Here is a 215,099-nt window from a genome sequence, read left to right on the forward strand (position 1 = left end):
TAATTTAAAATCTAATACGTTGAGATTTTCAACTGATCAGTCTCAAACTATGTACAGTAGATTGTAGGAGATGAGGACACTTTTTGTGATGATTTATGGTACACAAAATAAAAGGGAATAAATAATCTGCATGAAATGAGCGTTTCAGAGTGCAAGACAGCCTTTTTTCAACGTCTGCTGTATGTAACTTAACTTCTTCCGACATTACAAACACTCAAGACACAGACTGTGATTGAATAAAGCCCAGGACCGAGAATCATGATTCAGCTGGAATACATAGCATAACACTGCAGGTATTCAGTTCTGACTCTGGGGGACAGGAACCTCTGGCCATATGAATTGGCTGCTTGTTGGACTTAATGAGATGAAACTACGTGGGAGTTATGTAAGTGACCAAATATCCACCCGATTTAAGGAATGCTCTGTGAAGGGCACTGCATCTCTGACCAAATGGCCACCCACCATCCAGCCTTTTGTAAACCACATGAAGACAAGCATATTAAAAAAAGTGAAATTTTCTTAATTTTACAGAAGAGCCAAAACAAGTGTTTATATTACTGACGCTTCTTATACAAACACACACAAAATTGAATGCTTACAGTTCATTCAATTATTTCAGGAAAAATTATATGTTGATGACAGATGTGCTGTTTTTTGTTAAACGCACACAATGCAAGCCCTAGTAAATCTTTACTTTAATCTTAAATTAAATTAAGTGGGAACTGGTAGATTCACTCTTATGTCATGACCCTGCTCTAAGAATACAGACTGCTAACTGATAATATAATATATATGAGATACATGCATTATAGCATGACTTTCCCTAATGTGTTTTTTTTAAGCTGTATTCTTTACATGATTGTCCTGACATTATTTTGGTTTGTAAGACTGTGAGCATGCAAAACCATTTTGCATAACAGCTGTTAAGCTCTGGGTCATGCCGAAACAGCTCTCTCTCATATTCTGGTAAGTTTCTATGTGCTCACTCTAGATTTAGTATGATACATTGCAGGGATGTGAGAACCCACAAAGTAAAACCACTATTCACCTGTAGATATTTCAGTTGGAAATGTGTTGAGATAGCACGCTTTTTTGGGTGAGTACACCGTGTGCTGATACTGAAAGTCATCTAACAGAGAGACACACTGCTGCAGCATAGCAAAAGAGTACAAGGTCTCCTACTGTACTGAAGCTGCAGTGTTGTCCCTCAGTCAAAAGTTGCTTTGGATAAAAGTGTCTGCAAAAAGTGAGTACATGCAGATCTCAATGTACTATGGTCTATTCGGAGTTTTTTTTGAAGAGAGTGGTGACAAAAATAGACGTACTAGAAGAAGCATAAAATGATGCACATCACTCCACACAAAGGAAACCACTAAAGGAAAAGAGCAAAAGCTCAAACTAAATTAAAAACTAAAAACTGAGACTCAAATTAAATCAACTTAAATTCAATGAACACACACTACGAGAAACATGGATTCAAATACAAACACCAGCACCACTGCCTGTTTTGTGTGCAAATACAATATATGATGCATTTCTGTGCATGATGAGTACCCTTGTATGTGCATGTGCGTACACACACACACACACACACACACACACACACACACAGACACACACACACCAGTGTGACAAGATAAATTAAGGAAAACATAAATATCACAAAAAATTAGGTTGTATTACATTAGACAATTTGTGTACAATAGGTAATAATGGTTCTGTTTTATTCAAGTGTCCCCATAAAACATGGCCGTATGTCAATGGACTCTGAAACTGATGTTGAAAATTGTAATACAGCCATTATTGATTTTACTACGTAGACCTGTGACATGTTAACATGGTGTGAAAAAACAGATCAACTCACCTGGATGTGAGGGTTAAAAAAACTAAGACTAACTATGGGTGTAAGGTGGACTCCTGCATGGGTGGTCCCACTCCATCAGTGGCTCCATCTGGCAGCGAGGTTCAGGAGCAGCTCCGCCCTGCCTCTACTCCTTTACGCACCGTAGACCACCCTCAAACCGCTGACCCTGTCTTGGCCTTTGGAAAAATGGCCGGAGACACGTACCTTCAGCGGCTAAGGCCACTGCGCACCTGAGAAAATACACCTGGTCATACGAGCATATTTCCCCGGGCCAGTTTCCCGGTTGCTGCTTATGCATCTTTGGTGTGTCGAGTAAGTCAACACATACTCAAGGATGATGTGTTTTTACAATAAAACTCTTGTAACAATTAACAGATCTACCTGGATATAGATCTGTCAGTGTGTCTTTGTGGAGAGAATGGATTTTGTTGTGCAGCACTCGCTCCACAACCAGTGGAGAAAATCTTACGTAACATATTGCTCCTGACAGTCTACCCAGCTTACTCATTACATTACATTGATTACAGTAAAACCATCTATGTTTTTAAAATGTGCTGTTGCTGCTGGCTACTAACGGCACACCAAAGTGATCCTGAGATGAAAATGTGTGATGCTGACATCTGCATATTTATTTACCCCTTATTGATTCAAATTTAATGAAATGTCTGATGGCGAAGGCTGAAACAGTGCAGCCATTGATCAGGCTGTGATTGAAGTGATGGTCAGTACTCCCGTGTTGCTTACATTGGACCCGGCCTCAGAGATTAGAATAATATAAGCACATAAGCCCTTGCTTGTTCCTCACCTCTCCACCCAAACCTCCCTCCTTTTCCTTCTGCATAGCTCCCTCCCAACGCCCCCCCCCCATCTGCTTTCTCCCATCACCTCTCTCTCTGCAGTAACTTGACAAGTTTCTAAAGTCATAATTGCAGAGAGATTCTTTTTCAGCTTGTTTCTAACCACATTTGAGAGGCTACATTTCTACTTTCTCTAATACAGAGCTTTTATCCTCATGAGGTTGATCCAAATCCTGTCACAGTAAAACTCCTCTGGGAGCAAGTGAGCCGATCTAATGAGCCCAAAACCACTCCTCCCCTCCCTCCCAGATGTTAAAGAGAGGGGGGGTGTAACTTTCAGGGGGGCTGCAATGAAGACAGAGACCCCTCTCAGATCCTCTACTGCCAGTATAAGAAAAAAAAAATTCAAGAAAAAATTGATAAATATATTCAGCAGGAAAGCTAAAACAAACCTGTACACCAAACTGAAAGACATGAAAGAGCAAATGTACATATGTTGATACCCTCTGCTTTTTCTGTGGCAGGGATAAGTCAGATCTGAATTCCTACAAACAACTAAAAATATACACATACAAAATGCACGTACTAGACAAGACAGATTTGTTATTTTATTCGTAACTGTTTTACACATGAAGTTTGATTAATAGTTACACAGTAAATTCTCAAATGACACTGCTGGAGACTGAATGAGTCATCCACCTACTGTTTGATTTAGCAATAATGTGTCAGTACTTGTCGATGCTTTTATACTCTGCTTCCATGACTCCTCATGACTTCATTTATAAGCACTGTAGAGGTAAAATATCACAAACCGTAAGAAAAAGGCTCTCAGGTTTGTTATGCCGTGTGTCTCACTGTTTGCAGCCATCCAGCTTGTACTCATTTATGAATGCAGAAAACCCTCGGCAGGCGGCTTGGTGGGCAGATTTTTTACACTCTTCCTCCGAAGGCTTTTGTTCAACCCAGGTGTTTGATTCCAGCAGATATTGCATCCTGCAAGAAGAAGGAGAGAGTGAACAATGGAGGATCAATCAGTGTAAAAGTTTTCTTCCATTTTATTGTTGACTATACTTACACTCCATTTGAGTCGGTTGTGGAGCCATCTTTGCCCATGATGAGATACGGCTTTCCCAAATGTAACTCCCCTTTGCACTGACGCCTCTTGGCAAACACTCGGGCAGAATTTTCGTTCACAAGCATATCTCCATCTGGCATACAGATGACAGTTATTATATTTATGAAAAGTCTCCCTGGTATTAACAATAAAAACCATAACATTTTAGGTTCAGTGTCACGAAATCTGTTAAGAGTTGGGGTAACTTTACTCACGTGATCTAAGCACCTCGGTTACTGTGGTGTTGTATATCTCAAAGTTGCTCCTCGTAGAAACACTGAGAACTTCAACAATGTACGCTGAAATACAATATATATACAAAACAATAATCAACCAATTATTGAAAACAATTAATCTGATGCAAATGTTGGTGTAGTGTGAGTATACAGTATGAATAAACAGCATCCAAATGATCTTCTGTGCAGTACTGACCGTAATCTACCGTAGGGAAGAAGCAAGCATGTTGTACCCGGTCATTCTTCGTCACTCTTCCACTTCTTTCTGATTTGAACGTCATTTTTAGTTTATGACATGGTCCTAGAGAAAAGATGATTTTAATCATTTACACAAACCTGAAGAGTAAAGTACATTTATGGGCGTTTGTCACTATGTGTCTTTGAGTGACGGCTCACTTTCTGCACACTGGCACACATCCTCCGAACACAGTGTGGAGACCACCTTGCTTCTTTGGGGAGCAGAGTAGAACACAGTACACTTTCGCTCTGCGAGGAAAACACAAATAGGCCATGATTATATTATGAATAAACAAAGCTGTCCCGCCTTTCCTGATGGAAAAAAGAGGCTGAAAATAGAAAACAAAATGCTTACGTGGTTCATAATAGTCATAGAACACAGCTGGAGCAGGCTGCAGAAGGCCAATAGGCACTCTCTGTATAGCATCAAAACTAATGCATTCCTCTGGTTCATAGAGCTAGGAAGAGAAGAATTATTTCAGTATTGGACGTGTAAAATTTTGTGAATGTAAACAGATTTCAGCCTCACCTCATTAAAGTAGATCAGTACCCTTCCATAGGAGACTTCATAGTGGGAGATGTATTGCTCAGGTAGCCTTTTTAGCTGGGAGGAGAAAGGAATTGAATTTAGCAGAGGAAAAGACAATTAGAGTAACAGTGTGGGACGGTTCTTTGCTCCTGTAAATTATTTTCTTCATTCTCTATTTGTATTCTTTTTGACAATGTCCTCAATGTTACTTAACATGTGAATCTCCCAGATGATCCTATAGGTTTATGCCATAGCCTCCAGGTATAGTTATTTAAACTTCATTGTAACTTTTTTTGTTATTCCCCCCCCCACCCCTGAATGTTGGGCAAGGTCGTACTATAATACGCCACAAGGTCCAGCTGCAATTGCTATAGATAAGAAGTGACTCAAATGCACAAATCAAATATGAATGTCTTTGTTGTTGCAAGTGCACATAAGATATGGTGCCAAAGTGTAAAAACAACAGAACACTTTTTTAACAGTGGCTTATATGAAAGACTATGTCTTGGTCAGGACCGGTAACTTCCTTGAGTCTCTGACTGATGGGTAATATTTGACTATTTACCTAATGTTTTTATGCATGTAATTTATTTTTCATGTCCATCCGAACTTGCTCCAACTGTCAAACATGAGTTCTAAGCGTCTGAATCATCAAATACCACTTTGGATTGAGGACGACACTAATGGCGCAGAGGCAGATAGCTACTAACCCTGTCCAGGTCCTCAATTACAGCTTCAAATCCACTCAGAAGTGTGATGTCAGCAATGGCCATTCCCGTGAGATTGTTGTTCAGGCTATGACTAAACAAACACATAGACAAAAAAAAGCAAACAAACAATGAAGTTCATAGGCTGAGAGAAACACTGATCGGAATTTGTGACCTCTACCTGTTAAACTCATTGTCTTATGAACGCTTATAACAAGCAAATGTGTTGTGAATCTCATGAACCAACCTGACGCAGACCATGTAGGTGACAGTCTCGTCTGAATTCACAGCGTTATCGACATCTCTCCTGCTTCGGGTGGGAGTATTGATCCCCTCAACCGCTGATTGTGGCACTTGCGACTCTTTTTCCTCATTGTTATCATAGTCGTCATAGTATTCATATGTTTCTATGACCTTAGCTAAGGAGACAGATGGTATTGTAACTATGTAGCTTTTAGCAGCAACACAGTGGGTTGTGATTTTATATCAGCGACAAAAATTCACCCGTGTACTCTACTTTCCCTTCCAATGAGACACTGATCGACAGTTTGTCACAGTCGTCCTTGGGATCCAGGAGATGGAAAGCCTTTACGATCTGCCAAGGAGATTGGTGATTTTCTGTAAATTATGGATCTTGTCCAGCCCATACATAGCAATTAATGAAACTTACTTTTAGTTTGATGTCTCCTGTTCCTGACAACTGCATAACAATGTTGTTCCCTGCAAGTTTCTGTCACAACAGAGACAAGATGAGGCAAGTCATTTCAGATTGAGGTAAAATATATACGTTCGTCAAAGTGTATGCTGAAATGATCTATGATACCTTCAGGTCTGCTTCCACCTTCTCCTTATTTCCCACTGTAAGCTTAACAATGTCTCTCTTGGTTGGAACTGTGAACTCCGCTATTAAATTTGTTTGGGGACTGACTGACCTCTTCAGCTCATACTCAGCAAGGGCTTCAAGTGCCATGATGGTATCCTGGACATGGTGATAAGACATTAATAGTACGTCAAAATCTCAACGCCGATGTGCAACCCGGACAACAGCATACTCCATGGGATTAGGCAATTCTTATGTACGCTGAAGGTGTCAAATTCACCTGTGATGATCTGTAACCTCCAAAATAGTTTTCCTGGGTGACCAACCAGCAGGCCGCTTTGTCTGCCCACTGGCTATGCTGAAGTGCCACTGCAGTTAGGAGGGCGTACGCAGAAGTCTCTACTGTGATGCCATCAGCCGTCTCTTGATTCTTTGGGCTAGTGTCTGTCGTCCACAGATAACAGCCATTCCTCCCTGGTAAGTAGACAATAAGTAAATGTGATATAATGGTTGCTTTTAGGATTGGGTGACATTATAATACAGACAGTGAGATGATAGATAGTCTTCAGTGGGCATAATAATACAACATGATTTTTACAAAATGATAGCCATCCCTCAAGCATCTAAGGTGGTGTTTTAAATCAATGACAGGACTGATTTATGTTTTTCCAGAATGTAACAACACATTTTGTGAGATATTTAATGATCTGGATTTGCTTAAACAGACATTTCTGTCAGGTGATATGAGATATATATATTTTTTTTTTTCAATTGATGATATAGTGTAAAATGAAAAGCAGCTATCTGCTTTGATTATACATGCCTTCGGTAGCCATTGTGTGAAGTTTTGTCCAGACAGGTGAAAGATCTGTTCCCTCTGGCAGGCAAACTGAGAGGCAGTAGGCCGTGATGGCAACAGCATATGGATGTTGAAGCTCCTCTATGTTTGACATGAGATACGTTGTTGATTTTGAAATGCTTGCTTCCTGGTAGAGATTAAAAATAAAGGTTAATTTCACTCCTGTAACCTTCATGCAAATGATGAACTGACAACAGCTGTTTCTAACATGCTCAAAACGCTAAAACACAGATGTCTAGTGGACACAATGTTTACCATTCATCTTCTTCCTAATTTAGCATGTTAACATGCTGACGTCTGCTAAGTAGCCCAAAGCACAAAGTACAGCTGAGGCTGATGGGAATGACATTCGTTATTCAAGTATTCAGTGGTATTCAGTGGTATTCGAAGCTTTTTCGAAGAAAAAAACAAAACCTGTCAATCAACTATTCACTTTCACATTCACACCTCGGAAGAAACCCACACATACAAGGGGGGAACATTCAAACTCCACACAGAAAGGCCCTGGTTGGTTCAAACTAGAACCTTCTTGCTGTGAGGCGACAGCAGTAACCACTACACCGCCTTGCAGCCAAATTGCAACGCAGTCCATGAAATAGTTGAGACTTAATGAGTAGATAGTTACATGTAGAACAATAAGCTTTTGCATTATCTCACCACATCATTTCGTGCTTCGCTTCGCAGGAATTGAAGGGACAGGCGCAGTGAGAGAACTATGAAAGCCGTCATGGAAGCTTCTTGGTCTTTGCCTTTCTACGTTAAACACAGGGACAATACAGCATTTAAATCACTGTTGCTTGTGGTTGGTGCCACGTCTAATACTGTACTCGTATACAAACACACGCACACACACACACACACGCACACAAACACACACACACACACACACACACACACACACACACACACACATATGCTCTGACAAGTGTACTATACACTGTACTTACCAGGACTTGTCTGTGTAACACAGGATGTGGGTCAGTGAAAGACCCATCTGTGTTCTGCACTGAGGTCAGGTAACTGACTGAGTGCATGATCTCTTCTGCTGGTACAACACTAGTTATCTGGCCCTGCTGTCCTAAAGCCCCTGTCTGACGCTGTGCCACCAAAGACAGAACTTTTACTACAAGCGCAGTCACCCTGCGGACAAGAGAAAGAAAAATAAGCAACTGGAGTGGAAAGAACATTTGAATCATCGTAACAGCGTTGGCTGAATTAAGCTGAATACGTACATGTAGAACCAAAGAGGGTCTTGTCTAAATGCGTTTATCTTAAGTGCATCAATGTAACAGCTGCACCCCTCTGCACTATGATTTGTTTTTCTCATGTGAAGCGTTCCTTGTTTCAGGAATTATTTAGGTGTCCATAAAACCTTGAAAAATTGGTTGCAACACAATCCCAAGTAACAATTTCACATCAAGAATCAGTAAGTTGACATGAAACAGACTCACCAATTACTAGATGGCACTGAATACCATGCTCCATAAGATCCATCACCTTTCTTGTAGCTTAAAATCCTTGTATATCCTAATGGAGAAAAAAGTTTGTCTACCATAAAATTGTCTATAGCCTTGTTAGTGACCAGTGGAGGGTGCAATGCTTATAGCATCCCACAATACTAATGTGAAACAAGAAGATGAAACTGAAGCCTTGGGGGCACTTTTGATTCCTGATTGAACTTTCCCCTGTTTAAACATATTACAGGTTCCCTACGGAGTAGCACCATTGAGCTATTGTTTTTTATGAGTTACCTATAAACTGTGACATCATTATTCTGCCATCGTTGGCTGGTTTTGGTTTTCGGAATAGTAATCACAATAAATCTATAATTTGTTGTCCATACTGTTTTGCATCTGCTTTCAGTAAAAACACCAAATGCAATGAGCTGTCTCTCAGCCTTTGTTGGAAGGTTTGGCCAGATGTCGGTGCTAGTGGAAAGGGGAAAGAGGTCATCCAGAACAACGGAATTCAATTCAATTGGAATTCTTTCTCTAGTTATTCGCAGAACAATTTCACGGCAACCTGGCCAGTAGCTTTCCAGACACCTTGTTGTGAATGTGTGACAGAAACAGACGAGACATTTAGGGTCTGCTAACAGCAGTCAATATTAACTGTTAATGAGGACCTTAGAAATGACATCAGAATTTGAGTTTGTCTCTTCTCCTCTCTAAATTTGTGTGCATAGTAACAGATTCAAAGAAAAGTTTTTGTAGATGTAATTAGCCAATTATTGAGACTTTATTTAATCAAAGTTAGTTCATACCTTGGGTAATCTTGTCAAGAGCTTCATCTCTGGCACCAGCAGGTAAGTTAAACCATTGCTCACTCAGATCAAGGTAGCGGAGGGCTGAAGCTGTAGGGGCAAGTCGTACCATTGTCTGCTCCAAACATCCTGTGGGCAATACGATTAGGCCAGCAACCTTCTTGGGATTAAGAAGGTTTTTTGCTTGCAAATGAAATCCGTTCTCTGTTAGGTGAGAACATTGAAAAGGTCAGACACAAAGTAAGATACGAAGATTTATTAATTGTATGAATGTCTTCCAGTAGATACCTTCTGCCGAAATGAAAATATTGGTGCTGGAGCCTGGGATGACTTCATCTGGTAAAGTTCCATCAATATTGAAGGTCTTTGTGCTCTTCCCTGTCATGACAGAGAGGTGTAAATTGATTAAAGCACATGTGATATATCGGGAAGCAAAAAAAAAAGACAAGTTTCAAAGTATCACTGATTGATCCGGAAACAACTTACCATCTAATTGTATCACTCGGGTTTCCTCTACTCTCTTTTGAAATCCTTCTTCCTACAACAAGACAAAATTAGCTAAATTACTGTGCTTCCCTCACCTCATCATAAAACAATGAATTGATTTAAAGATAACATGTTTGTCACTCACCCACACATTCAAAGTCTTTTCTACTGCATCTATTCCAATCTCATTAACCATGTCATAGAGACGTATTTTGATGGGTATGGAGCCAGTTACCATGGGAACAGCAGAGAAAGAGACAAACTGGGAAGACTCTGGCTCCACAGTAATGTTGACATAGGCTGTAGTGGTAGCTGAGCCAGGGGAGCAAAGTCCTTCAGTTTGTTCCATATGAACTGCCACCTATGATAAAAAATACAGGTTTCCACAGAGTAAATTAGCATTACCATTTGAATTTCAGTGTTTTGCGCAGTAGTTGGTTACTGGTTTAAGGGCTATTAAGGTTATAGCTACCTCCAGTCTGTCAAAGCCATAGTTGTAGATAACAGGTGAAATGGATATTTGCTCATATTTTCTCACTGAGTAAGGCAGTCTCAGGGACACAAACGTCCTCTTAACTGCTTTGACGTCAGACGGTTCAACTACACAGAAACCTGAATGAAACACAGATTGAGCTGCGGTTATTAGAAAGAAATGCTCTGATCAAACATCCAAAGATTTGTTTTTGAACTTGGAAGCAGTTATTACCACTGGCTGCTGACAATGTGATGACCTGAATTTCCCATGTGGTGATGGAATCAGGAAGAGTCAAAGTATACCTAAAAGATTTTTCATAGTCACAAACGCAAAGGATATAAACAAAACTACGGGTTAGCAAATGTTTTAATATCTGTTGCCATGGCATTTCTCTGCAAAAGAATATACTACATTAAAACTTTCTTTCCACCTTTTTACCTGTGTTTGCCATTTACTTCAAATTCTGTGAATGCAAAGCTTGGAGGGAAAAATCTTCGAATGTACTGAGAAGCAGTGTCCAAGAAGAATTCTTCAATGTCTATTTCACTTGCAGCTAAACAAAAAAAAGAAAGAGAAAATGAGAGTCCATTTGTTAAATTATGTTATAATCACGCCACAGCAATTACATTGTAGATTGCCCATAAATCAAAATTTCATCTCACTCCGGCCAAATCCTCTCTTGGCATCCTCTCGCATCTTCTTTTGTCTCAGACGCATTCCTTCAAGGCAGCATTTTAAAAAGGCTTCTGCACAAACTAGATTTTTTCGCACCAGAGAGACCCTCTTTGCTCTTTCCTGACATGTCAGTGTCATAGGGATGAGAGCAAACCCGTGACCACAACACTCTTGAAGTTTTTCATCGGAAAAGTTAGATTCTGAAAGTGAAAAAGAAAAGGCAAATATTTTGACGTCTTTTTGTGTCTTGAATTGTCGCAAACCAAAGTTGTAGTGCTAGAACCTTGTCTTACTCAAGGTTATCATTTCCTGTTGAAGGTCCACAGAGCGTCTTTGTCGGGCAGATCGTGAATCACAGCGAAAATCTGGAAAAGTAGTTTGCATAACAGCATAAAAGCTCATGAAATAATTAAGTGGATGGCTACGTTTAAGAGTTTGGATGGTTGTTTGTTTTATTAAAACAAATAATTTGTTAAAAGGTAAGATACTGATGCAGTGGTTGGCAATGAATATTGAATTACACTGTCTAACACAATTTAAACCGAAATTCAGAACTTGCAATCAATAATTACGGTAAATTGGAAAAGCTTCCAAAATGGTATCAAGGTATTTTCAAATCAGTATCAAACTCATTAGTGATACGTCATTCAGTCAAATACAGGGCATGAAATAAATCATTTAAAAGAAAATTTGTTTTTGTCATTACCCCTTCTCCAGTCTGACTCGGACTGAGTCACAAATGAGAGACCAGCATCTGTAAGTACAGATGCTGGGTTAGATCCTCCACCATATGAGCAACCAAGGTCATATGACTGCATAGAGGAAAAGACCTGAAAAGAAGGAACAAGAACTTGTATTTTCCCTATTGTCAAATAAAGATTGAATGGTGAAATCAAATCTGTGTGCTTTAATGAGAGCGAGTGTGTGTGTACAAGGTGTTTGTGAAAGTTCTACCTGTTTGGCTGTGAGTTTATTATCGGTATTGAGAGCGTAGAAAGCCTTATCCACAGCAAGCAAAGCCACTTTGGCTCTCTGACCATGCAAATCAAAATTCAGCACTGACGGTCTTCCCGGTTCAGAAAGTCCTTTTTGTTCAACCTAAATTGAAGTTGAAATATTTCAGAGATTTTTAAATGCTTCTTGGCAACGTCAAGGCTAATTAAACAGCTACATTAAAACAAAACATTGAAATACACACTTGAAAACACACAGGCTAGGTTAGCGTTAAAGGGTTATATTGGCACCCACCCAAGTCAGTTTACAGTCTTTACATTAATTTGGTGCCACCACCCCTCTGTACCTCATTTATAATAACTTAAAAAATTTACACTCCCACCTCCATCAAATCACTCTCCTCAAACACACAGTTAATAGACAAGGTAAAGTTCTGTTTGTCCACTGTCTCTGTATGCCCAGCCTACACTCGTATCTGTTCTGTTTACTCACCTTGACCTTTATCTCACATTCATCCCTGACATCTACCCACACCGAGTCAGCAATGATGTCACCGTGTTGGTTGTAGAAGTAGCCTATCAGACGGAAGGATGGAACCATATCAGGCGTTATCAGCAGGTTGTTTTTAACTGAACTTCCAATTCGGAGAGATCCATCTTTTATTAGGATGCCGCGGCTTCGGACCTGCAACAGAGGCAAACCAAAATGTTTAATAATGACAAAACTCTGCTCCTGTTTCTTAAAATACACCATGCTGTATTTCATGTGAGGAGGCTCACCATGTAGTATATAAACCCATCGCTTGGGCCGTTCACTGTGTTGTATGTCACAGCAAGTAAATCATTCACAGAGTACATCTTGTTGGTAAAACTCATGTAGAGGTAGGTGTCTCTTGGAGATGAAGCAGGTTTAATTATTTTCCTCTCCTGCAGGCCATCTGCGGTCACCTTTTGGAGCCAAGAGGTGGAAATAGTTAAAACTAAACAAAAACAAATTTGAGAAGGTCTTCAACTGAGTTTGGAGAATACTAACTTCAAGAGTAATTGGAGCTGAAGAGTGAATATTAAAGGAATGAAACACTGCCCCCTCCTGGTCAGTAGTGGCTTCCAGTGATTTCTCTGAAGATCCTGGTATAACAATCCTTACTGGCACACCAATTGCTGGAGAGCCATCTGGGAGACGCATGATCACCTGTAATAACGACATACAAATCCTTCTACATACAAAACCATCACAGTGATGAACTTAGCTGTTTACCCATTGGTTAGTTTCATGCATACCACCACATCCAGTGGGTATCCGGGAATGAAGTGTGAGCGAGTTCGAGAGAGATCCATTGTGTATTTGTGGGAGAGGACAGGAAGATAAACTTGGGCCTCTTGCATTTCACCACCTGGGCAGACAATATCAGCCAAAATGAAAAATCACGATAATAGTCCCAAAATGCTACTGTACTATATTTCAGTAAGAGTAATATTATGAATATATAATATATAATATGATGATGATATCACATAGGTATTTCTAAAATTATAATTCCATAAAATATATGCATTTTTGACTACTTTAACACTCTATAGTGTAAGAATCTTTGAAGTTTACGAGAAGTTGTGCACAACCTGAGTCAAACTCATAGTCTTAAAGCATCTTTCATGAAATAGCATACTACAATATCAAGAGTCATCACTGTGTCCCAGAGGTGCAGAACAAGAAACACAAACTAACTGTAATAAATCTACTTCTACTGGCGCTGTATACAAAACACAAAATGTATTATACATTTTTTAAATAAAAAAAAATTCTCTCTGTACATCATAATAGGTTTATAACAATATTTCTGAAAGAAAAATTTAATATTTTTCTATGTACATTAATTACATATTTTGTGCCTACTGGGAGTTATCTCACTCAAACAATGGTACATTGTGTGTGAGTAGTGGCATGTCCTTTACTTTTTATGTTGGTGACAAATACTCCCAAAAAGACTTTCGCCCCGTGTTGCTGTAAGTCAGAGAGAGTTAGATTCAGCTGGTTTTGCAGTCGATCATTTATCTTTGCCGCAGAGAGAGAAATTAAGGCTGTTCCACTCTGGACCTGCAAGAAATGGCACAAATTGTTGCTTTTTTAAGTCATAAAACACTCAAAAAAGTCCATCATGTTGCCTGATTATCTAATCTGATTTTTTAGATTAATTTTGCATAGAGATGTTTCCTTACCGAACCAGTCAGCTCCAGCCCATCGATAAAGACAGGCTTTATTATTTGTCCACGGGGTCCGACTTTATCAACCACCCCAAATTTGAAGTGGTAAGCTCCTTTAACATTGTCGCCATTGGTGTACCTGCAAACAACAGCTTGAATTAAGACATAAACTGAGTCTGAAAATGTAAAAACTGTGAGTATAACGTCAGTGTACGTTGTCAACAATGTGGACTAAGCCGTGCCCTTCCCTTATTATCAAAACTGCACGAATAAAATTCTTTCATTAAAAGTGAATTAAATCACAAGGTAGGCAATCATTTAAAATAGGTCACTTTTAGGAGCGGCCCATTTTTTTTTGCCCTACAGAGATTTTTTTTGCCACTTTTAAGGTTATCTTATTTGGGGATTTTACAATTAGCCAGTCGTTATGTTTAGAATATAGCGGCTATAAAAGCCAGAATTTTTAAGAGTTGGACCATCCAGAGCTTAAAGGGCAGAAAATAATGGATGTGCCATCATCAAATGGGCAAAAAAAACAACTCAAACGGGATAGAAGTAGTTACCATCAGCTTTATGGCGCCTGTCATGTTGCTTGTCTGGATTTAGTTGCGAACATTAGCTAGAAGTGCTAGCACAGCATGTTAGTTGTGACCTATGGTTTGACCTTGGCGGCAACATTAGCAACTCGTAATGTCACATGAGTTTTTGAGTTCTCCGAGCATAACATTACAGTGGTCTGAACTGATTAATACCGTTTTAACAGAAAAGCTCGACAGTAAGCAGATTTAATGTGGAATTAATAAACACTTACATGGCTGAGATGGTGAGGACAATCTCTTCCTCATTCATCAAAATATAGCTCTGCTTCATGTTGATGTTCACCTCAAAACTCGGTAAAACTGGGGGGAGTAACAATACAATATTTTTAGATTGAAGAGATTGTGGGGGGGGTTGAAAAGAAAAAGGAAAATACATTCATAAAATTTGCTTACCAAATGTTTGGACTTTAAACTCTCGCGAAACAGCATTTGCTTCATCGTCCTCATAGTGAGCTGTAATCTTCCATGTGCCCATTCTTTGTAAACAAAACATACGTGTGTTATCGTTTCAAAGTTGCTTGTGCTGTTGGTTTAAGCTTTATTGCAAATATCTTTTAACGCACTTAGAAACATCAGGTATAGCAAATGTGCCAACGTTAATTCCTCCCTTTGCAGTCTTGAAGGACTTCATTATTCTGTTTCCAGCTGCATTCTGTCATACAACGATAAAAGCAGGAATCATTCATGCAGATCCATCAAAGGTCTCCATAGTCCTAAAGAAAATGTATCTACTCACAAATACTGATATGTGGAACGCTTCCTCGTGAGGCCTGAGCGTGTGGTCAAGAGTGAATATCCTGTAACTCACTAGGAAAATATATAATCAATGACTTTAAATATGATCACTGTAAATCTTCCATAGGATGCATATTTATTTCACATTGTTTTACACTGATTCACATTTGCTTGTTTTTATTTTACCTTTCTGTGTTGGGTTATAGATTGGCTGATTAGTCTGAATGAAGATATAGCCCCTGTGTTTTGATACCAGGACCTTTGTTGACTTCCTGCCAGGGAACGATGGGCTCTCTGCCACCAGCAAAAGGTAGGGAGGTTGATGTTTTGGAGGTTGGAATCTGGACATAATTTCCTTGTTTATCTGTAAAGATGCAATTGGATGTTTGGGTTAATCACCACTCAGTCCTGTCTAAATTGTTTGCTTATTATATGAGTGGGAAAGTTCTCATACCATGAGCTGAGCCGTTTTGATGTCCCGTTCGTCATTGCAAAACACAATTTCTTTTCTGGACACAACAGTCCTGGTACTCTCATGCTCCAAGTGGAGGGTGATCGGACTGTTAAGATGAGGCTCTCCCATCTGGACAAACACTTTCTCATTAACTCCCACATGAAACACATTTGGGGCTGAGATGAAGAATCTGCACAGAAAGGTGAAAAATATCTCTTACTCTATCCTTAATTGTTATATTTTTCATCAGTTGATTTCTATGGTTATAGATTTAGATCTGCAATACATATTTTGTCTTAGCTATTACATTATGACAAAATGAATCATTCAAATGGAAATATACATAAATTATTTACAAAGTCTAGGTCACAGAAAGTATATTTGAACCTTCTTTGCATTTATCACTAAATAGGTTGACGTTACGTTACATTACATTAAATCACATCACATTACATTATATAATCTAGATTGTAGATGCTGTTACCTGTTTTCCGATGAGCACTCTGTTTCCACAGTCAAGATCAGGATCAGCATTGAAACAACAGGGCACTTCATGGTGCCGCTTCTATTTCTTTGCCTGCTCTGACATGGGATTTTGATCAACTGAGGTTTTGTGTATTATTATCCAGCCCTGTATTTCGCAATCATTGGCTCTCTCAGTGTCTTCCCCCTGTTCTTTTTTTCCTCCTGAGCAAACTTAGAGATATGTATGACTCCTCAGTCTCATGTCGCATGTGCAGAATGGCAATACATAAACTGAGGAAACCATCATACTGTCACATATATCATGCATACCAACTATGTGTGACATACTCTGTTGGTTCAGCACTGTGTGAATTTCTGCACAGATGATCCAAATAGATTAGATTTAAAATGTAAGGTTAACAATACAGATCAGATTTTAATGGACAGACAGATGCATTTCAAATTACAACGTGTTTGATTTCATTGCATTGATTGTATTGCAGCAAGTGTTTGTTTTTGTTTCACAAACAGTACCCATCCTCTCATTGGTTGCTGCAAGTCAGCCTGATTTCCCCCAAGTCATGTGATTTACAAGAAATCCAGTTTTGGAACTTTGGGTTGGAATGAAAATAGTTTACTTTAATGCGTCAGGATAGCTCAAGTAAATCTGCAAATTTCCTCACTTCTGTAAATCACATTCAGATTCTTCTCTTGTCAGTAGCTATTGAAGCTTCTTATACAACACATTTTTAAATGTCCTGTGCAGTTTACTTATGAAGTAATCCTTATCAGACACGTTGTCATCAGTGAACTGATGGTATGCTGAAGGGAATTTGAAAAGCTGCCAAACTCTGTCATGATCTGGCAAAATGAAGAAGTGTAATTAATGACAAAGACACACAGAAGATATCAAAAACTTTATTTATTGAGCAAAGGTGAGCAAAGATGCAGCCAAGGAAATGATGAAATCACATCTGTCTTTCAAGTGCAGCAGGATGCATAATGATACTCAACATAAAACACACTGACGGGACAGAAGGTTAACTGCTTTTAAACCTACATTCAAAAATGGCAAATTGATGTATCACATGTTTATAGTTATATACATTTGCCACTCTCATTCGATGTAATTTTTTGTCCATATGCAATCGATTTACAAAAGTAAAATTGTGTAAATTAGATCTCCCAGAATCTTGTGGTTAGAAAAAATTATGTCAGTAACATCAAATAACTCAAATTTGCTTGTAGAAAGTTGTAATCTAGTTTACTTATGAACATAATTAAAATGTCTACATCGTGGTCTTATGATTAAAAGATTTATATGGCACAGCCTCCATTTCACTCCGCCGACCACAAACCATGAGGCCCTGTGCCAAATTATCTCCTCAGCCCTTGATAATCTTATTCTCCCTGCTTTGCGAGACAATTTTTTTCACATGTCCAGCAAATATAGATTAGCAACTGAACGATATGTTAAATTTACTTGTTACATAATGTGATATTCAAACACCTACAACAAATAACACAGCTTCAGATTTTTGGAAAATGTTTGGAGGAGGTAAGAAGCCATCAAGAGATAACTCAGGAAACTAAAATGTCCAAGTCCATGGTCTGGAAATTTTAATTAATCAGATTTGTTGATAATTACAAATTGTCATTCAGAGAGGGCCCTGCAAAGTCTTTTTTTTGCAACAATTAAATTGCAGTCCCCTCTTCGGCATGATATAATATTTATTCAGATGTCGATCTCTGTCTTATAACAGTAAGAAGTCAAATGCAGTAAACAAGAGTCTGGGGCATGATGTCCATCCACAACTCCTAGGTATAGAGAAGTAATACAAGAATTGCGTTTGGACAATCAACACCAGACTCCCTGTCAAAGTTGGGAAGAACATCAGTGGCATCTCTTAGTATTGGGTGTAAAACCTGCAGTGGATGGAAGGTTTGATGAAATATTATAAATGAATTAAAGCAACTGCAAAAATATCATATAATGTATTTAGATTTGTAAACATTTAATTAAAGTAGTTGCTCATTGTTGGGAGCGTGAAGAATTAATTAACCGTCAAACCAAAGTAAAAATCCAAGAGTCATTGTTTCTTAAAAATATCATGTATTTCTAGAAGGAAATGTTTTTATATATATATATATATATATATATATATATATATATATATATATATTTGCATATTCTTCATTTACCAATTTCCTTTTCTTCATATTTATAAAACAGTGTATAGGTCAATTCACTTTGAAAAAATAATTATACTTACATCACGTATCATCAATAATAGAGTGATAATAATCCCACCGAAGCAGCTATTAATCATGTGTCCTTAGGCACATGAAATATTAAACTCTTATTCTTTCATGCGAACGTTTTTCAAATATCGTTAGGTCCACTCTTCCGCTGCATCCGTCCTCAACTGCTGCTCGTTCCGTTTGCCTGTCCATGTCCCCCTCTCTGTCTCTTCCCCTCTATCCATCTCATTTCATGCAGGAGTGGGGTTACCTAAGAGACTCGGCCTCAATGGAGAAAAATCTCCTTTTCTACAATTAACTGTGAAAGTGACAGAAGGAAAAGAAGGGCGGGATCTACGGAGGGGTGAAGGCTCAAAGAAAGGGGAGAGGAGAAAGACAGAAGTGTGCATGGCAGGTAGAGAGATGTAAAGTTAAACACTAATATTTGCACTGGATTTTAAAGTTTCAACTTGGATAAAACTGAATTGTATCGATACCCCAAAAGTGTGTTTTCTGACCATAGTTATAGATACGTTTTAGTTGAATGCTTGTACCCTAAAAATTACCCATCATTTAGTTCCCGCATTCAACCTTTGTTTTTTTTCAAATATCTTAAATAAAAAACCAATATTATCAGTAAGTTGCATGTTTTTTTTTATTCTGTATTCGATGAGAATTGTTCACACACCTTAAATGAATATATAGTTTTCAGTTTTCTAGCACTTCATACTTTAATTGGAATTAGGCCGAATTCGATTGCATTACACTGATCTAAGTGAATTATGTTTATGAATCTCTACAAATGCAGATGGAGTGACCACTGGGTTACCACAGAGAGATGTACACAAAAGGGTGTGGCGTGGGAATGTCTCCAGGGGTCAGGAGTGAGGGTGAAAGGGTCAGAGGTCAGAGCCAGCTGGACAGCACACAAGAGGAGATGAGGGTGAGAAAAGGTGGTGAGGGGGTCGTGCATCCAACTGACTGACTGGACCCAATGGGACATTAACATTGAACTGATGGCAGGCTCACTGACCAATGTCCATTCAGGGAGAAACTTAGCTATGACACACTCATGTGTAATGGTCCGTGATAATTGAGAAGTAACAAGGCCCTCATTGTGAGTGCAAAGGCAGTTATCAGAATTCAGCACCGCATTAAAAGATATACATAACAATATACAGCGGATATATGAGATTATTTAATTCAATGATGCAAACATACTCATGTACTAATAAAACTATCTTTATTAGTATCCTTACGCCTTGATAATATTGAAAGTGTTAGTGTAAGACATTACTATCACTTTGTTCCAAAATGATTTTGGAATGTAGACAAATATACTTATGTTTGTATAGAGAATATGTTTGTCCCTGAGCTTTGGAACTCTTTTAAACAACTCTTTAACAACTTTTCCTCAGTCTGACAAGTCTCCACTCTACAATGGCATCACGTGTACCATGTGCAATATTTATTTAGCATACTTCATGTCACCTTAAAGCACTGTGCAATAACCATCATATTTATCATACCATGTAATTACACTGTACAATATTCATATATTTATATTATTTATCATGCAACTGAATGCTGCTTTGCACCACTGTTACCTTGACTTTTGTTTACTTATATTTCATCGAAGAACGATATTTCGGTCTTATTGAGCTTATTTTTCTTTTTTTATCATATAGTTGCTTACTTTTATATTTTGTATATATGTTGAGGATGACACTTTGTTTTACTATATATCGAATATTGTTGTACTTGCACAATGACAATAAAGTTCTTAAAGTTAAGAGCTCTTGTCAGTATACACCAAATTTCGTCATTTGTTTTCCAATATTTTTAAATGACAGCAGTATAATTTACACTGTTGACTCTGTGTTGACTCACTCTTGACACAGTGCCATTCACGTGAACATATACAAACTGAAAAACATGTATCTGGAGACATTATGTCAAAATGGAAGGACGTTTGTACTGTTTGTAAAATAAAATGAAAGGTTCCAAGGAACAGCCGCTCTAACAAGAGTGAAAACAGTTTATTCACAGTATATTATATTGTTCAGTTTGAGATCGATTGATTACACGTAGTTTCCATTCCTAACAATGCAGCATTGCTTGTTCCCATGGTTATAGATGCTCCATGTGCTTCAAGTGCGGTGAGGAAGGTGAGCGTCTGTGAGCTCTGTCTTCCATGTAGCTGCCAGCGAAGGTCAGGTCAGTGAGGGCAGCAGGCATTCTGAATCGAGGGCGATACTCTGGTGGTCTAAAAAAGACAATCTTGGGGCCCAACCCAGGGGGTCAACATGCAAATACTAACCCCGAGTGAAAGGCATAGAGCAGATCAGTGTTCTCACATTACTCTTGCTGCCCATGACTGTGAATGTGCACGCCCACACACCACATGAGTTTTTCATATTTAATGAAATTCAAGCTCAACAATAGAGAAGGCAGCTGTATTTCAACAAAGGTAGAAGTCTGACATCATAAGTGAGCATTAAGATAACCATGATATCTACGTTGAAGCCCGTCAAAGTCTGCTGGCTTACTGCTGCAATTGTCAAAACATGGGTCTGAATGTCAAATCAACAACTGAAACAATATAGAGATAACCAGCACAACGGGGTTATTCCTGCACACAGAAGGATTAAAACGGCAGCGTCTTTGGCATCTGAAGTATCACTTTCCCTCCACACTCAGCCAACACATGCAGTGCAGATAAAATTCAGTTTCTCTGTATTAGGCATGCCAACCCACTGCTGCCTCCCAGTGGCCTCAATGGCACCTGTCACACCACAGTCATATGTCCTCTCAGATCCTTGTCCGGGAGCCCAGTTCTGGTAACAGCCAGAATTTGACTTGGTCCAGAACCAGAAGTTAAATTTGCAGGTGTAGCGTAGGCCGAGCCACACGTGCGCTGAAGTGGCGTTCTTTGCCCTTTCAGCCACCTGCTCTTGAATGTTGTTTGTGGTAATATGGACAAGGTCATGATGGTGCTCCCTACAGTAACTCATAGCTTCAATCCATGTCCGGTTTTGCTGGATCAGAATCAGATTTCCTTTAGGAAGACAACACAAAGAAAAACAGCACTTAGTTCCATAATTTCCATAAAGTACAATCATACAAAATGAATACATGGCACGTGATAATTCCAACATACCTGGAGGTAAAAACTGACTGTTTTCCGTGGACGTTATTGTTGAAAGCTGTGTTGTGTTCTGGGCTGTTGATGCAGAAACATCATATGTGGTCACTTGCACACCAGTTGTACTGTTGACCTCAGTGCTCAAGGTGCTGTATACAACATCTGTAGTATTTGGTGTTGTCAGTCCAGTGGCAGTTGTTTCTCCTTCGGTGGTAACATTAGTAGTGTTTGGCTGTTTGGTAGAAGTAGTGAAAGTAAATGTTGCTGTGACCCCTTGAGATGAAGTATTTGGAGGAGCCGTCATGTTGGTTGGCAGTTGATTTGTTGTTAAGGTCTCCTTGGTACTTGCCGGCTTGGTGGTTGTCGGAATCAACTTGCTTGCTGTGAAAATCAGCCATGAATGAATAGACAATTAGAAGTGGACATATTAATTTCGGTTAGGTATTGTTTTAAGATAATATTAAAATATATCCTTAAACAAATTCTACAGTTGTTACACTTTTTTGACACAGAGATAAATTTTGCAAGAACACCAACTCACCCCCATGACAAACAAAGTTGCGTCTGGTACTGCATTTCAGGTCATTCCACTGCCCTGCATCTTTAAATATAGCAGCCACACAATCCCTATCGACATTGTAGTCAGGCTGTATAGGTTTCCAGTTACGAAATGATGAGTTGCTCCCATCTGACCACTTCCAGGGATCTTTGAAGAGGCCGATCCACACATTTTGTGACACAGACACATTAAGTACAGCCTCATTCTCTTTCGCTGAGTGTATGCCAACCAGATCAGACGATAAGCTCCTGCAGTGATTCTGAGCGTCCCTCCACGATTGGGTGTTTGCAACAAATACAAGACCCTTAGATTCACCGACACCTGCAAGTCCCAAGGTTTGATATGTTTTATCACATTAAATATATGTGTGAGATGGTGCAATCAGATTTTTGCCATGTCAAATAGCTTTTACGGCAGTGATGTCATCGGACTTACCATGACAAACAAAACTTCTTGTAATTCGACAGTCACTTTCAAACCACTTGCCGTGTTGATCCATTGCTGCACACTGATTTTGAAAATTGTTTTGCGGCTCTCCTGCCTTCCAGTTTAAAAAATCCAGTTCATAATCAGGCAAGGACCAGTGCCACATCCACACATTTCCGTTCTCCAGTCCTATCCAGGCTCTGGCAACGGCATTTGAAACTAAAGTGACCAAATTATTCATATCTGCAAAGTTGTGAACTGTTGCCAAATCAGTGTACATGTCTCTGCAATAGCTCTTTGCTTCTCCATAGGTCTTTGAAAGTTCAATAAGGTGAAAGTCTGGAGTTCCCACTGTGAAGAAGCTGAATCCTGTTGAATTACAAATAGTGTAGTCACAGCAGTTTGAATACCAGCAACAACAATGACAAAAATATTCTTGTATCCATTGGTAATTTCTTTAATCATAAATGCACCAACATTTCATATTCTAAAAAAAGTAATCCTTCCTCTCTTTCCTTGGATTCTACTTGTACCGCTATCCAACTTCATTTATACATTTACTTTTACAATTGTGAAATCAGCAGGGAAAAACGTAATGTACAAACCTGAGATAAAAATCAGACACAGAATTTGACTCCTTTTCATCATGTTGAATCTGTTTCCAGTCATAATCCTACCAAGCAAAAACAGAACAGAAAAAAGAAAAGAAAAGTATAGCTTAATTGAATGCTGTGTTATGACCAGGTGCTGGTCCTAACATACAGTGTTGAGCAGAATGCTGTTCTGTGCCGCTGGTTTGATAGGTAAGAATGCCACTTGACTTGTTAAGAGACACGTCGTCAGGAGCAACTTCAGGCAAAGCAGTTTTTCAAGTTTCTGTCTGTCTCACTCGTACATTTGGTTTGTTCAGATTAAACAATATGATAACACCCTGCCAGGAAATGCAAGGATCTGAAGTGGACTACTTTAATAGTCTACCAACAAATGAATGATGTACAATTTTGACATGTTGCCCACCAGTGACTTGGTCGGTCAAGAATGAAGATAAGCATGTCTTGTTTTGCAAACAGTGAAAAAATGTTAACCATGTTCCCATGTCTCCCCTCCCCTGTCCAATAATGAAGACAAATGCAGAAGAAGGGTAATAGTTAAATCACCAAACAAATATTCCAACATTACAAAAACATCTCAGTAGGTATAAAGCATCAGCCAGTGCCTGCATGGGTCATGATCGTCTATGATCTTGTCGTGTTTATGATCACGACAATGAGGAACCTGCCCTGCCCCAAATATGTGTACAGGAAAAGGAAATGAATAAATTGTTTAAATGATTTCATTCTGAAAATGAAAAAAGCACTGATCTATATGTACAAATGATTGCTTTGTGGCTACATCCGACAGAGATTTGAAAAATAAACAACCCTTTTTAACGTAAAACTAGGGCTGCAACTAATGATTATTTTCATTATCGATTTCTTAAAATGTCATTAAATAGTGAGAAATGTTGATCGTGTTTCCAACACCCTAAGATGATGTTTTGCCTACAAACTAAATATATTCAGTTCATTGAGGACCAAAAAAACAAAACAGAAAAATATTCACATATAATAAGCCTTAAATCAGAGAATTTTGTCTTTTTCTTTTTCATAAAAATGACCTAAACCGATGAATCAAATATCAAAATTGTCAGCCGTTTATTCAGCAGTCGATTATTAATAAATTAATAAATGAATTGCTGCAACTCTACTTCAAACAATTTAACCACGTGGAAAAAGAGAAAGAAACATAATTGTTGCCCAAACGTATTTGGACGTCATTTCAGGGGTTAAAAAGCATTGAAACTACTAATCACAACACTTACACAAGTTCAGCGCAGTCTTCGCCCTGCATAAGCTTTAAACGTGTTACATATATCAGATAGTGGAAAATATTGCCAAACAGATGGAGCACAAATCTTGTCGTGTCATAACGCGTGTGCCCCTCCTGTCATAGGCAGAAGCATCAGAGCTATTTATAGATTTGGCAACTCAAATTAGATCGACGCAAAACAATTATTACAGAGCAGTTCTTTTTTTGAATCAACTCACCGCGTTATGTTCATATATTTTAATTTACCACTACTTCAAAAAAAATAACAATGTGTCAGATGGCTTGTGCCAGTCCTGGTTGGTGTATCTACCCCTGAATGAATGAGTGATAGCCAGTTGTAATAGTGCATTGGGGCATTGGTGATGTGCGTGTGAATGTGCAGAATGTTTAAGGTTAGTTGCTCATCTCAGCACAATATGGAATGCAATTTAAAAGACAAAGAAAAACCAACCAATATCCATTAATAATCTTTTTATTATTATTATTATTATTATTATTATTATTCAAACGTCCTTATTATCTTTGGCAAAACTGTGAGATCCAGAATCGGCCTGATGAAATGAGGCGTCGAGCATCATATGACTGCTGGTCTGGGTGGTCCCACGAGACGCGCTGGCTCGAGGGAGGCTGGCGGCGAGCCACCATGGCCTGTAAACAACAACAGCGTCAAGTTGAAGGGAACTGGACCTGAGTGTCGGCCCTGTCGCCCGCTGCCGCTCCGAACACGACGCACAGAGCCCGGCGGTTCCCCGCCATGCGTCGAAGGTGTGTCTGGTGAGTGATTCCAACCCTCGACCGACGACGAGCACCAGCTACTTTGGCAGCGGCGGCGGCTTCCTGCGGACTTATCACCTTGAGCCTCGCATTGCGCTAATGCTAGCTGCGTTAGCCGCGTTAGCCGTGTTGGCGGCTAGCAGGGCTAACCTCGGCTACCTCGGGGAACATTGCGCCAGTTGTGCCAATTTGCTGAACGCTGGTTCCGCCACGGGCGACGTGTCCAGGTCCGCGCCTCTGAGGACTCGCGGGGTATGTGTTAGTTTAACACCGCGTCGTATAAAACACACCCGCGGACACGGCAGCTACACGTATGGCAACTAATCCTGGCTAACGTTAGCTAGCCAGGGTATGGCGAACGTTTACGCATTTGCAGCTAGCTAAGTGGCTAACGCTAGAAGAAGGAATAGGGCACTGTTAGCTTCCGCTTCTGTATTGTACGCGTGTCGGTTGAGGCGAACACACATTGTCGGTGCCAATGTGGTTCGTGCTCGGCCTTTGTGTAATGCTGTTTTACACGAGAGGCGCGCTGGTGTCAACGTAACTGCGTATCGCTAGCAACGTTTAGCAAGCGTGTAACGTTATTGCTATGCTAACGGGAGCGGCTAACGTGATTAAAAACAGACGAGTGGACCCGAGTGTTGATGCAATGAACGGTGTGTTGAGTTTCAACAAAGAGTCTCGCAGCAGACCCACAACACGTTGTCAACGATCAGTGTTTTTGTTGGTTTTTGTTTTAGACCAATTTGATCAGGGGCGAACATCGTGAAGCACCATTTAGCTCCTACGTGGGCTGGTATCATCACACTCCTCCGTCAAATCGCCGTTAGTGTTCGATGGTTCGTGTGTGTGTCGGGTCTGCTGCGAGCTTGAAGTCTGATAGTCGCCATCACTGTGTCTGCAACTGACGACCAGTGTCTGCGTTGATGGATTTTTGTCCTAAAACGTCTGAAAAGAGAAGAAGAAGAAAAAATGATATATAAGTGCATCAAATGTATATATAATAATATGTGATGTCACCCTCAGATTGATCTCCTTCAGACGGGACATCCTCCTCTCAACTGGGCTGCCCACTAGCCATGTCCTCACAGCAGCACAACAGCTCAGCCTCCAACAGTCCTACCAACATCTTGGGTTCTCCCTTCTCAGTTATTAGTCCCTCGCTTAACTCCCCCGTGGTCTCACCCTCTCTGGGATTCGGACCCATCAGCAACAGTCAGGTAATTGAAAGCCATTAGGAGTCTGAGACCTGATGTCACCGTCCATTTAATTTCTGTTTTTAGCTGTTACAGCTGCAGGGTGCTAGGGTTTGTTTACATGGACACATGCTAGTTAAGGGTACACAACACTACACTACGCTGCTACTATGCTGTGAACCTGTCGCGATTATTACGTTATCGACCCATCATATGATACATGAATATGAACTCAGTCATTTTTTAATAGTCATTGTGTCTTCATTTGCCGTTGTACGAATAATCAATTATTGTTTTGGTCCATAAAATGACAGAAAATATATAGATTTCTTGGTATTTGTCTAAAGGCACCATGTCTTCAAAATGCTTGTTTTGTCTGAGGTCTAAACTTTGATGACATTTCTCTCAGCAGCGACACAAGTCGTGTAGGACTTGCACGCGCAACGACCAAGCTCACGTGGCTCAGTATCAAAAAATTGTCTTAAAATTACGATAATATTTTTCATCGCAATCATTTCTGGGACAATATATCGTGCAACAAAAAGTAGTCATCGTGACAGGCCTAGCTGTGAATAGCACTCTGGATATAAACGCTTGCCAGTAGCTTTTGTATGCACACAGGACACACTGATGTGAAGAATAATCAATTATCTTTTTCGGAAAAAGTGACTAATTATTTAAGCTTTCAAAAGTATTTGCATGACAGTGCTGTTTTATTTATCTGGTTGCACTGTGTGTCCAGATCTCTTCCTCAGCCTCCATATCGGGGATGCACTCGATCAGCAGCTCAGAGGATATCAAGCCTCCATTTGGCTTGAGGCCTATGCCATCTCACAGCCCTGGAATAATGTTGTCTCAGAAACGCTTGTGTGTCATCTGTGGGGACCGCTCTTCTGGTGAGTGAGTGCAATAAGAGCAGGATTAGCAGAAGTGTAACATCGGCTTGAGACTGTTTTTTATTCTGTGGCAATTTTAATGTGGATAATCCCTCATTATCCGATTTATCTGCTTATATCCTCAACACTAATAAAAATAAATCTCAGTAACTTTTCCCAATAGAAATACAGCTAGTGTCAGACTGTTGCCCTTCACTTTGATTGGTTGTTTTTGATCATTGAATTGCCCTTTAAATTCTATCTTTTTCTTAAATCTTTGCAATTAACAGGCAAACACTATGGAGTGTACAGCTGTGAGGGTTGCAAAGGTTTCTTCAAACGCACTGTGCGTAAAGACCTGAGCTACACCTGCAGGGATAACAAAGAGTGCCTGGTCGACAAACGCCAGCGCAATCGCTGCCAGTACTGCCGCTACCAGAAGTGCCTGGCCATGGGCATGAAGAGGGAAGGTATGCAAGAAACAGGTGATGTTAGAGATTTACGTTAATACTGAGAGCCTGTTTGGCTATTGAAGGTTTGGGCACTGGAGGTTGTCATGCAACTGCACGAAAAGGGACATGCATCAGAGATTTGTGCAAGACTTCGATATATATTTGTAGAAAATTGATTAAACATTGGTGAGCGTGGCACCTCTGTGAGGGTGGATGCTTGATTAGATAAGCTTAAGGTTAGAGTAGGGTTATATATCGGGGATGGTTTATATAACTAACCCCTCTCCATCTCTCCCCTTCACTCTCTCCTACTCTTCCCTTTCTCCATCTTTCAATAGTGATCAAACATGTAAAATGGATTAAAGAAGATGGAAAAGATGAGGGATGGATGAGTATGGCACTTAAATGCTAAAGATATTGTATTGTAATGTTACTCAGAGAATTAGCCTCTTGTGTTAGACATGCAAAATTGTGAACTTGGTGGATTTGTGAGTAAAAATGCACCTAGAAATGTGTGCAAGTGTGATAGCTTTGATAAAATAAAAACAGTTAGCCAGCTGTAGTTCTTTGCTGAATGTGTGATGACGCAGTTTGCTGTCATGTGCAACAGAGCCTGAGTAATGGGTACTCAGACTGGCTGCCTGCAGAGAACTGCATGCCCCTCGCGGGAACGTGCACAGCTACAGCTGAAACTATGATGAGGTTGTGCTTGCCTGTGAGGACAGTAAAAACTTTATGGATGTGTTGACGGCCCACCGATGTGGCCAACGGGGAGAGGGAGGGAGAGAGACCGCAATGAATTTGAAACAGGACATTCTCAGTGCAGCAGAGTTTCGTCATTATTTCATTTTACCATCATCTCTTTCCTTTTTTTCCCCCCACCATTACTGTTTTCCTCGTGTTTCGTCTGATGCAGCGGTCCAGGAGGAGCGCCAGAGGAACCGAGAGCGCGAAGGAGAGCTGGAGTTCAGTGTCGGGGTGAACGAGGAGATGCCCGTGGAGAAGATCTTGGAGGCGGAGACTGCAGTGGAGCAGAAGACTGAGCTTCATCACGATGGAGGCTCTGCAGGCAACTCTGTGAGTGGATTGATTCATATAAATAACGGTGTTGGTCATCTGCTTTGCATGGCGGCAAGATTAGTTTGCGCTCAGTTTTCTAATTTTGATAATCAGGTTGTCATTATTGGCAGAATACTATGGATAGATGAGTAATGACATTGTTGTATTGATTGGTTTCAGCCCCACGATGCAGTTACCAACATCTGTCAGACTGCAGACAAACAACTGTTTGCCCTGGTGGAGTGGGCAAAGAGAATCCCTCATTTCTCCGAACTGCCCCTTGATGACCAGGTCATCCTCCTCCGTGCAGGTACGAGCAAACCCCTCTATTAGAAATTAGACTACAAAAAAAAAAGGCTATATTTTCATGGTTAACCTGTATTTATACAATGACACTAACATAATAAGATCATGCTCTCTTTAACTGTTATGATTCATTTTATTTGCACCCTAAATCATAAAATGATCCACACATTTTAGAAAGCGGGAGATGAGAAGGAAATATTTATTTTTTAAAAATTAGCCAGTAGAACCAATAAAGCAAAGGTGAACCATAGAATAACATAAGTGAAAACCCTGAGTTGTGGTCATGGTGCACCTGAATGTTAAGAGTTTTTGCATAGATTAAATAGAAGACAAGAATGTATTAATTTAATGCACAAAATAAAAATATAGTTTAGTTATTGAGGTAGAATTTGTCACATAAAACAAATTATGTTTTATGTGACTCTGTATTTCTGTATTATGAGGAATACAGAGTATGAGCCACGGCTCCGAGATGACGGCAGCCGGTGATGTCTGAAAGTGTCTTTTGTCCGAACGGACAACTCAAGTTCAACTTTAAATATGTTGAAATGTCAAACTGGTTCGGGAATCACTGGAAGTGAGTCTCAAAGGGAACTGGTTGGCAGCCAGGTGTAGCCTGGTTTTAAAGAAACAGCTTTCAACCTGAGTAAAGAATTTTGGACACGACGACTATTCAATGTAGGTGCAATCGTTGTTGAATTTTTTTTTTTCCCGCTGCTATCACGACTTATTTGTGTGTTCACTGCATCACCTTTGTCAGGGTGGAACGAGCTCCTCATCGCCTCGTTCTCCCATCGCTCCATTGCCATGAAGGACGGGGTCCTCCTGGCCTCTGAGCTGCAGCGCGACAGTGCACACAGCGCAGGAGTGGGAGCTATTTTTGACAGGTAGGTACATTGATGGAGATAAAAAGAAATTTCAGCAGTTAAATATCAGCCTATTGTAATGACTCTGTCTAATGTTTTACATTTGTGTAGTATATCTGCATAATAGCTGCTTTTCTCTGATGCAGGGAAAGTGTGCAGAGTGCAGAGGTCGGCGCCATATTTGACAGGTAATTTAATACATTTTTTTGAATTTTAATGACAATATTTTGGACATTGTCATTCTATGATTAATGCTCTTTGTATTTTACATTATTCAGGGTTCTTACTGAGCTCGTCAATAAAATGAGAGATATGCAAATGGACAAAACAGAGCTGGGCTGCCTCCGAGCCATCGTCCTCTTCAACCCAGGTGCTCAACCGTGCAAACACACCGCTGACATCTAAATAAGAGTGAAGTGTCCAGCCCCTAATGAAAATATCTTGTATTTTTCCTGCAGATGCTAAAGGGCTTTCCAACACCAGTGAGGTGGAGCTCCTGAGAGAAAAGGTCTATGCATCATTGGAATCCTACTGCAAACAGAAATACCCAGAGCAGCAGGGAAGGTACGTTTCTTCAGCTGTGACGAATCTGGCTTACTTTTTATTTTATTTTACTCTACTGCATTTGGTTTCCAGTGTATTGTGTCAAAGTTGAACATCCTTGTTTACCTTGTCGAACTAAACGATTCTCATTTTCTTCCCCGCAGGTTTGCCAAGCTCCTTCTTCGACTGCCGGCACTAAGATCCATTGGCTTGAAGTGCTTGGAGCATCTCTTCTTCTTCAAGCTGATCGGTGACACGCCTATTGACACTTTCCTCATGGAAATGCTTGAAGCTCCCCATCAGTTGTCTTAGACAGGAGAAATGTGTTTTTTTTTGGTTAGGTTCAGATAGCTGAATTCTAGGAAGCTGGAGTGGGACTGGAGTGGCACTTTAAGTTCATTGAAGATTTGTCAATTTGTCTCACTTCTCTCTGGGTTACACTTTCTCAGTGCAGCACAGATTCGCTCTTTAGACCAAACCCAAGGCGTGGCATGGTTTACATGCTGGTGCTATATGTTGAAATGACTTCATGAGTAACTATGGTTTAAAAAAAAAACAAAAAACTGAAGTATTTTTAAAAAAATGTAAACATTTACATATTTCCCTCACAGGAATAGCTATAATTTGGGTACACATTTTTATATCAACTTTTTAGACACCTTAAAGAATTAAGCTTCAGTTGTTTCTCAAGCTGAGCTGATACCTGAACCCTGTTTTTTGTTTTTCAAAGGAAGGCCACCTGATTAGTGAGTATGCATTAAGTATGTAGTCTTTCTTTTTTAAATTTCAAACCAGATCTACATCCAGCTCTGAGTTTACTTGTATCCATCACAGAATCTAAAATCCCAACAGTGACACTGGGATAGGCGACGCGTCAGTGATTGAATCTGTCAGGTCGGACTAGTCTGTGTCTCCTGAGGATCAGCTGTGTGTCTGGTAAATATACAGGTAGTGTTGTTTACTTCTTTGCCATTTTATAAATCTAATCACTAAAGTGGTTACCGATTAGACTGCACCGCACACTTGCTATGTACTATTTCTAAAACATACTTTTTAAAATAAACACCCGGCCTCGAAAATGGCCGGCCGTTTGTCTTCTGGTGCTATTTCCGACATAATTTGACGTTGGTGCAGATGCACACCGAACCACAAACCTAAGAAAATATGCAAAACTGAAAAATCCTTTGTGTTAATCTTTGTTGAAAATGTAGCAATATAAAAAATGTAAAAATGCATAAGAGCTTTCTGCCTGTCAGTCATTCAGGGGTTTTACAAAGTAAATCGTGTCTGGTGGAAAGGGAATACTCCATTTTGTAATTTATCTACACAATTCTAAGGTACTGTGCAAAAGTAATTGTTCAGGGAAAATGTATATTGATAAAATTTGAATAATGATCAGGAGATACAAATTATATAATTCTTATTATGTGCCCTTGTTTTTAGTTTTCAGCTAGTATAAAGCAGAACGTGTCTTGGGTTGCACTGGATTTGCTGGGACTGTTTCAGCTTATTCCCCCCTCCCTTTTTTTGGATGCTAAGTTGTCTTTCCTACACCCCCCACCCTTTTTAAAGGTAGCTGTCTTGTTCATTGTAATGTCTCTGCAATTTATTAAAAGCAAACCATAATCACATTTAGATCCAAAACACCTGTGGACATAGGAGTTTTAAAACAAGACCAAATGAGGTCTGTGCGACGGCCACCTGTGAACACCAGACGAACTGCGTTGCTAAGCTTGTCAGAGACCTCTGTACGCTCTTAAGCATAAAGTGACTTGAAGCATGGGTTGTGTGGACTAAAAAATAAAGAGGCTTAAGTTTTTTTTCTTCTTTTTAGTTTGCCTTTTCTTCCCCAAAAGTGTCACGTGTCCTTTGGATGAAAACAACACAATTAAAAGACGACAGAACAGATGTTTTAATGAGCCTGTTTTATTGTAGATGTTACATAGATTTTGCTGTGGGTGCAGAGACGCAGCAGAAGCCGTGTGTGTGTGTGTGTGTGTGTGTGTATGGTGCTCATGTCCACGCGCCACAGTGACGTTATGACAGGCAGCGACACGTGTGGTGCGCTTAGGTTAAATGGAGAGCATAAAAATGATGAGTGCAATGAAATCAAGGGCTTCTTAGGGATTCCACAGGAGTAGCTGGTAAAATTAGATCAGTCCGTGAAGAACAAAGGTTTCATCACAGGCGCGCACAAACCCAAAGTGAACCTCCCCGTGTGTCAAGCAGAAGTGACACCTTCTTTAAACCATGCATGGCTTGGTTTGCTTAAATTATAGTCAGAATAATACTGCTTTTAGTCTATCATACACTATTCTACACACGGAGCAAAATAAAACAAAACAAGGACATAAGAGACATTGTCATGACATGTACATCACTTTACAGCATTCCCCTATATTACTTTACACATCTTATTGTGTCTTGTTCTTTTTGAACAAGTCAGTACAATCTGGGAAACACGTTGAGCTCTTCCCTCGTAACTTCAGTTCTACGTTGCATGCTACACACTGAGTCTAAGGTGCTGAATAGTTTTCAGTAAATTCTAAATGAAACGACAAAAAAACAACATACTGCTGGTGTGGTTTCTACGTAGCTTTTGCATGGTGTCGCACTAGATTCTTCTCTCCATGGCTTCAGTTCCATCACAGTGAAAACTTGCGATTGGCTCGATTTACTTTGCAAACTTACAAGCCGTGATATCAACTTAATGCATGTGGTAGTGTAACCAAGGCCATTTCCAAATGAAAAGCACAGTGAGCTCCTCGCCAGTTCAAACACGTACTCACATAATCAAATGGTTGAACCGCAGACTCCTCCTCTCTCACTAAAGAGAGGAAACTCGCAAAAGTAGATAAATATTAGATTTTTTTGTGCGGACTTATCACTGATTATCATGTTACCCCTGATGTTCACATTCATAGTTAAATAATGAAGGAATTCTCCACGTCCTGTAAATGAAAACTGAGATGTCCAGTGATGCAAACTGAACTACATATTGAATTGGCCTGATCTATTTTTGTATTTTTTGTAATTTAATCTAGGTCTCGAACAGAGAGGAACAACACACGCCTATATTCTACAGTAAGGCCACAGGATACAGCTAATGTGCATAACCGCCCTAATTTGTCATAAATACTTTAAAGCTATCTTCATAACAAACTATTTGATCCAATATATAACGTGAAAAAAAAGGACAAGTTTAAAAACACTGGTTAAAAATAAATCACAGCTCATGGATGATTGCAGATTGATGGTCTCACCCCTCACAGACTGCACATTTGTAGTAACATTTTCTTGATTTTTTTTATATGTCCCTGAAAACATCTTAATAAATAACTGTCTCGGAAAGGCACTCTGAAATGTGCAGTTAATAGTTTGTAGAAAATAAAACTACAGAACTTATGAAGATCGCTCACCTGTGACATTGTACCCAAACTCATCCTGTTGCCAACCGCTAAGTCTGGGTCACGTGATGTGACTCGTCTACATTTGTTTAAGATTAATAAGTAAATGTCGGGGAGCATTAGTCTGAAACGAGTGGGTTCACTAGTCCTTCCCTCCCCTCATGATCTTTCAAAGTATTTGCACCATTGCTCTGATTAATTTCTTCTTGGCCGGTTAACTAATGCACAACCTGCCTTGAATATGTCGACTTTGATTAGACATTTAAAAACTGTGCTACTGTTACAGTTGCTGGTAAAACTGCCGAGTGTATTTTCAGATTCCGACGTCAGAGTGGTTCAGTGTCAAGGATTTCATATTCCATTCATCCGTTCACGTCCAGTGCAATTGTTTTTTAGTTTTTTTTTTAAACTTGAGCACCTTTTCTTGAGCAAAATAGAATAGAAACACAAAACTACCACAGTAGTATAGAACATGATATCTCTGCACAAAGCCATCTATTCAATAGATGAAATGTCTTTTGATTCCACTAGTTACTAAAGCTGCAGCGCAGATAGTGAAGAGTCTGTACCGCACATTAAGCCCTCTTGATTCCCGCCAAGGCCCCAGAGATTGAAGCACACGACCTGCCTACTCTTTTCATGACCTTGGCCTTAAAAAATACACTTTTGCGTGGGTGTTTGTGAGCGACGTCACGTCCGAAGGATGATGGTGATTAAGCCTCGTGAGTGCAGATCATCGATGTTTATCCAGCGTCAGCAAAAGCGCGGTGGTTTGATCTCGGCGCTCCGTCTCTGCTCTCCGCCCCGCCGTTTGTGAATAAACTCTTGTTCAGCATTTTTTTATCCACCCTCTTCAGGAAGCACGTGCATCAAGCCTATGTAAACCAAAACGCATAAAAATGAGATCAACTCATCAAAGCTAAGGGGGGTGAGTGCCAAGTCAGAGTGCAGGGGGTTGCCAGGTTGGTTGTAGGCATTGGAGGGGGCAGTAAAAGGGTTTCCGGGAGCGTCTTAATGCCCAATGGGATCCAGGCCCAGATCTCATACCTGCATCTCCGAACCACTGGACAAGCCCAGAGCGTTGGCCTCCTCCGTCGTCAGACCATTCTTCAATGTCCTCCTCACTGTGCAGTCGGGGAGAAAAACAAAAAAAGATTTTTTTTGTGTTGTTATTGACACAAAAAAAGGACATACAGCGAGAAGGATTCATCTGTGCATGATGATAAATGATAGCACTCGTCACCAGCGGCGGACTCACGTGATTTTCGGTTGACGCGGGATCGTCTCCTCTCTCGAGGTTGCGTCCGCTGGCCGGGCCCCTGAGTGGCCGACCTGACGATCCTCTCCATGATCTCGTCAGCCGTGTCGTCTGTACAGTTCACTGGGTCGTCGCTGGCAGAGCACCACGGGGGAGCACGCCCTGAACAATAGTGGCAGAGGGGATGAGTTACATCCACAAAGGAAGCTAGCGAGTCATTGGATGGCCGATGAAATGTGATGAGGACTGACCTCTGTTGCTGCCAGCTCTGGTGCGCGTACGGAGGCCCGGCACCGTGGACGTCCCGCTCTCACTGTCCTGCAGGCTGCTCGTGAGCACGGCCTTCATGTTCTCGTGCTCGGCTGCGTCTTCTGCATACTGGATACCCTGGGGCGGGCTCTCCTGTGAGTCTGATGGGCCACTGCCAAATTTACCACTCTGCAGCGGGGGTAGGGGGACACAAGAGAGCAATATTTAGGAGACGGCAAAACTCTGCTCCATGCTCTGCAATGGTCAGTATTTTTGGAAGAACTGTGAGTAGAGGATAAAAATCAAAACTTGTTATATGGCCTACAAGTGAAACAACAGCAATGTCCTGCTCAATCCAGAAACGGTTAGTCATTTCAAAGATTTCCAGAGTTGCTTCATGACTGTTTCTTACACAAGTGCAGACATGCCAGGTTCAATAGTTCAGTGTTTAGTGGAACTAAGGTCCATTATTTTCTACCAGGAAGTATCTGTGGCTCCTCCTAATGACATTCACTCAACACAGCAGCTGACATCACACAGCCACCTATTCTCTCCCTGTCATCACCATCGAGCTTCCTCATTCACGTGGGCGCCCACACACACACACACACACACACACACACACACACACACACACACACACACACACACACACACACACACACACACACACACACACACACACACACACACACACACACACACACACACACACACACACACACACACACACACACACACACGTCAGTCAGTCAGTCAGTCAGTCAGTCTTACCTTTGACTCGTCCTTTTGTTAATCTTCACAATTACAATAATTATTGTTCAAAGCTGCGACAACACAGCGTTTGAATGTTAGTCACCACAGAAAGTTAACATGCCCTTGTTTGCACACAAAGTCAACCCCTCCCCTACCTCACTCTCACCGTCATCCTCACTCTACAGAGATAAAGGAAATGGAAACAATATGTAGTGAGACGTGTTGGACTCTTTCAGGAGACAGTTAGCTGATGAACAGACTTACAGATACACCATGTTAAGCGTTTTCTCAAAGCTTGAAGAAGATTTATAGGATTAAAGGAATAGTTCGCCATTTTGGGTTAAATGCCGAAACAAAAGACACTGATTGCAAGTTTATGTTTGGTAAATACAAAGCAGGACCCAGCTGGAAACAGCTAGCCACCTCTAGAGCTCATTTATTAACTATATCTTGTTTGATCCATACAGAAGCATACATAAAATGTTTTTATGTGGCGTTATTGGTGGTTGGATTTGGTACTTTTGGACATAACAAGGCTGCCTGTGATCCCTTGCTTTCAGTTTTCAGTCTCTGAGCTAATCATTTTCATTGAATTCTCAACAAGACAGCGAATAAGGGTACTTCACAAAATGTCAAACTATTCCTTTAAACATCTACAGCTAAGAAACAAAAGAGCACATTTGACTAAACACCTCTGAAAGGGTGCGGTTAAGGTGTGGGTTGTGTTGTTTCTCCTTCAGGGACATTCAAAGGTTTGAATTTTCACACAGTGATTGAATTAGAGTCCTTTTGAAGACTGAGGGGCCCCTGCCAACGCTCGCTGTGGAGTCCGCACTCAGCAGCCGACTCCTCTGGGTTTAAGGGATTTTAATCATGCAGGGAGGTATTTGCTCTGGCCTTTTTAGCCTGCTGCAGCTACAGAATGGGATACACTCAAAACAATCCACCGATTGTTGTTACAGTAACTTATACATGTGCGTGCTGAGGGACTATGCTGATGTCATTAAAAATGCATGCGGCGTCTGTCACAATCGGGCCACGTTTGGTGCTCTAACCAGATTTAGAAGGAAACCAGTGTCAAGGGATTGTTCATATTGTTTCAGAGAATTGAGAAAATACTAACTAAACAAAGACGAGGATCAGGAAATGGAGAGAGTCTACATGTGACGGTTGCTCAAGGTGAAGACCACTTACATCTGTTATCATTTTTCCCCTGGTCTTGTTCCTCTCTCGGTGGTTGGCCCTCTTCTGTTTCTGCTGCAGCACACGTTCTCTTGTTGTGCGATACTCGAGGGCAAACTCACTCAGGATCTTGCTGAAGCGATGAATGCTGACCTCTCGCACCGCGTACACGGGATGGCCCAGGAAGAGTAGAAAGGCATGAAACCTGCAAATGTGTAGAAAAACATTCACGTCACATTCACGTTAAATGTGCTCCAAGAAGTCATGACAGTCACATTTGAAACTAGAATAAATACAAAGGATAATAGATCAACAGTCATTTGCTTTACAGCTGAATATACCTGTTGATGATTCTTCGGTGTACAATCTTGAGAATAATAATTCTCTCTGCGCAGTCTTTGAGGAAGTCTGACATTTTTTGCTTCAACGCCGGTTTCATCTCATGTTTCGCGATGACCTTGAGGTGATCCCACGATGCTTTACACCTTCGTTCCATCTGGGCCAGATTGTCTTGGAGCTGGTCAAAGTCCACCTGATGAAAAAACATCACAGACAGAACCGTTCACAGACCGTCGAGGTGTCCTCGTCTGTGTATGAAAACACAAACTGAATTTGTGAAGGAGCTCCTGAAAAGTAAACAAGGCCGACCTTCGTCAAGCGGGTGATGGCTCCTATCTCAGAGTAGAGGTCGGAGCTGTCTGGAAACTTCTCGACCACGATGGCGCAGGCGTGATGCAGCAGGGACTGCTTGTGAACCGTGTCCTTCACCTCTGGGACTTTCTCCAAGTAGCCCAGCTCAAAGCCTTTTGCCTAAAGATGCATGCATGCATACACACATACGACACACTCAGCACGTGGAACGGAAACAACCGTCTGAAATTAAAAATCAAGGGCCTCTACTCAAGAAACTAAATTGCCGTGAATTTCCTTTTGGGCCCAGTCAGAAAAAAAGAGCTGAACAGAGTTCGCCCAGTAGATACATAGATTCATCAGACTGCGATTATCAGAACCACATCTACTTCAGACCTGACCGATTGCTCAGTTCACAACAGCAGAGCTAAAAATAAAGAAAGCCAGGACGTATCATGAAAGATCATAATCCTAACAGGATCTCCCTTGTTCTCGTGCCAGTTCGAAATGGCTTCCTGCAAAAATATAAATGCAGCCATTATTTGCGGGAACTACTTGTTTTGATGTTGATGACTTATGTTTCCCTTTTGCATGTTTGGCTCTCATATTCCAGATGTTCACTCGCAAAAGGCTGCAGTAAACATAGAAACCTCCATCACAAAGTGAGAAAGAAAAAAAGAGACCCAGATTCAAGTTCACACACGAGCAGCCAGACAAACACATACTTCCAGAAAACACGCAGTCACACAACCTCCCTCCCCACTTTTCCCTCTCAGACAGACGGACGGACGGACGGACGGACGGACGGACGGACGGACGGACGGACGGACGGACAGACAGACAGACAGACAGACAGACAGACAGACAGACAGACGGACAGCGCCAGGTTCAGCCGAATCCTTGACAAGCATTTTTACTGTAGGACAGTGTCTGCTGCAGACAGTCAGGCAGCACATTCTTCTACACACAGAGTCCACTGTTATCCTTGCCAAATAAATATGTTGGTGGGGAAGCTGGGGGAGGAGGAGGAGACGGAGGAGGAGCGTGGGAGGAAATGGTGGAAGTGAGTGAACGACGCACAGGGAGAGTAAAAAGGGGGGAACCTCAAGCCATACAAGTCTTGAAGATAACTCACGCTGGTGCCGTTGAGGAAGTTGCCGATGGCCAGCAGTGTGGTCAAGATGTAACGGAGTGTCCTGTTTTTCTCCAACTGGTCCATCCCTTCCTTCAGGTCCTGGAGAGGTTCTGCCACTTCCTAAAATTGTATGAAAATACAGTCAGGAAGGACACTACATGATAAAGGTGCACAGTATAAAAGAATAGCTGTTCAATACACTTCCTCTTCCTTTTATAGAGGAAAAGGTTAACACCACTGTCGTGTCTGTTTGGGAAATATGAAGCTTCAGCCAGCAGTCTATTAACTAAGCACTTTACAAGGTACAGAAGCAGCTCGGCTTACTGTGTCCACAGTCACAAGAAATAGTCCTGCAAGACGACGGGTGTTCTTCTGCACGGATTAAAACATTTGGAAAATAAATTTGTGAGATTTATGGTGCTGTTTGCACAGAGCCAGGCTAGAGAGTTCCCATGTTTCTAGTAGTTAAGCTTAGCTAAGCTAAAGAGATGCTGGCTGTAGCTTCGTATTTACCTCACCGACTTGACAGTGTTATCGATCTTCTTCTCCAACTCCTGGCAAGACGGCAACTAAGCGTAATTCCCAAAAAATTCCCAAGAGCTTGTGTAATGCAGAGTAAAAACAACACCCTCGTGACTTATAGCCCCCCCCCATCCAAAGTGTGATGTATCTGCATATGATTAGAGTGAACGGGACTGAGTCTGACCTTCTCAATAAGCTCATAATCCATCTTGAATGCCCACAGCTGCAGGCGAGCAGACAGCTCTGTGATGGAGCAGAGGGTGAGGAGGAACTGCTCGGCGCTGCCCAGGGGAATATCGGGGTTGACCAGCTGAGCCTCCTGGATCCTCTGCTTCTCCTCCTCCGTGGGGATCATCGTCAGGATTTTCTAGGCCGAGAGGGAAGACATAAGAGGAGGCGAACAGAAAGGAGCAGGCTTATTATAGGGTGCCTGTTTTTCAGTGTCTGTGTAAAATGTTTTTTCTGTACCTGTGTAAAAGTTTTTACATAATGTCAGGGCACAAATTATCGAGATGGAAACAAACCAATTCGGACATTTTTCTATCTGTGTTCATCTAAGATGATTCCAGCCTCCCCACAAACTGAACTTTCAACCTTTGCGTTTGTTGTCGGGGCTGAATATCCCTCCAGAGGAAAACTCCTCCCTGCTGACAAATGAATTCAAGGCGGAGCTCTGAAAACTGCAGGTTACCTAACACCAAAGGGATGGCAACGTCAAGCACTATCTGCTGATGGCCTTTAAAGGTCGATTGTACGTTTAGAAGGAGTTAATCAAGGGGAGTTAAATCTCTCGTTTGGGGAAATCCACCGTTGTATTTCGGTGAGCTGGGTTAAACATCGCTGACGAAAACCCTGTTGAGCATGAATGAGGTTCATTTGATGTAACAGCATGAGACGGTGCTTATAATATGCAGTGCAAATAAGTTCAATGTATGTGTCCTGAAACAGAATCGCATTCAAAAAATGCTCACCTCAATTCCCTCCTTGTTTAGTGCGTACTCATCAAAGTTGAGGATAGCTGTCTTGATGGTGCGGGGCGGAGGTAAGACGGTCAGGCCGATGTTTATAGCGTTGCTGCGTTTGGAATCGAGGACTATGATTTCCTGCCGTTTGCCATCAACAGCTGCTTTCTGTGAGAGAGACACAATGTCATCAGAATTGAGACATTTTTTGCATATTACATCGTATATCTTGAGTAGTGGAAACAGTTGTTAATGGATTAAATGGTGTAATGCACTACACAAAAACAAATGTGTAAAAACACACCTGACTTTTGAGTCATTTTTCCTAAAATGGAAATAAGTCGCTGGTTTACTTGTTTTACTTGTGAAGCTGTGCCTCTCGTTACAGCAAAAAAAAATGGTTGGATGTATAAGCGGAAAGAAAAAAGTGTAAAGAGTGGCAGGAAAAAAAGGTCTGCAGAAAAAGCAGAGTTACTTTGTTACTTAAATCAAAAGGGTTTATTGTCTCACAGTGAGCATGAGAGAGTTCTAAGACTGAGGCTGGAGCTCGAGGAAAGTTTGGTACAGTCAGTGGGTTTGTGAATATCTTTTTGTGTACAAGTGGAAAATATGCCTGAACATTGGGGCTACAGGCAAGATGGGGGGATGGGATTCGAGGTCTGTGTGTTTGTGTGTGAGCGCATGTGTGGGTCATTAAAATAAAACTGTATCCTCTTAAGCAGCTACTAAAGAGCTTTGTATCCATTATTTTCAGTTCTTTTTCGTCTTACTAAGAGAGAGAGCGGCTCACACATTGTACCATGTGCATCCTCAATCATGTGAGACACACAAGATTATCCTTCCAAATACAGCAGCCAAATCAGCACCGTGAAATAAACCTGGTTTCTTCCAAAGCGTATGTTAATGCTACTGTAACAGCAGGACAGTAGTAAGTTACCTTCGTGACAGGCAGCTCCTTGGATTTGGACTCAAACAGCTGCTCCAGCTTGGACGTGTCCAGTTTAATTGGCTCCAGTTTGGTCCAGAGGGACTCCTTGCAGAATTTATGGCTCTTGCACTGCCAGTCCACAGGACGCACCTCATTCCAGAAGAGACGGATGGTCTTCTTCTTCTTCTGGAAGAGAGGCACCTCACCGCGGCTGAGATGAGGGGAGGGCGGAGGGATAGGGGGCATGAATGGCGGGGGTGGGGGCATCATTTTGCCAAGCATGGGAGGAGGCGGGGGGCACCCAAACAGTGGTGGGGGTGGTGGCAGGGCAGCGTTGAATGGAGGAGGGGGAGGTGGTGGTATCAGGTCACCTGACCCCAACACACTGTCCATATCTAAAATGTCCAAGTCGTCCTCGTCCCTCAGGTCCGTGAAGTCAATCTCTTTGATGCGCAGCTCCCTGGGCGACGCCATTAACTGATCCCAGATATAATCCGACTCTTTTTTGGGAGCTAAAGCTGATGAGGCAGCGGTCGATGATGATTTGTCAGTCTGCTGCTGCTCTTTTAAGGCCTCCACCTCAGGGGGCGATATCAAGCCTTTGACCAAATCTCCAAACTTCTCCGCCACTGCTCGGACACTGCCCTGGTTTTCCAGATGTCCCACCTCCATCTTTTTCACATTTTCTTCCCTGGCCTGTCTGTGAGCCTCCAGTGTGGAGATCCTACTGGCCAAACTGGCCACAGCCGAGTCACCGACCTCCGTGTCCTTCTCGCACTGACATTCTTCTTTCTCCGTCTCTCCTACGTTCCCGTCATCCTCGTTGGTTGTAGTCTGAGCATACAGCATGTCCAGCATGAAGCGCTTGCTGTTGAGAATTTTGTTGCATTGGTCGTTCACATCTGCGTCTTTAATGCACGGGGTCCATTGGCCTGTTGATATTGATATGGAAACAATTTTGGTTTTAAGAGAAATAAACATAGTTGATTGGCAAAATAAGTGAATAAAACTAGCGCCTGTCATACCTGCGTCAATGTCACTGGTGTGCTTCTCCTCCCGCTCCTCCCTCTCCAGCGTGCTACTCGTAGAGGAGATGCTCGATGCAGAGCAGTTGTCTTTTTCATTCACCTCCTCGTTCTGTCTCTCCTTCTCACTCAGCAGAACGCTGTCTTCTACATCCCTCACCGTCGGCTGCTCCTTGTCACACTCCTCCTCTAACTCGACATCCACCTCCACCTCTGTCTCTATCACCTCTGCTACATCAGCTACCTCCGCTTCTTCTACCTGCTCTTCTGTCGCCGCCTCATCCCTGCACTGTTCCTGCTCCTCCAGCTCCTCCAGGTCCTCCTGCTCCTGCCTTCCTTCGTTCTCCATGCCTGAATGTTCATCCGACGCCGGCTCTGCCACTACATTCTGCTGAGACTTAGCAACATCCTCTGTCTCGGCAGGCGACTCTGGCTGCTTTTCTGGCTCGGAGGGAGGTGTGTGGGGAGATTCTGATACTGTTAATTCTGGCACTGGACTTTTGGTTCGGGTCTGTGGGTCAAGGATTGGCTCTGAGATTTGCTCTGTTCCTGGAAGAGAAATCAAAACAACGTGCAAAAAAAAAAATGTTACTTTAAATGTTTCAGTTACGTGCCTTTATGGTATCTGATCGTCTTCAGAAACATTTTTTGTTTATAGTTAAAATAGCATTAAATTGCTTCCTGATATGAGATTGTCTGAACTCAACACGCATTTGCAGACTGTACGAGCAATTCACGGAGCAGTCATAAAATTCTGACCATACAACACAACTTTAACAACTTCTAGGAAAAAAACAACTCCAATTTCAGTCTCCAGGAAGTATGTCTTAGAAAAATAAACTGTCTTAATATTGAAAGACACTTTTTCATGATTCCACCACAGAAACCTACCTTCAAATCATGAAAGCTATTTAATATCATTACAGACATTTCGAAAGTACGATATTTTAATATTGGTCTTTACACAACCCCCCTTATTCTTTCCCTCTTCAGACACTGCAACACAAAATATCTGTTTTCCTACAATATCCTTGTTTCATGTTTACATTTTGATATGCCTGCTAGAGTCAAGTGATTATTCTCAATGATCCATTTCAACAGAGGTGAATCTGATTTGTGTGTGATAATCACCCATCAAGTGTTAATGTCAGGCCCAGTGTGAGTTCAGGCGCACTGACGGCCAGTATAGTCTCTGTCAGCTCTGTAAACTAAAAATTACAGTCCACTCATGCTCATATAACTCAGTTACTAATGTTTAGTGAAAAAAAGGTATAGTAAACATGGCTTACCTGACGTCTGTAGTGCAGTGGTGATGGTGTCTTCCTGTAAGACGATGGGCGAAGGTGTGGCACAGCGGGGCGCTGAGCGGCTGGCAGGGTTGGAACTCAAACACAACGTGATCTCTGTCCTTCCTCTTGTTGGTAACCGAGGTCGCTCCCGCTCAAACTCCTCGGCCGCCAGCCTCTCCACGGCCTTGTACCTGCAGTGACAGAAAGTTTGCTTTCAGATGTCGGCACTCTATGGCTAAGGTGCACGTTGATCTGCCCTAAGTTTCAATGGCTGTTCAACGGCTCTCAGATCAGACATGATAGCTGTGGTATAATGAAGTAGAAACGTACAGGAGTACATGCAAAGGAGTGCAAACTGGAATTGTTCATCTTTAAATTCTCAAAGAAATCAATCAATTCAAAAATATATGATACTGGAAGGATGACACCTTATAGGAGAAATGAGGGGTTCATCCAGGATTTAGAGAAAAACAAACATCATAATGTCACCATTTACGTGGCCAGCATTTTTGACTTGTTTGCCTTATTCTTGTGGGAAGGTTGAGTCCTAATCCCATTACTGAAGTGATGATGATAAATCAAGTCCATCTTTTGATGAAATGATCAAAGTGTTTAACATTTTTTACCAATATTACCTGATCTTAGTTTCACAGGCGTGAAAAAGGTGTGGCCATAAGAATGAGCTATAAATTATACCGCGCAGCGGCTCACACACAGACACGGTCTGAGGGAGACAACCTCACCACGTCCATGGCAAAACACAATTACACACTTGTCCTGTTAACATTTGGATGTCTTAATGGTGAGCAGGCCTAAAGGGGCCCTGACAACTATAATTCAGTCCCATGTTGGGTGCAACTTACTTTACATCTGCTATCGATTTTAGGAAAGGATCTCAAAGCATTTACAAACCTCCTTACGTTTTGATCTACCTTCCCAACTCCTGCACTATTGATGTGAAAACCATGAAATATAATAGACCCACCTTTCCTCTCGAGCTTGTCTTGCCTCTTCCCTCTTGTCCACATAATCTCGACTGAGACAGAAAGACAAAAACAGAGCCAGAAGAGAGTGATAAAGAGGCAATTCTGGACCTGTATTTACAGCAGGTATAAATCAAGATTTTATTTCAAATCTAAAGATTTTCTTGACTGAAAGTGATAGAAGATAAGTGCAAAGAAAGCAAACAGAGCATCATAAAATTCTAAGACAAGACATGGGAGGTCAATATACACTCGTCCTTCTGCCATCCTTTTATAAGACTCATGGGAGATTTGTGTCAAGACTGTAGCTATCAGTTTCTAAAAATTACATCCAACATGTCTCTATTTCCTGTACAACTGCCTGTTGTACAAAGTGAAGAAATGTTATATTCTCCGTGAAATGAAGTCGTGCAGTGTTTTGTCTGACTCGTAAGGTGAGACTCACTTGAAGCGATTCCTCTCTTCTCTTTCAATTCTCTGCAGACGCTCTTCTCTCTCCAGGCGTCTCCGCTCTCTCTCTGAGGCCAGCGATTCCTGATGCTGTCTGTACGACGAAGATAACAAGCCCCCTAAAGCGGTTCTACATGCCAAAGAGAAAGAAAAAGAATACATGTGATTACATTATTGAAAATGTACTGGTTGATCTGTGTTGGGAGTTGGGTATTTGTACAAAAGGAACAACTTTGCATGATGGCAAGAGTTAAAGTTGACATGCCGACCTGTCAGGTTTGGAGTCTGGTGCGGAGGTCGCGGAACTCGAGAAGCGATGAATGGGCGATGTAGGAGCCTGGTGCCTGCCAGGGTATGGACTGCCATTGGCATTGATTCTGTGAAAAGAAAAAAAATAAATAAATGCTTTGTTATCTCCTGATGCATTTTCTGACAGAAGCGACAGCATTCCAAGAATCTGTGATGTGAATTCCAATGTCCTTCTGCTGGACAGTGTCCACTGCGATATGAGTGTGTTGTATGAAAGAACAGTGCTCTAAAGTACTTCTCTCAAGGCATTTGAACAACTTTCCTGGGAAGAAACTCCTGCCATCAAACTCTGAAGGGTAAACGTCGCTCCTCCATATCTGTGCATAATCTTTTTCTTTTTTGATCCAAAAGAAAACTGTAACCATTTTGTCCAAGAATAGTTTCTTCTTCTATGTGTGTAAATTAAAAATAGTTGATGAAGGCAGGAATACAAACTTTTAGATAAACTTTATTATATGCACATATTCCTGAAACTATTGTTGTGAATCACTAAACCCTCACAAAATGTCCCTGCACACACTTGACCTGTTGACCTCTGGCCTTACCTTTCAGCCCAGCAAGGCTTTCTAGCTGTGTAAGATGTAGGAGAGTTGTTTGTGTCTGTCAGACTGAAGACGGAAGTGAGAGGAAACAGAGAGTAACAGTCAGGTCAGACACTCCAAAGATTGAAATAATTAAATGTTAGTCACACAGACAAGATAGTGAGAGAGCAGTTTGAGGTTAGATGGGCTGCAAGACCACACAACAATGAACATACGACAGGACCAGGGCAGGGACTATCTATCTGTCTGTCTGTCTGTCTTACCTATTCAGTAAATAATACAGTTTTAGAAGCTTTCACTCGATCACTGCATTAAAAAAACAGGGAATCATTTCTGCTTTCATCAGAGATGCACGCTGAGGAACTGCTCTGCCAGTCCAGATGTGGTTGCCTATTATTGCAACAGATCTCTGTCGAAAACAAGGAACAACTAAAAGACAGCGACTGTGTCTCGTGTGAAAACTTTCAATTCCTTAATGCTTGGAATTCATTTATCGACTTGTCTTGTTTTAACTGTGGTGAAGGGCCACACAAAAAACAGATGAGTAGTAAATGTCTTTGAAATAATTATTCCAGTAACTGAGAAGGGGAAGCAATTATGACCTTCCTTCTTCTGGTACAGCACGTCTTTGGAGCTGACAGATGAGGCATAAATTACATCTGAATAAAGTTGTTTCTGGTCACTAAGACCAAGAAAACATTTTTTTTAAAGGATGAAGGAGGTAGAGAGGAACAAAGCTTAAACGTGGTGACCAAAAGTAACCCAGTGTGATGCAATTTCGAAGAAGACTTAAAAGAAAAAAAAGACGTAATTTTTAGTATTGCTAAATCTGCTTTTACGCTTATGATGCTTGTATGTGTCCCAACTGAATGCAAGCTACATAGAGACACCAGCGATGAGGAGGACAGTGTGTCTCCACATTGTGAGGTGTAATGGCCACACAAAATAAACTGTACAGTAGCTCCTGCCCCCACTACCTGTAGTACCTTTCTCTGTCCTTGCCTTTCTCACTCTCTCTCTCTCTCTGCAAACCCAATAGACACCTGGCTCTGGTTGAAGTCAGTGGATGGAGGGAGAGGGAAGGGGGAGAGGGAAGTGGAGTGGGTGGTGAGGTCGGTGTAGGCTGACACTGAGGGTGTGCACACTCTGGCATTCTACTCAGAGTAACAGGGAAGACACAGTCTGGTGGTTGGGGAAGGAACACACCAAGGACTAAAGGTCCTCTTTTTAGGTGCGATGGACACAGGAGACGGAGTCCTGGGCTTGACGCTGAGATATTCTCTCTGCCCATCAGGGTCACTGGCTTTAGGGAGGATGTTGGCCATACACTTTAAGTTCAAACACATGTTAGGAGTGTCTGCTACAGCTGGACCCACACTAGGATGACAAAATACAAGAGAGCAGGAGTCCAAAGGGAAAGAATCACACTGCGTCAGAAAAACTATGCAAATGTGAGGGGAATGTGAGATCGGGTCACTCTTTGGGGAAACCGGTTGACCTAAAATACCTGTGAGCGCCCTGTCTAGAGGACTCAGTGACTGGATGACTTTCATCATCTGCCTCTTCCTCGTCCTCCTCATCCTCCTCCTCATCCTCTTCTTCCTCCTCTTCCTCTTCTCTGTGGTGAGAGGAGGGTTGAAAGGAGAGAAGGGAGGATGTAGGCAGGTCGAGAGAGAAGAGAAATCAGACAACATGAAGACAAACAAAAGAGGATGGACCAGGAGAGACAACACACAGAAATGATACTGAAAACATGCTTGTCAGGAAAGAAAGACGTATTAGTGAGAGAAGGTTTTGACAGCACAATTTCTTGAAATGTTAGATATGCACAGGCAGCAACTAACTATACATTCAAGCACAACTTCTACAGTAGCATTTACACAAAGCAACAAAATCTAAAATATCTCCGGGTCATTTTCCTTGAGTAGAAATAAGCATTAATCCAAAAAGCAGCATTAGAGCTGTAGGACATATCCTCTGTGTTTGAACCAATAGTCTGGGATACATGGTCATACATAAGTCTGCGGCCAGTTTGCTGTTTGAATCCCTCCTGGGTGTCTGGATTTCATTAACAACATGGAAAATGGTGAACTTCAAAGGCAGATTGAATTTCCTGTGGTGGACTGGGAGAAGCCAGTGTGGTATCATATGACCTGCTGGATTGAATTTAAGTATACCTGAAAAACCAGAGTGCTACCAGAAACATCAGCAGGTATGCTACTATGAAAGAAGCTTGGTATTAATGAAAGGTGAATAGATTATGTAGCACTGGGAAAGACAGGAACCAGTAGTGAATTTTAAGACAAAAAAAATCAAGGCGGCACCTAATTCCCAGTATAAAATTCATAATTTCCATTAAACAGAACGGTCTTACGAAGACATAGACCAAAACTCTATCTTTAACAAGATGGCTGCTTTCTTCTTGACTGAATCACCAGTTGTGGTTGTCACAAAGTTTTGTTATAGATAAAAAAACGACAATGTGGAGTCAAAGCTCAGTGCAGTCTTACTGAAGGAAGCAGATAGCTCATATCATGTGCCTACAGGAGCCTCCTATTTCCATCAGTGGCATGAGAATATCTTTGACGGAGGGACATTCATTTAAATGTCATGTTGCACGAGCTGTCTCCTCCTCGCCTTTTTTTCTTTTCTTAAATGACTATAATTAAATTCTCTGCATTGGCTCTGGATAGAGTCGACACATTTTTCTTAGACTGAAACATAATACAACATTTCCAGTTAAGCAGTTTCCTATGACTGCCTAATAATCCATAGACCAAGGAATAATTTGTGATTCGTATTTCACTGCAGTTCTTTCTAAGGTTTTCAAATATAAAACAAACGCCCCTGGCTGAACATTTCATATGCAGGATTGGACCAAGTTCAAGATAAAATGGAAGCAAGGATAATTTTTTTTTCTTCTCTTGGACATCTTCCACTTTTCCATGCCTCTCCGTCCTCCTCGCTCCTCACCTTTCGCTGATGTCTTCAACACCACGTCCACCGAAGGGCAGGAAGCTGCTCGAATGTGGGCTGCTTGGTGATGCTGGGGCAGACGCGTGGCCTCTGCTGTTCTGGAGCGAATGTCTCCGGCTGCGTCGTCTCTCCAGGCCCCGCCTTTCATTGGTGCCGCCGACACTGGACCGCCGGCGGCCCTTTCGGCCACTCGGAGGCAGCTGGGTTTCATCGTCACCATCCTCATGGCGCAATGTCGTCTGGGACAGTGAGTCATCAAAGAGAAGATGAGTAACGGAATTCTATGTATGTTGTTCAGTGACAGCATCATTGGTGCACACTTAATTTCTGGCTGTAGTACGAGCCTGTTAGACATCATGTGACCTGTGACCTATGATCGATTATCAGACACACACTCCTATTGACATTTCATCAAGGCTTTGTGTGATGTCAGAAGGGTTGGTGGTGTGGAGTTCCTGACCTCATACATGTTGAACTGTTCTACAAGGTCGAGGTCCGTGCCCTTCCTGCACAGGTGTCTCTGGGCCATGGCTTCGATGCCCTGTTCCTCCAGACAGTCCACCATGTCATAGTAGGAGTCCTGGTCTGGCAGGCCTGCCAGAGTCTGAACCACAAACACATACAAATTGTAACTAAGTTGTAGCCTTTTATTGAGAACTTGTAAGTTTGGCAGCTCAGGAGGAAGAGCATTGACTATACTGAGAGTTGAATGCAGTAATGGTGTGAAAATAGAATTCACTGACCTTATTGATGAGTGTCATCGCATACACCAGCAGCTCTGTATCCACTCCATCCTTCTCATCAAGGATCTCCATCACGTTTGACCACAGCTTTGTCCCTGCAGAAGCACAAACGTGACACTGTCAGACCCTAAATAACAGTCTATAGTAACAAATGTCTGCATCTTATAGCATAAAAAACTGTTGCCCCTTTCCAGCCCCACCACTGTGTAGCAATAAAAATCTAAAATTGTTATGTCATCTCTTGGCTTCCCTTAGGTTCAAAAGCAGTTCGAGCAATTTTCCTCCAGAAAAGTGACAGCAGGAGAAACAGCAGTGAGAAAGAAGCGGCTCTGAGCCTTAGCGACGAGGGTCAAGTCCATCCCCTCCTCATCGGGAGACTGCGGATCAGGTTTAGTCTCCTTATGCAAAAACAGAAGTGGAGGGAGACGACACAGCAGCGACGCAGGGATACCTGACCCCTCCACACTGATGCTCAACCCCCCTTGTTTCATGCCAGAGTGCAATGTGGGACTTTGAGAGCGGCAGGTAACTGAACTCCATAGAGTTTACAGTCTGCCTCAATAAACCCTGTTCCATGTGCGGCCAGGGAGCCGCTCAGGACAACCGATCTGACGCTGTGTAACACGAGACTGATCTGCGATCAGCTGGACGGCACTACGGCCACCGTGGATGGCTTTATTAGTGGAATCGAAGGGAAAAGCTACCCCTACAAATCCACTTCACCCCAGTAATATGTGAATACCCACATGTACATTTGAATTAGTCTGAAGCAGCACTGGACTTTGTGACAACATCTACTGTGATTTAAGAAATAAGAGGGGGATTTCTAATTAGGTGGACTCACATCCAGATAAAACTCCTTTGCATGTCATTTCTCACACAGCGAGTCCACAGTCTGTGGACTGAAAACAAAAATGGCATCCAATGATAATGTCAGGTGCTCTTTGGCAATTGTCTGTAACTGCAGCTTTTGACTTTAACATCCAAAAATGACTAATAGCACTGTGCATATTTTATTCTATTAAAGAGAGGATTAAATGTCCATATTCCATATTTTTATCTAAATGTCTGAGTCCCAAACTTCTGAGTCATGTGTTGTGAGGTGTCTCAGTTTGTTAATCCTATAAACTGTTTGCTGGTTAGCCTGGACTCTTACCCCCTTTGGCATCCACACCGTCCACAGCCTTTATAAGCAGGGCAGCATTGGATTCTGTGTACTCCACAAACACCAGCAGCAGCTTCAGCGCCGTCTTCACCACCAGACGGAACTACACAGAGAAAAGAGGAGTAATAGGTATAATGCATAAGAAAAGTTGAGAGAATATCAAAATAATTAAAGAAGTTATTAATCCATCAGCATTAATTCACACTTGTGAACAGCTGCCACATGAGACTGTGCAAGCAACTTCCAAATGATTGTGGTCAAAATGAGTGTTGCTGTTGGAGCTTTGCCAAACAAAAATATTTTAAAGATTCTGAATTTAAATTTAAAGGCTATTTCAATAATATGCAGAAAATATATTAGTAAGAACAGAAAATATCTCCCTCATATGCTCCACAATGCAGTCTGGCCACTAGAGGGCTGAAGACCACAATGACAGGAGAGTTGTCTGCATGCTTACAAAGCAGTCATGTATGAAATTTCAGAGTAGTGAACTATACGGTTATTTCAACTTTGTCAATGCCCACATGGGGATAATGAGTTGACTTCTACTGTAGAGACGAGGCAGGAAGCTTGGAAAAAAAAAAGAATGTTTATTTTCTTTACCTTGGATCCCACCAGGGTGTAAAGCCACTGGACCGTTTCATTGTGAGATATAAGGCCGTTCATCCCATCCACATAAAGCATTATCTGACCAAGAGCTGGAGGGTGGGAGTGACAGACACACAGAGAGAGAGAGAGAGATAGTTGTTCATTTTCATCTTCTCTTTTAAAACTGTCCATCACATTTGTCCTGCTCAAAACAAAAAGGAACCAGAAAAGTAAATGCTCGATCTGAATGTGTGTGCGCTTTTGAAAACCATGAATCTCAGTGGAACGTAACCATTCTTTGTGTTTAAATGATTGTGAAACAGTTATGACGAACGGTATTGTGAGTATTTAACGTAAGACCAGCTATTAGTCTGCATACACAAAAACACATTTTCACAGTCACACATGCAGCATCGCCACAAATAGGCAAACCCATGTATTGTTAGCAAAAAAGTGTAAATGATATCTGCCCACAATGATTTAATCTACACACAAACTGGAGCTGCTGCAGAGGAAGACTTTGCAAAAATCCCAACAATCAGATGAAGACCTAAACAGAAAAACAGCACTCATCCCCCATCCGTTAAGTCAGGGGACACAACTGGGGGGGTGCCTCACTGGATGCTGACATGACTTCCATCGGTAACAGGATACATAAATAAGAACTTAAGAGCCAAGGGATCTCAGCGGGGGGCGGTCAGAGGGGCAGTTAAAGTGTAGGACTTCTGTTAAAGAAGGTATATGGGGGATGGGAGACAAAAACACTGCAGGACAGGAGTGGGAAAAAAACAAAGGTTCTCTTTTTTTCCCCCTTAAAACAGCATCTCAGTGGACATCCACACATACGGAGTTAATACACTTAACACAGAAAACCACAGCAACGGTGATGAGCTCAGCTTGAACCCACAGCAGCTTCAGGTGATACATTAGCTGACACAGGGGGAAAAAAGGCTGAAATATAAACATGCAAACACATTGAAAGTGAAACAGTTTTGGAAGGCCCGTTTGTTTCTTGGAAGACGGAAATTCATGTTTTTTCGCTAAATGATGGGCGATGAGCCTGTAGCGATCATGTTCAGAGATGTATGAGTGGCTGTGCTGCTGACGCACCGGGAGCTCAGAACTGTAAAAAAGGAAAAATAATAATAAAATAATACACAGAGTTCGACCGCTGACAATTAACCAAATAAAACACTTTAAGAGGCTTTGAATGCTCTTCGAAAAAGTACCATCTAATCTTCTCTTGTTGTGTTTAGACAGTTATGTTTTGATGAATGGCTGCAGCTTCTGACATATTTTTTCCCTCCTCTTCTCTCGAGGGGCATGAAAATCGTGAAAATTTGGAGGCTAAGCCAAAATTCCCAGGTGCAGCTGTTGTGTGTGCATAGTGTGTGGGTGGACGCATAAGTGCACACGCGTGCATGCTTGTGTGCGTGTGCGTGTGTGTGTGTGTGTGTGTGTGTGCATGCGGATGGCCCACTGCTGCTGCAGCGGGAGTTCATCTTTTATCAATCGGGGTTAATTACTCACAACGTGTCAGACCCGGGCATTCCTAACAGTCCTCTCCTGCTGCGTGCTCAGAGCTGTCACACCAGAGTGCGTTTATGAAAACATGATTAACCCCCTCAGTCAGCGAAGGCCAGAGTGTCACCCTGTCCAGTAACTACCCCGCTTTGTATGGGGCGACCGCTGACAGATGAGTGACAGCTGTAGATGATGTAGAGCTGATGAGCACAGACTGGACTCCTGGAGTATATTGTTTACCAAAAAAAAATGCAAACTGGCATATTGAAAGTGTCTGAAATAACGATTTACAGTTGTTCTCCATACAGAGACAAAAACATCTGTGACTTTTGCCGAATGAGTAATGAGCGTAATGGTACTTTTCAAATTGGTAGCCGATGTCTGACCTGCATCATCATCACTGCGCCGTGTTTTATCTCTCGGCTGCACCTGTGTACAGTATCTGCCCCTGGTGCAATGAGGTTGTGAGGAATGTTCATTGAAAACAGGGGTGAGAAAAGATAGGTGGCCTTAATGAGACTTCTAAAAGTGTCATTACACAACATGAATGTTCAGCTGCTGACAGACGTTAGTGATTGTTCCCAAAAGTCAACCACAGAATGAAGCGGAATGACTTCTAGATCATTCTGATGTTATCGTAAGACATTATTTAAAGATTTTAACAGAAGGGAATGGGTGACTTTTCAGCACGTAGCCAAGTAAAATACAATCAGGACGAATGTCTATATCATATTTGAATTTAATTTAGTGAGCAGTTAAGATACAGAAATGATATGATATTGAAACACGTGTGAGCCACGCCAGAAACCACACAATCATTACATTTTCTCTCAGATTCATTAAAACTGCTGCTTTATGGAATTATTCAATGCCAGCTGCCACTCATGTGCAATCCAACTTTAAGGACCAGAAACCACATGGACTGCAGTTACACTGTGAACGCTTGGGTAAAGTGATACCATAACTGTTTAAAAAAAAGAAGAAAAAATTACCTTTCATTATGGGGAGCTGCAATGTTTAGAGACTGGTCAGAAACTATTTGAAGGAAACATCGAATTATTCTGAAAATCACTTGTGAACTGCAACTGGAACCGATTTCCACACACTTGTGATTAAATTAGTCATGAAACTGCTCTGGAAAATGAAAAGTTACCTGTGTGTTGCAGTTCAGGCTTTCAAAGTGTGACCAAACATGGCGTACATCCCAAGCCTTGTGCCTTTGTGGTTAGCTGAGACTGTGGGACCAGAACCTGGTATTTGTTTTTAAACCCCCCAACAGACACCAATAACTTTGGAAGAGGCTTAATAAGAAGAGCATGTGATTGCGGAGTCTGGACAGGACTCCCTCCACTTCAAGCACTGATCTGCGGCCAAAAATGTGGTCCTCCATTCGAGTAATCATGAGCAGCTCTACAATACCTCACACAAAGGACAACAATAACATGCTAAGTCGCTTTGCATGTATGTCACGTAATGAGATGCTGGCAGACAATGAGCGGCCTTCAAAGCACTGTGATTAGAATATAAAAGCGATCCATTATGGGAGAGGATATCTGAGGAAGACAAAAAAAAGCTTAAAAGAAACCTGGAAGTGTTCAATGAGCAGCCTGGTGTCTGTGCAGGACTCTCAGTCCTTCTTTTTTTTTTTACATTTGCCTTATGAGTAAATAGAAGTTTAGAATGGTGTCAGGCAGTAGAGGGGAACCACAGACCCACTGACAGACGGAGACAGACCCTGTTCCGGTATCTGCACCAGGACTCGGAGAGAAGTAAAAATGCAAGCAACTGAGGTCTGGTGGAAGTGTTTCCTCAGGGCCTCTCCCTCTCATAAACCACAGCAATTATCTTCCACAGCTCCAGGAATGTGCAGGAAGGGCTGCTCCCTGACCACTGCCGAGGTGAGAAGCACTCTGACGTCTGGGTGACTGCAACGACACAGGCCAGCTGATTTCACAGGAAGACATAAAAAGGAAAAAGACAACCCCTACCTTATCTTATCTGTGAAGATGCAAGAAATCAACTCAACAGCTTCCACTTCTACAAACCTGTCCCCCCTCCCCTCCCTCTCACCACTCTATTTACATTATGGAATGTATCAAAACTGGGTCATCCAAACTGTCTGTCAGCGTACAACATTTATTTTACCAGGACTATAGGATCGAGGCCAAAGCCCCGTCCCATACAGTGCAGTGTCGGAGCCTTTACCTTGTTATGCTCAGCATTAGCTGGGAGCTGCACTCACAGTTCAGAAGTTTGCCTCCATGTGCCCACGTGAGCTGGATGTGCTTCACTGCACAGTCTGGAAAATACTTTTAATGTAAATTCTTGTTCTACCATGTCAAAGTAATTACAGCAAATTCATTTGAATTTCATGAGTGGAGAGTGCACACTGGATTCTGGGCAGTGACACAGACTTCACTCAACACTGACCTCACCATTTCTCATAAATTCAGGAATATTTTCATCAAACCTTTACTCATGAAAAACACTCGACTCGTCAGGGCCAAGGTCAGATATGCACTTACATTTTCAATGAATCATAATGTTTAATGTAAAGTAAGCTCTACCAACATTCCTCCCACTCACTGAAGTTTGAGTAAATATTCAAAGCGGCCATAACCACTACTTTTATGTAAACAGTGGATCACATGACTACTTATATGTGAAAGTGATCGCACGTAGCGATAAGCCCACTGAGAAATATCGAACGACTCTCAGATTCCCTCCAGTCTGCAGAGCTTCAGAGCGTCTTTTCGTTCTTATTTTGGTTTTACAGTTGGTGACTCTACTGATTTGGTTTAGTCTCACCGCTCTCATCAGCGCAGTTGTTGGCCACAGCCACGTACCTCTCAAAAAACCTCATTCCTCTTGTGGCCAGAAACACAAATTGTACACAAATGCATGTTAATGATGCAAATACAAAAATCTTTTTACAACTTGTTTCTGCTGCCCCCAAGTGGAGAACCAAAAAGATGGAGAAGAAAATTGAGCCCTCACTGGGCCAAATATGTAAGTATAAACACCACATGATGTTTTTATGGTTTCTTTTATCTGTACTTACGTATAGTTTGTATTTGTCTGGACCAAAGGGTTTGGACAGACCCACTGACATTATCATTTCTAGAGCCACGCTGCTGCCATGACTAAATATCTAACTGTGTTTAATGACACTTTGAGTATGTTAAAATCTGGCAGATTGACTCTTTATATATATACACAGTTTATATAATCTTCATTACTGCATCCACGACTCTAGCTATTACCACAAAGACAAGTTTACTACTCGGGCCAATTAAACAGCTCTCAGTGAAAATGCACTGGATAGGACATGTTCATGGGTTCCGTTCCATTTGTTATTCAGCTAATCACCGATACCACTGGAGCCAGACAAACTGGCTCTGCCAGACCGATTCAAGTCACCAAGCCGACTGCCAGACTTACATTGAGCCCCATTCAATGAAACAACAGGGGTATGCATCCACTTTCAGACCTGGATACATGTCTGCCAGCATTTGACATACTTCAGTGTGGGCCTCGGCCCAAACAAATTCCCAAAAGACAAACAAACAGACCTACAGTAATGGAACAATAGCATGAAGTAAGGAAGGGGTGCCTTTTCCAGTATTTGGCGGAGCAAAGCCCACAGGCCCTGCAGACTTGATGGACCATACTGCAGTGCTGAGCAGGGCGAAGTGAGCTGAGTAGACTACGTCACCACAAGGAAGGGACTATCCTCTGTGCTCCTGTATTTCCTCTATGTAAATTTGTACAAATGAGACACAATTGAGGTTCTACTGTAATTCAGAAATTTTAGAAAATCATTTTAGGCCAAACATCCAGGGGAAAGCCCAAAAGATGAGCTTTTCTTTTCCCATTCTTATCGAAGGGGGGAAGACTTTTGAGAAACGCTGCTGCATGACATCCGCCCACTTGGACAGCGAACTGAAAGATGAGCTGTGGTAAATTCTTACTGCTCTTGAGAGAGTAGTGTTGTGATTCGCTCCGGTTCTGGCCAGCCATGTTCTGAATTCAGTCCCACAAAACACTCAGCTCACAGGAATCAGCTGTAAAACCCAACTCAAATGCTGCGGATCTCAGTCTATCTGCCTACATCACTGCAAAAGATTTATTTTGCTTCAAAATTATAGTTTATGTATCTTGCAAGGTGAAAAAAGAGTCTGAGAAATGAACCAAATCAACCATTCTTATAATATAATTGGCTTGTATACAGTGTTCTGTTAGTAAAACCGGCTCCAGGAAGGGGTTGTAATTCCTCTCCCAGTTTGCTCTGCTAAGGCTGAAAACTTCTTCAGATGAAGGGAGGCAGAAAATAGGGCAGACAGGTGTGGTTGAATTGGGTTCAGATGTGAGTTGTCTACTCGTGTCAGGGGGAGCAGAAGGGGTCCACGGGGATCTGAGGGGTCTGAGACGGGGGGAGGACAGGGTGGGACATATCCTGTAGGAACATGGCTCTAAGCTCGGAGAAACAATACGACAGGTAATGTTTTTCTGTTCAGTTAAAGGGTGACCCCTTTAACTTTCACATTTTTGAACTTGCAGGTGAAGGGTGTTAAAATGCCAGGCAGTTTATTTTAAAACATGTGTTTATGAGAGTGAGTGAGTGGTTTTCAGATTGAAAAGTTTTGCACAAAAGGGGCAGCGGGAGCGGTGGCTGGCTCAGAGAGCTGCAGGAGAGGTCGGGTGGAAAACCCATGGGTGTTCCCATGGGATCTCATTACAAACCAGGAGTTTAGGTTTCTGTTGGTTCGACCAGGGCATTCCTGGAGATATCCTCCTCGATACAAACAGGGCTTGTCCATAAACAAAACCGTTGTCAGCAATTCCTGCGTTTTCGCTCTCAAATTTCCTCCATGCTTGAGGATTTAACAGAGCATTCCCTCATCTTTTCGTAAGCAGGATCGTGCAAACAAGGAAATTACTGAGCCTATATATTAACCTGCATATACTGTACACTGATACATTTGCAAGAAACCTCTCAGTCCAGCACAGCCCAGACAGAATGGAAATGTTTATCCAGACGATAGGCCGTAGCGAAGGCCCCCCCCCCTTGTACAGACGACCTATAACACAGCCAGACAACACAATACGCACTGTTTCCAACAAGAGCTTCCAGCGTCGCTGTTAAACCCAACTATGCCTGGGTTTTCACTTAATGCTCGGCAAAATGGTCAAACCAGCACGGGGAGAATTAAGTTACGCTCTGTTCAACATTTTTAAGAACGTGGGTCAGGTTATGACACAAAAACAATGATCCTAATTCTAAATTAGGATAAATAAATGTCACTGTTATATGTAATGATGATGCTGTATATCGGAAGATCTTACTAGAAATATCTGAGAAGGGGGGGCATTAGCTACATGAGATCCCTTCTATCTAAAACACATGCAAAGTCAATCCATGGTCCAAATGCTTTTGTCATTTGACAAATTATCTGTAGTCCATAATCAAATGATGGCCGACACGGTTATAGAATCATAGTTTTGAGAAAAGATATAGATACATTCACACTGTCGAAGTGTTTCTCTGCTCTGTGCAATGGAAGTTTAAAGGTCCACTGCTGGTTTCGCTGATGAAACTCCTTCAACTATACACACACACACACACTAATTTTACTCATATGAAAATGTCTGCACAGATTTGTCTCTGAATGTTCTGCCATGCTGATCTGAAACATATGAAATTGTTTGCCGCTACACAGACAAACAGCAGTTTCAAGAAAAGCTTTCATGTGTTCCAGGTGCACTTGTAGCTCCATGAAAAAGACCGCAGACCACTAAAGTTGCTGCTGTGTGTGACCCTAAAAGCTGCACTGAGCGAGCGTAGTATTGGGAGCAGGGGTCCCGGGTCCCAGACAGTTGAGAGGCAATGAAACACTTGACTAGAGCACATCTCCTTTGCCCTCAGAGGCCCTGCTTTAAACCGGCTGCGCCATTAAAGAAAGGAGCTCTCACAATGCAATGGTGGCAGAGGGAGAGAAATTGAAAGAGAGACATTAAAAAAAATCTATAAATATGTATATATATATGGGAGGGGAGTGGAGTGGGGGGTAAAAGCAGAAAATGAAAAATGGGCATGACTTATTTGATACAGTTATTGTTCTTGACAACACAGCTCCCATTTCTGTAGAAGCTATAAATTCACAAGTACAGGTTAGAGCATGCAAGCCTGTGTATATACAATATGACACAGCATGTGATGAGGTATGGCCTTCTGCGTGTGAAGGTCATTTCTACAAAGTTTCGGAATGTGTAGAGCTGTGGAAGAAAAAAACAGGAACGGCTGTTTCTAAAAGAATTCTATAGATCCCCCCAAAAAATGCGATTCCACCGAAGCTTAGCCATGGCCTGTGTTTTGTACACAGCGGTGTGCAGACAGAAGTGGCGCGGCCTTTCAGAAGTGCAAACACAAAAAGTGTAGCTGAAAACATGGCTTATGGTGAGGCGTGTCAACAGTGAACATTTCAAAGCAAAAAATAATTGCTTCGAGTTGACCGTAATTGGATTGTCTTTAATCTGCCGTCGGTCTGCCACTCCACATTCCATTCCTATTTTGCTCTTCTTTTTTTAATAATCACAATGAAAAAGTACAGAAAAAGATAATCATAAAGAATGGCACAAAAGAATATTTGAGGGTGCACAAAATATCAGAAACACCTAAAGATATTGCAGTGTGTGCACCTGGTGCATGAGCAATTTACAATGCACCTTTAATTTTGTCATGTGGGCTTCACACTCCAAAGACGCTTTCAGACATGAACCCCGGAAAATATCCGGACACAGTTTTTAGGACATTTTCCGGATGCTGGGCTAACTAGTAAATGTTTGTGTTCTAACATACTAAACTAAAGCTGTTTTCAGACATGAACTCTGGAAAATGTCTGGAAATGTGTGTCCAGGCATTTTCCGGAGTTTACAGAATTTCCTACTGTTTTTCTCACATGGGTTCACTCTGACAGTTTCTGGTAACTTTACTAGGGGGCTGGCAGGAAAAGTTATGGAAAATGTCCACATCAACATTTGCGGACATCTGCATTCTAAAATATAGCCCCTCCGTATAAGTTCAGGAAAATGTTCGGACTTGTCTGTCAGTGCATGTCTGAAAGAGGCAGAAAACTTTTGAATACATTATTTATTAATTAGAGTACATTTTATTGTAAATTGATATACTTACTGGATTAACAAACTAATGAACTGTCTCTTCATAAAAACCCAGCACATCAACTCATTCACTATAAGTTTGCTTCTCTTTTGAATTCACACTTTCATGCAATGATATTATGTGCCACTTTGATACACACACACATTATCCAATGTCTGTGTTTATTACTTTTTTTAATATTTTTTTATTTTACGTATTTATTTATTTCGAAGGCAATGGTGATATGCATATAGTTCTGGTTTAACGCTCAATGGATGTACAAGAATCCTATAGATGTTGCATGTCATAAACTGTATGTTCATTTGATTTCTGAAACGAACATTTGCAAATTGACTGAAATGACTCAAGAATGTCATTTCATTACCGTTCACTTCACTTGACTAGGGCTGAGTGTGAGACTTGCAGGAGTACCAGATGGCACAGGCACCTCTGAAACAGTGACCCCGCACCTTTTCCTACTGATGGGGTGATAAAGGCATACAAGCTTTCCCCTGGGCCCAAAGAAAACATAATGTAGGCCTCCAAGGAGCTAAGTCCAGGTCTGGAAGCCCTCCGAGCCAGGTGTGAGGGGCCCGGAGAGGGGCCACAGCCCAGCCAGGCAGACCCAGACAATACCCACATGACCGAGGGAGCACTAACTGGCCACAGACACCTCCAGGGCTTTAAGAAGATGGAATGGAAAAAATGAGGAAAATGTAAAAAAGTGAGATGCTGTAGATTGCTGAGCGAGCTGCAGGAACCACCGTTTACAATTAGGACAATGTTCCAGAGAGCGAAGGCTGGGAACCTGTTCTTGTAAAAACGCATGCAGACTGGTGTGCACGTGTGACTTGTGCCTTTTTCAACTACAAAAGACCCATAAGATTGATTTCTATTCATGAAAGAGCGCAAGATTGTTTTGTCAGGGGGGGTTAATGTACACCAGACAGATGGGTTCAAGGCCACATTCCTTCTTTTCTTTTACTGGCCTGAAATTGAAAGACATTAAAGCAAAAAAAAATATTAGAAATGATCAGTGTTTGATACCAAAGCAATTACTGTTGATGCTTTGCTCTCCTTCACTTTTCCACATGTGCACGTGTGAAAATTTCAGGCAACTACTTTACTCCCCTCCCGGGAATCCTTATGACATAGCTCCTCGTGGAAGTCATCAGGAGTAAAGCAGCCAGATCTATATACATTTCTGACCTGTGCATCTGCGTTCCAGCACATGCTCGACTTGTGTTCTCCAACACATGGCTCACGAGGGAGGGTGATTTACTACTACACCCCACATTTCCTCAGCTGGTCAAGAGAAATTAGGTCAACAGGTTAAAGGTGCTGTTGGGAAAAGGGGCAGTTTGGTTTAGCTTCTAATGATGATACGGAGACGCATGAGGGGAAACTGTGCAGCCAGAGATTAAGTGATAAATTAGCACATGAAAGAATGAAGAGGAAAAAAACTAACAGATTTTTTATCAGAATTCTCTGGGAGGTGAAGGGGAGCGTGTGATAAGGAGGAGGGAAAAGACACGACAAGTGGCTTCATCTTCTCCTCCTCTCCATTGTTTTTGGCCATTTTACCTGTGTGATTTATGTGTCTGAGTCAGCGGCCAGGCCAAGTTCAGATGAAGCTCAAAGATAAAAGTTCAGAGGCCGTCAGAGGCATGGATCATGTTCGTGTTTATAACCTGCCCAGGGGGCAACAACATTACTTTGTCACAGACATCCGTCCTTTCCTCTTTGATGTTTCTCAGTGACAGAAAAGGTCATCAATGGGCAAGTTGAAAAATTAGAGGGCAAGCATTTAGGAACACGCAGCTTCTAATTGAATAAATATGAGTGCGGCTGATTGGAATGTGCACCAAAATGAACAGGGTCAACTACATGCATTTTTGTCAGTGTTTTCCCCCAAACCATATTCTGTACATAAAAAAAAGTACCAAGGATATTCTAGTTCAGTTTAAACAACAGAGGTGCAACACATTCCCATGAAAAGATGAGGGAACACTCAAGGAAAAATAAAAACGAAAGACAGTTACGAAAAAAAGGGTGAGGGTTATGAGGAGGGAAAATTTGTTTCACGATCTACAATATCCTGCCAGAAATGTTATTAGCCACTTAAGCGTGTAACCCGCTCCCTCCCAACAGGCTGGTAGTGACCTTGGATTGCGATTGTCCTCTAGTGTCCCCGCTAGACGTGCTGCCCCTGCGCCTCCCCACCTCAACACGTGGGATCCTTCACCTCACCGGCATTGGGACAGATAAATTAGCTAACCACTAAACTTGGAGTCCATACGTCCATACTACCTGAGGCACACACATTTGAGTTTGTTTATATACCGTAAGTGTGTGAGTGTGAGAAGGTCGTCAAGCAGAGTCATCAATTTACGTGGTGCCTGTAAACACGTGGTGCTGGACAGGTTTATGGAAGGAAAAGTGTTGCAGGATTGATGAATAACATCCTCCGTTAGCCGGCGCGGCGGACTGAGGTGTGAGAAAGTAGAGGAGAAATGAAAGCATGCTGTGTTGTTTATAGGCGCAAAGCAAAGCCGTGCTCTCCTGCAGCTGACATACCCCTGAGGATGTAATTCTGGTAGTTCTGGTCGGCTTCAGCTCCCACTTTTATCAAACATGTCAGTCCTTCTGCCACCACAAACTCGTGCACCAGGTCCTTGTCATCCTGGGAAGAAGTCAAGGAGAAAGAGGAAACATTCAACATCCACCATACATCATAGACACAGCCAGTGACTTAACTGTCTGAAAATATTTATGGATAAAAATAACAAAAACTTACTCCAATTTCATGGATTTGCTTATATCAAATGTTCACAGCTTAGAGTATGTCAATTGGATGTAATCAGACCAATCTTTCTGTTGCTTTAATTGAACACTGTTACACAACAACTGTGGCACATTTTATTGTGTTAATAAGTCCAAATAAATAGTTATAGAGAAAACACTTCTTTATGAGATATGGTTTGCCAGAGGGCAAGAGCAAACTTTTCTCATTTCACCCTCAGAGAATCCTCAGCGGAATAAATCTCATCTATCTTCAATTTTCTCACATTGACTTATAGCCAATACAGGTGCGATGAGCGACACAATCTGCCCGCAGCTTGTTCAAATGGCTTCCTGTTGCTTTGGCTCTCCCACTTCATCCCACATTTTGTCCTCGATGACAAAACCACCTGCATCTCTCACACCTGTCCATGACTTGGTGATTTAAGGTCAAGCGGGAGGCTTTATGCAGGATTCAACATCTTCTGATACACACTGCTATTCAGATGGGATACAGAGGAAGAAGGCAATAAACACCGCCAGGTGGTCAGGGCTCCTTCTTTCCCAGGAGGAAGCGTAAGTGCTTCCAGAACAGCTTTACCATAGATCTGTGATGGAGAATCCAGTCATTTGGCAAACAGTCTAAATATACAGGCGTGCACTTACGAAGCAGAATGAACAGAAGGTCTGAGACTCATACATGTACACTACGCTTCTGCGAATTACATAAGTAATACTGAGATCCAAAAAAGTGAATTTGTCTCTTATTATAAAACAACATTGTGCAATATTCTCTACAACAGAAAACTCTGCAAAGCCCCATGTAAAAAGTGAGCCATTCTGATCTGTTCTGAAACTGCATCAATGTCGGTTTCATCCATCTTTTATCCAACTGTCACTTTAACCCTCCCCCTCAACAGTTAACTGCCCAGCAGCCCAGCCCAAGTGTGAGTCTCTGTGTGTGTGTGTGTGTGTGTGTGTGTGTGTGTGTGTGTGTGTGTGTGTGTGTGTGTGTGTGCCACGAAGGCAGACTCTCAGCAGTACGACTCTGCCGCAGGAAACAATGCTGGGTCCAACTGAGAGTGTGCATGGGCATGTGCTGTTGCATGTGTGCACGCAACATGCAGCTCTTTTACGTTTATGTGTGCACATGCACAAGAACATTCAGTGCAAGGTTTACCTCACGGAGACTGCTGCTTTTCTGAATAAAACAAGGCACATGAGGTTATGACAAACACGAAATGCAGTGGAACTCACTGCATCTTGTGAGCTGCAGTTTTAAGAAAGACACTCATTAGAGGTCAGTGGGAGCTAGAATAGAGAAGTAATTACCTGAAAAATCTGCTTGAGGGAAAAGAGGGCTCTTCGTAGCTCGCGTCCAGTTGAGTTGTAGAGTTTTTCTGTATGGGGAGAGAAAAGGAGAGAATGGAAAAACTGACAATCACACATGTGGTATCCTTCTATGATATTGACATACACAAGGTGAATAAAACTAATGTTGACAAGGAATTTTAGGATGACTTTAACTTCTCTTGAAAAATATGACAATATTATGTTTCCATAAACTTTATATTTCTCTTCCAAAATAACTTGTGTCTGCATCATTCACGTCATTGACAGCAATTACCCCAAGTAGCTAAACATTAAAAAAAATATCCTACAAGGGGAACAGTAAGAGAGCAAAAAGAACAGTAGGAGAAACTGTGAGCACATCTGTAAAGAATTAGTGAACAGGGGATGTTTTCTGCTGACAAAGTCATATCTGCAGCTTACCATAATACAAAGTCATGAAAGAACCTAAGGCCAATTGCCACCACAATGGCTACGATACATAATACACCCATTAGTCAGTTATGGCAACTCCGCAGGGTCCTGAAGGCGGGACAAGACCGACGGCAGATGCTTGTGATAGAGGCCAACATTTCCTGCAACAATTTGACGATCCTCTGCCCTGTGTGCAGGCTGCGGAGTCTGCCAGGGAGTGGCAGCATTGAGCGCAATCTCAGTGGCTCGCTCATCATCACTGCTGTGCAAACTCTCTCTGACTCAGCAAAACCTGCTACCGCCATTTACTGCTGCAGATACAGCAGCATGCAGTCCAACACAGAAGCAGTACGACAGTTCAGTACTGTCACTCTGTTATCTCTTTTATTTACCCATTGCTTTTCTTTTAAGTGCAAAATGTATTTGACAGACAGTTTCTTGCTTGAAGGCCTGCGGATGTGTCTCAGCAAGCGGCCGACAGGAGGCTGGCATATACACAATGGGGCATGAACACAGTGGGACAGTTTGTTTCTCATTATATATCTTTCTCCCTTCACGTTCTACTTACAAGGTTCTCGCTCTCTCTCTCAAAGATAACCATGTATCTTCTATGCTGTTTTTGTATTTTTCAAAAATGTTGCAGGCTCATTTAAAAATAGACTTGAATCGTTACAGAATGATGAAGGATTTTCAGACACCAGTGTGTGGTGTCATAGAGATGTGACTCATCTTTGAGAGCGCACTGAGATGATGCAGTTTCCACATGAATTTTTTACTGATTGACTTGGTTTACCCTGTTTGTTATTGATGTAACACTTAGGATTATTAATAATAATAATAATTAAAAAAAAAGATATCTCCATCTCTCCCTCTCTCCTCCCACTCACTACATAAAGACATGACTCGTTGCGGCGAGTGGCTTCAGCCTAGCAGCTGTTGCAATCTTCTCTAGATGGGCAGGACAATGATTTATTACTGTTGCTCCACGAGTTGCAGTCTTGAGTTACAACTTTTACACCCCAAACATGCAATTGAAAATAACAAATAGGCAGCCAAACACAGAGGTGCATATTGCCTTAAACATAACCTTTGTGCACGAGCGTTCACAGTTGTGCCCATGAGCTCCTTGTCTTTACAAACAGCTGTCCCTAGTGTGAGAAGCACACACTGATGAGTGCTTACGCTCTGGATTCAGAGACACAAGCCTCTATTCACTATTGTTGTTGGCCTCCTCCTCGGCTGTAGAGTAAATCCCCTCAGCTGATGAACTGAGAGACAGACGGAGAGAGGAAGAAATGGAGTGTGCGTTGCCAGTTCTGAGGACAAGCACTGGATACTTCTACAGACACCGGCCCGGAACACCTTTCCGGTGACACGCAACAATTTCACAACACACATTGAACATTGAACAGCTGGTACATGAGGGCCCTTTGAGACCCAACTGTCATCCAAGGTCGTCAAAATACAACCCCTTTTGTAAAAAAGCCTTTTCACAGGGAACAGGCTAGTTATTAAAAAAAAAAAGGACATGTTACAGTATTGCAGGGAAAGTTTCTCCACCGCAGTGTCAGTCTACACATTCGTATTATTGCTGTAATCCACTCTGCTATAGACAGACAAGACACTGGAGATGCATCTGTATCGCACACAGCCTGGGACTGGGCCATGTGTGGTTACATGGCTCCCATTTGATGGTGTTGTATGCTGAAATCAAACACCTCACAATCCGGTCCCAACAGAGTTCCTTATCTATAGAGGAAGTCTAGCTTCTAATTTATGACTCCGATGGTGTTCGGTATGGGCGAAGCAGAGCTTTGTATGTTTTGTGCACTCAGCGCCGTACATGGTTCAGACCATAGACGAGTATTGGTCTTTTATGGAAGAGTCCCGACAAGTCACTGGCAACCACATCCACAAGGAATAAATCTCTACAAGTCCAGAGGTATTAGGAAGGGAAGCCGAGCGATATTGGTGATTTATGCCTTTATAAATAACAGGAAGGAGCTGCGACTGGGACTGTTCGGTTTGGCCCCTCTACTGTGGAACTCCCAGCGTGAGCAAATCAAGGTTGCCAAAGTCGGCCTCTCAAAACAGACACCTTTTTTGGACAAAGTTGTATATTATTTTCTCCTTTTTAAACTTCTTCTATTTCTATCATCAGTATTTTGCAATTTTTCTGCTACTAATACTATGGATAAAAACAATTTATGAATAAAATCCCCAAAAAATGTAATCGTTCCATTCAGTTTTTTGGGCTGTAAAATGTAGAAAACAACAACAACAACAACAACAAAATAACACTTTACATGTTTACAATTTCAGTACTTTGATTGCACTGGATTTTCATTTTAATGTATCTTAAATTAATTACTTGGGCGAAGTAAGGAATCAGTCACCAAGGTTTCACGTTTTTTTAAGTACTGAACCCTCCTTCAGTGACCTCTGGTCACTGAAGCGGACACACAGATGGTGGCTACTCCAAGTTACCCATCACACCTTCACCGAAGAAAGCAAACTTGATTCGTGGTGCTACTTTAACCCAACTTTTGAATCAATGTTCCTCTTTTTCTTCTCTGAGCCCTAACGGCATTTCCTCACGGACACTCAGTCAACAGATAAATTATACACAGTGAGAGTTCTGTCCAGATCAAAGCACCACACTACGACAAAGATGCACCAGGACTGGGTTTGAATAAATCCCAGCAGCGTATTTCGTGTGCGTTTGGACCCATTTGTCTGTCAATCGGCAACTGCATGGCATGGCAGAAAAATGATTCCACGCAAACTCACTTGGACAGGGCTTGTGCTCATCTGCTTAGCCTTATGGTTTGGTCGGCAATAAAACTGTCAGAAAGTTATTCCTGTCAACTCCTAAATGAAGCCTGTCCGCAGGAACAGAGAGTTCCTTTGCCGTCACTCTCCGTGGTCCACACACCGGTGCACCTCGCCGGGGCCCACCTCTAATGAGAAATAGCTCAGAGGAGATTAGTTCCATATCATTTGGTACAGATATGCACCAAAAGAGTATTGGCCCTCTGGATTTCCCTATTTAGGAAAAGAACCCAGGCACTTATTTATTGAGAGGAAATGCTAGTCAACCCCAACTCTCAAAATCATGTTCACCTGAAACCCCGAAAAAAAATCCCTGAAACTTCAAACTTAATAGCTCACTTCATTTGTCATGGGTTTGTTATTGGGCCAAGGCAAACCTCGGACAAGAAGCACAAAGGAAGGTAGGATGGATAACATGTACTATAGTTTAGGTGCTGCAAAACATGATACAGCTAAGTATCAGTTAAGTAACAACACAAACTAAATCGCAGCAGCAGTTGAAGTTAATCCAATATACATTTTTAATGTTGAAGCCATCAAATCATGTTGTCAATTACTTTTCATACCACAATACCAGACAGTCTTAAAATAAAAGAATGTACGAGTGCATCTAAGGACAAGAAGTCCATTTTTTTCCATTTCACATTCACTGTAGGATTTAACTGACAAGTACCTGACAGTGGAATGACTCAACAGAGCGAAAGTGTTCCTTTGATGCCTCATATTGATTTACCACCGAGAGCAGCTGTTTTCGCCTCTTAAAATTGCAATACATAGTCACGTTTTCTCAGCTGGAACAGCTACAGGGATGTAATGCGCTCATAATTATAACAATCATAAAAAGTACCAGTGGAATTTCTATAATCATCAGGAATGTGCTCTAATGCCCGGAGTAAAAGAGAATGAAGGAAAACCTGCTGTGGGGCCCGAAACATTCAGACATGACAGGACTTCACTGATGGTTGTGAGACTGCTAAGAAGACAAATTAAAATTAAAATCTGTCTTGTTCTGCTTCAGAAACCTTCTGAATATTGATGCCCGTGCCAGCACGTTCCACTGATGCTGTCTCGTATGAGTTGGCTTTTTATTCATCTCCACATGCCTATCTCAACCTGAGACCATTCCCTATACCACTCAATGACGGACAGATAACAAATGATCTCTAAAATTTTTTACCAGCATCAACTTTGCTCATTTTCCATGTACAGATGTATCTCAAATGCTCAGTTACACATCTGTTTTGAATGTCATTATTTCCGGAGAGTGCCATAAAATGAAAGGGATGACTACTGCAGCGGGCGAAACACATAAACCACATCCAAAGCACAGCCAGGAAACCCACGAAGACCCCACTCGACAGGACAACCCCGCACACACAGATGTGAATTTAACTGTTCTCAGACAAGCAGCTGAGAAGGAAGATCCCCAGCATCGTATTGAGGATTGTATATAAAACTTCCATACAATTCACAATTGAATCAAATGCCTTCAAGTGGGATGCAGAGGAGCGGAGGTTGAGAAACAAACAGTACAAATGATATTGTGGATCATCTGCTACCAGGCTGAGAAGAAACATAAAAAAAAAAAAAAATCGGAAAAAGCTGATAGGCTTAAATCTGGACCTGCCCGGTCTGTGCTGCATCTTTCCACATCACTATCTGTCACGCCCACAAAAACAGGATACCGATTTTGAACTAAAGTAGGTCAGCGGTATGAAATGTCGTCAGTCTGTCATCACCCACTTTGCCAATCTTGCGTGTGGTGTATTACTGTGGCAACTGGTACACTAACATGGGCAAAAAAATTGAGAATGTCATTCTTAAAAAGTAATAACCCAAATTAAAACGATGAACCTGAATATGAGCACAATATGTCTCCTTTAGTTGGATGGCAGAAGATGGATGGTGCCGGGGCCATATTTGCAAACATTTAACATAAGGTGGCCTAACATTTTCTGTTTTTTTGACTACTTAAAAAAGTCAAATAAAAATATATAACCTTCAAAAGTAAATTCCTCCCCTGCTTAAGAAACTCTTTAGACTCATAAAGTCCCCCTTTCATCTTAGGAAATCTCTTAAGGGCTGAGGTGCTTTGTGAATAACTTTATTTAATTTATTAGGATCTAGTCTTGTCTGTACATTGTTTTTGTCACTTGTTGAGACTCTAGGCGGCTTTAAGAATATGGGCCACTGTAATGGTCAAAGCTGGACCTTGAGAGTGAACTACAGCCCCAGGCCAGTGCCCTGCCCAGGTCTGCATTTAGCCTCGTCCCACAGAGCCTGGAGCCTTCTCCACTGGTCAGTAAAGGCCACAGAGTCTGTGAGAGGTACCGGTGGTCAGACTGAGGTCAGGCAAACTGCAGCCATCTGGGAGAGCACAGTCTCCTGTGTGCCAGCATTGCCACATCACTGCCTGCCATGTTTAAGGATAAAGGGACCCATCTTTTCATTTTCGTCCCCTGGTATTTTCACCCTTGAGTTTACAGTAAGCGTAATGGCCTTCTGCAGTCACGAAAGAGCAGAAAAAAATAACATCAACAGAGCTTCCTTCTCATTTTGTCTCCCCTTTCTCCTTTCGCCCCCTGTTAGGGAAAACTCCTGTTCCAACATTTATAAAGAGAAAAACACAAGTAATTAAGGTGAAAGACCTCCCAACATGTGCATCGGCTTGTTACATGCTACTTTATGGACTGGGCTTTCATTTGCTCTCTGTATCCCCTTCTCCCCCTGAACAAAAAAAACAAGGTGAATGATGGGTCAGTAAAAGCAGATTATAGCACTCAGGTGGAAATCATTAGGCGGGAATGCAGGTAAGAATGAGATCACTTTCAACATGTTTGGGTTTTGAGCGCAACCAAACGGTGGATCAAGACAATTATGTGGAAAATGTGAGTGGGTGTACATGAACATGCACTGACTGAACACCGCTGCACACATGCGAGGATACTCACGCAGGCAGTTTGCAAAGTGCACGGAGGAATACAGACATTAATTAATCTGTTCCTGTTGCCTGGAGTTTATTCAAATGCTTTGGAAGTTGTGATGGAAGACATATGGAGATGATGGTTTGGATTAGAGAAAAGTGAGTCGAGGGCCACACAGACAGAAGAAGCCTCTGTCGTCGGGAGCAGGGCCCACAGGAAGGTCTGCGTGGACCCACAGGGCGTGAAAGTCTTGGAGCAGACACACATCCAAGGCATGGGATGGGAACCAAATCACCAAAACATCTTGTAAATCTGGAATTAATCTAGCAATGAGAAAACAGTTAACCTAGAGTGTCATGTGTGCTGCCTTTGTGTGCGTGTGTGTGCGCGCGTGCGCGTGTGTGTGTGTGTGTGTGTTTTGCTCTCTTTAATGTGAATAACTGCTATATAAAGAGCTTTCACAGAATAATTTTAAAGTGTGCCTGGACTTTGTCCCCTTCATGTAGTATGTTAATGACGGTGTCAGGACCATGCAAATAAACCACACTGATTCATTCTGATTTGATTTCCTTCACGGATGTTGTACCTGGACTTCCTCTACACATCACGTCTCACGGGAGCCGTGTGGAGATCGGGTTTCTGGCCTGTGACGCTCCATCCTGGCAGAGGCATTTGATAACAAGGCATACCAAGTTCCAACAAACACAAGACCCGGCCCACGGAGTTCAACGGCACTCGTTGTCCCTTGACGGAAACAGGGGGAAATTGGATTGTTGTGTTTATTGACGTGTTTACACTTGACATTCAGTGAAGGTTTATGTTTTTGTCAGTCACAATAATTCCCCAGCTTTGGGTAGTTAGGTATTTTGGAGCACGATCCTACTGTTTAGCCTCATACACCCTTTTATTATTCCTGAGAGAGATTGAACACGTTCTGCAGACCACTTAAAGGGCAGGCTAATCATCTCCTGGTAAGTTTCTTCAATAAACTGTACGTTAACCAGCCATCAAGATACTATCTAATGCTGTCAAGGAGAAACAGTGGAGGAAAGTGAAGGTGGAATCTGCAGAATTCGAGACAAGGAGAGAGTCATGACAGCAAGGCCAATGTGAGGACAGACAAATCTTTCATTAGTGCCTGCCTGTCTAATGAGTCATTCCTTAGCTACCAGGTGGGGTGACCCTCACTGCCCCCCCCCCCCCCCCCCTATTATATAGCCTCTTTTTTTTGTAGGCAACTGCCCCTCTCTTTCACCTCCTCAGCAGGGTTTCCCCAGACTCGCCACCACTGACACAGATACGTAGTGGAGCGGAGCGCAGACTTAAGGCGTGTACTCATTCAGCAGACCAGACAAAAAGGCCTGACACAGATATAAACAAGGGGATCAACAACTGAAGTGGGTCGGGTTGGGTGGTGACAAAAGCAGCTATAAAGCAGTAACAGTAAATCACGGTGTACTGTGATAGAGAGGAAAGTTGCTCTCCTTCCTGACAGAGTTGAAACTGTTTATTATTGTTATGTCTGTGATTTTGTAGGTGGATGCTCCTCTACTGGTCTGTATATGAAATTTAGATTCCGAGTTGGACTGAGTTTGGTTCAAGGCCGTTCCCCATTATGCTACTTGGCAGCTGCTGCAGCCAAGTAGCTTTTCTTTCTCTAGTTAAAAAACAGCCATGTGCATATAGATGCAGGACCAGATGCTCAAAGAGTAAGATCTGGAATCCCAGTCCATATATTCCCCTCCAATCACGTGTGCACATATGCTGTAGTTCTATTTTTGCAATTGTTTTTATCCATAAAAGACAGTCCCACAAAGCCGAGAGCTTTTCTCAATTTAGACTTTATGATCATTAAAATAAAAAAAATAAAATATTTCAATTTCAGCAATAAAATATCTTTAAGGTTCTTTTCTTTCTAAAGTAAAGTTGGAAATATTGTCAACAATGACCTCGGTGACTCTCCCCTAACCTACTTCGCTCCCTTATTCCTCTCTCGCTCCTCTTGGCCGTCTCTCCGCCTCCGACTTTCTCTGCTCCCTCCTGTTCTCAACAACCTGACATGTGGGGAAATGCACGAGTACAAACTCTGTCCAATAAACACAGTTGTGCTGAGACCACATCTATTTTAGACTCGGCTCTTGGAATAGGAAGCAGACCGATGTGGACCCACACACAGCTGTGACAGTGCACCGTCTCATTTCCATTCTGGCCACTCTGTGACGGTACTTAATGGAAAAGAGATGAGGAAAAAGCTCTCCCCTATCTCAGTCTTTCCATCAAAACACCTGGCTTATGCACAAATGGGACCCATCTTTCCAATTCCGTATATTTTTCTTTTTGGTTTTATGAGTTCTGCCAAAATGTGTTTCCTCCCGTCGTCTCGGGAGAAGAGGGGGATCTTTGGCACCCGTCTGTCAGTAGCTTTGGTAAGGACACAATCTAGTTAACCTGACATCCAGAGTAATAAGAGCAGCCCCGTCATCAGTGGTGCTCTCGATCCATAATGACCCTGGATAATTACTTTCACCAGTCAGATTGACATATAAAAACACATTTAACAGGAAGAGAGGAGAATCTGAGCTTTAGAATTTACAAAGCATTAAAAATAACGTATCTCCAAATTTGGGGATTTGGGGATTTGTATATGTTGCTGTAGGCACATGAACCAAATCTAACAAAGGAAACAAGCAGCAACATATGAAAACGTATTTGATTTATCTGGCTACTAAGCAAAATAAAGTCTTGGCTGAAACCAAGGGCCTGTAAGGTGCCCTAAGGTTTTCCAGAATTGAAGTATGTATGAGGAAACAAAGGCTCTAAATGAAGCAGCAGATTGTATGGACAATCCTCTTTAAGTTAAATACTGTAGACAGAAACAACACTAACACCAGGCTCTCTTTCACTCACATTCTGTATAATATCAACAAAAACACTATTCATTTCTTGGCTGTGAGAGGTTTTATATCCTTGTGTGTGATCCAGAGCCACAATCAGACGGGCACAGACTACAGTACAATCATCAAACAAGCTAGCGCATGAGTTTGCTTTTACAGTGTGTGTGTGATCTGTCCCGTTTGAATCTGGCCTTCAAAGTTTGCACAGTCAAATGATATCTAAATCGGGGAGGAACAACACAACGAGGAAGGAATTTTATCTGTTCAGCTTTAATAGGTGTTGGTGGACATTAAATGGAGTACAAATGCTACTCTGGAGTGATTCGAGATGGTAAACATCACGATAACATGACTGCCCTGTCATGCAAGATTGTTGTACCTTGGCACTGGCTTTGTTATGCCAAGCTGGGTGTGAAGTGTGATCCGACTGCAGACAGGTGGCAGAGCCTGGGGAAGGGTCAAGTCAGCACTTCTATTGACAACCAAAGATGCAAGATATAATGGAAAGTCCTTGTTATGACGGAAACATTGTAATTAGAGAGGTGCAATATAATGCTTATGGCAGCGACTTAGATTTAACACCGTCACTATTAAAGACAAAATGTAATGATAGTCCAATTAAAATGGTTGAATGCACCAGAACAGAACATTTCTGATGGTTCAAATGAGACAGTTTCATCTGGAATTCTCAATTATGTCTGTTGTCGAGGAGGTGTTTTGTTTGGATAGACACGTCTTTATTCTAAGGGGTCATTGAAATGAATATAATCCATGCTTGGCACAGACAGTCGAAGGACTCAAAGACCCGATTTGTCCTCTGGGGCCAACATGTTTGCCCAACTGGAACAAATTCACAATCAACATGACTGCCTTCTCTTCAAAATCCTATTTAACAATGCCAAATGACTCATGTGTTCACGTTTTTATTCCTCATGAAGTTCAACACCCATGTTTGTGCCAGCAAGATAAGGATTAAATATTTGCTTGGCAAGACAAATGAGTACAGTCAACGAAAGACTATAGGCATTATTAATGTTTTCTTTTATATTTTCTTGTGGGCCTGGATTTAACCTCTCTTTGTTGGCTGTCTAGTACACAGCGGCGTATAGCAGACAGGCACTGTTGCTCAACACAAACTCATAAAGAACGTGAATTGTTCAGCACTGCTGCAGTTACTTGACTCTACACAATAAAGCACTAATGCCACCAGATGCACATTTTACCAAATCCAAAAACATGCTCTCTGGTTTCTCTTGTTGTTTTACAGTGCTGAAGAAAGGCAGAGCGATATCTCAAATATTCAAGACTGCCATCCTCCCCCTGTCACCTTATTGGAGAGGGTCAGCCTATCATTATTCTTCGGTGTCACTGGGCCTCACTGCACCACTGACATATTTTGACTCGTATGAGAATAAATACGGTGATACTGGATCACTGTACCACAGCGGGCCTGTCTCAGAGAGGAAAGGTAACTGCAGCTCAAATCCATCACACACACACACACACTCAAACTCACACACACACACACACACACACACACACACACACACACACACACACACACACACACACACACACACACACACACACACACACACACACACACACACACACACTAATCAATATTATGAAGAAAGGAGATACAGGGAGACTCCAAATTTGAGATAAATTACCCCTAAGAAAGATAAGAGTGCCCTCTCGTTTTACCCAGTGAAAAATTAAGAAGAGGCTGTCCAGTATTTTGCAGCAGGCTCCTTGTCTACATTTTTCAGAAACACACTGGGTCTCTTTGCTCATCAGTCATCTGTCACATGAGAGGGTATCTACTGCATTTTCCAAAAAAGTGCTGGTCAGCTGTGTGGAACAGGAAAAACATCTGCAATGGCAGATTACAGGAACATTTAAAACTAGAGAGAGCTCCCGTGATTTATATTTAATTGTTTCTTTAATTGACGACCTAACCAATGACTTCCGAGAATTACCATTTTGAAAAGAAATATCCATGCTTGGAAAATTAAACAAGGCCCATATCTTACAATACATAACAAAGGGGTAAAGTTACTGCCTCAATGGAAAGTGAGATGGGAGAAGTTCTGCTTTAACAGCAACCGCTGCTCACTTTGAAGAGAGACATACCTGGCTTTCAGCAAAACATGCGCTAGCATTATAAATCACACTAAGAGATTTTTGAAAACCGCCATTAGGAGCCAGTCATGCATCCCTGTAGCATGACAGTGTCAAGGTGGAGAGGGCCTGGCTGGCACACCCAAAGCACCCTCAATTTCTGAGAGGATAAAAAGGCGTTCTGGCTCGCAGCACTACAGAGGATCAGCCGTCTTTTGGCAAGAAAGAATGCAAAGTGTTCCCTTACCTTATTTAGGCCAAAGCCAGCCATCAAATCACACGAGCATGCAGTGGAAAAGAGGGAGAGACACTGCCAAGATTATGATCCAGAGCCATAAAAAACAATGTCAACAAAACATACCTTGAAGTAGTGAGAAGATATTTGTGGTATGAGGATGACAAGAGTTTTGCAGAGCCCAACACACATTATTTAGGGAGGAACCACGTTGGGTGGATGGGTTGGATATAGGGCACCTCTTACTCTAGTAAGTGGGAGAGGTACTTAAAGACTAATTCCAGATTAATTTAATCTGCCGCTAAGAATCTGACTGTCACACATGACGAGACAAAGAATGAATGGTTTAATCTTCCCAGATAACGATGGATTGGATTTCAAAACTAATGGATCAAAGAACCTTACTCATAGTCCTGACACAGTCTGATACACAACTTCACATCAAGTTATTGTTGCGTTTTGTCCAATGGCTTCAAATCTACATTATCGTTTCACACAATTGGACTGCTACTTGTTTAAGTGTGTGTTTTCGTGTGAGGACTGGCTGTTTGTGAGTCTCCCGGTATGACAGAGATAAGAGATTCCTGGCAGAGTTTAAAAGATAAAGTACTTAGATATGGGACTGGGAACTGTTACGGTAAGTAAAATGAAAGAGAACTCGATGAAAACCTCAGCAGGGTTAGTAAAATGTTTGAAACTTACTTCACCTTGGTTATCACTGATCTGTGCAGAGTGGGTGTCATTAACATCCTTACCCCTAGAGGTCTCTGTCTGGTATTTTTTCCCAAGCATTACTCTGCATGAGTTAACAGGTTTAACCATTTCAACACGACGGGGGGCCGGTGTAATAAAGCCAGAGGAGGGGGGGGGGGGAAAGCGAAGGACCTTGCTCTCTGCACAGCAGGGGGTATGCTCAGTGCATGGCTGCATCTACATCTATGACGACACACTTTTAAAATAATAAAGCTCCTGCATGAAACTGCTCGATGAGATCACACTGTGAATGTGGTATTTCAACTTCTTCCCCCACAAAAAGGTGGAGCCCAAAAATACGTTTGCCTTTAATTGGCTTCTGAATCTGCATATGTATGTTGGCAGATATGCAAATAATCTGACAGGTGGCAAAAGCTGCTCAGTTTAGACTCTCTCACACGGTGCATGACCTCAAAATATATATATATATATATATATATATATATATATATATATAGCCCTACTGAGCCTTTTTCACAGAAACTATGGTGGATTTTAAATCTTAGAACTCATCTCGTTTGTCTTTCATTTTGATGGCCCATAAAAATCAGACAGATTTAAGAGCCAATTCTTAAAAAAATAATATTTACGACTTTTCACGACTCACCTCCCTCAATAAGGCAAAATTGCCCATTTATGGGGGTGGGGGTGGGTTGGGGTGCCTTTGTGGGTCTGCGTGAGACAAGGGTTCAACAGGCAGCAGCCCTGCACAATGGCACCATAACAAGTTCAGACACCTTAGCCTAACACTCTTGTGCCAGACTCGGGCCGTTTGAAGTTTTCATCCAAAGCAACTCCGCCCCTCCGGTACGCACCCCCTCCCACCTCCACCCTGTACTGACCCTGTGCCAACTTCACCAAAACCTTTTTCAAGCACACCTGGCAGTGGTTAGGCTCAATCACAGCACAAAGCTTCTGCGAGCCGCTGCAGACGACAAGAAGTCGTCGAGGGAAAAGGTGTTCTCATTAACACATCTACACAGTTCACGGTGGAGTTAGACACACGTAGAAGTGGGTGCAACGCGACAACCCACGCATTCCTTCAAATCTAATCTTGATTCTTGCTTCTTTGTTTATGTGTCGAGCAGCTGGGCCAAAGATGACTATAATAGATTTTTATAAAAGCCTAAAATGATCTATCAATGGAATGCTATCTATCATTTCTCATTTTTTACACAACCTCTGTTTGAAATAATAGTTCTGAAAAAAGGGTCTCAGCCACATCCAGGAAGTAGCGTTTTGTGACAGCGATTAACAGGAGTTCCCCTAAAGTGTAAAAGTTTGTCACACCTGCCCAGGGGTGTTGGACAGTTAAAGCTCATTACCATAGGTGGAGTCAGGACAGGATTGATTCCCTTTGTGTGCGCCGGGTGTGCGGTATTGGGGTTACAGTTTCACATTCAAAAGCGGCTGTATCAAAAGCTTAACGAATTGTGTAATTTAGCTGATTTAGATCAAATGTCAGAGTTGAAGAGATTCAGAATGAGTTGTGTTTGAGATTCCGGAAACGTCCCTCCCCCAGCAGGTACAACAGATACTGGAATGAAAACAACTCTACGATCCCAGTGTTTAATCCATACAAATGTGTTCATGTTCTCTTGAAAAAAATAAATAAAAACATCCTTGCTGTTCTCAAGGCTGCAGTGGGTGTATGACTGGACTCCGCTTGTCTCTGATCTGGTTCAGATAAATGTGGAACTTGCGCAACCTCAAAGCGGCCTTTGCACTCTCTGTGAAAGCCGCAGGATTTAACCAGCAGACAACATAACTTCTATATATTCTAAATATTACATGATTAGAAAGAGGGGAGGTTAGATAAGCAGAGCAGACTATACCACACAATTACAGACTTACAAATACAAGCTGTGTTTGGACTGAGAACAATGGCGGCTTGTGAATGAATGCTATGATTTGCATACTATTGGAGTATGAAGAGGAAGAAAGAACACACTTTGCTCAATGACTAAAACAAACATTGAAAGATTCCTAATGGTATCCAGAGGGGGAAACAGACGCGTCTGTTTACAGTGTCCTGGTAACGGCAGCACTATTTCATTTGGACTCCCTCGAGTGGACTGTTGTTGCTATGATTGTTCACAGGGTGGGAGCATTTGATTTTTTCTTTTCTTTCATTATCTTTCTAAATGTTTCATTATTGGACAGAGGGTGTGTGACAACTAGACAATAATATACCACTACTAATAATATACACTACTAATATATACTACCACTATAAATCAGCTAATTTTAAAATTAAATAGAAAATGAAGATCAGTGCCTGCCTAAAAAAAAGCTGTGATTTATAAGATGTCGCTGTGTTTCATCTGATGACATTGTTAGCAGCCTGCAGCCGTTGCCCAGGTGCTTGTGCTGCAAATCCAAGAAATCATTTTGTGTTTAAAGTGTTGGCATGGAGGTCTGCTGCATCTTTTGAACTTTGACCTCTGCGGTCAGCTCCTGGTCTTTTCTTTTGTCAGTTGTTAACTATTTACTTTTGTCTTCTGTTTGTTCACCACAAAGTGCGTGTTGTAAAAAACTAATAAATTCCTCAGTATCAGAAAATGTAATTGAGTGTATTTTGATATCTATACACTCAATTCTATGCTATACTGCAGCATCTTAATGTCAGCACACTTGATCTCTCATCACGCTACAGGGTATAATGCTTATCGAGTTTACCACTTCAGTGTGTGCTTGTTAAATCCATCCAACACTGTGACACTGTGATTGTGGACAATCCAAGTCCTGTGATTACTTTAGTCAGTGGAATTCGTCCTAAACATGTGAACCAGCATTTTGGTGGCATTAGAAATGTATCATCTAGGAACCATGGCTGTGTACAAAAGTCTGTGGGAATCCTTTTATACATCATTGAGATATTTAAATTTGGACCAAAATGGTAGTCTTGACTGACATTGCACCCCCCCCCCAGAGTCACACTGCACATTGGTTGAACATAAATAGTCTATTCTTTTAATATTCTTTGCAAATATGGGGATTTAAAAGGCTGTCAAATAAAAGAAAATGAGATCAAAATTATCACATTGAACAAAAAGTGTCATCAATTTATCAACAATTAACAACCTATCAGCATGTGGTACCAATTCAAAAGAGCTCAGCATGTAAATAAGAAAAATAAATAAGTCAGTATTGTTTTCCCACCGGAGTAGCAGGTCCATGCCACTGGCTTTTTCCGCTTCAAATAGTGACCTTTGACTCCCTGATATCAACAGCTCCTAGAGGCGGGCTGCCTCATCAAGAGCTAATTGTCTCCCTTAAGAAAATACACTACGTTTGAGGATCCACAGGGGGGAAGCCCCCCCCCCCCTTCTCAGCCCAGTGCAACAGTAAGTCATTTGTTACCAATCATGTCAGCAAGATCTTGCCCCCCCTCGACTTATTCTCAACACTGTAAAGGGTTGATTGATTGGACTCCCCTGGCCAGTCCCCAGGAGAAATCTCACCAAATGTAAAATCCAGACACTGCCAATGTTGTCATTCTACACTTTTACTTTTTGATTTGACGCACACCAGATAGCCAGATAAGCTATGCAGCCAGCCCTAAGTGCAGCATCAGGTCAACCAGCTGCACTCTCAGATTTAGAAACAATTCAGGTGTTAAGAATAGCCATATTTACAAAGGTCGGACTGGCGAAACTGGAGAAGGGTCAGGGGCATTCCTCAGACTGCTGGGTTTGAGTTTAAGAGACTTATTCTGGAAGGCTAGCTTGCATGTGTCTCCTCTCTCTAATCTGAATGTAATCAAAAAGAATCCTGCAGCCCATGTATCTTAAAGGCGCAGTAAGCGATTTTGGAGAAAGCTTATTTCTCTCTATGTTGTTCTTTTTGTGATTTTAACGCACTGGCCGGGCCGCGAACCCGCAGCCTCAAGTACGGTAGTCCGACGCGCTGAGCGCGAAGCTGAAACCCTTGAGACGCGGCGTCACTTGCTGGCACGTCTCTTAAGGTGTCGGGAAATTATGTCTTCAAACTACACACACACTGTTGTGTGGTGTGGCACCATTTCTATTGTTTTCAAACTACAGAGTCCTTGGCTGAGGCGAAAACCCAGAGCAAGACTGTACTTAGCATGTTGTTTTTAGCTGGTCCTAATGTCTTCCATCTCTGGACCCATTTGTCTCTGGGCTGACTGGGCCTCATCAGTGGGTAAAGAGGAGGAGGAAAGTGAAGTCTGCATGTGTGCGATGTATGTGACAGCTGCAGTCCTGGTTCACAGGGCCCCTGTGGCCCACACTGTCACACCAGCCTACAAACCCGCAACTGTAATTAGCAGATTTATGGTGAGATTTTTATTCTAACTGGTCTGTGTTTGCACTTTCATCTTGTCTATGTATTTAGTTGGATGTTCTACGGCAAGAAAATCATTTGACAGTTGTGCATGCAGCTGAATAACATTATTTAGGTGCAACATTTTTAAAAACCTAAAACATAACTTCACTATTTTTGTAAAGGGCAAAAAAGATATAACTGGAAACATGAGAGGTATGGAGATGTGTCTGGTGTGTTGGCGACAGAGAAGGCTGGAAGTGCTCACTGGGGTTTGAGGTGATTCATATCAGTCTGTTTGACAGGAAGGTCAGACCGAGTCCTCCACTGTTTATCCAAACTGCCAAGTAAAGGGGCTGGTACAGGTGAAAATCTGATCCCTGGACCTTAAACTCTTCATTTGCCTGATTGTTTCTCCTCTGTTTACTGACGCTGGGGGGATAAATCTCAAAACCTTTCATTTAAAATATAGTTGTTGGTCTTTTTTGCGATACTTACCAATGTTGTAGATTTATTGTAACTCACACACACTGTTAATCTAAAAACAGAGCCTGTACGTTAAATATGTGTTAAAATTCCATACACTTTGTTCAAAGTTGAAGTGGGCTGGAGCTTAACCCAGAATGCACTAGGTAAGAGGCAGGAAAACTCTGGACAGGATGCTCGTAACACAAGGAGACAAACCCAGCTACAGCCGCATTCACACCTGTGAGTAGTTTAGAGTTTCTCATTCATCCGACCCATATATCTGCTCCCAAATGAGGGAGCACAAACACAAGCAGAACATACAGAACTTGGTTGTTATCAAACACTGAAACACTTTTTTGCTGTAAGTCAACTGGACTGATGCCATGTTCTCAATTTAGAATGCACTATTTTTACATACAATTTAAGTCAACATCCAAGCTGTGATTACAGCTTCTTTATTCTGGAAGCTATGATAAGGTATACGCGGGGTGCGTTCACAAAGTTCAGAGACCGTTGCTGTTGTGCATGAACGGTGATGTGCATGCAGCTTGTGAGTTAGTATTCCACATGAGGAGCAAACATCAAATGCTGTGTCAAACACACGGCTACGACCCAGAGACCAAGTGGCAGCCTCCACAGTGGAAGAGCCCGCAGTCTCAGGGACCGACGAGGGCGACCGTGTGCATTCTCATCGTTTACTGTGGCATTAGTGGGGTTGTGCACCGTTCCGACGGAGGACATTCCCTAACCCACCGACGTTCTTCCTCTCCCCCCAAAATAAAATTCAACCTGAAGGGTCGTGAGACTTCCCGGGAGTCTTCCAAGCTCGGGCACTCCTGCTCACTGGGAAAGGTGTGCGAAAAGGTGACTATTGTTAAGTTGACAGTGGCCATCTTTAAATCTGATAGTTAGTTTTCCTTGTAGTAGCCGCAGTCTCTGAACTTTTTGAATGCACCTCATAGTACTTAATAGTTACAAAATATGATCCTTCACAAACTAAAACCATTGATGCTGTCATTGATGCTAATTTTTTTTTAGCTGCTCCACATGACCAGTTGTTACCATACAACCCTACCCCAGCACTACATACTGCAGCAGTCTGGTAGTGCATTAAATGGATGGAAATCACCATCTTGGGTTGTGTGATTTGGTGAACACTTATCGGGAATATGAATGCCGCCAAACCTCTAAGCCACTGTGCCACCTTCCAAAAAGTCAAAAAGCCCATGTACAGTCAATTGGCTATCCCGACACATTGCTGTGAACGCCCAGGGAGGCAACACAACAGAAAATCAGACATTCCCAATGGCATGGGAAACGTTAAAATAATCATTTAAGAACAAAGCTTCATATTTGTTTGACAAGCTTATTCCAAATATCCAACACATCCAGAGATAATGACAACCTCATGTATTTTTCAGTTCAGGGAAACATACCAAATAATTCCAGCCCGGCAATTTGTGACCACAACAGTTTAACAAACAAACAATAAAATGATTAAAACATCATATTCATTACATCTAACATGACATGTTCAAAACCCCAAATAACTTCAATAAACTCCCACGGAGTTAAGCAAATGGACATGTGAATTCACTTTGTGTGAATAGTTATTCGAGGCTGTGCTACACAGTTCTTTGGGTCAGAGCTAAATGTTTGCCACTCAAAGTGCTTGTTAGCAGTTATTCCATTGTTTTTCAGTTGTTACCTCTCACTGACAGATGATGGGTCACTTACATTGGTCTAATAAAAGACCAGCAAAATTAAATCTGACTTTCAGGAGCAATGCTGGGTGTGGCGTCTGAGTGCGTGTCCCACCATCTCCCCTCTGGACACCACTTCCTGTTCCAAACAGCTGTATTAGTTCATATGACTACAGCGAGATAAAGGTCTCTTTTAAAAACTGTGAGCCATGAGACAAAAATCATCCGAGTCTGCTGACCCATATTTTTGTGTTGTTGCATTGTTTCGTCCCAACAGTGAAAGGCGTCAGCTGCATCTGTTCCTTTGTTCACCTCCCCGTCTCGTCCACTGCAGAGAGAACCTCACACACCGCTGACCAGATTTTGACGGAGGATTTTCTCAGAACTGCAGTGGTATGATTACTGCTCATGTTAAGGTGTCCACTGGGCTGGCCCAGTGGACACTGCGATCGATGTTCCATGGTTCACAACATCTTGACATTTACCTTGTGTGTTTGGTGTTGTCAAGGTGATGATCTGATTATGTGGGTATACGTGACTGTAATCAACAAAAGGATGTTACCTCTGAGGTAACTAAAGCAGTCATAAAAGGTGGTGCAAAAAGTGAAGGGACGTGTTCAATGCTAATTACCCGAGTCAGTCGGAGGTTTGACAATCAGCACTTTCATTTTAGTTTTAAATGCAACTTCACCAAGTAGCAGTGTGTCCAAAATGCAATTTGCATCACTCAACAAACCTCCCAAATTATCTAAAATGGCAATGACACAAACATCATGATTCAAACATGTACAAGTAGCTCCAGGCAGAGATGAACATTTAATAGAGGGGTTTTACTGAAAGTAGTGCCTGAAATTTGCATTTGCAAACAAGAAAATGGGATAAACTACACAAGGAATATATTTACAGCTGTACTGCCATTTGGACTTACTTACTGTCGGCCTATATCCAAGGTTAATACGCACAATGACGTACAACTCTGGCACCCCACAATGCTGGAAAACGTTATATGGTGTGACAAGTCGTTTTCAACCTTTCTCAACATGCAGACCAGCATGGTGGATCTGTAGCCACCTCATGCCTGGCATTAGCTCTGGTGTGAGCTTTTCATACTGTAGTGGGTGTAACCGCCAAGAAATTTGAAGTGATTTTGCAGGACCAGGTGCACTTTTGAGGCATTGTTCCCCCAGAATGTTAAGAGATGGCATACACACAGCTAAACTTCAAAATTCAAGCGTGGTTTCATGAACACCAGGGTGAATTCCAACACCTTCACGGTCAAATCTCCCCGTACACATGGCTCAGTACTTGCGTTGCAGCACTGCATGGAAAATTAATGTTGTTTGAAAGGAGCTCCGGTCCTTCTTGGGTAATCAATATTAGTAGGGTTTTTTTTCTCTCTCTTCCTGTGGTATCAATGTAAAAAAACAATGGAAATGCTCCATTATTGAGAGAAAACACATTTTCCTCCACTTTCTTATTGAATAAGCATACAAAAACCATCTGCACACTAAGTGAGCTGGACAATTAAGCAAAATAAAATCAGCTGTTCTTACAAAAAGTTGGGAAGATTACTTAAATACACCTGCCATATGTAGACATTATGCAAAATTAAAGACAGGTCTCAACCTATTTTCGCTACTCTACTGTTTTTCTGAGCTTTACCGAGCATGACCAAAATTCCTCGGACATCCTGTAAAGCCATCAACCTGATTTCCCCTCATGTCACATTTAATGGGTGGTGGAATACTGTAGCATAACCCATCCAGGCGGAGAGAAAACACAACCTCTCTCAATGGCCTGAATAGCAGCACAAGCAACTTTGCGCTTCACCTTGGCAAAGGTATGAGTGGAGACAGATGCTGTGTTACATAATACTGAAAATGGCAGAAAAGTGAGATTTTCCACTGTAAATGTTTAAAAAAATGTAGAGGTCCAATATTGGGAAAAAAAGCACAGTAACACACAAATAAATTAAGTTGCTTCAACTTCAACTTAAGACAATTGATAACTGTAACAAACTTCCTTTATTTGTGCTTCACCAATTGAAGTAATTTTCTTCAAGTTGGTGAGAAATTTTATTTTTTTAGACTAGAAGAATTAATAAGCATATATTCAAAGACATTACACCTCCTCTATTTGTGTACAGTTTTCATACTTACTAAATTACTGGCTAAACATAGAACATGTTACTAAACTGATCGGCTGAAGAGAGCTGATACAGCTGGAACATGCTGCGTGTATGCAAGAGGAAAAGTGAGACAGCCAGAATATATACGGGTTAGTTCAAAAAATAAATTAGCACCATTGCAAACACTTCTAATGACTCACCAGCTGAGCAGTTAAAACAGATGGGGGGGTTAGTTCACTAAATATAAACACGAGCGCATGTACAACCTGAGATAAAAATACAGTCTTGCATTAACATGTGGCACATGGTGAAATGACAGTATAAGCAACAATTCCTCCTGTTGATACTCAGATTTTAGAAAAATAGAGAGAAAATAGCAAATGCCAAAGCCCTTCAGATAATATTCGGGTCACTCTTTCATTACCAATCTTTATCTAACTCAGATTATCTGTTGAAGAATATCTACTGTGTCATGAGCACAGCTGATGTGATATTTTAGTCACGCAAAGCTGATCAAGTGACAAAGAGTGCTTGGTCTGGTGTTGATAAGAATAACAGTCACATTTAATTTCTTGCGTCTTCAAAAAAAAAAACTCCTCCAGGAGAAAGGGAACCCTGGTGTGTTAAAGGTCAGTCCTTCCAGCAGAATTAGTGGTATTTCTTCTAATTAATAAAATAAACATCAAAATCATGCTACAAGTCAGCTGAAACCAATACTTTTGATGTTTTGTTCAAACTGAGTAATAAGGTCTCACTTCACACTCAGCTAACTCACAATGAGAATTTGTTATAATTTTTTACATGTTACCTACCACATGATTGATCCTAATCTTGATTCTAAAAACACTTTGGACTATGGGGAGAGGAGGAGGCTTATTTGGTAGCCAAGTATGTATGTTTTCATATCCATGTCTCCAAAGGTAGCTGTGCTTCTTCACAGATGTGTGCCTGAGGTCACATTTCACAACATGAAAAGATATTGAATCGCTTACATTTAAGGTAAGACGCTATATAATAGTAGAGAATAAACAATGACATTAATGCAATGCCAAGATGAAATATTCAGGTATGTTAGTGCCTGTGGTAGAAAATTATACTAGTCACTTGGGAGTTAAACACAGTGTACTATTCAGTTTACGTTGGGTTACTTAATTATGCAACATGCTTTGATTTGATTCTAACCAGCATGCAGGGTTATTGAATATTGCATAATAATAATTAAACTTGTGCTTCAAAAGAAAACATGGGGATTCGAAGAGAAACTGTCCCTGCCTGAAAGCCACACGGATGTTCCATTATACCAGAAACTCCTGTTTGCCAAGTCAGGAAATGGCCATGCTGTTTTGATGAGACAAACATCCATAGAAATTCGGCATTTCTGCAGGGTGCTAATTTGTCATGCCCCGCCACAACATGCAGAATGTATAGGAGGCCATCCAATCTCCTGCTGGCTCCTGGGGGTCATTATGAAGGGGGGGAAAAAATCACAGCAATATAGAAAGACAGAATGAGATGGATTCCTGCATTAAGTGGATGAGGCCCTCCTCGCTACAGGACTTGGGTTACACTATAGTCTACTACACATATGGAGCTCTTTGTCCCACATTCCCTCGGCTTTTTCATGACAGAAAAAAAAAAAAAGAACTTCACATTTTTGACCATGTAGCTCTCAATGTCAGTGGGTGCTTATCATGTCCTCCCAGCTTAAACAGGGCTCTTTGTAGTTGTGTCTATCCAAACAACAGTGATCCGTGTTCCTCGAGAACAGTCACATGACCTCACAACAGTATACTTGCCTTTGCTACGTCGCAACAGTCGACCAATTTCCAACTGCTTGCTTCAGGTTGTCGTCATTCTGTTGCAGTACAATGTCTCCATCCTTTCTTAGTAACAGTGAGCATGGGCTGTCTATAGCTGACACTGGACTCCTTGCTCCTGGGTTTCTGTAGACTCGACACTTTCCAAAGATAACATGGGCCAAAGATTTCCACTCACGGGCAGGCTGAGGCCCTGCTGAGGCAGCCCGTCTGATGGGGAACAGACCAAAAAGAGCTGGCTCAAGACATCTCCGCAGATCCATAGCACTGTGATATGCCTTTAAGGTCTACACTTAGTCAATGTAGATGAGAGAAACAGGGAGTAACAGTGGTAGAAGAGCGCATTCCTTAAATGTACCAGAACCAGACATAGGATGTTCAACTGACTTGAAAACATGTTATCAAATGTAAAGAATAATAAAGATGACATCAAATACAAAAAGGAAAAAAAATCAAGTACACTTCCTTGTCTTACTATAACTCTTCTCTAATAGCTCCTGTTCCCCATTAGCTCCCGGTTTCATGTACACATATGAATCTATGATTTATTGTCCCGTTTTCTATTATTCAGAGGTAAATTGAGATTTCCAGGAAACGGTCGTCTCTCAGAGAGGGCCTGGAAAGCCTGGCCTCGCGGTGTGCAAAGTCACACACCACATGACGTCTTAGCAGGGGAACATTCCTCCATGTCTTTTTCTCTCTCTCTAAAACCATCTTTCTCGATTTAGAAACTGGGGGCACGAAAAGTGGTTTAGGGCAAAAAAATATGGGACGTCAGATTAATGCAAAATTAAGCCATAAAAAACCTGACCTATGTGAAATGCCTCAGACTGGGGATGAAAAATCACTTCTCCTATTCAGGAACTTTCCACAGGAAGAAATACATGAGACTGAAGTCCACTTAACCTCTTTTTTCCTGCCTGCCAATGAATAAAAAAGAGAGAAAAAAAAAGGTTGGAAGTTTAACCGGTGCTAAATATTACCATTACCTAACATAATCTCTGAGGGGAGCAGGTACTGTATCTCCAGTATGTCTACAAGGTAGTCTTGGAGGGGAGTCAATACAAGTCATGTCTCTTTAAAATATGTTCCTTAAAACTATGCCCTACTAAATCCCAAAGAGGAAAGGCCTGAGAGGACTGAAATGATGTTATGGCTTTAGCATTCAATGTTGCTTACAGGAGCTCTGATTGTCTCTTCTCCATAAATCATTTCATGGTGACAGGAGGTGGTCCTCTGGGTCCGCCAGCCCACCACCACTGGGTGACCTCAGAGGTGACAGTCTCCCTCGAGCGTGCACCCAAACAAAAAGGGGGGCAGCCAGCTCCCATAGCCGCAGCTATAGAGGTCACACAGGCCTGCGCGAAACCAGCCCTTTCATCCTATAGCATTTACAGGATCAGCATCCTCGAACACAGACATCAAAGACGGAGAGTGTATGTGTGAGAAAGAGAGAGAGAAAAAGAGAGGGAGAGAGAGAGAGAGCAAGGGGGATCGCCATGACCTCTTTGACCCTTAATATGTGTGCAGCTTATGTGTAGGAGGGTGTGGTATAATCCTGGTGAGCTGTGTAGTGGGGGTCTCCAGGTGGCCCATAGGGGTAGACGGGGTTAACCCCAGTTGACCCTGGCTCTCCGCTGTCAGAAGGAGATCTACCCTTAGCTTGTCAAGGAAACTAGAACAATGTGGCATGTCCATCACGTAAGACAGCCGACCTGAACAGAGCCTTTCATGTGTATTTACCCTATGCAAACGTGCAACATCATCGAATTTGTGATAAAACCAAATGGCCATGCGTTGAGAACATGCTTCTGTTTCTTGTTCTTATCGAAAGTGTGTTTCAATTACCCCCAGTTGTGCATTTGTCTTGGTATTAAATGTCATAATCGCAACATGTAATCACGCCTGAAACATAGCACCTATTAAGTCTGTGCCAAGTTTGAAATACCAGTCGTATTTGTGCCAGTTAAGTCAAATGATAGTGTCTCTCTCAGACAAGCCTCAGCAGAAGTACATGGCTGGGTGGCAGGCTGAGTTTAAACATTTCCTCTAAATGCTGAGACACAAAGGTCTCAGATGGCAGCACCTGGAAGGGATGGGGGGGGGGGACCTTTACAGTCATTTTAGGTAGTGTGGGAGTTGCATGCAGTCTGCAACAGCTGACTGTTGGTAAAGGAAGAATCCAACAAACAGGTCTAATTTTACTGATCATTTTGAAGCAGGGAAACATTCTTGAGACTATGGTAAATACAGCGTCGTGTTCAGGCATCCAGGTGACAACTAGAGGTACCTTTTTGACGGTGAATTATGTTAAAAGCAGTCTGGGAAACTTTTACTGAAATAGAAAACTATTACATTTGGTCCAGGGCGGATGACAAAACAGGAGATTGTGTACAAAGACTAGCCGACAGTGTTGGAGCAGCTGTGTACTCTTAGCTCAACAAATACATCAACAGAGCATGAAATCTTGTTCTGACAATTGAGCCACTTATAATGGGTACAACATGTATTTATATGTTAATGTGTGTCTGGTATAGTTTATTTCTGTACTTAGTGTTAGGGCTTCAAATACGGCCACTTGCAGTAAACCTGGGATTGGGAATAAAAAGCTGCCTGGCACCATGAACCCATTAGTCACTATTTGATGAATGTGGCGGATTCATAGCGACAAAGTCTAGCTGACAGAAATTGTCAAAAAGCAGGTGTGTGCACATGTAGAGGCTTGGTGAAGCTGAATTTAAAGGGGCAGTAAGCGATTTTGGAGAGAGCTTGACCCAGCGCACTAACCACTAGGCCAAAACCACGGTGTTGTAGTGCAACCCGCTTAAGGTGTCGAGTGATGTTTAAAAATTGAACTCGCAGTGTTGTTGGTGCAGCCTGCACCATTTGTTTTGTTTTCGATTATTTACAGAACCTGGGCTGAGCCGAAAAAACCCTGACTTTTTTTCGGCGCGCACAGAACCGACAGGTAGCGGACCATTAGAAAATATTCGCTGTTTTTCATGAAACGTGTTTTGCTTTAGAATCGCTTACTGCCCCTTTAAGAAAGCTTTCTGCGTGCTAGTAAATTTTGAGATGGGGCATTTTTCATTGGTCCACATGCCTAATGAAACATCAGTTGTTTGTGTGCTGTCACTAAATATTAAGTAGTAGGAGGGATATGCAGGACTTTTGTGTGGAACTGTGGTAACATTTTGGATATAGCCACATTTTCTGGTGATTGCATTAAATCGAAAAAGCAGGTATACATTAAATAACCGTCACAGTGTCAACAGTCTTGCAGCAGATTCAAAATATGTTCTCATCCACTGCACCTAAACAAAAGAACTGAAATTGCGGGGTCAAAGTTTTGACTATATATAAATGTCAGATTTTTCAAGAGGAGAAAACACTTATGAACAGAAACGCTCAAACTCTTTTACTGTACAACTCTGTCTAACACAGTTGTGCCTGCTGCCTGCCATAATGGGCTGTGCTCAGCTGCAGGAGTGGGAAGTTAGGAAGGAGTCTGGAGCAAAAAAAGTGGTTCACGATGACACAACAGAGAACAAAATGTGCTCTCATTACATTCTTTGGATTAAGGCCCCACATGAAAGTGATTGCATTCATGAAGTGCAGCAAAAAAATATATCCCAATCTTTGCCAAATACTGTCATCAGTGGTCAATAGTAGGAAGTCTGTGCATGTATTCTTCACTCCGTGCCTTTCTTGGACCTTTAGCTTAGTGTATTGCACTGTTTTGAGTAATGATTGTGTTTTAATCAATCAAAAAATTAATATTTCCTATCATTCCATCCTGGCTCTTCAAAAACGGACAATACCCCACTCATCATATAAGATATGATAAGATAAGATATACCTTTATTCCTCCCACAATGGGGAAATTCGGGCATTACAGCAGCAAAGTGGACAGTAGACTATATAAGAAATTTACAAAATTTAGTAGTATGTAGGTTAGTATGTACAAAATTTAACAAAAAAATCACATTAAATAAAAAAAACACCAAAGGTATATAAATGCTATATACAGAGAAGTAGCAATAGTTGCACATGGGCTATTAAAAAATATAAAATATAAATATTGCACAGTTAGTTATTGCACTTGTAAGTGTATCCGTGAATTATTTTATAGTGGTTGAGTCCTGTGTGTGTTTGTGTGTCCTATTTAGAGCAGTGCTGGTTGTACAGCCTCACAGCAACAGGAAGGAAGGACCTGCGGTAGCGCTCCTTCACACACTTAGGGTGAAGGAGCCGGTCGCTGAAGGAGCTGTTCAGTGCAGAGACAGTGTCCTGCATGGGTTGGGAGTCATTGTCCATCACTGATGATAGCTTTGCTACCATCCTCCTCTCTCCCACCCCCTGCACTGTGTCCACGGGGCATCCTAGGACAGAGCTGGCCTTCCTGATCAGTCTGTCTAGTCTCCTCCTGTCAGCTGTTGACATGCTGCTGCTCCAGCGGACCACTCCATAGAAAATGGCTGATGTCACTTTCTATGAATTTCTATGTCCCCTTTTATGTCACCCAGGCTCCGTGTTTTATGATTTACTTTAAATCATTAGGCCTTGTGCTTTCATCTTGTTACTTGCCCATCATTTTTTTCCAATGTGTAAGTGACGAGTGTCAGAGCTCTTTTAAAGTTCACAGACTAGTTGAAATTCAGTTTGACCTCCCCATGTAGTTGCATGAGATGTTTGTGTATTGCGTCCACCCCACTGTGTTGTCGGGCACAGCTAATTCTGAATGAAACCCTACGCGGCCTGCTTTGAAGTTCACTAATACAAAAGGTATTCATCACAGAGCAAGTGGAGAGCGAGCCGGGAGAACAGCCACTGATGTCACTGAATTCTGAGGTCCAGACACTGGGACAGATTCAAGCATTTTTCACATTTCCAAACAAGGAGATTAAAGGCTTATGTACAGGCTTTTATCTTATAAACAAGAGGTCTAAGCAAAACATTTTAGAGCTTTTGTGTGTTCAGTGATCCTTAAGTGACCACCGAGAAAACCACCATACAACGCATATGAATAGATCTGAACGGATCACAACAACGTCTGACATACTCGCTGAAAGATGAGACTTAACTTTACACAGCTCAAACCACAACAATGATGTAAACATGGCTCGCTGTGCTTGCAGCTTCGGGAAACATCACTTATGGTTTATACCAGTGGAGATTTTCACTCCTCTTTATAACCTAGACTAAGAAAAAGCAGACAATGTTTCTTTTACTGTCACCAGGGAGGAAGATTGGATAAGATGTTCGTTTAAATTGAATTAGTACGGAATTTATTTTTTTCTACAAAATTTGGCAATGTATTGATTGATTTGAAAAAACAGTCTAAGTCTCTAAAAAATAAAATAAAAACAACGTTCTCCACTCACAGGTTGCCTCAGTTCCATCAGTGCTCTTAGCTCCTGAAGTGCACAGGTTCAAATGCATGTGTCCGCCTCTTCACTACCACGTTGAACACACATTTCAGGTAGACACTACTCCCGAATTCTCTTGTAACCTGCAGTTCAGATGGAGCCATCCCAATTGCCCAACATGCCTGAACCGATTAAGCAGGCTCTTGGGGCTGAAATGCATACAAGGCATTGGGGCCTCTTCTCTTTTTTCTCTATCTATGGCTCGTTTCTTCTGCTTTAAAGAACACAACAAAGGTTGTCCAACCTTCTCCTGCTAAGGCCACTCGGAGTGGTCCCCTTCAGAGCCATGGGTGGGCTGCAAGAGGAGATTCTCCTGGTGCTTGAGTTCTTTATTTCAACCGGGCTTTCCAGTCGCCCAACAACGCTTGGAATGGAGGTAAGGGGATCAAGTATTTCAGCTTCACTCACTTGTGAGCTTAATCTAAAGCAAAGTGAGAGCACTGCTTGGTTTTTCTGTCATTTCTATTGCATAAAATGTACTTAGCGTTTTATGAAAACGTAGTTTAATCTCCACAATATTGACAGTATCCTCCCCTGTGATTCTTTACAAAAGTCAAATACCTGTTGTTGTTTTTTTTACATTTACAAAACTCCTGAATACCTCACCTCATTATTTAGTCTAAACTGAACAGAAAATGACTTGTTGTGAGGTTAATAGTGAAAAGGATAAAATGTTTCATTAAAGGCCCTACAACATAAATAATAACTAATCCACTTCTGGCCTGTGTTAGAGCTTACATCAGCTCTAAAAATAACATCTGTAGTTGTTTCTTGGCCTTGGACATGTTTGAAGCTGATAAAAAAAAAACAGATACCTGATGGCCTTGCTAATATTTACAATGGATTACAATACGGTCTACTATATCTATAATAATTCCACAGCTGTGTATCACATCTCCCCTATGGGTTGTTACACTGTTGTGAACCAGAACACGAGTGGGCGGCTCTCAGAGCATTAATACATCACCACAAAATGCCACATACTTTCTACCTTTGCCAAATGGCCCCCGATGAATGTGCCTCGAGTTTCCGTTGGTTCGCAGCCAATTACCGCAATGCAATGTGAAACACAGTACGCCACAGGTGTTCCACAGCTACAGCCCCATGCATGATGAGTTATAAAGATTTCTTTTTTTAAAAGATGCTATTAATTTGTCGAACATGGTGAAATGAAAAGGCTCCTGATTACCTTTTACAATAGTAAACATGTAAAATCTGCAGGGCTCTTGTTTGCATCATCATTCTGTATGTGGCTGGGGCATGAACAGCTGACAAGCCAGAGGCAGATGGATGCACAGGCAGCATGAAGTGAAAGGCATGGAAATAACACTGGGAGTCGAAAAACAAAATACGAAAGAGACATAGAAAAGAGAGCATGATCACTACATACTATGGTTAAGGTGTTAGGCTGTGGAAGATGAGTGATTAAGATGAATTGTGCAGAAATACGGAGGACTCAAATAATTCATATAATTCAATAATCATAATTGTAAACAATATGAAATAAAGTCTCACTAGTTCAAACAAGAGACATTTTGAGTTTTAGTTCTCTGACTGAGCAAAGGGGACCATCAGGTCCCTCTAAATTTAAACCTAATTAGGTCATCGATCTTTATTTTTCCAGCTGATGTCAGCTTAAAGACTAAATCAATCACCGCACATGAATGTGACAAAAATCCAATAAATCCTCCTTCAAAGCAAAACAGCAATCGTAAATGATTCAAAGCTAGCCAGCTGTGGCAACAGTGCCTGATCCAAGGTGAGAGAAGGAATAACAACGCCGTTTCATAGAACGTTGGATGAGTGACAGTTACTGTAACGACAAACAGTGAAACTGTGAAGTGATTGGGTTCTCGTGAGAAATTCTCATATTCTCCAGATAGATGCATTGAGGGAAATACACGTTTCCTTACAAAGACATTGACATCAAAGCTGAAGGAAAGAAGAGTCAGCATGACATGCGAGGGAGTTGGAATTCCATGGCACACAAGGATTTGGCTGAACGCCAGTGGGGCACTGAATTAAAGGTCAGGGGTTTTTTCGCCTCAAAATAAAAACTTAAATATGACAAAAATTATGAATTACGCAATTTCTGAAACTGTTACAAGTTCACAGACAGGTGACACATGTAGACTCTATAAAAACACACTAAGAGCACAATAGGTTTAAAAAAAAACAGAAAACATTGACCAGAGTAGCAGATCAACTGCTGCAGTAATCGTCCACTAAACAACATAAATTCAGTCCAAGAGGAAAACAACATTGTCTCAAAAATCAAATCAAATTAAGTCTAGCGATTCAGTTAGAGGTGAAATGATTTTTTTAATTATAATTTTCAAAAAGCTCCAATTTCCAGTGCCAGTTTCTAAAATGTGAGGATTTGCTGATCTTCTTTCTTTTGTGACAGTGACTGAATATATGACGTTTTTTGATCGTCAGTTCTTCACTATTGACAGAAAAAAAATCAATGAAGCAAAAAATTATATATATATATATATATATATATATATATACATACACATATATATATATACATATATATACATATATATATATATATATATATATATATATATATATATATATTTAATTTTATTTAGATCAGTGTTGCGTAAATTCATCCAGACAAATTAAGCAACGCAATGGATCCCCCCATCTGCTCTTCCTCGTCCTCCCTCCATCAAGGATACAGTGAGGGCAAACACCGACTGTGCAGAGGCACCTCAAACCTCAGCTCTAAACCATCACAGCCCCCTGTGTAAATATACAATAAACAATGCACTGCAGACATCAAATAAATGTTGGTTCGAAGAAAAGCAAACACAGATTCCTTCCAAATGTCCTTTCCTGTGAGCAGTCAGCTGTTTAAAGTCTGCGGCTACTTAGGTTACACACCTGTCCACTTCGACAGGAGACTCACAGCAGTGGTAAACCCCAGAGCGGTCTGGTTCACATAGAATCCACATTTAGCAGCCCAACTCATATGTCACCATGTGCCACTTTGAAAGCTGTATTTTCTTATGAGCTGACTATAAAGTGAACGTTATTACATTTTTGAACCAATGATCTAATTTTCTAGGGTTTTTTCTTTTTCTGACACTATAAAAAAGGGACAGAGTAGCATTATTTACAGCCCTGAAACCTAATAAATGAGGAAAAAGGATCCCTAGTTGTCCAGAAGAAAACAGTTCCGTCCCCTGGTCCGGCTGCATGCTCACCCGTCTTATAAACATAAAGAGAGAGAAAAAAAAAATACTCCCCCTTTGGGTGAAAACGTAGACAGCTCTCTTCATTTTGGACGGGTGAGGAGAAACGCTGAGGGGCTCTGCAACTGAAACCAGATGGCTACTTAATACGTGCATGCCTTTGCATGAGTGTGTGCGTGTGAGTGTGCTTATACAAATTAATGTTAGTAGTCTTCAGTCTTGTGCGATGTGTGAAGCAAATCTGCAAAAGTGCAAACAATTAGCCGTAATCCTCCCAAACAACGGGACGTGTTGTGTTCTAGCTGTGAGGATACAGGGACAAAACGAGGGGAAACATTGTCCCATTCTGTTGCCTATAAACAAAGCATTAACCTTGGCTATGCTGAAAGTATCTTGGGGTTGTTGGGCTCATGCCCAAACATTAAGTATATATAAAACACAAAGTGAGCGAAAGAGTGAGGTGAGTGATGCCATCAAACCTTACTCGGATCTACTTTTGCTATCAGCTGTGATTTGGAAAGCAAACAACCGCTCTGCTCTTTTCTTCTTTTCTCTCCTCTAGATGTTTGCTGCCTCACATTTCTCTTCTTTGGCACAGTGTTGTTTAGTTTGGCCTCCTGGGGTGAGTCTAAGTCCATGATCCCATTTTGAGGTGTCTTTGAGGGAAGTCAAGGAGATGAGAGACCGGGCCATTCGATCTTCTCCCCGTGTGTCTCACAGGTGCCATGTGATATGCGTGTTTTAAATTATTATTCCCCACTTGCTTGGCATTCCCTGGTCACAGAAGGATGACAGGATTTGATTGGATTTGATTGCTGTGACCTCAAAGTGGGGTGCAATTCTGCAGACACTCTTACCAGGATTAAGGATTGAGCTCAAATATATTCATTACTACCCTGATATGGATGTTTGAATACGTTTTCAGTATTTTAATTTGAGCTCAAGCAGAGAACTGGACATGGCCTCATCAACCTTCTTGACAGTTGGCAGACATTTCTAGTTAATCTAGTTAGTGGGTAACTAACTACTGGAATTGGTTTTTCTGTGTGCTAACAAAAGAGCAAATGGCTTAGTACGGATTTGGCAGTCGGTGGAAAAGACACTGTGGTGGGGAACACCATCACCCGCAGGTGATGTTATCGTCTTCAGTCAACGTGCTGACATCCCACATCGACACATATACATAATAATACATAGATTAGATACACGAGCACTAAAAAAAGCATACACTTGTGACAGTGTATTTCAATGCAACTATGCTGTTAACTGCCCGGAACTTATCTTCCAACAGGAAGAGGGGATAATCGTGGAGAATTTACTGCTCACCGTCTTCCATTAGAACAACAACAGGGTTTTCAGTTGTCACCCTGAAGATCAAAACTGTAAATTTGACAAAAGAAATATAGCCCAAAAGAGAAACGCAAGTGGTCACAATAATGAATCAAGCCCTGAGCCTGGATTATAAGAGGTTGTAAAAGACCAGGCGGATAATCCACTAAGAATGTATCACCTCTCATTACGGTTGTCACTCATCAACCGGGATCAATGTGTTGACAGATGAACCTGCTCTTAAAGGGGAATACCAACAAATGTCAGCTTTCAAAATGTCTAATGTTAACATTTATGAATAATTTAGACCTACAATAGAACAAAACATAAATAAACTTGTGAACTGGTGAACAGCTGGCTCCACACAATGGTTTGAATGATGTTATCAATGATGTTGATAAGAGTTTGGGATTATTTTAAGAGGTTCAAGGAGAATTTTCAGGATTGCAGTTGATAGATTGACCACATTGGATGTGAGAGTAGCTTTGCATAAATGCCTTTAATTGCCAGAGGAGCAGTGTCTGACTGTACCTCTGTATGAACTCAACAAAAGCGTGCCTGGATGCTTTACTTTGCTGGAGCTGCTGATAATTACATGTGACGTTTGTTAATTCCCAACTTTGTATCCCCATTTAAACATCCTGCAGCCAACACTGTATTCTCTCCCCGTTTCCCTGTCTCCCAAACTCTGCATCCCATCATCACATCACGCAACTCGGGCAACCTCAGAAACTAAACTACATATAAAGAGGACCTACTGTACTTGAAGACAACACTAAAATGAGCACAAAGCTGCTTTAATCAGGCCTCCGCCACCACATCTAGTCCACCGACAACAATAACAGCCCGACAAAATAAACAGGCTGTGGCCGATGCTGACACGCACAGAGGGGACAAGTTTATTTTCTACATCCCAGGCTGATGTGCTGGTCAATCAAATATAAATAAAGACCAAACCGTCACCTCTACTGGTTATCATGACACAAAACCCCATCTATTAAAAAGTCATGTTCTTTTTTCCCCCCTTTGGGATTAACGCACGCATCATGCACTACTGTATAACATGCATATGGACCAATGTCCAAAGGGCTTCATGTTACCCAGTACATCCATCATTTGCAGCACTGCTTTTGCCCTTTGAGCTCCAAGAGGGTTCACACTGGAAGCCACAAAATGAGGTCTTCATTTAGGTTAGAGGTAATAAAACAGGCCATGGATAAACCTTTGTGTAGTACTACCTGACAGACACCACCTCACTGTGTGATTACAACAAATCGCTGTGCCAGGGGTGGTTCGGTAAAACGAAGTTTATTTAAACCATTAAGTCTTGTGGGTGAGCACTTCCCTTCCTCCACTGACTCTGCTGCAAAGATTTCTGCCTGGTCCTCGTTGAGCCATATGTGTGTGTGAGAGCTAATGACTATGATTAAGGAAGCCTGGATTAGGTCTTGCTGTGTTTTGTGACACACGTACACTGGTGCACACGCGCACACACACACACACACACACACACACAGAGACAGACAAACTGATTGCTGTCCCTGTGATGTGTAAATGTGAAGACAACCAAAAAACAAGACAACCTAAACAAAGTTGTGTAATTAAAAGTGGAAAAAAAACACACATACACACAATGGATTTTCCACAAATGAGTGTTAAATGACACAGATTACATACACAAGTGTAACCAACTCATCACTCATAATCATGGGGGTACCCTCTGGGATAAATAAAAACTTAACAACGTGGGTGTGCTTCTTTCAGCTTCCAATCTCAAGTGAGGATACATTTAAAATGGGAGATTTTATTAAACTCTAAAGCACTGGTAATGTTTTATGATGTTTCCATACATACCCCTATTTCAAAAGGATCATTTCTAAAAAGAATTTCACAAAACCACGATGCTACAGCCAATCTGATGCCTCTGCACATTCTGCACGGCTCTTCTCCAAATGCATATTGTGAGAGTGTTCAACTTTTTTTTTTCTCATTGCACAGCATCTGTCATTATAGACAAAAGAGTATGGCAATAAGGCGGCTGCTCTTGGGAATATTTTGGCCTATGTGAACTGACAGCAGGGAAATGCTCAATCCCTTAATACACGGCAAAGTGCAAGCCTAAAGAAACCCATGCCATTTGTCTTTGGAAGACTAAAGAATTATCTCCTGTGTGGAGCAGGAAAATCACCCAGTAATTCTGCACACATGGGGCTACGAGGTAAGCCCTCTAGTCAGATAAAATTAGGCTCAAATGTCTGGAGAAGTTACAGTAACGGTGACCACCTCGCCTTGAGGAAATACACCAGCTATAGCCGCGCGGGCAGCCGATGAGGGAGACTAGAGGAGGGCAACAGGTGGCTGTCAACTTAGAGAGAGAGAGGGTCATCATCCACTTAGAGGAGAACAGCAAGTCTGTCTGCCACTCCCCATGCTGCCCTAAGCCGAGCCAAGCACCAGCAGGAGGAGAGAATAAGGTGAAGCCAGTTCAGAGGAGTGTGTGGACAAGCTTCATCCAAATATTCAGTTACAGGTATGCTCAACATGTGACTGGCAAAAACTGGGAAAGTCTTTTTTGCTGTCTAGAGTTATAAAATCAGGGTGCATCACAATATCATATTATTCATTTAGCAGTGCTACATATATATGGTAGGTTTAATGTATCAGTTACATAATTATAGTGTCAAGAGCATCAAAGAGAAATACTATTTGCTATCAACATGTACAAACTAGACCTCATCAGGTTCAAGCAGAAGCCGTCTTTCAAATGTCTTGTGCATCTCACCAATAGTCTAAGCACCAACAAAGGATTCAGTGGAGTTTTCAAATATTTCCATTACATGTTTTGCTTTAGTAAGTTGAAGAAATAAGCAGGGGTGACAATCAGAGATAGTTAGAAGTTCACAGTGACTTCATTCAAATGAAAAATGTCTGAGCATTCCGTGGACTTCTACTGAAAGAGAGGGGGGAATGGACCAGATTTAAAGTCTGACTATTTACTACCTAATAGCTTTTCCAGGCATTGGGTTATTTTTGTACTTCAAGCCTGTGAGGAGGCACCGTGTGTCTCTGTGTGAGAATGTGCTTCTCTAGGTTCTGTTACTGAAAACCTTCGCTAAAATTCCATTTATATATTTAATTTACAGGGGCTTGTGTTCATTTCTTAGATTGGACATTTGTTTAAACAGTAGCACTGCAATTAACGCCTACTTCTCAGTTGCATTGTAGATGTAGGAAAATGAAGCCTTGTGCCAAGATTTTGACTGCGTACATTGCAGTTACTAAAAGCAGTCAGCATCATCAATTCAATCAAAAGCCCTGATAAGTGTGTATGTTTGCACGCAGGCCACGTGCATGTACGTTTGCATATGTTTTTACTTAGCTTTTTGTGTTAGTTCCCCCGCATTACTCAAAGACACCAGGAGGCCCAATAAAACAAAGTGACAGAACACAGTAACTCATAAAATGTTTTCGGCCTCCGCTACGTGCCAGTGCTGTGTTTTCACAGTGTTGTTGAATTGCTGTTAATTCAAACTCAAATTAGATTCTAGGCTGTTGCCCAAAACTGCCGCTGTGCAAGTTCAACAAGACCCTAATAAAATAATCCACGCAAAATAGAGGTAATTAAATCCCATACCTCACTGGCGATATAGAGTGAGGAAGATAAATTGAGCACAAGTGAGACTTGACAAATGTTCAGTTTAGATTATCGTACAGTTGATTACTCACCGATGCAGGCGTGAACTCTGACTGACAGCTGTGTTCGAAGAATGATGCTGTGTTTCTTGCCACGCCTGTGAAGAACAAAAAGACAAATGAGAGAGGGAGAAATGGTTCTGTTCGTGGACATTTGGACTTCTGTGATTATTTAATTTGTATGCATGTGTGTGCACATACTTCTTCAAGCTAATTCTTTTTCTACAAATTATACCTTTCAGTCTCATCCAAACCCTTCAATATTTGCAGTCTGAGTAAAACAGGGGACCCGTCGTTGAACAGATCAGGGGAAAGGTCTCCAAAGGTGAAAAAGAAGAATGGGAGCAAGTCAGAGGTCAACTCCACCCCCTGTGTTAATGGAGATATGCCAAGACCCTATCACCATCCTGTCAACTGCTTACAATGTCTGAAAGACAATCCCAAACAAAGACAGCAACAATGCATCTCAATGCTATTCAATCGTGTAAGTGAATGTGAGAGCAGTGTAGCTTGTAGTCATCCAGAGCACAATTTTCTTACTCAGAAGACCAGTCTCTAATGTGGGTAAGCCGTAGGGTAAATCGTGTAAACAAATCCCATGAAAAAAACAAAATCATCAATAAGTTAGTGGGTATTTACATAAGCAGGACAGTGTATATGGAGCTGACGCAAAATAAACTACATTGGTTCACTTATGTGTTTAAGAAACATATGTCCTGCCATGTCTATGGCAGGAATCAGCTACTGTAAGGGTTAACAGCCAGTCATTTAAATAAAATGACTGGCCCCCTCCTAATGCAGCTCTCTGACAAATGGGCTTTTATGCTTCCAGCACAAAGGCTGTGTGGTTGTTCAGACTGGCGTAGCGCCAGCAGCAGACTGTCACTGTCAGTCACAATCAGGCAGTAAAGGGTCTGACAGAGAGAGAAAAAATCAGCACGGAAGGCAGATCATACTACTGCTTCACCATGAGCAAGCAGCATTGCTGTGTAACGGCCCAACACATCCAGACAGACAGAAAGACAGACATACATACTGACACCGTCCCTGCCCTGATCAGTCTGTGTGAAACTGCGCTGACAGATTACGAGTCTGCATATGCTCACTCCTTATCAAATATAATATCCAGAAACAAGCAGAGGTGACACGGGAGCAACATCTGTCAACAAGGACGTTCACTGGTGAGATGAGAAGGCAAAGCGGAACTTAATCCCCTGTGATGCTGTTGAGGCAAATAAGTAACCAAAGCCATTTTGTCACGAATGTCTGCTTTCTCTCTGCTTCGCTGTAACAGTATCCCTGCGCTTAGCCAAGACCTGAGGCTACGCAGGCCAACGTGCTCATTATCAAATTAAACAAACATGCATGGAATATAAGTCAGGGTTTCAAACCCCCCTCGACAATTAAACATTAGAATGGGACACTCCCACTGACAGTGGTGCGATTTGTGAGTTAGCCCAAAGTTACAGAAACAATCATAACTGTCAATAATGTCAGGCAAATTACAAATTGGCTACACGTTGGGATGCATGTTTAGGTTTCTTCCAGTGGCGGTACCATATAATTAACTCAAGCGGAGCTCCTATTGAATCTGATTCATCAAGTGAAACATCATGCTTCTGAAATACTCCATTTAAGTAACCATGATTTTTAATCATGAAATTAATAAACTTGATTATTACCTAAAACACATTTCTGCTTACTTACGTCTTACTTCCTGACCATAAGCCAAGGCCACTGGTCAAAATTAAAATGTTTTTTAAAAGATTTAACAAAAACATATGGCCATTTTTATTCGGCCTGTAAATGAAGAGAAGTAGTGGACAATAAACCATTTCTCAAAAGCACAAATCTGATATTCATCACCATCAATTTGCCTTTTGAACATTACACAGAGGAATGCAACAGTGGATACTTAAAAACTGCACATGCCAATTACATACCCCACATTATTTTACTGCACCCTCATAAAGCGCTGTCTATTTCTTAATATCCAGAGCAGCAGCAACTGGACCAGTGGATGCCTGCCAGATTCCACCCTCTCTAACTTTATCTGAGGCAGCATTACTGGCTCTGTTTATAAAACAACACAAAATGTGTACCCACAGAAAGTGAACACACATACTTGGAATACAGTAAAGCCAGTATTTCCTCTTGAAGACCAATTAATGCCAGACAAGAAGGCCCCACTGAGGTCTACTGACTCAGCACTTTCTTGGTGGACCCCCCCTTGCTCAAGGGTTTCCTGCATCGTATGTGAGGAGGGATGTTCAGTGGCCGAGGGAGCCAGGCTGGGTAAGCGGGCGGAAGAATGAAGCTAAGACTATCTACAGGGGCTGCTTCAGTAACCATTGAGACACATACACACACGCTGAACAATCACCAAGCTGTTCCATCCGGTTAATAATACCCTTAAACTGCTCTGCAAACACAGACAGGACAACTGGAGTTGTTTAAGCGGCACTGTGTGACAATTTCTCTGGTTCTTTTCAAACGTGCTCCTTCTCCTCAAATGAAAATCCTGTGTGTGATGTGAGAGCTTATGGTACATTGTCCAAGTGGGTCAAAAACAAGTGAAAATAATGAAAGCGGAGCTGTCCTGCGAGAGATGAAAGGATATGATGAGAGGAACTTGGAAAAGTTGAGGCCTACAGAGCAGGAACAGTTGGATTTGAATATGCTTGACTTTTGACTTGTTGTCGAACACATCAAGACCACAATAAAACCGAGGAAGGCACATTCAGCAGAAAATTGTTGGCTTATGGACGAGTATTGTGTCTAACAGGGGAGTGAAATATTAAAAAGTGTCTTTTTTGTGTCAGCGACACATTTCACATGCCGACCGCAGTCGACAGCTGCACTTCACGTTGTCTTCTAAAGACAAACCATGCCTTGAAGACGTACTGCTAATCATCTGCCAATCAATGTCACATATTAGAGCAGAAACAACATCATGCCCGACCACATAAGTCCACACGAGTTCAATACAACATTTTTTCTACAACTTCAGACCCAAGTTTCCTTGAAATGCTCCAACAGGCTCCTGCTCTTCAATCCATATAATCCACAAAAGTATTCAAGGGTTATAAATGTCTGTAAGCACATGTCGGGCCATTTGATCTCAACTACGTCCTCCCTATACTCCATCTCGGCTCAGGGCTACAAATGCAGGAAATTGTGTGTATGGGGTCAATCAATCTATCACAGCTAGGAACCCGAATGACACACCACTACAACTGTGCAGATATTATGTCTGTGCACATGTTTGAGCTGTGTGGTCAGTTTATGACTAGAAGTGAGAATATATCAGAGATGGGACATGGGATTTATGAGTCACAATCTCCTATAACTGAGCTTCATAACACGGTGTGGAAGTGATTATGGCCCTTAAGCTCCCGTGACATGGATATCTGCAGGCTCTGCAGCGCTCTGTCAGAGGATCATACTTTAATCTGATTGTAAAGACACTAGGTATGACACAGGCGCCTCAGGAATGTAACCTGTCATTAATATCAATTACAGATGGATTCAGTGGCCAATGATCAGGAGAGCTCAGGCAGTATATAAACGTGGTACATTTCTCTAACCAAAGGTAGGCGGCTGGGCTTCAAAACAAAAATAATGAAGGCACCATTTTTAAGCTTGTTAACTGGACTTAGTTGAGTGTTGTTACTTTGAAATCAAGATGTTAAATTCAGAAAAAAAGAAAATACTGGTAAAGACACAAATTTCTTTTCTGCAGGATAAATCTTTTGGATTTGGAGACTGCTGTTGACAGATCTTGTGCAGTAAAAGGAGAGTGCAAGCAAAAATAAAATGGAACAAGTAAAGGTGAAATGTCTCAGCAGAACTTTTATTAGCTCAATAATCATCAAATCAACAACACCAAGCACTGGGGGATGCAATCCTGGGCACATCAGCACAATAAAAATCCAGCGAGCAGAATTACCCTATTTTTAAGAAATAATTGGCTAACCACCTTCACCCCCAGCCTCCTCAGACAACACCGTGTGGGTTTAATGACACACATCCATACCGCCCTGTGCCAGCTGGCATGACACAAGCCCTGGCAGGCTCACTCTTCGATGAGAGAAGAAGTGGACCACTTTAACCTCACAGCTCTCAATAGCCTCCCATAAGCTCCTAACAATTTCAGATGGAACTGGGAAAGGACGGCTCTCCCAACGTCCAATAGAAACACCAATCCGGGGAGCAGCTTATGAATTCCAAGTTAGACAAATAAATCCATACAAGTCTTTGGTGCGGCCAACCAGGGACTCTCATGCCAACCTTTGGTTTGTGATCATCTAAAGTGGGCGGTACATGAATGATATATCAACATCCTCCATAGTACATGAAAAAATATATGGAGCCAATAAAGTCACTGGCCAAAGAAAGGGTATGAAACTAAAATGAAACTAACACAATTATAAACCTTTCTTTTCTCCATCCAGGTCTAGGAGTTATGTCAAGACAAAGCCTTGTATTACCGGGAAACAACAGAGCTAAATTAGAAGCTGAGAGGTGCGTGGTAGATGGTGCACACTTGTAGTTTGGCCACTTCTAATGAGAGCACTGAGGTAACATTCAATAGAGATGAGGGAGATTACTCATGAAACGTGACTACACTTCATAAGTGGTTTAGATGACATAACTGCAGCCACTCAGTCAGGAGGGCCAGGTATTTTAAAGGGCATGAAGGGATGAATGCCATGGAAACAGTGAGACAATTTAGTTTGTTACAAAAACGGAAACAAATGCAACTATAGATAAAAACATATTCAAATTCAGAGTTCATACTATATGACCACATCATTTTGCCGACAGCCTCTACTGACTTTTACACTGACAAAATGATCTCTCCTTGTTCAGTAATTTCATCGGGACATTTGGTGACTGGTTCACAGCGAAATTTCAAGGATTTTAAAATGGAAAGTCAACAGACCCGCCACCTCCTGAGAGAAGCTTTTGGACAGGAGAGCTAAATCATCCTAATTCATCCTGGAACCAAATGGGTATCATTATGATTCAAATTGCTGTAATAGAATCAAATTAGGCAAAGAATATTGCAAGCAGGATATTAATATATATCCCCGTGGCCAAGGATTTAAAGACTATCTTTTCCCTCTTCACTTGCCTGAATTTTTGTGTTTCAGGAAAAACAGCAATCACATGGATCTGATTGTTTCTGACTGTTAAAGCAGAAAAATATTTGGGGGTGTTTTTAAAGCAAGGTTGTTCTCATCAAAGTCACTTACTCTTTGATAACACAACTCCATGTCTGGTCCACAAAACCTAATCTGACCACAACAATGTGAACAATCTATTCCTGGACCATAAGAGTCGAGCAAGTGTCCACCTGCTCGACCGTGCCAGTCCCTCGTGTGTTTTCAATCCGAGCTGCCCTGGCACCAGTCCCAGCGTCACCTTGAAAGGACAATCGCTTATAAAACCATCTAAATTTAGTTGTTTTTATCAGTGCAGTAATGGAATTTTATTTTATTTCCATTTCAGCATGTGTTGCACATGCACAATTGTTTGCCAAGTTTAGTGACAGTGAAGGAAAAAGATAGAGATGGAGACAGAGCTGAGTGTTATCTTACCCCCCTTCCTCCTGAAATCCCTCCAGTTCATCTTTCTGCTCTGCCAGCGTAGACTCCAAGTCCAGGTATCCTCCATTATGGGACAGCTGAAGGGCACAGTCATCAGGCTAAACGGCGAAAGGGATAAAGTAAAACATTGATTGATATTCAGTTCATTAACACTCAACTTATAAAAACAATGCCTGAACAGTGGGTAAGTGGGAGATGTTTCTTTATGGGTCAATGTGTTTTTTTTTTAGGTTTAGTCTGCACAGGGTCATAGACAGTTCTTTTATCAACTCCCTTCAGCACTCAACAATGACAAGCTCTGCAGGGTTGGAGAGAAGTCTCGCTGCATCTCGTCTCGTCTGCTCTCCTGGTCTGATAAACTATCAACCCACATGATGGTTTTTCAGAGGAGGTATGATTTGACTGGTCTGGAATGGTTGTCATTGGCTGACTCTGGCCAAGGAGATGAAAAATGATTCTGTTGGTTCACTTGTCTGGTTGACCTCCAAATTGGAGATATTAGCCTCTTTATATTCACAGTCTGTCAACTCCGCGGGACAGCGGCTCCAACAGTGAAGGAGAGGACAGGAAAACAAATACAGTTGGAGGACAAACACATGACTTAAGTGGAGAGAGCAACACTGCTCTGCTCCATCAACAGTCAGGGTGCGTAAAACAACAACATACTGTAAAGTCCACAAACATTTTCAACCCAATGAATTTGTCTTTCCTTGTCAGCCCACTTTGAGGGCTTTGTAGGGTAGCAAAGATTGTGATATGTCACCATTTACCAATCTTAAATGAGTAGCGTTCAAAACAGACTTTTTTTCCTCTTAAAAGCAGAGAATAGGCAAACATACATGTAGCATGTAAAAAACATGTGTTTTTTGAATTAGACCAGTTTTTGCCAGGTCTGATGTAGTTAAATTCCCTCCCACGTATGACAGTAACTTAATTGAACCTGAAGGAAAAAAGCTGGAAAACACATTATGGGTCTGATGGCTTTGATCTGTTCAGCCACTCTGTTTGTATTACTGCACTACAGCACTCAAGGACTGTGTCATATTTGAGAACTGAAACAAAACATGTGGTTTGTTAGAATAACTCTTACTCTCTCTCTCTCTCTCTCCCCTCTCTCAAACTGTCTCCATGACTCTGAGATGCCTTGTTTGCTTTCCATGCATGGTAAACCAGAAGATTACTGGTAATATAAAAGTTGTTGACATTAAAGGGATGAATTTCTTCATTATGAAGAGGACACCAGAGCTGAGCAAAGCACAAGGCCACATACAGTAAACATATACAGCAAAAACTTTCCCTCAAGTTCTTCCTAATTTCTCAAGAAATCCTGTTGTTTCAGAGATGAGTCCCAATTTAAGGTTGTTGTTTATGCTCTTACAGCGAGGCAGACTGAGAGATAGGAAGAGACAGACACATAGAGAGAAAGAGAGAGAGAGAGAGAGAGAGACAGGTAGACAGAGAAGAAGCTAAACAAACAAAGCTGCACTGTACACAGACAGAGGGGGGGCACGCAAGTGCTTCTCCAGATTACAGGACAGATTTGGGACAGACAGGAAACCCAGGCATAAGAGCCAAAGTTAGGCCCACTATTTTTATGCCTATGGACTGATGTGCATTTGAAAATTGTTGGGTGTGACAATAATATGAAATGTAGCATGATTGAGAAGACACGCTAAATCATATACGTTGACCAGTGGTTTGGCCCTACATAAACTGTGATTCATTAAACCAAAGAAAACGTCTTACATAGAAGGTCTGTTTTGTCCCAGGAGTCCCCCTAATGGCTGAATCAAAGAATCTGCACAGTTTCAATTAAAGTTGAGGTTTTTGTTTTTCTTTTTGTTTGTTTTTCTCTTTAAGATGTTCTTGGTACAGCTTATTCTAACTCTCCACCTCTTCTGTTTATTCCAAATGAAATGCTGTTGCAGCGTCCTTTGAAAATACACCACGTACAATCCCAAAGAAAATATATTTTGCAAGTCTAAAAGCTTTCATGACCCGAGTAAAAATTATAATCTGTTTTATTATTTCAGTTAAATTCATTATTATTCTACTTTGTATTCAATCATTGTACATTTTATAGTTCTTTATATTATAAATACTGTCAGAATTCATGGATTGGATAAAAAGGCAGAAAAAATTGTTAGTTCTTTTGTAGCTTTACAAAACTGAAATAGACAAAACATTGGTCTGAATTTGCAGCTGTAACCAGTAATTAGCTAGCTGCGGAACCAAGAAGTGCATTTCCCCACACAAAGTTTTAACTCACAGACCAAAAGCAAAAAAGGCAGAAAAAAAATCCAAGTGGACTATAAACAAGTCTGTCCATTAGTCAATCCCCATCTGTACATCCATCTACTTTAGCTGTGAATCCATACATCCATCCGCTAACTAGTGTCGGTTTAGGTTGTCATTATATAATCAACCTGGATTACTGATTACAGGTTCCTGCCATGTAAAACCAGGCCAGGTTGATGCACATAAATTGCCCTTAATCCAGGAACAGTGCTACCAGATTACCAATAACAGACGCTTCCTTAGCTGCCCCGCGCCCAGGACTTGAACCCACGGTGGCCCTGTGATGGCCAAGTCCAGAAGTAACCACAAGTGCTCTGCTCACACACTGAGGTCTGGCCTCTCCCTTCAACCACCATACTGTGGTCCACTGACCAGGGAGGCAGTTAAGGCAGAAAGGACTAAAAATAAACACCATGCAATTTCCAATTTAAAACTGTTATCTTGCGAGTGTCTTTGTCTTCCACAAGGGAAAGACAAAGGAAACATTACGGCATATACTGTATGCAACTCATAATACCATCATAATATTCATAATAAAGCCAAACAACAGTGACTTGCTCATAGATTTGTGCAAATGTTAACCCTGAATTAGCCAACACATTATGTCTTTTCTCTAAATTGCACCAGACTCTAAATGAAGGAATTACAATAAACCACTTTAAAAGCCTAAAGTTTGTTTGATAAAGGTGAGGGCAGTATGTGTGGTGTTTCTCTGACAGCAAGTGATTCAAGACACATTAAAACAAACTTGATGCATGAAAGAGAAACCACAACAGTAATTGTTGCTTCCTGTCAAGCACACAGAAGATGAGTCTGTCCACAGATGCTGCATTCTTCTGAAAGGAACCCTCTGTGGAGACAACCCTCCAAAACACAGTGACCGGCGAAACCTCAACTCTGCATAACAATGCGTTAAAAAAATTCAAAGGAATTCTGACAGGCATGAAGGAGGAACCTGTATTTTACAGCATTTAACATAACTTCTCATTATGAGACTGTACTTTCTTCAGAAAAAGAAATGCAGGAAAACAACTGGCCCGAAATTGAAATTGGTAAAGTGAGAGTCCATTCTCCAAGACTTAGCCACATTTCCCCTCCCTTGAATTCTGCTTTGCACACTGATGCAAGACTCCAAGGGCCACCGAGACAAACTACAAAGCACAGACAGAGAAGCATTTGAAGGACGACTGGTCTATGGATTTGTGCGGACACAAACTGTACACTTGGAATAACTCCAACAGATTTTGAACAGCATGCACAGTTCGTCATCTGACAAGGACAATGTATTATTCATGACAAAATCAAGTGGCTGAGTCAGATAGTGAGTGACTATAGTTATACCTTTTATCAGCAGTAACCACAGAAGCTTGTTTGAAGATGAGATGCGACATTTGTACTGCGTGTGGGTGTATACATTCATCACAAATGGTCTTTTACAAAGATGCCTTTGAATTTTCAGAATATTCAACAGTACTCGATACATTACACACTGCATTATGATACATGGTGGCATATCATTTTCAAAAAAAGCCCACAGGGTGAAAAACTGATTACAAAGTGAATCTGCTGCCTTGATAAAGCTGTTGGCCTTGTTGTTATCAAATTCAAATCCTAAATTAAAGCTTTAAATGCTTAAAATTCAGTTGATGTTTGAGTCGGTGCACAGCAGCAAAGCCAAGGTTCCGTGATGATCCAACACACACGTACGGTATAAACAACCACACACACACACACACACACACACACACACACACACAGATCTTCCCTCTTGAGACTGCAGACTGACACTGACAGCACCAGCCCAGAGACAGCATATGCTAGCTGTTTCGACTCCCTCGGCACCATGTGTTAGCAGTGTGCTATTTATACCAGATTGACCTGCACCATAGAGACGGAGCTCCAAGACAACAGGTTTGTTGTCAAAGGTCTTTACAAGGTTGCACGTCTTCAAACTTTTCAGGGTGTGTGAATCAGATTGTTGCTCAAATGTGGTGACACAGTCTCACTATCCACCTGTTGTTTTATTTTTGAAAAGCACAAGGGCTGTGCTCCCTCGAGCTATATCCAACCACTAACGCCCATGAGACCAAAATCTCACAAACCAGGCACTGCAGAGCTACCGCCACTGGTACTCCCTCTCTGTCTAGTTTGCGGCCCAGCTGGCCTAGTGCTAAACTGAGACCAGTCGACTGTACAAAGTACATCAGGTCTTTGTTTGTGTTTTTAATTCTGCTCGCTTCCCTCTCCTCACTCAAACAGGGCAAAGCGTTCCCATCCCATCCCGCTGGTCCGGCTGAGTGGGCTGCAGAACGAGAGCCAGGCTTGTGGTGATCCACAGCATCCTGAGGCTTCCATGACTTATCTTACCAGCTCTACTCAAACAAGATGGAGTGGCCCTGATCTGACAGAATGAAGAAAGACCCAAATTAACTTTCTATTTACTCAACTTCCTGACCAGACTAAGATGAATGCTCAATAAAAGACTCAACCACAGATGCTATGGCCCCTTTGCTTTGTTTAAATTTTACAGAGAGCCGATGAGGCCTTTTGGAAATGTGTTTTGTTGCACATGGTCTAATCAGGAGAGAGAAGAGGGCATTTCTCAAAAACAGCTGCCTTCAGAGGCCTCCAGAAGAAAAAAAAGAAGAGAAAATGAGCTTTTAGTTTACAATATTTGTCACTGGCTTTCTTTTGGGAAGCAATAAACAGGGCAATTACTCCATACCAAAGAGGGACATTCAGTTATTTTGAGTTGCTTAAAACTGGCTGGTTAGTTTCACCCTCTAAATGAGTTCACAATAAATGAATAATGAAATTATAGAGCTGACCAAACACAGCGATGTGGAGGTACCTCAAAACACATTCTGCTTTTTACAATGGAATTAACTGAACATACTTAAAAGGTATGTCAAAATGCCAACGTATGGAAATATATTAAGACACTCAGAAGTTGTGTTGAGATCGATGGGCTCGAATACAGATCCCCATATCGAGGTCAATCAGAGTCAGGAATTATCCTCTTCCATCCCGCGACAACTGACCAACTGGCCATTTGACCCCATGCACTTACTCTAACTGGGGCAGTGTGGTGACAATAGTAGAAGTGGTTTCCTATATAGACTTCAAAGTCCACTACTTTTCCATAAGTTTTTATTTCTTCTTCAGCTCCTTAATAGTCAAGACAAGAGGAATCGAATTTAAGTTTAAAGGAAGGCAAATTTTTCGTTAGTTAAGTCAATCATTCATTAGTATTATTTTCATCGTACCACCTTCACATTCTGTTCCATTGTTTGCTTGTTCCTTTCCCCTCAAACAAAATAACTGGCAAAAAAACGTTCCCAGGTTTTGAAAGGTCCCACATTGTCTCGATAATGAATAGTGAGAAGTTTCGAACCTAAAGGAGATTAGTGTTGTGGTTGAGCTAAACATTAACAGATGCATGCCCCCCCCCCCCCTAGTCAAATAATGGATGGCTATTCCACTCCAATACCACCTAAAGCCACCAAACATTCATATTATTCATATAATGTCATATTATGAGTCCATCCTATCAACATTGTGCATGCAATTACTTTAATGTATATCGATGCAGCATCAGCATCCCATGTCTGCAAACTGCTTCAAAGTCATTCAGTCAATCAATGGCCCAGTCAGTTTGTTTGGTTGTAACCTTAACAACGTGTTCAGGCTAATCACACATTTTGAATTGTTTGTAGCTGTTAACTTTTACATCAGACGCATCTAGACAATCACGAACAAAATCAAGGGAATCAAGTGCATACCTTCTGAGGGGCTTTGAGTAGCCGGTGGACTCCAGCGATCTGATTGATCAGAGGAATATCTTCCCTGAAGGTGAACAGAGGAGGTCTGGTGGGCTCGGGGAAATTAGTGCTGTTAAATGGATCAGTATCATCTAAGAACTGCACCCTGCATATTAACGTGGCCATGGTGTATCCATGCAAGGCGTTCTGAGATGATCAGAATAATGGATGCGACACCGCAGCCGGTGACAGACGAGCAAGACCTGCCCCCCACCCCGCACCCCGGCCCGGCCAGCGAACAACCGGCAGCTCCTCTGCAGTAGCACAGTCCTGCAGCCCGTCTTATCCTTGGACCTTCTCCATTTGCTTCACGCGGCGAAGATGACTCGGGGCAGTGCACGCCACAGTCCCGGAGAGTAGAGATCCAGGGTGCCTCCGTGAGATGTGCGGTTAGTCAGAGCGGCGCGGGGAAGTGCGGGGCGGCGGCGGCGGCGCTATCCAAGGACATTGCGGGGGCTGCTGAGGTGCTGAGGCAGACTGCGGACGGGACTGCAACACTTGGCGCCTGGTCGGTGAGAGCGATGGTGAGCGGCTCCCTCCTCGAGCGCAAACCCTGCCAGAGGGGGGACACAGCAGCCAGACCGCAGCCGGCCGACACGGCTCATGTTACAGGCGCAACGGCGACCCCCGGTGGCGAAGGTGAAACAGCGCAGGGAGCCGCAGACACTGCGCGGAGGCAGACGGCCAACGAGTGGCGCGTGTCCAACTGCGATGCTGAGGGAAGACGCAGATACGGAGCGGGACAAGGACACACAGGGCAGGTTGAGGGTTAAACACTGAACATTTGAACGGTAGCGTTTCAGCAATGGACAATTCACGAATGGTTACTATAACAGTGTGACACACCCCAACTTCTATGAATTGTTTGGTCAAGGTCAGGAGTGAACCTTGAACATGTCTGTTGTTTTTCTTATCAGTATTAAAACCTATCTGTGAATAGATTTTTATATTTGTGAGTGTTGTACGTGAGGTGAATATTTTGTAAAACGCAGGGATTATTTGTGTTGGAAGTATTTGTGTTTTGTCAATTCATAATCAGTTATATTTTTGTTTACTGTGTTTTCAATCTTTCATTAACTCTTACATACACATGTTACAGGTAGTGTATGGTTGAATATGAAATAATAATAATTTATATGAGATGGATAACTGAAGAAAAAAACAGTGCAGATAAAACCAAACTGTGTGCATGACTAGAGTAAGGATGGGTGTATTTTACATGTATTTCAATACTATATTAAATTGAAATATGTAAGAGTTTCTGTCATTATACCAAAAATATACTCTATCTTATCATAAAAGTATATATGAGGTTTGATACCCAATACTGTTTCCACACTGATAACTCCTCTACATTTGCGTATTCTGTGTTTCTGTGTTATGACCTGACTTATTCAGGTGTTGCCATACAATAAATCCTATAAAATATGTTGCTCGTCTCCAATAAATCTCAAAGGAACAGTGAACTCTGTGCAACGACCCATCACTTCTAGATAAGACACAAATTAACTGTCATGTGTCTTCTTGCTACGTCAGTCTTTAAAGGCTGCACACCTCCACACCTCCAGCTGATTCTCTTTGAAAGCACAACCTTGTCAATCTATTACAGAGGTCCAGTACCTCGCACAGTGTGAGCTACACTTTACATTTCAGCACAGGATCACTACAATCCTAGTGTTTCACTGATCATGAAGCTACAGCTCCCCAATCCAAGCCTGGAGGACAGGATATTGTCCCATGAGCAGCTGGACAACCTGGAGGAGGAAGAGGCAGGAGACCAACCAAAATGGGAAAACAAGACCCAGTACATGCTGACCTGTGTGGGACTCGGAAACGTCTGGCGCTTCCCCTACCTGTCAGAGTCATGGAGGAGGCAAGTGATGTTTTCATGGTTTATTACACCTTTTCCATATTTGATTATTCTTTAACAAGCAGAAGTAAAAGAATGAATGAGTCATTATGTCAAATTCAGGACCTAGAAGAAGAGTAGAGTAGCAATTAAGTATTTGTCTGTCTGCTAATGCCACCAAGATTACATTTTTTTTTTTACTTCTTCTAGCATATTTTGAAACTTTACATTGTTAATTTGGGTGTGTTTTTGTTTCATTTATGCGTATCAACTCCAAAAGTTGGCTTGTAACTGATCTGTTCAGATAATGCATTTTAGGCTCTCTGACTGTCAGGTAATCCTTGAAGAAGTGCTGCAAAAGCTTGAATGGGTTGCACACTGCTCCGATAGTGTCCGGGTGACTGCATAAGGAGTATTAGTGTCGTGATTGAGTTCCACCTTTGGAAAAGTGATATGTGAAGTTTTCTCATTAGCTGCCTATCCCAAAAGCTTCACAGCCCAAACTGCACTTCCTTTGGTCTTCAGCAATACACCTGCAAAGTTTGAGGTCAACGCGTTAAGTGGTAGTCAGGAAAATCAAAAGGCAGACATACAGTTTCCTACATTAGTTTAGTTAGTTTTTAGCAATAAGACAGGTTTTCTTGTGGATAACAAATCAGATTGTATAGAAAACAGTTATTCAAATAGCCTATATTTTAATGCTGTTTGGCAATAACAGGGATACAATTTCATACAAACATTTTTTTGCCAAGATCAATTATGGAGATATTTATCTGAATATATCTCATGAGTGGTGGCATATAAATTCATATTTAACGAACAGAGCTGGCATAGCCGTCAACATGGCTTGATGCAGGTCTTCAGGTTTTCTATTCCATCTCTCTGTCTTTTGGTGGACGCATCTCCTCCTCCAGCTACAACTCAGTGCAGTAAGTTTGTCATCTTTTTTTTTGTCCAAATGCATTTTAAAAAAAGAGAAGAATAATAGATGTGACTGATGAATATGATGCCAACGTTATTGCAAAGCTTTTGATGACTACTTCTGATAAGAAATTCCATAATGTTTTTAAATGTAGTGTAAGTGGTGTTTGATTATTATTGTCAACTGAAATAACTCAAACTGTGTGTAAATAGCCATAATGTAAACTGTATCAGACATTAAGTGTACAATCACAGTTTTACACCCTGGGTTCCCTATTTATGTTGCTTTGTGTTACAATCAACTGCCTTCTTTTATCAGCATCATATAATACCACTCTACACAAGGGCTTTTTATTAAACAAACAAGCCACATTGTTCCCAAAGCTTCAAGAGCCAACAAGAAAAATAAGGCTGATAAAGCAAAAGTCCCCCCCCCTTTCCTGAAACAAACAGGTACTGTAACAAGTCACCAGCCTCTCTTTAGAACAAGTAGAGGGAACGGTCAGACAAAGCAGATTTGCGTTTGCCTCACAAAAAATATACCAAAATAACAAGGAACAAACAGGTGATGGATAGAGAAGCTGGAAGTGCTGAGCAGAAAGAGATCACTGAGAGGCCAAAATGGGACAATAAAGCTCAATATTTGCTAAGCTGCATAGGTTTTGCTGTGGGACTTGGTAATGTGTGGAGGTTTCCCTATTTGTGTCAAACCTACGGTGGAGGTAAGAGCATTTGATTTACATTTTACAATGTGCTTTGCAAAGTGAACACAAAAGGTAAAGCTGGACAGTCTGGCAAAAATCTGTCTTTTCACTGGATTTCCTATATTTCAAAATTATCCAAAGGCTGTCTTTACAAAATGAGAAACAGTGGAAAAACTGCTGTTAAATAATATTATTTAAAAACTGCATTTTCTTTAATTATCCTGATTTGCTTAAGTTATTTATACTGTAATGTGGCACAATAACACATTAACTGAACTTTGTTTTAACATTACCGTAAGTAATGTGCCCTTACCCTCCTCTTTAGCCTTTATTCAACCAGCATTGTCTTACCCTAAAAATTACAATAGGTGGCATGACTGAGACAGGTTTCAGACATAATGTAGATATAACTCCCTGATTTTCATGCTGTAACGCTGCATCTTATGTTTCATGTGCAGAATTGATTGTTTCTAACTGTAAATAAATACATTTGACTAATTATACAACTTTAATATAAACTGGCTAATCATCTTTTATGTATTTATTTTCAATGACTTCTCACTGCTCACATCTGCAACTCTCTGTAATTACATTTACATTCAATTAGAAACACTACATCCACATACTGAATACATTCAAAACTTTTATATGACAACATGTCTCAATCAGCGATTACCCTTTTTTTCTTTTTGATATAAAGAATGACTTGAACAATTTGGCTCCTGCATGTTTATTTTTAGAAACATATCTAGGGATTTTGAGATGTTACAAAGATCTCACCAATGACTTAGTGAGAGTGTTTATAGCGTGCGGATTTCTTGTGAAATGCCATTGCCTTCATTTTCTTCATAGTTATGATCGTTATTTCTATTTGGATTGTTCAGTAACACCCCCACCCTTCCCCCACTCCCCCACTCTGTACAGTGCAAATAAAGCTCTGACTGTTGATAAAAAAAATCTCCAGTAATTGTATGACCTTAAAGGCAATGTCAAAGTTATTTTTTTTCGTTGTGGGTGAAGTCAATGTTTATTGATTTTTACATATGGCCTACACTTGCTTTGTTTCAAGGAGCATTTCTGATTCCTTATGCCATTGCCTTGGTGTTTGAGGGACTTCCTCTGTTGCACATGGAGCTGGCCATCGGACAACGACTCCGCATGGGAAGCGTTGGAGTCTGGAACTCAATGTCCCCATTTATGGGAGGTTTAGGTGAGAAAGTTTGGTATCAATGACCTTGCCCCCCCTTCTTTAGATTAATTTAGAAAATCAAGATGCCAAAATGGGGGAATAAACAATAGACGTGAATAGAATGAAAACTGAGATTACTGTCATTCATTTATGATGGATAATATCTATGTGCATACACAGGTGTGGCTTCCTTGGTGGTATCCTTCCTAGTTGGTCTGTTCTACAACATGATCTTGGCCTGGATCCTCTGGTACTTCTTCCACTCATTTCAAAGTCCACTTCCATGGAGTTACTGCCCATTAAACATGAATCATACTGGTAATTTTTTATTAACATCATAATAATACGGATGCTTAACAGCATCTGAGGTAGCAGACAGAAAGTCCAATTGATAAATCAATTAATCATCATTAAATAACATAATCTCTTTGATACAGGGTATGTAGCTGAATGTGAACAGAGCTCACCAGTGAACTACTTTTGGTATCGTGAAACACTGAACATTACACCAGACATCGAGAGCAGTGGCTCTTTACAGTGGTGGCTCGTGTTGTGTCTTGCATCTGCTTGGTGCCTCGTGTACATCTGCTTCATACGTGGAATTGAGACTATTGGAAAGGTAATACATCTGTGTATCTGTCATTGAAATGTATCTGTCCAAAAATATTGTAATATCTAGTCATTATATCTTTCAGCACAGATATTAGTGATCTATGGCAAAATGGTTGGTATCATTAGAGCAACACTGGCTTTCTTCAGACAGATTCACATGATATATTAAAGTCCTATGGATATGAAATGGATCCTAGTTTTGTGTATTATGGGCCCTAGTAGAGGTTGTATTATATTGATGAGGGCAAGGGATAGCAGCACTTTTATTGCCTGCAACAACACAGTTAGAAAGCTGTCAAAAACTTCACAGCACCCTTTCAAAATAGCCTGATCTCAAAATAGTAAATCAAGGTCCAAACCTTTTTCAACAGGCGATTTATGTCACGGTCACTTTTCCATATCTTGTTCTGACCATCTTCTTGGTTAGAGCCTTGACTCTGTCTGGAGCAAGTGATGGCCTAATATATCTCTTCACTCCAAATGTAAGTATGCCATTAGCTTCTTACTGAAATAATTTCATGACATGATTTAACATGTAATATCTGAACTCTAACTAAAGATTTATTAATGGTTTTTTTTCCACAGTGGGAAACCCTTAAGAATCCTCAGGTCTGGTTGGATGCTGCTACTCAGATTTTTTTCTCTTTGTCTTTGGCCTTTGGTGGACTTATTGCGTTTTCCAGCTATAACCCTCAGAAGTAAGAACATTTAAACATATTTTCATTCAGTATGATGTACAGAAAAAGAATAAAAAAACCTGAGATAGTGCTCTGTATTTGCAGGAATAATTGCGAGAGAGATGCCCTAATCGTTGGATGTGTGAACAGTTTTACATCGATATATGCATCAATTCCTATTTTTGCCATTCTTGGATTTAAAGCAAATGAAAACTATAATGACTGCAGAAATTGGTAGGTAGCATTGAGGTAATTATGATGTACAACAGCTCAGTATATCCAGCTTCATAATTATACAGTATTATTATTAAATGTGCAACTGATGATTATTTTATTAGAAGTTGTCAGACCCCAAACCAACCTGCCCATTGTGACTTTATTACATACACCATTATGAGTATCAGTCAAAAATTATGAATCGGTTTATTATATTAAACACATTTTAATAGTAATATTAATGGACTGTTTAAATGTCTTTTTGATTTTAGGAACATACTCAAATTGACAAATGCTTTTAACATTGGGGATGAAAACATAACTCTTGAAAACTACAATCACTGGTTTAACCATCTTAACGCAACTGATCCCTTGGAGGTAGAAAGCCTCAGTCTAAAAACCTGCGATCTGCAGACTTTCCTGGACGAGGTATAGTAAATATGTTTCTATCAAAATAGTTCTGACATCAGTTTTCTAAAAAAAAAAGTTCTGTGAGGTATGAGATTACGTTTCACATCCTACCTGTAGAGCGCCTCTGGAACTGGACTGGCCTTCATTGTGTTCACTGAGGCGGTGATACAGATGCCAGGCTCCCAGGTATGGGCAGTGCTATTCTTTGTAATGCTCTTCAGCCTGGGCCTGTCCTCCATGTTTGGAAATCTAGAGGGGGTCCTTACTCCTCTGCTGGACCTGCACATGATTCCACCCTGGATTCCTAAGGAGATTTTCACAGGTAAATTGAATGATCTAATACAGTACATTCTTATGCCATTTGCAAGAATTGTATTTTGAGGCAATTGAAATCTCTAGTGTGAATTGTGTCATGACATTAGAGTGATTATGACACACCGCACATCAGTTTTCTCCATGTTATTACTTTCAAAATGAAATTAAGTCCATGTGCAATTAAATAGCTAGACAATGTAACAGAAGCAAAGTGTCCAGACTTAAACCCCAGTGGCTAAGGGATGAACTGGACAGAAGGTGAAAGCAAAGCAAACGTGCTATACGAACCAATTATTTCATTCCCACAGGAGTGTTTGGCTGCTAAATGAGTAAAAAATTCCAGATATCATGAATCCTGTTTTAGATATTTATCATTAATTTGTTCTGTGATTTAATTTTAGAAACACTAAGACATTACAGTATGCAATTTTCAGTCTCTGGAGAAAAGGGTGTTCTAAAAACTTTGACCAGTTGTGTAGAAAGGTAGATTGTGTAAAAGGTTTCAATTTTAGTGACTTTGGCATATTAATCATTATAGAATAGACAATAATAAAAGGTTTTTCTTTCTGGCCTAGGGTTAATTTGTCTTACCTCCTTTACTGTGGCTCTCATCTTTACTTTGGGATCTGGAAACTACTGGCTGGAGATTTTCAACAGCTTTGTTGGATCCATGCCTCTGCTCATCATAGCTTTCTTTGAGATCATCAGTGTGGTATACATCTATGGAATAAATAGGTAATATTGTAGTGAATGTCGATCATTGCATTTGTAATATCCCAGCATATTTGAATGATTTGACATAGTGTTTCCGTGCGTGCACAGGTTTAATGACGACATTGAATGGATGACAGGCCGGAGGCCAAACATCTACTGGCAGGCTACGTGGCGCTTTATCAGCCCTTTTATGCTACTGGTGGTTTTCCTCGCGTATGTTGTAATTGAGGCTGAAAAACAACCAACATACAATGCCTGGAACCCAGATTTTGTAAGGCAGATTTTACAGGTCTACAAAATATCTGCGTAAAAAAATGTTTAACCTGGCTCAAAGCGAAAAAAACATTGACTTTCCACTCCATTACCCCCACAGGTAAACTTCCCCCTTGCTGATGTTCTGCACTATCCTGAATGGGTTTCTACTATTTGTGTGCTCTTATCTGTTCTTCCTGTCATATCCATTCCTCTTGTGGCTCTCTACAGATTCCTCAGCTTCTTGAAGAATTACATCATGAACAGGCACAATCAAAACCCATATGAACATTAATTCTGTTGTGGAGAGTTGTAAATCAAAATTTTAAAATGTGGTTGTTCTATTAGACATGTGTTCAGCTCTATCATTAGTACATATGAGGCATTTCATCATTTATTAACCTTTTATTGTTAATACTTCAATATATATATATTTGAAAAGTATCTTTGTATAGTATGATATTGTGAGATTCTAATTTCATTACAGTTTAAATACATTATTAGTACTAAAGTGCATTGCCAGTAGCAGCTATAATTTCAGTTTATTTGCAAAATTTAAAAAATATTTTTTTCATAATTTACGCAAGTGCCTTTATATTGGGGAAGGCAATGCAAACACTGTCAGCCAGATCAAATCAAGGCAGGACAATATCTTTGAGAAAAATATTAGCTTATTACCAAAGGCTGGAGCTGAATATCAGATTTGTGCTTATATTTGATTAAAGGAAGACAACAGTTAATTTCCTGTGTTGATGTTGTGAATTGGAACAAACAGAGAGATGGACTACTTTTCTAAATGGGCTGTGATAAGCACATTATTAATTTTTGAAGAAGAGAAAAAAAGATTGCAGTGATTTTCAGTAAAAATGTGTACTAGCTGATAATTTATAGCCATAATTTGTTTTTATGATCAGACGACGTCATTGTCTGTCTATTACTTATATTATGCATGATCTGCAAGTCACATCCCCAACTGCCAAGGGAACATATTTTGTTTCATGATATAATATAGTTAGTTGCATGTATCCTTTATGTAACTTTTTTTGCGCGTCATCATTCAATTCGGGTGCGTGAGAGTAGTACGACTGTTCTTGTGTGTGTGTGTGTGAGAGATGGTGTATGCATGTGCTCACTGGCCAAGCTTGTGTGTGTGTGTGTGTGTGTGTGTGTGTGTGTGTGTGTGTGTGTGTGTGTGTGTGTGTGTGTGTGTGTGTGTGTGTGTGTGTGTGTGTGTATTTTGAGTCATACGGGTTACACAGTTGTCCTTTTTTTGTGGTGTGGGTGGACAGTGATATTGTCCCCCCCAGTGTCACGTGCTTTGGAATATGCTGGCTGCCTTTGTTGTCCCTCTGCCTGTTCTGCTTTTCTGGCACTTTCATACAATGGTGCACTTGAACACTGTGATGTTATTAAGCCTTTCAAACTACTACAGCTTGAATTCCAGCTCTCAGGAAAGACTACCATCCCAATATAGGATACATGGCACAAGATACATCGTCGAGGAACAACAGCGTGGATTGAGTGTAACATCAGAACAAAGGTGACGACTGACCCTGCATTGACCTTTGAGTACTATGATTCACGTTTGTTTAAGCCTGCATTTATATAGCTCTGCACGGTGTCATGCTAATGCTACTTTCACTCGTGATATCTGAATACCTAAAACTTTTGTTGTTGGCAGGGTTTTTGTTTTGTTTTAATTCTTAACATTATAGATCACTTGTATGTTTAAAAACAAAAATATAATGTGACGAATCATTTTAATGATGTTCGACTTAATAATATGATGGTGTTGCCATCCTGCTGAGGAAGTATAAGCGGTTTGTTGCGTTAAAAAGAAAGATGCTGTTTCAACATTTGTTGCACAACATTGCTGGGTTAAAAAAACCGAATGGTGTATTTAATGTTTTAGTTACTACAGTGCTGTCATATGTTGATTTTGTTCTAGAATTGTTACCTTGTACGTTGCTAGGTAAATAACCACTTATCCTGTAAATGGTCTTGATATCTTTTAAGACGTCAATAAAAAGGGAACCTTAATAGGACGACCTGAACTAAACAGATTTTCCAGATATTCAAGTGAGTGAGTGCTGTGACCTGCAATGATTACACTGTCCTATCAACAGTGGAACAAAAGTGCGACAAGTTTTTTGGACGTATGATCCTCTAGGCAATGTCCAAGCGAGCAGATGCCTCCCAGTGTGGCGGGGTTGTGGTTGAGTTTGAGTCTGACGACATCAGGGATGCAAGAGCAAAAAAAGCAAGGAGTATACCAGGTAAGCTCAACTTTGAATCAAACAACAATTTGTGGTATATGTTTGTAGCATATATGTTTGCTTATTCCATTTTCATGCATTTCCTCATTAGGTTCAGCTCTTATCTACCTCAAAGGTCCCAAGTTTCTCATCTATGTCAGTGGAGCATTGTCAATGTGGGTAAGAATCATTTCCTGAAGAAACACATTGCTGGAGCAATAGATAAGAAATTGAAACTTTAATAACTGCAAGGTGGTTTACTGTAATCTGTGTGACAACATGCAGACCGTCTCTTCCAAAGCAACACATGATGATGACCTTTTATGTTGTGTAAAACAGGGTGACCGCATGTGGCACTTTGCTATCTCTGTGTTCCTGATTGAGCTGTATGGCCGAAACCTGCTGTTGACAGCGGTGTTTGGATTGGTAGTGGCTGGGTCAGTGCTCCTGCTTGGGGCTTTGATTGGAGACTGGGTTGATCGCAATCCCAGGAATAAAGGTATGCATGGCAATTTAGCATTATTTAACATCTTAGCACACAGTAAATCACAGAACAGTGGTATAGATCGGTGGTTTTCAATCTTGGGTCCAGAAGTGTGTGGGTTTCCTATCCAACCAGGTAGTAAATTGTTATCACCTGAGGTTTCAGGAGGTGTAAATAATTTCCTGGTTTGATAGATGGAATCAAGCTACGACTCAAGGTTCACAGCCACCGACTCATATCTGCCAAGGCTACCGTTCATTTATTAAAATAAATAGTTTGTTCTGGGAGTCTAAAAGTGTTTTTGTTTTGTCCCCTATTTTAGTTGCACATGCGTCTCTTTTCATTCAGAACATCTCAGTGACAGTATGTAGCATTGTGCTCATGTTGGTGTTCTCGTATAAGCAAAGGATTGAACAGATCTGGGATGGATGGCTTACTGTGAGTAGACACTACACATCTGCCTCATAATTACATTTCATACCTTAACACCTGTTGAAATGCAAATGGGATACTCACCATGATTGTCACAGAGTTATGGCTGCTGTTGTTTCCTCTGTCCCGTGTCCCTGTTGTCTCTGCTTCTGAGCTTGTGGCTACTCTGTGCTGTCATAGTAACATGTTGCATCGCAAAACTTACACAAGGTGGTTTGTTATACGGTGGTGATCGTCCTGGCAGATGTGGCCAACCTTGCAAGCACAGCGCTGACCATTGCCATTCAGAGGGACTGGATTGTGGTTATCACAGGCTACAACCGAGGTCACCTAGCTGGTGAGGGGATTTGATCTCTGTTTATGCACGAGTTGGTTTGTCATGGGCTTGTGTTACTGATAATTCAAGATAAATACTTGCAGAATGGCATTACATATTGGGCACTGGTCCATTTCTGCTCTGAAAGCCCACTAGTGGAAGCTCATTACCTCTGTGTCTTTGATCTTAACAAAAGGAATGAATGCAACCATGAGGCGGATAGATCAGGTGACTAACATCCTGGCCCCACTAGCAGTGGGACAGGTCATGACCCTGGCCTCCAATGTAGTAGGCTGTGGCTTCATCCTGGGCTGGAACCTTGTCTCTCTCATTGTGGAGTTCTTCTTCTTGTCACGGGTGTACCGCATCGTCCCCGCTCTCTCGGTCAAACCACCAGTGCTTGAGGAGGATCAGGTGTTTCTGCAACAGATGGAGATGACACAAGGTATGAACCATGCTTTTTCTGTGTTCCAAAACTTTAACATTAGAATGCGATCACATTTACGGTAAATGAACCTGTGGAAATACAAAATAAAAATTCGAAAATGGCAAGACTATGTTAACAACGCCTACTTTGTCGGCAACATCGAGGTGACATACAGCCTGGTACTATCTATTACAATAAACTTAATGGGTGCTTTCCTCTATTTGATTCTCTAAAATCACATTAAAGGGACGGAAAATAAAAATAATTCAGCTCTAAATCTTGATTGGAGCATTTATTATTTGGCAGCAAAATACCACAGTTCACATTAGAGTAGATTGGCGTTATTTGATAGATGATGATTGTAATATGACATGAATGAGACAGCAGGGTGCAGCACATCAACTGAGATTTGTGAATTTATCAGTAGATCACAGGAGTGATGGATGAAACTCCTCTCTCTCATCAGGGGAAAGTAGTGTTGCACAACCTCAAGCTCTGACGGAAGGCAACTGCAACACAAGCCTGCACCTAAAAGAAATCACAGACCTGCCGCTGTGTTTCCGGAGGTTTCGCTGGTTGGTGAGCACCTGTAAGGACGGTTGGAGGGCCTACTATCGCCAGCCTGTATTCCTGGCAGGAATGGGTCTGGCTTTCCTCTACACAACCGTGCTGGGCTTTGACTGCATCACCACTGGGTATGCCTATACTCAGGGTATAAGCGGCTCACTCCTTAGTCTACTGATGGGTGTATCAGCTCTCACAGGGCTGTTGGGCACTGTGATGTTCACCAGACTCAGGAAGACATATGGCCTGGTTAACACAGGCATCATCTCGAGCTGCCTTCACCTGGGCTGCTTGCTGCTGTGTGTGTGCTCCGTGTTTGCCCCTGGCAGCCCTATGGATCTCAGCTTGCTGATGCCCTACATTAGCACCAACTCCTCGACTGAGCTTGGACGGATGGCGAGCCAAAGGCAAAAACACACATTTCCGCTGAGGGGAGGAAGCAATCAACCGCTGCTTCCCGACCGCTCTTCCATTCATTGGACCAACAACACTGTGCTTTTTGACAACGTGCCCTCTGGCACAGCACCAGAATCCTACATCTCCATTATCCTGTTGTTCTTGGGCGTCATCACAGCACGTATCGGTGAGTAGATAGACATCTCAAGCAGACTGGATTCGACAGATACCAAAACTTAATTGACTACATACGCTACATTAATGTACAGTGCATGGAAATACTGTCTCTAAACCTCGGCCCATAAATGACAGATACTATAAAACAAAATAAGCGTATGATGTATATGTTGCTATTTATGTTGCACAATACATATGAAATTGCAGTACAAAAAGTGTCAAAGATATGATTAAGGTTTAGAAAGTGTCACTGTTACATAGGCTATTAATTAGAGAGCACTCAGTAGATATATTGGTCAAAAGTACAATATTTATTTTAAAAAATTGCAGTTCAACCATATAGTGATAGTCAACATTACGTTTGCAACAGCATTTGATAATAGAGATCCTTATGAAAATATCAATATCAGTATCAGCCTTAAAATGTATAACATTTTTGTGTGAAGGGCTGAATAAATTCCAAGCTGTTCCGACTGTAGGCTACTCTAATGACCAGGTCAAATTTTGAACCCCAGTGACATCTGTGTTTCAGGTCTCTGGTCTTTTGATCTGACGGTGACCCAGCTGCTGCAGGAGAACATCTGCGAGTCAGAGAGGGGCGTGGTAAACGGGGTTCAGAGCTCTATGAATTACCTGATGGACTTGCTTCACTTCATCATGGTCATCTCTGCTCCACAGCCACAGCACTTTGGCATCCTAGTTATCATCTCCGTGTTGTTTATCACCACTGGACACACCATGTACTTCGTGTATGCACACCAAGCCAAGAGAAAGCCCCGCCTCGACACATAAGGAGCAGACGTGGCCCACACACATCCACGCATGAGATGCAGAATCCACTCTGCACCTGTGAAATGAATGTCTCCCTCCTGTTCCTTCAGCAATCTTATTGCAACACTCCACTCCCGTCGTAGCCATTCATTTCAACACAACACAGCAAGTGCCTGTCCCACCTCGGTTGCTTTCTCCCTGCAGAGCCATGTGCCACAGCAGCAAACAAGAACTCAGGTGAAGTAGAGTGGGAGACGCGCGCTCCTCTTTCGTGTACATACGTTGAGGTGGCTACAATAAATGCAGCAATGGTACCTCCAGGTGAAATGTCCTTATCCAGCGTACAACAGGACACAAAGGTAATTGGTCAGGCTCTGACACATGCCTTTGCAAACCCTGTAGGATCACTGCAAGAAGTTCATCAAACAAGTCTGTTATATTACATAGCTTTTTGGATGGGAGGGTGGATAGACGGATGGATGGATGGATGGAGAGATTTTTCTCACCTTCACTCAGTTAATAAACTGGTGTTGTGAGGAAAACTTGGCGGTGATACATGAAAATATAAACAAGACGAGACAGTACTTTTACAAGTGGCATCGATGTTACTGATCCGTCCACTTGGAAATATTCCAGGATGTCCAAAAAGGAAGATAAAGGGAACTTTGTGTGAAATTGTTTGAAATAAAAAAATAAAAAAAATCAGAAAGGCAGCCCCCTTTTAATGGACAGAAGTGGAAGGACAAAGTATTTCCTTCCCCTGGTTTGTTTCTCTGTGGATGAATCAAGCAAACATTTGCCTTTCTTTTATGCATGTTATGGACTAAAAGAACAGAAGATCACATCACACCATGTACTTTAGTCAAACTTCAATAAAACTATCTTATTCTAATTGCTTGTGTACTTAGATAAATAAAAAACAGTTTCCAAACTTTCTTTCCTTCCCATATAAAGAGTGATATTCATAGTTTTATAGAAAGCTAAGAGGAAAGCAATCTTCCTTTTGTGACATGTTTGAAATCAGTGATAGCTATTTGTTGATAGCAAATGTCGATCCCTGCTATTGGCAGTATTGTATTACATTTTGCTTCATTCTTTTGTAGTTCTGATGAACTAAACTTTACCTTACCTCAACTAAGAACAAGAACACTGTTGGGAATATGACTTGGGAATTACTCTCAGCTAATCTGTGTTTTCATATCTCCTTCATGTACAGTGGAAACCACATCAAAGTTTGTCATACAACCAGCAACACATCTCAATATATTTGTATAATTTTCCTGTGAAATCTCTGTACTGTATGTTGTCCTTATTTTTCAGACTGACTATTATGATAATAAAGACGACTGAAGATGAATTAGTCCTCTGACCTCAGTAATGGATTACTTTGTAAAAGTTAGTCGCAAAAAAAATCCATACGTCTAACTTCCAGGTGTTTAATTGAGATTTTGCTGATGACTTCATTAGCTGCAGTCAAACTGCTATGATTGTCCGTTAGAATGCTATCGTGCTTGATGGCAAAAAAAGCCTCTAGTGAAAAGGCGAGTCTGCAAAAAGATGACCATTGCAAGGAGAAGATGAACAGTTTCATAAACACTGAGTGAGGATATAAACATATCACTGCCAGAGAAGATGCAGTGGGCATCTGCAAATGTAATGGCTTTTTGTGTCCAGTAGAGGTCAATGTCCCATTGAATGGTCATCACTATGCCAGCTTCAGGCCTTGGTCGATACTACCACACACAGTATCTTCACACTGTATCTTAATCCTGAGATTATGTTCAAATAGCCAGCACAGTTCAGGATTAATTTTAATAATGGAGGACAAACAAGGACAGACGAGAGTGGACAGGAGTCTGAAGTTCTGAGTTTTCACGAGGGAAACCATTTAAAATTGAAGGACATGGAAATCCAGTCTGCAGTACAGATATTCTCATCTGCAGTGCCCCAGTATCACTATGGTGTGAGCCCACATTAGTCTGATTTTCAATACACTTGTGCACCAGTGGAGGTGAATATCAATACAGCATGCGAGCTTGAACAGGAAGTTCATTTTTTATCATTAATACAGCCTCCATGCAAATCGGAAGGAGTGACAGTGTTTTACCACTACTAGTACCCAACAGTGTTTGCAAACATTATACAGTAGTAAGTTTATATAGCTATTCGAAGCTTCTCATATTCTAATATGCTGTTTCTATTGACGATAGTGATGATGATTGACGGCCAGCTGCTCCCATCATTGTAAATCTCTCAAGCTTTTAACATTATATTTATAATAGTTACCTTGGCAATATACAGAAGCCATGATTAGGCGGGTAAAGGCAATGTGAACGTTTGATGGAAGTATTTAAAATCACTGCAGACCTTATACATATCAAGCTCGAAAATTAATTTGCGCGGGCCAATCAGTCATTCATTAAGCCCTGAGCTACTTTGCATGGGTCAAGGTTTTGTTAGATGACGCCAATAAGATCCAGTTGAACTGAAAATATATATTTTTTTTTTGAAAAGCCCACTGAACCTTGCACTGGAATCTGTGATGCCTAAACTACAGAGGCCTTGGTGCAGCCCGCAGCAGTTTAAAGCGGCGACGCATCTCACACTGCACAATGAAATGAAACGAAACGCTTCACATTTGGTTCTACTCCAAGCCTTCGTAAGGTTCAATAGTAAATTACCAAATTAATGTAAGATTACCGACAACCTGACAAATAAGCTTTGACCGAGACGCATGTCAGAGTGAATCCCACCTATGTGGAAGGAAGAGGATTAGATTAGTTTGGGATTCTTGAAGCTGGTGTTATCTTTTTTTTTCTTTTTTCTGGTTACGCGGTTAGCTTCGCTCACGTACGACGTTAGCTAGCTCAACATTAGCCATGCTCGCTACTTCCTAGTCACGGCGCTAGCGTCATTCTGTTCTGAACAGCCAAAGGAAACCACACCAAAAAATAAAAAAATAAACTGGGTGACAACACTTACCGAACCACTCACTGACGAGCTCGTGTCCAGGTTCCAGGAACCATCGATGTCAGTGAGGAACGTAATCCACGGGCTTTTTTTTTTTTCTTCTTTTTTTTTCTTTTTTTTGCAAATATGGAAGCCGGAAGTGACCATTTTTATTTGTGCGTCATTGGCAAACAAACTCACACGAGTAAGTATCGACATCACCAATTCACAGTCAATCTGTTGTTTGTTTGGTTTTTGTTGTTTTTTATCTATACTGTCCCAAATCGTTACTTGCCATATTAAGTTGCAATATATATTGCTGCTTTGCAATGATGTGAACAAATAAAGTATAATATAGTACAACTAGAGCCTCCAAAAGCGCAATAAGCACAAGCGCAAAACGAAATTAGAGCTGCAACAAGTTGATTAATTCATTAATCGATTGACAGAAATGAACAAAACGCTACTTCAATTTTCCAAGTGAAAATACAAAATGTTCTCTGTCTCCTGCTTTGCAAGTATGATTTTTCAGTTTTTCTTTATCACATTATGCTTATGAATTGAACTTAAGGTTTTAGACCGTCAGTCAGACAAAACAGGCACATTTAAGATGAATACTATGATGAAATGTAAAATGATGAAAACCATTTTTATTATCTCCCTTTAACCTTTCCTACTCAAAACAAATTTTGTCATCAGTTGCGTTAATAACCCATGTGCAGATTGTATTTACCATCCCTACACTATGTGGTAATATCATTGTTTCTGTTGTTTAGCGTCTTTGTTAATTTTGTATGAGAGTGTGCAGCTTTTGAATTTCTCTACTTGGCTGGTTATTCCTCTTGGGAAGGGGCCAGTGTAACATGCTAAATGGAGTTTCATCACTTTTTCAGTCTTTTGCAGTGCTGCAGGCCTCTGGTAACAGTGGTTGTCATGGTAGTCCCTGGTAAAAGACAGTATTAGTATTAGAGAAAAGCTCACTAACAAGTCTTTAGGCATTCTCACTTTGCAATCCACTTACTTGAGAAACTGGGTCAGTGGTAGCACATTAAAGCTGGAGTTGTCCTCCTGGCTTTTTCTGAAGTTCACCAGGAAGGAGCAGGAAGGAAGACAGGGTTGTTTTTAGATATTCAAGGCCATTGCTTTATTTAGTTTTCTTTCCCACTGTGAGATGGTATAGAATAACATATTAAGTGTAGACAGTAACATTGATGAGGAATGCTTCATCAGCTCATTCAGAAAATAGACACCCCAGCTATACTAAACATGTTCCAGTAAAAATTGAGGTGTATTATCTAATCAATTCAATCCAATTTTATATGTATATTGCCAAATCACAAAATATATTGTCTCAAGGAACTTGAGTCCGAGGCCGAGGCTTATCAACATTTTCCACAATGAGCAAGCACTTGGCAACAGTGGAGAGAGAAAAAAACAAGCCCCTTTTTTTACAGGAAGAAATCTCTGGCAGAAGCCGACTCTGGGTGGGCGGACATCTGCCTCACTCGGTTGAGTTGAAAAGAGAGAAATGGGGGGAGAGAGAAGAAAGAGGGGGAGAAAGTGAGTGAAGAAAAGTTATGCATTGTTAGTCTTATATTCACATTTTAAAGACATATATTGAAAATGAGGGCAACAGGCATCTTCCCAATCAGTCACTTTGAAAGAACACAAGAGCATAGTGGACATATGAACAGACTCACCTCACATGAAAGACAAACAGCACCTAGAGATGGGGACCTTTTCTCATTCAGCAGTTTGCTGTGTCAGCAGTTTGGGACGGCAGCACAATCGAACGGCTTTGCCAGGACCCAGTCAAGCGTCACACTGCTGACAGAGGAGGAAAAAGATATGATGATAATAGAGAAAGTGTTCATATGAAGAATGAACGTCCTTGCTGTACCTTGATCAATACATGCAGGATCACGCCGGTCCCTCTGTAAGCACGCCGAGCAACTGGCAAGCTTCATTTAATTAGGAAGTGTCTGACAACTCAGTGATCCTTAATGAAAACAGAGTCTTTGTGCTCGTAGACTCTAGCTTAATAAAACATTGCTCTGCAGCACCATCGGTTCTAGCCAACGTGGCAGCCAGTTATTGTCATTATTTATTATTCTATCATTGGGCCATTTTGACATGTCACAGTAGGTAAAGCCAAAAGTGTAAATAATGAATTGAAGATCTTTTTTCAGTTTTTTTACGAACAACTTTGACTTTTGACTTGGACAGAGCCATCCTTGATGTTATGAGGAGGACCTGCAAAGTGTCTGCTCTGAAAAAGGCCAATTCAATTTGATTAGTCTAGAGCTAAAACAACTTGATAAATCAATTAGTTAAATTAACCAAAAATTAATCAGCAATTGTTTTTCATATTTTTGTGTTATGTTATATACCTTTTTTGAATTGGAGGTGATGGCCTGGGGGGGAAAAGCCATTTGATATCGTGGACTTGACTTGACTTGGGAAAACTGGGATGGACAAATTAATCAGGGACCCTAAATCTAAATATTGGAGTGCCTCTCACAATTCTCCAGCACAGGTAAATGCTCTCAATTGTTGTGTATTGCATAAGACAAAGAAAGAAAAGAAAAACCTCAAACTGGAATGATTAACTAATAATAATTAGATTTTTAAAACATTTGCTAATATTCTTTTATCAGAATATTCTTCTATCATTTACTTAATTTGTGGTTCCTCTGCATCTTATTATTGTGTGATGAATATATGGACAATTTACTCATAAGCGATCGGTTACATTTATACGCTTTTACTCTCTGAGCTGCGTCATTCACTGTATTGTATTCACACTACAGTGTCAGTGAGGTATTGCTTTAGTGCTTGTGCTCAAATGACCTTAAACTGACACACACGTACAGTAATACAGCTCCACCCTAACAAGTGTTTGACCTTCCAGTGTTAGGTGTCCTGCCCAGTCCTGAATCTCGACTCTCTCCTGCTTTCGGGAGATTTTGAAACTTCCTTTTTGGGGCTGTCTGGCTCACCAGATGTTTCCTGAACCCACTGTGTTCATAACTCGCTCCCCTCCCCGTTAGTGAAAGGCAAGAGAAGGATGTGGAGAGTGGGAGAGAGAGAGCAACTCTGTCATTCACTCTCAGTGGAGCCAAACGCACACACAGAAAGATACCTGGAGTCCAAGTCTTTTTCTCTGCGTGAGCCTCTCTGCTACAGAGCTGACCAAGACTTATTTCAGGGACAGGAGACACTTTAACTCACCTAAACATCACATAACGAGAAACACACCATACAAAGGCTGCTCACCTCCTCTTACACTTTGTGAGCTCACAGTCCGCTATCCTGCTGTTTAACCTTGTGGACAGCCAGCCATGTCGTGGGATTGTGGCCTGAGATACATGTTCTCTGTGCCCCCTGCGCTGCAGCCGGGAAGCATGTGCATCCTGCACGACAAGGAGGACCTGTCAAGACTGGAGATGGTCCAGAGACTGGCCAAGGACGGCTGCCGCTTCCTGCAGAACCACAGCAAGGGCCCGGAGAGAACATGCGAGGTGAGATGACACAACTACAACAACAACAACGACACTGATTCAATTCAAGATTCAAGATTCAAGAAAACTTTTTTTATCCCCAGGCACGTAGAGCAGACAAACAATGACAAAAATAAAAAACAAAAATGACTAAGAATAAATAGATACATTTGTATGAACAGGATAAAAACTAATCAGTCAGAAGATAACAGATGCTTTTTAAAAAATGCAAAAAGTACCGATAAAGAACTGCATCATTAGTGTGAAATCCTTCTTTGGAGTATTTCACTGAACAGCCATTCTTGGACTTGTAACAGTGAAAACATCAGTCAAGGTGCTTATCAGATAGTCCTCTTTATGTCATAATGAACCCAACTCGATTAGTATAGTTTCTCCTTGAATATTCACTTAGAGGACATCAGATCTGTCAGTCTGTTTTACCCTGGGCTGCAGTGTGGTGTTTAATGCTGCTGTTTTGTGAGCATCGTGCCTAAGCATCCTCTCTTCACCCCCTGCAGTGTCCCATTAATCAAACTGATGTTAGTTTGTTTTTTGTGTTTAATGGTCTCCACACATTCTATAATGCCTCTGCTGTCATTGGAGGCAACTGTTGTTATTAAAATGAGTCTAGATAACAAAAAACTTTCTTCAGTCAAATATACCAATGTAGTCTCTAGACTGCTGCAAAAGAGCGATAACAATTAGACAACTATATAGAAAACATCAGAGAATTATGTTAAGGGCATTGCATTCAAATGCTTAAAGATTTACATTACAAACTCACCATGCATTCACAGAAACTGAACAAACATACCACTGCCATATCTCATTACTGAAAACATAACTACAAGTACTGTACAACCTGTACACTTGTTTAACACATTACATCACCTGCCAGTTAGCTGCGTAGGAGACGCCTGATTGGCTGACCTCACGGCAGGCGCAACTTCTCCCTTCCTGCCAGCTGTATCTGCGTACTCGTCAGTGCAACAATGGCAGGAAGAGTTGACGCAAGCGGCCAGACCGCCATGCCAAGACATTGTGTGGTTTCAGGGTGGATTTCAGTGCAACAGGTCTCTGACCTTTTCTCCAAAGACAAGGCCGGAGCTCTTTATCTATATTGTCATTCAGTATTATGACCTTTTGTCGGCATGAAGCCACCGCTAATCTGCGTGTGATCAAATGTTAGTGCTGCATGATACAACAATCTGTCTTACTTTTATTGTTGAAGTCACATGCAAGTTTCAGTTATTCTGAAATCGAAAGAAAATTGAATGTACCGGTGACACGTGTATGAGCCATTTGTGTAATCCTAACGGTAATGGCCAGATATGCTGCCCTTGCATTTAATATTTGCCATTACCTCGAAATATTAAGATTACGTGAGATTATCTAGCAGTGTTTCTAGATTATGGGATGGTTTAAAATAATCCAATGATGCTACAATGCACATACTCTTATTACATGTGACTCATGCAAATATCTGAGCCCAGACTTTAAAGAGCTTAGAACTCAGTTAAATCCCAGCTGGTGGAAACAGGGATGCTTAATGTACAGTAGACTGCACATCTGGGAAAATGTGCGAAAGATTCTGGGAGCAGGGAGATCATGAATGTTATGTCATTTCCTTTAATAACAAACTATTGCATTTAAACACTGGAATTTCAAGTCTTTGTACTAAACAACTCTGTTCAAATATTCGGGGGTATGAGGTAGTTGAGACCCTCAGAGTTTTCTTACACTTTACGTAACATTATTTCATCAACTGCCTTTTTACTCTGCTCTGTTCATCCGTGTGGAACATAGAGCTGCGGTCTTCTGTCAGTACGTGAAGTGCAAGAAAGCTTGCGTGCCAATGTTTTACTTAACATTCATCCACTCTTGTTTACAGTATATCAGCAGAGATGAATGCATCAAACAGAAATTCCAGCGAAACACTGCTGCAGATAATTATGATGAAGTGCTTCAACATCAAAGTCTTCTTTGACAATACAAATCCGTGGTCTTGATATTTCTCCCTTTGCGTTCTGTATGAACCACACTATTCCTTGAGAGGAATAAAGACCAAATCTGCATCCTGTCGGGACTGACTGCTTCCAGGTCCCTGCAAGTGTTTCATGCCATGCGTGCCAGATCTGCAGCTGCAGCACAGAGACATACGTGAGGCATGAGGCAGACACTGAATACAGAAAGTGTCCCTAGCCAGCGGAATGCATCTGTAAAGCATTTGATTTTGTGCAGACGCCTTATAAGTAGTGCTTACTCCACTGCTGACGGTGTCCGTGTTGGGAGGACTTTACGTGAGTCCTGTGAGTAGAGGTCACCTCCAGGTTTGGGTAGGAAGTGCTCTTTCTCATTACAAGAATCCAGTCTAAATGCATGATTGTTTTTTCTTTCTCATTTGTATCGGGACACATGTAACCACAAAGCCCAAGGCACACTGACTAGTTGCCTGCAGCAGCCAGGATCAATAATTCACTGTTTGGAAAGTGTTGTTTGCTGTTTGACCTCCTGGTGGTACACTGAGAGACTGTTAATTATCATAAAAAACTAAGAGAATCTAAGAGCACACAATGTACTGTACGTCATGTCTTGATAAAGACAGAACCACCAGTGACTCTTTTTTTTTTACCAACAACTAGGAAGCTAATCAGGGCAGCCTTCCCTTTCTGGGAAATTTCTAGCTGCTTCGTCTTTGTCAAGACTCTTGACCTTACGTCATATTGTCCAGATCATACAGTTATTGGTCATTAAACAGGACAACTTATTTTTGTACGTGCATGCACATTCACAGAAGGAACGAATTTGTGGCATGTCGCTAACGGACATCTCAACTTTGCTTTGAGTTATGAGTCACTGCGCTGAAGGAACCACCAGCAAACATTACCATTGATGGTCCTTTGTGAGGTCTGTGAAAAGCTCTCTCCTGTTTATAGACGCGACTGCTTGTGTAATGTGATTGCTGCAAATGTGGCCCACCCAGAGATGGACACAATTGTGTGTCTTTTGTTGTATTAGATATTGTATGAGTATATGTTAAGGTAATGCATTTATCTGTGTATGTGTAGTACATGTTTGTGTGTCCACAGATCACATATAAGCATGGATGTTGCTGGGGAAGTCGTGCTTAACTGAAGGGCCCTGGATGCTTTCTCTGCAAAAGGCAATTAGGGCAGAAAACTGCAACCACTTCTGCCTGTCTAATTGCATGCACAGAGGCTTGCGTTGCATTGACTGATGGCTGAGGAGAGGGATGGCGAAGGGATGGGGGCTGATGCAGGATGCGTTTTGCGTGCACCACGCAGTGAACTCCTCATTAAAACCAATTTTTCTGATCCAGACCCTCCGTTGTCAAGCAGCCGTCAGCCATCTTTACACAGCCAACAAGCCATTTTGTTTACAATGTAGGGTTTAGAAGGAAAAATTAAGGCTTCGAATGTGTAAAATCCATTCATCTACAATTTTATTTAGGCTAAAAAACTGCATATAGGTATTCCTGATTTACATTTAAGCTTTCCGTGGCAGACAGAGTCGGTGTACATGTACTTCATACTGCTTTTAAAATGACATTGGGAAAACTAACCCTAACCCCGGAACACATAATTTAAAAAAATACTTTTTACTAAAAGATTAAAGCCTTCACAAAGGGATACCTCTCATGCTTTAGTTATATGACTTGTAGATCAGTCAATTAAATTGATTGAAATTATTCAGCAACAATTTTAATCAGTGTGTCATTTAAACTGACTCGTATAAGGAGTCGGATAGAGGAGACTGTCTCCTGCCAAGGTTTTGATTGATTAGAAGGTGATTGGGTAACATTGTGTGACTAAGGGAAAAGACAGTTAGACAGAGGGAGAATGGGAGACAGTGGGATACTATCATGTCAGTCATAAACCAAGGAGCTTCTACTACAAACCGTTGTTGGGCATGCAGAGTTGCACCATAGGACAGTTTGAAAACAGATTGTCTCCAGACACCACCCATATTTTAATAGGCTCTCCATAAGATTCAGTAATTAAAATATGTATGAGTCTTTCATGTTAATCCCTGAATGGGCTCCACCGATAAGGACTGAATAATGATATATGGAAATCCTCTCTCATGTACAGTGCTGGCTTTGACAGAGCATTATAATGGAAATCAGTGAGAGTGGGAGAAAATACAGGGGAATCTCCTTGGTGATAACACTTTCACTCCATCCATCCCTCCATTCCTCCCCCCTCACTCTCTCTCTCTCTCTCTCCAGCCCCAGAGTGACGAGGCAGTCCGTGTGTGTCTGAGGGAGAGGGGCCACGATGTGCTCGTCCTCCAGAGAGTGTCGTCAGAGCGGCCAGCCCTCTCTGCATCGGCGAGGGGAGGAGGGAGGGAGGAGGCGAGGAACAGGAGGTAAGCCTCCCCACTTCTCTCCTTCCTAGATTCCCTCTCTCTCTCTCTTTCACTATCTGTTTCTCTCCCTCAGCACTCTCCCTCTTATCACTCTCCCTCTACTCTCTCCGGATCACACACTCACTCAGGCATGCTTACACCACAACTCTCTACACACAAATGACAACACCACATACATGTTAGTAAGCAGCATGGGGCTGTGAGGCAGAGCCCGGCTGGCTTCCTGCCCATCCATCCCGTTCGGGAGCTTTTCCAGCCGTCAACACACCAGGACATCTCTCCGTGTGCATGAGAGACAGACAGCAGTGGACTCAAGGCTGTATCAGCTGCAGGTGGATGGATGGGTAAAGAGGACATGCAACAGTAACCACGGCAACATTTGCCGGCGCAAGGGCACGGGGACTCTGTGAGGATGGGATCTCGGCCACAGCCCGTGAACCCACGGCAGGAGGAGGGCAGGCTGCTGCACGCTGCCTTGGTGGAGCAGGAGGAGGACGAGGACGACGAGGAGGGCTCCGAGGGGAGCAGCAGCGACAGCACCAGCCGGGCCGAGCCGGTGACGGTGCCCACCTTTGACGTCCCCTACTTTCGCTACATAGACGACGAGGGGACAGAGGGAGAGGAGGAGTGGAGCAGCAGCCGCTCTCTGTCCTCTATCGAGGAGGACTCCTCCACTGACTCTGTTGTGTCTGACAGGTACATGGTGGTGTCAGGGACCCCAGAGAAGATCCTGGAGCACTTGCTGAGTGACCTGACACTGGACAACGACCAGGGGACAACACAGGGCAAAGAGTCAGGTCAGCATACATATACTTTAATGTCCTGGAACTTTATCATCCTTTTTGTTTTCAATGCATTTTTACCGTTTCTGAAAAGTATGATTGGAAAATAACAGTGGGTGGGTAGTCTTAATGAATTCAACTTTATGAATGCATGGGTAAGATGTTGTGCCTATGCAGGTCCCCTGAAAATAGAGAAGGATACCCCCCTTCATTTTCTATTTTACATCCTCCTCTCCCCACTCCTCTCTCTCGCAGAGGAGCCCGATAACATTACTGGAGCGGTCATGTGCCATCAATCCCAGAATGCCACTAAGTTTGAGCCTGTTCAAGTAATCGCCTTTGACAGACATAAACGTTGCTCCCATCATTTGAGTGAGGTCGTAATGGACTACCTGACACAAAGTCCTGCCTCACAGCGACGACAAATCAACACATTTCCTCTTATCCCAGCAGGCACATGGTAATGCGCCACTGTTGCCAAGGCAGAAGAGACTCTCTGTTTCTCTGGAAAATGACTCGATGAGGCGTGACGATAGAGAGCAGCAGCACAGTCAGATGAGGGGAGGAAGAACACAAGAAAGAGAGGAGAAACAATGTAAAAGGGAGGAATGTGGAAGCTAGGATTGGAGAACAGGGAGGGAAATGTTCCGATTTGTCCTCGGAAATGATGGTGGTCACAGATGATTTCTCATTGTGATGGAGGCAGGCTAACCCCATACCAGAGGTCATTACTCATTCTGATGGGGAAGTGAAGGCGATTGATTTAAATACCCTCTCAGGAGATGTGCCTGCAGTTGCAAAATTGAGCATTTTACATGCACAACTGAGTGATGCTTTATGTTGTATTGCATATTTCCTGCGTATTTTACGTCGATGAGCTGAATTAGCCGGCGAATGTCAGCGAGCGTCTTGGTTTAGTGTCTACACACTGAACCTGTCTGTACTTTACCTTTTAGCTAATTTCCTACAGTCTCTGTAGGCCGCTGTTGATGAATCATTCTTCGTTCTGGCAATGTGTGTATTGAAGTTAAGCCTCCATAGGGACCACGATGCTGAGCGATGTCCCAGGGTCAAAGAGCCAGAGACCTGACGAGGAGAATGAACTCGGTGGAGTGCTGACCAACAATTGATCTGCACTCAGGGGTCTTTAATAGTCTGAGTCCAGCCGGTTGTCTCTGTGCAAGCACTGAAGCTCCATGTGCTCTAATGCTCGGCAGAAGCGCGATGGCATGAGATCATTGATGTCTTCAACAAGAGATTGACTTGAACATCCACGAAGTCGACGCGTCTGGTTGGTCTCTCTCGGAAAAGATCAACTTAAAAGATTTCTGCATCAACATGACTGATGATTGCAGCAGATTATCGATCTTGTGTTCATGACTTACATGCAAGTACAGCACATTAGAAAGCCCGTCGTGGTAGCGCTTGCTTCCATCTGCGCCCAGTACACAACATTAAGAATGCAGCGAGTAAAGCTTTTCTGTCTTTCTGCGAGAGACGGCACTTCTCTGAAAGCACCACAGGCACGTTCGAGGGGAAGCAAGTTGGAACCACTGCAACGGTGTGTGTGTGCAGTGAAGATCTCATGATGTACTAGGGCCGTTCTTCTGTGGGCTACCACTGTGGGTAGTGTTCAGTTGCCATCTTCACTGTGCCCAATCTTTTAAGTGCAACTATTGATTCTGACAGATTCACACTGCACACAGCTCTGAAAGACATGCAATGGAACATTTGCGTTCTTAATGAGACGATGTCCCAGGTCTTTTACTGGAACATGTCAGGGGATGTGAAAATGTAAAATCTCTAAAAATCGTATTAATTTAAGGCTTTTACACCCATTGATGGCTTCTGGTGGTTTACCGAGCCAGTAAGTGATACATTAACATGCTCATTCTCAAAGGTTGCATTGATCAATTTAAAAAGTATTCATTGAAATGCTAAAGGGATTGGCAGGTTGATTGATTTCGCAGTGGATTGGGAAGTTGGATCAATGAATCCATTTTGCATTTCCTCTGAAAAGGAGGAACTTGTTTGGGTTTGGGTGGGATTATCATACAGAAGAGCAGAATACACACATTTTTGTACTTCTCTGATGCAACTTCTGATGATATCTGATCCAAATACAGACACACAATTCATGCATAAATAAAAATGTGGATTTGTGAAACGATCAAAATGTTCTGCTATAATGTTTGGATTAAATCTTTGGTGAGCAGCACACCACCTTCTCTTTTGCCTTGTTACCAAGACAGACTTGATAATATGTCTCGGGGTCGTAAAAAATTAAACATTTATGCTGTTTTCCAGCTTCAAAAAACTTACAGCCCGGGAGAGCATAATGTACAGTAAGCTGCTGCTCCTCATGAGAAAGTGGTTCAATTAAGACCGCTTGCAGAAAAAACACAACACAGTGAGCGATCAGTGCATGTTAAATGTACAGTTTACCATGTGAACGGGTGGGTCTTGTGTTTTCTCTGGCTTTGTGTTAAGATTTGATTTTTTATGAGGGCTACATGTGTAATGTGTATGTATGTGTAACCTCTCATAACCAGTGATAAGTGATGCACCCGCAGCTGCTCTGCATGGATTAGCATAATGATGTCAGGGAGTCCCGTGGACCAGAACGCACACAAAGGCCTTGGGAAGCCAGTGTGAAATTAAATGGGAGAATTCATAATACTGGGTGTGAGGCACACTCACTGAGTGGCTGAGGGGAGGTCGGCCTCATAACAGGATTTAAAGATTTTCACTTCTGGCCCTCCATCACGTCTGGGAGTTACTATCCTTTTTACTTTTTCTTTTGTCCCCCACAAATGTGTTGTCAGCGTCTCTAATGCCAGTTTCTGAATCAAACTTTTACAGTTTGATGCAATTCCCTTTGAATAATTACTTCTGGGATAAAGGGACTTTGAATGAGTAAAAAAGAGATGAAGGGAGTTCAGTGTTGTGATGATGTTGACCAGCCTTGAGTTCATCCATTTACAGAAACGCATTGGTGTAACCTTGGGATACAGTGGCAGAAGGTGCTGATTGAAAACACATTGACGTGATGGCTGAGCAATGTGAGATTACTTTCTCTGCGAGCGAGATAATCACAGTGGAAACCTCAGACTTCACGAGAGGTCGGACAGAGTCAGCTGACACATGAACATTGTTAGCTTATCTCCACTGACACAGCCTGCGACGGCAAACGGGTGAGATCGAAGATAAAGCACGGAGAGGCTTGTTTGAACATTGGTGCAAAACAGGAACTGAAGAATCCTCACTGGTCTCAGCACCAGTCGCTATCTCGGACCGACCGTGAAGAGTAACGTGCCATCAAAAGGTCTCTCACATTATGCAGTGCCTCTGAAATGTCTCTGCTCCGTGCTTGTTAACCTATATTTGGCAGCAAAGAACGGGCTCACCTTCTTGTATTATCAAGATGGAATAGGGACGGCTGAATTCATGTCTCAGTTAGAAATCACTGCTCAGAAAAACATTCATATTGTCGGAAGGTTCACAGACGAACTTTCCCCTTCAGCATAACAAGGCAGTGTTTATATATAGGATCAGAGGATTGATTTCAATGGGATATAATGTCTAAATCAATGAAACTAGTGGCTGTTCGAATATTTTGAAGTTAAATGCTATCAATACTTGTTCCCATTGACAACAATGTATCTCTCTTCACAGATACACTCCTGGACGACTTTCTGCTGACCTACCCGGTGTTCATGTCAACCAGTGATTTATGTCAAGCACTGCTGGGACAATATCCTTGAACACAGGATTCACACATGGTGTATTAACCCTCTTGTGTGACTGGTATAGACTGAATAGCTGTTTTCTTCTTTTAACTCAGCGCAAACTGTGTCTTTTCTTTACATCGCTACTTAAATGAACATCATAAACACCGACTCTATTCAGGCTTCACTGTATACTGCCTCTGATAGATCTCGCCGTCCACCTTCCTTAACCGAATCCCACCTATTGCACCAAGCGATGCCGAGGGAAAGAGGACAGGAAGGAGGAACTGGAGCGGAAAAGAAAAGTCCTGCACCTGGTGTCACAGTGGATGTCTCTCTGCAGAGATTTCCTGAGAGAAGACGAGCACGTCAAACTGTTCACGAAGGTAGGAAATGCGACGCACAAGGAAATGGGGTGGGAAACTGGGCGTGAGGTGAGTCTTGACAATAAGAGAAATTTTGTCAATTGACATTTCCTTCCAGACCTTGTATCATTACGTGCTGGATGACCTCTATGAGCACCCAGCCCTGGAGGCAGATGTCAGGGAGCTGCAGAAACTCTATCAGCTGCATCGCAGACAGTAAGCGACCATGTTAAAACTTACATTAGAAGTAGATAGAGAAGATGTAGTGATACATCCACACGATCAGTTTTTCTCTTTATTTGAAAATCTGATCGTGTCTGGGTGGGCACAACAGTCAGTAAGAACGATCTGAAGTCTGAAAAGAAGCAGAGACACAAGCTGGTCTCTGCTGGTCTCAGTACAAAGAAGGAGCCTCTTCTCTGCTCGGTGCCTGTATTTACTGTAGCCCTTATCAATGAATCCATTCAGCGATTTAAGAGTAATTGCTGTGTTCTGTGGAGCTGTGCGCCAAAATATGAAGGTCATTGAGCTCTTCGTCTCCAGTCTTTAAAGTTGAGGAAATACCGGACTTTTGAGTATGTATGAATGACAAGCTGTAAGAGATGTGTCACTCGCCATGAGACAAGGAAACGAGCGCTCCACCACTGGTTTACCAGATGGAAATTCAGGCCTGCTGACTGTTAAAGGTCACAAACACCGCAGATCCATAAACGTAGTGATGCACTGATTATCATGGCTTCTGACTTATACATACAGGAATGCACTGATCTATCGTACTCAGTTGGTATCCGCCCCGTTATTGACCTTTCAACACAGAACGTGTATCAGCCATAATGTGACCAATCCACATCAACGTTAACATCCACATTTCCTCTATTATTCATATTGATTCAGTCACAACTGGCCACCAAATCAGTAATGTTACCATATATGAAAATGATTCCACTGTGTTACACACAATCAGGTTTACAAATATCCAATTTGGGGGGAAAAGAAACTATTGATGCCTGGTAAATACACAGACACACTGAGCAACCCCCAGTCACCAGACACACTGCCACACCCATGTCCGACTCCCCCCTCCCTCAGCTACAGCCTCCAATCAGATCTCCTCCCTGGGGACGCCCCAACCTGCCACCCATTAAAAAAAACAGTGAAGATGATTCAACCTGGCTCGCCTGCTATTGTCTGACTCTGCTTTATTCGTGTTTATGTCCATGGAGGGACCTCGACGACACCCACTCCTCTAAAGTCCTGGACTTTGTGTGGGTGTTACTAACTGACATACTCTACTATTTATGAGCTTTTCACAATCAGGCTGATCCCGCGGGAGGACAAGGTTGACTGCTTTGTGGCAATCTGCTCCCGAGTGAAATTCTAGAAGGTGTCATTTTTCATAGGAGGGAGACGCTTTCAGTCCTTTGCTGCCACTGACTTCCATCTGGCCTCTGTGCCAAAGAAATAACAAGACAACAATGTCCCAAACCACTCTTGCACTTTCGCATCCCGTGGCATTGAATTTCACCAAGATTTCTTTTTTTTTTTGAGGAGAAAGACTGTGAATGTGATCTTGAGCTCTGTTTTGACACGACAGTGGGAGTCAGGTTTTTCATTAGTGCATGTCTGCTGCGGGCCAGCGAGAGGGGATCCCTCAGGGCAGGCTTTGTGCCAACATGCCTGTTGTGATGCAGAGCCCAGTAAAAGCCGAGGGATGATAATGGACACGGAGCTATCCATCATGCTAGCAGGGAATATCTGATGAGAATACAGTGATTAGATGAAGGGATCCCATTGGAGGGTCTAAAATCTAGAATGCACTCTAATCTCTCCTTGGCACTGGGCTTAAAATAATGGACTGAATGCAGCACAGGAGTATACATGTACATCCACTCGACCTTGACTTCATACGAGATATACATGTAGCTGCAGCCCAGATCAAGAAAATCACCAGATCAGGTTCTTGTAGGCAACATTGTTCGTTTTGTGTATGTATGGATAGGAGCGTTTCAAGGGACTTTGGGTTCCCCAGGAAAAAGCTGTGGTGGGCCCTACATCGAAGCAAACCAAACCCCACCCCCACAAAAGAAGCACATGATATCAAACCACATGCTTCCAATCTTCAAACAATTCTTTTAGCACCAAAATGATCAACCATGTGCAAATGGACATACACAAATAATAGTGAAGTAGTAAAGTTCAAGTGCAAGCCCCCCCACCACCATCCCAGGCATCTACCAAACCTCTAAAATTACGAAGCTTTGGGCAGAAAGCAAGTGTCGTGGGGCGTCTTTTAGGGGGGTTGCGACAGTGGTGTCATCGCAGTCTCCTGTACAGAGCCGGTCATAGAATTTAAGGGGGTTCACACAAAATTGTCATTGCTGTGGACCAACGTAGTCAGCCGTTCTCAGGGTCCCCCTCTCAGCCCGGGGGCCCCAGGCAATTGCTCGCTTTGCCCATCCTGTTGCAACACCCCTGTGCATTGACACATGACGGTGCACTTGACTAATGTATTTCTTCTTCCTTTTCCAGTACGGCGGATGAGTACTCACCTCAGAGAAAGGTAAGTTAAAAGATCTCTCCACGACACTAAGACAAGGAAGAATTTTATCGAACAGAGCTGGTCGAATTTGGGTGTTGGGGCCATTGTCCTCACATTTCCTGCTTCGTACATTGTTCTGTAGTTCCATGGCAAAGCTCAATGTTCCCGGGCATTATGAATGTGTGTCCCAAATCCACGCATTTCCCCTTCTGACAGAGCAAAGCACTTTTCCACCAATTGAGCCTGAGAGAGAGCGGAGTCCGGTCCAGAAGCACACGGAGGGAGACCAAGGAAGGTGAGTCGTAAAAACATGGAGTTCTCGGCACATTCCTCCCATCGTACGTTGTTTCCCAACGCTCCTGAAGGGAGACATGTAGTCTGAACGTTAAAACAATGGGAGTATGAATGAGAAGAAGAAAAAAAACTGATTTATGACTTTAGGAATTCCTTAAATCAAACCTTACTGAAACAACAGTTGGTCTCCATTGCAGTGCTGTGTCATGTGTACATCACCATGGACTCGTACCTCAGTATGAAGGCCCATGCTGGCGCAGTGGCCCAGGAGCTGCTGCAGGCAGTGGCAGAAAGGATGGACGTCCCAGAGGGGGAACTAGTGCTCGTAGCCGTGACTTATGTTGGAGGTACATACCGTATACATATCACTGTACCCTCCACACAACTATGACCTAATGCACATTTGATGATGTTGAGCCGTGGACATGAAGTGTGTGTGTGCTTCCTGGTGTTCATAGATCATTTGTAGTAGATTTTCTTCACTATGAACATGAAAAACATATTTAACCTCATTTCAATGCCACAATAGTACAATCGGGGCCATAATAAAAGCGCCGTAAGCGATCCTGTACGAGTCTGCGACGACATGAGTAGAAATTCAAAGTGAATATTTCTCAAGAGAAAGTCATCACATAGCTCAATTTTTCACAATGTTTCATACTTGTTTGTTTGTTTTTCATACTGAGTTGTATATTGATTCCAGACATGAGTACATGAGATTTCAATCAACAGAGTTGACCCAAATATATCCTGAGGGGAAAACAGTTTAAAGGGACCAGAAGTATGAAGTGACTGGCTGCCTCATAGAGAGTCATATCTCTAGCTGCTGATTGCTGCTCACATGCTGCGTGACCCATTTTCAACGGCGTTCTTTTGCCTGTGGTGTTTTCTCCCCTGCAGGGCGACTCCTCCTGCAGCCTCAGGACAGAGTTTTCGCCGATTCCTCGCGGCCTGTGGGGAGGCTGCACATATGCAGGAAGGAACTGGGAGAAGTCCTGGTAAGAATCTCACTGCAATGTGTCACCTGCATTTAACTATCGTGTCAAAGGCCTCTGTTGGCTCATTTCTAATAGATATCCACTCAGAGGCAATGAAAAAGCCAAGCGTGTGTATATTTGCTTATGGAGCACTAGTAGAGATTATGTTGGAAGCTTCGAAACTCCATCGTCAGTGCAGTGTGTCCTAAAATGTGGGAACATGGGCCAACTTTTGCTGATGATGTCAATCTTTCAGGTGATATTTCCTGAGACAAACTAACGGCTCCGCTCATTGTCTGATGTGTTCCAGTACCCGTTCACAGACAACTCAGAGCTGCAGCAGAGGACGGCTCGCATGTTCACTCTGAACACGTGGGACGTGGCCGTTGCCCTCACCAACTTTGACTGGTCCATCTTTGACTCAATTCATGAGGTTTGTCACCTCACTCACAACATAGTATCACCTTTAAAATGTGCCCCTGTTGACCCAAAGGATCAAACTGTTAGAACCACACGCCCTGCTTCTTTTTTTAATCTTGTACACGTTGTTCTGTTTTCCAGCAAGAGCTGGTCTACTTCACCTTCAGTCGCCACGCCAGCAGCAACCACACCGTGGCACTGGAGCTGCTGCTGCAGCGCTGCAACGAGGTCCAACTGTGGGTGATGACCGAGGTGCTGCTGTGCCCGACGCTCTGCAAGAGGGTCCAGCTCATCAAGAAGTTCATCAAGATCGCTGCACAGTCAGTAGCTTTGCTCACATCCCTGTGTACTGGGAACGCGGCCCCCTCCAGTGGCAGATCGATGAACTGGATCTGCTTTTTGTTGCCCTGGAAGTAACGACATTGTTTCTTTTATAGCTGTAAAGCACAGAGGAACCTCAACTGTTTCTTCTCCATCATAATGGGCCTGAACGCTGCAGCAGTGAGCCGCCTCAGTCAGACTTGGGAGGTAAGAATGTCTTTCTTTCTTTTTTTCATCTGTACCACTTTCAATCTGTAGTAAATGGCGTCTGATCCTGTTTTTGTTTTTTTTAACCTCTGCAGAAAATTCCTGGGAAATTCAAAAAGCTGTTCTCAGAGCTGGAGACTGTTACAGTAAGTGGTATTCCACACTACACGAGGTACAATGTACATGTCGCCTTTATACGATGTGAAATAACATTAATCTACACTGCAACAGGGAACACCCCCCGTGTTTCAGTGTATATAAGGTGAAGCAAACATGTTTGTGTTTCTTCCTTTTGGAAACATCAGGCGCAACATGTGGTGTTTTAGATGATCATTAGTCCCTGACGCTGCCATTATTTAGCTCTAACAAAGCATGCACACACACACACACACACACCCCCCCCCCCAGAGGATTTGACTCATTCGTTCTGAAAATTTCTTCACAGGATCCCTCGCTGAACCACAAGGCCTACAGGGACTCCTTCAAGAAGATGAAGGCGCCAAAGATCCCCTTCCTCCCTCTGCTGCTGAAAGGTGCGCTCATTATTCCATCACTGCACTGTCCAACCGCTAGTTAAACTCTGGGAGGAGGAAAGCACTGGGAGATGTTCCTGTCGACGCGTAGAAACAAACGAGCATTTTACGTCAAATACCCCTCGTGAATGCTAATACAAAAATGTTTTCATCCGTTTCAGACATCACATTCATTCACGAAGGCAACAAGACGTTTCACGACAACCTGGTCAATTTTGAAAAGCTGGTGAGTTTGTGAACCTCTTCTTCTCCTCTTCTGAATTTATGAAAAAAAATGTCGTTTGGTGACGACTGCGTCCGTCTTTGTTTCCAGCACATGATTGCAGACACAGTGAGGCTCATCCGGCAATGTCAGAAAGATCACATGGGTCAGTATTCACGTCGATCAGTCCTCATGTCCTGGTGGGAGATATTTTACTTTGTACTTTTGATCTCTCATAATTAATGATGTAAAGGGATTGCAAGGTAAATAACTAAATAAGTTATATTTATCCTTTCCCAAGAAATGTTTATATATATACATATATATATATATATATAGAGAGAGAGAGAGAGAGTAGTTTAAATTAGATAATACCACTTTTTTATTAATTACACAGATTTTCTTTTTCTGTTGTGACAGAATTTTTACAGTTTACACAGATGTGATTTATCACCATGAATAAACCATGATGATTGATGTAACAATCAGCAAAGATCTTTTTTAAATCCATGTTGAAAATTCATTTGAGCACGGAAGTAAAACGTTCTCTTTCTGTTTCCTCCAGGAAATGGCATCACCCAGAAGAGCAGCTCTGAAGTGCGAGCCTACATCGATTACCTGCACATCATCGACAATCAGCAGACTCTGTTTGAGCTGTCGCACCGGCTGGAGCCTCGTCCGTAGAGAGCAGCTCCTACCGTGCTCCGCCCGCCGCCCCCCGCCGCTCTGTCAGACTGAAACATCTCCCCGTTTGTCTCCTCGATCTCTCAGGACTCCGGTCAGAGGAAGACTGCGTGACCCGGCCGACAACAGGAGGGAGCTGTTCGATCAGGAATAAGATAATAATCCATAATGATGGATGGAATCTCCCACCACAGACGGGAATGAGATGACACATCTTAGACATACTATACTTGACGACTTGAGCTGCATGTTGTCGAGAGAAAGAAAAAAAGCATCACCAGCAGAAGGTGGTGTACTAGTGTGTCCAGCTCATAGATTGGTCCAGCTCTGCTGCTGCCGCTGCTATGATTTTCTTTTCCTACAGGTGGCAGAGTTTGGCAGGTCCAAGTGCTGGTCTGAAAACAGCCCAACAGCTCCCCCCTGTGGTCAATCGGCAGCCTGCAACAAAAAAAGAGGGTGTGTTTGCAGGCGAAGTCTCTCATGTCCAATTAAAAAGAGCTACAAACGTGAACGTAGAAAAACAGCGTTGAGTGTGAATGTAAAGACAACGTGCGAGACAGAAAGGTTCATTCACTTGCCTTGTCAGAGCTTTGGACTCCAGATCACAACATGCAGACTGACTCATGTTAGGTCTCCTTTTTGTATTTACAGTGCGAGTGACCTTGGCGACATCACAAAGTCATTAGATTTTAACCAAAGAGAACTTCAGTCCCACACTGTGCACACGCCTCTTGTTTGTTTTCTAGTTTCATACTGTGCAACCCAGATGGTTTCTTTGCCTAAAGTTGGACAAATGCGAAAGAATTCTGAATCAGTACACTCCTCGTACAACAAGCTGGTGACTTGCTTAAGTGAATCAAGACTATAGTGAAAATTACACTAGTAAAAATATAGTTAAATATTCAACTTTACCGTTTTATTATCTTTTTTTTACATTGGAGAATTCTCTTACCATGCGGTTTCCTGTTGTTTAAAGTGTAGTAGATGAGGCTTTACACAAGTCAGATGGTATTAGTGCAGGAAACTAGGAGGACAAACAGTAATCTGTATTCCTCTGGTGTGTGTGTGTGTGTGTGTGTGAAAAGTTGTGTGTCTCTGTGTTCGAATTGTGTACGTCTGTGCCGAAGTCCATAAAAACGCCCATTCAATTTAATGCCAATGGCTCATCTTATGAAAAGCATCGGCATAAGGATCTCCATGTAGCTGAGCTGTGGACAATCAGATGTATTCTGTCACACCTCCATATTGGTCTCTATAGTCCAGGTTCAAACACGATACGATGCATTTTTTTTCTTTGTATCATTGGATCGGACTATCGTCCAGATAGTTTTGATTATTTCAGGTTCGGAGAGAGGCTTTAGCCTTTAATTTGCGGGACCATAAAGTGTCAATTGAAAAACTCAGTGTAACCTGTCTCTCCAAAGACAAGTGATTATTATAGATGTATTTTAGAGGGGGGGGGGAAAGAGTTTTATTGTGTTTTTGGGAGAAACTGTCCCCATTAACGAAGAGCATTACACAGCAGCACCTTCTGGACAAAAATAAGTAGCGAATGAGGAAGAAAAACTGAAGCCAGTTGCAAATGAACAAGGTTTCATAAGTAACACTACTGTACACAACTGTACAGCTTGTAGTGATAGAAAATGGTATTTCTCTAAAATGGTCTGCAGAGAAGGTCCTGAGTTCAGGTCGTTCTGAGAAGGCGATGTGAAGTGTTGCAGATGAAACTTTTCTTCATATTCTTGACATTTCATTTGTATATTCCTGGATTTTAGAGCCCACGTTGAAAACGGTGAAAACATGCTACAGCATTATCTTACATATTTTGAATTCTGCATTTATCATCAATGTACAGTTCATTTTATTTATACTGTATATATTTGTATGTTGAAATTCTAGACATGAATATTTATTTCAGAATTATTTATTTCTTCTATAGATATCACTTATATTGAATTCAGTTTAATTTCAGCTTTTTCTTTTTGTATGCACTGTTTGGGTTGGTCTGTATGACATGGCAAAACATGGATTGACCACCGGTGTCAAGTGTGCATGCAATAAATTGTTTTCCATCGTCATGGGCCAGTTATTGTAAGAGATTTTTATCCCTGTCGATGGTGTTGGTCAGATTAACAATTTAATAACTCCAGCGACGGTAAATGCAGGTTAACCCAGGCTAAGATTAAAGTGACAGTAGTGCAGCTCACTGTACTTTATACAGTACAGTAACAGTACGGAACTTTATCAGACAAAACAAATTCAATTATCAATTGATTAAGAATTATATTAAGAAGATATAATCTAAACATTGTTGTTTGTAATTTCACAGGAACACAATCTGAAGACGTGGTTTCTGTATTTATATCGTCACCAACTTTCTCGTGTGTTGTGGTTTTTAACTTGGTAAAAGTATCAAACACATCAATCATTGTGAGGTGACGATGGAGAGAACATTTGGAAAACAGAAAAAAAGATACGTGAGAGACTGTGATATGATCAAAATATCAATTGGCACCAGGCATAAAAATATTTACTCAACGGCTCCCATTTTATCTTCTTTGGAAAAAGAATAATACTAATTAATTAATTGATTCAACATTAATAGGTTCCACTGCCTTCTAGTTAAATAGTAAACTATCACAGTCACTGATAAAATCTAGTTATGATATTATCTTGTTCTTTTTCTATATATTGTTCTTACATTTAGCTTTTTACTTTTACGACTTTGTGCTTAATCAGGTTACCACATACACATTGCTAATACATAGACTGTGCATTGAGTGGGAAAGATGGGCTGGGTAGTCAAGAGTTTATTGTGTAAGTATGAACACACTATTCAAAAATTGAACACTGATTTTAATTTGTTGTATGTTTTTCAGTAGTTTATAAAATGGCAATATATTCTATTCTTCCAGTATGTTAAAATGTAACAGCTGGCGACCTGTGCTATCATTGCACAGTATATGACTTAAGGAAAACATCTACAAAGCTACAGTCTTTATGAATTTTAAAAAATATATATTTTTAATAATCAAACCATCGGTACACAGTGCGTCTTCCCCGGGGGCTGTGAGGGCGGAGGTGTGACCCAGATGCCCCTGCTGATTTTAACCAGGTGTCCTGCTTGGCCTTTAACATGACTATCTGTGGCACGACCCCCCGCTGCGCCTGGGCGCCCGGGCCCCCGTACCCTGCCATTTCCTCCCAAACACTGTGCCGGCACTGTATCATTTCCCCGTCACCAAATGACTGGCTAGCTGCTGCGGCGCGCTAATGAGGGGAAGAGAGGGGCAGATGAAGAGAAAACACAGGAAGACTGCTTCTTCATTTCCCCTGTGCTACACAATACACAGACTCGATCCCCCCGTCCTCTGCTCGTCTGTCTGTGAGGCACTTTGGCTGCAGGGAGAAATTAAGAGCAGCACAGCCATTATTAGCGCTGGAGAAGAAATCTCATTTGAGAAGATAAGAGTCCTGATTCCTATCCCCCCCCCCAAAAAATGGCTGTGATTCAGTGGCTGTAAATTGTACATCATAATGTCACCTTATCGCAGCAGATAATATTAAACCGGTCCTGTTTCTTCCTGGGTGTAAAGACCACTCTGACACAGTCTGTTTACAAAACTTCAAAAAGGAAAAGAAAGCATAAAATAAGCTGGTTTTGAATAATAAATGCAACTTATTTGTTGCTATTTTTATTTGTTGTTATTATTTCTCTTTTTCACAGCTGCTCCCTCAGTGAAGCTCAGCCTGGCCTCTGGAGCTCCTGCAGGAGGCTTTGAAGCATAAACATCCTTTAGAAAATCTGCATAATACATTTAAAATTTGATCTGAACATCTTAGTTTTGAATTAATCTAATCTTACAAAACAACACGTTTGATAGGAAAACTGTGTCTTTCGGCTTTTTGATGGTTAAAGTCTTTTATTTGGTTCTTATTAAGTTAATCAGATGCCAACAGAGAGTGCAGAGAGATAAAGGATGGGCAATCTAATGTGTTGCTTTCCCATAGCAGGCTATCAGTGTCTTTGAATAGGTTTCTGCAACAGGCCCGGCTGAATGAATTACACTCGTCTGTTAGTATTCTGCCGCCGCCGTACAAAAGGTCAATGTCAAATGCACCTCATTTAAAAGTCAATAGCGACCGTGCACATCATCTCCTGGGAATTCTGTCCGGGGGACCCTCCAGACGGCATTGTGTATCATTCAGTTAGTAGAGGGCAGCCGGGGAGCTTTTTTAATCTTGACCTTCCAATAAAATATGCTCCCGATCCAGAATTACATGGTCTAAAATGGAGACATAAGCTCCCAACAAATCATGCTCCGACTGAACCGTCTCAAGGGAGAGAGGTTCAACAGTGTCAGACACGGACACAACAGGTTCAACACGGGCTCAACATGGACTTGCACCTCTTTATTTACTGTATCTTTAAATCTAAAAACATTCAAAACACACTACAAAAACAGCTTTGTCACATAAAATGTTTGGATGTCCCAACCAAATTTTCCAGACATTGTCCAGAGTTGCGCCTTTCACATATGACGGAATACAGCAGGAGATTGTGCGTGTCAGAGGCACTCACACTAACGGGAACATTTCCGGAAGATTCTTTTTGGCGTCCGGGCAGATCATGCAGGAGGAAGGACGTGGCCATAATTCAGCTGCGGAGATCAGTGTACTTGTTTACAGTCATCAACACGCCCACTCATTCGACCTGATAACATTTCTGGAGATTTTCTTGCTGTATTCTCTCACATGGGCTCATTTGGACATTCAGTGGTAATAACACGAGGGGGGATGACGGGGAAAGTTCAGGAAAATGTCCAGAGCAACATTTGTAGACAATTGTGTCTCACATACAGCCCCTTCAGGAAATATGAAGAAAACATCCAGATTTCCGTGCATGTCTGAAAGCAGCTATATAAACCAATGTGGAAAGTGATGAAAGAATTAAAGTGTATAAACATGATAAAGAAGAAAATGTTTGCAATACTGTCTAAAAATATCTGTTTTTTTAAACACCGTTTTCACAATGCTGTTGGCACATACTGTACAAAACATCGAAAGACTCACTGATATTACTGCAGAGGCTCACACAGACAGCAGCAGCGCCACTCCGGCTACAGTCCACTTGGCGGGAGGCAGTTTGGTTCGGAGGTGGAGGCTCCAGACGTACGTGGACCCGCGCCGCTTGGTGCGGTACACCGGGCACTCGTAAGTACCTTTGAGTTCTTGCTCCTCCGCAGGCACAGCTCTCGCATACAGCGCCGGCATGGCCGGGGTCAGATCCCTCGACACCGCCTCAGTGATGACTCCAGCCTGAGTGTCCCAGCGAGCTCCTAGAGGGACACAGGACAGAGGTTCTCATCTGACCAATGTAGAGCTGCAACAATTAATTGATTAGTAATCGACTGCTAAATTAATCGCAGACTATTTTGATAATTGATTAATCTGTTAAAGTAGTTTCCATGGAGAACAATAGTCAAAATTGTCTGATTTCAGCTTTTTAATGGGAATATTTCTTTTAATGTTTCTTTGCAACCCTATGACAGTAAACTAAATATATTTTGTGTGTACAAAATAAAACGTTGTCTTCATTTTTCACCATTTTATGGACCAAACAACTAATCAATTAATCGAGAAAATAATATAATGAAAATAATCCTGGGTTACAGCCCTCTACCAAAGCATATGTTTCAAACCTCTACCGTAACTTAATTCGTGTTAATGTTGGTTAATTCTAACCTTCCATGAAGAGCCCGTGGATGTAGGCTCCCTCCCGCGGTGGATGTCCAAAGTCGTCTTTAGTCTTTTTTGTCACGTCCACAGTCAGAGTCATTTTATCCAGAGGCCACTGATTCTTGCGTGCAATGCTCTGCAGCACAGCTAGAGATAAAAATAAATAGTCGTGTTAATATTTCTGGCGCACACAACGTCGTCTCTAAATCGCTGCGTCTGGGCCTCACCGGTGAGGAAGGACTGAGGGTTGAAGAGCCCCGAGAGCCAGACGACTGCAGGTAGAACAAAGTCTTGAGTCCAGCTGTCGAGCTCACGGCAGCTACACATTAGATCACCGAACCTATTATTAAAAAGAAAAAACATTCATTGAAACCATTGTGTCTGAAGCCATTAGAATATGTCTGTAGGGGTCATTCTAACATTGGCGTTATGCTTGAAGAGATTTTTTTAAATTTGAAAACTGAAAATTTTGGGGAAGCAGTAAACACTAGTATAAAATACAGTACTCATTGGAAGGAGCAGTTACCATTGTGCCAGTGTTTTAGTCGAGGGATAAGAAAGTCTGGCCCAGGAGTCTGGGACAGAATCGTTGAACAGTGAGCACTGCAGAGTCTCCATACTTGAGGAGATGGTGAGGTCTCCCTGGACACAGAGGAATCATGATTAATGATGCGACCCGTCGCTGTTGATACAACAGAGTTGTGTTATCAGTATGAGTCACGGTAGACTGCACCTTCAGACCAAGATCCAGTTCATCGAGAGACTTCCTTATTTCTGCGAGCAGGCGATTCATTCTTTCACACTCTTGGAGACACACTAACATGTAGGGGCTTCGCTCTGTCGTCTTTGTGAGCATCTCTGCCATGTTATACTCCTCCGGAAGCCTCTCGAGGATGTCTTCGATGACAGACTTGACCTAAAAAGGAAAACAAACATGGTTAGGTTGCTTGTGTGGGGTAGTTCATTGTATTTTTCAGCTGACAGTGACGGTTCTGTCTGCTTTCCCACCTTCTCCTCTGTGCTCTGAGCAGCCCCCTCTCCTCTAGAGGAGTCCTGTGGCTGCAGTTCCAGCAGCTTCCTCAGGAGGTTGTCTGAGGCGACGGTGAGACACTCCAGCTCAGCGTTTGGATGTAGACCATACAGAGTGGGATTCTCAGGTGGGAGATGCTCGTCGATATAGCCGTGGTAACCACTGTAGTCCGTGAAAGGAGGGACCAGGAACCCAGGACACAGGGAGAGCTCCCCTTCAAACTAAGAATTTAAAAATACAACATTTAAAAAGATTGTCTGAATAGTTTTTGGGGGAGAAGAGTGGTGGCGAGGCTTGGTAGTAAAGGTAAACTGACAGAGGGCTGATCAGTCCGCTGTGTGAGGGAAACTGAGGAGCAACACTGCAGTTTAGGTTTACATCCCAAGAGGGCACCCTTCACCTGACAACACCACCAAGAAAAAGTGCACATTTTCTCTACTTTTTCACAAAATTTAAAACAACCGTACATCAAGTCTGTATGAGTTATTAAAATGAAAAAAATATATATTTTTTTTAATTTTGAAAATTACAAAGGGAAAACAGTTAATGTTAATTTTTTGAGAAAGACAGACAGATTCTTCTCAGACTGCAACATCAACACTGACTCACCATTTTTGGATGCATGAATTCTCGCAGATAGGTCTTACACAGTCTTCTATCCCAGTCATCAGTGATGTGTCCTCCGTACATGATTTCTCCGAAAAGAAAACACAAGTCGTCCCAAGGCACCTGCATGGACTACAACAGACTCAGTTTGTGGCCAGTTATAACATTACGTTCATAGTAACAATGTTGTGCGTTTAAATAATTAGGAGCATCTTTAATTGTAAAGACAAAAGTTAGTCAAATTATTTCCAGGATATCAATGATATTCCAGGATCATTTAGCAAACGGCGAGTGTTCCACTCATTTGAGATCTCAGGCAGCAACTATACAATTTCCTACGAAACAAGCTCTTTCAATAACGATAACTGCAGGGAAAAGGAAAAGATTTGATGTTTCTTTACACAAACTGATTTAGGGGATGACAGAGGAGTCGTTTCCTCAGTGGGAGATTATGATCCGTGAGGGTGAAGGAGGAAGAAAAGAACCTGTGATTCATAACAAATTACAAAAGCTGGAGGTTCACAATCATTTGTACCTGTATTGTTTTGCAAATTGCTTCCTTCATCAGCTCTAATTGCAGTGATCACTTATGTAGCGTTGTGAACTGTCACATTGGCTGCATGTAATTACATTTAGGATAACGCTTCATTGCCCCCCTAATGAATTCTCTGTGTACGCACATACAGGTTACTGTTTGGTTAACATAATGAAGGACATTCGTTTTTTTGGAGGGCAGAATACCTCAGAGACATAATTGGTTGTGACCAGAGTAATAGGAGTTGTGAGAGAAATGCATCAGGAGTTGTGAGCGGTGCTGCGCCCTTAGAATGGATTTTTTGTCTTCATGAAATAAAGCTAAATTACAGGCTGCGTTATAAGAGAATACATTTAGAAAAAACCATAGGAATGAACTTTTTTTCCACACAAGATTTCAGTAAGTAATTAGAGACACTGTACTGTAATTCAGCATCCCTGTGTCACTGCCAACACCATTATTATTATAAATTAAAATCTTGTTAAGATCAATACAAAAAGAGGAATAAGATATAAATAAAAATGAAAACAGTGAATTATATATATATATATATTTTAAATACTTTGACATTGGCCTCCAAGTAGTTGTACAAGATATTTGCTGAGATGGTGAGGTCTCCAGTGCTGAAGGGGTAGTTATGGTTCCACCCTTGTGAACAAAATTTGCGGCGCTCCGTAACACAAGCATGGAAGAAGCAGAGGGAGAAGAACATCGAGTTGAACTCTTGTTCTCTGGAACACATATCCAGAGTGTCCTGGAAAGAGAGAGCGAGAGTAGGAAATACACATTACAGTCAATGTAATCAAATATAATTGCTTTTTAAAAAAAAAAAATTAAATTTTCAACACACTTGATTGAAGTTGTTGAGGGCTGCGTGTAGACTGGCATTCATGCCAGTGGGCGGCTCGTTGGTGATTTTGATGGCGTTCTCCAGGATGCCTCTGGGGATCACATGCTTCTCGGGACTTGGTGCAGATTCCCCAGTGATGAAAACTCTGTAGCTGGAGTGACTGTCCACCGCTACTGTCTCTAGAATAGAATCTAGAGAGGGCAGCCAGCAAGCCACAAGGTGTACATTCTGGAAAATAAAAAAAACAGTTGAAACAAAGTTTATAAAATATTTTTTTTGTGTATGTTTGTGATCATATGAGGAAGAATCATTCAAAAAAAACAGCTCCCTGTGTTCTGAATTAGTGAGAAGTGACTTGGCTGCAGCCTTTTATGGAGCTGATGTAGCCAATTATGTTTTTATTGAACCAAATTGAGTTTATTTCACTTGCTAAGGGGGTGAGGTAATATAATTATATGCATTACTGGCTGGCTCGACGAGGCAGCCTCACTACCGTAATCTAGTCACTAAATATTAAAATCTCCTACCTGCAGAATGACCCAGTGTCCCAGTTTGGAAGCGTTCCTCAGAGCACGTTCGGCTACCTCCTCCTGCCCCTGTCCCAAGGACAAATTGTGCAAAGTGCCCTGGTCGATGGAAAATCCCAGCTTCAAACCTGCAAAGACAGAATATTTGGAACACTTGTCCCCGCCAAGTGATCAGGGATGTGTAAACTAACAAGCAGCCCACATAGTACCTAGTTTCTCTACATCTTTGAGAGGGTCTACTCCAGGTGAGAGGATGAAGAACACAGGGGTTGAAGGGCCACTTTCCTCATACAACTTTTCAAATTCCAGCCTGGCAGCGTCCACATATTTTGGACCCATGCTCTCCTCCACAAAGTTCCTGTCAAGAAACAAAAAGCAGTGATGTACAGTTGAATACTTACAAATACAAATGTCAGGATCAAGATCCAGTTAGCTTTGGTTTAATTTTGCAATTTAGGGAGCGCACTAAAGACTCTTGTATGACATACGTATGTCCAATCATCATAACCTGTGTGGGCTGCATTTACAAATACTAGACATTGAACCATGGTTTAATTTGATCCAGACCGAGAACAACTCTTTTGGTCAGACAAAATTTTGGTGGTCCGAGGAACCCTTCACACCTGTTATTTTGGTTCGGATAAACTAAAAAGTCAGCGGGTCCAGACCAAACTAAGTATAGGTGTGAAAGCACCCTTACTCACCTCAGTGTATAGGTCATCCTATCAGGGCGAAGTGCTCTGAGGATGATGAGCTTCTGGAGGGAACTCTTGTTCTTCCAGTCCTGGGGAAGTCTTTCCCTTTCAGGACAACTGGATTCAACGACTTTCCTCCAACGCTTTGGTGAGCTCTCAATGTCTCTGTCCAGTCCAATGAAGTCGTCCATCGTAGAAATTGTCTATACCCAAATAACAAACATTGTAAGGGCTCTCGAAGCAGTGTAAAATGGAACAGAGCGATGACAGGTCAATACTGTACAGTACCTTTATGGCGCCCCAGGTATGTGGAGAGAGAAAGGACACAGGACTCTGTTTGCTAGCTTCCACAGGAAAACGCAGCAGGAAGTCAAGTTCCTCTGCATCAACCAGGCCCTGTTTGAGCAGAATCTGACGGGAAGAACCGAGAGCAGTTAGTTATGATCTACTCTATGTGGCATCTCTTTTCATTCACGTGCACAACAACTGAAGACAGAAAGAAAACTCTGGCAAAAGGATTAGGTGAACTCATACAGGCTGAGAAAAAGTCTGTCTGACTGTGGAAAAAGTACACATGAAGGACAGCCTTCAGAGGTGCAACTTCTAAGACGAAAACAGTTGCCGCAATGACGGATAATTGCATTATGCCATCAGAACCAGCCCACTTGTCAGAGCCAACTGTCTGAACAGCAGCCATGGAGCAAGGTGTGAGAGGTAATCAATGGCAGCGTATGGCCCTGCTGACTGCTTTTAATTGAAGTTAATGTGGGGGCAGAAAAGTACTTTGATTGATGAGGATGATAGGAGGGTCCACCTTTGAGGGCGGCCCTGAGTGCCTCACCTGGAAGGCAGTGTGTGACAAGAAGGTTAACTTGTCTCTCTCAAACAGGCCCTGGCAGGTGTACAGGAATACATAATAGGTGATGGCCTCAGCGAGGGTGTGCACTCTGGTCCTCACATCCTCGTCCCATTCTGCACGCGCCATCGCTTTGTTAAACACAGAGTTAAAGGTCTGAAACACAACCGGAGGGAGGATCAGTGCCATCACAAGGACTATCTTACTTACATTTAGCCATTAGTTCTTCGCTTGACTGAGGAGCAAACATAAAACGAACACAGACTTTTTGGTAGAGAAAAATACATTCAAACTGATTTGTTTTGATTGGTAGAATCAGAAAACACGCACAAGATTTAAAAAATATTGGTCAAAGTGGATTGAGCACTGTTTGCACAAAATGACGTGTGTCCCCCGAGAGGCATTAAGGTTTCACCTTGAGGGAATACTGGTACATGGGATTTATCTTGCTGAGGTCAGTGATGATGAAGAAGAGGAGTGAAGCTCTCTCGGCTGCGGGGCGGTATAGTTCTCGAGCCTCGTTGATCTTTGTCTCGTTCTCTCTGGCCTCCACCACCTGCGTGTGCCAAATGCACAAAATGAGCTATTAGGCTCTCAGTCATGCTCCAAAACCCTCTCATTACACATATTCCTGACTGCACATCATTTGGAGCTAATGCAATAAAATGAGGCGCTTGCTGTTGCGTGACATTTAAAAAACACTTGAGTGACAATAAATAAATAAATACACATGCACTCAACTACAGTACAGTCTGACAACTGAGAGGACCCTGTGTGTGTAATGGCCTCACCTTGTGCTGAATGTGAGCAGCCGTGGTCTTGGTGTTCTCAAGTTGCTCCACGAGAGAAATGTCACCCAGAAAATTACCGCAGGCTGCAGAGAGGCGACTCAACAGGTCGTCCTCCAACCTCTTGAGCTCGATCTTGAAGTGGTTTTGTTGTGTGGTCAGCGTCATCTTAGAAAACATACAAAAATAATTCAGCTTCACAGATTTTTCTATTTCGTAGTTTAGACTGTGAACTTGCATTTAAAATCCCTAAACTCAAAATTGGTCTGCATCTTTCATAAAGAGGCTGTAGGGTTCACCTTTAGCGCCTCCAGGTCAGGCCTTTCCTGGGACACTACCTGTCCCAGCAGCTGTTCTTCCAGGCCCACAGGAGTCACTGCAAAGTTGATGAGGGTTGTCTGGGCCTGGAGCTCAGGAGGGAAATGGGGATTGGCCAACTTGGTGTGCAGTATAAGCTTGAAGTCATTGTTGTACTCACAAAACTTGCCCCCAATTTGAATGTACCTGGAAAACATTGTTTTTTTTAATTAGCTAAAGCCAATATCGACATAACCGCTATGTTTTTATAGTCCTTAAGGAAGGTCACAGAGGATAAATTTAATGAATATAAGTTCACTGCCAGATTTTGCAAAGAGGCAGAAGTACAGACAATGTGCTTTAAAACGCTGCGAATGTATCTCCAGTAAAAACGAAGACCTTTCATGTTGCAAATGAATATTTGCTGTTAACAAAATAATACCTTTTTTTTCATGCCTGACAAGAGCCAAAAATCCAATTGCAAATATGACAGCAGTGTTAAACTTATAATTGCATTAACTTTCAAAGTGAGAAAGTGAGGATACTTAGAAATATAATTTATATTTAAAAGGATGATGATGATGATGATGATGATGATGATGATGATGACGACGACCGTTGGAATTGTGGCCGTGCACCTCTGTATCCTGAAACCTGTCTTTGTGCATCTGAGCTTGTCGACCTCACACTTTCGGGCGTTGCAACTTCCAAACAGATGTAAGAACTTCACTCCGGCTCCAAATGTCACTTACACTGAAGACAAATAATCTTGAATAAATATGACAGATTGCCAGCGCAGCAGCCAATTTTTATCTGTTCCTGCATTTCAATTAAATTAGCACTGGCTTGACGAACCTGGTGGCTTTTCATTTTTCTCTAATTACCCCTTAGGTGTCAGGCAAAGCCCCAATTTTACAGCACAGGTTCCTCATGGCCTGGGTCTGGTTCAACTCTATATCTTCACAAGCAAGAATTAATGTACTATTGATAGAACCATTACTCCACCAAATTAAAGTCCTTGCTGATGGATTGGCTTGTAGTCTTCCGTCAGCCATGAAAGGAATAATTAGTATTCATTACTTCACACTCTACAACATTCCAATTATTAATGAACTTCAGCTGTGGAGCCCTACCAGATCCATCATGGCTGCCCCCGCAGGTTGTATTAATCATCGACAGAAACAAGTGTGTGGGTCATCTACAAGGGATAAACTTATAATCAGATTTACCATGATGAATTGTTACGTCTGGATGGACAGGACTTCAGGAGAAGCTCAGTGGACATGCAACAAGATACTCAATATGAATGGTCAAACAGAGATCAGGGCAAGAAAGCAGAATGTCAATATTGAGTATTTTCTGTAGATTGAAAAAAATATTATTGTATTGAGGGGTAACTGCTAATTGCATAAAGAAAGAAGATTTTAGTGGGCAGCAGACGCCATGTTTAAGAAAATCAGGTTTAAAATCAAATATGATTTCTCACTTTGGATGGCCTGAATGTGTATTTAAATTAAGTGGATTTAGTGGTAAAGGCTGATTTCTAATCAGGTGACACAAAATACCAAAATATGACCTCACGACTTCCCAAATTACATCAAGTTATGATTTAAGATAATTCACAAGCAGTGGGCCATCTTACCATTTATAAAGCTGATTCAGTAATTTCATTATTCCGTTTCCAGATAAATAAATGCAGACAAATGGCAACAAAACACCAATCAGGGTTGTGAGATTATTGAAGCTGAATTGAGTTTGCCATAATGATGGAAGACCCGTGAATTAAGTGCGTTACATGCCAGCTTTCTGTGGCAGGCAGGAGTCCTTATACATAACCATGACTGTCCTCAATTCAGCTTTTTACACTGAGGCCCAGCTGTTCAATATTCATCACACCTAAAGAATATGAACACACAAATATACATCTATCACTCGTCTTGAGGCGCCAATCAATAAGATGGCCACAGGGATTCAGAACACGTGCCGCAAATTCATTTATAATCGAAAGAGTTGGCAATAATAATGCATTCAGTCATGTCTTACTGGTTCTTCAATGCTCACCGAGATTCAACCATCTGGTAAATCTGCTTCAATTGTCTCACACCACAGATACATTGTGACGGGTTGTGGGCATATCGACTTGTGTATCAACAGGGATACAAAGAACATAAATGGATTTAAATAGTTTTTGGTAAGCAAAAAACAAATGATTTACTGTTAGAGCTGGTTTGAAGCTGTAAATGTAACGTTGCAGTTTCACTACGAACCTTCCTCTTTTGATGGTGTTTCTGCCCAGTAGTGGCTCCAGGACAGGGTCAACCTTCTCTGGCAGATTCTCTATCAGAACCGTTTCACCAGAACTTAAAGCTTGTTCAATCACATCTAGATACCTGGAGAATCAAAGGGAACAGAATTAAAAAAAAAAAGTTTGTTGACATGCACATTTCTATGGTATATTAGAAACTCCCTGGCATATTATAACAGCGAGTTATATAACTGCGAGTGCAACTAGATGTTTAAACCCTTCTCACCCCTTCTGTCCCAGCTGCACCACCCTCAGCTTTGACCCCAGCCGGTTTCGGATCCACTTGATGCCCTGCTGCTGTGGGTCAATGATGAGTGGCCAACGCTCACTGGTGGTCAGGATGGCAGCATTCTCAGTGGACATCCGATCATTTGGCAGGCCCTGGTTATGCCAGGCAGCCACAGTGGCATCGTCTGTAAGCATGAGGATGGGATCCAGGCCGTCTGTCAGGGGTGCAGAGACCTGGAACGGAAACCAAGGAATGATGTCACTCTAGTTTGAGCGCCAGTGGCGGCTGAGGCAGATGAGCTTCAGCTCATAGACTCTACAGCGGATGTTTGTAGAGAGAGAGAGAGATTTTTTTTCTCTAGATAGTATTGTTAAAAAAAAAAAATGGTATTACCTTCTGAGACTGAAGGAAGGGGATCCATGCATTGTTAAGGAGCTCAACACGATACTGCCTGGTAAAATACCCCATGTAAGAGACGAATGCTGAAGTGAGGAGGACATCACCACAGAGGGTTTTCTGCTGCTTTTCATACTGAACAATTGCTTGGGACCAGCGCTCCTTCTCTGACTGCAATACACAAAGAACAGAATTTAATATAATTTTTAAAAAATATGCAGGAAACACAAAAACATTTCTCGTGAAAAACACTTTAAACCAAAGGAATAGCGACGAATCTACAATGCACTAAAAGCTCGTCAGTCTGTCACTCCATTTATTTCAACCAAGAAAATGTAAGCAGCAAAGCATACAACTGCAATTCCCTTAGAATAGCTTTGGAAGTTTGATTCACTCAGCATCAATTTAGCATTCATTTAAACCTTCAATACTATGACTGTGACAGCCCTGCAACAATAAATCATGCATGGCATTTTCTTACAAGGGGCTGTGGATCTGGAATATGTCACACAATAAATTCTCAGACAGTTAAAAATCACTATAATTTTACTCTAATGTATTATGGATTGCCTGTAATATCACTCAGTCCGCGGAGAGACACTGTTAATTTCCAACAGCTGTTGAGGCTTTGAGGTAAGTTAATGATTAAATATAGACGGCCTGATTTATTAGTCTGAACACTATTGCTTCCAGGTCAATGCAATAAAGACAAAACATTTATCTTGATATGCTTAAAAGCCAAGCTGTTCCATGTAAACCACATTTATTTTGTGGAATAAGAAAGTCGAACTTACAAAATAGCCACTGAAATGGCCATCTTTTATTTCATATTAGCATCCATAAAGATAATAGATTCTGTGGCCCCCCCACCCAAAAAAAAACTCAGGCGCAGTGCCAGAAAAGTGTTAAATATAATATTCAACATATCATACAAATATGCAACAGTAGACATTTATATATTCCATACATTTATATTCTGTGACAATTGTTAAACGTTTTTGAGAGTGAATTATTATTACACATCACACAAACTAGAGCTTGTGTAAGGACATTAGCACAGAAATGTACACACACACACACACACACACACACACACACACACACACACACACACACACACACACACACACACACACACACACACACACACACACACACACACACACACACACACACACACACACACACACACACACACACACACTCACACTCACACACACACACACGTACTGCACTGACTGAGAGCAGTGTTAGTGTTCTGGCCATCTCTCTTCCTTTCTCAATTTGGAAGCCATTCAGCGAGCCGGTTGCCCAGTTCAGCCATGCGTTTTCTGTGGTCCAGCCCTCTCTACCTGTCTCACAAGTCCCCAGGATGCTGCTGGGCCAGGCTGTAAAAATCTCCCTTTGCCTGATCTACTCATACAACTGTCAGACTCTACTGCCAAGAACCTAACAACTTCTAGTCCAGATTATTGATGCAATTCGATTTACCAGCACCTCACCATGCAGGCCTCTGGCAAAATTAACAGTTTTCTTTATGCCAGGTCAGCCCCAGTGACCACCAAATTCGATCTCTCCTTGTTTACCTCTAAGCCCTTGACTAGTCGATTAGCCAGCTCTATGGTCTGGTTGGTACGCGCCACCTCCTCCTGACAACTGATTTTCTCAGCTGTGGCCCTTTCAAACTGAGCCGTTAAGCTCTGGACGCTGGCATCAAGATCCTGCAAAAAAAAGACGAAGAAATAAATAATGCAGACATTGAAATTAGACGCTATTAAGAAAAGTGACTCAAGTATGATAACAACAATTTTACTCACCGCCAGTTTCTTTTGAACAGACAACAGTTTGGCTGTTGCCGTTTCTAGTTCTGCATTGGCTTGTGACAACGCATGTCTCTTTGGTATGACCTCACAGTAAATCTGCAAGGAGGCAAATTTATGAAAAACAAAACAAGAACAAGAACAAAACTTCTTGCAGGAAAATTGTTGACAATGTTTAAACATTTATTATAACCAAAACTGATCAGAGGGTGTTTCCTGACCTCATAGTATTTGACAATGTTAATAGTCCAGGCACAGAGACCAGCTGCAGCTGTAGATTTGGTACGAACGAGATCAGGGTGAAACTCTGGTTTTCTCAGATACTCTTGTTTCACCACAGTCAAACAGGTAGCGGGAATGTGCTCCTTATCATATGACGCCAAGGCCTGCAGGAAATCATCCACCTGAAAGACACACAGATGAAGAGGATACATTAATAACCACACTGGTTATATTAGACACAACTTCATGCTACGTTTACAAAAGAGACCGCAATGTAGGACTTGGTATGGATCAATACCTTAAGTTTAATACTTGGCAGTTATACTGAAGGATTACACTCACAGACTCTATGAATATAAGGGCTAAAGCATACACGTCTTACACTGACTACATGAATGTATTTGAATATGTATGTGAAATATGTAATTATCTTTCCCCTTTTTTTAACTGTAGCCCACCCACAACAACTGAGAAGGGACACAGTGAAAATAAGCTTTTTACCTTTTAAAAACATGCATTAACCAAATTTAAGCAACTAAGAGTTGACCCCCATTAAGTGGCTTTTAAAAAACCCAAAATAGATAATTTTGTCGTCTTATTTGCCTAAACAGTAACAAGAGGTTGTGAAACGGTTAACACACTTGCTTTCCTAGTGAGTGAGCATATTCATAGAACCATCCAGCTGTAATGTGAGCCCTGCTGAGATGCTGGGCAGGGCCAGGGTCAAGGCCCACGCACAAATTAGTTTGGCATTAATCAGGCAGATGTGATTGACATTATGACAGCTTAACCTTGCCCATGAAGGCCCGCGCCGCCTTCCAGCTCCGATCCTTTGGCACTCGACCGCGGGGGGCTAGCAGAACCATCACAGATGCTGCTACATTGATCACTGCCACTGGAGGGTTTGGAAAGGCCTTCAGCTCAGTGAGATTCATCTAAAAAAAAAAGCAATTATACACATTCCATAATCATAATCATTACATAAATATTAAATTATTATTAAATATGTGGTAGAATTGTGCCTTGTCTGATAAGATGAAAGCACCTTGTTGAGGGTGTCCAGTGCTGCTGTGGCAGCGGCCAGTGATGGCTCAGCTTTGGCCAAGTCGTTTTCACAGTCCTTCTGTTTGACTGATACTTCGGCCTGGATCACAGAAACCTGTACAAAATCAGCCACAATGAGCCACATCACAACATCATAATGTAGTAAATGGTGTGATGTGTGAAAAGAGCAAAAATAAAAGTGTATGACAACCAATATGTGACATCTTACCTTTTGTGCCTCAACATCAGCAGCCTCCCTCTTGTTTCTAACCTTCTCAGTCTGCATTCCAATCTTTGTGATGAGAGCTTCGATATTCTGGTTTTTAAAGGTCAGTTCGGCTTCTTGGGAGGCCAATTTGGATTGTAGGTCCTCAACCTAAAACAGAGAAAAAAAATTCATATAATTCAATGTGTAACGTACTTTATGTCAGGAAAACATCAACATCAACATCAGTTTAAATCAGAGACTAATAATATTTCTAATTTTCCTACTTCAACCTTGTACCTTAAACCCTGATATTAACCCCCAACAGTATATAATAAAGACATTTACCTGAGCAGCGGTGGTTTGCAGTTTTTGAAGGCCGCTGTCAAGCCGGTTCATTTTGTGCTGGAGCTGTGCCCGGCTCTTCTGCAGAAGGTTTCTGTACAGGGTGATTTGCTGGAGAAAACTCTTGGGGGTGGTGTAATTGTACCTCTTCTCATTGCGCTGGTATTTTTCACTTGCCTGGTTGACACTAGTGTGAACGTAGGCCATGAAAAGACTGATGGATTCCTGGACGGCAGGCTGTAAAAATAAGCAGACAAGCGGGGGGAGAGGGGAGAAGAGGGCGAGCTGGATTGAGTAGAGTTTAACATCCCCAACCTGATGGGGACTGAAATATTATCTTCATAAATTTTGAATTCATCTACAAGTTTTGCCATCTCACTTGGCTGGCCCTGACTTACTCAATCTGAAATTTAGGTGCAGCTACCAGGAATGATTAGGCTTTGAAACCTCTATGAAAATAATGTGTTTAGACCACTGACATGCAGCTTGTAAGAAATGCACAATGTTTACATTATCTCTGATGCCCTCCAACTTTCCAGACACGGTCGTCAGTAGCTGTTGTACTACATTCCAACAAGGTATTCATCATATGGTGCTCAATGACACAGCCTCCATTAATCATACAGTTAGCGATCAATTAAAGCAAAAACAAATGAGCAGAGAATACAAGTATCAAGCCCAACCATAATTCACAAAAAAGCCATTGTTAATGATCATGGAGCCAGTAGGAAAAAAATCATTATTAATTAAGATCTGACATAATGCTTTTTGACAAAGCATGCTATGTTCAGTTGAGATGCGAAAAGAAGTTCTCATTGATTGGCCCTGTGTAGCAACTATTAGTGGGCTGTGCATTTCTAACTTTAAATAAATGATCATTTCATGTCTTGTATTCCTGCCTCATCAAGAAGATAAACAATCATTTATGACTTTTAGATAGGTCTAACATATTTATGTGGTTACATTTTCAAAATATTTTGCTAATAATGCACCTTAATTTAAACTTGCACAAAGTCCTTTCTTCTGCCACAAGATTGTATTATTTATTTATTTTATGTATTATTCTATTACTAGAACTTTACTACTATCCCAATGATCGAATACTACTCTACCTCCTAATAATGCCCCAACTTAATACAACAAAAACATTTTTTTCCCTGCACACACACACACACACACAGCCTGGCACATGTTCACATATGTGATGACACTTCCTGGTTGTGACAGCTGTGCCTCCTTAGAGGGTCGTTATGTGCTTAATCACTCTTCTCTCATTAACATAAATGATCCCGGGTTGTGATCGTTCCACCGCTATGATGGAAAACAATGATATGCCTGCACTCACTGTGAGTCTCCAGGCATGTGTTCAGCAATTTGTCAGTACCTCAGCAGAGAACTAATGATGAGGGATCTATGGAAAAGTTAATCCAGCTGCACTGTAGTAATTAAAAGGTGTTCATTAAAGTCTTACCAAGTCTGAAATATGGGGGTACAAGGCAAACCTAGGGAAAGGCTGTATATCACATCCACAGATGCATCTCAAACTGCTCATACACATGTGGTGGGGAAGCAGGGAGCCAGAAAAAATATAATTTCATTCAGAATTTGTCTGTGACGATGAGAGAGATGGTGACATAAAGCACTTGGGTTCAAAGGGCTGACCTCAATGCCTTCAATCTCTTGGATGAACCTGTGGCTGACCGACTGCAGCGCCTCAGTGGTCCAAGGGTGGAACCAGTTGATGGTGGTGCATTGGACGAGGGCCGGAAATCGACGCGCCCTAACACGGAGGACACTGCCCACAGGAGACAAACATAAAACCACCTGCAAATAAGGAAGCAGGGAGACAAAGAGTCATCATCAAGATATACACAAATGTGCAACCCCATACTTGAGCAAGAAAGGAGCACATGGGGAAAAAAACACAGATCCAAGATATCACTAGCAGACAGCAGATTCAAGAGAGGAAACCATAACTGACAGCCTTCTGTGCCCCCACGTTCATCACATTGGCATATGGACAGGCAGCCACCATTCCCAGTTGGCTAGAGCAGGCGGTGACACTACCAGAGGCCCTGGTGCAAAGATTAGCTGGATGGCATGATTAGCTGGATGGCATATGTTGCTTGTCAAACATATGTAATAATATTAAAACAGCAGCTGTGCTTTTAATTTTCTAGCCGAAATATGCTGGAGAGTGTGTTAACCTCTTGTTGTGAATGCCGACTGTCATGGCACATTTAAGTGTTATCAAATATGCCCCGTGTAGCTGTTGTTTTAATATAAATTTTCTCGGCTACTAATTTCTAATCTCTTCTTTTCTAATGTTTGTCTTGGTAGCAAAAAAAAGTCATCATGTAAATATCTCAATTTTCTCAATCTCTCTCTTTCAAAGAAAATAAATTCTAACACCTTTTTCTTTTGAAACCATTTAAAAAACATTTTTCACAGACTCAAGCTGAGACATTGTATAGATACAATGTTTTCTTTTAAAAGTGACAACATATGAAGAGGAAATAAGGATGGAAAGTAGCTCAACTAGACATCATCACAAAATAGTGATATTGTCAAATAATTGAACAACTTATAATGACAAAACTTGGAGCAAAAAGAAAACAGTATATTCAGACTGATAGAGTTAGAAGCACTAGTGGATAATAAAAGGTAGCAGGGGGAATTTGAAAGACGAGACCGTGAGCTGTAGTCGGACTCGGTCAGTAAAAAATCTCCAGCAGTTCTCTCTGTTGTCCAGCAGTCCGAGGGCTCGGACATCTGCTCTCACGCCCGACACGATTCCTTCAATCTCCTCCTCACTGAAGAGCTCAGGAATTTCTCCTGGAAGGCACGGAATAATCACAAACTGACAAGTTGTTGTGATCAGTATTCACTTTCCATACAATGTTATAATTCAGCAAATACTGAATAAGTTTAGCACCAGATAGGAATAGCTAAACCGCTGTCCTCTCAGCCCAGTTGCTTTAAAAAAAGTACAACTGTTATAGAGTTTGGGTCCAACCTGATGCCAGTAAGTCATTAATGATGACCAGGAACCGCTCATCAGGTATTTGTGCGTCAGTCAGAAGCAGAGCCACACGCTGGTTCTTCACTCCAGTCTTCAGGAACAAACCTGCCAGATCCATCTAAATAAAACAACAAATGATACGAATGGACATCTGTGCTGTTCACACTGATGATTAAAAATGATTAAATTGACAAACTTGATTCATCAATAAGATATTAAAATATTACTCTGTGGCTTTTAATAGTATCTGACAAATTTGAGCCGCATCAGTGGAGAAGCTGAACAAAACAGAATTTCATCAATATCCTGCATGGAGCCAAAATTGATCTACATTTTTTTTTTTCAAATTTCATTTGAGTGAATTCTTTTCAATTGCAATTTCATGTATTTTAAGGCCATGTCAAATGATTGGAAATACAAGCAAGTCATTTTCTTAAACACATATCTTATTATAAATACATAAATTACGCACCAATCAATGTTCTGGTTGGCTTTCACGCATTAATTTCACTGTACTTACCTTGAGGTGCTGGATGCTATAACCTTTACTTAGGGTGATTTGGAAGACTTCCACAGAGAACATGTAGGCAGCCAGACGAGTCAGGCTCTGCTTCCCGCTGCCCCCGACCCCAACCAGTAAGCCATGACTCCTCGGAGACTCCAGGATGCGACTGATGCGACATCTGGTAACACACAATCTTTTTGATGCCTCATGTTTCCTTCCAAATATTTATGTCTACAATGAATGTCTTTTAAAATTGTAATGCGGATGTCACTTCCTTTTAACATATTTCTATACCTCACATTATATGACCATCTTTTATTACACGAAAATAAGTTTACTGTGATCATTGTAATTGTTATAATTACCACATGTCAACCAGCTTTACTTACACATGTTGCATGGCATCTTCAAACAGCACCAAATTCATGGCTGCATTAAGCTCATTGTAGCTCTCCAGTGCATCTGTGAGGATGGTCCTGAGCACAGACCAGTCTGTGACAGGAGCATAGGAGGCTGCCTCAGCCATCTGGGAAAAGTGGCAATAGAGGAGGGGCTGCTTTGTCACCTTTTTGTCCTCCAGTCCCTGGACAAGGACGAGCATAACAAATCATTTCAATCTTTCGGTCAGCGTTGTTATCTGAAGGCTAAGGGCAGCGATTTGTGCAGTAAACACTGTTTATTAATCTGTATTGCACCTCAAAGCACTCATGCACAGTCTCCATCTGGAGTTTCCGGAAGAACTGCAAGTCCTTGTCATCGACCAGTCGGTCTGAGTACACTCTGCAGGACTCGTGAAGCCACAGCAGCGCCAGTTCTGTGCGGTCTCTCACACATTCAGGCCCAGCAAGGAGAATTCCCTGAACAACACAGGTAATAAAATGAATATTTCATATTTCATTCAAAAGTCCAATTGTAGAACTTGCCCTTCAACACTACCTGAAAGACGTTGGACAAGTCTCGTAGATTAAATGTGTAGTGAAATTTGATTGCTGTGGGCAGAAAGCTGTGAACCATCCTGTGATGAAGAGTTATGGCAGCTTGGACCACAGTCGCAGCACTTCTCTGAACCAGCGGACTGAATAGCTGCTGCTTCAGGTGGCTGCCGAGGATCTGACTGAAGATCGACATCTGAACCTCAGCTGAAGGGAAGTTCACCGCAAACACAGAGAAATGTCTCTGTCGAGAGCACAGGCACAACAACATTAAAAAATGTGTACAATTTTAAATATCAAAAGACACAACTTTACTGAGGTCTACTTTATCAAGAAATATGTGTGTAAACTACACACTGCAGGCTTGTATTTGTAGTAGCAATTGCTACATCATTAAAGAACATCCTCACCATGCTGGCACTGGAGTATAAAACATTGCATTTAAATCTGTTGCATGATTTATTTATGCTCCAAGCCACACACTGTGATAGCTGAAAATTCCCTCATGCCTTTTCTTTGCAAACAAATGGGAAGACTAGGAAGTTTCTGCTGATGAAGATTTGCTATGAGAACACACTGACTGGAAAATAATTTATATCTATCTTAAGTTAAACTCTACCTCAAACTTTGGAAAGTTGTTGGTGTAAATCTGTCAACATGGGTGATGAGTTTTGCATTGGAAAATAAATTTAGTTTGTATGCTTTCTGTAATCCATCTCCATAAATAAGATTAAATGCGATAATATTGGAAAAACATACCTGCAGTCTTGGGTTGATGTTGAAGCTCCCGGCAGTGGGATTCATGCAGGCAACATACTGGGTGTTGTGTATTTCTTTTAGGGTCAGTTTCTGTCTGTCATACCTACAGAAAGGGTGAAATGGAAGAAGGCTTGGTTTAAGAAACCAAAAACACTGTTGCTTGGTAAAATCTTTTTAATTGTGACATAAGACACAGAAACACAACTGAAAAGGGGTACTTAAAGTGTGTGGTATATTCTCACCAGTGCCCATAATCCAGATGTTGTCGTATAAGTGTGTGAGGCTGCACTGTTCCGTAACTGTCAACAGCTGGCATGTTCATATCATCGATAAAGTAGACCAGATTTCTGTTGCCCACGGGGGAATAGCTTCTACCTGCTCTTTTCTCTAATGGTTGCTCCAAGATCCCTACAAAAGAAAATAAAAAGTGATGAAACAAATCAAAGACAAAAACAAAAATCAACCAAGGTAGTTACCTAACACATAAGAAATAGAAAAATAGAGCTTGTCAAACCCAGTTTGGAAATTGAGGATTGTCATATGACTAAGGTAATTATTGCATTAATACCTGAAGCTTTCTCTCCCTCAACCCTTTTTCAATCTGAAAATTACCAGCAGATGGTGCTGCAGTTTACCTGATGTCCCCCCACAGAGCAATCAAAAAACTCCACTCACCCTGCAGCATGAGGGAGGTAGTGTAGTAGTTGAAGGGCACTTTTGTGGTCATGTAACTCTCTGGCAGACAGTCTAACTTGTTCCTGACAACTGCACTCTTTCCTACTCCCGCGTTCCCCACAAGCATCACTGGCTGTCTCCTCTCCAGCAACAAGTCCATGAAGTACCGAAGACGAACAGTCTCTGCTGTGTGTACCAGAACAGCCTGCAATCATAGAAACAGCAGGAAGACACAGAACAGAAACATACATGGTTATTATGGTTTTCTTTGAGTGTGATTTATTGACAGACATGTGTTCAGTGAATTGCATGTGATTTATAATTTCTTGTATTTCCCCAGTAGACCACAACTATTCTGTCATAATAGCATCATTTGCTCAGAACAAAACCCCACTAATTACGGCTCAGCAAGAGCCTTTGGAGCATTCACAGCTGTACGCAGGAGCATAAAGAAGGACAATAGAGCGTGGGTGATAGCGCGAGCCTTGTTCCTCATGCCGTCACCCCCACACAGTCTGGTATGGGGTGTAGTAGATTGTAATCAGACACAGTGGCAAGCCTATCATCCATTCTAGCACCCCTGCCATAACCTCATGACGTGACTTTACCCTCTCTTATTATGTTCACTGAGGCACAAATACATTTTTAATGTGACTGTATTGTTCATTTTTGCTGATTTTTTTCTTGTGCTTGTGTATGTGATTAATTGTCAAACCGCTTTGAAAAGTTTGTGTTTCAGGAGTTACATGAAGATCATACTAATCTCCCATATTGACACTAGTGTATGTGTTCTTACCTGTACTGGTGTACCAGTTTCCATTTCAAACGGAGGCACAGTATCGCTCCAGGGCAGGAAGCGTCTGGTTTGGGGGTCAAGATAGTAGTCGAACACTGTGCCTTGCGCTGGTAGCTTCACTGTCTTCATTTCTTTGGTCCACCACTGACTGAACTCTAGCCGGTAATCACACAGCTGGACAAATCATCGAAGATATAAAATCATGCAGTAATTCATATCATTTCAATGGCAATGACCAACCCCACCATTAGTCCAAATGACTGACAGTTAAGTGTATATTATTCATGGTCACTTGACATTCTTGACATGGCTCTCAACAAAAGGTACCTTGTCGCACCGCCCGCTATATTTGTACCTTTGGGTAGAAATAAGTGCAAAGACAAAACAAGGAATAAGTGGAGCGATAACTAAGTGCAGCATTGCCCGTTTAAACATTCTTTTGTTTAAAATGCATCATTTATGTTGAGGGACCACTGTCAAAGTTTGAGCACTCAAGATATAAACCTTTCTTTTTGACATTAACTATTCATTGTCATGTCAAAACACATGCACCTTAATTGCCCTTATAGTTGCTATATACGGTAGGAAAATAAAGTTATAATACAAAGTCATAACCAAAATAATACCTGATCTTGATACATGGCACCACCAAAAGCCCAGATGCAGGCGAAGGTGAAGTAGGTCTCATAGAGCTCCCGTGGAGAGTCAGATGGAATATTTCCTGGTGTTAGAAGGCAGTCAAGCAAGGTGCAAAGTGTCTGAACAAGAAGAAAGTAATTATTCAGAGTTATTTTCTGACTACATAGGCATACCATAGAGGAAATAAATAGACGCTGCATGTTTGTGTGTTGTGTACCTGCACCATAGAGTTCTCTGGGATGGGAGTGATGGTCTTGAAGGTGTTTCTCATTTTTTTGAGACAACGAGGAACATATTTTTCAAACAGTATGGTAAGGTGGGCCCTTTCTGTCTGCCGTTCTCTTTGGTCAATCCAGCTGGCAACACACCTGAGCAACAAATCAATGAATCATTTTATACTGCTGGCCTGGTCTGATCACGATCTGAATCCGTTTCTCTTGTCTTTTGAGTAGAATAAATTTACACAAATATATACTATCATTGTGGCCCCTTACAGAGTTTTAGACAACACATGATACAGAAGACAATACAAAAACAGCATTGCAAGGAATCACTGTGCAACTCACGGATTCCAGCCCAGGTCCTGTTGGTTAACATAAAGGATTCCCGCCCTGGACACAGTGGCAGGAGTGGCCGCCCTTAGGTGACTGATTTCAAAGACCAGTCGCATGGAAGACGTAAGTGGCACACGTTCATTACTGGCCAGAGTGAGGACCTGAAAACAATCGTATAAAATGTTATGGTTTCCAAATATCACAACATTTGAATGGTCAATGTGATGGACAAGACTCTACCAAATGATAAGCCAACCCTCGCACCTCATCAGGTTTTACTGACTTGCTTAAGAATATTTGAAAGGCACAATATTACTGTGACATGATTCATTGCTCTTGAAAAATACCTAAGGGTCCTCACACTGCAGGAAATGATCGTTGAAGGAGGGGTAAAGAAACATCTTTTTCTATCTATACCACCTTAGTTGCTATGTGTTGTAGAATAGTGTACGAGTGAACAGGAGGGGAGGTACCTTGTTGTCATCCATCACTGTGTTGAGTGATTCAATCCACATCGGATCAATGTCTCCATCCAACACAATCCACTTAGGTCCTTGGTGGGAGATGTTTGCCTGCTCTCGCATCAGCGATGAGAGCAAACCTTACACGGAGATTGTGGGACGTAAACAACAACTGAGATCGAAATGTATAAACAATTTTTACACCCAGTATGATTGAGAACAGTTTTATGTGTTGTAATCTTTCCTAATTTTTATTATTCTTGTTTCAAACCAGTTCTGCTTACCATCTTTCCACTCTCGAGTCGCACGATGGATGAAGCCGAACAATTCATCTCTGTCTACTGCCTTCGGATTGAGGTCATTCCATAAAGGCTTCCTCTTCAAGTTTACATAGGTTTTATGGAGAACTCTCAATATCTGTTAAAATATATGTATATATATACCTTAACATGTGCCTTACAAAATTTAATTGAGCATTTACTTTCAAAACATCTGGGGTGTAAAAATGTAACCAATCAAACCTGGCTTTTCCCAGTTCCTGCATTTCCAACTACGAAGACAGAATGACGCACGGCCATGAGTTCCTCCAACTGCACCACCTGACAAAACATAGTTTATCATGAAAAGATACTTTCATTGTCTTTTTTTAAGTATTTTGGCAAGCTATACACCGTACAGCTGTCCAACCTTGAGGATGAATGGTTCCTCAGGCTGGAGTCGGAGCTCAAGTGTTGTCTTGCGGACGGCCTTTTCAAATTCATAGCTCCTCTCTCTCTCCACCTCCAGGCCTGGGAACAGGTCACCGAGTAGCCCCAAAAAGATGGTCACATCCTCAGTCACAATTTTAGGCATGTTGAAGTCCCTCAGAGCCCGCATCAGCACCTGTAAAGTGAAGGGAAGCAAAGAGCAGTTAAAGATTACATAAAATAATGCTTCTTCCTATGTCAGCTGTGAGATGACATAGTAAGTCACCTGATCCTCTGGTCTTGTCTTGTCTCTTCTCCTCAGTGTCCCTGCCACAAGCAGAACAGACTTGACAGCACGCAAACCCCAATCATAGTGGTCCTGATAGACAAATGAGGACGGACAGTAAAGACGTGTACTCCTGTGTTTACGCTTACCATCAATCATGTCACACAAAGTACTAAGAGTTATTGAATGGTTTCATGCGTCATTGAGCTCCCGAGGCATAGGTGAAAAAAAGATTTATTATTGATGTTGTGTTCCCAGCCAATATTATGAAATGTAACAAAGTGATTTTCTCCTACCTGCTTGGAGAGCAGTTCCTTGCAGAGAGTGTACAGGGTAATAAACTTCCTGGCTAAAAGCTTAGCAGCACGGAAGCCCTCTGCCACCAACATTATCTCACAAATAAGCTCAGTGTCAGGCACCACCATGGCACAGGGTCTGGGACACAAATAGTACAGACAATGAACTTCATGTTGAAAAAAAGCACCGCTATATATAAGGTAAGTTACTGTATCGTTCCCACCTGAAAAGAGCCTTGAGGTTCTCGGGTAGCTCTGTCCTGCCTGCATAGCCAGGGTTCATAGTGATAAAAATACCCACAGAGGGCTTTAAGGCAATGTCCATATCGAGGAACAGGAACCTGTGAGATTTCAGAAAGTGTTAATACAGTTTTTTTTAACCGTTACAACATTGAAGATTTCAAGTACGGAGCTTCAATTACTCGCCTTTTCTTTTTAGATCGAATGGCGTCTTGTATGGTTTTGACCTGCACTGCTACAACTGACAGAACATCCACGGCGATACGATTGAACTCATCGAAGCAGCCCCATGCTCCGGTCTGGGCCAGACCCTTGTAGATATTTCCGATTGACTGAACATAAACACACAAATTTGCATCTAAACATAGATGTTTACTGAAATATCTAATCAAGACCAGAACTCTGTGAAGAAAATTATCAGGAACCATCATTGGATTTTCATACCTTGTAATCCATCTGTTCAGAACAGTTGAAGATGTATACCATGATGCCCATGGCTCTGCCAAGATCCTTAGTGGTCTCAGTTTTCCCTGTTCCAGCAGGACCTGCTGGGGCTCCACTCATGGTCAGGTGGAGTGACTGAGTCAAGGTAATGTAGCATCTAAACTTAGCAATGCCCACAGAGAAACAGAAATGTGCTGGTTAGCAAAGCAGAATATAACAAATGAAATATTATTTAAATATTACACGTTACCGGTCTGTGAGGGGAGTGATGACTAGACGTGCAGTGTTTCCGAGATACTCATAAGAGTACAGGAACTGAGCATCACAGATGTTGACATAACAGTGGCGCTGCTGCTCATTCCAGCTATGTCGGAGCTGGGAGAGCCAGTGGAAGCCTTGTGAGGTGGTGACCTGTGAACCCAGATCGCTGTTATCAAATCAAGTCAAGAGATGATTCATCACCAGAGATCCAGTACACGTGAGCCGTTAAAGTGATGTTCACAACGCATGACCAATTTCTGGTGTTAGTCTATATAAAGTCTATTTATTTAATTGTGACGTAAGCTGCCTAAGTCATGTACTGTTCATATTCAGTTGCATTATTTCTAAGGAGTTTTAGATAAACTTGTCTCATGTGGCCACATACAAGCCGCATGTGGGAACTGTTACCATGTGGACCATCATTTAGTTAATTGAAATCTAACCTCAGATAAGCAAAATAAAAATACACTGTAATGTCATGATATTTCATGGTATTTATGCTATACACTTATTGAGTAACATATTTTCATAATTCCAAAGTTTGTTCAGTTGCACTAAAATGAAAACACTGATTATGTCGGCCATGTTAACCTTTTGCGCGATGAGGCTGGTGACAACGTCTCTAGCATGGACGTCAATCGTGCAAATGGTCATGATCTTCTGTCTGTCTCCCGAGCTCAGCTCTCCCAGTAGCATGCTGATCTGTGAGCTGAGTTGAGAAACCTGGGGGGAGGGAAGAAAAACAGATTCAGTGCAAGGCTGAGGAACTAGAGAGGGGGGAGTTAGGATAAGGATGCTAATTTAAAATCACAAATAAGAATAAACAGGCAAAAGCCACATTGTTTGGTTCAAATTCTCTGTATATTTAGTTTTGTTAAGCATTCAAGGTCTTTATCGATGTAGAACAACAAACAAAGGCACTATATGAACATGGCGCCTGTGGACGAGGTGACAGACACAGCGGTGGACACTAATCAAGGTCTGGGACTAAAACATCACTGTATGTCTTCTCACTGGTCCTGTATAACAGCCGATCTAATCAGTGCAGTACAGTCAGTTGAAGGGTGAGAGAGATTATTCAAACAGCAGCCAAGGACATGCTCGCCTAAAGAGCGCTGATGAAACTGACAAGAATGATAATACCACTTTGAGGCTCCACAAATCCAGCTCATATATATGTATATGTATATGTGTGTGTGTGTGTGTGTGTGTGTGTGTGTAGGGAGGGGGGCCGGGGGGGGGGGGGGGGGTGTTATAAAATGAAAAATATATACCTGTTTCTTGTTGTAGTCTTTTAGTGCAGAATCAAAACCTTCCTCCAGTCTTTTAAACACAATCTCCATATCATTGCTCCACCAGATCTGAGATCCAGTGAGAGCCACTTGGGCGGGGAAGTCGAGGATCCACTGCTCTCTGGGCTTGTCCTCGTACACAGACACAGCCTCGGACAAGTGACCCCTGACACAGTCCTTCATAGACTCTTCAAGACTAGCGAGCCATGCCTCCACCTAACACAAAGTATTCCAGCCTTTAGTAAAGTTATTTTATCGAGTGGGATAGATCACTTATATCATTTGGATTTTGAATGTATGTAGTGTCTTACTGGCCCGCAGCAGCTACATTCAGTCTTGAACGGGACATATTCCCTCTCTTTGCTGTACATGCCCACCGCAAGTTTAGGATTGTCCAGCTGTTCATTTTGTGCAAACTCAAGATCTGACATGTTGTCAAACAATTTTGAGAGGTGGACAGTTACCTGCAAAAAAACAATCACTCGTAACTTTTTTTTCATTAGAAATATAGTAAGCTGAATGATAGTGACACTAAATAGTAAAGAAAATATAGAATTGTTGATATTCTACATCAGTGTACCTCTTTGGGACGACTCCCTTTAGAGAGAATGTCCAACAAATCTGCAGATGAAATAAAGTAGAATCGTGGAAATGCAAGTCTCTTTGTCTCCAGGTATTCAGCAAGAGCTTTTTCACACAGTGCCAGCCTGTTAGAAAGAAGTTACCAGAAAAGTGATCACAAACCTCAAAACTGAAAACTGCCAAATGAACATTTAGATATCAAACTAAGCATCAACCTTTTTTGTAGATCTTCTAACTTCTCAAATAGTTGAGGCTTGTTGGTGGCCTCAATCGCATTTTTGGTCTTGGCACTGTTCAACATTAGTTCCTGAAATAACCAAAATCCCCATGTTTACAATCACGACAAAAACAGAATTTGCATAACTGCATGACCTAAATGCAGACCTTGAATTCTCCATCTATAGCTTGGAACCGGTGTGCGTCTGCAGGCAGCTGTTGGCAGATGTCATCACAGCCTTTAAAGATGCTTTCCAGGTAGGCCCATGTCTTCTGGACCTCCATCCAGACCATCAGCACCGAGTCAGCCACAGTCAGCTGTTTCTGTAGCTCCAGCACCTGGATCAGGAAGTGATCTACATGCTTGCTTTGAAAGACTCCCTGCAGCTGAACCTTGAGGATGTGAATGTGGAGAACATTAGCATAGCTTATCTACAGGATTTGGTCCAATGTAGAACTCAAATACACCAAACTAACACCCAGTTGGTGGCAGGAGAAAGTCACATCTTGATAATCAGACATCATAACATGTGTCGGAATAATTTCCAAAACATGCAATCGCATAAGCAGGCCATGCAATAAAAGGTGGGGGAAGAACCAGTCTTTTTAAATGAAGATGGAGGCACTAAAGAGGCAAGACTTCTAATTGCTGGCTATAACATCTCCAATACATCTGGTGTACACATACAAAGACTGCCACAGTGCAACAATGCCCTGTGTCCTACAGCAGCTATAAATCTAAGGACTCAATAGGGATGTCTCTACCCACAGCTGTTCTGTTAGACAGTCAGTGGGGCACCTCTTTCAGCCCTCTCATCTCTATTCAGTACGAAACCATCAGTGCTTCTCACAGACAACTGATTTTGAGATCGAGTTCAGTAACTTAGATATTTACCTGATGATCATCCAGAGTTTCAATAAGTTCCTCATCACATTTAAGAAGCGGCAAAGAGGATAGGTAATGATCTTCATATGAAAGCTCCATTGACTCCCAGGTTTCACTAATTTCTGCTACAACCTGTAATGTAAATAATGGACAGCATAATGACAACAGCGTTTAAACTGAAACTGTACTGCATTACTGTATTTGCAACTATGTTTGGTTAAGGAGTAAATCCTAAATTTATTTCCAGTTTATGTGGAAAACTATTCATAATGCGGAGCACTGTCAGGAGTCCTGTTTGTTAATTCAACAGATTATTCTTCAATCCAAACATGCAGCAACATAGAAGGATATTTATCATAACAGACACATGGCTAGTAAGCTTGCTAGGTAGTTGCATTGTCAGAATAACAATGTAACACATGCTAAGTTGTAAATTGCTTACATTTTACCAGAAATGCACACAACATGCTAATATGTAAAATTGGTAATTGTGGCTAAAAGACTCTCGGGTCCCTATCTTACACCCAGCACATATTGGTGGTGGAAAATCTGCCCATGTAATTTTAATAAAAGGAGATGGCTTATTGCATGTAACTCTCATAACACATGAACGATTAATTAACAGACCGAGTACAATCCAGCTACTGTACCTTTTGAATGCGGCTAAACTACCAAAAGAGTGGATACACCCTAAATGCACAAGGGGAAAATGTGCTTAGACCGTTAAAATGGAGCCCCTTCATGTTGATGTGTGTGACCACGATCTATTTATACATAAAGATGAACCTTCTCTATGGCCACTTCTTTTACTGCCTTATCCACTATGTTGCGAACTTCATCTTCGATCAAATGGAGCTGTAGAGCCAAGAGGTCCTCCAAGGTGGTGCTGTCAGTGACAGTGATGTCCATCTATTTAAAAAGAATTGTGGTCAGGATGGAAAGTTCTGACATGTACAAAAAAAAGGAGTTCTATAGCAAGACCTCTATTGTGTGTACTTATGCACCTGTGTTGTTCTAATTAGCTGCACCCAGTGGCGCTCTCTTATTGCCAGGTTCTGTAGATGACTCACGGCCCGCAGTGACGTCAACAGGTTTTTTACATAAAGGTCTAGCCCAGAATACACATCCCACACGCGAGCCTCTTTGTCAAGCTTGCGTATGTCCTACACAAACAGAAGGTAGGTAAACATAATTAGTTATTAGGGGCATCTGTTACAGACAGCAATGGTGCATGACAGCAAGACAGCAGGAGAGATGTGCTGGTGTGATGTAGCACTGTTGGTGACCTCACCTTGGCAAACCTCCCCAATTCTGCATCCATCTGGTCCACGTTTATCTGCCGCCAGTTGGTCACTGTCCAGTTTTTCACACTGCTCTGTAAAGATAAAGTTGCATGCGCAGGGGTCAATGGGCTTAACAGGGCCATTTAGAGTCTACAGGGTATTCAAAGAATCAATGGCAGCCTCCACAATGACACACTGGTCAAGTTATTGAGTTATTGGGGTTGTGTGGTAAAGTGATGAGGCCTTCAGCTGTTTTCACATTTCCCCAAGAATGGCGACATTTAAGTATACGATACACATTAAGCCACTCACCTGCACAAATTCAACCATGTCCCACAGTTCTTTGAGGATGGTGATCTCTCTTCTGCAGAGTTTAATGTCTCTGTAGTCAGGAATAGCAACATCAAATAGATTGGTGGACTCCTGAAGCTCTGCCACTTCTTTCTCCATGTGTCGAATTGCTTTCTCAGACTAGGAAACAACATGTGAAAACTCTTATCCATACTGAAAAAATACAGTGTGATTTAAATGCTACAGTCATGCAATGGCTAAACTCCTACTTTCTCCAAATTGATGTAGGGATGTACTGCATTGTAACTGAAGGGTGCAGTTGCTCTGAACATCTCCCTGAATTTGGTTTGTTTGACCTGAAAAATAAAAAGTTCCACAAGAATGGTCTCCACACTGGGCTGTACAAAAAGCTTCAAAAGGGTGCATATATAATTTCTCCAGAAATAAGAGCTAACTTGACTTGTCACCTCAAATGCCATGCATCGTCTTCGTAAAACCATCACTTCTGCATTCTGCATGGGTGCCACCTCATGCCTCACTTTTAAGGCCAGTTTTTTAGCCCCACACCATTTCTCAGGGAGTTCCTATGGAGAGAATTGGTTTGATTTCTCAAAGGTTGAATGGACACATAATAAATATACAGTATTCTGATTCTTCGTTTCCAAATAAATAAACCATTGTTGTCAATCTGTTTCCGGTCAGGAAATACATTTCTCTCTTTACCTCCATCTGAGAGTAGACCTGGTCTGGTATGGTCACTGCGTATCTTTCCAGGAGGATTATTGTGGCTCTAAGAGGCTCGAACATCTTGTCTGTGGCCATCTGTCTGTCTCTGACAGCCAGCAGATGACTCATAACCTCCACCAAGTTATGCTTGTCGACAGGATGGTTTAGCCCTTCAACAGTGGCTCGGACAAACATTTGCAGATCGTCAAGACTGAATGGGAAAGTGTGTACAGTGAGAACTACAGACGATACCGTTTGATAGCCGCATTTAATAGCCATGCAGAAATGTTACCTGTTTGTGACATATGTCAGGAGGTGCTCTTTGAAAAGCCAGCTCCACTTCATCACAATGTTGAGGAGGCTGACTTTAAAGAACTTGACGTCCACCCGAAACCATCCGTTGAAAACTCGGAAATCTTCGAGCTTGGAAATTTCAGCATAGAGATCCTCAAAATAATCTATCTGTAAAGTTGAGACCACAAAAGAGATTACAATTAGGCAAATGTCATGTATTCAGATTTTTTTCAAAAAAGCATCTCCTTTTTTTTACCTGTTCTTTGAAGTTATCGATTGTAGGCGGGCTCTCGTGCAGAACATCTGCTCTGTGGGCCTCCATCTCATCAGCTGTGAGTGCATGTCCATACAGGAGAAACTGGCTGAGAAACTCAGCCCTGTCATCTTGCCACAGATGAGTGTAGCAGTCAAACTTGCTCTGGTAATTTATTGCTTTCTTAAGGATGTTCTCCACTCGCTCCATTATTTCGCGTCTCAGGTCCAACAAATCTAGCATGTCATCCATTACAACCTGTAAGAGGTATATTACATGACATATGACATCCGGAACGTATACCATTTGTAGAGGAATACACTCTAATTAATTCAGAAACTTAAAATCATCACAGTAGGAGAACACACTTTTTTTGGTAAATAAATTGGTTTTATGACTGGTTTTGAATTAAACTATGTACAAATAAAGATAAACTAAATTTACTTGATACCATCCCTGGAGGCGATGATACATGTGAATTTTTTAAAGTTTTATAAATATATAACACCGGTATCCCATGCCACTCTGCAATGGTAAGGACGTGTCTAAGGTCTATAAACTCTGATCTAGAGTTTGACAGAGAGCCATCCAAATTCTGCAACAAACAAATCTGGTGTGACGTGACTTTTGCAAGAACACCCAAAAACTGATTCAGTTATTTTCCTGCACAGGTGAAAAGGCAACAGATGTTAACAGACAGTAAATTATTGCACTATGTACAAAAAAAACACCTTTACCTGGTAGCTCTCCGTGCTCAGGTGAGCAGCCACTCGGTTGATATTCACCGAAGTCTTGAATATGTCTCCGACCAGTCCCTCCATCAGTTCGTAGAGGCCGTCCCCTGCGTCTCGCTCCAGTGACGGGAGGAAGATCATTGCTGAGCCATTCAGCATCAGCTGAGCCTCAAAGAGAGGAGCCTGGTTAGGCCATGACTGCATGTTGTCCACAAAGAACTGAAGCGAGTGGCTGATGTAGCTGAAGAGCCCCTCCACCACCATCTCATCCACGTACTCCAGGTACGACTGCCACGCTTCTGAGGCAGGGTCAGCATGGAGAAGGACCATGTTGTCCTGAGGAAAGTGTAGTTTTAGAGTTTTGTACTTGTATCACATTTAATTTCAAGCAGAAGCACAGGTTGTTACATTTAATTTGAAGGGTTTTATCAATCAGAATACCTAGAGCATATATTTCTAATCAACTTTAAATTCAACCAAACAGATAAAGGTTCGATTTTGATTTGAACAAATTATTAAGATGACAAAACGTAAATAAACGTTTTTCAGAACTTGCTGTGTGCTCTAATCTGATCTAAACAACATGCTAAAAGGTTTTATTGTCAATACAGCATCGCATTCACCTACCATACAGCAACACATCTATTATATTGAACATGATCTATACCACACAAATGTGAATTTTATCATAAATTTAGCCATAGGCACCTGCACCAGCTCGTGGATAGAATCTCCGTCCTTTTTCGTGCCACTGAACTTCTTGTTGACACGGTCGCCTCTGTCCTCCAGCTGTATGAGCGAGCCTCTCTTGTTGTCCTTTCGGCAAAACATGGCTTGCTTGCTCCACAATTTCATAAGTGACTGAATGGCGTTGCAGTTTTCCTTCGCTCTGCTGACTCGACATACGAGGTCTTGGACCAGGTCTTTGGTGGTGCTGATGAAGCTCCCGCAGTCCAGATCCTGCCAAGTCAGGTCAGTCTCTGCTCTTGTCAACTGCACGTCTATGGATTCCAGCTCAGCTCGGATGAGAGGAAGTTCAACCTCGAGCACCGTCTGCTTGAGCTTGTTGTACCATTGCACCAGCAGCTGCAGACTGCTCACATACTAGACCGACACATTGGTTATTGTTTACCTCAAACATGTATACATGTGAGTAAATGAGCATGAAAAGTAATTTGCTTTGTTTCTTACCTTTGTGAACATGTCGCGCTTGTCAAAAACAGTCATTGCAGCTGCAGGGATGTGGATCTTACTGAGACTCTGAATATATTTCACATCTTTCAAGACTTCAGTCAGCTGGGGAGCGAAAGGAAATTGTGATTAACTCAATGTATAATCACAGTGGGTTGCTGGTAAAATGTTTTGTCTGAGCTAAAAGAAACCTTTGGCGAATACAATGACTCAAATTAAATAACTACAACAAATAACTATTTCCTCAGCCAAGGTGGTTACAAGTCTGTCAGCAGTTAAAAATGCATGAATATATAGTTTGAAAATAAAAAGAGGATTTATCTTGAGCCGAGGACAATTTGACCAACATTGAGCAGTGACTTGCATCTGGGTTTTGCAACATTATAGTGATATTGATAAAGAATAACAAGCTAAAATGAAACAATAATCCCAATTTTCAGGGAGCTTGATGTAAGCAGTGTGAGGGAACCACTTTGACTTTTAAAAGAGAGACATTACTACATCAGTCAAACAGTAAGTTGGATAATTATTTAGCATAGATTTGTAGTTTGCAGGGGACCAGTTACCTTTGGATTGAAGTTGACTGAGACCAGGCCAGATGAGGCATTTCTGGAGATAAGGGGCTGGTTCAGGTTCATCACGCAGGCCTGTTCTAAACCATTACACCAGTCAGAGTAAATGTCCTCCTCATATTGGTCCAGGAGACTCAACATCTCCTTGTACACGCTGTTCTCCTTCACCATCTCCACACCTCCTGCAGGCCTGCACATGTTGTATAACTGTGAGACAACTGTCATTTTGAAGCCTGGAGCAATAGTTATGGCTTTACTGTTGATACTGTTGAACTATATCCATATGTCAATAAATCTTTCTGACTGGCAAGTGTTAGTGGTAAGTAATTCATTAATTCGCGGAAAATAGTCAAATGTTTTACTAACATGTCAAGTAGTAATCTGATTTTTTCCCACGGTGTTTGAATACGTTCTCTGAGCATTTTTGCCCACTTCAAAGCTCCAGATGTGTGAGCCATGTTCTTGGTCAGACCATTCTCCATCTGTAAATCAATAAAAAAAAGAAAGTATTTTTCTGTTCATGTGCCTTGAATCAATATTGCTAATGTCCAAGTTTAACATGGCGTACAGTACCTGCTTGATCTGGGATTTAAACAGGCATTTACATTTCTCCAGCTCCTCCCTGAAATATTGCTGCAGCACAAGGAAGTTGGGGCTGAATATCTGTCTAATCCGTTGTCTCTCCAGGAAGGGTCCAACAATAGTCAGCAGCTAAAGGACAAAAAAACCAAAAAGATCATTGTCATCGGCTAGTCACTTTAATCACTTTAGTAATTATGTAATCAGGATCACACGGTTATCCAGTCTTGCTTACTTTGGAAGCCGATTCCAGTCCTGAACAAGCCTTAAAAGCCAAGGACAGAAGGCTGGCAAGTTGACATTCAAAGTCCACAATCCACTCTTTGAAATCCTTATACTCGTCTTCAAAAACCTTAGGACAAGTATTCAACAGTATTTAATAATGAACAGCAGGTGAAACTTCACTGCATCATTAATCCGAGCTGAATTTGCATGATCTACAGTGTGTGGAAGATGTTTGTGAAATTCATAATTAACATTTAACATTGATTTTTAGACATTTTCACCTGAGAGTTTAAGTCGAGTGGGCTGTTTTCACTGTGCTTCAGCATTTGGCAGTGGTTACTGAAGTCTTTATACATCTGAGCTGCATGCTCGCTGTAGAGCTTCCCTTGTACTCCACCAAATTCTAGCTTCTCCATCCTCTGAAAGTCCAGCATAACTTCAAACATGCCCTGCAAAGATAAGACTGAATTTGAAAAACAACCCACATGCAGCCTCACTGTGACACCTGAATACAAAAACAAAAACCTCATCTCACCTCCAGCTGGAGAATACGATTAAGGAACCGGTTGAAACGTGCAAAAACCATGGCAGATGGGAAATCCCAGGGAGCATGATGTACATGGTTGGCCAACCGCTTCCTCTGGGTCTGGTAACTGCCTCTGAAACATCTGAAGACTTGTATTGCTGTCTTTACCAGCTGTAGACTTTCCAGTGGGTCCTCTCTGGCAAGCAGATCTACAGACAGGTATGTGGTTGCCTACAAGGGGAAAACATTAAGTTTTGTTCACATTTTGTTCACACTCACAACCATTAACTGAAAGCAACATAACAGGACTTTCAAATGAGGATTATTACCTGTTCGATGAGCAGATTGCAAAGCTCCTGCAGCAACACCACCATGCGTGCCGGCCTTTGATAAGACTGGCAGTTGGTCCAGATAAGGAAGAGGGTGTGAAACAGTGCAGGGATGAATGTTTCCAAGTGAGGAAATCCGTCCTTTTCCAGCTGAGTCAGATGTGCATGTAGTGGCTGTAGATGAAGGTTAATGTCCTGGGCTTCTTGCAGTGCTTTAGAGTCAGAAAATATATAAAACATAATCTGAGCGAAACATTTTAGAAATTACAATGTGCTGTGTATCAGACATTTGACAGGGAGCAAGCTACACTTTTGCTTTGAGAAAGGCGGCAGCTTATCTTACCATCGAATACATTTCCAACTAGAATCTTGATTGTTGGATGATAGCTGCTATCCATCATCTCTAACATCTTTGCCATCTTTTTAACAGTGGGACTCTGAAGCTACAAAAATGAAAGGTCCAAACACAATGAGTGGAACATCAGGAGATTTAAAAAAAAGAAACAATAACTTTAGTGATTAGGGGGAAAAGAGAGACTACCTGATGATAGATGCTCCGTACATTGCTCTCCCTGGATTCCCAAAACCTAAGCTCTACATTGGGCCCTGGAGTACAACCTGTCGTGAGTAGATCTGATGAATCCTCCTTCAAGATTTTCTGGATTAGAGCGGTCCAGTTGATGACCTGGGTCTCTATGGCGTGGGCCAGTGCCCTGTCATAGTAATTACACCTGAGAGGGAAAATATATGTGTGTAGTGTTTGTCAACACAACATCTTTGTATAAACAAAAATCACAGCCAATCAAAGGAAAGCAAAACATGTCTGTTTTCCTCACATCTGGAAGGTGCTGTGTGAATTGTCTATCCAGTCTGTTGCGGTCGGGACAGGCAGAACGGTTTCCCCTAAGACCTGTCCTCGCACAACTGATGTCACACTGCGCACGCTCTCCACGTGTCGGACGATATCTTCGGACAACAGGTGGGGCCACATCTGGTGGTTTTTGTTGTTTGACAGCAGTGGGACGCATACCTTACAAAGAGACACAAAATGACCTTAAAAGAACCAGAAGCTAGAAACAAGAATAACTTGGAGCAGATACAGCAAAATGCCTTCTTTGTGGGACAGGTGTGTGATGATGAGAGAGGGGGGGGGGGGTGTATTACAGTCACCTGCTCAACTGTGCTTGCCAGCTGCAGAAGTGGCGACGGGGACAGGAGGCCGAACAGCAGGAGGCCCCTGTAGTTGTCAGAGTCGATGGGATCACACCTCTTCTTCAGAAAGTAGATGATCTTGTTCTGAGCGGTGGGTGGGACCTGCATTTGGAATAGTGCAGCACAGACAGACGTTGCACTGACAAAGCAAATGAACACAACTCCGCCATCAGTACGTCACGATAACTTGCACGAGCTTAGTGGACTCCGTGGGCCTCCGTCCTCCACTGCGTCGCAGGCGCACTCGTCTACCGACGAAGACTGTCACGGGACGGCTCTCACCTCCTTCGACGCGACCAGACAGGCGCTCCTGGGCGAGGAGAAGAACACCGCGGGCCCCCTCTCGAAGAAGTCCCCCAGGAGCGCCTGGAAGTCCTCGGCGGCGGCGCTCCTCTCCCAGGTCTGTCGCTGCAGCCGCAGCAGCCCGCAAACTGTCTCCGCCACAAAGTTCACGCTGGCGTCCTGCAGGAGAGCGGGCACGCCGCTCCCGCCGCCGCCGCCGTCGTCGTCGTCGTCGGACATGTTCGCCCCACGACCATCGACGATGCCGTGGCCTCGCTCGAACTCAACCGTGGGAGCCGATGACTCAAATATTAGCTCGGCTCCAGAACTGTTTTTTTTTTTTACTCCCAAGTGTCTGTTTGCTAACAAGGGGGATTAGCATGTGTTCCGCATTCCGTTGCCTAGCAACAGCGGAGACACCCTCAATCACTGCCAGGTGCTAAAGTGTGAAGTTGAAAAAGACAACAACTTCCGGCGTCAAAGTCTTCCTGTTAAAGTCGTGATTTTTTTATTTATTTTTCCTCATTTACCTCAGTAGCTCATTACTTCATTTTCTATTCTACTGACTGTACCATTCTACATTGTTTTATAAGGACCAGGATATCAAGAAAGCGCAGTGTTTCCCCTGCCATTGAATTGGGGGGGGGGTTCTGTTTTTTTCTGTATTTTACATACAATGCCAAGCAGAAGTCATTCAAGGTCACTTTCCTTATACACCTTATTCTTCATTCCTGTATAAAAGAATTTCACAGTTTAGTTTAAGGGACATCAAACCTTATGTTTAATTGAAGGTTCTACTCAAAGACAAATATATAAGCCATGACATGTACTGTAATGCCATTTCTTGCAGTATAGCGCATAAAGATATACAGTAATGCAAACACTTCTCTTTTAAAGACTGTAGGTGCATATTTGTGGCCCCTTTTATGACAAATATCCCTCTTTTACGACTGCACATGACTGTACACGGACTGTAGTAAAATGCAATGCAGTTTGACTGTTGTCTTAGCAGCACAGCACCGTACCCAGCAACTGCCATTTACAAGGCACTTTACTGCACCTCATTTCGGAGCAGCCCAGGGGTCTGACTGGCGGGAAATGTATGACAAAATTTGTTTTCTGAGCAGCTTTGAGATTTATTCAGCTGACTGGTTTCCTGATCTATTAGCGTATCTGAAATGTTATTAAGGAAGATCACAATTTGTAAAACTTATCTATCTCCTTTTTTTCTATTTTGTTTTCGCATCAAGAAACAGAGCCCTCGAGAGGAAGAAAAAAAGGATTGAAACAAACTCCTCGGGTTTGCAGGTGGCGCTACTGTTTTGGACCTCATCACCAGCAGTGACAAGACCACCTACAGTGAAGAGATTGCCTGCCCGTTGCCATGGTGGTAATAACAAGCTGGAAGCAATGCATTCAAGCAGCTAAGATGAAGATGGGTCCTGATGTAATCCCCACGCTCATTTTACTCTGAAAATCAGTACAGGTGTTAACATGGTTGAGAACATGAGTCATTCAATTTGCTAAGAAGACCCTAGTAGCCTGAAATGGTATGAGACTATGACAACAATCAGTACAACAGGGAGGGAGAGAGAAGTTCTGGATATGAATGTATTGTTCATAGTTTGTCCTTGTGTCAATACAGCAACAGAAATTTCTTTTTCAATTTTACCTCCTGTCTTTCCAAGCCTGCCTCTGATCCAGGAGCTGTATCATTGCAAAACATACTGCGCCGATTGTGCGCTCCCCAGCAACCCAAAACTATTTCTTAGCAAACACATGCTGTTCAAAGCTGGCACCGCTCCCGCCACCTCAAACATTTTGCTGCCAAGGCTTGTTGCACTGCTGAGCTGGCCTCCCGAGATCTCCATCCATCCACTGCTTGTTGTGCAAGCTGCCACAACAGAGAGTGTGCTGCAATCTGACTGTAAACATCAAAGTTCAATTATCACTTGTAGCCATTGCCATTGGTATTAAAAAACAGTGCATAATATGTCTGTTTGGATAAATCTAATAGTACTACAATTCCGATAGAATGACTTGAAACAGTGTACATTATGGTCTGTACTCTTGTTGTATATGTTGCACTTCTCCTGGCCTTCAAATGCTGCACCGTGGTGAAGATTTGTAACATGAAGCAGCTCATCAATGACTGGCAGTGTCAACAGAGCTTTGTTGATGATGCTGTATTGATTCCCAAACTGAATCACAAAACAGCACTCCATCATGGCGGCCCGGTCAATCCAGCAAGCGGCAGTGAGCAAGCAAATGTGTTATCTGAGACTTTCAAATCAGTTGTGTTTGTTTAATGATGTATATTTTTTTATTCAGAGGCAAGTTGTCTCTGTATATACTGAGACCAGAACTATCTATAAATATCAGCGCACCTCGGTTGAAATGATTTTTCCAAAAGCTCCATAAATTCAGACAGAGGCTATCATTTCTACGTATAGAGTGGAATCAATAGATTGATATAGTACTTAATGAAAGGAAATTGCAGCACATACAGTGACAACAAAAAAGTGAATTTAGGCTTTACCCAAATATAATTTTATTCTACATCATTTTATTTCTACATCATTTTAGTATTTTACCACCATTAAGCATCCTGATATACATTCATTCTGCAATAGTTAATTTTTCACTCCACCTTTAAAATGATCAAAATTGTAATCATTTAGTTTTTCTTGTTTTTGTTGTATTTTTATTAAATTCGTAATTCAGAGCAGATTTTGTGTTCTCTGCTCCACTGAGCAGCAACAGTGTAGGCCACTCATGAAGCTATTTGTTTATCCTTGATTTATCCAGAGTGGTTTCATTCAGAGTAAGGCTTTTCTTTTCATGTTTATTATATTATGTTATATTATATTATATGTCATCCCGACAGTCACCTACTCTGTAGATATAAAAGTCTGACCTCTGTCAGAAGGTCTACACCACAAGGACGCCCTCTACAGGGCTCGGTGAAGTTAGGGCTATACGCTCAATATAGGTCATTATTATTTCTGCAAAGACAATCTATATTTCATGGAGTCATATTTTATTTGTATAACAAAAGAAACAGGGAACAACATAGAGCAGCCTGACCCTCTCTCCTCAAACCCCTTAGATTCATTCTGTGCTGATACGGATGGGGGAAATCAGTATTTGCTCCTTTGGTAGTCTTGTCTGTTCTTCCCTGTTTGATAAAGCTGAAAATGGAAGAAAAAAAGCAAAGGGAATAACACATTAAATGGATTTACTTAAAACAACATTATCAAGTTGAGAGTCAGAGTGTAGGGGCCTGTGTGGGTTGTAAAGAGAATGATGCGTCCCTCGGTGTGCGTCACCATCTGTTGCGTCCTGCAGAGGGCACTGGCTTTTCTCTTTTGGCAGATTCCTCATGGAGGCCGAGCTTCCGGGGGGGACTTGGAGATCCAGCCTGCAAAGAAGTCAGTTTGAGACAGTATGTCAAAATCAAACTTATTTATTCTTAATGAACGATAGATAGATAGATAGAACGATAAGACGATAGATAGATAGAACGATAGATGGAACGATAGATAGATAGATAGATAGAACGATAAGACGATAGATAGATAGATAGATAGATAGATAGATAGAACGATAAGACGATAGATAGATAGATAGAACGATAAGACGATAGATAGATAGAATGATAGATAGATAGATAGATAGAACGATAGATAAATAAATAGATAGATAGAAGGATAGACAGATAGATAGATAGATAGACATTGTAGCCTATAATTTCCTTCTCTTTATTATTACAGGATTGATGGTTGATGACAAGCAGCTGGTTGACAAAGGTCCCTAAATACATGTGTGAGCAACATGTAAAGTCGCAGGCGCGTCAGGTGGAGCGCGCTGGGTGCGTCTGTCGTTTGGTGGCCTCCCGTCCGTCTCATTAATTGATCACATTGACTATATAATAATATCTTGCCATTCACTCTGTCATAAGTCATTGCTCCACCTGTCCCCGGAAATACAGACACGGTAAACTAGTTTCGATGGCAAACAATAGCCTGCATGTGGAGAAGTTTGCACTGTAGTGAATTAAGGCCCCTGTAGGCCTAATGAAATGTAAAAAAAAAACAACAACAACAAAAATCAGGACTGCTGTACTCTCAACCTGACAGAGAGATCTCAGTGGGCAGATCACACAAAATCCTACCAGATAGTGCTAAAGCTCTGGGGGTGTTATGTAAGCCCCAGAATGAACAAATTTGTTAGCCCACACCCGAGGGCATCTGGTGATGGATATGTTGTCCTGGGGGACAGGGGAAGCCGCAGTACAACAGCCGGCCGCTTATCATGAAAGGCTTGTTTTAAGTGTTCCTCAGCCGGGAAACAAAGGCTCTGAGGGCACCCACTACCTTACAATTGTTGTACAATCCTTATTGTTTAGTTAGTTCACACACACACACACACACACACACACACACACGCACAGCCTATATTAGAGCATATGGCATGAATTAGGCATAGGTTTAAGTCTACTGGTCAATAGCCATGATAAAATCCAAACTGCAATAACCTCTGAATCAATTTGTAGTTTTGGTGCATAGTTCTTATGTGCATTGACTTAAACGCTGCAACATTAAATGGCTCATCCTTACACTCTCTGTGTCTGTGCTATGCCTGGATGTGCGTGATTGTGTCAACACAGCAGGGTGGGGTGAAGGGAACTGGGCCCAGGCGCTTAGGTAAGACTCCCCTGAGGACAGCCTGGCCACTTGTGTCTGAGGGTCTGGTTGATCCCACTTAATCAGCATCCTGAGAGACTGGCACTGCCCCCGTGGCCATAATGCCTGAGGTCACCGCGGGTTTCTCGAAATGAAGTGAAGCCCCGCCAGACAATGGTGCTGTCAATCAGCCTTAACCTGAGCTGGGCCCTTTATTCCTCATATAGTGTACTTGTGTAATCTTTCACTCCATAAATGCAAATTAATCTCATCAATGTTTTGACTAACACAACGCAAGGATACATAGAGAGCATTTTGCATATCAAATACTTGGGTTTCTCACAGTACAGTTTCCCTTCTTAGCGTTGACTGCATAATGGAATATACAGAGGGGGGAATCATGGATGTCCTCTGTGCAATGTTAGTCTCTCTCTCTCACACACACACACATGCACGCACACACGCTCACACCCTCAAAATGAGATTATACATTTTCTCATATGGCAAGCATATCTATACCCTATAAAAAAAATTCCATACATGTTATAAAGTGAAAGAGCAAACTCTGCTCATCCCTGTGGGCAAGTGGAACTATTCCTCAGGTGACCATCATCATAGCCACATGCTGTTGAAAATACATTTATCTAAAAACTAACAAGATAATGAGGACACAAGAGAACGCTTCCTGCAATTTGCAGTAGCTCTTTTGTTTCGTTTAGACCATAATTTGTACTTGTTTGGATGGCACATACAGTCAGTGGTCTGGGGTTTTGTGTCGGTAATGTCCCAGGGGCTTCTGTCAGTTGGGCATCATTATAAATGACAGAGCTGAGTGAGCCTCCTTGGCTGTTTTTCAGCACGCTGGCTTCCTTGGGGCCTTGTGGAGCATTTACAGAGCGCGTGCCCTTTTGATTTCCTAATCCCAGCACGAGCTGGGGAATGCTGGCTCTCCATGAGATATTCCACTCACAAGGCTGTGATTTATGCTCTCGTGGTGCAAGGCTCAATGGTAAGAGATCACAGGTGTTGTGGAGCCTCAGTAAAAACTTTTAATATGCACACCTCGTGGTCTCTTGGCACGGTACGGCACAAGGATTACTGCCATTCAGTGGGGGGATGGGTCAATAAATGTTTAAAATTCATCCAGGGCCCTTACAGTTGGATAGCTATTATACAAACATCCATGTATGTTTGTTTGTCCTGCAGAGGTACAGTATCAACATGGCTTTTTATCAGGATACACAGGATCTCAATATTGTCACTTTTAATAAAGAAAACAAAAAGGTTTATTTAAATTTAAAATTGTTTAATTGAATCCCCTATTCTTATAGGAAATAATATATAAAATAAAAAATTCTATTAGAGAACTTACATACCATAAACAAATAAGTTAACATGAAAATGCATTGGCACAAGTTATATTGGCTGTTAATTGCTTCTCTGTTGACTATGTGGTTAATGCCCACTTTAGAGTGAAGAGGTCGACCTTTGCTCGTGTCCCAATAAAAGTCTCAGCATTAAATCCAGAGAGCAAACGGAATACCACTCATTCAGAGCTTGAGTGTTTGTCCTCTTTGTACTCACCACATTATTAGACAAACTGCATACTTCATATTTTTTAATCAAAGCTTTGGGAGATCATCCTTTTTACCATGCAAAGTGAATAGAAATCATTTTAGGTAACCGTTCCATAGATTTTGAGAAATAAAAGGGGGGGGGAGTGACGTTACTGTCAGACTAATAATCGTGCGAATGAATGACAATGACATTTTGCAAGGTAATCATTTATATATGCAAAATTTCATTCATATGTGTCTTGATAGTTTTGACATGTGTTGGTAAAAAAAATTATTAAAAACAGTGCCAATCTATAGGCACTAGCAGCTATCATTTCACTGTTTCTATAATGCTGACAAGAGAACCAGCTGTAGTTCATCATTAAATGTGATGACACTAATTATGTCGTGTCGTTGCGTCGATAAAAATTCCCCATTCACGGATGTATTTGTGTTCTTCCTGCCAGTGAGACAGATTTCTGTCGTGACATGTCGCAGACAACTTCATGTGCACTAACAACCTTCTTGCATGATTTAATAATAGTGATCTGTGTTAATCACCCACCCTCCCTTTTCCGCTTTTCCAACTTTGCCAGAGGGATTTCTGTAAACTGCACCAACTTACCTACCGGCAAACTATCTTGTCGTGTAACGGCTGCATTAGACCCCCACCCTTCCTCCGACTTGTTATGTAGGTGCAGCGGTCAGGAAGTCCTTTCAGTCCTGTAGCTGAGTGTGTGCTGGAAGTGGAGTGACCTTTTCAACTTTACTCTTTGAATCCTTGAAGCCAACGTGGTTCATATCTTCCTGTATCAGGTAATACTTTGATTAGAAGGGACTGAGTGTTGAAGTGTGTCACCTACCAACTGGTGTAACTGAAATTTTATGTAGTTATTGAAATAAAATGTTAGAATATTTATGCACTATATCAGAACCAAACAGACACCCATATCAATGCAATATTATTAATTAAATCGGCAAATGTAAAAGTTGAATTTCAGCTTTGAAATATTTAATACTGTACATCCCCACTACATTTATATATTGTTGCTCTGAATGTCATAAATATTAAAATTTCAATTTTATTCTTGAAACAAATAATTTATACATCAACACATCCAATGTCCAAGTAGAATATACGTGAATCAATACAACCTGAAACTGTGATTTTGTACTGTATGTCATTTTTCATTTTCATTTGCAAAAACATTAAAAGCATGACCTAAATACACATTTATTTCCTTGTTATTTTAGCATATTAAACTGCTGTTTATACTCATACTGTTACAACCCACCAAATTTCTGTCGCACTGTCAGAATTTCACCTCTGAATTTACGCTAAAAATTGTACCTCCCCAAGGTTACATAGCTGATTCATTTAGTCCCTACTTTGCCACCCCCTTCTCCTTCACCTTCTCCCTCCTCCTCCTCCGCCTCCTCCTTTTTCTTTCCCATGTCCATTAGACCTTGCAGACTAATCGAGCAGCACCAATTGCTCCCGTGGTGAGATCATTAAGTAAATTATTTTAAGATCAAACGGTCAGCAGCCACAATGAAGTCCTGTGTAATGGTAAAAGCCTCAGAAGCTGCCACCCACCCCTCTCTCAAATTAAAGCCCAGTGGGGAGAGCTCTGCACCTCTCAGGTGGATGCCCCCACCATTAGGCCTTTTAGCTGCAGGCTAAGGTAGGACCCACTAATTGGTCCTTTGAACAAAACTAACCCACTGACAGGATCTGACTTGTATGAAGCTTAAGAGTGCAAAATTGTCAGTGGCCAAAGACAGCAGTTAGAAACCACTGTAATAGTCCGCCTATAGAGAGAGTCCACATGGACTCTACTGTGGCTACATACGCCTGGTTACATTTAGAGGGATTTATAAAGAGGGGAGAGACTTCTTATTATCATTTTGGTTCTTTTATTTGACAACAATTCAATCACAAACTGCCGTTGTTATATTTAATTACATTCACCAAGGTGTGCCGATTCTAGTTTTCTGTCAGACTTGAATTTGATAGATATTAAGTAAGTCACTGTGGAAATAGTATGGAAAGGCTCTGTTTAAGTGGTTTTGTGCTTTTTCTCATATTATTCTAAGCGTTTTAGTTTAAAACTTTTAAATGGCAAAATTAAAACTATTTAAAAAATAGAAATCACAAAACAGAGTACGTACACAAACACACATACTCGATAGGAGACATGATTATTGTGTTAGGGAAGAACTTAGCATTAACATCTTCTATCAGTGTACTTAAATTGTTATCTATCTTATGGTTAATTATTAAAAGTCTCTCTTGTATCAGTTTTTCTTCAAGTAAACCAGTTTTGCATCGTCTATATTAGTGTGTGTGTGTGTGTGTAGGTGCATAAAAGTTTGTGTGTGTATAATACAGGGACTCAGTGTAAAAGCCATTAGACAGCGATTACTCACAAAGTGCTGTCCCTGGATGGATAGGTTGACAGCTTCCCTTTTAACAGGTCAAAGTTCCACTCGGCTTAACATAATTAAGAGCATGTACTGTACCTGTATGCTCATCGAAGGACAAATTCATATACATTAGACGGAGAATCATGTAGCTGTGTTGGCCTTCACAAGTGACTTTGTTTCCTCAGATTATTTCCCATATGGGACCAAGAAGCTATAGACTTGAGGACATAATGCACAACAAAAGATGAAAAAGAAAAAAAAGCTGCGTCGCTCCAGTTGTTTATTCCTCTCAGCTGAGGGAGTGTTGAACTTACAGTAGCTTGTGGTGTTTAGACAGGAGCCAATGCAGCAAAGTGACTGTGAGAGTGATTTATCCTCCTTTGGCGTGGAGCGTTAGTGTCATCAATCACATGGTTTTAATTAGTGATGGCTCCCCTTTGTGGCTGAGAAATGTGCATGTAATTCAATTTGGGACTCGCTGCTGCCTCGAGAACCCCACACAAAGATTTGTCAATCCACTGTAAGTTCATACACAGTTGGAACGGTTGATATTGACAAAGCTGGCTGCATTGCACTGATCGCATTCTGTCTTCTAAAATGATCTTCCATTATTCTAACCATTATTTGGATGCATTAACAGTATATTCTTGAAATATATTAAATAAATTGATAAATCTTAGTCAGTCGTATTTATTAATTGTCCTGCTGTGAATCATCGCTGTATTTCATTTCCAATAAACAATACAAGTCAAAAAATACAAACATTTTATTTTGGTGTAATGAAGAGCAAATGACTATTTTCTATTTAGCAGAATCACGAATGGAAAAGTCTAACAAAAAAACAACCTTTGACTTCAAAGGTACCTCATGTGAAAAAGTGACATTTCAAGAGGGTGAACCTTTGTTCCAACTGAGAATTATTAAACTACATGAGGTGAGGTGGAATGCACTCAACGAACAAAATGCACACTTATTTTGAAAGGTCGTCTAAAGGAAGACAATGAGACAAATATTTAATCAAAAATCCATTTTAACTTTTACCACAGACGATTAGTGCAAATGTCGGTCTTTTTCTTGAAATTTTCCTTTTTTCTCTGAAATAAAAGAAAAACACCCAACACTTTGTGCATTTTCAATCTGAAGTGTCACTTAAAGAGGGAGAGACGTCCATTGTGCGGGAATCAGCTGAGAGAGGTAAGTCCTTTTTTTATGAGAAAACAATATTCATTAGCTGCATTAAGTGAGCGAGGTCACTATTATTTTCTTTTCCCTTGAGGTAATTCATTGAAGTGGCTATACAGCGCTGCAAGACAAAAACAGCTCCTCTTTAGCTCCTGACACCTCTTATCCCTCATTTGAATGTTGGTTTCTTCTGATTTCCTCTTCAATGGGAAACTTAACTGATATCAGTCGCAAAGGCCCGATGCCTTAAATAAAAACAATGACAGCTCAGAGAGTTAAGGTGGCTATTGAAATGCTAAAACATCAATGGCAGTTATTTAGTTCTCTAAAGACACTTGAAAGTCTCTTATCTGACACATGGTAATGTCAGTCACTGTAGTGATGTTTATTTCACAGCAGTCATCCACTTCACCGCTGACTGAAAGACTGTTTTTGCATCTGAAATCCTTTTTCCTTATTACTTATTCCGAATCCGACCCCTGACCTCTAACTAAAATGTTGTTGTTATGATCTGTTTTGCAGTACCTCATTGCATTAATGAGAGACATGATTTGAAACTCATGCAATAGCTTTGGTTTGAGGAAACAAAAAGAGAAGCAGATTCACTTCTGGAGTTAGTGGCATTTAAAAATTGTTTGACTATAAAAATGCATTCTGCGTTATGTAAATGTGTCTCGGAACATAAGTATGTGGATTGTAAAAATAGCACCAGGTCATGCCAAGGCGACGCACATGAACAGCCACGTGGGCCTTAATGCTGTTGCTACAGTGCAAGAAAATCACTGATCTTCACCCTTCATATGATTTTTCCTGTTCTCAGAATACATTTTGCACAATGTAATAATCTGCTGCAAATAATACCCACACTGTAAGTATTATTATCTTTGCCCCCCTTGTCTGGTTGTTGGTTTGCTTATTTGTGAGCAGGATTACACAAAAATTATTGGACCGATTTGCACCAAACTGGGTGGAGGGATGGGGAACAGGCACGTGAAGAACCCATAACATTTTAATTTTGGATCCAGGAATTCATTTGAATCCCTTTTCGTGACATTGTGAATTTTGGAACTGTTTAGCCTCAGCAGACGTATGCGTACTTTACTGAGTATTAAGTGTAATATTCTAGATATTTACAGTTGGATACATTTCTTTGACACAAATGCATTTGTCATGTAATTTTACAGATATATATATATAGATGCAGATGAATAAATATATGAACCACAATACTATGCAAATATAAGGAGTACAAATGTAAAGAATGTGTATAATATTAGTCCAGGTGCACAAATAGTACCACACCAGTAATGTGCATTAGAAAATGGTCACATGAAGCTGCAAAGGTGTCATTCAACGGAGAGTCCAGAGCGTCTCTCTGTCAGACGGAGGTGAAGTGTTGTACAGCGTGTGGTAGGAAAGACTTCCTGTAAGATACAAGAACATGTGAAAACAGCATAATAATAATAACAACAACAGCATTTTAAACTATACAAACTCATATACAGTAGTTTCTCCAGTTTTCCTTTTAGTTAAAGTGTTTTCTTTGGTTCTTCAAGCCTGCTGATGTACTAAATCACACTGAGTTCCCTATCTGCACTTGGCATAATCAAATCAGAATATCCGCTCCTGGCAGTGTTTCAAATTAATATAATGACGACACAAGCTGTTGTTGATTCAACAGTCTGATTGTGCTGCCGCACTCCGAAATGTCAGATTTAAGGCTGTTTTTTGTTCTTGGGACAGATCAACTCCGTTACAACATGTTCCTCCAATCAATTTCTTTGATGCCGGTGATGTTTAACTTTTAGAGATGCTGATTGTATTCCGTCTTTTCCCAACCTGGATTGCCTCTGACGGCACCAAAATCAGTGTCCCCAATTTCACATGAGCATGCTCACAATCAAGCTATCATTTGGTCTATGAAAATCTGGCTGTGCCATTAGCTGATCGGCAGAGAGGAGAAATTCCAGACCTCTATCTATGTGGTTATTTTGAAGGAAATGTTGGTTTCACCCCCTGTTGATTGACTCTAATCAGCCACACCATGCCAACGTCACTCTGTTCCCAAGACCATATACACTGGTGACTGATTAGGTGGGAAGAGTGGGGAATTGAGAAATACATAAATATTTAGCAATGGCTTGATGCTGTATAAACACGTGGGAGGCTGCAGTCTGCAGGACCTACAGTGACTGAACTCCTATTTTGCTGTCAAAAAAAACAGGGTATGCAGCTTTATGAAAATTGTAAAGAATAAACAATGCAATGAAAATGTGCATTCATGTTTACATTTTCCGTAAGAATAAAATGTGTTTAATTTTCATTTTATGTTAAACTATGTTAAACTGTAAAAATATCAAGCCTCAGTTATATTTCTTTGTCCTGAGGGTGTGACAACGACGTCTTATAGGAATCATTGCCAATCATTGCATATATATATAAAAACCCATATTGATCGGCCTCTAGTGTTTAGATTCAAACTGTTCACTTTCGGTCAGCTACAGTTGACACAGAAACATGAACAGTATGTTAACATTTGAACAACAAAAAAAAGAGAGCATTTTGTGCCAGCAGCGGCAGCAGTTGCTGCTGTCAAAACTCTTGCTGTTAAAAAGAGCTACAACCAAACGCATCACAAGTATTGGCATGTGTATCCATGTGCTGAACAGGCCTGATGAAGAAAGAAAAAAAAACATTGTTGACGCCAGCCTGATGTTGTGCTTGTCTGGATCCACAACACGTTAAAACACCACAGAGCCAAAGCTCTAGGCTATTCTCATGCTGCATGCATACTCTCACCTAGCACGGACTAGTGAGATCACAGCATCGCAATCTTTGACGTTAGCCAAGTCATGTACAAGTCATCGTGCACCAGCGGAAGGATCTTTTACATTTAAACCTAAGGGCAATTTTACACATGCTGACATTTGGAAAGCCAGTTCAGGGGCAATGTCCAGGAGCTATGAGAGACAGGCACTTCCTATATCCTGTGGTTGATGGCGAGGGGCCTCACCTGGGCTGTAATCTGGGAGGACTGATCACAAAGAACAAGAGTGAAGTGAATTCCGCCTGTTCTACTTCAAACGCAGCAGGACAGTAAATCAGACAGGTAGACGACACTAGGCGGCTCACTCATCCCTTGTGTTCGCCGCTCGTGTCCCTCGGGGCAGAGCCAAGAAGTATGCCGACAATGTCACCTGACAACACCGTGGAGCCATTTCACCACAAAACCATTCTGCATGGCTGCTGAGGATCAGCGCTGTGAAGTCTCCAAAACATTTTTCACAAAAAAGTTACACGTTTGAAAAGCACCAAAGAAAAAGAAATGCTGATTTGGCCACATTATATGAAGACAGACAAAATTCTCAATTTACTTTACAATTGATTTGCTTTATTTACTATTAACTGTAAACTACACTTAAAAAGTCCTGCTTTTAAAGATATCAGCAGTGGTAATGTTTTGTGAAATGCTGTTCTTTGCAGATTTGTCGATACGGTATTTACCATTAAAATCTCAACTTCAGTAAACAACAATCATTCTGGTCCCACTTGATCGTCTTTAATCATGTTTTTTTGTTCGAACCGATCTGCATCATCATTCAACAAATGTCCATTTAGCATTGGGGTTTTTTTAAGTTTGAAAAATACCGCAGATTCCAGTGGATGATAATTTATTGGCCTTTGCAAAAGATGCAGTGGAATTAATAATGTGTTAATCAAAACAAAACAAAAATCTGATTTATTGAATTTTCCCTTGTAAGTAAAGGGATTTTTCATAATTGTTGTATTTTCATGTAGAATAAATGCAAACGCTGCAATTAAAACCGTATATTTATATACACAAAATGCATTTATTTGTGTTGTATTACACCAACTGAGACTAAATTAAATTGTGATACGGCACAACAACTCAACTACAATATTTCACTGGTGAATTATATTTGAAAATTACAGGAAGAGTTACAGTAGCAGCATGTCAGAGGGATGACTAACTATTGAGAAATTCCATCTGAGGATAGGTTGTCAGGGAAAAATGAATCAGAAAGGAACACCAAGGTCAGTGTGATATTTCAAGGCTCCTACTTTACATGGCCGCATAGCAAATGAAGGCCCTTCAATCAAGTCAGATTGGGTGGATGGACTATAGGAGCACCAACACACAGCACTGAGAGTAATGACAAAGGAATAAATCCATCAAATAAAAAGGGAAAAAGGAACTACAAAAAATTTCAGGGGTTAACGCAATACAGACCACATAACACAAACTTTAATCAGACAAATAGGTTAATGTCATGCCTTTAGTTTCAAATCGTTCCCATTTAAAAACACCTTACCAGTGCCGGTATATGGCTAAACACATATCACATCTTTGTATGGATTCAAATTCATACAACTTAAACAAACTAAGCAAAATAAGGGAGGAAGATTGTGATCCTTATCTGAACTAACTGTTGTTGTGTGCATGCTTTCCCCTATATCCTACGCCTCACCCTGAACACTTTTCTCTCTGCATTGAGAAATGCCGTCTTTCCCGCACGCGCCTGAGGACACGGATGCATCTCTGACTAATAATGCCATACATTACCATGTTGTCACCACTGCAAAATGTTAACTGCTACACAAACTCTGTCTCTTTGCTCCTTTCTTTATGTAAGCTGTTTGAATTTGCACTGAGGTGATTTGACAAATTACATTAGGACTCCCGATGCTTCATATCTTTGCTGCCAAAAAGGAATATATCCAGGATATTAATAATACAGGGGCTGATCCATGTCCCAACAACCATTTATTAAAAGTTTGTGCTAACCAAATATGAGCCAGAAACCCAGTGCACCAGTGCTTTAACAATCAATACATTATCTTATGTGCAAAGTCTAAATGTTCAGAGGTTTTTTTTTCCAAGTGTGTGGAACAAATTAAAATCCAAGACAGTCAGTAAAAGACCAATTCATAAAGGTGGAAAAATGGGGCAGCGGCTGTGACGGGGAGGACCAGTGAAAAATCTCTGCTGACCCTCTCATCCCTCTGCTCATCTATCTCTCACTACTGTCCACTGATAGATTTCCCCTCGCTGATTTATGGGAGAAAAAAAATGTCACAGTGGAATGGGCTTTTGATAAAATTGTTCAAGAGATTCTGGGCAATAAATCCTGATCTTTACATCCAGGGTGCGAGCTACTTTCACATTCTTGTACCATCAATAAGGGGCGCCAAACATGACAGCTAATCAATAACTTTGCAATATTCCAGGCAGTTTGGGAAAACAGTAACATTTATATTTAACAGAAAAGAGCAAGTCACTCTTTTATACTGAAACTGTGGTTAAGAGGAGCTTGACTGTAACTTAGGCTGAAAACAAGTCACACTGTGTTTGTCCTTCCTGCTGGAGACACATCTTTGTCCTTCCCCATAACTCTCAAAAAATTATTTCTGACTAAACCTGTTTTCCTACCATAAATGAACGGAAATGCTTTGAATTATATTATTCTCCATTCAAATCATGTGCACTCAACTCCTGTCAATCAATAGATAAATCATTTGTATTTTGTCACACAGCCGCGTGAGTAATGAAAAAATGGTAATTTTCGCAATCATTAATCAAAGTGACGTCATGTTGCGATGGTTACCAAACACGAGCGTATGTTTTCTGTGGGGCAAAACAGCCCAATATAAAATTACTAACAAGTTACACGATCTGGAGTCCGACAACAGTCATGATGGAGTGTTTCTGACAGGAACTCTCAGTCAGCCGAGTGGCGCCAGGAAGGATGAGTGATTCAGCAAACCTGCCTGGTGTTGTCTCTCCGGTCTCTCAATCTTTACGATGTAGCTGAGAGGAAAACAATGAGCCTGTTGCTCAGTACAGGTGTTTCTCAGAGGAGATGACTTGTAAAAACAGGTAGATTTCCACTGAGACGAGAATTGACTCACATAAAAGGCTTCTGCTGCTGCAATAACTCACGGCGGAGTGCTGGCCAACCGCCAAGAGACACTGAAATCATAGCAGTGCTTAATTTGCACATATATCCTTTGCAGGAGTGAATGCTGGAAAAAAAAATAAGCAAAAAAAAAGCCCCTGTGCAGGAGAAAGCATCTGACAGTGTTTGCGGTAATGTAATCCATTGTTGACTGGGAGATCCACATCAGCACTGTAACCTCAGATTGACAAAAGAGACAAAGAGTCAGCCACTTAAAAGAGCATATTTTAAAGGACCTTTGCTCTCCCCCGTGAAGGCCAAGAAATACTGGAACATGAACTTAAGTCGCTGTAAAGACAAGGTTGTCACAGGAGATGAGAGAGGAGGAAGCAAAAGACAAACAGAGAGCAGGGGGGAGCCTATCTGGCTGACTTTGTCTTTCAGATTAAGGCCCGGGCAACAACCAGCAACAAAGACATTTCTGACAGGGTAAGGAAATGAAATGTTTACGGTAAGGGGGCCGATAAGTGGGGCCACATGAGACATTCGAGAGCACTCGTTCAGACTGTCACTGTTTTGCTGCACATGAGGACCGGTCACTCTTAAAACAGGTGTCATCACAAGGCAGTGAGAAATGGCAAGTCGTGCGCTCCCCCATTTGATTCACCCCCATCTGTGTGTCAACCAACCCCTACAATTTCAATTCAATGCGGCGCTCAGATCAGCAATTTGTTTTGTCTGCACAGTGAAACTGAAATTCTTTCCCACAGCAGAGCAGTGATTTTTTTTATTTTTTTATTTTTTTATTACTCACTCCTAAAAGATTGGATATATCATTTGTTTTTGCCATAGAAAATATTTCACATATACCCTGATTTAACTGGAGCCACATAACATGCTGCATGGCTTCTATCACGCGAAGACTACAAACCTGAGAGGCCGGGGACTTTTGAATTATTTACATCAGTCGTCACAGACTGGTGTGATTTCAAAGAAAGCTCCCAGTGGCCCATTACCTCAGCCTTGTTTGCACGGGGAGATGAGACATTTTTTCACTGATAGCCTGCTTTCCTGACTCCTGTGGGTAGGAAAGCACTATGTTAATTTAATGTTTCCTGGCCCTACTCGATACACGAGCGTGGAGAAAAAAAGATGCTTGTTCTCATCTTTGTAATCACAGCGGCGGCGGGAGCAGAGGGCACACGTCCCCCGTGCCTCATTTAAGGGCTAATCTTTCATTTCATAGCCCATCTCTCCATATCAAACAACACAAATGGCTCAATTTGCATGACAGGATTTGTAACATGGCGAATCAGGTGTCAGACTCGATTAAACATTACACCGGCACACTATCATAATCAGCCGTCTAATGAGTGTGGCCGCTGGTGTGAGAGCGGCTTGGATGGATCAGGATCAGCGAGAGGGGCTTCTCCACGCTGCCCAGCGGGGGGTGAGTAGCCGAGGGATTAAATCAGAGCGGTGCGGTCCCACCGGCCCCGACGGAGGGGCTCCTCTGGGTGGCAAGGCATCGAGCTCTGTGATGTTGACGAGTCACGGCGACAGGCCACACACACACACACACACACACACACACAACCGAATGACTAGGGGGGAGAGCTGCTCTTATGGCTGAGACACAACTAGGCAGCGTCTAAGAGCTGCTTCCCCCTGTGTATCTTAAGCTCTGAATACTAATGTGTGGGGCCATTACAGGAGAAGAGAAGCCCCAGCAGAGTGACCCCAGCCCTAGATCACATTAGGCTATCACTGAAATGAGGCATCATTAAGACTCCGGACCAGGCATTGTCTGTGTGTGTGTGTGTGTGTGTGTGTGTGAGAGAGAGAGAGAGAGAGAGAGAGAGAGGGGGAGTTTGACACTGCTTTCCTGAAGGTGTTTTTTTCTTTCCCGACCACATTTACATACATACAATCGTCAGGCTCTTCTACCCTGGACAGTGTTTTCAGACGATCACTTCAAAAAACCCTTTTTACAATGAAAATATCTTTTGGGATTTTTTGGACACAGTTTTTTTTTGCCATCAGTGGTAATTAAAAGATAACACTGGTTGTGCTTTTGATTCATGTAAACATCAAATCACATGAGGAGATGATGTCACTCAGCCTCCGCAGAGCTGCCCCCTGCCCGTCCCACTGTCATCGTCATGCCCTCCCCTTGTGTACAGTTTGCCCCTCCCATTGTCCAGCCCTTATTGTTATCTTCTGAATATACACTGATGCTAATTCCACTGTTGGCTGCGTCGATGTGCAGCTTTTGGTTCGCTAGTCCACAGAGACTTCCCCATTGCCACCGTCCTACCACCCTCGGCATCGAGGTCCCCCTCCCCCTGTACTCCTTCCCCCCACCCTCTGCCCTGCTCCCCATTTGGGGTGACCCGGGTGCTGTTCTGAGGGTTCCTCACACCCCAGAAGCTGTCAGTGGCCTCCTTCCTTCCCATGAGCGGAACACACAATAGAGAAAGGGCTCCGGCTGAGAGGTTCAGTAGCCATTAACCCCTACCAGCTGTTCCTGCCGAGGGTATTCTGTGCCACAATACGTGCCCCCGAGGGGGCCCTCACGTCCACTAATCTAGCCATTGTTGGCCAGGAATGCTGACAGAAGAAAAGAAATTTTTCTTGTGTCCATGCAAGCGTGTGTATCCATGTGTGAGAGCCGAGAAACGTAGGGCTAATTTCTATAGTTGCCTGTGAAGAAGGGAGACCATGAAGAATACCCTATTTAGCTGCTTGACAAAATTCTTTTGCTCAAAAATGGAAAAACAATGGCAATTGTTTTCAAGTGGACTCCTATACACTGTCCAAGTCTCTGAATTTTACTAGGAAAAAAAATCTATGTTCAAAAGTTAAAATAACTTAATGTGACTTGAATTATTTAGTGTTCTGCAATTCCTTGTTAAAGCAGAGCCAGGCAAACATTCAAAACCACACTCAGTTCCAGAGACATTTTTCTAAATGGATTAAATTTGGGGGAAATTATTCCATTTTGGTGCTTTGCTCTCAGAATATATTAACAATTAGTCCATTTCAATTAACATGGAAATTAAAACAGCATTTTCCGGTCAATTTAACCATGATGCAGCCATTAGAGGCTTCTGGTGAGCCGAGCATGTTTGTTACTCCGGTCTGCAGTCTACGGATGAAACAAAAAGAGAGCGATTCCTGCTGCTCATCAGGAAAGTGATTTTTATATTCCAGTAAAAGCTAGCTAAAAAAATGTCCCCCCCAAAAACCCCAAGATGACAAAATTCAACCGTTCACACATTTTGCAAAAATAAAATAGACTGTAATTCAGTTGGAAAATAATCCGAATGAAAAAATTGAACTCAGCTTTGTAGGATTCCTTAATGTAGAGCTGTTTAGGTGGAGCGCTACACACACACACACACACACACACACACACAAACACAGCTTGTGATTTCTGTTTTTCTCTTCCCACTGGGTAAAGTCAATAGATGTGATATCAACAGTGTTGACAGCAACAGGAAGCGGTGCTCCATGGCCGTCAGTAGGATGCAACATTTGCATGAGGGAAGTAAACACAGCAGCACCTACAGACGGGGGGAGGGCGACTCTTATGTCAACTGTTAGGTGCGTTTTGAAGAGGATAGGTATTTTTCTGTTTGAGCGCTGTCCCACAGCCTGTGTCGTGTTGTGACAGGCGGGGGGATCTGTGTCAGTCAATTATATGTCCCCAACAGACTTTTGTGCTAATGAGCTGGTCCAGCCATCGGCAGACTTCCCCTGTCGTCCAGAAAAGATCACTTTCATTGCTTGCAGAACTAATTCAGGGCACAAAAGTGGGAGCTTCACCATTGCAGCCTCTTTTACTGCTCCTTTTGTGGAGGCTTTAGAAGTGCGCTGAAGAGAGGGCCCAGCGCTCAGGCCTCTTCATCTCCAGTCCATTGCCTGTCATTAACATACATATCCATATGAAAAGTGGGGTAAGGCCGGAACAGCTGTCCAGTAAAGAGGCAGTGATTCCCTCTCCCAACTGCTGACAGAAGCCTTTAGCCTTCCTTAGGCAATAATAAACCAAACCATTTAAACAGTCTTTCAGGGAGTGAGAAAGAGATTGGGCCATAGTGCTACATTCACAGGCATCGGTGATCCTCATTGGCTTGCAACAGTCTCTGGTAGGTTGACAAAAAGTCAAGGGACAAACCGGGGAAAGAATCAGAAAACTAAGACAATGCGGATATCAGCACTACATTTCACTCTTGCTGTGAGAGGAGAAGGTGCAGATCCAGCAACATGAGTCTTCAAATGTTTGGTTCTGAATGTTCGACCAGCGCAGGAGAAATTGTTGTTTTCAACAAAAAAAAATTAAACTAGAAACTGCAATCATTTTGCATAAATGCGAGGAAAAAAAATTCAAGTTATTCATATTAGCTTTAGATGTGACTTCCAAGTGTGGTCATTGGGAATTGGTGCACTTGTTTACTCAGTGTGGAGGGCTTTTCACCCTGAGCAAAATGATTTGGTCTAAGGGGACCTGCAGAGTGTTTGGGGATGGAACTGAGCAATCCTCTTGTTTAAACTTGGGTGGTGGGCATGAAGACAAGAGGTTAAGTGACTTGCCCCAGGTCACACGGGAAGTCGTTTACTTAGGGTGGATTTTCTCACCTAAACCCTCAACCACTTAAGCCAAAAAGTAAGTCTAGTAAGAGTATATATATATATATATATATATATATATATATATATATATATATATATATATATATATATATATATATATATATATATATATATTCTCTTTTCTTATGTTTTACCTCTCTGTGAGATCTAAAAGTTGCTGTTTGATGGTAGTAAAAGATTAACAAAATTTTGAAGTGTAGTGTTTAAATTTTTCCATTATTCAATTGTGATAATGGTGAAAATTGCCCGGGTGCTGGTGGTAAAGGCAGTTTTAAGTTGTTCTTTCATCGACAAGAATGGAAAATTGGCTTTTAAATATTTCTTATGTCATGCAAAATATATCCAAGAGGAAAGGGATTGACAGCACAACAACATTGGGCAGCTAATGATGACGGGATATCTCCTGAAATAGTATTCATTCTTAAAAAATATATATATATATATATATATTCTGTGAATACTTTAATATATACGTTCGCAATATTTAGATTGACTATCACACAATGATGCTAACTGATAAACAAAATATTATTATTACAATTATATTATATTATAATTATGGTTTTTCCTCTGTGAGTCTATGGTGTTTTTTCCGAAACCTTGGTTCGTGGATCTTTTTGTGTTTCGTGTCCTTCCCCCGAGAGGTTTTCTATGCTTGAGATACCTCGTTCTCTAGGAAAGGAGGTAAAGGCAGAAGCCAGAATCCGGATCTAATGAATAAGAAAAGCCTTTGGTTAAAAGGGGACTGGTTTGTCTGTTCATGGGTCGCTTTTTATTCAGCTTTAGAAAGACGAGGAGTCCTGATTGATAAATCCCCTCCCTTGCCCCCCTGGCGCCTGTGACCCCAGAGTCATCAAGTACAATACACAGCACCTTAAGTTTCCAAATCTGCGATTGAAAAATAGGAGGGGCGAATTTGTGTCCATTGAAGGAGCTTTGACGTGCTTTTACAGCGATGATTATGCCGAGGCAGCGTGCCCAGCGGGCTACCAGAAGCTATCTGCATGCAAGATTTATTTTTCTGATCCTCCTACCCTCCGTGCATCAGCGGCATCCAAAAAGTAGTGTAATGGCACTTGTTGCAAGCGCTTAAATCCAGCGGAAGTGTTGTTTTTTTTTCATTCATGGATAATCAGCCAACACCTCAGGCCCTTACCTATCACACTCTCCCTCAGCTCTGTATTCTTTATTTATCACAGTTCTGTTGTTTGTTGTCTCTGTAGGGCTTCACAATTCATTAATAAAGGAAAAGGGGAGGTGGGGAGCAGAGGAGGGGGACAGAGTAAGGAATGGGGCAAAGCTGGGGCTGTTGAGGGAGCAGGGGGTAAAGGGGAGGGATTAGGATGACTTCTTGAACACATTTTCTCCCTTTTGCTGCAATTAAACAAAGTAGGCCTGTGATTAGTGCAGCGCGGGGAGCAGAGAAAAAGACACCCTTGAATCCCAATGGAGGGACCTGACTGAGCATTATTGCCTGACAATGCCTGAGTTTATTGCTGAAACCTGCTTACCCTCCTGCATGGCAAACCATGGGAACTCCAGTCAGGTGGAAACTTTTTCTCCTTTTCTTTTCCCGCTCCTTGTGTCCCCCCCACCCCCCCTCCGACCACGGAAGCCCTCCAGGAGCTCACAGTGTGGTTGAAGCCACACAACTCCCCCCCCCTGGTAACTGAGATGTTTGGGATAAGCTCTGCCTGGGTTTTGTGCATGAGCTCACACTTGTCTGCTGTTGTTCGAACACAGTTAATGATGAGCTTCCTCTGTTTTTTCCACACCCCTTCCCTCTCTCCTGTCCTCCTCCTCCTCCACCTCCTCTCTCCACTGCTTTTCTCCTTTCTTGTTTGAAGCTAAGCGGCTGTTTAAGTGGAGTGCCTCCTCCCTCTGGCTCTTGGGAATGCTCTCAAGGGGCCCTTGCCTGGCACTGTGTGCATGACACATAATGAAAACAATTTTACGCTGCAGAGGGAAGTATGAGGCAATTACGGATGTGACAGCCACCTGCAGACTCACCCCCCGACAGTCTCCAACTGCTCTCTCCCAACCACCGCACCATTGCCATAACCGCCGCACAGTGTCACCGCACTGGTAACCCCCCCACCCACCACCCATCCCTCACAAACACACACTCCACCAGGGCACAGCTTCATGAATAAGTGATGGCTTGATGATGTTGTGAATGGCTGGGGCAGGTGAAGAGGAGGGGGTGGGGGGGGGGGGAGGGGGGTGAGAAAGACTGGGGCTGTAATAAGTTGCCCAGCTGGAGGTGGTGTTGTGGCCCTGTCGCTCTGTGGCAGTCCATAGAGGCATCTCCCCACAAGCACTGACCCTGGGATCGGCCTCCTGAGGGGAGCCAAGAGATGACGTGACAGGGGCGTGCAAAGCGCCCCCCCAAATCTCTTGTTGGCCAATTTTACACATGAAGCTAGACCCAAAAGCCCAAGTGGCAGGCCTAACAGAGCCCTGATTTAATTTGATAACCTGCTTAGTGAATGTGAATTAAATGAGTATTTCACATACAAATTATCTCCTTTCACTGCTACGGCTTCAAGAATTACTCTTTTGGTTTGCAAAAACACAGATGGCGCTGCACCTCTTGGCTGTTTCTGATCTGCTTTGTTTTATACCTCCAGATAAATCTGGTCCAGTTAGTCTTGCTCCTCTCACGTGCAGTTTTTAAGAGAGATATGAAACTCCGAGCAAACCCCACACATTGTCTGTGCACAAGGTCACGCCTTTGAGAAATCTCAAAGGTCAGGAGACTTATAAAGTTGACCCACACATATGATGTGTGACGGTTTAAGTCCTCAGTCTGTCAGGTTTCTGTCCCACGGCGCTTGTTCCAAAGCCTCCAGCTGAACACAAACCCCCACTGACCTGTAGATTATTCAGAGTGAGGCCAAAGGGTGTATTTTATGCCTGTCAGTCCCCAAGAGCTGCCCCCTGATAGCCCGACGTGTCCTTAATGGCCCCGCTAAACAGCCGAGACAGCGGTGTGATGAGTGGATCCTCAGCAATAACTGAAAGCAACGGATAAAAGCCACTGGGTAGACACCCATGCACACACACACACACACACACACACACACACACACATGCTCATGCATACGCAGCCTCAGGCAATGATGTCCAACATGACACAGAGCACAAGGGTATAAACAAAGACACAAGCTGGAGATGTGAGCATGAAGCAAATCATGAGTGCTGATCAAATGAAACATCGGTGGGCACACGGTGAAAAATGGCCCACTGAAAGTTGATATTATGCAATGGTTCCTATAACCATCAATCCAGCGAGGGTTGGGGGGGTGTGCTCCCAGTGCTTGGAAGAAGTGTAATATAAAAGATGAGAAGATCAAGGTGAAACAGGAATGAATAAGTGAAAACAGCATATCTAAGCATGGGAAGTATCACAGCAGACGTTGCCGACAGTAAACTGAGGAGCTAAGAGATGAGAAGTAGTAAATTAATCTTCTTGCAATATCTTGCAGAGGAGAAAAGTGCACCGGTCTTTATTTCTTATAACAACTCAAGACAAATGACCACCGCCGGTACATTAGTTCTGATAAAGGACATGCAAGAAAGACAATGGCTTTCAATTCCTGATTTAATCAACCCCTGGCATGATGTACTTCTGAAAATAACAAAATAGATTCATCAGGAATCAGGACGTGGAGGAGGTGCAAGGGCGAGCGTCTTATTCCTGTTTTGTGGTTTGCGATGAAATACACATAGTAATATGATAAAAGCGTCTGCTCCTGCCATGGCTACAGGCACCTGTGAGATTGAAGCTGTGGACGCAACATTACCAAAAACACAGACGGAGCTGAATTAATGAGACCAGAGCTCCAGTGTGCACATCCAGCCCGATCTGAGGAGTCTTAATTTATTTTCCCTTTCCAACTCATCCTTTACAAAAATGACAGTGTCTTCTTATTGATTTTACACTCAGAGATCAATCAGCTTTGCCCTGACTCAGAGAAAATTTACAGCCCCCTCCCCAACCTCCACATTCCCATTCAGTGAGTTCTGGTCTGCTCAAATGGCAGGAGGGGTTATATGACCCAACACCCCCCCACCCCCACTCCTACACCCACATATACACACGCACTAAACCTATCCTCTGTCAGTGTAAAAGCCTGACTGCAGTTAAAATAAGCTAATCTACAGGAGAGGAGGAGACTGCTTCCTTGTTCAGACCGATTTGAGTCCTCTCTCTCACCGCGCCGCCACAACCCCCTCTGGCCCGCATTATGCTCCCTCACCTCAGGAAAAAGACATGTGCACAAAAGAACCGAGGATGAGAGCTGTTTATATTTGAAAGCGGCTACACGCAGGGTGCTGCCAGAGCGGAATATGACGGGGCGGAAATAAGGCCTGTCGTCGCCACAAAAAGTGCCAGTTTTTTCTGTTTTAGATGATTGACTATAATGCCTCCAAGTCCTCCAAGTGCGGAATCAATCTGAGATATAAATGACAAACTGTTGAAAAGAAGTGCCGTCCACGCCACGTTCTCCCAAAGGATCCTTCGCTCATGTTTGTCAAGATGGTCACAAGAGCAGAGAGCCGAGAGCTCCTCGTGATCCGAGCGGAATGGCGCGGCGGAGCATCGCCGCTGCCTGGCATGGGGCACATGGACGCCAGCTGTATAGAGACGGCCCTGCTGTCACACTGCCCCTCAGAGTCAGTGGTACCTGGCAGCGGGCGCACACAGCCATTAGCCAAGGCCATTGCTTTGCACTCAGGCCTGGCGGGTTAATCCAGGGTTAATTCTATTGGCCTGTCTGGCAGTGGAGAAGTGAGCAGACTGACAGCACTTCACTACATTCAATAGCCGAATGCTAAGTCCGTCTGGGGAGGGAGGAACTTCTCTCATAAATGTGCTTTTGAGACAGTAATGAATGAAAATGGACGTTTGTAGCCGACAAGTGAACTGATGGAAAATGGGAAGTGAAGCGGAATAAGAAGGAGCTTTTCAAAGTTCTGAGCGTGGCTGTGATCTGGAATGTGTTTTCATAAATGATCAGACATGAATAATCATGTTGTAAATTACAACATTTGTAAGAATAGATCTCAGACGTGCGAGTGAAATCAGGATCTTAGCATCAGGAATATTAGGTGAAATTTTAAGTTGAATGTTAAACGTTATTATTAATTCCGCAGCCGCTGTAGTGGCTAACTGCCACACATGTTCAAATCTAAATGGCCACATCCAAAGCTTTATAAAGCACATGATTGATAGCGTGACAAAATATTTCTATTTTTAACAAGGCTCTCGCATGGACGAGGTTATTATAGGCTTATTACTGTCACACGTGGACAGGGTATAACTGAAACAGTCCGTCGTTTTAGCGGTGCTTTCTAAAAAAAAAGAAGAAAAAAGAGCGAAAAAAAGCTAACACGCTCAACATCATACACACGCAAATGACACTTTCATTCTCTGAAACCAGAAAGTTCATTTACAAAGGACTAGCTGTTGCAATCACAGCTCTAATGTAGTAGTGAGGAGGGGAAAAAAGGGTAATTGGTTTGGTAAAGATCGTTTTCCATCACACCATAAAGCACTACACAATAGAAAAGGTCACCAATTAAGCAATCATGAATACCAAGTACCATAGCTGATGAAAATAGGCCAGTGGTTTAAATAGATTTGCAAGCAATTTACCTTTTCACAATGTTGGCAATCTAATGCAATTTGCTTGCAATTTTGTCTGCTTTCAGTAGTACTCGGAGCTGACACTACACGGTGCAAATGGCAAAGAGGAGCACATAGAAAATGTAAAACTATCTTGGCCACATCAAGGTATCAGAATGGCGCTTCATCAGGAAAATTACAACAATTAGCATAAGTGCTCCAAAATCAACACTTTAAATGTCAGCGCCAAAGGTTGGGCCACGGATGAGCAAGGGTGTGCAATGTCCTCCAG

The 215,099-nt window shown here is 41.8% G+C and overlaps 8 protein-coding genes and 2 long non-coding RNA genes across 25 annotated transcripts; 5 read left to right on the top strand and 5 right to left on the bottom strand.

Moving 5' to 3' along the window:
- Positions 1-3,256: 3,256 nt before the first annotated feature.
- On the bottom strand, positions 3,257-16,669 carry c4b (complement 4B (Chido blood group)). Its single transcript, XM_035632295.2, has 41 exons — positions 16,490-16,669; positions 16,006-16,195; positions 15,738-15,915; positions 15,553-15,623; positions 15,380-15,468; positions 15,210-15,292; positions 15,029-15,116; positions 14,233-14,356; positions 13,969-14,110; positions 13,297-13,409; positions 13,049-13,207; positions 12,796-12,963; positions 12,509-12,700; positions 12,017-12,160; positions 11,769-11,892; positions 11,356-11,427; positions 11,050-11,262; positions 10,826-10,940; positions 10,619-10,689; positions 10,385-10,524; positions 10,058-10,273; positions 9,913-9,964; positions 9,715-9,804; positions 9,427-9,630; positions 8,615-8,690; positions 8,111-8,303; positions 7,821-7,916; positions 7,128-7,290; positions 6,585-6,778; positions 6,308-6,463; positions 6,155-6,214; positions 5,989-6,079; positions 5,732-5,903; positions 5,488-5,578; positions 4,778-4,852; positions 4,604-4,706; positions 4,408-4,497; positions 4,208-4,312; positions 3,991-4,074; positions 3,737-3,869; positions 3,257-3,654 (listed from the first exon to the last, which is right to left on the bottom strand). The coding sequence occupies exons 1-41, from the start codon at positions 16,558-16,560 to the stop codon at positions 3,513-3,515; spliced, it is 5,133 nt and encodes a 1,710-aa protein (XP_035488188.2). The 5' UTR covers positions 16,561-16,669; the 3' UTR covers positions 3,257-3,512.
- Positions 16,670-20,735: 4,066 nt separating this feature from the next.
- LOC118308973 (macrophage mannose receptor 1) lies at positions 20,736-23,655 on the bottom strand. Its single transcript, XM_035630506.2, has 5 exons — positions 23,447-23,655; positions 22,851-23,210; positions 22,398-22,736; positions 21,872-22,237; positions 20,736-21,769 (listed from the first exon to the last, which is right to left on the bottom strand). Exons 1-5 carry the CDS (start codon positions 23,508-23,510, stop codon positions 21,408-21,410), a joined length of 1,491 nt encoding a protein of 496 aa, XP_035486399.2. The 5' UTR covers positions 23,511-23,655; the 3' UTR covers positions 20,736-21,407.
- A 1,639-nt stretch (positions 23,656-25,294) lies between these two features.
- Positions 25,295-32,600, top strand: rxrbb (retinoid x receptor, beta b). 7 transcript variants are annotated; one of them, XM_035630533.2, is made up of 12 exons: positions 25,295-25,475; positions 26,511-26,704; positions 27,423-27,576; positions 27,846-28,040; positions 28,346-28,399; positions 28,924-29,084; positions 29,247-29,376; positions 30,133-30,259; positions 30,385-30,426; positions 30,517-30,608; positions 30,697-30,802; positions 30,946-32,600. In XM_035630533.2, the coding sequence occupies exons 2-12, from the start codon at positions 26,564-26,566 to the stop codon at positions 31,091-31,093; spliced, it is 1,350 nt and encodes a 449-aa protein (XP_035486426.1). In that variant the 5' UTR covers positions 25,295-25,475; positions 26,511-26,563; the 3' UTR covers positions 31,094-32,600. The 7 variants fall into 7 exon arrangements, with proteins under 7 accessions (XP_035486426.1, XP_035486414.1, XP_035486452.1 ...); XM_035630521.2 differs by having other exon boundaries at positions 25,296-25,484; XM_035630550.2 differs by having other exon boundaries at positions 25,297-25,484; positions 27,846-28,025.
- An 87-nt stretch (positions 32,601-32,687) lies between these two features.
- Positions 32,688-119,474, bottom strand: fhod3b (formin homology 2 domain containing 3b). Of its 2 annotated transcripts, XM_047333271.1 has the most exons (31): positions 119,352-119,474; positions 112,623-113,375; positions 106,534-106,640; positions 100,964-101,028; positions 64,677-64,744; positions 64,525-64,545; positions 63,141-63,246; positions 51,896-51,990; positions 51,284-51,395; positions 50,128-50,222; positions 49,845-49,988; positions 49,382-49,623; positions 47,916-48,026; positions 46,412-46,474; positions 45,827-45,934; positions 45,553-45,687; positions 45,110-45,160; positions 44,125-44,315; positions 42,836-43,384; positions 41,820-42,742; positions 40,892-41,050; positions 40,105-40,287; positions 39,399-39,518; positions 38,282-38,443; positions 37,975-38,165; positions 37,646-37,838; positions 36,607-36,630; positions 35,698-35,884; positions 35,447-35,608; positions 35,236-35,312; positions 32,688-35,063 (listed from the first exon to the last, which is right to left on the bottom strand). In XM_047333271.1, exons 2-31 carry the CDS (start codon positions 112,785-112,787, stop codon positions 35,058-35,060), a joined length of 4,815 nt encoding a protein of 1,604 aa, XP_047189227.1. In that variant the 5' UTR covers positions 112,788-113,375; positions 119,352-119,474; the 3' UTR covers positions 32,688-35,057. The 2 variants fall into 2 exon arrangements, with proteins under 2 accessions (XP_047189227.1, XP_047189234.1); XM_047333278.1 differs by lacking the exons at positions 36,607-36,630; positions 47,916-48,026; positions 64,525-64,545 and having other exon boundaries at positions 32,688-35,312; positions 119,352-119,466.
- Positions 114,254-121,261, top strand: LOC118308963 (sodium-dependent neutral amino acid transporter B(0)AT3-like). Of its 2 annotated transcripts, XM_035630496.2 has the most exons (13): positions 114,254-114,439; positions 116,045-116,153; positions 117,205-117,345; positions 117,505-117,642; positions 117,762-117,943; positions 118,308-118,418; positions 118,522-118,634; positions 118,719-118,847; positions 119,102-119,258; positions 119,358-119,562; positions 120,131-120,290; positions 120,378-120,540; positions 120,643-121,261. In XM_035630496.2, exons 1-13 carry the CDS (start codon positions 114,350-114,352, stop codon positions 120,814-120,816), a joined length of 1,872 nt encoding a protein of 623 aa, XP_035486389.2. In that variant the 5' UTR covers positions 114,254-114,349; the 3' UTR covers positions 120,817-121,261. The 2 variants fall into 2 exon arrangements, with proteins under 2 accessions (XP_035486389.2, XP_035486379.2); XM_035630486.2 differs by lacking the exon at positions 114,254-114,439 and having other exon boundaries at positions 114,585-116,153.
- A 143-nt stretch (positions 121,262-121,404) lies between these two features.
- Positions 121,405-127,679, top strand: si:ch211-254p10.2 (solute carrier family 40 member 1). Its single transcript, XM_035630456.2, has 8 exons — positions 121,405-122,797; positions 122,889-122,956; positions 123,116-123,275; positions 123,583-123,698; positions 123,903-124,029; positions 124,205-124,453; positions 124,902-125,582; positions 126,105-127,679. The coding sequence occupies exons 1-8, from the start codon at positions 122,695-122,697 to the stop codon at positions 126,362-126,364; spliced, it is 1,764 nt and encodes a 587-aa protein (XP_035486349.1). The 5' UTR covers positions 121,405-122,694; the 3' UTR covers positions 126,365-127,679.
- Positions 127,680-129,478: 1,799 nt separating this feature from the next.
- LOC118309010 (rap guanine nucleotide exchange factor 5-like) lies at positions 129,479-150,311 on the top strand. 4 transcript variants are annotated; one of them, XM_047333279.1, is made up of 19 exons: positions 129,479-129,497; positions 132,688-132,813; positions 137,042-137,181; positions 137,878-137,978; positions 141,639-141,717; positions 141,933-142,077; positions 142,175-142,272; positions 144,586-144,616; positions 144,812-144,890; positions 145,087-145,236; positions 145,790-145,887; positions 146,177-146,299; positions 146,428-146,606; positions 146,724-146,814; positions 146,910-146,960; positions 147,260-147,347; positions 147,509-147,573; positions 147,661-147,715; positions 148,115-150,311. In XM_047333279.1, the coding sequence occupies exons 2-19, from the start codon at positions 132,697-132,699 to the stop codon at positions 148,231-148,233; spliced, it is 1,809 nt and encodes a 602-aa protein (XP_047189235.1). In that variant the 5' UTR covers positions 129,479-129,497; positions 132,688-132,696; the 3' UTR covers positions 148,234-150,311. The 4 variants fall into 4 exon arrangements, with proteins under 4 accessions (XP_047189235.1, XP_047189240.1, XP_047189236.1 ...); XM_047333284.1 differs by lacking the exon at positions 129,479-129,497 and having other exon boundaries at positions 132,359-132,813; positions 137,042-137,167; positions 137,846-137,978; XM_047333280.1 differs by lacking the exon at positions 129,479-129,497 and having other exon boundaries at positions 132,360-132,813.
- On the bottom strand, positions 129,967-133,708 carry LOC118309024. 3 transcript variants are annotated; one of them, XR_004793386.2, is made up of 5 exons: positions 133,577-133,708; positions 132,569-132,774; positions 130,993-131,116; positions 130,314-130,788; positions 129,967-130,235 (listed from the first exon to the last, which is right to left on the bottom strand). It is a non-coding gene; the product is annotated as an uncharacterized LOC118309024 (long non-coding RNA). The 3 variants fall into 3 exon arrangements; XR_007030982.1 differs by having other exon boundaries at positions 130,314-130,370; positions 130,993-131,119; XR_004793385.2 differs by having other exon boundaries at positions 130,993-131,119.
- A 2,314-nt stretch (positions 150,312-152,625) lies between the features above and the next one.
- On the bottom strand, positions 152,626-189,187 carry LOC118308915 (dynein axonemal heavy chain 11). 3 transcript variants are annotated; one of them, XM_047333264.1, is made up of 83 exons: positions 188,752-189,187; positions 188,428-188,571; positions 188,094-188,287; positions 187,799-187,988; positions 187,601-187,700; positions 187,258-187,469; positions 186,938-187,159; positions 186,684-186,851; positions 186,413-186,529; positions 186,172-186,309; positions 185,965-186,080; positions 185,593-185,788; positions 185,027-185,131; positions 184,544-184,939; positions 183,839-184,171; positions 183,105-183,359; positions 182,847-183,016; positions 182,552-182,765; positions 182,296-182,412; positions 182,098-182,184; positions 181,850-182,008; positions 181,546-181,629; positions 181,259-181,417; positions 181,041-181,163; positions 180,264-180,386; positions 179,537-179,761; positions 179,368-179,459; positions 179,151-179,277; positions 178,882-179,034; positions 178,553-178,786; positions 177,870-178,001; positions 177,268-177,428; positions 177,018-177,174; positions 176,760-176,905; positions 176,558-176,674; positions 176,334-176,472; positions 176,038-176,130; positions 175,753-175,947; positions 175,587-175,664; positions 175,350-175,482; positions 175,078-175,205; positions 174,617-174,765; positions 174,268-174,418; positions 174,038-174,169; positions 173,412-173,585; positions 172,616-172,820; positions 172,183-172,348; positions 171,941-172,043; positions 171,186-171,425; positions 170,945-171,106; positions 170,639-170,832; positions 170,265-170,427; positions 169,739-169,862; positions 169,415-169,557; positions 168,385-168,546; positions 166,726-166,959; positions 166,402-166,548; positions 166,174-166,287; positions 165,920-166,063; positions 165,128-165,310; positions 164,904-165,005; positions 164,673-164,807; positions 163,084-163,257; positions 162,688-162,923; positions 162,424-162,546; positions 160,159-160,363; positions 159,863-160,027; positions 159,487-159,627; positions 159,057-159,227; positions 158,504-158,626; positions 158,225-158,418; positions 157,730-157,878; positions 157,521-157,648; positions 156,994-157,221; positions 156,706-156,897; positions 155,612-155,740; positions 154,981-155,223; positions 154,706-154,888; positions 154,499-154,614; positions 154,200-154,312; positions 153,979-154,119; positions 153,307-153,572; positions 152,626-152,894 (listed from the first exon to the last, which is right to left on the bottom strand). In XM_047333264.1, the coding sequence occupies exons 1-82, from the start codon at positions 188,989-188,991 to the stop codon at positions 153,325-153,327; spliced, it is 13,401 nt and encodes a 4,466-aa protein (XP_047189220.1). In that variant the 5' UTR covers positions 188,992-189,187; the 3' UTR covers positions 152,626-152,894; positions 153,307-153,324. The 3 variants fall into 3 exon arrangements, with proteins under 3 accessions (XP_047189220.1, XP_035486274.2, XP_047189218.1); XM_035630381.2 differs by having other exon boundaries at positions 152,626-153,572; positions 155,612-155,731; XM_047333262.1 differs by having other exon boundaries at positions 152,626-153,572.
- LOC118309019 lies at positions 188,599-193,371 on the top strand. The gene is made up of 3 exons (XR_004793384.2): positions 188,599-188,869; positions 190,002-192,196; positions 192,525-193,371. It is a non-coding gene; the product is annotated as an uncharacterized LOC118309019 (long non-coding RNA).
- Positions 193,372-215,099: the final 21,728 nt, after the last annotated feature.

This window comes from Scophthalmus maximus, chromosome 1 (assembly GCF_022379125.1).
Source record: "Scophthalmus maximus strain ysfricsl-2021 chromosome 1, ASM2237912v1, whole genome shotgun sequence".
NCBI classification, from domain to species: Eukaryota; Metazoa; Chordata; class Actinopteri; order Pleuronectiformes; family Scophthalmidae; genus Scophthalmus; species Scophthalmus maximus.

What these genes read in the sequence shown, in the direction of transcription:
- c4b (XM_035632295.2), bottom strand. Translation starts at nt 16,560, where the DNA reads ATGAAGTGCCCTGTTGTTTCAATGCTGATCCTGATCTTGACTGTGGAA. An exon ending in ATAAACTCACAGCCAAACAG is followed by an intron (nt 11,893 to 12,016) that starts GTAGAACTTTCA and finishes CCTTCTTTTCAG; the next exon opens with GTCTTTTCCTCTATGCAGTC. An exon ending in CACATTGTCAGCAGCCAGTG is followed by an intron (nt 10,525 to 10,618) that starts GTAATAACTGCT and finishes TGTTTCATTCAG; the next exon opens with GTTTCTGTGTAGTTGAACCG.
- LOC118308973 (XM_035630506.2), bottom strand. Translation starts at nt 23,510, where the DNA reads ATGACTGGAAACAGATTCAACATGATGAAAAGGAGTCAAATTCTGTGT. An exon ending in AAGAAGTTTTGTTTGTCATG is followed by an intron (nt 22,737 to 22,850) that starts GTAAGTCCGATG and finishes TGGGACTTGCAG; the next exon opens with GTGTCGGTGAATCTAAGGGT. An exon ending in CAACTTTGTTTGTCATGGGG is followed by an intron (nt 22,238 to 22,397) that starts GTGAGTTGGTGT and finishes TGATTTTCACAG; the next exon opens with CAAGCAAGTTGATTCCGACA.
- rxrbb (XM_035630533.2), top strand. Translation starts at nt 26,564, where the DNA reads ATGTCCTCACAGCAGCACAACAGCTCAGCCTCCAACAGTCCTACCAAC. An exon ending in CTGTGGGGACCGCTCTTCTG is followed by an intron (nt 27,577 to 27,845) that starts GTGAGTGAGTGC and finishes TGCAATTAACAG; the next exon opens with GCAAACACTATGGAGTGTAC. An exon ending in GTGGGAGCTATTTTTGACAG is followed by an intron (nt 30,260 to 30,384) that starts GTAGGTACATTG and finishes TCTCTGATGCAG; the next exon opens with GGAAAGTGTGCAGAGTGCAG.
- fhod3b (XM_047333271.1), bottom strand. Translation starts at nt 112,787, where the DNA reads ATGGCCACGTTAATATGCAGGGTGCAGTTCTTAGATGATACTGATCCA. An exon ending in TAAACAAGGAGGGAATTGAG is followed by an intron (nt 40,288 to 40,891) that starts GTGAGCATTTTT and finishes CTCTCGGCCTAG; the next exon opens with AAAATCCTGACGATGATCCC. An exon ending in CCGCGTCAACCGAAAATCAC is followed by an intron (nt 35,313 to 35,446) that starts GTGAGTCCGCCG and finishes CCGACTGCACAG; the next exon opens with TGAGGAGGACATTGAAGAAT.
- LOC118308963 (XM_035630496.2), top strand. Translation starts at nt 114,350, where the DNA reads ATGAAGCTACAGCTCCCCAATCCAAGCCTGGAGGACAGGATATTGTCC. An exon ending in AGGAGGAAGAGGCAGGAGAC is followed by an intron (nt 114,440 to 116,044) that starts CAACCAAAATGG and finishes GAGATCACTGAG; the next exon opens with AGGCCAAAATGGGACAATAA. An exon ending in TACATCTATGGAATAAATAG is followed by an intron (nt 120,291 to 120,377) that starts GTAATATTGTAG and finishes GTGCGTGCACAG; the next exon opens with GTTTAATGACGACATTGAAT.
- si:ch211-254p10.2 (XM_035630456.2), top strand. Translation starts at nt 122,695, where the DNA reads ATGTCCAAGCGAGCAGATGCCTCCCAGTGTGGCGGGGTTGTGGTTGAG. An exon ending in TCGCAATCCCAGGAATAAAG is followed by an intron (nt 123,276 to 123,582) that starts GTATGCATGGCA and finishes CCCCTATTTTAG; the next exon opens with TTGCACATGCGTCTCTTTTC. An exon ending in CGTCATCACAGCACGTATCG is followed by an intron (nt 125,583 to 126,104) that starts GTGAGTAGATAG and finishes TCTGTGTTTCAG; the next exon opens with GTCTCTGGTCTTTTGATCTG.
- LOC118309010 (XM_047333284.1), top strand. Translation starts at nt 132,634, where the DNA reads ATGTCGTGGGATTGTGGCCTGAGATACATGTTCTCTGTGCCCCCTGCG. An exon ending in CCTCCCTCTGCTGCTGAAAG is followed by an intron (nt 147,348 to 147,508) that starts GTGCGCTCATTA and finishes CATCCGTTTCAG; the next exon opens with ACATCACATTCATTCACGAA. An exon ending in ATGTCAGAAAGATCACATGG is followed by an intron (nt 147,716 to 148,114) that starts GTCAGTATTCAC and finishes TGTTTCCTCCAG; the next exon opens with GAAATGGCATCACCCAGAAG.
- LOC118308915 (XM_047333264.1), bottom strand. Translation starts at nt 188,991, where the DNA reads ATGTCCGACGACGACGACGACGGCGGCGGCGGCGGGAGCGGCGTGCCC. An exon ending in ACTTGTCCAACGTCTTTCAG is followed by an intron (nt 171,107 to 171,185) that starts GTAGTGTTGAAG and finishes TGTGTTGTTCAG; the next exon opens with GGAATTCTCCTTGCTGGGCC. An exon ending in GAGTCCGACTACAGCTCACG is followed by an intron (nt 168,547 to 169,414) that starts GTCTCGTCTTTC and finishes CCTTATTTGCAG; the next exon opens with GTGGTTTTATGTTTGTCTCC.